Below are 265,334 nucleotides of genomic sequence, written 5' to 3' on the forward strand. Positions count from 1 at the left end.
TCATGGAAAAAAATGGTACATACCAGCAAATACTCAGCAGGGAGATTCATTAGATGGGGCTCAAAGATTTAACAGAGGTTCTCATGTTTGTATGAATAAAAAGCCCTGTGAATTGCTGCTGTGCACAGAAGAGCCAGGTAGAAGAGGCCCTCTATTACTGTCTGCACTGAACCTCCAAGAAGAGCCTGAGAAAATGCACACACAGCCACCGGTGTGAGAATTACAACTTGCCTCGATTTACAGAGGTTTATCAATGGGACCAGAGAGGAGGAGAACACAAGAGACAAGGAATATAACCTAACAGTGAATGGAGAGCCCTGTTAGCAGAGCCCAAGAGAGGTTTTCCATGGCTGTGAGGAGGGGAAACAAAGCAGGAGCTGTGTACACAGTGAGTGTGCAGTGCCTATGGCTCACAGCAACACCTTTCTTGGAAAAACTCATTTCCACCACGGGGTTAAACCCAGTGGAGGGATCAGCAGCCGCCCCAAATGTTTCCTCATGTAACACACATGATAATATCACACAACAGTGATACTGTTCTTGACAGTCACTGCATATTTACAGAGGAGACTAGAACGTGTGTTCGCAACAGATTTAACAGCCAGCCTTCAAAGGCAGTGGCCAGAGCAAAGAGGACACACACAACAGAAATATACACCACAACAGGAAGGTACAAACCCACTAAATGTAGTAAAACAGTTCTGGATATCAAAGCAGCCACCCCTGGTATATGTAGCTGTTTTAGGATAAGTGAAAGTCATCCTACATAATGGTGAATCATTAAGAAAATACATGTACACAATATATCCCAGACCCTTGCTATTACTGTTTATTTATAGTGATGTGTCAATATAGGTTTGCATTTTATGTTCTTCTGGCTAGAACTCTAAAGGAACACCATGTTCATGAAGAGGTTGACAGAGCTGTAGTTTCAAAATAACTTTTTAGACACCCTTTTCATGGTAAAAGTTGTGAAGGTTGCTGTTTCTAAAAAATCGAGATAGTTTAGTAAAGTACAGATAAATAATAGATGGTCAGCATTAAAGATGTCTGTTTTTCCTCTCTCAGACATGTTGGCCAAATGCAGAAAAGTAAACCCTAAGGAGACTGGGTCATAGTTAATTTGGTTGTCAAAGGAGATTATTAAATGATGAAATCACTTTTTCACCTCCATTAAAAATGCAGGAAGGATATTTACTTTGCATGTATAAATTACACAATTTATTGTTCTATTTTAACATTTCTTCAGACCACCTCCAAGAAGGTTTCCATAGAAACCTAAGAAGAAAAGCAAAGAGGAACATAATTTTGCTCAGTTTATATTGATTTTAAATACCACTGCACTTACACCAGCAACGTGTCTTCTGCACACATTTTTTATCAGCTGACAATCTAAGTGTTACAGTTGATTAAAATAGCAATTTAGATTTAGCAGTTATCAAAAACACTGTTTGCAGTTCAGTCTATCACCTACCCAAATTATGGCATCGTAGAACATCAAAGATGAGTAATTTTTTAAGCAGCTATGAGGAGCTTTATCAGGATGAAAACTGCTTTGGAACAGCTCTGTTCCTCCATTCTGTCTGTTCCTGCCTAGGGCTGATTTAAGGTACTATAGACAATGTATTAAATCTATAAATTAATCTCTTCAGTTTCTCAAACTGCCTTGTATTGGTGATTAACAGAATGATTTCTCCAGAGAGCCTGACCTCTGCTCTTTCCGAGGGACGAGACTTGGCGCCTTGCTGAGGATGAGTCTCTGACAGTGCTGGGGTACAAGGCTTCCTGCAACTTCAATATCCTAATTTCTTTCTGGGGGTTTTTATTTACTGCAAGAGTTTTTGTTGCTGTTGCTTTGTTGGGTTTTTTTCCCTTTCTCATTTTAAAATCTTCTCGCCAAAGCCAGAAAACAAGGAAAAGTGAAGAAATCAGCACGTTTTAAACAACTCCCAAAGGCTGCAAGGCTGCCTCTTTCCTGCGTGCAATTATTTATTCCTGTTGTTCACTCCTGACTCATTTATACGGGCCTGAAACCATTCTAGGATAACCTGTCCAACAACAACTGAATATTGTATTCTGAGAAGGAGCCCCATGCTGAGAGGGCGGGAAGATTCTGTCTGAGCCTAAAGGATCACACAGGTACCTTCACTCAGAGACCTCCCTGGCCTCTCAAGGAAGCTGCAAATTAGTAAAACCTTTCAGGATTCCAACTTCAATACAATTTCTTCCTGTTTACAGAGAGCTGAAGCTTGGTGACCTCTCACACTGTTTCTCCAAAATGCCAGTTGCTGGAACTCAGAGCTGTCTCAGTGGCTTTTATTTCTGTGCAGACCTAGCTTTGGTACTCACGAATGAAAAAAAGGAAAAAAGGGAAAAAAAGAAAAGAAAGAAAAAAAAAAAGTAAAGAATGAACTTGTTGTGATATGAGGTTAAAAGAATAAATTACTTCAGTTTTTCTCTCTGGGATCCATTATTTTCACTTTTATCAGTTCTGGATGAGAGAACACTAATTATGCAAATACATCTACACACTCTTTTACAGGCAGATTATGGGAAGATGAAATGCTATGTTCCCTTTTATGGCCAGGTGGTCAGTAGAGATGACCTGTGATTTGGGGCTTTCTCTCTTCATTTATTTTTCATCATATCACCTTAGGAATTGCAGGGTCTTTTCCATTCTGCTTTAATGAAAAGTATTTTTAATTTTTTTTTTAAATTTTTTTCCCCTCAGAATATCCAGAGGACAACAGAAACGTCCTCGTAAAGCAAACAAAGGGGATTAAACCTTCTTCACTTTCTGAACTCACAAAAACCAAGGTACAGGCAACAATACAGAAAAAAACAGCAACATGACAAGACACAGCAACATGATAAGACACAGCACCATTTCTTTGGAACTCTCAAGCTTGGTTTCCAATCTATAACCCCATCCTAAGACCATATACCACATCATTTTCATAGTGGAGCAGTTTCAGATTTTCTGTGTATGGGTTTTTTTAGGTCAGGTCTACTACTGAGCTCAAAGTGAGTGACAAAAATCCCCCTGATGAAATGACGTAACAAATATGAACTCTGAGCACGTCCCCCGCAATGGGTAACGATGTTGGCACTTGAATGACGACCAGAACAGGCCAAATTTCTGTTCCTGCCATTTTTAAAAAAAGAAGCACATTGGCCTATCTTTCCTCATTCTCCGATAGTGAAATGTAAAAATAGAACTGTGCACTCCAGAGGGCTCCAAGGGCTCTTTTCATTAATGTGAAAAATCCATAATTTATAGCTCTGCAGCATGAATAGGTTTGGAAGACATTTAATCACTAGTGAAAATGCCATAACCCCAACCCCACTCCCACGAAAGTATAGATAGCTCACAGCTATTCATCTGGGCTTGTTGGGAGCTGCTCGAGTGTTCCATATATTCTCCCTGGTGAGTGAGAGCAGAGGAACACATCCTGAGGACTGCTAGTCCAAAACACAGCTTACACTGAAAATGCACAAGGAATCATTTCAAAAGGTGCATAAGTGATATCAGTTGCTTTCTAAATATAATACATTTTGCCTAAGTACTATCCAATGGGGATCAAGTCACGGTTTTGATCCTGTCACACTTCTAGGTGTGATATGTGGCCAGTGGGAATGCAGCTTTAGCAAAATCTGTCTTGGTTTCAAGGATGGCTTGTATTCCAAGGATTAATCTGTATTAAACTTCAGACCCCTCCACAACCAGATTTGAAGGCTCTGTGTAGCTTTTTCCTTTCCAGTCACCTGTTAAGGAAGCTAGAAAATGTTTTGCTGTGGAAATCATCTGGTTTGAAATGTTTCTTATGTTACCAAAATTAAATTATTCTACCTTGTTTTCTGATTACACACATTGGTGGATCTACTTGTGTTATAAAGCAGTTTAGATTTCTGCAATTTCTACAGATCCACTGTCCCCTTACAGTGGAGTTTAAAGGTGGGTTAGATACTAGTGAGATCCACGTGATTTTCATGATGTTCAAAGCCACTGCAGATGCTTAAAACCTGCTTCTTTTTAACAAAATTTTGTAAAAAATCAAAGTTCTCTCTTAAAGATCTGTATCACCAGAAGGCTAGGTATTGATTTGAAAATAATATGAGTGATATGAAATGTGTGCTTCTTGAAATTGGAGAAGAAGACAGCAGTTACTGCAAACATTTAAAATCATGGACAGCATCTTCTATTCCATAATTCAAAAATTCTTCATATGATGGCACAAAGTGAAAGAACGCAGCTTAGAGAATATAAAATCAACCCAAACCAGAACTAAAATGCAGGGCAGAAATTAAGATGATATCCTGGGTCAGTAAATCCAAATCTCACATAACCACATGCTGTTTTAAAGAGAGAGACTAATCTTCCAGGTTTTTCATTTCAACAGATAAGGATAATTGTGGTGTCTCATCCAGACAATGCAATAATTCCTCTTTAGATCCCCCAGCACCGAGTCAGAAATCCTGATTGAGAAAGAGAGGATATGGTAGAACATGTTACAGCCTTTTAAGATCAGTTGAAAACCCCTTTTTGGCTTCTGTTGCAGTGGCAGGCTCTGTGCTGGAGCTGGTGTTACCTGTCTGTGGCACTCCAGCCTCACGTGGCCCTGTCTGGCAGCATGAAAGCAGAAAGCCCTCATTAGCTCATCACTGTGTTAACTGGCTACAAAAATCACTCTCTCTGGTTTCTGCACGATTTCTCTGTTGCACTGATGCTTGCATTGATGATTCCCACCTGGGTTTCAGGTGCAGCAAAGGCACTGGCCAGGATGGCTCCTGTCCATCCCTTCCCAGGTTTCTGCAGTGCAGGCAGCTGGAGCAGGGAAGATGCCCTGGGCTGGCAGCTCCAGGCTCCCAGGGTGGAACTCCACAAGCACCCCAGCTGGGGCTGGGAGCACACCTGCCTGAAGAAGCACAAACACATCACCTCAGTGTTTCTAATCCCCACCACTTGCATCTGAGCTTTCACTGGCTTCATCAGGGCAGGAAGAAAACGTGTTCCAGAGAGCGTGTCAGGAGTCTGCAAAATTTACAGGCAAGCATAAAGAAGGAAGAATCTTCCTGAGTCTGGCAGCATTCATCCCTTTGTTAGCTCCCAGATATGTCAAGGGCACTCAGGAAAAGAAGCTGAATTAACCAAAAAGGTGTCAGTTTAAGGCAAATTGCACGGATCAGCTTTGCTAAGAGGATGGATTTTCCTTCAGAAATAGAGATGGTATAACTCGGTTTCACTCATTTCAAAGCGAATTACGCTAAAGCAAATTGAGGCTCTTTAAATTCTGACTGTGTGTACATAAAATGGTTTATTATGGTTTCACTAACACATTTCAAATCCAAATTCATTTGGTTTAATTTTATTGAACATCCCTCAGAAGACAAGATATTATCCAGCTTTAAACATCTGTCCTGGGATTTTTTGATTTTTGCATTCTCTCTTTTTTCATCATCTTTCTTTTGCAGATCTACCATTGCTATTTGAATTTCAAGATGTGTCCCACTGGGTAGTGTTAGTTTTTTTCCTTTCAAAAGGAACCATATGGAGAAAAACAGCATTATTGCCAACACTAGCATTAAAAATGTGAGTCAGGCCTTAAAAAATGACGAGATTAATTTAAAAGTGTGGATCTTTCCCCCACAAACAATGTATTTATTTTTTTAGTATGCATCCAATACTTTTAATGTACACCAGCCACTTTTTCAAACTGGGATACAGCAAAATCTGGCTTGACCAGGGAATCCCTGGATAGCAAAAACCAAGGTTAGAGCAAAACTAGAGATACAGAGCTCTGAGAAGTTAAATTCTTGAAGTCAGGAGCCAGGCCAGCACCAGAGCTGTTGATGCTATGTATCAGTAAAAATTAACTTGTTCCATGGGAGATAGACAAGACAGAGCTTGGCCAGTTCAAACCTGGCACCTGGAGTTGAAATCCCAGCAGAAATGGCTCATTTTCTCCTTATGGTTTGCATAAAACTGAAGTCCTGCTTGCTGGGAGGAATGTAAGTGAACTGCAATGTTTGGGGCATTTCACTCAACTATGATCAAGTAACCTTAACCTACTACTCACACAAATCAAACTTTTCTGTCTGGCTGGTATCCAGATTCTCTCCTGAAACAAAGAAGGGTGTTGATCATATTTTGGCTTAGAAGCTTTTATTTTTTAAAATCAGTTCCTTTTTTTAGGTGACAGATAATCTTTGTGATGGTGAGCTTAACTTCCTTTAGTAATAGAAAGTGTTCTGCATTTGGGTCAAACGGGTCAGACAGTCCTTAAACCAATTTGTGAAAAAAAGTGAAAACTGCTGCTTGAAGCTATGGAGTTTTAATCAAACTTTTAAACAAGTTAAAACACTGAGGAAATATTTCTAACTTGCAACTGGCTTCATTCAACAGATGTGAGCATTCACAGATGATGCATTTAAAGCATGAGTAGCATCACAGAAATATTTTTTCACAGGAGCTAAGCTCAGAGCTAGTGCCATACAACACTCACAGGGTTTGACTAAAGAAGGGATCGGGAATCAAACTGTGATGCTTGGTCCAAAAAGCCTGGAAGCGAAGCAGTTCTCATAGGTTTGCTCATAAAAATGGTGAGAATTGATCCAAACCTTCAGAGGAACCACTCCCAGCCCGCCAGCACAGCCCCTGAGCTTCCCCCAAGCAGTGCAGGGGTGGAAGGATGGAGAGAAGAGCTCCTTCCTGTTACATCTACACTTTCTGCATTCATGACAGCCTCAAACCCCAAGCCTCAAGCCCACTCATCGGTACAGACAGGCTGGAGATTCAAAGGGATTTTTTTTCTTCGCCCCACTCAACGGAATTATTTTCTCCTCACTTGTGCTGTGAATGCATTAGCAGCCCTTCAGTGTTCAGCCCTGCATGGGAGCTTTATACTACACACAATACAAGTTATATAAGAATAATTGCTGGCCTGCACGCTGCGAGACTTGATGAAGGACACGTCTACTTCTGTATTTTATTTTTTTTTCTTGAAGACGTAAGTGTACCATAAACAAAAAGCATTAATTATAAAGCAGCTCCCTGGAGAAATGGAAATTACCCGAGGAGTAAGAATGATTGCTCTGTCCAGGCCACGTCCCACTGAGATGCAATTTGTTCCCATTTACATCACACCTCTTTTTCCTACAGCATCCTGTATTTTCCTGACTTTTCATTACAACCCACAGTACATAAGGCTCAGTGAATTCTACATCTGTTCTTCGTAAAACATGTACAAAATACAGTAAAAATGTTTATGTGGTGTATTTAGAGATGCAAATTTGTATATATGCAGTTTTTACTATAACTCAGGTCAGAATTTTAAGCCAGACATATTAAAGTGAGCCTAGTCCAGTATTTAAGATTAAATATTCTGGAAAAGGTATTAAAGTGTGAAGGATCTGAAGGTGAATTGTTCTCTAGAGCTAATTGAAGAGCTTCCTCTAAGGGAAGGGAAACCTGTTTTGATACTTATTTTGCTAATGAGATGCAACATAAAACGACTTCCTCGTTATTATGCTGAAATACGTCATGCATATTCAAAAACTATCTCTGTGGAACTGAAACAATTTAGGCAAGATGAGCTACAAAATGCATGAAAGAAATTGACTTCATGAGCCAGGTAATGATTAGATAGGCTTCACTGCTAAAAATAATGATTGAACCAAACAAACCTGTACATTCACATTAAGTGCGACCACTAGAAGTTACTGTGGGCAGGCTGAATGGCAGTTTAATTTGGTTTCAACTGTTTGCTTTTCGTTTGTCTTAAAAAAACCCAAGAGTCAATTTATGTCATTTACATATGTGGAAGCTCAGCATCAGTTTTCTTGGAGTTGTCTGATGATTAAAGTATTTCCAGTTATTCATTAAGGTAGGGCAAAAGTGCTTTAACTGTCAAAACTAAGGGGTTTGACACTGTAATGGTGCATATTCACCCAAACATCAGGAAAAAATATCATCCAAGTGGCATCTACTTAACACAACCATGCAGTACTTTCCTGCCATTAGTAAAGATTTTAACTAATTCAGAGGAGAGCTGCCCTGCAGCATGTCAGGCTACACCTAGAACAAGTTTCTAAACTAAAACTTCTCGGCAGATTTACAATTAATTGAAAAACAGAGATGCTTGTCATCTTCACGATTCTTGATGGTTTTCAGCATCCTCCATGAACAAAAGATAAGTTAATGTGTCCAGGACAATCTCCAGAATCAGCACCCAGATGTGAATGTTTGATCCATCCTCGTGGTTGGATGCCACAGACCCCAGAGTCAGCTGAGGAAGGTTCTGTGCACGGTGCACCCCATGCAGGGGTGGGAAGGAGGTGGGATGTACTCTGGAACGCCCAAAGATGGTCCAACACAGATTTTAACTGCTGCTGCTGACAGGTTTTGACCTTCAGAACAAGACTGCAAGGAACAGGGGTCAGGGAGTCTGATTCATTTTCAAACGCATTATTAAATCTGTCTCGCCCAGGGTAGTTAATCACTCTCTGTTTACAGAATTAATATCTGGTTTATTATCTTCTAATATGATATCTGGGTAATTTGGAGGCTGTATATTTTTTTTTTATGATCTCAAGGCTGTGACTAACTCAAAGCCCTTTCACCCAGCCTTCCCCTGGCATCCCATCCCATCCCTTAGAATTACCGGGGCTGCAAATGGGCACTGGTTTAGTTCTGCACAGCATCAGTTGCAGTATTGGGGCCCTAAATTCTATATAAAATAATGAAAAAACCCACACCAAAACCTACTCAGCAAAGAGAGAGGCCTGAAAAGATTTCATGAGAGAATTTTTGGAAAAAATCCTGGCATATTCAGTGCACATGAAGTGTGCACTTCCTGTGAGGAGGCAGAAGGGAGAGGGTGGCAGTTTTTGATTGGAACAGGCAAAATAGGCAAGTTGAACTAAAAGATGTTTAAAGCAGAATTTTTAGAAGCACCTAGCCCCAGGTAAAGAGAGGCTGAATGCCTTCACTCCAGCTTTCCTAATCAAGTCAGACAGATTTGCTGGGTATAGAGTATTTCTTGCTTGGAGAAACTGATAATTGACCAATTTTGAATTGGAGGAACCTGTGACTTTGCTGACTAGGGCAGTTTAAACATAGAAGTTACCCACTGTAGCCTCCAGCTTCCAGAAAAGTAGAAAAATTAATTTAACATCCCAATTTTCTTTTGTAAGGAAAGCTTAAAAAACCCCAAACTCTATCTTTTAAAATTAAGTTACCAAGCCAACACTCTGTCTCTAAACTGACACTTCACCTTGCTTGGGCATCCTGCACATTGCAATAGCTGGAGCTGATGCAGTAAAAAAGACACACAAAGTGACAGAACAGTCATTTGAGGACCTATAGAAATGTATGGGGCATCCACAGCTTCTCCGGGCAACCTGGCCACTCTGGGTGATTTAATGTTTCATAAATCCAATGGAGGACTGTTATCCTTGTTACTCTGATGAAAATGCCAACCACAAAATCAAACTATGTGAGAATCCTGCTCACTTGTGAAAGATGCTGCAAGGAAAGGTGCACGAAGTCAACCCCCAAATGGAAATGTGACAGGCACCCCTGGTGCAAGCCAGAACAAGCCTGGTGGCAATACAGCTGCTTCAGCAGATAAAATCAGTCCTGATGACTTGGACACCTTTGTGTGGCAGTGCTCCATGCCTGTCACACCAAACTGCAGTGTTCAGCTTTATTACCTCACATTCAAACCAAATTAATGGTGAGCAAAGATGTTTCCACAGTCCATTTGCCATCCTCGAAATATGGCATATTTATGGTATCTCAGAGGTTAAATGAGTTTACTGTGAACATGAAAACTAAAATCCAACCACCTACACTGCAAGCTCAAATGAAGTATTAATAATCCAGGTGGATTTTTCCCTGCTCCACACTACAGATTTGGATAGAGCCCAACTCATTCACCTGCAGCTGCAGCATCATTACCACCCTACACACACACAAAGTGGGAATGTGCCATTTGATCAATAAAGTAAATACATCTGATTAACAGCCACAAATAGCTGATGTATTGACTAAAACAGTGCCAATATCTCCCTACACTCATCTTGTTTTCTTTGGCTTTCCTTTTATTTCACTACTGTCTTTTGCAATGAAAATATATTTTGCTGACAGAAAGTTTGTGTTGTGGTTTTTTTTTGTGGTTTTTTTTTTTTTTTTTTTTTTTTTGTTTGTTTGTTTGTTTTTTTTTTCTCCATAAAGAATATCCTTGGTAACCGCAAAGGATGTGTAACTGCTCAAGAAAATATATGGGAATTTTAAAATTAAATAAAAATAAAAAAATTCTCATCTCTCTATCTTTAGAAAGATAGCTGTTTGTTCATCCTGAAGATGAAATGTCTTAATTGAAAAATTTCCTGAGGTTTACAAATAACTTGTTCATTCAATCTACGCAACTCTTATTCATTAATATATGACATAACAGGTTTGGAAGTGATGGCCTTGCTGAAGCTGCATTTGGCAGAACACTGATAATTCTTTCAGCTGGTAAGAAATGTACAATAAATTTATAAAACTAGAGGGAGTTAATTTTGGCAGTGGAAGAAAAGTATCTTTATTGAAGTATAGTGGTATCAGGATCTGCTTTTTTCTTGGGGGGTGCTCACAGCGCGGACTCGCTCATCTCACACCATTAGTGCATCAAAGCCTGTTTGCTCTTAGTAACAAAAACTGGAAATATTTTTCACAAGCAATTGCTGCAAGGCAATCTCTGCACTTTCAACACAGCTGGCTGTGCAAACTCTAAACTGAAACTACTGTCCATGAAGTTGCCCTGTTTAACACATCAGCCCTTCTACTAGGAGGTAAACAAAAATTAATGTTAACAGGTTAATGCAATATGGCTTAAGAAAATAAGGAATCAAAACTTTCTCATTACTTTTCTCAGTCATTCCCTACTTTTAGTGGATAGCAGATTTGGCTTTTGCCCTGGCAGCTTGTTCTCCTTCTCTTTTTGCTGTGGCTCAGACAAGCAAGTACAGAACTATTGGCAAATAAATCTACAAAGGAGGATGGAAAATAACTCAGTATTTTTCAGATGCTTGCTTGCCCACCACTTGCAGGGGAACAGCAATCTGGTATTTATGCATTTATGAGGCTGAAGTGGTCCCCCCACAGCAAAGGAATGGGGCTCCCTGCTGCTTCTCAGTCCCTAACATGGGTAAAGGCTCACGGCTGGGCACAGCTCTCACACCACAGAGCCCTCCCCTGCTCATCTGAGCCGTTCCCTCCTGCCCTGCTCACAGCCCCGCTTGTTCTCCCCTACCAAAATGAATAAAATTCCTGTCAGTGAGCCGCAAGCTCCAGAATACTGCCTGGGAAATGGGTGACAATCCATCTTAATCTTCACTAGCACAGGGATTCAGACACCAGCACAGATGGACTTGAAGTCACACTTCAGGGACAAATTTTATAGTCTTCTGTTCGGGGACGTGGCCACAAGACCCCAGGTGCTTTTAAGAAAGGAGAAAACCAAATCCCTGAGGATTTCATCCCACAGACAGTTGAGATACTGCCTTTACAAAGCCATGAGAGTACAGGTGAGCTACTTCACTCTCATCCTTCTGGGAAAGAGGTTTATTGGCACTGATGCCAAGGTTTTAGCCCTGATGGACATGAAAGTGGTAGGAACTAGAAAGTATACAGAGAGTTTCAACTTTAAATGCTGAAAATGAAGGGGGGGATATTCAGCTCATAGTTCTATGTCAAATAAAAATCAATCTATACCACACAGGGTAATTTACACATTACTAGCAAACACAACATCTGAGAAGACCAACTATCACCTTCTAATCATTCACAAGGAAATTCTGATACGAAAAGCCCATTAGAGAATTGGATTTAGGATTACTACTTAAATGCAGCATTTCTATAAACAGGTATTTATCAACCTACCTACTCGGATGCCAGGAAGTGTTGCTCTCCAATTTCAGAAAATCTATGTAACTTATTATGCAATTAACAAGCACCTCGGTCAACAACAGTTATGAAGACCTGAAATTCCAAAACCTAATTTAGTTTGTCTGAATTTAATTCAGAAAGATGTCAAGAAGAGAAAATTGACCATAAATAACAGATATGATTCAGTTATCTCTCCGATCTGGAGAAGATAGTGACATTTAGAAGATAAAAAACTTCTGGAAATACATTTTGTGTAAATCATATTGGGGACTATTTCGAAGCAATTCATCAGGATGACATAAATGTGTGATACAATTTTGGTTTACACATTCTAGATGTCCTTTCCACTTCCATCTGAATCGAACCTTCTAAACATGGAAGACATACCTGATCAATCTAGAGAAAATATAACATGGCAGGCATTTTAAGTCACAGATTTTGCAAAATTATCAATGCAAAGTAGTTTATTCTTCATCAAGAAAATATTTTTTTTAGGTGCAGAAGGAACTGTCTACTAAAGTAAAGAAAACTTAATGATGCTTCAGAAAAATATGGGAAAAAAACCTTTGACTACGTATCTTTTAAAATAACTTTGAATATAGAGCAGGACGGAAGCAGCTGAGTTACTGAACACAGTGGATTGCCTGAGTCTTTCACAACTCAGAAATGAGATGCACTAGTTAAGAGAATGAAAAGCTTTCCCTCCTCCAGATGGTAAGCTGCCTAGGCTGTAATTGATTTTAATCACAGATTCCTGACAACATTCTTTGCCTAGGTATGGCTCAGTAGCTACTGATGTCTGAAGCTGAAAGAATATGGTAGCTATTTTCAATAATTTTATGGTCTAGTTCCCAAAAATCACAGTGAACTTTCAGTAGTATAATTAAAAACATTATTATCCCTTCTTGTTCTGTACTTTACTGCTTAGTTTTAATTCCAGGTGCTCTTTAAACTGAATTTACAGAAATGCCATATATCTTTTCCAAGCCACTGATTAAGCTACCAGATATAGATATTTATTACCTAATGCACTTAGTTTAGTAGGTCACAGGTTCATATTTTCTATTCACTCTTGCATAAGATGTAACCAGAGCTCCTTGACCTCTATTTTTATTAACTTGCTTCAGTACTTTTACCAGAAACTGTCACCAAAGTTCAACCCAGTCCATTTAATTTTACTATACTTCAGCGTGAGCATAATTAGAAGTATTTCTCCATACTCCTATCTTTCCCATTTGCCTCCAGTAATTTTTAATGACAACACCTATTTTTCACCTTCACTTAAGTATTCCTGATCATCCCACAGTTATGTGAGACAGCCACAGAGCCTCCATGTGATGAGTAAAGGACTCTTCATATTTTCTTCTTGTCTTCATTCCATGTTTCTTTCAACTGGATAGTGCATCCCAAAAAACTTGAAGCCTTTGTGTATTCTTTTATTACAATAATGGTCTGTCCCTAAATTGCTTCTGAAAGCATCTACTGAAGTCCAAGGACTCTGAACAGTGCAAGTGCCTGAGTCTCCTGGGTTTCAGATTATTTCCCTGACCATGAAATATTGAACAGCATTCTCTGATGATACCCTCCAGAAATTACTCTCTGAAAGTCCTAACACTGACAGACTGCTGCACAGGATTAAATAATCACCATCAGTCCATGAACCTCTCCCCTGTTTTATGTCTTACCAGATAAAGGAAAGACACAGGAAATTTCTTGCACCTCAAGTGAGATCATCTGTACTTCAGAAGGAAGTGACATAAAACAGTTCTACTATTGGGCCTTTGTGGAGGACTTGAAACAGCTACAAATCAAATAATTTTATTTTTAAAATAGATTCATATATTCCAAAGGAAGAAATTCTCAGCTGTGCAGAGGTAACATAAATACAAGAAGCTCTCTAACCTTCACAGAATACTTCCTCTTGTTTGGGCTTTACAGTTGCTACAGCAAAAGAGTTAAGAACATAAGGTACTCAAAACTGTCACATAATTTTCTTTATTACAACTGCACTACAGGCATCTCTCCAATTAAATACCATGTAGAATCCTCTCATTTGGTTGATACAGTAATAGCATATTGTGTTTAACCACAGATGATCTTCACTGGGTTGTGCCGAAACCAATCTAATTTTGTGAGATAAATGTGGTGTTCTGATTTCTGGACTTGATTTCCCAGCATTACAAAAACATCAAAAGAAGTGAAGCTTCTTACCACTCAGAGTTCAGATAGAAAAGCTATTTTCTGTTTCTTGAATTCCAGGAAGGTATATGTGAAGGGAACAGCCCTCAGCTAGTTGGAAGATGTCTGGAAAACAGAAAAACTTGGCATTGACTTATAAATTACATTAATTGACATAATAATTAAGTATAAAAAATGTTGATTTAATATCAGTGGCAAGACAGAGGATCAGCATCAAAGAATGAACAGAGGCAGCTACCCAGAGAATTCTTTTAGCTGAGCCTAAGTATCTCAGGAATTAAATACTGAGATATGGCAAAGAGTGCAAGATCAGCTCTGCCGTGACTTGACAAAGTTGCCAAATTTCAAAGCCATCCAAAGTGCAATTGATGTGAGCTGGTGACTTCCACACAGCTCTCAGACAAGTGATGTCCCCGTCTTTGCCACTGACACTATCCAGCAATCTCAGCTGAGGAATGGATTTTAGAGTGGAATACAGCATCCTGTCCTTACATAGAAGTGGCAGAAAAAATTTCTGCTGATCAAAACCCACCCCCCCAAAATGTTTGAAACTTTTGGAGACCATAGCTTGCACCTCTGAATAGCTAGAACACTGCTTTGTTAAATGACATGGAAGGACGCTGCGCTGGTTTTCCAAAGGTGTGCCCACACTCTGTGATGGGAAGCAGCTCTGGACTGGTTTGTTGGAGGCAGCACAGCGCTGTTTGCACAGTGAGCCCTTGGCTGGTTATCCCTGCCTGGGAGGAGATCAGACAAGTTCAGGTGCTGTGAGGTGTCCATGCATCTGCAGTCGTGAAGACTATCTCTGCAAGCACATTTAAAGCATAAATTTTAACAAAATTTTGACATGGAAACAAGAGTCTTGTGAATGTATCAGCCTGGGCTACACTGAATAGAAGTAATTTTTCTTAATGAATAGCACAAGCTGGGAATATTTCCTACTATTATTATACTAAGAAAGGAAGTTTAGCAGTAATGTAAACTAATATTTTTTAAAAACTAATTGGTAAGACTGATTAACAGTCTTCTGACTACAGCAGCCACACAGACCACAGTCTGTACTCTAAGGTGTATTCTCCTTCATAATGAGTAATAAAGCAGTGATATGTTCTCACTCTGAAGAGCAGAAAAAGCAGTTCAGATTTTATTGTTCAAGAAAGCATGTGAGTTAATTAGTCCTTGCAAGTAATTACATCTAATTACAAAGAACTCTCTCAGACAAAATAATGCTTTCCTATTTTTATGAAAATTCAAGCTGCAAATCATGAAAATTTGCATTTAGTTACTATTGCTCCATTTTTTTTTTCCATTGCCCGTGTGCACCCCCCAAACCTGGGACCCTTTTGTGCCAGACAAACACATGACAGTCACTTCCCCCAAATGTAGAAGAGGAGGAGAAAGCCATGCAATTCATCTCACTTAACTGTAAACTGAAGAACAGGGGGATGTTTAAATGTTTTTGATATAAATTTTGCCACACTTTGTGGCAGAAACAGGAGCCAAGCCCAGCTCACCATAGAGCAAACTCCAGTACCAGGGCTGAAAAAAATCATCTTTTCCCTCTAAGGCTCATCATACATCTTTAGGAGCAAAAAATAAAAAATCAAGCAATCATTTGCAGGACTGGGGTTTAATGACTTGTCACTACAGTCAAATAATTCAGTGTCAAATGCTTATGATTTTTTAATGATTCTTTGACATGGCAGGTTCCATACACAGAGAGGTGTCTGGTTACTGCACTGCCTCAATGGAAGTTGTAAAGTAGAATTCAAACATCCTTCACCACTTCATTAATGAAACAAATTCATCTTCTAATAAAAAAAAAAAGTCCTTCAGCATTCTAGAACTCCATTTTACATTCATATATAGTCTGTGCCTTGTCTGTTTGCATTAAAAGAAAATCCTTTTGATCAATGCTCTGGCAATGAAATTACACTCCCCTGAATACAGTTCTCAGCCAGCCTGCAGTGTAAATGATACTTAATAGATAAAGAGACATGCTGTCAAGATCAGCTATGCATGCGTTAAAGCTCAATTGTCCCTGAGCTAGCAAGGAATAAAAGCCTTTCAGATAACACATTGCTGTCTGGTCTCATCTGTAATGCATTTCAGAATAAGCAACAGGGCTCTGTTCCTCCTCTTCACTCAACTTATTGCCCTCTGCATCAGGGCCCCATTAGGGGAAAAGGAGAAAACTTTATCACTTGCAAACTGGGAGATTGAGATGAAGGAAACCAATGTACCTGACCAAGACTCTGTCCCCTCTTGGTGTCCAGGTGGCACTAGAAATCAGGAATCTGTAGATTCCAACCATTACCAGCTCATCAAACTACATCCCTGCCACTGCCATCCAAATGGCACATCAGAGGTTTATTCTGCAAGATTTACTCAAAGCCTTAGTAGTGTTTTACTCTTCCTCATCACAATTACCCAGTGAGGAATAAGCTCCTTAGTGTGTGGTACAGAAATGACCACAGCCACACTGACCCTTCTCCATCTATTTGGGCAGCATCCACTCCTCATCCATTCCCTAACACGAAACCAAAAAGACCTAAAAAATCAATAACTGTGTCCTGGGAGTCCTTACACAGCCACAGCACAGTGGGGTATGAGATACTTCCAACCCAGGTTTGTGCTGAGGGCTGCTTATGTTTCTAGCACATAAACTTATTTGGAATGAAAAAGTTTTGAGATTTAAAATAAAAATATAACTCTACCTTTGCTTTTGCTGTATTTCCCAGTCAGCTACAAAGTTTCTGGGAATTCTTGACAGCCAGTAGTTGCAATTTAAATAAAAAGCTAACAAAATTTGAACTATTTTTTCACCAAGACAAAACCATGGTACATAAGGAAAAAAAAAAAATTTTGGTTGACCAAAAGAAAGTGTCAGCTCATGTAAGAGCATGGGTTTCTCTCCCTTGCACTGTAAAGGGAGTAGGCTTGAGTTACTTGTTTATAGGTACCATAAGATTAGGCCTATGAAGAACCATGAAGAGAAAAAAATCAATCCAAAGAGAGGAATTTCATATGATTGGTTAGAAAAGAAACTCTAACAGGTGGATACTCTATTTTATCAGACTACTTTGAGAACAACATGCTGGGGTTTTTTGTTTGTTGGTTTTTTTTTTTTTTTTGGTTTTTTTTTTTTTTGTTTTGTTTTGTTTTAAATAAAGGAAGAAGCAGAAGGCAACAGTATTATTAACAATTGCATCAGTCTCCAGACATACTGCAAATGTCCCCAGAAGTTACTGCACAAAGCATTTCAGCTTGAGAGAAAATCAAATTCATTTGGAAAGTTCTTATGCAGCTACCGACCATAAAAATTATTCCAAAGCACTGTCTTCATCTCCAGCATTGTTTCCAGCTGTGCTTAAACAAATCTGAATTCTTTTGTCATCATCTGCAGCTGAATTTCCCTTGTATTTGCTTTCTTTTTAAAGCAGTCCGCTGTGAAAAATTCAAAGGAAATGCAACTTCATTCCATCGTTTTTCCATTTCTTCCCCATTCTGGTCACTGATCCCAGACAGATATGATAAAAAAGAAGCTGAGTCTGAAATGATACTAAAGGAGAATTATTTTAATGTACACAAGGACTCATGAGGTCTGCCCTTAAAGACAAAGTGTATCAATGTCAGGGCACTGATCGTCCCGGCTCCCCTCTGCTCAGAGAAATCATGAACTGCTCTAGTACTGCCTTCTGGAGCAGGAATATACGGAATGCAAGAGAACCTCTGCGTCAAAACAAGAAAATTAAACACACCCCAAAGGCTTCACTGAACAGGCAGGACGAGAGAACAAATATGCGTTGTCACATGTTAATGCTTTTTTAGAAAATGTTTGGAGAAGAGAGGACGAAAGGGAGGGCAGGGGAAAGACAGCAATTACTTCATTATCTGTCATTCCTGTCGTGCCCTCCCATTCACACACATTTGTGCACACCAAGAGCATGGAGGGAAGAGGGAGAGGAGGGGCAGGGAGAAGGAAAAAAGGAGGGGCTGCATAGAGAGCTAAACTAAGAATAAAAATTCTCCCTGAATCCAGATCACAACGCCTATTTTTCCAAGATATGTCAAAATACTGAAGAGAAAAATGGAGGTGAGAAATTTGCCCTCTGTACAAGATAACTGAGAGCAGGAGGCTGTGGTGACACAGACCCCAGGTTCATTCATAAATACCTCTGAAAACCTGAATTAAGCTGCTTATTATCCTCGGACATAATATGACCAGCTTTACAGAAATCAATGTCTTCCTACAGACTCCTGCTCACCAGTTGAGAAATCAATCAGCTAAGCCTCAGCGGCTGCCAGAGGAACAGCCAAGGGCATATAGCCATAACACTAAATTTAAACAGAGATTACAGCACCTATTTCCCCAGAAAAAAATGTTTCTGCATCAAACTGTGGGAATTATCATTCAGAGCTGCTGCCACAAGTGCCAGGGAAGAGGAGAAACAGGATTTTTGTGTGCGTGAAGTGCCACAGCTAAACAGCACAGGGTTTTTCCCTGCTCTGTATCCCTCTCTCTTTTGTGAAATATCCTCAGAGCACCTGACCTAGGCACAGAAGAGCTTTCAGTGCACAGAATGCCTTCACCTGCCTGGGGAGAACTTTTAGCACTTGTCTTCCTCGTACTGGAATGTGAAAAAAGATCCACCAGGGTTCAGTGGCCACAGTTTCTGAGTGAAGGTCTTTGATACCTGCCCACGACTAAAGAAAGAGGGAACTTTTATAAATGCTGATGAGTTTTTAGTGCAAATCTGAAAGAAAAGGAAAATACCCAGCTATGTCATGCAGAGGTCTGCTTTCCCTCTTTGGAACTGATTTTCGGCAGGGAGAGAGGAGGAAAGAAGAGAGTAAGAGAAATTCACAAGAATTCAGCTGGGTGAAATCCATTGTTTCAGAAATGAGGAAAACTTTAGCTGTTGCATAAAACAACTGCTTTCCAAATGCTGTCATTTCCAGAGCAGAGCACTGAGGATGGTTCTCACTCAGCTCTTAGCTCCCTCTTTCAGGGCTCGGGGACAGCTGCTGTGACCATGGGCTCCACCCTGGCAGCTGCCATGCCCTGATCATAGAGACTGCAAAACCTGGGTCTTCATTTTGGACTCTCTGAGAGTTGAAGAACTGAGATTTAAAGATGACCATCTGCATGCTGCACTGCAGGAGAGATACATGCAGGGAGGACACCCTTTTTTGTTCTAATGCTCTTCAATCTGTTGTGAGAGCTACTTCTGATTAATTGAGTTAAACAATCTGGTGTGATTTTCTGTTCTCATAAGTTAATGAACTTTTCGGCTATGTTAGTCATCAGCATGCAAATCAAACTCCAACATGATTTAGAATAGAAAGAAGAACAGAGTGAGGAGGGTGCTGGGGTTCCTGTGTTTGGCATGTTCAAGCTCAGTCAGCTTTCTTTGTGCCGTGTCTTTGTCAAATCTATGTCCAGATGCAGTGGGAGATGCTGAGTGCCCACCTGACCTTCCTGCTGGGACAGTGAGCAGGAGAACCCAGCACCAGTGAGGTTCTCTAAATGAGGTGCTTGTGAGAGCTGAGCCAGGCTCCCAAAGTTCATCTTAAAAAGGATTCTCAATGGTTTTTGGAGAATAATTGCCTGGGTAGAATTCAAATAAGTAAAGAAATATGTCCATTGTTTTAAATTCACCTAGAGATTTATATTCACAATATTCAATCTCCCGTCAAGAATGTTCAATACACTTTGAAGTCATACAATGAAGTGCATTGCTAAGAAAACACCCGCAGGCAATGAACCAACAACAATATATCCTTGTGTTAAATTGATCCTTGTGGGTCCCTTCCAGCTCGAGCTATTCTATGATTGATCTTTGTAGGTGACTCTTGCAAAATATCAGAGCACAAGCTCTCTGAATGTTTCTCCATGAACAAATACAGTGGTCAGAGCTTTTGCACGAGTATCAGTAACTCACAGCGCAGAGAAACCCAAACTAGTAGAAACAAGGGGGTGCCCAGTTAAATGTTGTCTCCCCAGACTAAACAGATGGATTTGCATTCCATGAGCAAGGACAGCAACCCCTGTGACAACAGAGGTGTGGAAAGAATCTGCAGAAGGGAATGTTCTCACGGCCCAAAGAAAAAAATATCAGAGGAACCTCTGGGAAAGGAAAAGCAGCTCATCAACATGATCCACTCCTCTGTAATGTAGCAATTTCAGTCTCTCCTGCATAACATCTGAAACTGCAACAGTCAGAGTCTGAGGAGGCTGGGTTAGTACTCAGTGGTGCTAAAGAGTATTCCCTGACAGGGATCTTAATAAACAAACAAGAGGAGAATAAAATCATAGCAGAAAAAACAAAAGCAAAAGCAAAAGCAAACAAAAACCAAACCAAACCAAACCAAACCAAACCAAACCAAACCAAAACAAAACAAAACAAAACAAAAACAACAGATAGAAGAAGGGAAGGTATGACTGGGCTACAAATTAAAATTAAAAATCTGGTGTTTGGTTGCCTGTCTCTTACTAATTATAAGAAAAAATGTCAGAGGATCAAGGAAAATACTGTTTCACAGCTCAGAGATAGGATTTTTCTCCCCTAAATTTTAAACTCTACAGGAAAACAATCAATCAAAGCTGATACAAGATAATCAAATAATTGTCCAATTTTCATTTTCATCTGCTGCATGTCCAAGACTTTCAGATAGCAGACGATGTTTTGGCCGATTGCAGATTCAAAGTCAGCCATAAAAAGGCTACTGTATTTTATAAGCTGTATAATCTTTCACTTTAATATTTTTATGATGTACATTGTGCAGATATGTCTATGAGATAGACCTCGTTTAGAAAAGGGATTAAATAACTTCATAGTCCTGGTATTCAACACGTGCTATGAGTAAAACAATTTAAAGGGAAGACAATATTTACTGTGAACTATTTCTTCTCTTTGAAGTGGAAAGTGAAGTATTCTGTAGCTAAATGGAAAATGACTCATTTTCAGAACATAAATCATCTTTTTAACTAAATTGAATTAATTGACATTTGGTATCTTAAGGAGTAGATTGTAATTTTTCAGCAATATCTAAGTCTAAATGCCTTGCTCATAAAAGGTGGGAAATGAAGGCTTGTAAAAGGGGGGAAAAAAAACAAAACTCCTTTTTACTGGTTAATCTTTCTTACAAAGGTTTCTTCCAGGAATACAGAGCTTCTCTTCTAATGGATGCAAGTTCAGGGGGCTAGAGCAACCCCCTGTGAACCCAAATTGCAAAAAACCCCATCTCAATCATGGAATGAAACAAAGCTCTCTCAGAATAGAGCCAATGGGAAGCTGTGCTTTAAACCATTTCCTCAGTCCTGAAATGGATGAAGTGTTTGGGGTTCAGTTCCACAGTGATAAGGAACCTGGATCATCTGGAAATTCTGTGTGGTTCTATAGAAGTAACAGGGGACAGGATCCTGAATGAATTAAAAGTACTGGCAAAAGTCTCTGTAGCTTTAATTGAGCAAAGATTTTCCCCAGCATTGCGACTGTATGAATACAGATTTAAAATATACTGTTGCAAATACAGTTCTAATTTACTCCTGTGAATCCAGGAGGAAAATTCTGGAAACCCAGAGGCAGAACTAAGGTAAGAACATGCTCTATTATACTTAATAATAACAATTTCCAAAGCAGAAGAATAATATCTGTTGACTGGAGACAGAGCTAAAATGTCATGCAGGAAATTTTTTTTTCTCACAGTCTCTCTCACCATCAGCTCAAATCAAAAGCCTGATTTTACTCTTCTATAAAACAGCCCCATCCCTGCCCTCCAACGAAAGATTTCTGGAATACAAATACAAGGTTCAGGATGAATTTTTTTAATGACAGCAATTATTTCCCTTTGAAACACTCCTCTTCTGAAAACCTTTCACATTCTATCAACAGAGTTCACATGACTAAATAGATCTTGCTCTTCCAGATGAAATCTAAATGTTTTGATTATACTTCTGCACTGTATTTCTACATGACCTGAATCAGGAAGACACTTAGTCACATACATGATTTTTCATGTTGGAGTAGTTCCCTTGCAATCAATTTCATAAGATTCTTAAAATACAGCATTGTCTCAAGAATAATTTGATTTTCTTGGCTAATTTTTCAGCCTAAATGGATTTGCATTTTCATGTGGGCATTTTCCTGTTCTGACCCTTTTGAATTTGACTAACTGTCCATAAGTAACTTCCTGTTCATTTTCACATTATCATTAGGAGAGTAATTAGTCCATGGGCTGCTGAACTGAATGCGATACATTAAGAAAGCAGCAATGGCCCAAACCATGACTTCCTTTCATCTCTTATAAGAACACCTCCTACGTTCATAACTAGGTTGTTTGTTTTTATTAAATGCCTCTGAGAAGCGATATGTTAGAGCTCTACAGCTAGTGATTAAAATATTCCCACTGAAAAATTTCCTTGGCCTGGGCTTCCCTGAATCCTTCCCCAGGTTTCAGGAATTAAAACCGTACTGCCTCTCAGGGAGGAAATAAGAAAAATTTTAAAGCTATCCCTGGGCTTGGATAACCTCTGGCTGTTATTATTTGGATATCTGAGAGTCTGCCTAAAGCTACAGTAAAGATTGCACAGCACAGCTCAAATCACTAAAGCACTGTACTCTGCATTACCAGTAAGATATCCCTATCTTACCTTAAATCATCCCAAAATCTGGCTGGTATTGACAAGAGAACTGTTTCTCCTCTCTGTAACTCAAACCATATCAGGCCTCTTTAATGTGTTCCTCAGGATTTCTTTCAAATCCTACTGATTTTTTTTTGTGTAGAGTCATGGTTTCATCAAATTCAATGTATTTATTTTCCTTCACTTACTTACATTTTCTAGCTGCCTTTCTTTTGTGCTTCTAATGAGTCAATAGTTAAATTTAATTTGAAAACTCATCTGATGACAGATAAGGAAAGAAAGAAATAAAGGATATAGAGAAGAGAAAGAAAGAAAGAAAGAAAGAAAGAAAGAAAGAAGAAAGAATAAGAAAAGTAAAGAAAGAAAGAACGAAAGAAGAAAGAACTAAGAAAAACGCAAAATAAAAAAAGACTACCTCCCAGCAATCCATATAACACAGAGCCCACTAACAAGCCAAAACGGAAAAGATACCGAGAAAAAGAAAAAGAGAAAAAGAGAGAAAAGGAATTACATTCTTCTGGTTTTTATTTTTATTTTCACTGCTTGGGAAATAAGTCTGATGATAATTCACTGGAAATGGAAGCATTAATTTATCCACTGGTAATTCTTGAGAGAAAATTTAGGGTAGCTAGACCTATTAAACTGGAAGTACCTTCTCTATTTTTAATGATTTACTTTTGCTTTTAGCACTCTGCTATCAGGCACTGAAAAAGTTTTTTGGACATGTTTGAAAACACAACTTTCCACAGAAAGCTTCATCTGCTCATTTATTATTTGCCTTGAAGCTCTCATCAAAGGCAGATGACAGAATGTTTCTTCAGCTACCTGCCCTAAATCCTTTCAAGAGCCTTATTTATGTCATTATTACAGTATAAATGTATTGAAATTAAAAGGGTTTTACCATTTGCAAACTTTCCACCCCTTATGACAGGAATTTAAATGCATGCAGCTGTCGCTTTTTCTCAGTTCCAAGAACTAAAAGAAGGTTAGTTTCAAGAACCTCCCTAATGGAAATTTCACTGCACTGGAAAGGCCTTTAGAAGTCTGTTTGGTGAGTCTGCACGTGAGGGTTGCACTGAAGCACCTGAGAGCTGGTGAACAATAAAAAGGGTTTCTCAGCTCCCTCTGTGGGAGCATTTCTACCTGAGGCTCAGCTGAAAGAACAGACAGTGGCTCCCACACAATTCCCACAACGAGCAGCCTTCATTTGATCCCTCAGTGATCCTCTTCCTTTGTCTGGCTCTGTGCAACCTCAGATCCTCTCCAGCTGCTGCTGCCTCCCTCACGCCCTTGCGCAAGGGAAGAGAAAAAGTTGCTGTCCAAGGTACTACTGCTGTGTCCACGCGCAATGTTGTCGGGCAGCCCCATCAAGGATGCTTTTAACTCTTTTCATTTAATCTTCCACCACTAAAATCTACTTCAAAAGGTTAGTGACGAGCTTCACATCCCATTCATGTGAAATCCAGAAAAGACAGACAGCTTTGACCATTTCTAGCAGCAGGGAGAAAGTGCCTGGGCCACCCACAAAGACATCTCACTGCTGTCACACTTGTAATCACTGAGGCCAAGTTTCAGGAGGAATCAGTTACAGCTGATATCAGTTTTCCAGGTGTTCATCAATTTTCCAGTGCAGTATTTTTTGTGAAACTTCCCTAAGTACATGAGGTGTTTTGGGCAGCTTTCTTTAATCAGAAACCTCTTTTCTGATATTTATTATGTTTTGCTTGCGCTTGGGTCTATTAAACCTACCAAGAGCCAAAGATAAAACTTGGGGAGGGGGCGGGTTTCCACAGTTATTAGTCCCAGGACTGTGCAGGTCTGTGATCCATTTCTTCCATTTCTCATGACACAAAGTGCTTGAGGTAAATTAGTCTGGAAAAGGAGCCCTTCATTTCTTTGCATGACAGGGAAAAATGGATGATTTAAAATGTGGACAGGTTCGTGGTCTGCCCAAATTGAGTGCTCTTTCTCTGTACCCTGGTAAAGCCTGAAAGTGTTATACAGCTTGGGGGAAAACATCCACTGTGTAATAATTGCAGTTCTGTGCTCACTTTCTGTTTACACATTATTATCTGACTGCCCATTTAGGAGAAATAATTAGAACACAGCTAATTATAAATAAGACAGATTTGTTCTTTCTGGCAAATTCCTTAACGTGACTTATTACCCTTGGCAGGAAAGCTACCATGGAAAGAACCTCTTAAACAAAACCTGCACTGTGACCTTTCCATCTGTCAAAATATCATAAATTAAGAGATCAGTAGCAAAGAGGATGAGAGCTTAAAGTCTGGTTCTCAAGCATGGATAACACGTCATTTATTTGACAAACAGGCTTATTTGCCTTCATTTCACCATTTTGATCTTCTTTCCTGCTGTACCAGGACACCTGGGACCAAGCAGTTGGTTGGGCAAATCCTGCTTTCAGCTACACCTGCAGAACATTGAAAAATTCCATGTAGTTGTGCCGACATTCAACAAAAGGTAAATGTTACTCATGTGGTGCTGATAAATCTAGAGGTTTTTAGTGAGATATATGATTTTGGCATACATATGGGAAATAAGCATTCTTTCCATATGACAGAAATTAAATACTTGAGTTCTGTCCCATTTCGGATCATATTGGACCAATGCAAAGAAACCTGTTGGTACAGGAATTGGAAGGGGCTGATGTTTCTGGGGCCATCACCCCAGCTACAGTAATTTGTCACATACTGAAATGAAAATTGACGTGTGACAACTTGTTCCAGTTGCAGGTCTATGCACCCATGTATTTCACTCAACAGATTTTGGCCTGGTCACGCCCTTGTTGAAGTTTCAAGTCTACTTTCAACCACTTTTAATATTTTCTCCTTGCCCTGCCCTCTCTCTCTTGTATGTGTCTTGCAGCAGTTAAAGCAAAAAGATAGAGAACCCATTCTGCTACAGTGATCCATCACATCCAAAATATATTTGATGCCTTGACTCAAGGGAAGAAAAAAGATCCTTCTTCATAACAGAATCTACTGGGTCCTGGCTGAGGTTCAGAGCACACAGAGCACCTACTCTCTATTGAAAGCACAAATGCAATTGTTTCATAAAAAGTCAGTATCTCTAAGAATTGGAATTCGAAACTAAAATCCTGCAGTTGCATAACTTATTTAGAAATTCCTTCACTTTTATTCAGATGCTGTCAATATTACAAAGACTTAAGTAAACAACTTTGGCTTAAAATGTGATTCGTTTGTTAACTACAGAGAGTAGAATATGAGATTGGGTATTAGATAACAAGATATCAAAGAAGCACACACCTCTCTGGAAAGAGAGGCAGTCTGAGGGTAGAAGTTCTGTATTTGAGCATCTTCTAAGTAGGTTGGTAAGGAGGGGTCCTGTGGAGAGGCACAGCCTCCTGTGGTTGGAATCTGACTCAGAGCAGCCTTCCCCTGTTGGGATGAGCTGACTTGGAGCAGGCTGTTGCTCACCAGCCTTGCCCACCTTCCTGCAGATGCTCCCAGCCCTGCTGGCTGCTCCTGCTGCCAACAGGGAACCTCCCACAGCCCGAACCACACAGGCACAGGCACTGCAAATGTCATGGGCTGCAGAAGGTGGCAGCTCTGATCCTGCTCAAAAACACCCAGTTGAGAACTGGCAAATTGATCTGCAGCCCACAGAAAATCTCACGCTGGGAAACTTTTTCTGATTGGATGTGGCCTCTTGTTTACACTGAATTTTGAACCTAAAATACCCTATTTGAAGCATGAAATAGAAGGAAAGTGAACATTTAGGCACGTGGAATTCCTTTTTTCTTTCCTTGCTCTAGTAAATAGGTAACACCTACCTCACCATCACCTTACAGGTAGCACAGAAAGGTATTTTTGTGTACCAATATAAAGAAAATTTATCTGTGTTTTCTCAGGTCTCAAAGTTTTTGATTTCAGTTTTCTTTCTTTGTCAGATGTATGTTATTATAGCAACTGAACTACAGTTAATCTCAACTGGAGAGCCAATAATCAATTTGGAGCAATAATGCCTAATTCATTAAGTACAGAATTCTCATTTATATTATACTTCCTTTATATTTTCCTAGGGCTTCAGGTGGCCTAATACACAAGTCAGACTGGAATAGTTTCCTTTCATCAGAGATTAAACACAGATTTCTTCCTCTTCATCAAACTGTTTGTTACTTATCCTTGCGCAGACCACTGAGCCCCTCATACAGCAGCAGTTTCATAAATACAAATTATACTGCAGAAATTTTGTCCTTATTTAGCACTTCAAAACAGAAAAACTCCAAACCTGAGGAGAAGGAGTGAGAAGAGAGAGTATATAGTAGGAAAAATTTCCTAAGCAGAGAGCAGAAAGATAAAAATGGAACATGCACGCAGCAGGAAACACTAAGCCAATCTTCAGATTCCATGAGTAAATCCAAAGGAAGCTGCTGCGATCCTCCAGACATCTCAAACTGGATACATGTCAGAGCTTTCCCACACAAGCCTTGGTCTCCTTTCTCAGTTCTGGTAAAATTGTTCCAAGACCTCCAAGATTATGTATGTCCCTTCTCCAGCAGCTTCCTCTGCTCTTTGGCAGAAGCCAAGACGTGTGGCTGAGGCACATCTTACCCTGCCCTTCCTGGCTTCTGCATGGGAACAAGCTGGGCAGTGGGACAGAGGAGGAGGACAGGCAAGCAAGAGAACTTGCTCAGGCTGAAGCCTTGCTTTGCACAGTGGCAGCTGGAGCTGCTCCTCCTGGGCTGATTGATACAGGACTTGTCCTTGCTGCCCTGCTCTCAGAAGGAAAAGTCCATCCACAGAATTCCTTCACGTTGCTTTAGAACCCAGATTCTGTGTTTTGGATAAATAACATCTTTGCTACTCTCTGCTGAAGAGACCAAGCATGGGAAGGATTCTGGTTTTGCAGATAACCATATACATGAGGCATTAAATTTCCTTTTGACAGCCACAATTATAACATCACCGAGTGCATGTATATGTTGGTGCCCTGGGCCTCCTCAGCAAGGCTGGCAATTTAGAACAAAGGATATTTAGGATACAGTTTCAATAGCAGGAAATGGAGACGTCTGTGTTGATGCATACATTTCCAAAGCTGAAAGGACAAGACTTTAGTCTACAGATATAAATTATTCATAGCGTATTCTGACACATTGGGGAAAAGATCTGAATATTCATATGCCACACAACTGGTAAAATCCCTATAAATTTGGGAAATGATGAGGTTGTGGAAACTTTTCTTATTTTCATTGCACAAACCTTATGGGACAAGCTGTGCCACAGTGGATTTCACCAACACAAGACATGCAATCAGATGAATCTCTGGAAGACCTGAGCCTTGACTTATAGTTCCTACTTTTTTAGGCAATTTTCCCCAGAACAACGGCGGATGCCAGGAATTTGAGAATTGTATTCCAAAACCAGAGACATTCATAAAATATTACTCATTGTATTGCACTCATTTGTTAATCAGTTTGGAAATTGTTTTCTTAATCCATCCGTATTCAATAATGTAAACATCTGATTCTCTGTTCCCATAAATCTTATTTAGCTGGAAAAAATGAGTGTAAAATGTAACTATTCCAATTTGGTGGCAAGTTACATCTATTGTGCATTAATAAAATTGATTACTTAGTGCCCTTGATGATAAAGAATGCAAGTGTCCAATGATTGCCTCTGAATATATATATATATAAATCACCATTTGTGCAATGTTAGTCATTTTTATTACAGAAATATGCTACAAAGCCAGCCAAGCACTGGAAAAATCAAGAATGTGGTGTTCCTTTTCCTTTTGAAAAATCGAGTGATTTAACAAAGCAGATCTTCACTGATCATACATGTTGTGTGAATGTCATATACTTTGTATGAGCTGAGGTGTGGTTCTCTCACATAGTTTTAAACACCTTTAGAATAATGCTAAAGCATCCTTTTATTTCTGTGAGAAATCAGTCGGATTCAGATACCTGCTTTAGGGAGAAATGAATTATGGCCTAAACCCAGTGCCTGTACTAGTTCAGTCTGTACTGGGAGTTAGGATCTCTGATTCAGGTGGATGCACTCACTTGGATCTCATGCTGGATGTCTTCTCTGAAATCACACAGCAGCAAATCAGTGACAGAGCCAGGATGGAACTGCAATTTCCTGGCTCTTCGTATGACGCCTTTGCCTCTGGATATAACTTCCTTGCTTTTGAAACTCACACAGAACAAATTTGAACTTTGTCCACGGATACAAAATCAGGTTTAAAAACGCCAAAAACCAGAAGCCCACACTGGAGTTTGTAACACTGACTTGTCCCAGCTGCACACATAATTCCCACTGACACGAGCAGTAACTTGGCATTTCAGCCTGGTGCACTGGGAATGAAGCTGCTGAAGGAGTGGATGCACACAGTCCTCAGGTGAACCAGCCCCGGGTAGATTTCAATTACACTCTGCTCTTCCAAAATGACAGTTTCTGATCTCTGATTTCCACTGGCTTATACTAAGCCTCCAGAAACAAGCATATTGCACATGGCAAACAGTTGTTGCACACACTGGGTCACCAGCCAGACTGAAATGGAGCCTGCCTTCAGTGAGAGCACGCTGTGCTCCTCACACACACATCCGCTGTCTGCAGCAGTCCAGCCCCACCTAGATATCCTGAGATTCAGCTTCACAAATGCACAGTAGGCTGTGGGTGCTGTTCTGGTGAAAGAAAACAATCCTAAAATTCTGCTGGATTTCCCCATGTAGAAAGGAGTTCCTGGAAAGCTTGGCGCTGTTCAGCATTTCTCAAGATTCCCATCCTTTCTTGGGCACCTCTCTTTGCTTCAGGGTATGTGGTTATGAAATGCATGTGGGGCACTCCTCAGGAGGAAGTTACAAATGATAAAAGCTTCTCTCAGGACAAGGAATGATGCATAAACCAGAGCAGTTTCTGACTTGCATTTTTACGCATGCAAACCAACCAATTACATACATCCATGCCCATTTCATGGTCCGTAAGCCAGAAGCAATCTTTTACCCAGACCCCTGAACTGCACAGTGCACCCACCCACAGAGAACCTGTTAGAGCTATAAAAGAGTGAAAGCATAAAAAATCACTTCATATTCCGATCAGTTCTGTGCAGATGCAGCAGGAGAGACACACAGACTGACAGAGCAAAAGCACTAAGCAGTTATGTAACACCCTCCCTAAAACTCTGTAGAGCAAGATAACCTTTTAATTTCTGCAAAGGCTCTAAATGATACTCACAACTTGTTTACAAAATAGCGATCCCTCTTTCATCACTCTGCATTTCTCATATGTTGTACTGCATATTAAAAGACTGTAGCCTTTCTAAAATAGATCTTGCTTATATAACATCAGGCACATGGAAGAGAGTTTTCACTCTACAGCAGTGCACACCAAGAAGTATCTCTGTGATTCCTCCATGGCTTCAAGCAATGCTGTCTTGACTTGAAAAGTTTTTCTCCAATTAATTCTCAAAGTTCTCAAAGAGACTTTTGAAAATAAAGCAAGTGGTTTATTGTCCCATATGTATACAGCTATATAAAGTTAATTCCTGTGATTTGGTAGCATTTCAGATTATATTATCCATGCATAAACAGAAAATTCACAAGAACAGAATCGAGACACACATCCTCCTCCCACAAAGTCAGATATACCACACCAAAAGCAAAGCTTCTGCAAATTATAATCTTGTGTAAAATAAACAATAAACTGTGGCACTTTTGTCTGCTAAAACTGGCAAAAAGCTATTGGCTGTCAAATCAGAGCTTAACTGATTGCTGAACCAGTTTCCCTCGCTGCTCAAAATGTCAGCTTTTTGCACCAAAAACATACTATATTTTACAGAACTGAACGTTCCTTCATACATGCATGCACAGACACAAAGGGACAGAAGCAAGCACAGATTTTTATTCCATTGTGTGATGCAACTAATTTGAACTCATTCACGGTACTGCTCAGGAAAGCTAATTCACTTTCAAACGAGGCTCTTGAGGTTTGGTCGTGCTCTCATTAGAGGCATTAGCAGAACTCTCAGTGATCTTACCAATAGCCAGGTCCCTAGGAAGATAAGAAAACTTAATATTAAGTGCTGCAATCTTCTTAAAAGATATTGTCACTATTCATTGATTTTCAGAACTAGCATCTCATAAGCAGTTGGATCATTTGTTGTGATAAAAAGTTCTGCTCATGCCCCTGGCTCTTCTGAGTTTCTTTTTACTTTATATTCTTGTCTAGTAGAAAGATAAATGCTCAATGAGCAAGGCTGTTTTAAAGTAATTTTCTTTCATTTTAATTTGCAGGGGTTGGTAAGATTGCAGTGGCTGTGTGTAATTTCTAAAAACACAATAATTTGCATACATTAAGAAGGTATGTGTGTGAAGTATGTCATTACCTCTGTCTCCTGCACAGCCTTTCTATATGAAGAGATTCTGATTCAGAATTATGAAAAATGTCTATAAATACTGTAGAGAAATTAAATTAATAATACTTGGCAATTATTTCTTTTCTTGAAACATTAATCATTGAGTCTTGTTCAGAATCTGTTTAATTCTGAGTATAAGTGAAGGCCCACTGGAGCCAGAAAATTTGTCATAAATTGTAACTCCATTTAAGTGACAAGGAAACTAAGAACTGGAGAGTTTAAGAGACTTGAAGCAGTTTTTCAAATTTTGTCTGTGTTCAGAAAAGTATAAGCTTTTTAGAAGTCTTCAAACCTCATATATGTTCTTTTTGTCACTAAAAGGAGCTACTGAGTACTGAACAGCTTTAAAGTCCTGCCAATGCCGAGTCCCCTAATGCATATTCTAGTCTGTGTGTGAACCTATTCTGTGCCTATCCAGTTTCATGAAAAAATAATGAATCAAATTTCATTTATTTAAGGACTGATTACATCAAATAAGTGGTCGAAGGTAAATCAGAGATTTAGAAGGGAACAGTAATTATAGCCAGTGATATAGATATCCACTGTAACTCAAAAAATACTAGCAAAATGTATTTGTATTTGCTCACATCTCTGATTATGGTGTTTTCTGGCCTGGCTGGGGATGCTGCTGAGTTTAGTAGAGGACAGTTCCCTCATGGTGCTTTAATGCTGCAACCCCAAGATGAACAGCAGACCAGAGCAGCTTCAGTTATAACCATGGCAACACTTCATCTTCATTTTGGCAGCTCAATTCTTTTGCCCTCCTTTTGAAAACAAAAATGTCCATATTGCTTTCAAGTCATTTATTTTAACCTGAGTGATAAAAATTTTCCAAATCAAATCTCACTAATGCCTTATAAAATTACATTTCTGTCACAGTTCTACGGGAGGTTTCTTGCCTGACATACATCTCAAATTGTTGTTTACTTTGTTTCATTGGATGCACCAGACTGATGGCTCAGAACAATCTTGTGAGTCAAAGATTGCAGTTGGCTTCTTCCTCCTCCTGCTATTTTCAAAGAACTACTTTCAGGCTTTAATCATGTATGTTTACACTTATATAGTTGTAGGCAGCATATATGACTTACTAAATGAGTTTTTCTAGCATGTGTTAAACAGTTTGTCTGGTTTCTCATGCCTCTTGGCTTGAAAAGATAATTCTATAAAACCATAGAATGCAGGCCCTTGGTCTAACAGAGCTGATTAGGAGAGAACTTGCCTTGATTGAGTTACTCCATAATTATCCCCAGAAACGTTCCTTGGCCCCTTTGCTAAAGCATCTCAGCACAGCATTTTCAGAGCCACATTGCTAGGTTAACAATGACAACAACAGCACTTGCACTTGCTTGAGTCTCCTGCTCATGGCACAGGCTGCTTGGAATTTGTGCTGCTTGGGATTTCTGCTTCTGCAGAAACAATCAAACACTGAGGCAGATATGAAAACAGACTTGCCCTTGGAATCTTAATAATTTCAAGTAACATCTTTGCTACTGTCACATCCTTCACAGAGAAAAGGACCTACTGCAATTTCCAGACTGTCTCCTTCCAGATTTTGTTGAGTTCAGAACCATTATATTATTGACTATGTTTGCTTATTATCACTCTTCATTTGTGTTCTATTGTGTTTCCTTCCAGTTTTCCACTCTGGTTCATCTCTAATTCTATTTCCTGACTTCCATGATTGAACTCTTTCATCTCTCATTGTTCTACTTGCATGGAATAACAGGTCTAGCACTTAGATTTGGGGTTGTACTTGCCTTATCACAGAGCAGGATCTTCCCATTAGTTACATTCATTCTTCTGCGATTTTAGTCTTTGTTTTGGTTTGAACAATTGTTTAACTAAACAAAACTTTGTACTTTTCATTCACATCTTCTGCTACCTGCTATTAGAAAGTCTCTATACCACTGTACATCTTAGAGGAATGTATGTGAAGCCTTCAAGGTTTGACATTTCAGAAACCTCAGGGACATATCTCATTCCACTTCCCTTGCTCACCTTCAAAAGAAACCCCCCAAAGAGAGATTTTTTCTGTATTATGCAATGGAAAATTAGATCAGCTAAAAGTGTTGGCTTTAACCTTCATTAATTTAACATCTAGTTCATATCTGATTTCTGTGTCCCTGCACTGTAAGAAAGAGAGTGAAACAAGTTACCTCCCTGACAAGCTCCCAGATATTTAATTTTTTTTGTCTTTTGGCTAGAATTGCCCCAAAGATATAATTTTTCTTTCAATTGCCTTTTTTAACGTGCTTTTTATTGCTCATTCCCTTAGCATGGGAATTATCACCAATTATCACCAAGCTGGGGACTGGGACACTGCTAGAGCCTTGTGTGTTCCAGGACTCATCCCTCTGCAGCAGAAAATCAGAGAAACACACAAAAAGCCCAGCCCTTCACCTCATCACCAAACTCAAATGTGTTTCCTGCCTGGAACTTGCAAATAGCTATTTTTACAGCTCTGGGGCTGTAAGGTGCAAAGAGCAAGCCTGTCTGAATATAGCTGTCATAGTGATTCTTGCTCATTAAGCTTTCTAAAATCCACCAGCACATCCAGAGAGATCCTTCAAACTTTCCTACAGTCCAAGGCAACCTTTTATTTCAGCTTTTAGGGTCTCTCCTGCCAGTTTTCCCAATGGTGAGAAGAGCCGTGCCCTGGCTCTGTGGTACAGGGTTAAAATAAAATTGAAAACAGAGTTGTAGGCAAGGACTGGACTGAAAATCAACCCCATCCATCACTTTTGAAGACAAAAATGGGGTTGATTTCACTGTCTGTCACTGCTCATCTCTAGCACTGACCATCTCCCACTCAACTCAAGCACCCTCAAGCAGCTGCCGAGGGCTTTGCACATCCTCAGTGTTCCCAGCCTTAGGTGGAAGACAGAGAAATATCTAAAGGTCTCCCATAGCCAGACATTTCAAACTCAGGAGAAAAAGTCATGCTCTGGAATATTAAGTATAGTCTGGTGGAAAAATACTCGTCTCCTCTCTAAAATGCTGCGCTGTTAAAAGAATGTGGAACACCATTTTCTAGTTCTCCATGGGTAGATGACCTCTATGTCACTTCTTACACACTGCTCCATTAGTCAGCTCTGTGTTTTCTGCTTCCAGCCTTCAGTGAGGAATTCTGCAGACTCCAGCTAATTGTTTAAAAAAAAAAAAAAAAAAAAAAATTACAGTCCTGAGAATTATTTCTGGATCATCACAACTGCCTGTCACTGTGAGTAAAGCCAGTACCTGGAAGTACTTTTCATGGAACAAAGCAGTTCTCTCCCATTAGTATGGTCTTGTATGAGCATACAAATATAATGAATTTTCTGGCAATATTCTTAAAGATGTTGCTCCAAAACTTGCATAGGGAACATCTACAGGAAGGAGAGAATCACTGCACTGTTCCCTGCCTTCAAATTAATCAGGTGCTAGGGGGTACCTGCAGTATGGATCACTTTGTGGGTATCAGTTACAGGAAATTCTGCTGACACATCCCTCTGTCAAGATTTAATGGGATAGATTTGCCTATAAATAAAGTGCTGAAGTTTGTCACAAAAAAAATCTAATTATTTCCAATGCCAATCACTCTCTTCTTTACCCATTCTCTCCTCTTTTCATGGATAGATAATAGATAGATAGATAGATAGATAGATAGATAGATAGATAGACAGATAGATTTACAGCCAGCTATATATATATGCTACATATGGAACTCACACATCACCAGATTTTGAACATAAATATATAAAGTACCAATGGGATGTAGCAGAATAAGATTGGTTTGGTTTTTTTTCTGGCGAAGAAGACGATAATAAAAGGATGCATGTGGGGCTCGAGATAAGATAGATTCGGCGCACTGATAGAGCATGAAGCCATATTCATGCTGTAGAGTTCCTGTGCTATTTTTCTAAAATACAGGGAAATAAACAGTGGAGACACTGAAGTGACACATGAAAGCCTATCCCAGTGGTGTCTCTGGAGCTCTGTGCCTCCTGGGATCACTCAGAGGCTGGAACTCAGAGCTGGACTGGGAAAAGCAAGCTAGATTTATTATAGTAAAGAGATGGTCTAAGAAATCAATGATTTTTTAATCACGACATTATTATGATATGATCCTGAAAATATATATTACATATCATCATGGGAAGGAAACGATGTGACTGCTGAATGTGGTGTATTTGGTATTCATGGGCAGGATCAGTTAGGTTCTGTAAAATATTTACAGGACAGGAGTCTCTGAATTTCATTTTGAAGAAGATGCCAATTCCACAGAGAACTCTGCTCTTTGTGAAGAAACAAAAAAAAATATAAAATCCTCAAACACAAAAATAGTTTGACTTTAGAGATAAAATTTTATGTTTACAAAACATTACAATCCCTGAATTGTATGACTTTGACTGGAATACATCCTTAACACATACAAATTTCTCATGATTCTGCTGTCGCATAAGCCAGACCTTCCAGAAAATACTTCATACAAATAATTTAAAAAATAATACAAAATTAAAAATAATATTTATAAAATACATATTGACTAAACATATTCTATTCTCACCCCTATGTCACCCTTGGCAAACTCTAACAACAGCTCAAAATATCATTTTACTCTGTGGAAAAACTTTTGTTAAATGCATGCCTTATGACAGAGACATTCAGTATTATTCAGAAGATTATCAGAGCTTCTACATCCCACAAAAATTCATTAATTTTACTGATAAGCTGTAAGTAGAGAGAACTCAAATTTTATTCTTTTGTTCAAATAGTCTTTTATGATGTTTTGCATTTTTCTCATTACCCTCTTTCTAATCATTTCTAGTTTTGGACAAATCCTACCTGAAGTTCCATATTTTAATTTTTTTAAAAATCAATTTTGTAGAAGCCCTTCATTTAGCAATTAAGTAAAGTCTAGGAGTTAAAACTCTAAAGTTAAATGACAAATAATAAATTTTAGCTCATTAGGTAATCCTGCTCCTGCAGTTGATATTTCTCAATGCATTTGCTGCTCTCTTTTTACAGCATGGTTACTCATGCTTTATTTTTATCATTTATTATTTACAAAGGACCATGTGTTCCTTGTTCTTCACAAAACAGCAAATGTTCCAGGTCTCTGCCCAGAAAAGCTCCGGATTTATGATCAAAAGGATGTGAATTCTTCTGCTTTGAAATGTTCTTGAACATCACATCACATCACAACCAGCAGAAAAGTTAACAGACCACCCCAGCCCACTGCAGGTCAAGAAGACCACGACAGCACAGATCTTATTTGTCACCAAAATCGTTAGCTAATCCATTTCCTTTCTATGATTTCCATTCTTTCAGCACAGCAGAGCAGATGTTTCCACCACAATTTGGTACCCATCTCTCACATGTGTTTAGATGCTGATCTGTCCTTACAGCTGTTCACTGAAATCTGAATCGATGAAGGACTTGAAAAGTGACCATGGCCCAAAGCTGCATTGCAGACCATCACATGGAATTTCTTTGTTCCTTTAAGTGTAACTCACCAGCACACACTGGGTATCTGGCTCATGTGAACAATAGGTCTATAAATAGAGCTCTTAAAACTTGTTCATTCCATCCATGTCTGAGTGCCAGAGACGTCTCATTAAATGATGATGAATACAATGAAGAATTGCATGAACATGCAGAATTGATTTCTTACCCTTGGTCCATGAACAGTTCATCCCATGACAACGCAAGTTCAATCCTTCACCAGATTTCTAAACTACCTTGTTCTTTGTTCTCAAGCTCATCAGGTTCTCGATGAGCTTGAATTTTGTAACTTCTGAGACGTGGAAAACCCACGTACTTGAGGTTCTCAGCATTAAAACAGATGAACCAGTGGTAGATGCTGTTACAGCCATGACCATCCGTGATGAGAAACAGAGCTGGTTCTTTTTCTCAGATCAAGGACAGTAGCTGCCAAGACTAGAGGGGCTTTCAGGTGTGCTGGCTTTTCTTTAGCTAAATTTAAAGGCACATCAAGGCCCTGTGAGAAAAGGAGTTTCAAGTTTACAAAACATGCCAAGTGTTACTAGTAAGAGGGAAAGAAAATTTCCCAACCTCCCACATTTATTCTCAGACATGATGTAATTGTGCTTTTCTTTCTAGAGAAAGAATTGATCTTTTACAAACATCCGGTTGTGAGTCTCAAGAAATCTTTGTACCAGTTTTTCAGTTGCACAGCGCTACCCCAACCTCATCACTGACTTAGATAACCACATTTTTGTATTTTATTTTCCCTCTTTCTCCCCAGCAAAGACCATATGTGTCAATGTCACCTTTTCTTGGTGACCCCAGCAGGACATTGTGGCACCTTATAGCAGAACCACTTGAAGATGTGAATTGTTTGTAGCACGTTGATTCAGTGAATGAAATTAAAATATGGACAAGAAGAGAACAAGGAGAAGTCACCTATGAGAACAAATTCAATTTGTGACAGTGTTACGGTTACAGAGGAAGTCCACAGCCACAGAGCAAAGCTGGAGGAAAAGTCTGTTCTGGAAATACAGTCTCAGCCCAATTATATCCTTCCCTTTGGGACTAGGATTTAAAATTTCAAAGCTGATGGAAGAATAAATGCAGTTCACTTGATGTTAAAGCTAATATTCAACATTTTTACTTCTCTGTTAAGTTCCTGACTGAAGTAGGAACCAAGAAGTACCTTTGGTTCCACGTAAGATGTATTTCTTCTATCAGGTGTTAGGCTTTGCATTTTTGGGCAAACAAAACCAGAAACGTTTCCCTTCAGCCTAAGAGACTTTTAACTAGAGTCAGAAACCTATTATGCTAATCTCAATAAAAAGAAAAAAAACCCAAAGCCAAAGGAAAAAAGGTCTCAAGAGGTAACAATACTGATTCAACTTATCTCTGCTCATGTTTTCAAAGGAAACAGTTAATCATCTTTTTTTCTATTAACAGCTCGGTTTCTACAGAAGGACCAAGTAGGAATTGGTTGTAACATTTGATTGCAGGAAGTGATTAAGTGATCACTCCCCAGCCCAAAGAAATGGCTTCAGTCATACCTAAGATATTTAGGCATTTAGAGGCTTATATAATCACTCTTCTGACTCCCTTTCAAAAATGCAAGTCATATTTTGGGAACAGTTTTGTTTCAATGAGAAATAATTTTACATTTCAGAAAGAAGATGATTTCAAAACTGAAGTTGTCAGTACCTTGAAGTTTTCTCTCCAATCCATTTAACTTTCCTTTGAGATTCAGTACATTCCCCTCTCAAATAAAGATGATAATCCATAACTTCTAAAACTTCTAAAATGTTTTGCAGTGCTTAAGAGAAAAATGTTACAAAAATTGAAAGCATTTTTGTACTATTAGTTAGAATAGAAGAGTGACACCTTGGTTGAGCTGCAGTTCACACTTCAAAGAAATTACAGGTGGTTTTGTCATGTTACTTCATAAAGGTTTTTAGCTCTGAAAATATTTTAATTTACCTACTGCAAATGGCACACATATAAAAGCATACCAAATTCACAGTGCCAACACGGATCCCAGTAACTTAGCTGGTGTTAGTTCTTCATATTTTTATCTGAAATTATACAGCTGTATTGGGAAGGAATAACTCATATGTTGCTTTTTGTCCTATGAAAGTGCTGTGAAAAGAACTTGTAGATTTATGGAGGAATCATGACCAGAGCTCCACAGCCTGCCAGCTCCCAGTAACTGTTCAACAGGCTGGAGCAGGAGTAAGGGATAAATAGGGGAGCTGAGGGAGTGCTGAGTGCTTTGGAAGAAGTTACAATTCTGGTGGGCAGAACATCATTTTTTCAGCTGGAATTTAAGCAAGACAGCAGAGCCAACATGCCAGCAATGTAGGAAAACCAAGGTGCAGGTACAGTAGATATTTTGATCACTATTAACTCACTTCACAGTTCTCATAGGGTGATAGCACAATCTGTTACCATGAGAAGAATGGTGAAGCTTTAATTGAACACATTAAAGTCTCTTTATCCACCATTGGAGCAAAGACTTCAATATTGTACAGCCTTAAGTGCATTTGCTGAATCCTTAACAGAAACACCACTCAGTTTCTGAACCAAAGTTTGCATCAACAGTGCTTAAGCAGCAATTTCCTTGATGTGATTTATGAAGAGGCACTGAGACTGGAACATCAGTATTCCAGAATCAACTGCTGGAAGGATTTTTAGCACATCAGAAAGAAACACCCTGTCACAAGGAGTAGATACACACCAGGCAAGGTACCTTCAGCAAAAGGAAACAGCAGACAAGCAGAAATACAGAAAAGGAAGCAAAAATTCCGATGAAATCACTCCATTCTTCGGAGAAGGACAAGGGATTTGAGACCTTCTAAAGCAGAGAAAGACAAGACCCGAAATTCTCTCTAAAGTGCCTCCATCTATTCATTTGGTTACAGAGCAAAGCAGGATGATATGCAGTAATCCAAATAAAGTGAGTAAAGGCGAATGCATTAAAAAAATTAGGCTGCTGTCTCCTCCTTGGACCCCTCAAGTGGTTCTTTTGCCAAAGTACAAATTCTCTACATGCCCTCCTGCTTCCACACGTCAGCAACGTTTTTGCCCTCGATCAGCCAGACACTTCCCAAGTTAATTCTTTTGCCATGAGCTTGTCTAAACCAATCTCCCAGCACACGCTGCATTCTCCTCCTTGCCTCATGAATCAGGACTCTCACATAATCCCTATTTTCTCCCTTGTATCTAAGCAAATGCATACGTCTGCTACTCATGATAACTTAATCACTAGTACCTTCTGAAGAAAAGTTTCAACATCTGCCGTATCTTAATTATAGCATCTCAGGGGACACCAGCTGACTTTCACATTAGTTAGCAAAGCCTTTCCTAGTAGGAATTCTTTGGAGGCCAAATCGTTCCCCTGAACAACGCAACAACACAGCAGGTGAAATACTCTGATGCAGCAAAGCAGCTCAAGATCTATTTGCCTTCCAGCCCCTCATGCAGGATTTACTTGCTAAGCCTACACCAGGGAAGGTAAATACATCTCTGCGAAAAGATTAATTCCACTCTGAAAGAGGTGGAGTTGTTCTGTAAAGAGCAGGCCTTTGTCAGGTATAAATTATCACAATGCTGTTGTCATGGAGCTGTGACAATTTATCCCTGCTGAGGATCTGCTCCAGGATTTTCCAGCTTTTATTGCTGTGTATGTATTGTTGTAGTGAAAGGTTGTCTGTCATGGTGAAAGTGAGCACACACAATGATTTGTTTGTATTTATAGCTCTGTGGTTTTGTATGTTAGTCATTGCTTGTTTTGTTTTTTTTTTTCCTGATCACATCTGCTCACGCTACTTTCTGAATCTGAAATCCCCCATTAAGATAAGCTGTCAGTAACAGCTTTTTATCAGAGTTTATAACTCTCTGCTGGCCCCGAGACAAGGGCAGCTAATGACACGCACACACCTCTGCCCCAGATTACAGCTGAGAAAGCAGCAGTAGGGAGGCTGTGCTAGTGACAAGTTTGAAGAGAAGCAGTGCTAGGAAAGTTGAGATAAATTCCTGGTCTAAGCTCTCAGTTTACATGACCAGGTAACATCCCTGACAAAGTGAGGAAGTGTTTCTTTTTGAAAATTATGAAAATTGTTACTGAGAATCAAATATTCACTTTAAAAGTAAATAAAAAGTGAACAATTAAAATTTGTGACGACTATAAATCTTTATGCTTTATTCAGTTGCAAAGCTGTGCAGGATCTCTCTTACATGTCTGGTTGTAATGAGAAGGGCTTATTTTGGGGGATTAGAGTTACAAAATTGCCAAGAGATCTCTAAGTGCAAATTTCACATCTTTCTCGGAGTCCTGTGTTATTGTATCAGTCATGTTTGCTTTGAAAATTACCAGTCCGTGGGGTTTTTGTTCTGCTCTTCACGATCAAGACAGGTAGTCAAACTGCACCAAAGCCAAAGTAAAAATATTTCCCCTGCACTGGAGTCTTCTATTATCATATAGACATGAAAGAATTCCTAAAATAAAACCGGTTTCCCTGACACTGACAAACTAGAAGGCAGCTTTCAAAGAATCAGTTTTTCAAAAGACAGACTTCAGAGCCCAGTGCTGCACTTTAATCACTTGTTTTACAGAGACGTTTCTCACATAAGCGTAAGATGCAAATGATTCTCACCCTATCTCAGCCTGTTAGACCTGATTGCTGCTGATGTACATTCTTTAAAGAACTTTAAAATCCAGAGTGAGCTTTTCATTCTCTCTTTGTCAAAGAACTCCAGTCAAATTTTGTCTGCTACCATCTACACATCTCAATATGTTAAGATATTATTTTGTTAGCAACTGAAAAAAATATGCCTTTTTTCCCCTGTCTGTAGGCAAAATTAATATCTCTGCTATGAATATGCCTAGAACCATTAAATAATGAGCCTGAAACACTCAGATTATTTGTGAATGACAGAAAACCCAAAAAGAAAAATGCAGCAGAATGTTTGCAGCAGGCTAGTCTGACACACTGAATCTGACATTTACAGACTCCTGCTATTTAAAAGTTGCTTCCTTGCTATTAATCCTGTCTCACCATGCTTGTAACTGCAGAAGAAAAGATGAACTGAAGCCGGTGTGTTACCATAACTGGTGACCCAGCAGCTTTTCCTTTGGCAGGTGTCCCTCACTCCACCAGCCTGTGCTGGAATCAAATCTGTTCTTTCACCAACGAGGTGATGCACACACTTCTCTGCATAATACATAATTCTCTGTAAAATACAGAGAGCCTTGTGCTGCCTCTCCACATGGCACCACATCAAACATAAGGGAAACAAATGACTTGAGGGGTGACACTGAATCACACCAGAACTGACCCAGCTGGACTGGAAAATTTCAGAGCACCTCTCATGTTCAAGCACCCCAGCAAAGACGTGAAGATTTGGCCTTCTGAGGACAGACACATGTTCAGGATCCCTCCAAAACAGCTCTCAGAAGAGTCTTTCCTTATATCCTCCCCTTTAGGCAGTAAACCTTTTCTGCCTGGCAGCAAATTCATTATCTGTGTGATAGGAACTATTCAACCAACACAGGTATCCCAGTAAAAACAAAACAAAACAAAACAAAACAAAACAAAAACAAAAAAAACCCCCAAACAACACAAAACAAAATCGCAAAAAACAGAAAAGAAGAACAAAAACAAACAAACAAACAAACAAACCCACAAAAAACAAAACAAACAAACAAAAACGGGGGGGACCACAAACAAACAAACAACAAAAAAAAAAGGGGGGGGGGGAAGAAAGACCTGTCATTAATAAAAAATGTTGTTAGAGGTTGAAATTGAACATGCATTATGAAAAAGGAGCAGCTGAAACACAAACTTCCTGCTCAGCAGAGGAAAGTAATGACTTGGGAGCCAGTGCAGCAGAGGAAAGCCAAAATTTGTAATGAAAAAAGCTTTGATGGCTCCAAGGGAACTGAGGAAAGCACATTCTTCATCTGGGCTGTGTGTGGGAGATCAGCTTGGCTTCCAAGAAGAGCCTTCCCAGAATGACATCAGCTGTCTGGAGGCCACAGCCTGAGGTTCATCCTGGTCCTGGGAGGGGTTTCCAGGCTGCTTCACTCACCCAGCACAAAGTACAGCCTGAGGACTGCTCCGGGGCAAGGTGCACAGATGGGGAAAGAGCTCCCTTTATCCCCCGTGCCGAGCGGGGAAGCAGGACTCTCACACGTACATGCATGTGTAAAAAAACATATATTTAAGAAACTCCAGCCTTTCTCTTAATTAGTAGGAAGTGGTGTGGTATAGAGGATAACACTCTAGGCTAGGAATCAGTAGGAACAGGTACTATCCTGGCAGTGTCCCACTGGGTAGTCTGGAGTAAATCAGTTTAGAAATGATAAAAACATTTCTAACAATGATCAATAACACAATGATCAATAACACAAGGATCAATAACACAAGGATCAATAGCACGACACAGTGTTCCCATAACACAAGTACAGGTTCAGTCTAAATCAATTCCTACTTGAAGTAGAATATATTTTCCAGAAAAAATAAAACCCAAGTAATCTTGATTTTAAAAACTCCAGGTAGAGAGCCCACAATGATCTTTTTTTAAAAAAAATTCAATGGTTTATTACCATTATTACAGAAATGTGTACCTAGAGTCTGCTTTTGCCTGACTTCCAACTTTACATCATTTTATTTCCTTGTAAGTGCAGTGTTGAAGTTTTCCAGCCTCGTATTCTGTGCCTTATATAGACACAGGCTGGGAAAAATTACCTCTGCTTAAACTAAATAGCTTCAAGTCCTTGACTATCTTGCTGTACAAAATGTCCAGTCCCTTAATCATTCTCTAAGCCTTCACCAACTCTTTATTCCTTTCTGACACATGAATCTGTCTCTTCACATGGACTCAGCCCTTGGTGAAGTTATCACATCACTGCTGCTGGAAGGTTCTTTTTAGGTCTTTAGTGTGACAGTAAAACCCAACATTTCCCCAGCTAGCTATCATGATCTCCCACATACCTTTCAGTTATTATTTCTCAGGTCAGTCATTCATCCTGCAAATAATTGAGAATCATAGGTCCATATAATAGACTGAGCTGGAAGGGATCCATGAAGATCATCAAAGTCCAGTTCCTTGCCCTTCAAAAGACAGGGGTTTACCTTTGGTTTTACTGAAGTGTATATGATTTATTAATCACTTCATACACTAAATTTATTTCCAAAGGCCCAAAATTTATGCTATGCACATAGATTTACCATCAATTATTTTTAAAATAATTTCCCAGTCTTTAAAAGAAATGGGAAACAGAGCACGACTCAACAATCCCAAAGGGAGCTTATTAGATAATAATTCCCACTTTGCATATTAAGACAACCAGATAAGCAGTTTTAGGTCTTTTTAATATTTTGTCCAACTGAATTTGCATTATTCTCATTCCTTAATCAAAGGTTGTGTGGTACCATGACAAATGCCCCAAGAAAGTCCATTACATCAGCACCAGAACATTCATCAACCAAACCTCATATATCAGAAGAAAGTTATTGAGTTAGTCCAACAAGATATATTTTCCATAAACCAATAAGTACTGCCATATATTACATTATTCCTGATTATTTTGCTAATAATATCCCATATCAGTCTTCCATTATTTTGCCAGAGATTGGCACCAGGCTGAAAGGCCTGTAATTATGAAGCCATCCCATTTAAAATTCTGGCACAGTATTTGCCTTCCCAGTGCAGTATCAATTAATAAAAACCAACATTAACAGTCCAGAGACATTCTTAAGCAGTTCCTTGAATACTCCCTGATGAATGTTTTTGGAACTGCTGATCATAAAATGTCCCAACTTTTTGAGCTGTTTAACATCCTCTGCAGTCACTGATGGAATTTCCCAATCTTTCCCTACCTGCACAAAATGCTGATAACAGAACTTACTCCCCAAATGCCTCGAGATCTGCAGTTTAAAGACAATTCTTAAAACCCAGGTGTTAGGGTTTTCTAACTCCTCTGTGTTGCAGCACCTTTCCAGTGAGTAAGAATATTTCTACTTCAATAAAAATATTTCTTTCTTTTATACTGAACAGGATCTGAGGAACAAAGTACTCTCTTATCTTCTTCATGCTGCCTACCCTGGCAGCAACATTAAACTTTTTGCTGTCAGGAAGTCCCTTATGTCAGTAACCATGTGGAGTTGCTCTAAATGGATTCTCTGCTGAATCCAGTAATTTCTGAAGGTTTGTTAAGTACAACAAACAGAAAAGCAGTTAATACAGTAAGAGGACTCTGTCTTATCTATATCATCAGCAATCACTAGTGGATAAAATCTAATGACAGAGCCAAATTTTCACTTTGAGATCTGGAGAGAATTTTTGTACTCAAGAAAAAAAGGATCATAAGAAAATCCTTTCAAATCTTCCTTTCATTTCAGGGTCAGCATGTTTTAGGTACTAGTACAGCATAAACATTTTTAGCAATACTCAACCATTTAAACCAGACTTTCACGAACTTCATAAGCAAGTTTTCTATCTAAGCAATCTTTCCTAATTTAGGGTAAATGTATGTGTTTACCTTGCACTCACTGATGGAATGGCAACGCAATGCAGATACACCAAAGCTGGCTGCAAATCACAGCCAGGCTGGATACTGTCCCCATCCAGTACAAACATCAGGAACCTGGAGTAGGTAAATGCCTGTATATCTAGGCAGCTTCTAAAACACATTTTGGAACTTCCAGTGACCTATATGAAACTATATATGAAACTAAAATACTACTGGTATCAGAAGAAAAGATAGATTTTAATTACTTAAGATGGTCAGGTGTAATGGGAAGCACAACAGACCCGACAGTAGGGATGGGAAAACATGGGCTTGAAAGTATTTAGGCAAGTTAGCTGTCTTCAGATACTCCAGCTGATCAAACTTGCCCTCAGATGCTCTGAGCATAAATAGAAGCAATCTCAGAAGCATCAAACAGAACGTATAAAGAGGTAAAAACACAGTGCTTATCATTAAAAATAGGGCAAAAATAGCTAGGAAGCTTGTTTCTAGTTACAGCAGAAATACTGTAACAAAAATAATTTTAATACCTAGGTGAAAATAAGGGGAGCAGTAATCAGCATTGCAGATTGATTTTTCTGTACAGCACTGCCACAGGTATTACAAGCAGGCAAAACACAGTAGGTATATTTAATAAGAACTTTACAATCTAGTCATAAAAAAAGCTGGGGGAAAACCACAGTCTAGAAAAATCCCACTTACATGATTGCTTAGCTTTACTCAGAAAACAGTTACTGATGATTCACCATCAAACTAGAGGGTTTTCCTGAGTGGCATTCCAGCATGTAATTCAGTATTTTGATTAATGATCTGGCTAAAAAGAATAGAAGCCATATTAGTTAAATTTGCAGGGAACACAAATCTAGAAAAAGCAAAAGAGAATAAGACAAGGATGTGCTCAAAATTTAAAAACATCTAGATAAAGGGGAGAAATGGTTTTGAAAAAGCAGCATACAAGTGGTTAAGTACAGCATCAAAATTCTAAAGTTAGGTAGGACCACACACAATCACTACAATCACACTACAATCAACCACAAAAAACACAGTGGCTAAGAAAACGATTCAGTAATATCACCAGAGGTAACAGGATCACATCAACACTACTCAACAGTATCCTGGTGTTGTAATACCACTCAGAGAGATGCAGAAGCAGAAAAACTGCATGCAACACACGTGAAGAATTTCTTCTGGTACTTGTCCAGTTTGGCTCATTACTAAAGTAAACCAGTCTAAGAGAAGTAACCAAAAAGATTATTAAGATTTAGAAATCCCAACCTGTGTGACAAGGTTTAAAGAACTGGCATTCTTTACTCTTTTTTTTAGAAAAGAGAAAATTACAGGAAGATGCAATAATTTTCTTAAAACGTATATAGAGCGGCTACAAAAGAAAATGGAATATATCCTTCTTCACATCAATTTTGTCTAAAGCAAATAGAATGAAGTATTTAAGCTTCATCAGTGCATGTTTAAATAAGGTCAATAGTAAAAACTCATATAGTAGGATAGCTAAAAACTGGAGCTGATTATCTGTGGGGTCGTGAACTTTCCACATTTTAAGACTTTCAACAGGGGTTGCAGAATCAACCCCAATACATTTGTGCTACACTGCAATCCACTGCAGGACCAGCGTAACCCTGGAGGTTCTACATCTTCCATGAAACCTTTTCCTACTTCATAAATGAGGAACGGAAAGCACTTGTGTAGATGAGGCCCCTATCCATGCACTCTGTTTCAATGGAGTCAGTGAAAGGCTTGTGTTGACTTTAGCAGACCAGGATCCAAATTCAGGAAAGATTTAGAGCCATGTGGCCATTGACGCGTAGCTTTCTTGGGATCTGCAATCAGGTGCCTGGTGCGAGGGGAAAGACGCGCTTTCTCCTCTTTTCTTTGTCTACACTGGCAGATGATCCTTTCTGTATGAGGCATTTTAGTGCAGAGAACGGCATCACTACACATCCAAACCAGCTCCTCTGCAAACAAGGAAAACCTCGTGTGCTAGGAACTGTCTGCGTGGCTGGACAAACAACAGTAACTATGGTGCTAACACAACCACACGGGGTAAAGGCAGGACAGACCTACTGGGAGGCAATTTCCTGCTCCTTTGATTTGATAATTTGATGTGGATGATGTGTTACTCTATGACCATGGCTTGTACCCTCTCTCTGTGGCTGCACATTGCAGCACCAGCTCCTGCTGAGCTCATTTCAAGTTGGAAGGGTGAGCTCAATGCAAACCCATTCAGAGCTCACCTTTCCCAAGGAGGTCACAATTTCTCCACAGCACGTGTTTCAGATACAGGAGAGTACAGACTAAGTGAAAACTAAACCACAAGAACGTTCGCCTTCACATGAGGAAGAACTTCACACTGAGGGTGCAGAGCACTGGGACAGGCTGCACAGGGAGGGCACTGAGTCTCCCTCTGTGGAGACATCCCAGACCCACCTGGACCTGTTCCTGTGCCACCTGCTTCGGGTGACCCTGCCTTGGCAGGAGGTTGGACTGTATAACCTCCAGAGGCCCCTTCCAAGCGGAAATATTCCGTGATTCTGTGAAGTAGTAGCCTTGCTCCAACACGAGAGCTGACCAGGACAGAGCTGGGCTGCTCCCAGTGCCACTCACAGCACTTACCCCACACATCAAACTGGGGCAACAAGGGACATGGCACACATAAAACAGGGCCACAACAACAGGAACTCCAACTGAAACAGGACTGGGAGTTTGTAATTACGCTGGCTACAACCTGTAATAATGTGATATTATTCCTCATTCTGCTGACAAGTCCTAGGCTGGTATTTACTAACAGATACAGAGCTACAGGTGAATTAAAATTGGTGTGACTCCAACATAATGAAGAATTACACTGTTAGTATTCTATTTGCACTATCTACAATCTAATTGCCATTTGTTACTGTGGCTGGTGGTTTCTACATTGAGTCTTTTTAATTAAAGCTTGTATATGCATCATTAGCAAAACTTCTCACTTTTTAAAATTAGTTTTGGACTGTGTCTTGTTCAAATTTATTATTCACTAAAGCATGTAAAGAATTTCAAAAACCTTCTTTATATGTATTCCCTAAACATATATAAACACATTAGCATAGGAAAAGAATGTGTAAATACACATAATATAATTAGCACTTTCACTAATGTGTGGTTGTACCTTTTATACCTTTCAACTGCAAGTATAAAGTGTAATTAGAATCTGTCAGAACTAACAATATTACAAATCCTAATTGTATGTTATTGATAAAGTTTATTAATATATTAATTCTGACACTGTTTTGCAATCTCACTTGAGTCTAAGAATAAGCCAAGTTATTTTCAGTAGTTAATTTTTAATCAGCCCCTTGTTTTCACAAATTAGGCCAATTATTCTCAGTTAGCAGAAAATAGCATTAACAAAAATATGTATTAATGATAATGTTTGTAAAGATCTACTTCACAATTAAATATAGGCAGTAGGCACAAATGAACCCAAAGAGTTTCCATGTATGTGAATTACTTATCTCCATGGTGACATGAGCTAATAGACTGATGTTTTATACAATGTATATGCAGCAAAACATTAATCTATTACTGAACAAAGCAGCAAATCTGTGTCTTTATGACCAAGCGTGCTATTGTTGGATGCTGGCAGCACCATTTGTTGTCACACATGAGAAACACCCAAAGATTCAGAGAGATCTGAGCAGCACCCGTGAAGGATGGATACAGAAACCTGCCGGGCTTCAGAGGCACAAGTTCCCCAAAGTGGCCCCTCCACGTCTCCACTGCTACAAACTCATCCCCCTCAGTTTGCATTTAAAACTCTTCCATTGATCACTTCACTGCACACAACACAGCGAGGATATCTTCACTTTTCTACATGAAGTGTGCAGGCCTATTTATCAGTGCAAGATTTTCCTAATAAAAATCGTGACTTATCCTTGTTGCCATGTGGTTTCTGGGTGTGGAAATCACAGACCCTGCCATTCCAATCACTCTGTTAATGAAGAATGCGAGCAGAAGTGTTGTTAACTTGGAATCTATATAAATGATCTTGTGCAATTTCACAGCCAGTGATTTAAGAGTATTTTCTAAAGTTTACAGGATGACATAAAGATCAGTAAGGTTTAAAGGAATTAAGTATCTACCACCTCTCAGGGATAGTTAAGTGTCAGGGTTTTGACAGTAACTAGGTAGCTGCCAGCTTCTCCAAAAGCATCTTGTGCACTTTGTATTTCTGACAATGCCTCTGCACTCCTATTACTGTCTTCAGGCTTCCCAATAGTCCCAGTTGCCCCAGCAATATATTCAAAAACAAAATCTGAGCATTTATTTGTAAAATAAAGGACTTTTATTTGACTTAGTTCAAATTTCCCCTGGCAATTTAATATTAATTAAAATCTGTTGAGCCATATGGTGACTTTTCTTTTTCTTAACAAACATTATGACTTTCATATTTTCCACCATGATTTTTTTTTCCATTTTTGCCATAACAAACATCAAAGCTTAGAGAGATCATAGCACACAGACATCACTGGTTCAAATATTAATGCAGCCACAGAGACAGACCAAAAGGGAACAAAAAATAAAAATGTTTTCAAAGCATTTTAAGCAAGTGAACCTTGCGTGATTTTCTATGGCCTGTAACAAAATATATTTTCACATTTATAAATGGAGCAGAGTCAGAGAAGATCACGGATCCTGGCACTCACCTGTTTCTAAGCTGTAAAGAACTTGCCTTTATATGTATGGTGCAGAATTACATTAATGCTTTCTGTGCCACCCAGCACTGGATTTTTTAAAATTGCAGTATAACTGAGCAATAAAGATCATACATTGATTCCAGATTAGGAGTGGATGGAAAGCGAAACAATCTCGCTGAAGCCTCTTCTTGTGCAGAACGAGAGCAAAGGCAGAGTTTACACCTGTGGAAGCAGAGCACTTGTGAGTGTGGCTTGGGCTGAAGCATATTTGCAGAACAGCTCCTCAAGCAGGAGCTCCTGCCACATCTCCCTCCGTCTCTGCTCTGCACTGACTGCTGCTCTGCCAGCTTCCTCCCTGACCAGTGACAAGCAATTTAGCCCCTGCTAAGGGAAAAGGCAAAAGCTGGATCTATCTGGCTTTACTGGCTCACTCAAATCCTGCCAAAATGCGACATCAATGTGCCATCACATCAACAAATTGTGCAACGAATGCACCTACTTGAGATGCACTAGGAAAATGCCTGTAACACGCTACACTGTTAATCTCTAGCATTTGGATCTTGACAAATTCTGCCAATGTTTGTCCCTCACTCACAGATAACATAGCATGAATAACCATTGCTAAATTAGCAACTCTTCTACTATAAATGTGATTTCATACCCTGTACGAAAAATTTAAATCACGATGCATATACTTAGATTTAGAAAAAGGAGATATTGCTACACACTGGCATTGACAAATTTCCCCCAGTTTCCCCCCTGGAAAAAAAAAAAAAAAATACAAGAGCCTCAGACTTAAAACAAGAACAACAATCAAAAAAAGTAAGAAACAGATATTTTCAAGTGCCTTAGAAACATTCAGCTACTATAGAAAACCTGTACACTGACACAGGAATGGAAGCTGAATCTACTGCAGTCAGAGTGAAAAATCTCACCTCCAAGATTACTAAAAGCTAAAGAGTCTAATAAATCTCAACAAACAGCAAAAACATCAGGGCTCCAAGTTGGGGGGGGTTCCTCAATATAAACTTATAAATTGAGCACAAAGATAGCCAAAGATTTACATCTGAAAAATGTGTTGTTCGTATTTTGTGTTTTAAGTGAAACCATGGTCATTCAAGTCTGATATTTTCACCTAAGTGTAGTCACCCTTTGTGAAGTTTTACAGTGATATATGTCTAACATGTATGGACAATCCCAAAGATTTATTTTAAGCTCATCAGCTCTTAATTGAGATTTTCAAAGCTGCTTAAGGGATTTAGACAAAAAATATTCATTTCTTATTTCCTTTTATCACCAATACACGGCTAAACTCCTCGGCTGTTCTGAAAATCTCAGTGAGCTGGATATGTATTCACTGGATGTAAGGGAACTGTCATGTTTGCTATCTATCTAAAAGATAAAACTCTTAAGCCTAAGTGAAAAAAATAATTGGATAGATTTTGCTTATGCCATCCCTGAAGACTTTACGAACTCATGTTATGCTAAAACCCATTTTTTTAGCTGAATGGGAACACTTCAAAAAGGCTTTTTTAGTCAGCTGAAATGAAAGCTGTGATTATATAAATGCGCTGGTTTCAGGAATAAGAAATCTATTTTGCATTGCTCTAGTACAGAAGCATGCTTAAGGTTGGATTGCTCTGGTCTATCAAAAGCATCATAAAGTTTTGTGTCGTTTAATAGTGAAACTTGAGAGCTCCGAGCCAAGAAATTACACACTCTAGCAAATTCCAGGCGCTGGAGGCTTTCTGTGCTACCGAATATAGAAACACTGGGTAGGACAGAAATTTACGATGGAACTGAAGCAGCTGCTCCTTTTAGCAGATTGGGAGTTTCAGGTTTGAGGTGGCGAAATAGAGAAAAAAGCTGGATCCAAGATGATGCAGGTGTCTCCTGCAGGATTTAGCCAGGCCTGTTGTGCCAGTTTGCAAGGTCAGAATTCTGCACGTACGGGCCAGCGCCAGATTTTTGCCTATATAAGTGTCTTTGGCAAGCGTTGGAAAACGCTACTAAGAGATACTACCGAGCCAGAACAAGAGTCTCCTGGCATTTTCTGGGAACCACAACAGATCACGTTCGCTCTTCATACGCGGAGCACAAGGTAGGGCCCGGCCCGCTCCTTTCGCCGAAAGCCGCTTAATTGCGCCGGGATCGCGGCGCTGCCGCTCCGCTCGGCCGGCAGGGACCACTCCCGGGATGCGCCCGCGCCGGAGCCGCTCCCTGCGCGCCCCTCCGCTCCCACCCGCGGAGGCTCCGTGAGCCACATCCAGGTTTTGCCGAGTCCTGGCTCCGGGACGCTCCTATTTTTGCTGTTATGTTTAGTAGGGCTTTTTTCTTTTTTTTTTTTTTTTACCGTCCGCAGTGCGAGCCGGCAGCCCTGGCGGGGCGCTGGGGCCGGGGGAGCGCAGCGGGACCCCGGCGGGCTCCGCCCGGCGGCCGCGGGGCTCCGCGCGTTCCCTGGATGCTGCGCGCTCCCCCTGCGGAGGAGAGGAGGGAGGGAAGAAGGGAGGAGAGAAGGAAGGAGGAGGAGGGAAGAGGGGCGGGAAGGAGGCCGGGGCTGCCGGCGGGGGGCGGGGGAGGGCGGCCGGGGCCGGGGCCGCCAGGCCGGGGCGGCTGCAGCGGGACGAGGCGCGGCGCGGGCGGGCGGGCCAGGCCCGGCAGCAGCGGCGGCCCCGCTCCGCTCCGCCCCGCGGCTCTCCCCGCCCGGCCGCCCCGCAGCCCTGCCCGGGTCCGCCCGCCTGCCCAGCACCCCCGAGCAGCGGCTCCTGGGCAGCGCCGGCACCGCCTCGCAGGGGGAAACAGGGGCGGCGAGGCGAGAGGAGGGCGGCAAACAGCTCTGGGTTACTGAAACCGGTACGGGAGCTGCCAGGACAAGCGGAGCTTTTAGCCAAAAATAGCTCGTTCAGGGTTAGGCTTTTTTTTTTTTTTTTTTTCCCTTTCTTTTTCCTTTTTTTTTTTTTTTTTTTTTTTTCCTTTCTTGTAGTGGAGCGGCCGGGAGAAGGTCCCCCAGCGCAGCGCACAGCCGAGCGGCCGGGGCAGGATGTACCAGGGACACATGCAGGTAAGCGGCCGCGGGCGGCACACGGGGAGCTCGCAGCGGGCTCCGCTGGAACGCGGCTCTGCGAAGTTTCGGTGGGTTGAGCGGAGGGGAGATGCCACCCTGGCACCGTGCAACAAGTGACCTGGTGCGGTGTGACCGCGGCGCTCCGGCTCAGGGCCGGAGGGAGCGGCGCGCCGGGGGCTGGCGCTGCTCACGGGGGGAGGATGGCGAAGGGGTTCTGTCAACTTTGCAACTAGGTGAAGTTCTCTGTGTATTTTTCCATGTACGACGCCTGCTTGTTCAAACAGATTCGAGGGAGTATTCCAGGGCAAACATTGTTATGGCATGCTTTAAGTGACACATGTCTCCTGCCATCCTCTTGATGCATCTTTTCCTGTATGTCAAGTGAAGGGCAAACAATAAGGGAAAAGACAGAGCGCTTGCTTTGCAAAATCTGCAGAGGTTTCACACCACACTCAAACTGTCGATTTGTTCAGTGTGTTGTGTTTAAAGGTGATGGATTTCTATTCTTCCCTCCCGACGCGGGATGAGGATTGATTTTGCTAAGCCAGGGAATGACTTTGTAGAATGCATTCAAACACATGGCGAAGAGACTTTAAGATTTTAGGTAGAAATCTTGTCTCACGATCCTACTGATCTACATTGCCTTGGCAGAATATATCCCTTCCTGATAAAAACATTCTACTGCCTTGGACCTGATGGCTTTAACCTTGACTCCCGCTCTCCTTCACATGGCTCTTCCTTAGGAAGCCAGGTCTGTTTTGAAGGAGGAAGTATCAAAGTGGAGTAAAGGTTTACATTGGTCTTCCAGATTAATTCCTTTGCTTTGGACCCAATCTGTCTTGGTGTTCCCTGCCAGGAAGGATCGGATGCTTTTATCACGCACAGTGGCACCAGCCTTGTGTGTGGTGTTGTTAGCACCGAGGCTGTTCAGAGAGGAGCTGCAGCCTCAGGAGCTGCGAGCTGACCGCTTCTGTTAGTTATGACTGCACAAAATACGCACCCACTGAATGGTCATGGGGGACAGCAGGCAGTGTCAGAGCCGGGGTTGTGCATGATATAGAGTTAAGAGAGTTCTCTGATTCAGAACAGAACGATACCCGTTACTCTTTCATGTTTGTGTTATCTGGTCGCAGCAGTGATAAATAATGTGTCATAATACTGCTCGTGATAGGAGAGCAAAGGTGATTACATCTCTTGTTAAAACCTTCATCTCAGGTTTTAACAAGAGATGTAATCAACGGAGGGAGCGTGCGTATTACCGTTTATTTCTGATAATAAGGTTAAAGCACAAAACCAATCCTATAAGTAATGCTGCTAGATGGGACATTGCCAAATAGGTATTTACATCCTTAAGAAAGCAGAAGTCCTTTGCTGTGAGTTACATCTTGCAAGATTTCAACAGATGCACAGCACTTCATACAAGGAAATCTAATGGAATCTTGAGGTGTCGCACAGCATTGTAAATTTTCTGAGTCATTAAAAGATTGAAATCAAACTTGCAATAGGAAATAAGGTCAAAACATGCAAATATGTTGTGACTGGTGTACTTTAATTTTTTTCTTTCAAAATACTTTTGGTTTTCAAGCTCAGATATAATTAAATTCCAACCAAATTCTCTTAAAAGGCTTGCTGAAGTAAAAATACTATTCCTCTTGAGTACACTTGTCGTTTTTAAAAACAAAAGCCCACCTCAGTTCATCATCCAAACTTCTGAATATATTTTTGTCCTAACAGGAAGCATTAATGAGCTTCAGATAACATCTACAAAGCCTAAAGCCTTAGGAGAGATTTTCATGTTTGGTATATCCTTAATTAGAGCCTTTAAGTGAGTCAGGCAAAGACAATAAGAAGCTAATTTCTTTGCAATGAAATTATCTACTGTAATGTTGATTAAACCGTGTTGGAACATAAGCTAAGTTACCATACAAATACATTATCAAACCTCATGCTAAGAAAAATGTCAGCATATTTTAAGCATTATAGGTCCTTTCTTACTATCCAGGACTTCTTCTAAGACTTTTACTAATTTAGGAAGAACTATTTGCATTTACCTGTTAATCTAAAATAAGGTGAACCATAAACCCGTCCCAGTCTGGGCGGATCAAGTCAGACACATAAGTCAACACCCTGGACTCCTAAGCAAAAATAATCTCATTTTTCAAGCGCTGAGCCCTTAATAGAACTCACACTTCTTGAGGAGAAGGTGGAGTGTTTAGCTGGGTAAATTACACTACCTGGGTACATCCAAATGCAAAATGATGGGCTAGTATATAATGCCTGCTTCTACACTCCTTAAAGCAATAGCTCTTCTGAAGTTATCAAATGTAGGATCTGATTTTAGAATTCCAGAAATCATTTCCCTTTTTCCTACTGTTCTGTTCTCAGATGTAAAAGTAAAATCTGCAGAATTAATTCCATAGTCCACTAATTCTAAAAGATGTTTGCAGAGCATGTTTCGCCAATAACCTGCTGTAACACAGCTAATTCTTGGAATACTCTAAAAGGGGAGAACCTTAACAACAGTAACAAGGTAATAAGCATAATTACAGAGGTTGGGAATTTACCTGTCTTGGAGAGGCATCAGTCATTATCAGCTTCAGTGGGGAATTTCTTACAAAGCTCAGCAAATTGTGCCAGTGTAGATGAAATATACTTTGCATTTAAGCTCTGCTGAAGTCTAGCACTGGAAGTACTTTACCACATCAGGCCATAATGTGTATTGTTCTTCTTAATGTTTAGTTTATAGTACAGATTAGGTTTGTGTTTTGTTGGGGTTTTTTTTTGTTTTTTTTTGTTTGTTTGGGTTTTTTTGTTTGTTTGATTTGGGTTTTTTTTTTCATTTGTTTGTTTGTTTTTCCCAAAAGCCAGAAAATTACTTTGTTTATTCCAAGGACATAGGTTTAGATTTTCTCCTTATTGGTTTTTAAGTGAGGTCTCACAATGCAGAATCACTAGAGAAGTCCTAAGCTACAATTCCAAAGACAGATTAAAACGTCTAAAAGGAAGATATGTCCTGCCTTCACATTTCCAGGTGCCTTTCTGTAGGATTTGCTTTTGTGATCACTTGTACACCACATGCTTTCAGGTAAAACACCAGGAGAGAGGTGAAGTGGCCTTCCACAGAGCCAGCACCACAACCAGAGAATTACAGTGCCACGGGAGCTCTTTCAAAGCTCTTTCATCATCCTGCTGAACTCAAGCATTGGATTTCTCCGTGTTTACAGACTGGCTGGTTTTGAGCAGGGACTGCCATGGGTGCTGAGGCACCAGCTGCCCCTCCTGAGCCCCGGGGCTGAGGCTTCTGCTTGAGAAACAGAACTCCAGATGAGGTGCACGGGCTGTTTGTCCACAAATGTACAAGCCCAGTTATGTAAGAAGTCCTGTTTAATTCAGTAGATGTAGGCTCTGACGGGATGGGACCCGATGGATACAGGAGCACACCCTGGGATTCACAGATAAGGCAGAAGAGCCAGGTCTGAGTGCTAAATTGTACAGGTGAAAGAAAGTATTTGTCTCTTAGGATAATATGTGCGATCCAGTGTGTGCTGTTTTCCATCCCCAATAAAACAGTAGCCGACCAGATGGAAGCAGAACATAAGATGACTTCAGCCCCCAATCACTGCTCTAAAATTGCTGTCATTTTAACAACCAAGTATGAGATGTCTTAAAGTTGTTACAGTATATTATAGACCTGGTGCCAGTCTTCCTGTTGACTTTTATGAAAGTTCTATAAATGAACGGGGGGCAAATTTCAGGCACGGAAGGGGGTTTGCACAGCATTTGGCTTCCTATGAAATTCAAAATAAATGCTTTCAAAACTGTTTGCCCTGATGCTGTATTTAGTCAGCCTTCCCCAGCACAAATGCTTGAACAGAAGAAGTGCTTTGCCAAATGTTGGCATGGGATTTTATATATGGCAGTGTTGTGTTTCGAGATGGCTTAATTTAGACAAAGCAGGAATCTTGACCACACAGGGGTATTGGAGTTCCTCTGGCACTTTTTTGCAAGAGCTGGCTTGTTAGTCATGGTGCCTTGGCCAAGTTCCAGATCAGATAGTTTGTCTCCTAAACTTTAATCAGCTTCATGCCCTTAATTCTTGTGTTGTGATATTTAACATTGTACCATTGGCATTTCCTATTTACATGGAATGAGCCATATTAATGATTCCCATTTCATTAGGATTTCAGTTGTCAAACACACACCTGTATAATTGTAGTGGGTCTACAAAAAAATAAGCATCTGTACAGGAAAATTCTTGCAAGATGGAACCTCGAGGGCTTCACATGTTTTAGTGGGCCTGAAAAGCACTCCTAAATATTTTATAAAAGGCGTTTTTGCACTGATTTCTCAACGTTTAAGACACAGCTAACTCACTGAGGAAAGGGAAGCAGAACAGTCACAATATTAACTGCAACAGCAAATCCCATTTTGGTTTACTTGGAAACCTATTAAAAATACTGTAATAGTGTTGGTTACACTGCTACCTAAAATAAACAAACCCCAAGCTATTAAACAGTTATGAATAGAAAAAAGAAAGTAATGTGCCTTTTTACATTAATAAAACGGCCCACAAAGAATATGCATAACGTAAAATAGAATTCAGTGCTAAATTGAATCTCTGCTCAGCTGCTAATACCAACTTAATAACTTTAAGCTACAAAATTTTAAAAATCTGGGCACATGGCTGGAATTCTAGCTGATCTCTAGTGGTGTCTACGAATCATAACTCCTAGGCTAGGTAAAATTACATTATGATAAACTGATAATATTTTATTATTCCAACTCTTTTCTAAACATACCCACAGTACCAAGGCAGTCTTTATGGTGGTATGTTTTCCATTTTGCTTTGATATTTTCCAGTGTTTCAGTAGCAGCTCTACCAAGTTTTGAACAGCAGATTATGAACCGCTTGTAAATTGAAAAAATGTAAAACTAATGAGCTCACTTTCACCGAACGAAGTTCATTCAAAGAAAGTAGATGATAAATTGCATTTGGCGAAGGCACAGACCGAAACTGTAAAAATTGTGAGCTTTTGCAATGCTGGTAGAGAGAAGCGTTCCTTGAAGCTGTTGAGCAGTTTTACAAGAGCCTCGTAGAAAGTGTTGCAAAGGCTCAGAAATTCTTGGCTCATGCTGTATTTTTACTGGATGTAAATTAGGAAGAACTTTTACTAACTAACTAAGGATCCACCCCTGTGTTCTGGAATTAAATTGATTCAAAACACAGAAAAACAACAGTGCCTAGCGTAGTCCCTGTCATATATTAATATAAATATTAGTCTAAACCAAATATATAACTTTCACCAAAGAAGCACTGTTTACTCAAGAACCATGCTGTACTTAATTTTTTTTTAATCTACCACTGTTATCACAATTTACTGTGCAAAGGAGGAGGATAAAAAGTTGGGATAAAGTCCACCAGCTGTATCAGGATGAATTGTCCAAATAGAACAAGGGGCATGAAAGGATGGAAAAAATAATTCGTACAGAAATTTAGACTTTAGGAAATGCAGTCTCATAACTCGGCTGTAGAATATTTTGTAATTTATAATAATCTTGTTTCTGAGCAAGCTTTTTAGAAAGGGCATTGATGTACAAACCAGGTCCATTTAAATTCATCTATCCAGCTTAATTTGCTGCTCTTTTTGCAAATGTTGAAAATGAAAAAGGTAAAAGCGTTGAAATAGTACTTAGAATTAAACTACCCAGCACTCCAAGTATGTACTAGTTGTTTGTATCACAAAATCTAATTGTGCACAGTCTGTGTCAGAAATAGGTGATGCTGCGAAACTTAGAGAAACACTTGTCTTCCAAATCAGTGTCATGGCTTGTAAACTAGGAAGTGGCTTTATGTAGCTATAGATTTTCATCATTGTCCAGTAACAGTTCTAATAATAATGCCTAAGGATAATAAAGACCAAATACAGCAAATTTTTCTGCCAGGTTAGAATTATTATAAACAGTCTAATATTTCATTGCTCTGCTCTCAGGCTTTTGAAGTTCTGAGTCATTGGTACATGAGTTTTACTTCCAGTGGTTTATTTGCATATAAATAAAGTAAATTCTAAAATATCAAGTAAGTGAAACTCATTATACACAATGGGGGGGAAAAAAAAAAATCCACGTCTCATCAGTTTACCCATGCCCAGAAATACAAATCACAACCTAAAGTTTAATGTTGGCCCCTGAATGTGATTTTTCCCAAACTTTGCACAATTACTCATGCATTACTGCAGTTACTGCAGTTATTGCATTACTGCAGTTCCTCTCATAAAACCGGTTTGTACCAAACTTCTGTAGGTTGGCATAGTAGATGTAAGCATCAAGTATTCTTCCTCTACTTCTCCGTTGCTTGTCACACCACTCAGATTTGCCACTGTCGCTCCTCTCGCTGCCCCGTTTGTTAATTTTCTCCTCCTTGCTCCAGTTGGAAGGCTTTCATGAAGTGTTTTTCCTCCTGCCACACTGGTGCTGTGTTTCCCAGCCAGGCTGTGCCTGCTGCGTGCAGCGGGGCTGAGTCCCCTCTCAGAGTCACAGAACAAAAGTGTTCCACAGCCAGGTTCTGCTCACTGCCACCAGCAGAAGGAGGAATGATGGTGGAAAATTTGGTCACCAGCAGAGCTCCCTCTTCACAAACTCTGTGAGGATTAGGAAGCAATAGGGGACTGCCACGAGAAGGGAAGTAGTCAACTTTAAAAGAACACACCTGAATTTTGTCTGCGTTTGCAGAGTAGACCTGTGCCCACAAACTCACTTTTGTCACAAGTTTCTCTATTTTGGCAATCCCTACAGGAAAAGAGCCACACTAAAATATTTGTGAATTTCTCTGTAAAAAGTGGAGCGCTACTGCTTCATGTCCACTTGTCGTAGAGCAGTCTTCTGGTAACTTGTTTATTTCATGTAATTTCCTTTTTACACCTCTTATCCCAATATGGATGTTGAATACAAGTTACCAACACTTTTGGACAGCATTTTTCAATAAAATATGCATTTAGAACAAAATAACATCTATGCATTTAGAACAACAAAATCATGTGTGATAAGGAAAGTACTGTGCAATGAATTCAGACAAATTACCTTTCTTGATTACATTATGATTTCGTTTGCTGTTACGAGATACATAAAAGAAATTCAAAAGAAATCCAGATGCTCTTGTCCACTGACATTTAAAAATGAGATGTTCAGAATTATTTTGACGTGCATTTACTATCAGTCATTTGGCTTTATAGACTTTGTTTTCAAAAGCTGAGGACACAAACTTTAAAATTTGCCCCACCAACATTAGAGCCAGCTGTAGTGAATCTAATTTGAAATTACACTGTTGTAAAAAACAGAGTCATTTGCTTCCAAGCCTTTTTTACATTAATTTCTGTCTTCCCAATGTCCCCAGTCAGGTTCCAAAGCTGCAGTGTCAAGTAGTGAATACAGCATTTTCCAGATAGGGGCAGGAAAGCTGTCACAAAATGCATTTCCAAATTCAGCATTTTCTGACTAGTAGGTGTATCAATGAAAGGCCCAGGAACACTTACTCACTGTTAATTAAAAATCAGTTCTGGGGAAGTACTTGCCTATTTAAGCCTAGCCTGAAATACAGAAATACAGTTCTCAAATAGTAATGCTGAGTGTTAGAGTTTAATGTCACAGAATTTCCTGTGGTCAATTTTGCTAATATTAATGTAGGAATAAATAAAGACTATAATAAATAGAAGTTTTTTTAGTATTTCTGAGTGTTATGTAAAACAGAGTAAACATCACATGTTGATATCTTAGTAAGCTGCCAGAACCTCTTAAAATCTGAAAAAAAAAAATTAAACAAAATAACAGATTTGTATTCTTTTTGTTAGGTAGGAGATGGCCTTGGTCCTCAGTATGGCCTTGGACACCATTGTTATGGGAATAATGACAGAAATGTGACGGAAATGATTAATGAAATAAAAAACACAGCTTGACATGTGTCTCATCAAAGTGACAGGTTATTTCTGCTATCATTCATGGAAGTTTATCAAGGAATATAATTTTCCAGTTGCAGGCTTGAGATGTAGATGACATCTTTCATCTTTTGCTATTTGTTGTCTAACATGCCTTTTAAGAACCAGGACAATTTTAAGGCTTTTAAAAGGAACGCAAAAAAGAATGATAGATAAAAGAAAGAGGGAGAATTAGGACGTACAACAGAGAAAACAATGCAAGGGTATGGAAACTAGGAAGTGAGTGAGTGCTGGTTTTGTTCTGAGCAGTGGAAAACGTTGATATTACCACTCTACCCAATCCAGTAATGGGCACAACATGGCAAGTTATGTACAGCTGGAAGGGGTCCACAGGATTGCCTGAACCTGTGCAAACAAAAGAAATCATAATTATTACATCTAGATACTACATGGAAATAGTGAAAGAACAATAATCCATGTATCACTCACAAAAAAGGATTCCATACTCTTCAGGAAAGACAGAAAACCAAAGGTGTTGGTTGTATTAAGAACCTGGACCCAAAGAAAATTAGCAAAAAATTTTAAGAAGCTTCACAACTAGTATTTTCAACTGTTAAATTGTTGAGGTTATGCCTTAACACACAGTATGGAGAACACCCAGGGAATGGAGATAGTTCCTCACAGGCAGAAGGAAAAAGTACAAGTTGCCTAAAGTAAAGCTTGTTTAGATCTTCAAAATACAATAAAGTATATTAAAACAATCATTGGAAGTGTTTTGGCTATCTCATGAAAAAGGGGGAAGAGAAGCAAAACAAAGTGGCATCTGTGTTATGGATAACCTAATTGATGGTGCAAAACCAAAATGTTTAAGAGGGTATGAATTCTTCAGCTGTTACAAATGTGTTATATTAAATTGGAGACTTGGTAGAAAATGTGTTACAGTCTAGTTACGAATGTGAACAGAACAGAAAATATACCAGATTTAAGATAAGGTGAGAAAAATGGTAAGACAACTAACAGCCCAGATACCCATATGGTTATCTGTAACCTTCAAGGTTTTAGGGAACAGACTTGAAGGAAAACTAAGCAAATCTAAACAGAAAAAAAAAAAAAAAAAGCTATTTGAATTTATCAGGAAAACATGTCAGACTAACTCAACAGCATTTTCTGTTATCATAACTGGGAGTTTAGACAAGGGAGGTATAACTGACTTGATCTCTATGATCTTTGGTACACATTTGTTACAGTGTTACGAAAGAAATTATTATTGAGTCTGGAGAAAGTGAAGAATAGCAGTAAATCTGTAAAGAAGGCAGGAAACTTCTTCATGGGGAAATGAAAAATAGAGCACTAAAGGAAGAACTGTCAGACTGAGGAAAGTTTAATAGGGAAGGTTTTTGTGGATCACCGTTGGAAGTGGTTGTTTCTGATGTTTCATCCATAAACGTACCAGAAACAGGAAGATGGTGACTGCATTTGTTGATTACTCAGTGCTGGAAAACGTCGTCAACATTGGGAAACATTCAGTACTGCTGAGCTTCAGTCAGGGAGAGGGACCTGTCTGTACTTCAGCAATAAAATTCCAATTTTATTTAACACTACGGCATAGTGCTGATCATCAACAAAAAGCCTACCCTAAGCCATGGACTATCATTTAGAAATTACTGAAAAGAATGACTTGCACATATATAATGACTGTAAGTTGTCGATAAAATACATCCATAAAAAAGACAGATGCAGATCTAGTTTTAGAAGGGTTCTTTCCAGAATAGTCAGGAGAATATCAGTACCAGTTGACAGTGCCAGTAGCAGATTTTCAGCTGAGAATCTTGTACAGAAGAGAGGCATGGAAACAGGTCCAAAGAAGGATGATCAAGGAGAAGAGAAAGTCTATCTTACAAGAAGATACCAAAAGATTTTGGCTTATTTTATTGAGCAGAATGACAGCTCAGCAGGACCATAATCACAGCATGTAAAATGCATCAGGGAGATAAACACCAGATATGGAAAAACCTAAATTAGCTAAGAACAAAACTGGCACAGAAACAAATGGATATTAACCAGCTGTGAATAAATTTAGGTTGGAAATTAGAAGAAAGTTTCTGATCATTCGAGCAATCAAGACTTCCAGTAGCCTTCCAACTGGAATAGTGGAAGCAAAAAAAATTAATTACTTTAAAGATGAAACACAATCAGTCGCTGGGAGATTTATTATGACAGGCTTCCTCTGAGGCCAGAAGATTGTACCTCAGTAACCCAGGAACAACACCTTCCTTGTCTTAACAGGATCATAGAATGGTTCAGGTGGGAGTGGACCACAGTGGATCACCAGGTCCAACGTCCCTGCTTCAGCAGGGTCATCTCAGAGCACACGCTACAGGGTTGTGTCCAGATGGTTCTGGGGTGTGTCCAGTGAGGAACACTCCAATCCTCTCTGGGCAATCTGTTCCAGTGTGCGGTCACTGCACAGGAAAGTTCTTCCTCATGTTCAGGTGGAACTTCCTGTGCATCGGTTTTTGCCCATTGCCTCCTGCTCTATTGTTTGGCGCCACCAAGAAGAGCCTGGTCCATCCTCTTGACCCCCTCCCTTTAGATATTTATACAAATGAACAAGGTCCCCTCTCAGTCACCCCGTTGAAGTTGTCTTCAGAAGTCTTTCAAAAATCACCTTCTCAAATTTCTGTGACTTCAGCAGAAACACTCCCTGACTAGTTCAGAAAGATCAAAATATTCAAATTCAAGAAGTCAAAAGTCTTCCTGTTATAGCTGTGGAGGGCTTGACTGTCTTCACAGCTTGAGTAACCTCCTGCTAAGAGACCCACACAGACAGTGACAAATTAGTGCCACTTTGCCAAGTCCAGAACATCATTTTGAGTAGAGCTGAGCTCCAAAGTTTGAATATTCTCTCTGCCAGCTTTCTTGTCAAGTCTCCCACTCAGCTGAACTCATGTTTTTGCTTCATCTAAAACCTTTACAATCAGAGGAAATGTATTTCCCCCATACAGCTAAACTCAATGGTTCATGTTAGAGGCATTGACGCCTTTCCCCATCTCATATTCATGTTCCTGCCCTCCACGGAGGACTGAAATCACCGGCTGTGTCAACATTGTGTAACAGGAAGCTTAAATGTATTTCAATAATAACCAGATTTTGTGTGCATGAAGATATAAACTAGAACACATCAGAACCAGTAGGGATATTTCCCCTGACATTGGCTGAGCCAGGACTAAGCTTTTTTTCCATACTACTACCCGCTTACTTTTCTCTCCTGAGCTCCAGAAACAAATGCACTGGTTATTATACAGAGCATGTGGTCTTATTTAAGAGAGCTCAGTTTTCTGTTTTGCAGTCCTGGTCAGGAAAAACTACTGAACTCACTTTGGACTGTTCTTTTGGGAGGGATCACAAAACCACATCTTAGAGTCAGTGCTCTGTCCCTGTACTGAGTCAGAAAATTATTTCTGGATTGATTCAGGCTCATAAAAGTACCTCAGGATCTGATTTCTGGAGTTCCTGTCCCGTCTCATATCTGTGATTTGCATCCCACAGTGTATCAGGGAGACAGATGTCCCTGAACACTCCATCACAATCTGATAACATCATTACAGCCCTGCAGCTGTAATGTACTGTGCTGTAGTGTACTGAGCATCACTCTGCTACTCGGAACTTCAAGACTTGCTCCAGCAAAAGAGTTTCCAAATAGGTGAGATCACTGGATATTGGCTAGACAAAGATATGCAAAAGCATATCACTAAATTTACTGAGCAGAGGATTAAGTATTTTTTCTTGCCATTACACAAAAAAATGAATGTTTATTTCCAAAGTGTTTTTTAGTTGCCAAAGAGAAAGCAAATTTTGCTGCCTTATTCTCAACTGGTCGCTGGTAAATACCAGAAATAAAAATTTGAATAAAACTCAAAATAATTAACTCGGATGTATTAATCATCACAGAAAATTTGTATATTCAGGTTGTTGTGTATAGATTCAGTGTATTTGTTAAGCACCAAGCAAGGCAATTTTATGTGAATTTAGAAGCAAGTATTTGCTATTCCTTCGTGCACACAAACATGCTTGAGTTCCATCCTGGATGTCATTTGCAGAATTAGGGAATAGATGTTACTGATGTGGCCAACCAGACACAGGCTAGAGAGACCACAAATATCAAACCTGAATTTAGCAAATGGCTGAAACCTATGTACAAAGTGTTCCCACATCTGCAAATACAAAACACAGGATTAGTAAAGTTTTTAGTGACTCTGTTCACAAGGAGATAGAATTCCTGGCTTATATTAACACACGATAAACAACCAACATTATTTTTCAACTATGGTGTCTGCACAATGCTTTCAAAATATCTCTGCCAGCAGGCTGTCTTTGATTTCTGGTCTTTCTTGCTAGAACAACAGTTCTAAAAATTAAAATCCCATCTAGCATTTCAGACAAGAAGGTAGTTGCTATCAACTGCAGGTTCTTTTAGACAGCAGTGTGCAAGGAGTACAATAGAAACATTTACATTCATCTAAAGGTAAGAACTTATGTAACTCATTCTAGTGTTTGCTTTATTTTGAAACCATAGAGATGAGGTCTGGACTATCATTCCCACTTCAGCTGACAATTAAATATACACTTACCAAAGAACTGCAAATATTTTACAAAATACTCGTAAGTTTACTAGTCAGACAATTTAAAATTTTTCATGGGTTTTGGGGGTTTTTTTTGATTCTTTATAGCTGACACTCCTTGAAAAGGAACAGAATCACTGCTTAAGAGTTCAACTGCACTTGTGATTTTTTTTCTCAATTTATTTTCATAAAGGAAAAATAAATATATTACAGACATTACATTTAATTCTACTATGATGTGTGTTTACAGGTTCTCACTACATAAGAGGAGAAGCAATTATTTAGTCTATCTGGTTACCATTTGTTTCTTTGCAGCTTTAGTTTTGTGCAATCCCTAGAATTTGTGTTTATTCACAGCAAAATAATTTCTGGAATATGAGAAGCATAGTTTTCAGAGGAAATCCATTGCAGATTTCTGTCCTGTGTCACTTTCTTATTAATACTTGGTACTGGCAGAGAACCATGGCAGCATGTATGTTAAAAGATACCATCCAGTTACGGAGAGTGTTTTTAATTAATAAGGCATTGTTTTATTCTTACAAAAATGAAAAGTCTTCTCAAAAATAATTTTTATATTTGAATCCAAGCTTTTTGCCAGATTTCACTCAGAAATTGAAGTACAGGATTGAGTGCCCCCCATGTAACTGAGTTAGTAGGGGAGTTGGAAAATACACACCAATAATGCGATCCCAAATTCAAGAGCGGTCTCTTCAAAACATGGAAACCTGGCCAAGTAAGTTTAACTCTTCCTTCTGGGGTACTGCTGACAGGACATGGACAGAATAATAATTCATGGGTGGGAGGAGAAGCAGATGAGTATCACAGAGAGCCCTGAATGGGTGAGGAAAAATAAAAACCACAGAGGAGCTCTGAACAAAGTCCAGCCAGGAGCGTCCTACCCGGTAACAGCACGGCACTGGAAAGGGAGGTAGGGTGGCACAACTGAACCCCAGCCACAGGGGCTGAGGAGGAGGAGGAAAATCCCATTCTGAGCCAGGCTCAGCAGCTGAGCGAGGGGTCAGGGTTTTAGGCATGGAGCTGGTTGAACACATGTTTTAGCAGATAGCACACTGTGATGTTATCCACTGGTTCTGTGAAGCGACAACAGGTTTCTTTTTTTTGCACCACTGTGTCCCAGTCTAATCCCATCTGTGTCTGGCTAATCAACTGTAATGCAATTCATTCAGTGCTTTACCTCATAACTGTTGTGTACTCCAAATCCATAGCAAAAGAAATAGATCCAGTGGAGAAGCACTGTGAGGCCACTCTTGATTTCCACAAATCAGTTTGCTGCACTGGGCCACACCAGCAGAGTCTTCAGGAACAGGCTGACCTTGCTGGATTTGCTGTTGCTTACAGTGAAAGATTATTCTGGTTTCTCCATTTTTCATCTATAATGCAGGAAAAATTACAATGTATTGCCCCTAGCATTTTTTCTAAAATAAGGTGATTTGGTTTCAGGGTGGCTTTCTAAGTCTAATAATATATAATATGATAATTTTTAGAGGAACAGACTGGTATTGAACAATTTCAAAAAAACAGCTGCTGTACTGATCTAGATATTCAAAGTGGCGTCTCAAGATACAGAGCTGTGAAAAGGTATGAAGCAGAAGAGTTCATGCAAAGCAGTCGAACCAGTTTGAATAATTCCAACAACAGGCCATAGAGGGGGGACTGCCAAAAACAACAGAGCACACTACTTGGAGCATGGAAGGGATCTTAGCATGGTGATTAGCACACATATCAACTGGAAACTTTGACAAACATAGTGAGATAACCTTCTCAAAGACTGACCTGATGAAAGAGTAAAAGGCCTCAGAAAGAAGCATTTTCTAGAGAATTGAGATATTTTAATCCCCCATAACTGCATTCAGAGGAAACACTTTAGTGGACACTGGAATTTAAGATTAGTTCCTTTATATTACATGGGACACTTTCTTGCCCATGTGATTTTCAGTTTATTAGTGTCCAAAAGCAGCTGTGAGAGGGGCCAGGCAGTTGACACACATGTCCCCAAGTGCTGGAGCACTCATATGGGAGAAGGAATATGCCAAAGGCATCCTGAATATCACTGTGGTCACCAGCTGCTTTAACAGCTGGTATAAATCTCAGCCTGCCCCATGGGCAGAGGATGTGTACATTCACTTCACCCTCTTTTCTCAAGATGTGTTAGGAATGACAGTTTCAACAAAACCTGCTGTTAAAGACCACAATTTTTGCTTTAAGTTGTTCTCAGTTCTGAACACAGTTCTTTGTATTAGACTGTGTGAGCTGTAGGCTGCTGCTCGTAGAATCCCAGATCAGTTCTCTGGGGAGCGTCACCAATCTCTCAAAAAAAGGTAATAAGGAAAGATGTAATACTTGGACTTCAATTCCCCAGGGATTCTTGTTTAGGAGGAGAAAAGACTCCCAAGATCTTTTTTCCTCTTTAGGCTGCACTGCCTTTAGAGCTATTACTACTAATGATACCAAAAATTATCTGTAGTGGATCTTAGAGATGGAAAATAGAATCAAATCAAATAGATCTTGAGTGGAATAGATCACTGCAAGCTGCTGAGCTATACCCCACCCTGGCATCTGCACAGTTCCTTTTAGTTCAAGGGATGATACAGATGTAATTAGAAGAGAACCTGATGGAAGATATTAGTAATAAAAGCTAAATAAAATAATGTCATGGATTAATATTGAGAAGCTATTTAGGAATAAAGGATTTATTTTATACTTTTTTCACAAAATACTGAAATAAAGAAACCATTAAATCCAATCATTTTAAGAGAAAGCTACATTGTGTTTTTAGGGGAAAAAAAAAAAATTAACAGAGGGCTCTGCTGCTTGGCTAGGTGTTTGTTAATTTTTCATGTGAATTTATTGCATATGTAAGTGATTGAATTAGTAGCACTGACAGGAACCCAGGCACAGTAAAAGCTTCCTGCTACTGACACAGCAGTGCTCAGGCTGTGCACTCCTGACCATTAGCAGTCCTGCTGTGGAAGCCCCGAGCCTGGCTCAGCACAGGCTGCAGCGCTCACAGGAACGGGACCGAGCGCGGCGCCCTCCGCAACCAGGGCTAGGATGAGACCACTCCACTCTTTTAGATTAATGACCTCATTTGGACTCTGATGCCAGGCTCCAGGGGAGAAAGTCCAGTGCAAGCTAATATGCTACCAAAATACTGCAAGGTAAGTTTGGGGGGGGGGGGGAGGGAAATTGTTAAGGGGGTTTTGTATTTTGTGGTAAAGAGACTAAATGCAAAAGGGAGTCAGAAACGGGCAGCTTGCAAGAGAGACTGTAAGGTGCAGGAATCAGAATGTTTTCTCACCTTTGAAAAAAAGAGGGTCATTTCCAAACACTCAGAGGCTGAGCAGCGAGATCTGGATCTTCTGTCACCGAGCAGCGGATTGCTTCAGAACAGCGAGGCTTTGAGAGCAAACTAGGGGAATATAAATTGCACATACAATAATTTAAGCATGCGAGTGTGTTGCCAGGTATTACCATCTAAAAGGAATATAGGTATCATGGCTACTGTGAAGTCCTTAGGGAGGCTCATAACCTTTTGGGAACCCGCTCCTCCTCCCCTGCAATGTATTAACCTTTTGACCACGTCAGTGCTTAGATGTACATAACAAAATGGTACATGCAGGCAGATACAGTTGGGGAGCGGTAGGAACAAAACATCAAGGATGCAGGATGTTGTGTGAATTCTGTTTCAAAACCTCATAGCCAAGAATAGATACAGAGCTAAAAAAAAAAAAAAAAAAAAAAAGGTATTTCTGATGTATTATGAATGTGCAGATGTGCAGCAATGGAAAAACATTTCATCGCTGTCTTGCAAACTATATTCCTGTAGCGTCAGATTGTGACAACTTAAAAGAACAAAAATGAGCTTTTTTTACGGGTAGCAGTGCTGGATTTAATGGTGTTGCTAATGGAGTAAGATTTTTCTTGGAGTAAGGGTGTCATAAACCAGCCCTCAGCCACCACTTCCTCTTTACTTGTGGTTTATTCTCTAGAGCAAACCCAAGTTTCTCTCACTGCAAATTTCTGCTTGTTACCAAAAAAAAAAAAAAAATAAAAAAAAAAAAGTCTTGCTTAGTCTTTTCCTTTTCATACCATTCATCCTCATGGAGGGTTTTCTTTTCTAGTCAATCATTTGACATGTAGAAGAACAAATTAATTAACTGTTCTTTGATTAGAGGGTTACTCTGCTCTACTCTGCTGAGAGGTAGAGCTTCACTTAACGTGTTCTTTTTCAGTAGGTCTAGACAGCCTCTTCTAAAATTTCATTTAGGTATAATTTCTAATTCATTTGAACAATTCTAACCACTTAGTAAAGTTGCTTCAATACTTTCCTTTTTATTGAAAGTTATTTCATTGCTGCAAGCAAGATATTTTGTTTTATGATTTTCCATATGGTTGGTCCCAAAGGAGAAAGAAGAAAACACAAAAGAGTTCCGAATTAAATTCTAATCCAATTTAACAACAGCTGTAAGGGAAATGAATACATATTAGCTACTCTAGAACCTCAGCCTCCTGGAAGAATGAAAAATGAAACTGATCATCCAGAAATCTTTACTACTTTTAAGTTTTCACCTATATACAAATGTGTGGTGGGCAGCTGGAGACAGAACGAGGCAGAAGCGCCCACTGAACTACAACACACTGAGGTGCACAACTAATAGCAAACTAGCAAATGTTTTTGACATTTGGAGCACACTTGAAGTTACAAAAAAAAATTTGTGTTCTAACACCTTGACAGATTTTGAGGCTGGAAGGATCCATTTATTGACCTGTCATATGAACTGCAACATAATACAGGCTGATGGACTTCACACACTTGACACAATTGTTCTACAAGATCATCATTTGAATGGGAACAGCCCATACTCTGGAAAAGCATTTGTTTTAAAGCTAAAGATTTAAGTGATGGGGAATCTACTGTCACTTGCTCAAGGTACTCCTGCAGTGATTCTCCAGACTGTTCAAAGTATTCTTAGCATCAACAAAATATTTATTTCATACACACACAAAATGCATTAGAAACTACCTTAGAGTAATACAATAAAGCAGATAATACTTTTAGAATTCTCAGGTAAGCTATATTGTAATGAGAAGGCCTGAAGTTACATTTATAGGCATGAAGGGTGCAGCTAACTCAGGAGCTGTGTTAAGCACATGAAAGGATCAGTCAAAAGTGCCTTCTTGTTCCCAAATCAGTTTTCCAGTTCACTTACAGTGGGCAAAAGTGGCAGTTGGAGGAGTTGGAGGAAAAACCCTCAAGGCATCAGCAGCCTCCTGCTGTACACGGCACAAAATGCTCTGACAGTGTAAAAGTGCCCATTGCTAGAGATTTCACCTCTAGTCCTGTGGGAGGGAATTCTGCTCAACTCTTAGAAAACAGCTGGGTCACGTAACGGGAAGGCTGCTCTGCAGAGAAAATTTAAAATCTGTTCACATGTCTATCAGGAGTGTGTATATCTATATTACAGTAGGCAAAATGTAGCCTTGCCTCCTCTGAGGTAGTTTTATCATCCAGCTATTTTAGCATTTTCTCAGAAAGTTCCTGGCAATGAGAGTTTTTACTGTCCAGTTAACACAACAGGGAGTGACAGTCTCTAAGCCTGGGAACAGTTCTCACTAGCAGTGATGTGGACGAGGCTACAGATAAGAAATTCCTCTCTTATACATGGAAAGGTAATAAGGTTATTCAACCAGTTGCAAAACGTGGAAGAACCATTTTTATCCGCACTGAGGATGGAAGCAAAAGACAAGGAAGTTTGTACTTGTCAGTGAGAGAAATAGGTTAGCATGTGTCCTGATTCGGAAAGAAGAATAATCAATATTTAAAGACACTGAACAGACTACAGCTGGAGAGCTCCTCTCTCCAGGAGAATGGTAGAAGCCAGGAGAAGACCGGAGGGAGGCTGAAAGGGGAAATTGCACTGTGCCAGTAAATCAAGGTGATGACAAACACAGGTCAGAATAGCACAAGCATTGACTCCACCAGCAACTTATCATTTCCCTGTTCAGTGAAAATTTCATACAGCATACTCGCCAGCCCTGCTTTATTTATGATAACCAAGTCAATACGCCCAGCACTTAAAGCAATATTTCAAGTTTTCCAGTTGAGTTCTCTGAAATAATTTCTATCCTGTTAACACCACGAAGATACCAATTTCTTGGGTTAATTTTCTTCTCATTTCTTGGCATAAAAAAGTAGTAATTTCTGTGAAACTAATACCAAAATGAAGGGCACTGATTCAGAAATATTTTGTGTACACATAAAACAGGAGAAAGTGTGATCTTGCCTGAAAAGTACATTGCTAAGTGCTTGAATATTTATCTGGATTGATCAGCTAGGAAATACTGAATTTCAGAAGCTTATATATTTCAGACAGTATGACATTTACTTCCTTTCACAGAAATTATTCAGTATCATTAATTCAAACCGAAATACATCTGCCATATATTTTTAATGCTGGATTAGGACTTAAGGGATGTTTTTGTTATATCTTCATGACAATACAAGTAAAGCAAAAAAAAAGTCCCTCTTCAAGGACTCAGTAGATGAATCCACTTGTTTACAAAGCAAAGCCTACTTGTTTTATTTAGAACAGACACAACAGACCTTAGTGCAATGAATCTCTGCCTGGATGCTGTCATCCTGACTTACCTAAAGCCGTGCCTTACCTTGAATTTCTAACATTTTGACCACCAACTTTTTTTTTTTCTTTTTTCCTCCCAAGTACTTTATTTGTATTTATCCAGCAGCAAAAGTTGATACTTAATAACTCACCAACAAGACTGCGTGCCTGCACCTTTCCCTTGCAGCTGTATTTGCTCAAAACAAAACTATTCAAATGAGCCTTAATCAAGACACATCATTCTGCTCACTGCATGAGCAAATCCACTCGGACCCCCTCAGCTGGGAATGCCAGCAGTGAAGCCCCAGACAAGAATTCTGGCCAGTTCCCTGACAGGGCAGACTGGATCCATTGGGATGTGGCATTAATGTCACATTCAGCTGATTTAAGATTCACCTGGGTCCCCTAAGTACTCGGCAGAAACATCGTTCCTTCTGTGCCTGTTGAGCCGTGGTTGGAAGCTGATGGAGGAGCTCCTGAACACTTGACCCTTTGCTTTGGCAGCACAGCTTCTCCCAGAGTGTCCCACTGGGCACAGCAGAGGTCATTCTGTGTCCTGCCCTGTGACAGCTCCAGCTGGGGGTCACAGCAACAGTTCTGTGGGGAGAACAGTGTCAGTTGTAACCTGGAAACTCCCAGGGAAACATAATCTCTTTATAAAACTTCATCTGTTACAATTAGGGGTGAAATCACAGTTAGAAATACTGGAAATGGAATGGCTAGATGATAAAATAAAAGTTTTATCAATAGCTACTGAGTGCCAGGTGTTTTGCTTAAGGGAGGCCTGTCTCCTGCATGCCATCCATCAGTGTTATTTAAAAACCATTTTGACAGCTCAGCGTACCAGGTTGTGCTGAAGAGTTTTCACAGAAACTGAATGGGATAAGTTAATAACCCAGACAGCCTGTGAGGTATTTGTGATTCCCAGTATGTCAAACTTGTTGGATTCTGCCAGGTGCCCCATGTAACTCGGTCAGAGCTAACTGCTCATGGCTGTGTGCTAGTCAACTAAACACAGATGTTCTTAAAAAAATCACTTTACCGAGTAATAATACATGTTCTTTTAAATACTTATACTCCACTTTCACTCCATCACCTCCCACAAAAATAGTGTCTAAAGTGCTTTCTGTATGGAGTGGCTGTGAGCTGGAGTTAATTCGGTGCCTGAGACTTACCAACACATCAAACAGTGACAATGCAGTGGAAAGAAATACCAAAACTCCAGTGTCTCCAGAAAAATTGCTTGACCGTCCTGCCATGAGACACGACCTTTTATCTTTTCACTCGAAACTCTGGACCCTGTGTATATTGTGCTTCAAGCACTAAGGAAAAATTAGAATGGGCAGACGCCAGAAGGAAGACAACCATTCTTTCAAACACGCCAACACTGAGCAGAGAACTCTCTCCGCCAGTCTGCAGCTGGGGGAACTTTCTGGTCGTTGGCATCGATCTGCACATCGAGCTCGTGGCAGTGAGTGGGCAAGGCCACAACTGCTGCAGTTCACACTGCAGAGGCTGCACCGTTCTGAAACTTCTTAAAATAAATCCCTATGTGTTTTATCAGTGCAGCAATCTGAAGTGCAAGTGTCTTGAAAGATTTCTCGCTTTATCTAAAATATGAAGTGTATTTCAAGAATAAAGTTTCCGTGTAGAACTGGGAAGATAATGTGAGCCTCGCAGGAAATAAAGCTATTTGTGTAAGGAACCTTTTCCAACCTGAGTACTTTTGAGCATATTCAGCTCTACAGCCATAGAAAATGGCTATTGGAAAATGTGGCTTTAAATTTGTGACTAATCTCCAATGGTAGATTTAGGAATGAACTCGAGAAATCAATCAAAATCTGTTTTCATGTGAAGTTTAGATCATTTGTATATAGAAGAAGTAGAGAACTTAGTTCTAAGTAGGCAACCTGTATGACTAATGCTTCAGGCAGATAAATGCAGGATTAAACAGAATCATTTGGAAGGTCACAGAAAGAGACTGAAAAAAATTTCCATTCTCTTCCTACCAGACCTATAATGGAAAAATATTTTGTGTTGTTATGAAAATTATTAGGACTGTAACCTCTACATAATAAGAGTACTCTTGTCCCCAGAAAATCAATAGCTGTATCTTCACTAGAGGTAATCACTAAGGCTAAAATTCTAAGTGCATTTTGAAAAAGAAAGCTTTTATTTATATAGGTGAAAAAGCAAGCTTTTGTATGTGTAACCAGAAATATAAATTAAAGGAGATCTATGAAGTCAATCCAAAACTACCAGCAAACAACAGAATATCATCTCCAAAACAATTCTAAAAATTCTTCTTCTCAGTGTATGGACTTTAATATTTTCTAATTAACCCCTCTGTCTTGAACATGAACTTTTAGTTTCAGGCTGCAAGACCGTACAGACCACAGAGTTAGCAAATCTACAGGAAATCATCATTTCATACCAATATTTATTGGTGTGTTGTCAGCTTGGCATGCACCAAAGATCTTTTATTGGGAAGCCAAGGTGCTTGAAGAGCGAGTCTCCCTAGACACAAGGTTCACTGTGCCTTGTAAATACAGTCCTCTGTTTTCTGAGGTTCTCTGTGCCTTAGTTCCTCTCTTTATAAAAACACCTCAGGGACAGTACCAAGCCATCTGAGAGAGATCAATCATGTGGTTAAATTCGCTGATGCCTGTCAAGTTCTCTTAGATCCTTTGATATAATCTGAAATAATATCTCGAAAGAGTGGGACTTATTAGCTACTACAATATAGCAAGTTATTGAGTTTTTAAGGCATAGGACAGGAAATACTAAATCCTGCACCATTAAAAATTATTCTGTACATCCATAGTACAAGATGCATATACATTCCCACACTAAAAAAAATTCTATTGTTTCAGCACATCCAGAGGGATATGTGGGAAAATAACAGCTCAACCTGTTAAGAAAGAGCTCACATCAGCACTTTCTGATGTGACCCAGCTACTTCATCTTAGTGAGCTTCAGCCTGTTTTTCTGGCTGGCGGTAGTGAGCAAAGAGATACTGAGAGAGAAAAACAAAATGAAAGTTGGGGTGAGACATTAGCTTGAGATTTCTGCAGAGGGAATGTCTTTAACTCCATTACTCCCAGGTTTGCAGGCACTCACCAGTGAACTGCAAAGGCTTGCTTGCTTTCCACACATACATGCAATGAAAATTAAAATCACCTAAGATTTAGTGTCTTTTGAAAAATGCATGGGGGGCCTCAAGCTACAGTGTACCTGATAGGAAAACTATTGCCAAATTTCACTCTAGCTGATGGATTTGTAGACAGATGGCCTGTAAACACTACCCTGTGGTCTCCTCCAAGTCGTTTTGGCACTCAGGCCCTTGGATCAAGAGAAGAAAGCCCTCACTGGTTTTGTTGGTCTGTGGATGTTATAAATATGAGGGTTTGGTGCTTTTAATTCTTCTATTTTTACCAGTATCACCATAATGGCTTAGAAAAAATTGACAAATAACTCCCTGAATACACACAGCCTCTCATTCATGCACAGGCAGAGAAGGGCAGGTGTGACAGTGGTCAAAGAGTTATGCCTTTAAATGCTGACAGGAGTAAGGAGTGAGAGGCAGAAGGGGAAGCCCAGGCGTGGGTAGAGGCTGCTGTGCAATCACCAGGATCACTGAGATGCTGCAGAGACGAGTGTTGTACCTGCTGCCCTCCTTACACGTGTGAGGCTTTATCAGTAGAGTGATCTTAAACAATTCTCACATTTCTGGGATCTCGTTGGAAATCAGGTCAGTAGTTTTATCTCCATCTTGTAACTGGTAAAAGCTACAGAAGGAAGTCACTTTTCAGTTCTACACATCAGAACTTGTATAGCTAAGTTTCAGTACCTTCAGTAAATTAGCTCCCTGTGATATTCTCCCCCTTACTGCATCAGTGAAGTGCCTGTTGCTGGGTTGTACAAACAGCCATCCACTGGCTCCAGAGCCCCACTCAATAATGCTGCCTTTTTTCTTCAGTCAGTTCCTTCCCTCTCCCAAAAGCCAGTGCCTGAAGGAAACATGGCATTTGCAATTCCAGAAAGCCCATGCCATATGCGAATGAGGCTGATCTACGGAAAACTCCAGGAGTCCCCCACAAGGAAACTGTCTATTGGACAAATTCATGCTTTTGGAACACAAACCTGTTTGTGGTCAGCAATGCCATCAAATGTACAAGTTACATTTTCCATTGCAAATCTTACCATTGCTGCCTCCTCATTCTGATGCTCCAGTATACTGCAATTGTACCATAAATCTTCCTGAAACACACTGTCTGTCTGCTCTAAAAGTGGTTCAAAACCACCAAGTCGTGGACGGCAATCCAGAGCTGTGAGCTGAGAAAGGAGCATAACATGCAGCATTTTCCCACCTCTCAGGTTTAGGAAGCAGTTATATCAAAATAGCCTCAAAGAGCTTTCAAGCATCATTTTTCAAAATCTAGCCTCTTTTTAAAATAGTAACTCATCCATGGCTAACAACCTCCAGGCAGTAATCCTGAGCACAAAGTCTGAGAAATTGGGTGAAATGCTGTTACCCTACAGCAGGTAGGGTTTTTTTATGCTGGTAAAAGGTCAGGGAGAGGCCCTGGATGCTGGATTGTAATAATCTCTGTTTGGATGCCATAATGGTCCCTGATGGGCTTTCACCCGTGTTAGCTTGCAGTCTTCCAAACAATTCCCAGGCAGGATTCAGAAGGTGGAATAGGACAGTGACCACTCCAGCAGCAGTGGCAGTGGCACAAACCGAAGAATGAGACTCCAGTTCCTCAGTGGAGCCCAGGAGACTGTTTCAGAATGCATCTTTCAGAAAGCCAAGCAGTCTTGACAGAAACAAGCTGCTGCTTTCCTCACTGCATCCCCAGCTAAACAGGATGCATCATTCACTTCAAATGCACGTGGTAGGGATGTTTTTAGCACTGTTACCTGCTTTGTTTAATTAGTTATTCCTAATTGTATAACCCAGCACTAAATTCATGGTAATGACAAGTTTGGAAGAAGCTTTTACAGCGGAGAGAGGGAAGGTATTTTTCTTTAAAATCTCTAAACTGATAATGTACTCATGGAAATTATAGCATGCTAATTATGCAAAAAATATGCAGAATTATGTGAAAACAAGCAGTTAGCAGAGGGCAGGTAGACTGTGCTGATCTCTGGGTGATATGTATGTTTTGCTGTCTTAGCCATTCTCAGCAGTTTCTTTTGTCAAAAAAATAAGTGATGCGGTCTGGAAAAAATCAGAGGCAGTCTAGTGCTCATTGCAGATTTGTCACTAAGAATTTATTTGACATACCTTTTCCTCAGACTAGGACACAGGGAGGGCTTATTCCCTACATAATACTCATCTGGAAAACACTGATACTATATGAACATGTAGATTTAAAGAGATGAATGTCTACAAAAAGCGTTTAACAGTCCATGTATATAGTGATTGTATGTCTCAAAATATCTGCTTAAGTTATACCAGTCAACTAAAGACACATTACTGCTAGTCAGCATCAGCTTCTGCTTTCTGTGCCTGACTCCTGTTACCAACAAACAAGACTTTTTTTGAGATTACCTCCTCGTGAGACTGAACCTTGCTCTTAATAATTAGATAATCCTAAGATCTACCCAGTTGTCTCCTAAAGACAAACAACAGAAACAGCTGTCCAAAGGGTCCAATCTAATTTAACATTTTAGGGAGCATTACTACTCTCAAAGCTATTCCTGCCTTCCCTACTGATGGAAGTGCTTGGGATCTCTCAGTGCCATCAGCATGAAGTGATGTAACTACTTTAGCACAGAGCATGACATCAGATCTGTCACTGCAAGCCAGAAAATCCATCACATTGAGGCTTTGTTCTCTCAAATAGTCATTTACTACATATCATTGAGCTGCTTATTTAATATTTATGCAAATTCTTCAAGACATTGTACTGGACCATGTATCAGAGACAATCCATGCACAGGCAACTTGTGTAAGAGGATGAGAGAAGTCCTAAATACATAAAGGAACACTTGTATCTTCTCTAGTCATTAGTCCATCTTCAGTGCATGGCTGCTTTTGAGAGCTCCATGAGTGATATTTTGGAAAGCCTTGCACCACTCTTGTTACTGTCTAGACTGGCGTATAGTGCTCCAAATCCTAGGATTCAGAGTCAGTGATGGGCTTGAGGTCCTGAGGAGTCCAACACAAGGACAAAAGCAGTCGTATGGTCCTAAAACCAGATGAGCCTTTGTGGATCAGAAGGAATTTGGATGGTTCCTTATGGGAGCAGGGCTGTGCTGCAGCACCAGGGGCACACACAGATCACGTGAAGCAGGTGGGAGCTCCCAGCTAAGCTCAGGATTTTTCCACTGATCAAGAGCCTGTGGAGAAGATGTGTTGTGTCACAGAAGACCAGAGAAATCAGAGAGAAGTCCATTCCCTCTACATTCCTCCCCTTAACAAACACAGTTAGTCACCTAACTGGTTTCTCAGTTACAGTTTCCTCTCCAGCACCATTTCTAAGTTGGAAGCCCAGTACAAACCCAATTGCCTTTCAAATTGGCTTTCTCAGCACAGCAATTAAAAAAAAAAAAAAAAAAAAAAAAAAAAAAAAAAAAAAAAAAAAAAAAAAAAAAAAAATCAGATCAGGGTGGCCCTTACACAACTGTGAGCTCCACTCTTTACATAAATGTCACAAATGCCGTAATTAGTATCAGCTCATGCCATAGGAGTGGATCAGAATCTGTGTTATTTGATCATTTGTTTTTGATCAAAGCTCATTTTGAAAAGGAAAAAAAAAAAAAAGATAAAAGTAAAAAAATTCACTTTGATCAGGACTTATTTTGCATAATTTTGATTGCGAGACTTCATCTGTGTTTGTGAACTCTAACAGGGGTATCTGACTTACACCTTACTGTACCAAGTAATTCCTAAAATAAGCATAAAATTAAAATCTCCTTAACTCTTGAAGTTTTAAAAGTATTTGGGATATAGGCAGTATTTAACTGACACCTTGTCCCTTGCAGTTATTACACTGATATTATTATTCCTGTCATGTTCTGTCAGTTTAATTGGATAATAACTGCAGTCAGATTATTGCCTTGTAAGTGTGTACAAGCACCTAACAGTGTTTATGCAAAGAACCCCATATTATTCCTTGCTGGTTAAATGGGAACATCATATTCTGAATGAGCAGCAAGGGCTGGTGAGTTGCTTCACAAGTGCAAATCACAAAAGAAGGAGCAGGACAGAGAGTGAATTAATGAGGATGCTGATCTCTGACCACTGATCACTGCTGCTAATGAGAAGTGAGAACTGGAGCTTTACAGCACAAGATCTGCTCCTGGCCCTGGCTATCCACGATCCAGCTTTTTCTTCCTTGCCTCATGCTTGTTGGATCCACAGAGCAGGGAGCAGAGAGGAGTATTTGAGTTTAGGCACTGGTAGTTTGGGCTCTCCCCTCCACAAACTGTGCCTGGATTACGTTTATTGTATTTTACAGCACAAGAAGTTTCCAGGTCACGTGCCAGGGAAGAAGAGGCAATTAGAGCTTTTTGCTTCCTAGTCTGGCAGAAGTCACACCAAGCAGGTAAAGTGCAGTGACCTCAGTCCTGCTGCTGGGTATAGGTCAGAGCCAAATCAGCCAAAATTCTCAACAACTCCGTTGATTCCTGTAGCTTATTATTAACATAGAAAACATACTATACACATTTCTTTTATTGTAATGTCCTAGATTCTGAAGACACTGGGTAAAACCCATGGCAGCACTTTGCCATCATTTATATTAAAGTTAAGCACAGTCTGAGAGAAATAGCACTGAAAGCTCTCACGGAGGAGTTATCAAATGCTCACTTCTTATAATGCAGTGTAAGCTTGATTTGCATCAGTTTAATATTTTATATGTAGGGGAACACATTCCAGAGGGTTCTCACAGAGAAATTGGGAGAGAGCTATAATTTCAATTACAGTGTCAGTGTAAGTACTCTTTTTATCTTATTTTAGAGAAAAGTTTCTCCTCCTACTGTACACTGAGGTAGATTTAAAAGGAGAAAAAGTTCAGTTGGCACTTTCCAAACTTATGTTTTCCCCAGCTGAGCTCATTCCACTTCGCAGAAGTCTGAATGCAGGTGGAGAAAACTGAAAATGTAGACCAATCTTCAAGCACTAATGTAAATGATTGGTTCTGACACCAGTAAAGGTATGTTGTTTTCCCTCCAGGTTGCCTACTTTTCACATAGGCGAGAAGGATTAAAGACATAAGATTGCTCTTCATGTGGGGAGTTGATAATCTGCCTTCTCAGCGAGTTTGATTATCTCAGAACATGTGCAAAGGAAAAAAAAAGCACTTGCAACTTCAAGAAGCAGAATGTTTTGTAAAAGGTTTTTTGTCTTTTAGCTGAAATGTTGTTAGGGGAAACAATGTTTCAGTATCTGTTTTGAGGATAAAGGTGGATTTGTCTTTTAATTCACAGTAACCAAGTGGCTCCAGTGGTCAATACAAAATGAAACATTCCTCATTCTTTGGTTTAAATCCTGACTAATTGCACTCGAATCATAACTCTGATTGTGAGTTCTAAGTACCAACGAGTGAAGAAAAAGTAAGAATTTCAGCACCTCAAACACTACGTGTAAGGACAATCCTCCATCTGTGTATCTCGATCAACATCTCTGGAACAGGACAACGCATGCTAGGGAGTAAAAGAATATCTTCTAAGATATATCCTGCCAAATATCTGTAAACATCACTTGGTGGGCATTTCTCTCACTCCACAATGCAGTCAGCATATGACCCAAAGAAATTTCAGATCTCTGAAGCACTTTGCAGTTCCTGGTGATTAAGAGCATCCCCAGTACCACACTGGGCTCATGTTTACTGTGGTGACCTAGAAGTACTTTGGTTTCAAATAATGGGCACTAAATCAACAGCTGGGGATGAACCATTTTGAGGATTTATAAAATTCCTGGCATTCCCTTAGAATGTGACTTTCACTGAAGAAGTTGAAGAAGGGAGAGGAAAAAAAAAAAAAAAGAGTGAAATATTGTGAATTTGTGATTTCCATGCAAATAATTACAGAATAGGCATTTGTAAGGTTATACACATCTTCGGTTAACCACATCTCAGAATCCTAAACTTTCAGATGAGGAATTAAAGGTTAGATATAAGTATGAATATTTTCATTACATTGTATGGAATTCAAGGGAATAGTGCCTTACTCATTGCAGGACTGTGGATTAGTCAACACGTCATTAAGAGATATTTGCTTGAAAGCCTCCAGCTTACACTGAAGAAATGTGCTTGTAATCTCTTTGCCTGCCATGTATTTCATTTATCTACAGCAATACTGGAATGTTCAGTACAAATCAAGCATCCAAGATTGAAATACATCTGCAGTATCAGGTGGTGTGTGAAATTGTACTGCTCGAAACAGTTATGCTCTTAGGGAAGGAATCAGTAAACAATTTACCACACCATTTTACATGGCCCTAGGATTCACTGTCTGTGCATAAATAAGTCTTTTACACAAAGTGAGAAAAGTTACATCCTGGAAAAAAAAAAATCAGGTCCTTGTCTCTTCCTTGGTTTTCTTCCTAGCAGTTGTCTCCCAGATGAAATGGTGCTGAGCAGATGTATAGCCAGATTCTCAAGGTATTTTGCATGATGTGCCTGGGAACCTGACACAAAACAAGGCTGGTTTATTTTTAGATACCCTTAACTTTATTTATTGATTTAGGAGGATATGAGAAATGGGCATAAGCAAAGAGAGTTTTGTGAAAATGGTATCTTTTATTAGATTAGCTGATACAGCTTGAAAAAAGCAAATATGCTTTTGGGTACAAGCTGCTTTCTTCAGCAAAATCTAACTCAATACCAGCAATTTCAGTTTAATCTTATCACGTTGATAACAAGGCCGTTATGATATAAGTGTGGAAATGAGTAAGAGGAAGGGCATTCTGAGAGGTTTTTTTTAATTTATTTTGAAATTTCAAACTTCCATAAAAAGCCAAATGAAACACCTTGGTCAAGATTATGGGGGGAAAGGCACAAGATTTGTTCCAACCCTGCCCATGCTGCTCTCCTCAAAGAGCTGCCTGTGGCTGTTGCTGTGGATGTTAGCTCCTACAAAAGTGATAGTCACTCTAAAGTGTCCACACAACAGCAAAGATTCTGTTGCCAGTATGTGTTTTTGCTGAGCACATGAAATAACCAGTGAAATACCATCGCCTTGCACGGTCTTGCTCCTCTCGCGGATCCTGTTAGAAAATGTTAGAAAATGTGGGAGATCCCCAGGTCTGGCTTGCTGGTGTGGCTGTGCCAGCCTGAGAAACAAAGTGCAGTGAACAAAAGGCCATCATCTCATCAAGAGACCAAACAGTGACAGAGAGCCTGCACTTAAAATGAAGAGAAGGATCCAAGAAAGAATAGAGAGAAACTGCTGAGGCCAGTAGGGAAAGGTCAGGAGAGAAATAAAGGCAGATTGCCTGAAAGCTAAGAGGTGTAAAGGAAGATTTATAAATTGATGAGAGGAGAGAAAAATGATGAGAGTAGAGAAAATAACAGATAGCAATCCCATTAATAAGTGGAGACCAGCCTCCATGGTGATTCCTGGCAGTGCCACTAATAGCTGACAATTAGATTTTTCCACAGCAAAACATAACTGAACGTCTAAGCGAAAATAAACAATTTTTTAAAAGTCAGCAGAAAAACAACGCAGCAGTGTCTGTCAAAATTATCCTAATTAATTTACATCTAATTAGATGTGAGAGTCCAAAGAACCAGGTATTTATTAGACAAAGTACAGCAGGCAAATTAAGTGCAGCAGTGATTGTTGCACCAGCGCAAGGTTTTTATTCATCTTCATCAAGCACAAGACTTTGCTGTTTTCTAATTCTTTCTGACTCTGCTGCTAGAAAACTCCTTCCTGAAAGCAGGACCATGAAAGTGACATTTAGGCTGAGAATGGCAAGAAGTTTTGCAACTTATCTCAGAAAGATCATCCTAAGCACACAAGGCTGCAGAAAAAGAGCTTGATGCAGGTGAAAGAAAGGATCCAAAGGAGCTTCAAAGCTGACAATTTTGGGACAACACGGGAGGAATGTGTCACTGTCTACAGAAGGTGACACTGTTCTCTATTTTCTTTCCATCATGTCCAGGCTTCAACTTCCATCAAAGTTCATTAATAGAAAATATTTCCATCCACTATTCATGAAGTTGAAAATGAATAGGGATAAAAATTCTGGCTGGTTTTGTTTCTTGTCTCTGGTTTTAGCGAGCTGCAGAAACCGCAGGCGAGTTATTCACCGCCTGAAACACTGAGGGGGAAGGCAGTGCCTGTCAAGGGCCTCCAGAGGCTCCTAAGGAGAAAGAACATTGCACCTAGATGGGAGCAGAGACAGTTTCACTCAGCTCAGATAGCTCTGGTCTTACCTGGGTTTGCTATAAAATAGAAGTACCAGAAATGGGTGTGGCCACACATCCCAGCTCCTCTCTGCCCTTGCCGTCACACACGTAGTGGGATTAATGGTATGGGTTTAGAGTTTGCCTCTGAGCTAAAAGAAACAAAGGAGATTTCTGTATGTCCTCTGCTTTTGTACTTTTACTTCTCTTTGCTTTGAATTATCTCCTCTGTAAGAAAAGGACCAAAATAGTTCTTTACTGTACCTGCAAGCGTTGCTGAGGCTGTGCAGCTCAAGTACTGCAGAAGGTCACATGAAGTGCTGCTTAACAAGGAAGACAGAAGTCAGAGCTCTTTATTTACAGTATTCTTTCATCCCACAGTACTGTGCTCTGCTACCCTAACTGGTGTGATCTTCAGTGAGCTGTTTCAGTTGTGTTTTGACATGTGCTTTTCAAATTGTGTCATTAAAAGCACAGCTTGTTTGCTCCATGTACTATTTGCAGCGATTTTGATCATTTGAGCAACCATATTATTTTATTATTGTGAATATTCTGAAAATTGTTGTGGATGAAACAATGATTTGGACTGGGGAAAAAAAAAAAAAAAAAAAGGTGGGAAGAGATGAAATCTTTGGAAAACACTTGCTCACTCATTTGGATTCTAATCTTTCCATGAAGCACCTGGTCAGGGCAGGAGAAGCACAGGAGGTGCTGAACAGGGCATCATCTAACACAGAAGTGTTGCATTGTGTCCTGAAATCCTCAGCTCGGGCTATGCCCCAGACACCTGAGGTGAATGTGTGCCTGAAGTCACCAGTCACAGTCATTCAGAGCTGGAGCTGCTCAGGAAGTGCACTGCTCACAAAAGGCAGGTTTGGCTTATCACTGAGACAGAGGAAGGATTTCTTCAGATTCCCTTCCTGGGAATCCAATACTCAACATATTGCTGTTAAAATGGGCCTAAGATCCCCCTCCCAAACTACAGAACACGGAGGAGCAGCAGTGCCCTCTCCAGCACTTCAGACTCCAGAAGACAGGTACCCTCTTCCAGAGGGTGTCTGTGGGATCCACAACAACATCTGCCACCTTCAAGGTGTCCCCAAGCCAGCAGATGTAGGACAATCTGCTGTATTAATGGAATTTTCATTCCTTCCTCCCGAATCTGCTCCACTGTGCATGGAGTTGATTAAATATTCATAGCACCACCAGTCAGAAGAGGGATAAAAGCAAACTTGGATATAACCCAGCGGCCAAAATAGCTAGGCTGGAAAGAAAAGCACCTGAGTTTTGGTCTTTCTTTTGCTGATTATTTGAAAATAAAAAATGAAGTGTTCATTAAAGCATGGGGCTGAAATTCAGGATATTCTTTTCTTAGTTTTTCCCACACTAGGGTTTCGCTATATTCATAAACAGGGCTTTCTACAGTCCACTGAAAGCATTTATTCCATACAAATTAGGGTTGCTTCAACGAAAAGTAGTGAGAATGGCTTCCACTCCACCAGGGTATCCTAGAATTCGGTGTGTGAGCACTCTGATGGAGTGAGGAAGATTAAATAATTTTGGGAAATGGAAAGAATGGGGTACAGGATGATTGTTCTAACCATGGCACTCCTGGGTGAAATAGAAGGATGTTGTGTAAACATGGTATGCTTCCCAAAGTCCTCCCAGATTAAACCAAGCAGGCAAAAGAGACACAAGAACATTTATTTCTTTAATTTCATAGATGCAGAATGAGACATATCAGGATGGGAATGTTCAGAAGTAAAACCTAGGTAATCAAGAAACTGCAAAATTATTAATTTTAGTGTAGGACCTCCTTTCTCCACCAAAAAAAAAGCAAACCCTCTGAAATAAAGAGCCTTTGCCTCATTTAGAAGCTCTTTGGGCAAGACAGCATTTGTTTAGAGAAATTAAAATTAGAACTTACATGACTAGAGTAGAAATTTTCTATCTAAAATCTGCCCACCTAAAGGAAATTGTCACAGCAAAAGAAAGGTAGTACATAGAAGAAAACATGTATACAAAATATAATTAATATTTCATAAATTTGAAAAACAACCAATTCCTTTTGGAGACTGTGTGAAGTTTAGGGGCTATGGACTATCTTCCTGTGAAGCCACATAACAAGGAATATCTCACAAGCACTCATGAGCTTTGCAGCACAAAGATCTTATGGATGTCCCACACATCCCACACACATGGCCCAGTACAGGCACAATAAAATCAGGGTAACTTATATATTGTTGGAATCTTGGCTGAAATGCAAACAGGTGGGCCCTAGTACCTGAGACTGACTGTGAAAAACAACTCTACCAAGGAGAAGAAATAACTTCTCTCAGCACTGTGTGCTGTAAGTTGCACACTCTGGACTTTAGTACTGTATTAATTGCCCTCATTTGTCAGTGTTTCACACACAAAGTGCAGAACAAAATCATTCGGGCTATTCAGTCCAAGTAATTAGCTATTTTACATCCTTTTTATTGTGAAATAATCTGGTCCTTCATTTTATGACTTGGAAAACCATTCACTATCAATTTAGTGATAATATATTAATAATTGTGCGATGTTCCGAGCAGTTTCAATGGATGATGTCACATCTGCAGAGCAGCTTATTATCAAGAGAACAAATCTGAGATGCAAATCAGTGAGAATTCAATTACGTTTAAAAAGACAGATGCTCTGCCATTCACCAAGCCATCTACTGACAGCATTCAATAAAACACAAATTGAATGCACATTTTTACACACAACTGTCACTTCCTCATCTGCATCAGTTGTCCTCTTCCTGTACACGTGCTCCTGGCTTAATAAATAAAATATCCACATACAGCGAATCCCAGCTGACTTCCATCCACAACTGTGTACCACACAAAGGAGCTTTCTTCCATAAATTTCATTTTTTAATGTTATTGCATCCTTTTCCATTTTCACCAATTTGCCTTTTGGTCTCATTCTGCTCTTTTTTAAGCCTCTAGAGTCGCACGTCTTTTGATTCTGGAAAAATGTGTTTAGTTTTTCTTGATTGTGGAGAGGAACTTTAAAATGTAGACTTAACAAGTCACAAAGCAAGCAGAATAATTGTCAGTCTTATTTTTACTATCTCATTATTTTTAATGAGTTGGTTCATATTCCTAAAGAATTCAGAAATTCTTGACTTTCAGTGCCACATTAGGCCAACAATGAATCTAAATGTGCAATGTTCTTCTCAGAGAGCAAATTTTCAGAAGATACAGACCTGCAAGTGGGACTAGTTCAGGAATTTGAAAGTAAAAAACTCTTCACATTGAAAATAATTGTGTTTGCAAAGTGAACTACAAACATACTCCTAAAGTGCTTCAGCACATACAAAGAAGAATTATATATTTGTTTGCTGATATGTTAAAAAAAAAAAAGCCATATTTGAGCTGATTTGATTTTGCTTCAATTGGAACTACAAATAAAACACACTGAAAAAACAGAATTTATTTTCTTTTAAAACCAAGAATGGAAGTACCTTTAAACCTGGTGATTGAAGAGAGAGTTACTAAAGGAACAAAATATTTTGATAGTGAGAATGTTCATTGAAACCTGACTGGTGCCACATAAATCTAAGTAACAGCAAGTTGAAAAAATCCCTTCTGATCCTTTTTTACTGTAAATGGGCTTTTCCATCTCCACATCTCACTCAGCTGAGAATTGCCTTCACAGAGGTGAATAGAGCATTCATCCTTGCCATGACACAACAGGACAGATAAATCAGATTACTTCTTCCCTCCCTAGAATTGCCTGGATCATTCTTTCCCACTTATCCCTTCTAGCCTCCAGTTCCAACACTGAAAAGCATCTTACAGTAAGCAGCCCTTCTGTACTTAAGTCCAAAGCAGCCAGATGTGAATCACTGTTCAAGGCTTTTCTGCAGCTTCTCTCAGCTGTTCCAAAAGTACTTGGCTTTGAAAGATGTCTCAATGTACATTAAGGTGGGAAAAATGTCTAGGGATAGATTATTATCAGTGAGCTGTAGATGATTTTTTCCTATTCATCCTGTTCAGTTTGTCTTCATAACTTGAAAGACTGTGTAAAAGATTAGCTACATAAACTAATTAGCTGTTACCAAATCTGCATTCCAAGGAGGGATCTGCTTCTTAATGAAAGCTGCAAGGAGCAGGTGACTGGTGGTGCCTTTGAGCAAGTTAATTTATACTGGGCTTTAATCTAGAACAGTCTTTTAAGTTTTCACCTCTTTCATGTGATGGGCACCCCTTGTTGAAGGGGACAGGAATGCCAATAAATGCAAATTACCATCCTGTGAAAAGCTGTATCAGATTTATTGTAATACAGGAAGCATGAATGTTGAGAATTGTATGTAATACGCAGAACAGTTTCTACTAGTACAGGCTGAGCACAGGTAAAGTGGTGTGGATATTTCTCTTGAAACATTTTTCAGCTGTTCGTGTCTCATCATAATCACGCACTGACTTTCAGCTTCAATCTGTGCTTTTCTGGCCCTACACATGGTACCAAGACCCAAAGTTTCCAGCCCCTACAGTGTTCAAGTCCTAACCAGACACATGCACGTGTGCAGCAGACATCTCCTTTAATGCTGCCTTTGCTATTCTTCTCTGTGATTGTGCTGAAATCAATAACTAGCCCTAATGTGAATCGAAATAGCAGCATGTGAATCTGACATCAATAGACAGCTTTAATTAGGGTTGGAAGTACGAAGTTTTCTCTTTTGTGGCCAAACTGTTCTCTCAGTTTCAGCTCCTCCAAGCTAAATCCTCATGGACAATCCTGTATGACCAAACTTTGCACTATATGCAAAAAATTAGGAGAATTCACATGAACATTTGGCTGAAAATAATGTAAAGTTGAAAGTTTGATTTTTTTTTTTTTCCTTAGGAGATTGGCTATATTTCAGTATGTAGACTTCAACTGGCTTAGGAGAATAAACTCCACAGTTGTGGAAAATATGTATTCTTGCTATGCTTTCTCCAAGATGATAGTGTGTAGTCTCAAGAATTTCATGTCCTCTTCGGTAAAAACTGCAAAGGCTCAATGTATTGTAATCTACTGTGAATTCAGCATCTGTTTGTGATATTCTCAGCAGGAAAAGTTGTTTCTTTTCATCACCTGCAGATGCAATTGTACCAGCAAGACCTGAAAAGTGCTCAGATATGAAATGTGTAAGCTTAGCAAAAACCCTGGAATGAAATGTTATTTTGCTTCTCCTGTTCAGAGACCTTTAGCTTGAGAGTAAATATCATGTCACTGTAATACTTTGCACCTTTGTATCACCTTCCATCCAAGCCTCTCAACTGGCTTTGCAAACATAGCTGGATTAAGTATTCCAGCAGGGAGAAGCATCCTGCCAAAGCAGAACGCCCCAGAGGTCACACTGACACACTGAGCTCTGCATGTCTACCACTGTTCACACACAAATATGCTAACACTGTGCATAAAAAAAAAATTTAGAAGCTTAAACTTTCCAAAGCTAACACGTATATTTTCAAAATAAAAGTGAGAGTACATGGGGATTTGGACCCGCTCATCACAATGAGATCTGAGAGTTTGTGAGGAAGTGTCAATGAACGATTCAGGGAGGGTTCAGAGCCGTATTCCCCACAAATAAAAAAAACACATTCTCACATCAAAGACTTTATATAAATTTGTCAAAATTGACTGTATAATTAAGGACACTGTGGGCTTAGACACATAAAATTGTCATGAGTGAGTTAATGCACCAGGATACAAGGATTCACTCCCTTAGACTCCAACAAATACAAAACAAGCCCAGTTACCTCAGCCATTCTTCATCAGTTCCACAGGATCATGTAGGTGTTGATGTTGGAGGAACCTCTAGAGATTATGTAGATCTCTGGCAGGAGAAGAGTTAGTTAAAGCAAGTTGTCAAGGACTGTCTCCATTGGGATTTTGAATAACTCCAAGGATGGAGAGTCCACAGCCTCTCCAGGCAACCTGTTCTGGTGCTCTCTCAGACCATCCCTCATATTTAAGATCCTCCAGTTCCACCAGGAACCCCCATCCCCCTTTCTGCCAAGCTCTTTCTAGCCAGACTCCCCATGGTCTGTACCGGTGCAGGGGGTTATTCCTCACTGTATCCAGGACTTTGCCCTGTTGAGCTCAGAGCCCATCTTTCCAGCCTCTTGAGATCCCTCTAAACAGCAGCACAACCATTTGGTGACCCAGCCACTCCCAGTTTAGCACCTGCAGCCCTGCTGGGATCACCATGGCCCATCAAGTAAGTCATTAATAGAGATGTTTACCAGTGTTCATCCAGTATTGATCCCTGGGGTCAATGAGCAGACATGGAGTGTTTTCCTACAGCTCAAGCAATTTATTTTTGTCTGAGCCTTAGTCTCACTTCATTAAGTGCCTAGAGATGAGGATTTGCAGTATTCACAGAATCACCAAACAACTATCTTCCCAGCTTTCTTTAGGATCAGTAACCTAATCTTTGTAAAAAAACTTTAAAAATAGCAAAAACCCCTTATCTGCATCTTTTGGTAACCAAAATGTTGGGAAAAATCTACCGGGAATTGTGTCTTAAATGAAACATCTGCTGCCAAAAATTCTGCCACTTTTGAATTTTTTGTTGTCACTTTGTAAATGGGCAAAGAGCTACCACTGTCTGTTTAGTGGAGACAAATAGAAACTATAAAAATCTGGGCAGTTTCACAAAAGGATTGTAGCAGAGCCAGGAGCTGAACCTAATCGCATTGATTTAAGCATCATTCCTCTCAGAATTAAGTTGCGAGGAAATGACTGAAGATACATGAAGGTTATGCAGATTATATATATCCATTCTTGTTACAAGTAACGGACAGGTTGGGTTGGATTGAAATTATGTTTTTACTTTATCTTTGGACATCTCCTTGCTGCTGATTTTCTCCAGCTCTGCCCTCCTGCCTCATGTCTGGTTCACAAGTCTGCTGCAACCTGGAGTAGGAGAGTGACAGAAGGAGCAATCAGAGGAAGGTGAGCAGAAAAGCAGGAGACACTTGCTTGGTTTTTCACTTGCTTGGTGCTGAGTTCATATGGTTCCAGATAGGAAGTTCAGCCCAAACAAGACCTCTGAGAGTACAAGAGGCAAGTACATGAAGGACAGACTTTAAAGACTTCAAACGGGTGGAAATTCTTGTGTGAAAGACAAGCTGTTGCACACCTCCAGATTATGCAATCTTTGTAGATGCTAAGATAGTATTTCCTATCGGTAATTAAAAATACCCCAAATTCTACTGTCAGTTTTCAGTGGGCTGATTCTGCAAAGATGAGTAAGTGTGAAGTTACAGGAAGCAGTGTGGTTTCTGATCAGTTGGCAGATAGTTACTCTCAAAGATAGACGATTTACTGGAGAAGTCCTCATCTCATTTCTTGCCATTCAGTAGTGGTCATATTTGGATAAAAAACTGTATAAATTAATTAAATTTTACCATAAAGGTAGTAAAGGTAATGGTTTAAGTAACAGTTTATTGCAAAGAAACACATGAGCCAGGGCAATGATCCAGAATGTCCAAACGACTAGAGTCATCCAGGCAGCAGTGGTAAAATAAAAAAAGAGACAAAAATACCACTTTTGCTTCTTAGTCCATACCAGTGGTTTTCTACCTGTGGCTCAGAAAGAGGGAGAATTCACAATGAAGGAAAATCCACGGATGATGTCTAGCGAGACTTAGAAATGCAGTTAACAAAAGCAGTGTCACAGTTGTTAGTCCTAAATTCCCTCTGCAAAGGTTCCAGCCTCCACTAGAAACACACACACACGTCTACAAGCGAAAATGATTTACAAACAGTGCCCACACCTCCCACCCAAGAGCAATTCATTGATTAAAAAGCGAGCTCATGAGCTGGAGGAAAATATTCAAACCCCTGCTTTGCCATGCACTTACTTGACCCTCAGAAAATCAATCCCTCTGTTCCTCAGCCTCTACCTGCAGAACAGGGCACGCACTGCCCTGTCTCTTCAGATCCTTGTGAATTGCTTTGAGGGTGTGCACTTCCAATGGATTATTGTCAATAGGTGTCACTAGGTGGAGGAACAGCTGTCGATCGAATTATTTTAGAAGCATTCGTAAAGGAAGCTCCCCTGTAATCACCAGTGGATTTATTTGCCACACTGTGGGAGAAGGAATATTAGAAACAGCATCTAGTCATCTGTGAAGTCATTTATGAGACAGCTATGAATAAATGAAAGGGTTTTGTGGAAAAAATATGGGGGAATAAAGCCAGAAGTATCCCTCAACTGCCATATAATCACAGGATAAAATCAGCCGCTCTGCATTCCACTGCTCAAACTCTTTATTAAACCAAAGAGCCTACAGGAAGCAAGAGAAAATCAATTAGTAGCTTAAAATTATTTGGGATATGTTCAATCACAGCATAAAATAATTTCATTTTTCACTTGCAAGGGAGACAGTACTTCTATAGGAATTTGTTTCTTCACTGTTTCTAGTTACTAAAATATGATAATAAAATGCTTTCCATAACTATTTATAAGTTCAAAGACGATCAAAGCCTCCAGTATTAAAGCAGTACTGCACAGACAATTCTAGGATACTCTGTATTTCCTTCTCCAGCAGAAATGTTGATGCCCAAAGTGTCAAAAGATCTCTCCTATTTTTTGCATTCACCTGTCAGTAAGGAAATACAAGCTAAAAAGGGGTATGAATTGCAAGATGTTGCCAGTGGAATTACTCCAGGTAGTAACAATCAAGGATTCTTTCCCAGATGCCCAAGATGAAACATCTACATTCATCTACCAAATGCACAAAAACAAAGAACTTAAAAAAATATTAAATAGGGGCAGAAGAAGTAAAATAAGGTTAATTGTTTTGCAATGCACTAAATAGTGCTGAGGATTTTGACAGCTTTGGTCAACTCAGATGCTTCAAAAATGCGACTAATCATGGAGTCATTCCAGGCTGCTAAAGACTTAAATATTTATCTTAATATCTTTGTGCAGGTTGTCTCTGCCTGTGAATAGGGCTCTGCTGTGAATTCAGAAATCTGTGTTTGAACAGGCAGCACTGGGTTCCAGAGGTGTTAGATTGTGAGGCCAGAGCATTAAAATTCAGTTTGTGTGATTTCCAGTGCCCAGGTAGGATGAATTCCAGTGCCAGCATTCATCTGCTGAAACAGGCAGGGTTAATGCAGTCCTTGTCAGTGCCCAGACAGATCTGGTAAGAGAATGCAAAGAAAAATATTTGTGAAGCATTAACATACGGCAGCGATAACCACAAGTAATAGAAAGGTGATCACAAGCATAACCTCACTCATAAAACATCTTTGGAAGCAATAAAAATTTCCCTAGGGTTTATCCTGATTTATTCTAACAAAAATATGTGAGTGGTATTGAATAAAACACACGAAATTAAAACTTCATTCAAATCTGAGAAACAAAGTACTGCAATAAATCATACTTACTCAGCAGCTTTATGTCTAGGCCTTCTCTAACAATCTTATTTGCTCATTTGGTTGGTGGCTACATTTCTGAAACAGAACCATACAGGTCTTCTGTAGTGAGGGTTTCCTGAGGTTTATTTTTGAATACAGTGTGCTCTGTCACTGATAAATTTCTCAGAAAATGGTTTCTGCATCTTGGACAACACTGTGAGTTCCCAGTTCTATTTAAAGTTGTGTAATATAAGCTGAATAGTGTTCAGGAAGGTGACAAGTCTTGGAATAACATCATTTTCTTAGGAAGAACATGAAAAGGTCTATAAAAGCAGAAGGCAATAAACAATGCATTGCTTCATAAAGCATCTGCGAATAACTTTATCATCTCGAAGGAGATGGTGCAGCCTGGTTTCATGGGGTTGCCTGGATCTCATTTTGCCTACCAAAGCATGAATGCTTTTGACATTGCACACGCAAATGGAAACACACACCTAAAAACTGCACGTGTAGTCAATCAACACTTGTATTTAAACCAACAGAAACACTTGCCTGCACATTCTTCTCAAAATTCTCAAAATTTTAAGGCATCTGCAACTCAAAAACTTCTCTGACTTAGAGCTTTCGAAGTAATAAGATTGAGAAGTTTTCTAGAAAATTGCTAGGAATTGTTTGAATGCCAATCCACCTAGCAACACTTGTAATGCAATCCAGGACCTAAATCACATTTCAGTCTGCTAAATTTCAGTAATTAATACCGCAATTCCCTCACAATGAGTTTATGAAAGTTCAGTACCTTTGGCAGGACAAATGCAAGAAGAATTGAAGAAACGTACTATTGAAGAAACTTGTAAGTTTCTTAAAGAAAAAAAAAAAAATCTGACTTCCAATATAACTGGTTTTAGAAGAATTCTGAAGTTGGCTGTCTGTACAATAGCAACAGTGAAAGCCTTCAAGGAAAGATCATATGTCCAAAATATTCAGTTTCAATAAAATTTCAGTCTTCTACAGACTGAACAGCAGCAAATATTCAAAAATGTTTTATGTAGGTGGAAAAACCATCATCCTTGGAAATGAAAAAAAGAGTCTTTTTTAATTAAAAGAGTCCATGTGCTCATATGCAAACAGTTGCATCAAGCCTGAGCCCTACTCACCGTTTAAGTACTACACCAGTCTAGGGAAAAAAAAAAAAAAAAAAAAAAAAAAAAAAAAAGAAACAACCAACTTGAAAGCTCAGCAGAAATTTGCATTAAGCAAATCAGTAAACAAATTGTTCCATAAACTTTCTAAGGAGATAAATTCAAGGAGAGATTAACAGTACACACAGGCAAGGAGAATTAGTTTCTCACAGTAAATTATAAATCTCACCAAGTACATCCTAGCACATCTCTTTTTCTCAGCTTTTGGCAACATCATCAACCATATCTTATCCTATTAAATATCATTTCCCTACTCCCTGTATTTTGTACCAAGACAAAGAAGGTAACATTCATACCCAAAGTGTCTGAGCATAGACAACACAGTTCCAGAATAATACCAATATTTGTGACATGATATTGTGAATTATGTCCACAGAGCTGAATTTAATTGCTTGGCAAACTCTTTCCTCCTTCATGTTTTATCACCTTCAGCTTACCACACTTGGGGATGATTAGCAGAGCACTGCAGAGGCTAATGCTCAATGGATTTAACAGAAGGGCTTGAAGAAGTGTCCTCAATGCCTGAGGCTTAAGTCCTGACACAGAAATGCAGACACATACATATGCTTTAAATTTCACCACATTAAATATTATACAGGATATTTTCTCCTTGTAACAATGCCTCTAGCAAAGTTCAGCTCAGGAAACCCAGAATAGAATATGTAAAGATCCCTTACTCAGCCAACATTCCTCTATCAGCTTTTTAAAAATGTTTATAGCTCTGATAATATTTCTCAAGGCTTTGCTAGAGCTGCATTCATCCATCTACGAAACAGAGAGAGCCAACACCACATCCTGAAAGTAACAAATCACACAAGAGCTGAATATTGAAATCACATTTGTAATTCTTCAGTAGACTGAAATATGTTTACGTGAGAATCTATTCAGTAATTCTGAATAAAATGTCTGGGGTTGAAAATGAGGAACTGTTCACATGTGACTTCTCAAGGAGGACAGATGGAATACTCAACCCATCTCTAGAATCATCTTTATGATTCTTTATTTATATCAAATACTCACTGGAGGAAAAGGTTTACACTCCAAGCTGTTGGCCTTTTAGGCATGCTTTCTTTATTTGAAGATTTATTTTACCTCAGTGATTATGTGAGTGAGTGACATACTACTAAATCAAGAGATTATGCAAAATTTGCAGCCTAAAACTGAGATTTGGTTAGTTTATGTTATGCCTCATCACAGATTTCAAGTTGGATGCAAAGAGGGGCCAGTGCCTATTTCACAGTTAATATGAGTGGAAAGAACAATGATATTTAGGAGAAGAGACAGAGCCTGGATGCCCCAGGTGCACAGGATCTGGGTGGACTTTTGTAACAGCAAGAAAATTTGGTGAGCATGGATCTGTTACAATATTTCTGTGATTACTTACACCAAATGATGTGCACCAGCATGGAGATTTTATGGTCTAAATCAACTACAACACAAGAAGAGATGAAAATCAAGAACTGGAAGCACATGGCCATTTTTCTTGTTAGAATTTTACATGTGAAAAAATCAAATTGATGTAGACATCAGTACTCAAAGGGCTGCTTGAAAACAATGAGTCTGGAGACATTATTCTCATACAAGCAATAGAAATTAATTTCTTAGTTCAGTGAATCTGTAAGGTTCTGAGAATTTTCTAGAAGCGTGAAAATGAAGATGATCATTATCTCCTAGGAGACAATAATCTTCAGTAGAATCATCCTCCTGAGCATAGTTAGCAATTCTGTAGGGTCCAGTTATTTTAGAGGAATAATTCAGAGTTTACCTGCACTTTTAAGTGTTTCTGATGGGTAGATAACAGCTAAAGCTTTAATAAAGCTTTTGAAAGATCAGTAAAATGAAATTATTGGAGAGGGACCAATACCTTTTATGATTATTTCCTGTTTATAGTCTTCTGACAAAACATAGAAAACAAATGTATTTCTTCAGTGGCCTAATTTGCACCTTTTTTTCACAGATTTCATGCTTTTGTCTCTACAGCCATTATAGTTCATCAATTCCATCAGAAATCATGTAACAATTTCACTTTTCAAAACAAAGGCACACATTCAGAACTCCCAGCAGAAATCTAAAGGTCAGGCATTTACATTTTCACCAGTTAGCACCTTGCCAGCAAAAAGCTCCCATTGTCTGTTGAGCACATTCCTCGTTATTCTGACATTTTTTACCCTTTAGAGGGTGATATCCCTCTTTTAATGTGAATATCAGTGGGAAGCAACTATTAAACAGAGTCATTTTCTCTTCATACTGAAATAAACAGTTTATAATTTTAAAAATCATTGCCTTGCATAACAAGCACAGAACATAACATTTCTTTCCTCTGGAAATGCCCTATACTCTGTGCCAGAGGACTGCTTCTATCCATCAGTCTCAAAATGTATGAGAGACTTTTGTTTCTTTGACCCAGGCTAATCTTAAATCATCAGCTTTGAGGCTGGAGAACATCCTTGTAAAAATTAATCAAAGTGTCAGAGACGGGAAGAGGAGTGGACCCAGCGGTGCCGTGGCCATCTGCAATTAGAGCATTCCTGGAGGGCTGTTCCTGGGGGATCCTCCTCCTGCTCTGGGCTGAAAGGGCCCTGGCCAGAGCAGGAGGGTGAGCAAGAAGAGGGGAAACCCTGACATCCTGCTGGGACTTGCACCTCCCTGTGCTGAATGAACTCGGGTTTTGCACTCGAGGTCAGTGATGGCGTTGGGGTTTCATACCCTTCCCTTCCACATCAGTAACTACTCACTCTGTCAGTTTGAGCATTTTCAAATTCCCAGCTCATTCACATTCCTTCACAGCTGCTTTTCCCTGAGTCAGTGTGCTGCAGCAAGTGTCTTTGGGATTATCACACAGTGCATACTTTATATGACACACTGGAGATTAAATACTCCCATTATTTGTAAGAAAGTAATTTGCCAGATGGCATCTGCAGAACAGGAACCTCGGGCAACTTGGTAAATGCTGTCCCACAGTTCCCACCCAGGTACTGAATGACTCACAGCACGGGTGGCTCTGCTCCCTCACCTTGGGCCTACTATTAAAACATAAAAGTTCTTCACTTAAAAGGAAGCAAAAATTAAATTCAGGATATGGGAATAGAATAATAGAATAATTTAGTTTGGAAAGGCCTCTGGAGATCACCTGGTGCAAACCCCTCAGGCCCACCAAAGAAGATATTTGTGTGGAATCTATAAAACTGCAGGAGATAATCTTATAGAGTCACATGTGATAATATCCTTTATAGGACATAGAAATTACTTGAATTTATAACAAGTGCAAAAAAACATTGACAACCTTTGTATTTTTGGTATCTGGTGACTGATCTAGACTGATAGGCTTTATCTGGGAAATGCATTCAGGCTCCTGGGATAAGTATTAGCAATATTCTTCCTTAAATGTGAATGATTTCCTGCTTCTCATGTGATGCAGGTCCCACGTACCCCACTGACAGCAGGAATGAACAGTTACAATAAAAGAACAAGTATTTTGCTTTGTCTTTTTTCCTACAGTAGGCAAAAAGGAAACTTCCCGCACCAACACCACAGCACAGCTAAAGGAACCAAGAAGCTGTGTCATCCCACTCTTCCCAGCACAGACAGCAGCAGCCAAATGCAAGTGGCATTTAATTAAAACTCTCAAGTTAGTTTAGGTTTGGAGTGCTTCCACTGAAATACGTTCTCTGACATAAAAAGATGATAATCAGCCAGTATTGTGGGACCCACTGACAAGAGATCAATGAGCTTTCTGATGCTGCCTGCAGATTTCACTGGTGCTCTATTAAAAAAATACCATTTAAGAATATTTTTATGACAGAAATACAGCCAAGTCAAAATAAAAAGAAATGGACAAGATGATTTTTAAAAATCCATAGATCCATCATTCACTGTGACAATTTTGCAATAGCTAAGAACATACCCTGATATAGCATTTAATTAAATGCTATGAAATCAATAAGCAAAACGCAAAGATCCAATGGCAGGTATAGTTTGGTACAGATCTGGTAAATATCATCTATTACCTCTAGTGCAAATTAATTAAACCAGACTCAAAAGAGAGATTAGGATCAGAGTACAGCACTTGAGTCAACCACAAGTAGTTTTTGTGTCTGCAAACCATAGCTATCAAAACAGCAGCAATATTGGTTATAAACTCTCTCAGAGGGAACCCAGTGGAAAGCTGCACCCTGACAGAGCTCCCTGGGCCATCTCCTCTGTGTCTTCTGTGGATCCACACCAAGTGCAACACTTTGAAAAGGATGAAACTCTTTACTTGCGTCTGGGCACCAAAGCGCTCCCTATGACAAAGCAGATTTAGAAACTCCTTTGAAAAAGTTCTGGAGGAAGCCAGAGGAGCCAACAGTCCTATGGCTCCTCCAATGACTCTGTTCCAGCCCCATGCTGTGGTGCCTCTTACTGCCACTGACCACAATGCCTGATCACAGCATCACCAGGCAGGCAAGGGTTACATAAAGTGGGTTTAGACCTGGGGACAGTAAAAAGAAACAGATTATTTGTGCTCCTTTTGCTTGCACTGGTGCCTGGAGTTTTCTCAAGTCACCTCCCAGGAAGGGGATGTAGAAGACAAGGCTGCAGCCGTGCCCAGGATCCACACTGGGCAGTGGTGTGGGTGGCAGGGTGCCTTGGGGACAGCACACAGTTGTCTTTCAGTGTCACTCATTCACACAGGGGCTGCATACACCCACGAGAAACTCTGACTTCAACCCATCCATCAACAATTCTGGCTTCTGTAAGAGTGTCAAAGTCCACCTACATTTTCCAAGAGGAGAATATAGAATCACAAGTATTCCAAACTGGTCTAAAAGACACTGTAGCAAAAGCACAAGTACATTTTCTTGACAAAGATATATCTGACACCTGAGAGCTACCAGCTCCAAGAAAGGCATATTAAAAAATTGCCAAGAGAGAATTAGGAGGAAGGATGCACCTGGCCTTCCAGGTGTGGCAGCCTCTCAGGAGACATCCCATCACACCCCAGCCTTTCAGAAAGTGGATCCTGAATTTATAACATATGTAAGGCTGAGGAGCGACACAATCTGGTGTGCCAAGGCATCTGATTAGTTTCAGAAGGTGCAAAAGACATAGATAGGATGAAAAGGGGGGAGGAGATGGGAAAACCAACCCCCAAAACAAGCAGAAAACTCTCTACATTTTAATTTATGCTTTTTTTTTTCATCCAAAATTAACTTTAACTTTTGCGAATAAATTGTCCTTTAGGGGAAGGGGGTTGGAGGGATGTTTCTAGAGTCGATTTTAAAACTTTGGGTTTTTGGCATTCTCGGTGGGGTTTTTTTCAGCTGCTGGAACCATCATGAACAGCTGCTCCCAGCCACAGTGCACTTACTGCTGCCAGACTGCACACTGAGAGCTGGAAATCTACTGTAAGAGGAGGATTGCAGAGACTAAACCTCCACAGGGTACTTTTAAGGCTGATTTAGAACCCTAGAGGTTAATAATTCAATTCCAGTTTTTATTGGAAATTTACTGCTGTGTTTGATTATGTGGCAGACCTTTAGTCTCAATAAAAGAGGTTGCCCTGCAATTTGTCTCTGATATTTACAGGTGCAATGGGTAAGACAACACGGCAGCACAAATCCTGCTAAATTTTGCAAATAATGGAAATTTTCAGTTGAAGTTTTCTTACCCATTTACATCCTTGAGTACAATTAGGAAAGCATGATGGATAATGCAATTTACTGGAAATGTGTGCATATTGTTGAAATACAGTCATGCAATAGTTAGGAGCTTTGAAACTCGGATATTTGTGTTTCTGCAGATGCTGAATTTTCTCCCCAACTGGTCTTTTAAAAAGATTTCACTCTACAAAAATTAAGTTTCTCACTTCAATGAGTCTTTTCAATAATTTAAGTGGAAATTCCTTATAAAAGGTAGTTCACAAATGTTTCAAAGCTTAATTCTCTAGATTATGACTACTGACAGCTATATATATAAATTCAGCCAGTGTATCCCTACAGAGAAATGTTATGCCTCAGAATAGAAAGTCTTTTGCAGGCAGCAGCTGGAGACAATATTTTCTTACCACGTGCAGTGCATGGAGATGCAGAGCTGTAGGATTACTGCAGGCCATATTTGTGCTATACAGCTCTGGATTTTAGGACAATCAGTTTTCACTTCCTACTACCAATTTGAACTTTCTCAAAGTGGAAGTTCAGGTTCATTTGTAGTCCAGAAACTGCCAAAGACTGGACACAGGATGTTTTTTGAGCCTTAGCAAATCGCAGCAAAGCTTCTGTTGAGAATGAGCTGACATGAAAAATTGCAAAGGCACCTTTAACCATCATAATTCTTGGATGGCTGTGAACAAACACCATCCCTCCTCCCGTGTCACAAGGTCCTGATTGAGCACAACTCCACATACTTGCATATGTCTCATAAGACTGCCAAACACAGGAGATTTACCTCCCTGAAAATACAAAAACATAATTAAAAATAATGTAAGAATGACAACACATGGACTAGGAGACAAAATAGAAATTTCACAAGCATGTGTCAATTACCTGCCTGCTTTAGTAGAATTATTAGTTATTAATAATACATTCTTAAAAAACAGATCCCACCAGGGAAAGAGAGGCAGGTGCAGCCACACACAGAACCAGCCCAAAGGCAGCCAGCTCTATTTCACCTTCCCTCAAAGTGAGGACATAGGACAAGTTGCAAGTGGGACGTGCTAAGTACTGGTATTCCAGTTTCACAGCTGTTGTGAGACTGCCCTAACTTGAGTGGAATTCTTCTGAAATCCACAAGTTGTAATCATTACCTGTAACTATAAATAAAAGTAAAAGTGCACTGCCATGATGAGTGTCGCAGTGAGGGTGGCTGTGACGAGTCTGTTGGGTTCCCTGACTTCAGGGCAAACGCAGTGCAGAGAAAGGAGACAGTACAATGGAGTGCCCGAAAAGAAAATTTCACTTTAATGAGAAATAAAATAGGGATGAAGCCCAGAAGCCAAACTCCAAGGTCAAACTGCAAAGACTAGAAACATCGGAGGAGTAACAATATATAGGCTTGGGGGCGGATCATTCTAGAAACATTACCAAATACGGAACACAAGTAACCAATAGGAGAAATGAACTTGGATTTATTAACATAGTAGCCTCAAAGGGTCTTGGGAGGATATCTCCTGTTCATCCTGGGTTAGACTAATGCCTCTTGGGGCTCAAAGCCAAGGTCTGGCAGGTCAGGGGTGAGATCTGGCTGGCCCTGTGTCCCAGCTAAGCCAACTCCCATGGATCAGTTCCTTAGAAGGAACACAGCTACATTTGCTGACCTTTGCTTGTTGTAGGTTCTTGATTGCTCCCAATGCCATTTGAGCTCTCTTTGCTACAAGTTCTGTGACAGACTCTTCAGAAACTTTATACTTATAAAGTCCATGGGAAAACTGGGGTTTTTACCTCTGAGCCTTTAATCTCAAACATTGAGAACATCCCAGCAGAGAGGACTTGGCAGTTCTGGAAATTCTGTGCTCAGAGAAGCTGTGGATGCCCCATCCTTGGAAGTGTTGAAGGCCAGGCTGGATGGGACCCTGGGTAACCTGAGTTAGTGGGTGGCATACTGGCAGAGGGGTTGGAATTAGATAGTCCTTATGGTCCCTTCCAACCCCAACCATTCTATAAAAAATGCTTAAAAAATAGTAAAATTGTGCTGCAGATATATGAGTATATAAGCAGAGAAACTTTCAGTGTGTGGTGTGGGCTTGTTATCTCACTTCATCATGTCAAACACCTTTGACATGACATACTTCATGAGGGCTGACGATCTCATCAGTCTTCTCCTTCTCTTTACTTCTGACATTTTCCATTATCCGTGTTCTGTCTTTCTCTGTCTGACATCGGCAATTTTCACAACAGCTCTCCCTGTTCTCCTGAAACCAGGAGACAAGTCCTTCTCTTTAAGTATACACAGTCCCTGATGGGATTTGGAACAAGGAGATGTGGTGAAACTGATAATAAGATTGTGAACTTCATCAACAACACTTTTTTTGGTTTTTTAAACCCATATGAAGAGCTGATAAGGAGTATTTACCACCCAGGAGCTCTGGCTTGCTGCAGCTGTGCACATTGACTGGGGCTACCTCCAGGCTCTCCCAGTCCTAAATATTCCAGGTGTTTCATTATCATATTTCCCCATCATTCACAATGCAATTATGAGCTTCGTTTGCCACTGAGAACCAAGCAAAGCCTAAAGTTGGAAATCACGGTCACAAACGGGTTTGTGCTGACTGAATTCAAACGTTAGGCTGCTTTTCTATGTTTATTTTTAATGCATTCTGAATGCTTCCACTAATTCAGGAACTTGACCGATTAAAGCAAGAGAAGGAGGACTTATTTTGCTAAATGTAATTCCAGTCTAGGGGATTTACTGAGCATCCCTTATAGCCAAGGAGGCAATGGGATTGGGAGCGTTTGACGTCTTACAGCATCTAACCACCGTCTAAATGCCTCCAGGTTAATGCTCTGAGGGCAGATAACAAGGCTGGCCTGTGTCCCATCCCTAACTGCAGACAGGGAGATATATTTAGGGTTTAAATGTGTGAGATTTTGTCCTTACACACATCAAAATAAGCTATTATATCTTAGACAAACTTTTATGTTTATAAGAGAGTCACATGTAACTACAATTACAATCCAGGGTATAGTTTCTGGTTTTGTAATTGCATTACTCAGACTTAGGAAATACAGAACACACCATTTTCATGTTCTCAAGGGCTTTTAATACAGCAGCACCAGCTGTAGATAGGCAGCAGTATAAAACCTCACAATAGGAGAATCTGTAGTATTTTAAACTGGCTTCTAGCCATTTTGATAATTACTAGTTGATAACTGAACAACAGCTACTGTTCTGGATTTCCCTGAGCAAAAATGCTATTATTTTCCTATAGCTTATTTTAGATCATCATTTCCCAGCATCCTAGATGAGACAAAGCATCTCTATGATGCTCATGGCTCTTCTCTCCTATTTCAATCATTTTATATGTGAAAGAAGTGGAAGACTACAGACACAGTTATTGCAAAAAGGAGAGTCTAATCTTTGATTTCACATTAACAGCTGAAATTTGTTTAAAAAATAAAAGACTATGGAAAAATATTTTCTCTTTAAAGTGGAGAAGGACACCTGTGCTTATTCATTACTCTGTGATACGTTCCTTGATTTCTTTCAATTTGTCTTTTTCATTGGAATCCTCTTAGCCAGTATGTTGCTGTATTGGCTCTGCCCTCCACAATTCTGAATGACTTTCAAGAAGTTAATAGTCCTTTATAGATGTTTTTCCTCACATCCATCCCCCATCAGGACCCCAGGGTGAAAAACATCAAGCTCTCAAAAGTTCTGTTCTGCTGTAGAGATGACAACTGCATTGCAAAGATTTCCCGTCGAGCCCTGAACATTTCCATGAAATTCAGAAATTCCTTTACATCCCTCTAGTCCTGCTGGTTTTATTCCACTTGCTGCCAACATTAGGTCGTTTTTACAAAATGAACAACTGAGAAAGGAAATAGAAGTTTTTCGTTTGGAATTCATCCCTAGAAGCAGCAAGCCAAACAAAGGAAGAAAGATGCATCTAATGCAGCAAACACTGAAGTATCACTGTTAAAAAAAAAAAGCCAACAAACCAAGGGAGTCCTTCTGGTTGGCTATATATAAGTTGGTTTTAAATGTCCTTATTTCTTTTCACTGAGAGGGCGTGTTCAGCATGGCTCAGCTTTGCATGCAATTTTAATACACATTTGATGTACATAGATTTTTTGGGAAAAAATATAGCACATATTAGGTTTATAACATATCCAACTTTAGGTGACAGTCTTCTGTGGAAAATATTTTGCGATATAAGTTCCAAATATTCAGTTACTGATTTCTTTCTGAGCTATACATTTTTCTGTCAACCTCTGTAACAGGATAACTTGCACTTCATAAAACACCCCATTTGATTCAAAGCTAGCTACTTTCATAATTTTGCATTGCATCAGTAGTCACTTTAGTTCTGGGTCAAAGTAATAAATTTTTCATTGTGTTTTTCCAGTCAGACAATGAGCCAAAGACTCACAAGCCAGAACAGGCAGATGCAGTCTGGATAGAAACATTTACAAGGATATTGTTGTAGCATTTACACTGGTGCTGGTGCCAAATGAGCAGAAGTTCCAGCAGTTCTCCTGATAAACCTATGTTTCAACACTGCTTTATTCACAACATCTTGTAAGGTGATCATTATTCCAGACCATTCTCGTATATTTTTCTAAATAATGATATTAAATCAATATATAAACATGGTAGGAGAAATGTCAACACTGTACAATAACTACTGCAACAGGATATGTGTCCCTAAGAGGCCACAGATGAGGTTTATTATTCCACAGTTTAACTCCAACTCAGCAGTTTCAAAAGAGAATATTTCCCATACCCCTACACAAAGAGTACATATTGTTTCTAGGTATGATATTCTGTATAAGAAACAGAATAGAGGGCAATACACATCAGGGAAAACATCCTGGTAGTCACAAAGTGAAACAGAAATATCTGATTTTAGTTCTGTAACAGCATTTCTGACTCACTGAACATGTAATTCTCAAGTGCTGATAGATTTACTGCAAAGTAAAATCAAGGATCAAAAACTAGACTTCATTGCTATTTTATAGATTGTTTCCTAGGAGGATTTCCAGAAATCATACTTGAAGCAGGCAGCAAGTGATTTTCTGGAGTTCAAGTACTACATTCAATAGAGCACTGCTGTGATAGCAGGTGCTCTGCTGTCTTTTGGGCTGCACTGTAAAGAATAGAAAAGTAGCAGAAAAAAAAAAAAAAACAAAACAAAAAAACCAACCGAGGGCATCCAGCAGAGAATCCTAAGGACACTGAAGGGAGATGCAAACTGAAAATTCATGAAATGCTCTCAGCACAACATCACACCTGCCCTGAAGTGTGAACCCAGGAGAGGAAAGGTAACAGTTGCCCAAAATAAAGCATTCCCCTCCAGATCAGTTCAGATCCTTTCTCCAGGCTGCTGAAATCCCTGCTCATGGGAGTATTCAGCACCATCTACTCCCAGTGGAGAAGTGAAGTGCTGGCACGTTGATGTGAACAGCAGAATGGTTTTTGGGGATGTATCTCATGAGGAAGGTGGAGGGAGCAAATCAGTGTCTCCATCTGAGCTTGGTTTTCTCCGAGCTGAAAGGTCAGAGAGCAAAGATGGTCCTCTGACTTAAGAGCAGCACTAGAGCACTTCACAAGCAGAACAATAAAAATTCCACGATTTAAATAAATATATATATATATATGTATGTATATGTATGTGTGTATATATGAACACACACACACATATATGTTTTAGAGGATATTCCCTGCAAGATGGTGTACAAAACAAAGACTTTTTCTATTTGTTATATATGGGGTCAGCTAAGGTCAGCACAAGGCATAACCTCAAAAGCTAGGAATTACTAAGAATTACCATATCACATGGTATCACACTGCCCAGAAATTTAAAGCCACTTTCTCAATGGTACAAAAAAAAACCTTGAGAAGAAAGTCCTGTTTCTCGTTGCTCCCACAGTATTTGTAACAATTTAAAATGTCATCTATAATTTTCTGATCTGGTGATATCTGTAATACTCCTCATTAGAGTTAAATGGCTAACTTGATATAGTCATAAGTCGTGCTCAGTAACAGGAGCTCTAAATTAGGCAGCTACAAGACAAACAAAAACCCATCTTTTGTTCTTGATCCTGCTCTTGTGCACAGAAAACCAATCATGGACAGAGTCTTTGGTTCATAAATAAACCAGGAAAATTCAGACTGAAATTTCAAATTTGGTCACAAAGTGCAAGCACTTGATGCATTCACTGTGTGTGTCTCTTGTCTGCATTTACTCTCAAAGAGCTCACATTTGCACAGAAGACACTGCCTTGTTTTAATTAATTGATTTCCAGCTATCTTGGTGTGTGAAATGTGCATATTTTTACATTTGCAAGCAGACCTTTAACAAAGTTTCTAAAAGCTCACAGCCTTTGGTAATGTAAGGATATTTACAGTGTAAAAAAAAAAAAAAAAATTAAAGCCTGTATATGGAAATAATACACAGTTAAACTATATTATCACAGACAACAGAGGAAATAAAAGGTCAGCACTTAAAAAAAACCCTACACACACACACACACACACAAAAAAAAAAAAAACCCACAAAAAAACCAAAAAAAAAAACCAAAAAAACAACAACAAAACAAAACAAAACAAACAAAACCAACCAAAAAACCCCCACCCTTTGGAGAAAATAGAAAGAACCTCAGTAGGTATGTAAGGAGTTATTCCTCTACTATTCAGGGAACAGTAGCATGAAAAAGAGAGGGTTTTTTCCCCAACACTTCCAGATAACACGATAACATTGGATATGGTCTTTCATGTTCTAAGATAAAAATTCTCAGTCTACTGTAGCCAAACTCTCTTCAACCACTGGCAATGTTATTGACAAAAAAAAATTATTCTATTAATGAAATGAGTTAAAATGTGTGTAAAAACTCAAGTGTAGCTGGTGAGTGGACAGTGCAATTCAGAAAGGAGTGTGTGAAAACTGCTCCAAGCTATCCTTTCCACTTCACTGAGCAGGAATCAGCTGCTTGGATTTTTGGGGGGGTTGCCAATGGCTCCACAGGCACTTCATGTTAAGGTGTGAACGGAAGGGGAAAAAAAAATCCTGGTCCTGCTGTGGGCACTCTTAGTTCAGATTTTAGACCAGCCACAGCTTGGCAGGGTTTCAGACAAGACCACCTTGTGACCTGGGTGACAGCCTCCCTCCTTTCCAGGGAAGCACCGGTATTTTCCGATCCTACTGGGCAGTTGACATAATTATAGGAAATTCTTCTTCCCCCTGACCAGGCAGTGCCTGCACAGTGCCAGTACCACAGGTTGCCTCACTCTTGGAAATCCTCATTGCCCCATCTTTGCCGGATCCTCTCTGGCACTGATCTCTTGGGACAGACACGCATTTCTCACTTTGCTTCTCAACTCATGAACGCTTCCCCATAGGAAGGATGGAATCAGTTCACTCTCTTTATGAATATGCAGCTCTAATTAGCTAATAAGCATGTTTCTTGGAGCCTGAGATTCTGGCAGGAGCTCTGGTGTGTTATCCTACCTCAGTAACTCCCCTGTAGCAAGCTTGGAGTTGGAGCACATGTCACTGGGCCTCTCACTGCTATCACCATCTGCGGCAGCTCCTTTTATTCCTCAATTATGCTCGTGCTATCTGGGCTGAAAAAAAACTTCCACTCCTTGCCAGTCTAAGCATATGCCCATGTATTTATTCAAGTAGTTTTTAACAATCTGAGTTGACAATGCCATCTTTCATATCATTTCACTGCGGTTTCATTAATATGAAGTGCCTCTTAATGGGAAAGAGTGAAGTTGGGATAAAACTTCCTTATTTACAGGATTTTCAGAGTGAAGTGAAGCAGCAGAGTGTTCCAGTGAATACAAAATCCCGAGTGCTGACTGATAGACCGATTTCAGTCGGTCGTAACACTGTCATTAGAGAAACTATCTAAGGCCACTCTCTGTTCCTGAATACAAAAAGAGAAAAGATAATGAATTACTGCAGCACTACAACAGCAAACCCACCTTTCTTTCCCTGTGCCGGCTCAGTTGCTCTCCTCAGTGAGTAGAACACAAAGATATATACACGTATATAGATAGATAGAGATATAAACGTATTTGACACAAATAAGTATTTGACACAAATAAGTGAAATTCCACAATTTATTCTCCACTCCCAGGCTAGCTCCCACCTCACCCACCCCAGGGTGCCACAAATACCTGACCCCTCTCCAGGTGTTTGTCAGCCACATCCTGGGCTAGACCTTGGTACAATGAGACATGGGTGAGCTGCTGCACCCCTCTCCCTCAGCTACAAGTCTGCTGATTCTCTGATAAAAAGCACATTTATTGAGGCTGCCTGCAAGCCATCCACGAGATGGTTAACTCATCCCTGCTCTTTCACTTGAGCAAGATCAATTTTGATGTTCAAGAGCAGTCTGTGGTAAATGAATGTGATCTTGTGGAAGGAGACACCAGCAGAGTGTAGGACTGCGCTGCACAATTGAGACGGATTCATTTTTTTAATGGAAACTCTGAGGAGAAATATTTCTGGCAATAGCTGTTGTGCTATTGTCAGGCCATTTAACCTCCACAGCCTTAGGTTGCTGTGCCCTGGGGTGCAGGGGAGATTTAGTTTAGCTTTAACTACACAGGACAGACTGGTGCTAGATTTGACATCTCAGCTGAAGAGGCACAATCCATTAACTGGAGCAACTGTACCTCCAAGGGGTTTTGTATCTTCCAGAATTCAGTTTTGAAATACAAGTAACATCATTTACATCCCAAGAAAATAATCAGAATGGAAGCTTCTTGGAAAATATAACTGATGATTTAGCATTTTTTTTTGCATATGAAATCTTGATTAAGATGTTTTGAGAATTAAGAATTTGTCCATAAAGCCATTTGCTGTTACCATCTGCTTTTACTGCTAGGTCACAGATATCCTGTTGTAGATACCCACAGAGTTTTTATTAAACAAAATTGCTACACTACCAGCCAAACTAAGTTGCTGTAAAACGTGTGGACTCACCACCTTTTTAATTACACTGCAGACATCCTCACACTGATAGTTAACAACTGAATTTTGTGATACTGCTGAATTACAGAAACAAAAACAGAGAACTTTATTCCCTAATGGGGAACCTGCCAACCTAACCACAAGTGGATGGCAAAACATTATACATTAACATTTATAAACATTATACAGTCTTAAAACACACATTTAAAAAGTGTGTATAAAGTGAGTAAGTACATAATTTTCTGGTTTTTTTCTTTAATAGATACTTTTTACTATATAAGTATGCAAAAATAAATAAAATAGGTAAAACAGTTTCTATAGGAGAGAGTGAATTCTGCTGATTCAAGCAGAACAGTACAGAGAATATCTGATATCAGTGATGTGCTGGCTGGCAGAAATAAAGATGTTGCTTTCAGCTCCTTGTAGAACAGACCAGCTGCTAATTACTGTCATTTATGTGAAAATGAAACTAAATCCACCAAAGCAAAAAAGACCATAGACTACTTGCAAACATACACAAAAGAGCAGATTTATACAAATGTAACTGATATGGTCAATTATGCTAAAAAATATCTTAACCATTAAAGAGAGATGATCAGGCCAGATGAGACTCTGAGCAACCTGATCTATTAGAAGGTATCCCGGCCCATGGCAGGGATTTCGAAATAGGTGGTCTTTAAGATCCCTTCCAACTCAAATCATTCTATGATTCTTTGCTTAGAATGCACTTTTAGTTGTCCAAGGCATCTGAATTTATGGTTAGGTCTAGAAGTAATTATCTGCTAACTCACCTACTTTCTTTTTTTTTTTTTTTTTCTGTTTGTAATTACAAAGTATTTGCAATATTAGAGTAGAAAAGTCCATTCTTCACACTAACAGTACACGTCAGAGAATTAGGAACATTTTTTAAGAGCGCAATCATACCACCTCAATTTTAAGAATTTCTCCCTGAAGGTTTCCAAACTGTGTAAATGAAGGGACAGGAGCATAATCCTCTCTAAATGGGTTTATATGAGCAGCTAATGCTGCTTTTATATGATGCTGTTAATGCTGCAAAAGCAGCATTAACATACTTTGGTACTTCAGCTGAGATCATTCCAAAGCTGAGAGTGCATGCAAGGGTCGTGTCTAGGTCAGGGACATGAAGTTATTTTGCAGCCACACTGTTATTCCAATTCCTCATCAAATATCGTCATTGTTTGATAAGTGACAATTTACTCTTTTTAGGGAATAAACATAAAGGGGTAAATATACTCTACTATACAGGTCAAAATAGGTTTTTTTTCTGGAGATAAGTACACTCAGATTCTGAACCCTTTGTTGCAAAGAACACACAGCACAAGAGACTCAGAATGAATTTTGGGTCAAGGATGCAGCATAAAAACCCTTTATGGTCAAAGTTCTAGAAGAGTTCTACTTTGACACCATGGTTGTAGCAAAAAACAAACAAACAAAAAAAAAACCCCAAAACAAAACGTAATAAATTCAGGGTATCAAGAGTTTATATTGTGATGGGAATCAAATATTTGTTACAGGAAGGGCTAAATTTATCCTGGCAGCCTTTAGAACTGTGGCTGGAGAGAGCTCATGTAGGTCAAGAAAATAAGTCTTAAAAGTATTTTTCAATCAGAAACTGTCCTGATCTGTTGTTTTCAAACCTGCCATCCAGTGGGACATGTTCTCCTTATTTAATATGTACAGGTCTAATCACAAATGAGGAGAAAGTAACATCAATCTGCTTCAAAGGCAAACCCAATCAAAAATTTCAGCTACCCTTTGTTACTTTTTTGTTCCATTAATTCTCTGCCTCATCATCTTTCTATCCTTTTACATGGTAGAATCACATCTATTGTTATGTTTGGATTAAATATATTTTAGCATTTCATGTTTATAAAAACTTTCATTGTTTTTAGTAGCCTTTGAGCAAGGTGTTTAACAAGTAAGCCAAAGGAAAACAAAAATCCTAAACAGAATTAAACCTTGTATGGTTATACACAAACCATGAAAGAGTCTGTATGAGAACATTAAACTGAGGACATGAATTTTGATCACATAATGTTTACCCAGTATTTATAGAACTCAAATCCTGAGATTTCCATCCTAATCTTCAATAAGAGGTAATAGTGGTGACAATGAATTACAAACTGTCTTCAGTGTCCAAGCTGTCATCCTTCATAAACAAAACCAGAACAATAAAAATAAGTAATTTAAGAACTAATACAATTTTCAAATGGTTCTGAGATTAGGTACCTAGTAAGAGACATAGACCATTTTGTTCATTTAAATACATATCTCATTTTTCGGAACAGTATGCAGAATTTTATCTTATTCTGAAATAACAGGCCATCAAAGCCCTCCTTAAGGGCTTTCAATAAAAGAGCAAAACCTTGACTATGAAAATAAGCAATTTAGACTCTAAATCTGGTAATGTAAAACAATGGCCCTCCAACAGTTTTGATAAATATTTATGTTGTATTCTTTTAGAGTGCCAGTTCCTTTCTGTGCAGAAAACCACAGTTTCAGGACTTGAAAATGACCTTTAAACACTCATAGAATTGGATCTTTTGGAAATTATCAGATTATTATGCATTCAGATCTTTTTCCTAGCTCTGTCAGAGATTTCTTTATCTTTTAAATTGTGTTTATTCCTTTGCCTTTTTCTCATTCCAAATGTCTGATGAGTGTCTGCCCAACCTAGAAAAAGTCTAGACTAACAAAAATATGGGGCTAATGGGACCTAATTCCTTTTCTGGATACACAGGTGTACAACTGTGAAGTGCAGGATTTAATAATGATATCTAGAGCAACAACACAATCTGCAAGCAGGAAAAAAATGTGTATTTCTTCTATGTTCCAGGCTGGCAGAGCACAGATTATACTATTTAGACATCAGAACCTGCATAACTTTCTTTAAAAATAACTTGCATCATATTCCAGACACAGTTTTGCTTTCAGTTGTCTTTTATCATCAAACATTTTTATTTTGTCCCAAGTGAAGATGTAATAAAAGAGAGAACCAAACCAGAGAACTGAACTCATCCCAGAGATCACCCACTTTTTCTCTGAAATTGAAGGCAGATTGATTCAATATGCTTGAATATCACCTTTTACATGAGGTCAAAGTACTTCTATGTTGCCACATCCAAGAACATTTTGTTATTGAGAAACTTTAGTGGTATCAAGATACTGCAGTTAGGGCATAACAGCTTCTGGAAACAGATTAATTTTTCTGGGATTTTTTTCTTTAAATAAACAGGACTTTTAAGCTACACCATGACTTGCTCCATATTTTGTTCTGTTAAACACTGCCATATTAATATCAATATTGTTATTAATATTGTTATATTAATATCAATAAATTAGTTTTTCCTTAGGACAACACAATTGGGAGTAGAGAAACTTCTCTCACAGTGACAGAGTTAAAGTCAAAGAATATTTAAGAGCTGATGCAAGCAAAATTGTCAAAAGCAAGATTTCCAATATCTATAAACATTTCTGACAAACATGCAAGAAGTTAAATGCTCATCTCAAGCTTTGTATCTCAAACCATTATCTGAGGTTAAATAAGAACGGCTGTTAATTTCACTGAGGGTTACCCTATTGCTACACCTGTAAAAGAGTTTCTAAAAGACAGGCTCAGAAACAGCTGCCTGGTAACAGCTTGCCTGTTCCTGTTAACTCGGAACAATATTTTATATTCTGCATTTCCTACAAAGACTATCCTGCATTCCTGCTCACTGATAAGCTGCTGATTTTTCCACATAAAATACCACCACTTCTCAATTCATTTCACTGCTTTTCCTAAACAGACTGCAGAGGTAGTCTGAGTTCTCTGAATGTTTCATGAAACAAAACCATTAAAATTATGTGGCAGGAGGTGAGGAGCCCCTACCACTTCAAAGAACAATACTGGGACAAAATGAGGTAACAAAATCCATCATTTTACACATCATGTGTGCAGTAAACATTCAAAAAACAGACAGCAGTTTTGTCACAATTGTTTATTTTGAAAGTGATCTGATCTCCTGCAATCTCACTTGAAATGGTACCAGAGGAATCCCTTACTCTAATTCAGCACATGCATCATCATGGTGATATAGCAAATAATAGCAAGTTATTCTATCACTATGTGTATGATATGATGGGGGATCATGAGAATGAATCAACATAAAAGGAACTCAAATTATGGGAGGGAAAATACCTCAGTATTAATTCTCTGCTGAAGACTACCAAACAAATTTTAAATTGCAAGTTGCTAAATTTCACAAAGTTCCTTGACACAGACTAAGCAGAGATTAAAGAAATCCTGCTAAGATTTGTGAAGTCATATACCATTGTGCAGTCAAAGGACTCATCCCTTTGGTAATACAATTCCAAATTACTAAGAAGTCAATCAAATAAGTGCTAAAAAATAGTTTCTACATATTCACAATGGTCTTATTAAAAGATGACAATTGCAAAGAAAGGACTGCAAAACCTCTCATCCAAGCCTTCTATCACAAGGAGATAAATTATATAACTCATTCATAAAAGGATCAGGACCTTAAACAACCTCTAAGTAGTTAGTTCTGTCCCAGACCTCATTCTAACTAATGCTGCTGTATATTCCCAGCTGGATTTACTATTTGCAGTTAAATCATCATTATTGTTCCAACATTGCAGTGTTGTTATCTTGTTGTTATCTCAAATTCTGCACCCCCTATTATACTCCAAACAAAGGGGTTTGACTTAAGAGAGAAAACCCCCTTATTTCACATCCTCCTCCTCCTCTTAGCCTGCAGGAATCATACTAGCTTGTAGAGAATGAGTTAGATTTGACAAAATCATACTAGCTTGTAGAGAATGAGTTAGATTTGACAAAATTTTTTATTAATTTCTAGTCATAGTTTGTGTTCAGATGTATTAAGTACAGTAACTTTGCACAAGTTCTTGAGAGCAAAATGGGTCTTGCAGAGCTTCCACCAGAGTTGCTTTGGAAGCTGTCCCACTTGGCTTTAGGAATTAATCCATAGGCTTCAGACTGAGACAGCTTCTCAAGGGAGCACACGTGATGCAACAGTTACTGAGAGTCAATAAACAGAAAACCTTACTGTGCCATTTCAATGCAATTGCTTCTCAAACTGAAATGCAATTTAACCACCGCATCGACATTTAAATAGATATAAGACACAGCCCAGGGAGGGTAAATGTGAATATTTATGCTGATTGCCTTTTATCAGCTTTTGTCCCTTTCTTTGCCATTTTTCTTGAATGCAGTAGTCTTCCTCTACTAACACTGAAATCTGTTAGTCCATCAACATAAGAATGAAAAGATGAGGAAAGGGATGAAAGAGGAGTAGAGCACTGTGAACTCAGCCAATATGGATTTAGCTGTTTTACTGTACATTACTTCTTGGACAAGTCTTCCTGTAGCTGCTTCCTTGTCTGTAGATAACCCTGTCTGTATTTCATCATAATCTTGTAAGAATGAACTAGTGAAGGTCACGAGTCAAAAGAGTTTCGATAATCACTAACAGAGAGCTTGATAAGAAGTTCCAAATGATGCAGTTACAGTATCAAAATAGTGGCTCAGGTTCTGAAAGCTGGTCTACCCTGACAATGCTGCTTCCAGTTCAGGACTGAGGGCTTTTTCATGTTTCCTCACCACAGCTGACCGGGCACTGCCTAAAGGAATTGTATAGCCATTAATCTTAGATATATGCCTGACTTTATTAGGCTGATAATAAAAAACTACCAAGAGCTTTGATGAAATGGAATTTTCTGTTTAAATATCTTGTATTGGTCCATAAAACTGCCTCACCATCTGTTTCCTCATTATTTTTAATTATAAATAAAATGCAAGATGTAACACCGCAAGAAAAAAGTAGAAAAGTATAGATGAAAAGAAAGACATATGCAGAAAACATGAACATAAAGGCCTGAGAAGGGAAAAATTTGAAGTCATAAAGAGATCCTATGTAAATCAGGAGATCACAGTTGTATTGTGGACAATGGAACTCCCATGGTACCAAATGAGCTCTATGCTCATTTTGAGAGGTAAAAATTTTAGCACTGCAAGATTTAAAAGAATAAAGCCAAGTTTTTCCCTTAATTTTTATTTTTAAGTTTCACAAAACAAGAAGATTTGTGGAGCATAAAGCCATTTGGAATAGGCAGCTTAGCTGGTGCACTAATACATCAGCTGCTGGGGGATCTGGAGAGCAGCCAAGCCTCCCAAATTCAACATGTTCAGCAGCTCTCCCTGTTCTTTCTCCCAGCACAGGAGGACAACAGCTACTAAAACTTAAAGTTCTCACTAATTCTTCTTTCATAAAATTTGCTTTACAAAGGCCTCTCAACCTATTAAAGACATTTAAAGAGCAGATCAGTACCTCAAGATGTCCTAAACTGCTGCGTTTTGTTTTTGTTTTGTTTTCAAACACGTCAATTCAATAGCCCAGTGGAAAAGTTCAGGATAATTGGCTATATTTTTTTGGCACTACATTCATAAATGCAGCGTTGTGTTAATTCCGTTTCTCCACAGCTAGAAAGGGAAATGCCCATGAAACCAGAAGTCCTGTCATACCTGTACCAGCACTCTCTGAAGATGATTTTTTAATCTATCAGGTTCTTTTATAAGGAAGGCTGTCTTAAAACATCTATTTTACAGAAGTTTAAATTTAAACATGCCTGTGTTGAGATGATTTCTGTGAACAGGGATGCATTGTAGTGTGTCAATTAAAACTGGAACATCTTGGTAGGATCTTTGGAAAATAAATGGAACAGCACAGTCCTGTGTAACAAAGGAATACTTTTTTCATGTATACACATATTAAAAAATAAGAAAATCTGATCACTCCAATTCTTTCTGCTTACTTTCTCACAAGAACAGATGCTATAAATATTCCTGAGAAGTGAATTTGAGACTCAAGTACCTTAAATATTTGTCAAAAGCAAACTTATGATTATGAAATTGTTTTAGATAAAATCCTTTTATTGCATAGATGACAACAAAGAATTTCTGCAATTGATCATTATAGTTTAAATGCCATTGTCAAAATGTTAAACATTTACAAAGCACTGGCTGTTGGCTTTTCATATGCAAGAACAAATTTGCAAATCACTGTAATGAAGAAAATAATTACAGAATTACATAGTATTGCACTAAGTAGTACTGTTTCAAGTGTGACCATGTGTTCATTCTGATCTGCCCATCAGGACTTGAAGGGGATCCCTTGGTCCCAAATACTAAAAGATTTATCATGGATGAGCATGGTTACAAAGCTATATGCATTACTCATTAAAATAATTTTTAAAAATCAGCTTTATGCTGCACTAGAGATTTGCATTAATATGCTCTTACAGTAATTTAATTAAATACTCATTACTAAGTACCACATCTAAATAGTGTGACTTGTACAAAATTGAATTTGGAACTATTCAGAAACAGCAGCAGAAAAAAGGTATTTCCTTATAAAATCGTGTTAAATCAGCACTCTCCTATGGAAATGTCTATTATTACCCATTATCTGATCCCAAAGGATAAACTTAGGGAAACTGTTATTTAAGTTTTGAACCCAATGCTATTATAAATATTTAGCATCAGGGGAATACTCTTAACTCTACTCCTTATTTTGCTTTGAAGATATTACCTAAAGGAACTGTTGCATTTTTTTAATGTATCAAAGAATGGAGCACTGACACGTTTCTCAGTTTTCCTTAAGCAGTATGTTCCATTGAAACAAATAGTACATTTTTTCCATCATCAGTTCACATTTGTCATGATTTGCACATGGGTTGTCATGCTCTACATCACAATTGTTTCCATTTCTAATATTGCAAACCAATAGTTAATGATGACATTTATTTACTAAATTGTTAAACTGCGGTTTACATGAGAAAATACCTTACAAACTTCCACAACCAACAAGCTGTTTGTTTTGAAGTCCTGGCATGTGTAAAATTAACTGTTACAGAATTACGGGATTTGAGCAATAAACTGCTGTACCAGGTAAATTTATATAGCACTTTGGCTTGCTAAGAAGCAGCACTTATTATTGAAGGAGGCTAAGTAAACAGCACCTTAAAAAATAATAATCCTTCAACAGTTATTGTAATAAATGTGCTGGAATATTTTAATTTCAGCTGCAGTTGACAACAGTAACAAGGTTATCCTGACCGTAGGAAAACTGGTTTGATTTCTCTCCAATTCTTCGGCCTAACGTCTTCATAGGCAAGAATTGGCTACGTGGTGGTCACTACGGGGAAGAGAGACCAAAATTCTCAAGGTTGCCTACCTTACCTAGGATAACAATATTAATTTCTAGTGGACAGAATAAAAAGCTGCATTTTCCAGTGAATTGCTTCCCTGTGTACCTCTCCAACAGAATCTGACATTTTAAGCTATTCCACTGCATTGGCTTTCTCTTTGGTATCCAGGAAATTGCTATCGAATTCTCGTTTCAAAATGTTTCACATACCATAGGCTGAGCAGCCAGAAATGTCTGTCAACCTGATTTACATGCAGGAAAGTATGTTTTTCTTTTAAGAAAATTAAGATCTTTAAAAAAAAAAAAAAAAAAAAAAAAAAAAAAAAAAAAAAAAAAAAGTAACATCAAACCCCTTGCTTTGCCCAGCATATAAGCAAAGTCTGCTCATTTAAAACAGCACAGAGGTATCCTTTGGGTTGCTTTCCTCCTTTGTAGCATGGCCACTTTAAACTGGTGAGACAGATTTTATATTTGGTGTCAGCCACTCCCAGGGATTTGCAGTTACATGTGTGGAGGATGAACAGCAGGCACTAATACGAGTATCATGACTCTTTTCAGGCAGTAGGTGAAACCTTGAAGAAAAGGTGGCTCTGTCTTCAAAAAAGTGACCTGACCTTTGCTTTGGTGGGTTTTTACTCTGCAAGAAATAAAAAGCACTGCATGCTTTCCAATGCATCCTTCCTAGCTGATAAACGATTTTGTTCTAGCACTCAGCACAAAAGGACTACATTTTATAAAGACCAATAGCATGCTATTAGTGCTAGCTAATGATAGCTCATGTGTCATACTGGAAACAAGCTTCATAGACCTGGAATATGTCATATGAATCATGAACACACATGTAATTGGCCCAGAACCTTTGATATGCTTACCAATTAAATGCAATTCCCATTGAATTTAATAGATTTAATTTTACAATGACTTTGCAGTTCTTTGGATATCAAAGGCATCACAAATCCAGCATGCTTATCATTTATGACACTTCTGCTCTGAGAATTTCTTGCAGCATGCAAAGAACTCTCTGTAGGGTATCTGTGATGTGTTGCACAAGCAAGCTAATCTAGTATTGATCTGACCAGTAATAAAATCTGTTTAGAACCTGTAATAGTACATAATGGTTTTACCTGCAATTGATGAAATGTTCCTGAAACAATCTGTAGTTTGGTATAAGCAGTGGGGGAGGTTTACTTGACACAGACTACACTGCTAATGAAGATAATTCTTGTATATGATGTCTTAGCAAAGAACCCCTTCTGTTAATAGACTTTTAGGATTTAAATATATCTAAGTCCAGTGTAAAATACTTCTTTTATGGAGCCAGATCCTGCAGTCTTTGCACAGCTAAAACTTTGCACAGCTAAATGGAAATCAATGGGAGCTTTTAAAGCATAATAACAAGGACTTGCCCAGGGTCACTAGTATAATACAGCTCTGCTATGATGCTTTATGTGTAAGCTCCAACCTTCTCTGTCACTTGCAAGAGGCAGAGATCAAAATAAGACCAAAGATCAAGATACAGAAACCCATGTGAATTCAAGATGATAAAGACCTTCACTAAATAAAAAGAATGGCATCAAACAGCACAGCATATAATGTTGGTGCACTGGATTTTTTGGCTAATTTATATTAAATAAAGTTAAAATATCTTAACCTTGTCCAGAATATTTACAATGTATTAAGAGATGTTTAAGAAAAGTGAAGTTAAAAAAAATCTTTACAGTAAGTTCTACAGCGATGATCATTTTAGGGAGCGATGCAGCAATGCCTACGACGGCAGAATTTGGCTCCGTATGTTCTGTTAGCAAAAACCCAGACTGTTTACGTGAAGTAAATTGCTTTTTAAAATGTTACTAGAGCTATAAACTCTGTGGGTCCAGATTATACATTCAGATTTCAGGGAGAGTTTGCCTCAGTGAACAACAAGGAACTGTGCTTTATTTGAAAACTCGGCTTGATGTTATTTTTAAGAAAAAAAAACCAAAAAAACCCACAAAGAGGTATTTTGGATAAAAACATTTGGATAACTAAAATTAAATGAGGGGGCTGATCCTCCAACCCTTACTGTTGATCCTATCCTGCAGAAAGTTGGCACGGGGGAACTTCCAGCAGGCCTTGGCCCAGCAGGAAATGGCCGGATTCCTGTTGACTTCATTGGGGCAACTCTAACAAGCCACCAGCCCATGGCTAGACCCCAACTTCCTCCTTGACCATTGGTTTGACGGACCATTTGTTGTATTATTATTATTACATTTACTGTTTTTAAACAGTGTGTGTGTGCGCGTTCTGCTTCCAACCGAGCTTCGCTTCCAGGCGCAGGCGCGGCCGGCGTCCCGCCGGGCTGGGTCGGGAGCGCGTGCGTGGGAGGCGGTCGGAGCCCGCTGCTGACTTGGCGCCATTGTTGGTTTCGCTGTTGTAGGGCAAAGGCGCTAGGGCGGCCGATAAGGCTGTGGCCATGGTGATGAAGGAGATTCCGAGGGAGGAGTCTGCAGAAGAAAAGCCCCTCCTCACTGTGGCATCCCAGGTGGGCGGAGCGCGGGGCTCTGAGGGGGCCGCGGGCGCTGCGCGAGTCCCCGGCCCCGCTGGGTGACCCATCCCTCGCCAGTGGCGTCCCGCTGCTTCACTGAGGGGGGAGAACAGCCTGGGGTAAATATTGGGGGTTTAGATGCTTTGACGTGAAAATTTAAACAAAAGTGCATTTTCCCCCCCAGTTCAGTTACCAGAAAGTTGTTTAAAGCAAGCTTAAAATCTCAGTTCTAGTTCATGCCATCAGTTGTCATGCCATAAATACTCATTTGCAATTCATATGTAGAATGTTCCCATTCGGTGCATATGTAAAATAAGAAACAACCAATTCACAGTAGTGTCATTTCCAATATCTCAGATGCCATTCCTAAGCTCTCACTGGAGTTCTGCTCCTGGTCTGCATCAGAATATGTGACTTTGCGCATCTCATTGCTTTCATTCCTACACTTTTAGTCGAAGAAGGGACGTACGTCCCCACCTAAACTTTACACATACCTTGGAGTAGCCACCAATCATTTGGTGGTTCCATTAGTTTTTTAAAGACAGTGACTGAGCACTACTGTAAACCACAGCACCCTCGTACGAGAGCGGGTTTTATTCCCTCATGTTGCTCACGTACATGAATTTGGTCCCCAGGCAAGAACATTTAGTTTACCGCCCATATTTACTGCACACAAATTCTTCCAGCTCATCAGGAATGGGAATTGATGGAAGCTGTTTTTGCATGAGAGCCTTAAACAGAATCCACAGTCCTGTTTAATTCCTCTCATGATTTAGGATAACAGCTACCGTATTTTAGAAAGTTCTAAGATGCACACACACCGGCACGCGCTTCTCTAGCAGAGCATTGCAGATGTGCTGCACTAATTCACATACTAGAAATACCATCTACTAATCTGGAAACCAGGTCTGGCACCTCCGCCTCAGCCCCTGTTGAACACCACATTTTGTTCATGGTGAACTCCAAAGTCTATGAAGAAATTGCAGAGAAGAAAAAGATGCTCTGTTTAAGGCATCGTTTCTAACTTTCCACTAAGTGATTAACAAACAGTTAGAAACCCACATAAAATGCTGCCCCCTCTAAACCTTCACTGCACCCCAATAAAAGATTGACATGCAAAACGTCCATTGGCTTCAACAGGGCCAGGAGTTCAGCCTGGGTTCATTAAATGTTTAACACACCATTTGTAGTGGCTGTCTGTCAGTCTCCTCAGCAATAGTTTATGATAAATTTATGAGTAAAATGCTTGTGTCTGTTAGTCAGTGTAATTTCTTCCACTAAACACAAATACCTACTTCTCTGCTATGCACCAAAGGGGTGCAGAAGCCAAAAGGAAGCAGAATCAAGTGAAAAAGTGAGTATTTTCCATAGCCATCTCTGCATCATGTATGTGTGATGTGCAGTTGTACGACCACGTTGCATCTGTCATTTGTCCCCTAACTGTCTGGCTGAAGTGTTGGTTTGAGATGCTGTCACTGCCGTGTGTCCGTGTGAGCCCCTCATCCCGACCATCCACGCAGGAATACGCTCTGCTGTGTCAACCATCCCCATCCCAGTGTCTGTCTCTGCTCTTTACATGATGGAACAGATGGATGTGGTTGCTGCTCACGGGGTGGAACAAGTTCCAAATTAACTGCAAACTTCCCAAGGCAGATGGGTCAGGAGAATAAAGGCTGGTCTTTCCAAAGATCTCACCACCACCAAACCCAGAGTGGGCAGGTCCACAGCTTAGGGGGTACTTTAAAACATTATCTGTGCTGCTCTAACCGTACAGCTACTTAAGCAAAACACCTGCAACTGAAACACAAGGATCAAGCCCAGACAGAGGAGCACTGGCTTTTCTAAGAGAAAAAAACCTGAAATCCCCTATTTCCAAAATCCTTGATGAATGGAGGGTTAATTATGTCTGACTGTGGAGACAGAATCCACAGGAAGCATAACTGGAATCTGATACACAAAGAAGAGTCTCTAAATCTGCTTTTTTGATAGTGATAATGTACATAGGCCCCTGAATTTGTAATTTAAAATATGTCTCTTCATTCTCTTCCTCTGGAAAATGGTAAAAACATATCCAGCACAGAACAAGACAGAAAATAGTCCTATTTTATTGTAATGCTCCTAGCAAAGCCCAGCTTTTAAAATATGACAACTATTTTTTGAATAAATACTGTGAATTAAATATAAACAATGTTTCCAATTCACAGATCATTTTATGTCATCAGGTATGGTTTTATATCATCAAAACTGGAGGCAAATCTTCAAATAACATGAACCAAAAATGTACTGCAGGCTCCTGTGGGGCTGTGGCAGTATTTGGCAGCTGGGAATCTCAATCACCATTCCAGCAGTAATGAGTGCACTGCACTGAGCAGAGGGGTATTCCTGGTAATTGAATGGACCTTTCAGTGTTTATCCATCAGTAATCCTGTCTTCCTGTCTCAATTACCTTCCATAAAAGTCACTTTCTTCACACTTACTGGTGTGAAAAAGGATCCAGTAGTTGCCAAATTTAATACTTTAAGCATCAAGAGAGTGATATTTCAGTTTTAATAGGATTTTGTAGAATATAACTCTATCCATGTTGCTGTCACCCTTTATCTTTTAAAAGATAATTCATAAGAGACTGAGGCAAATGAAATAAGGTGGGTTTTTTTTTCATATGAATAGAACCTGGAAAATGTATAAGAAAGCTTGCTGAAGGTTCAAAGATTACCTAGATATTAAGCTATGAACCAATTCCTTCTACTCAATGCAGAGAAATAAATAAGAAAAATCATGCATAAATTTAGTTTAATTGCAAAATAAAATTTTTGTTTAACCTCTTCACAGCTTCTTTGCATCTGTCAGGAGAAAAAAATCTTGCTTCAGAATTACTTTCTAATGAGAAATTGAAACCTAAATATGCCCTGAAGTCAAAGTTTAATTATGCAGTCAGCTATGAAATTCCCAATTTACTACAGGTCAGTGAACTTCAAAGGATCTGATTCAATCACATACTTCGACACAGACTTATCCTTTAAAATATGATTAACTGCTTTATTGAGCAGTAAAAAGTTCATACTTAAATGCTTTGCCAGCAAAAACAAAAGAAATCTCACAGTGTCACAGGAGTTATTTGTCCCAGATCCATCACACCTAATTTAGATTCCTTATTAGAGTACACAGGTTGGAAAGCTGCTGTGGTAGGATTCCTATAAAAACAATGGAAAGAGGACCTGCAGAGGGGATTCACATCCATGAACAGTCCTGTGGCCAATCTCCTCTGAAATTATATAGAACAGAAATGGGAGTCAGTGAAAATTTCACAAACAGGAAAAAGAAATGCAAAGTGTATCTTGAAAGCTGTTCCCCACTTCTGCTTGTAACCGAAAAATATAGGAGCTGTCTATTTAGAATTTATGGGACCCACACAGACATTGCTCAGAGCACAGTTTTGATCTTGAGTACTTCTCATTTAAAAAATTAACCCACAGAACACTTTAGGGTTTAGAATTTGACTTGAAAATAATGAATTTTAAAAGCTGGAATGACATCATAAATACCAAGCTGAAATTCATCCTCCCCTGTGAAAAATGTAGGCTACAGCACACGTCAGAAAAAGAGATATGTTTCATTACTACACCCCAATTAACTCCACCAGATGCTTAAGGCTTTTTATGGTCTATAAGTTATTAGTTAGTATTCAGAGAAGGAACTATTTTTTTTTTTTAAGGGAATTTTATTTGCATGCCAATACTTAGTTGACCTAAGCACATTTATATGTGCTGAAGGGCTTGTGAATAAAATACTCAAACATTTCCACTGCCTAAATTTCATTGTTTTGGTGTTTTGGTTTTCATTTGCTTTTATGTATGATTGTATGTGTGTATGTATGTGTTTATTTAGTTATTTTGGTGGTGGTGGTATGGTTTTGCTTAGGTTTAATTTTCTTTTCTTGCTTGCTGTGTTAGGCTTCTTTTAATATTTGTTTTGTTCTGAGGCTTTTTTGTGGGTTTTGGTGGGTTGTTTGGGGTTTTTTTTAATCTCTAACACGAGATTTTTGAATGTTTCCATTCAATATTATAGAGGAAACAGATTAAAGATGGCTAATTTTCAGCTCCCAATGTTGTTAGCAGATTTTCTGATGTGCGTATCAAGGGCTCACTACATGAATTTGATTGCATAATCACAGTTTTCCATTTAAACTTAACAGTCCCATTTGAATCAATCATGTTCATTCTAAGCTTCTTAGCATTAGGTTTGCACTGACTTCCAGCCCACTCCATGAATATTTTCTGAATAAGATTATAACAGAATGGTGGGATATTCCAGTGGGTGTAATTAACTTCCCTTCTCTTTTACACCAACCTAAACCAAATTCACTCCATTTTAACTAAGTGAAATACATTCAAGTAAAAAAGGCAAAAATCTTGCCAGTTTTAATTATTGCCACCATCAAAGTCTGGAGTGCAAGAATTCCTTGTACATTCCAATCTGCCTTCTGAGAGCAGTGGCAATTTCCTCACTGATCTTAGGATAACTAGGCTTGAGGTCCTATTCTTTCGGATTCTTTTTAAAGGATTCATGATAAATTCATTCAGCATGTTCTATATATCTCAAATCTGATTTATTATAAAAACTTTGAGCGGTTTATCAGGGGACACATCCTAAGTCCTACTGGTAATTCTTTCTCATCTGTTATTAGGAGAGGGAAAATACATGAAGAGCAAAAAAAAAGAAATACAAAAATGAATAAATGCGTGCTTAGCAGTACAAATATTAATTGGTTCTTTACCTCTAAGTTAAATATTGCTCAACATTTATTACTTTTAGGGCTGTATGCATAATTTCAGCAGAAATATTCTCATGAGTACAGAAAAATTATCTTGATAATATGCTTAAAAATCATAAATTGGCTGCTTTCCTAAAGTTATATAGATCTCTCTGTCAAACAAATTAAATACATTTTTCACAAAATTACAATTTTAATTTGAAATTACTATGGGAATTGATGGTGTAATTTTTTAAATAAAATAAAAAAACTAATCATACTGTTTTATACATTATAAAATTCCTTTCTATTCCTTAAGGACAGAAAGATTGGACAAATTTTTTTGTGAATAATATAACAGATAAGTTTAGCTCCAGTTTTTATATTAATTAATAGGAGTTACTTTTCAGAAACTTCTTGGTTCTTCATGAATACTCCAAGTATGAATGTACTGTCCTGTTAAAGAGTTGCAAACCTTGTGCTACAGTTGTAGATTCACTGAATTTGCTGGTTTTTTCAGTGAAACTGTTCTACTGAACTGCAATTCACAAGCAGCTTATGAGTTTCAAGCCCTCTAATCTGCAGAAAACATCCCAAAGCAACCAGACATGCCGTGACAGGGAAAGGCCATATAACAAGAATTTAGGATTTGGTTCCTATGGCCAGACAGAGTAGCACATCCAAAACCACAGCCTAACTCGATTATGCTGCAGAACTTTGTTTGAGAAGAAAAATCCACAGAGAGGACACGAAAAAATCCATGTGGTTTTCATGCAGCTTCAGCCCATATGCAAAAATATAGCAGGGATCTCAAATTATCTATGGCAATTACAAAATGTTGTCTTTGATGACTGCTGTAGATCTTCAGCCTAGATAAGGATATGGGGCAGGGGAGAAGCTAAAACAGAAATCACCAGGTAACACCACAAAGAAAACTCATGGTATTTGATAAATGAAATCTTCTAACACCCAGGAGGGAGAGTCATTCCATTTTTGATAACAGCTTCCTTTAACTTAAAGAGGTGCATGGAGCTTGCAGACATGAATGCCGCAGGCAGATTTAAAAAAATAAATCACATCTCTGTATGGGTAAAGGCCAAACTGTCAGCCACAGTTAAAACATGCCAAGAGTAACTTTCCTCCTCTTCCCCCATGGCTCTGATCCAGCAGGGCAGTTAAGCACCTGCTTAACCTTGAGTTTTGCAGAGCATGTTTAAGTGCTTAGCTGGAGCCGGGCCAAAATGCAGGTGCCAGACACAGCTCCCATGTCAAACCTCCTCTCACCAGAGCACGTTGAAGAAGGGGAAGGAGACATTGAGCTGTGAGATGTTTAATTTTACCTTGCAAGTACGCACCACAACTTGCAGAGGTCAGCACGTACAAGCACAGGCAGGGTGTTGGTGTGGCACAGAGATCACAGCAGGAGTTGTCACCCAGCAATGCAACTGCTCTTTATGGAGATGCAACTCAAGCAGAGGTTTTAGACAACACAGCTGGCACTTGAATTCAAAGATGCAAAGCAGTGTGTACAGCAATCCTCCCACAGCTTCTCTGGCTTCACATGAACCCTGAGAGCTGTTTGTGTGAAGCCCTTGGTGGTGACTTAGCTTGTGTGATTTCAGGTAAAAATTGTCACCTCTGATTCACAGGCCACACCACGCACTTCCAAATACCTAGCAAGAGAGCACTGGCATCACCTGGTGAGCAGGGCTGCTCAGAGAGGCAGGAACCAGAGTGCTCTTTGCAAGAGCGTGCAATGAGCTCGTCTCAGTTTTAGAGCTTCCCACAATTCACGTGAGGTGGAAGTCACTTATACCATCTGCCATGAGAATCGATCCTCTCTTCTGGTGAAAACCAGATTTTTGGCTCTCATGTCAGCTTCATTGGGACATACATTCATAAAGTGACAGACAAAAATTAATGCATCACTCTGGCACAAGGATGGGGCAAAAAGTAATCACGCCTACTACACAAGAGTAAATAAATTGTGTGGATTTTGATTGTGTAATCTTTATAAACATACTTGAAAAGTGAGAAAAGAAGAAAAACAAAACTCATGTAATATAACTTTTATCATTAGACTACTGAGTTTGTCAGGAATTCTCTCTCCAAACACCCCTTTGCAACCAGGAAAGGAGATCTTCCAGCTCTTATCCTGCCAAGATAATGATCCGCACACACAACTGTCACACCAATACTTCCAATTATGCTCTAGAAAACAATAACCTACATTCTTAGCTGGGGTTCCCATTTATCAGTTTTTAGAAAGATCCAGGTAGTATAAATCAATTGATTTTTTTCCTCTTGTCCCAGTGAGTGCCACCAAAGTTCATGAGGTGTCAGGTAGATGCAGAGCAATGGTCAGGAAACCATTGCTGTGTATCATAAACATTATTAGTGATTGAAATTAGCTGGTGTCTCTGCCTAACCATAACACTTACAAGCTCCTGGAATCGATCTGACTCTTTTACCTCTTTGACCAGTGTCACCCAAAGAGCAGACAAGTTTCTCGGAGCAAAGTTCAAATATAAATTTTTTTCAGTAGAGAATCTGAGTTAAATGTTTTCTGCCTTCTCCCATGCCCATGACCACATGTCCATGACCACTCTCTGAGCCTTCTGGAGCAGCTCATGTCACTGCTGCAGCCCAGCCACCCTCTCCCCACACTGAGTGGGCAGTACAGGATAAAGTCTCAGTGCCCAGGAGCAGCTTTGCTGCTGAACAGTACAGGGGATTACCCAGTACTAGTTTGGGGTTTCCTAAATTAGTGCCATGAGTAATTTGATCAGGCTCAGGCAACAAAAGGGATCCAATCCAAAATTCAATCCAACTCACTTCAACAGCGAATTACATCTACATTTTAGATTCCTTTTTAAGCCAGTCCTTCTAAAATAAGTCCCACATATAGCCAGGGGGAAAGCTAGGTGCCTTTGAGAGCCTCCTGAGGGACAAACTAAATTGGGCAGGCACAATCTCCCTCTGGAGTTACTTTTCTAGGCATTTATCTCTCTCCATTGAACATGGAGGGAATTTAGGCACTTAATTTAAGAGAACTAGTTCACTCTGTGCTCAAAACATAGGTGCTAATTAGCTGCCCATGCCTGACTGGAAACCCTCCCAATTTAGAGTCTAAATAATTTATCTTAAAGACTAGCATTATGTTATGCCCTAGTAAAATTTCAAGGAAGAAACAAACCAGCATGCTTTTGCACTGCAGTCAAGATCAGGAATGCAGTAAGAGAGGATGAAACGGGATGGAAGGACCATTCCTTAGTTGCTGCTAAATGATCCTTGCTGTGCATATTTTGAAGGAGTGGGGCTGATATCAGACACTTTTGACTCTCCCAGTATCTCTCCCAAAGAACCCAAAAGCCCCACTTACATGCTTTTTGGAATGAAAAATTACAGTAGCAGTACTGGGGAAAGAAAATCACATTTTTTTGCTGTGCTGTTCCCCGAAGACTCATTTGAATTTAGGAGTATCTTATACTATGGATGAGTGTCTTCAGATGTGTTGGTAGTAGGGAATATCAGCCTCCACAGATTTCACATATCCCTCAATTAAATGAGTGCGTGGGCTTCTTCTTTAATTAAAGTGAATCTTATAGAGAGAATTTAAGTTCCTCGAGACATTACGAGAATTTATGGCACCCACTGGCTAAATTAGTGCTGAGATAGCCTCATTTTCCCAGGCTGAGTCTGCACCACTTGGTGTGTACAGCTATCGAGCACAGAAATCCGGTGTGGGATCGATCACCTGGCTGCTGCCCCCAGTGCTGCTTCTCCAGCACCCAGGGATGCCGGGTGACTTTCCTAATTTCACTTTGCTTCCCTCATCTGCCACGCAGAGATAACACCCCTCAGCTCTGCAGTGGTGCCAGGCTTGATTCATGAATGTTTTAAGGCATTCTGTGATTTTCAACCTGAAAGGTGCTTCAGAACCATAAATTATTGGTTTAATATAGATCATAGTTTTCATCTCATAAATCTTTTATGCACTACTCCAAATTCATGCCTGATATAACTCTAATAACTTGAGCAGTATTAAGCGAGGGATAAATTTGGTACAGTATATGAGGCAGCAAAATGAAACTCCAAGTGTGTGACCAAGGGCTTAACCAGTGGCATTTCTTACAGAGTTATATCAGAAATCTCTGCCAGTGCCCACTTCTCTACAGAAAAAAATCTCATGGCACTCTAATATGTTACGTCTTAATTCATCGTTAAATGTCTGCTTCACGTCAAAATAGTATTTTTCTAATATTTTCTATTGCTATACATACATAGTTTGTGTTTATTGAGAGTTAGTAGAGACGTGGTCATGTTTTCTCAATCTGTTTCGACAAAAAATATTTGAGCTGAAAGCAGATTATTTTTCACAGGAACAAACCTTTCAATAAGACATTCCTACAGCTTCTAGTCCTTAGCCATGAGAGCATAGGACACAGGAGGGATCCCCTGGGTCCCAGTCACATCATAAACAGCCATGAAGAAGGCTCAGCAAAAGCCATTGTAAGTAGGTGGGAATTTTGTCCCCCTACAGTAAGAAAAAAATCCTGTTTACACAGTTCACATCTGTGATAGTTCAGTCCTTTTAATTCCCAGATCAGATGTTCTCATGTCCAGTTTAGAACTCTGTTATCAGGCCAACATTTCTCTATAGCTGAAATAACTTGGCTCCTCCAGTGTCATCTGACAATCTGACCACTCTCCATTTATGTGTACATGAAGAATAACTACATTCCTACTAAATCATCATTTTGTTAGCCTGAGTCAAACTCTTTTAGTCTTCCTTTAAAATTTAATAAATCTAATGAATATAATAAAGAAAATTCTAAGGATGTGATAACCATCTTTGAAAATGAAAAAAAGTTATCCGAGCTTATACTTCATTTAGGCCTCGGTAAAATTCAGATCTTTAATAAGCCTTGTCTCCTTCCCCTCCTTAACTCTGATTCTTAACATTATTTCTTGTCTTCCCAGAGTTTTTCCTCTAACCTCTGCAGCAGGTTTGGGCAATAAACTGCCTTTCCAGTTGGTCTTCAGATTTTCTATTCTTCACTGTCTGCAATGAGTGATTTTGCCTGCTTTGGTTCTCATAATCTTTCTTCATTTCATCCTTCTCCCATTCTTTCCTATTAAAGAACATTTCCATGGAATGTAATGGGAAACTTGAAAACCATCTGAATATTATGTGATAATATAATATTAATATAATATAATATAATATAATGTAACATAATATAACGTAATGTAATGTAACATAACAGAATGTAACATAATATAATATAATTAATATAATATAATATAATATAATATAATATAATATAATATAATAATAATATAATATCCCCTACTGATACTCTCATAGATAAAAACCCAGAGTATTTCCTATTAAATTTTTATGTTTACACTGATTCCTACAGAACCTCTTCTGTCCCTCCTATCCCTCTCCAAATTGTCTAGGATTTTTCTTTATGTGGTGTAAATGCAAAAAGAAAAATATATATACAAGCAAGTTTTTCTGATATCAGGATAAAAATTCAAAATACTAAAAGTAGTTTGGAAAAGACTCAACTTTTAACTTAAGGCATCCACATGTTTTCAAAATAGTCATGAATAAGGACTGCCACCAAATTATAAAAAGAAAAATTAGGTCTGCTTGAGTTCTAAATCATTAGGTAAGTTTGTAGGCCTGGGGAGAATGTAAATCAAAGGTGTGCATTTGCTATAAATGCAATTTCCAACCAAGAGCTGAGATTTACCAAATTTAGCAGGTGCCTTCTGTGCATTGAATGAGACAGCAACCTGGACAGGCAGTGCAGGGTTGAACCCTGCACATCTGCAGCCTGGGTTTAGCACGTGAACATTGGGAGTTTGGGGCAGCATCACTGCCGGGTTTCTAAATCCAGAGCCCACCTCTGCAGGTTGTGCTGCGCTCGGCCGGGCAGGCAATCGTTCATCTGCTTTCCACGGTGCTCGTGGAAAGTGGTGTTAGAGCAAAACCCTGAGCTCCTGGGCGGATGCATTTGTGCACACACACGGCAAGGCATTGGTAGATAGAGATCAGCTTGAATGTTTGATCCATCAGAGTGGTGAGCTTGTTATTTCAATACCTCCAGTATTTTGCTGCAGCTTTGCAATACAGAAATCAGGAACGGAACAGCAGTGAGTCTAATCTGGTTTGCTGTAATAACTTTAGAGAAAATCCTGCTGCTGGAGTACCTCAGGGCCAGTATTTAACAAATATGAGGGTGAGTAAATACCCTTTTGGGACAGTTTTAGTCCATATTAACATCCTAAATTTAAAAATTCAGACATATCTGAGAAAAAATGAAAATTCAACAATGGAAAAAGAGTTAGGCAAGAAAAGAGGGGAGAGGATAAAATAAAGCTGAATGAGCTCCAGACAAAAACAACAGTGGGATAATATTTTTTCAGATAAAGAAATTAAGGTACTAAGATAAAGAAAGTGCAGGACACACCATCAGACATCCCTCAAGCTCAGCTTAGGTCTTGATCCTCCGATCAGAGATAGATGGGAAAGAGGAGACTTTTATTTCTGAGACTTGTACTGTTCTGTCTTTTTAATTCCTAATTGAAATATCCGATAATACACTTGTTTTTGTAAATGAGATTTCTGCCAGGTAGCAGAACAACAAAGCATTCATGCAGTTAAAAATGGAAAACTGCTCACAAATAAAAAGTTTTTTATGAGTCTTCCCACAGCCAGAACTCATGCAGGAAGTTCATACACTCACCAAGCTCCATCCGCTGTCATCCACATGTGGTTGTATGGCAGAGAAGTGTTCCCTGTCTCAGCAGGTCATTGTTTAATGGGCTAATGCTTATTTGCAAGATGAAATGCTATTGTGGAAGTTCTGTGGGGAAGCATGTTACTCGTGGGGGAAAAAAAGACCACTTCCAAAAAAAAAAAAAAAAAAAGGAAAACACAATCCCTGCTTAGCCTCCTGGTGATAGAGAAGGGCAACTTCACCATGGATTGGAAGGGAGCTGCCTCAGGCCCTGTAACTTTAGCCCTATAAGCAATAGTGTGTAATAACTGCTAAGGACAAATCACCTTGCCGCTTTATTTTTTGTGTGATTTGTTACACTGGAATATAATTTTGCCCCAAAAGAGTAACTAAACTTTTTTTTTTTTTTTAAATTTAATCCTAGTGCTATTTGTGCATCGTATAACTGCAATATCTCACTCTCACAATTAAAAATAAAGCACATGATATTGTGAGAATATGTTTTATTTCTGTAAATTCTGCATCCCAAGAACACTCTGTGACCTGGGGTTCTTTGTTGCTAGCTGGTGAATGAGCAACAGGAGAGCAGACCCCTCCTGAGCCCCTCCATTGATGACTTTCTCTGTGAAACTAAGCCAGAAGCTGTTGCAAGGCCTGTAACATCGAATACTGCAGGTAAAAATATTCTTTATTATCCCTCACTAGAGAAAAATAGTTTTAGTTTTAGTTTTAGTTTAATTACAGCACACTTTTGTCGAGTGATTTCTTGGTTTGTTACTGTGCGCACAAAATCACAAGCTGGCATTAAATTATAGTTGCCTGACCTGTTAGAAGAAAAACTTTGTTCATTACATTTTCGGGGAAACCTGGTGTGATTCCAATCACATCAATTCCAGCAGATCTTTGGGGCTGAAATTAATGCAATTTGTTTAATCTCACAGGACATACGTATGAGTTTCAATCAATTCTCTGTATTGGGTTTTGCAAAATTTTGACCTATGGGAAAACCCATATTTGGACTGGTTTTAATCAAATGCATTCCTTACTCTAGAAAGATTTTTTGTGAAATGAAATCTTGGATGAGAGGTTAGAGAGAAAAAGGGGGGAGGCATCAAAACACTTTAGCCAGGCTGAGTTCAGACACTTTATTAGTGAAAGGATGTAATAAATTTCTTAGCTCCTTTGTGTAGCAATGAGGTAGTAGAGAAGGTAAAAACTAAGAAGGAATCCCAAGAACCTTTTGAATTATACTGAACTCTGTTTGAAGTATATTGTCCTTTGGAAGTATTTTTAGAAATTAACCCCCTCCCACTCGGTATCTGTGCAAAGGTAATCAATGCTGTTGAGCAGATCAGCTGAGACACGATGATATCAGCACAGCACTACTCTGCTCTCTTGCTGTCTCATAAAAGGACTTGGCTTGTTAAAAGCCATTTAATTAAAATTTATATACCTGCAAATTATTAAATGAATAATTGACAGCTGAGTGATTACCTTGACATCTAATTAATATGTGTCTAAAGCAGCATGCAAATTCTAGAAACAAAAGCTGAAATCCTGAATTAGATAACAATTGTAAGTAATATTTTTTCCCTTTTAAAAATACAGCTGAAGATGTCACAGGGATGAATAGAACTATTTCAGATTGTTTAAGAATGGTGTTTGTTTTAAAATATACCAGTAAATTTTACACCTGCCTTGAATACCTATCAGATTGGGGTGGGGGTGTTAAGTAGATTCATTTAATAATAAAATAAAAAATTATTCTATGATGATCGATGAAATTCAGTGATTTCCAAGAAGACAGATAAAGCACTGCAAGAGACAATGCAAAGTGATTTGTCAAAAACACCTACCCTGTAACACGATGATAAAGAAGGGGTTTTTCTACCTTTTACATGCTAAAGAATTGCGAATGTTACTCTTTAGGCAATTTTTAAAAGAAGAACTGAAATTGAACATTCCTTTCATAATGATACAGTCCTTAATATAAATGGCATTAGACTTTATATTCAGTATTTATGGCCCAAAGGACAAACACCAACAGTAGACTCAATTAACAAACATCTTCGTTCCTCTGTGTCCCAGGTTCTCCCAGGAGCTGTCTGCTCCAGCTGTTCCCAATGAGTTGTGGCACAACTGCACTGCCCTCAGCAGCTGTCACCAGGACTTAACAAATCATAAGATTAAACCAAATCTTATCTAAAAGCTCAGTTGAACAGGGAACCCTCACAAGAGGGCTTCACCTGTGAAGGCTCCAGCCATAAGACCTCAGATGCCTTTAAGATTTTCAGAGGAAAAGGGGTTTTTTTGCAAATCCACTAAACTGCACTCAGTTAAGCACTTGAAACCCTCAGGCATATTTTAATATACTGGAAACACACCAGGAAATACACACTTACTTTCACCAGGAAATACACACTTACTCTAGCCAAATGCAAACACATCGGTAATTTTTTTTTCCCCAATTAAAAACAAATCTTAAAAAGTGAGCTATTTTAATTAAAACAACATTGAATTTTAACATTTTGTCTCTAAGTATTATCAGCAGGTCTGGATCTCTTGGATCTTAGTGAACCTGTCTTACAAACCCAAAACAAAGCAAAGAAATCAGAGAATCCTTCAAGAAGTGAAGGCTTAAAAGCTTCAGCCCACAGAAAGAAGACAGAGAATCCTGACCTGATCAGTGTGGATTCTGAGCAGAAAGCCCAGGCTGTCAGAGTTGCAGACAAGTCTTCTCTAGATTTAGGTAAGAGTGTAGCTATTTTGTCAGTGCTCCATAGCCCTGCTTAGCACAAGTTTCTCCTGGCTGCTATCACAAAACCAGGAGCAACGCCAGAATTTTTCTGCACCGCATTTCAGGAGAGTAACCTTTGCTCCCCATTATAAACTACTCAAAACACTTTTAAACCTTAAACATTGAACACATTTTACATTTTGCTTTTGCCATTATACATTAAGTTGTCACTAAGTGTACTAATAAAATTTTGAAATTTCTTTCGAAAAATTTAGAAGAAAAATTTGGAAGAATTTAGTCAGGATGTGTAAAATGGTAGAAAAATCTGTAGGGATGTGATGAGAAATTGGTAAAGGACACAAATGAGAGGCAGCCCACATTGATGTCGTTTTCAGAACTGCAGATGCACGTTCATATTTGTAAATACTGCTTTATCTATGCATAGCAGAGAAAAAAAAAAATCCATTCTTGACAAGAGAGATATATTTATACAGGCTGAAAAAGAATTCCCCAAAACAACTCAATATCCTGCCCAGCTTGATCTATCGACAAGCTTTGGAAAAGGTGAATTTGATTTAGTTCCATCCAAACTAAATTACTTGCAGTGCAACTGAGAAATTTGCAAGGTAAATGTAATTTATATCAAGGCAGCAAATTTTCCATTCATCAGCACAGAAATTCTTTCAGAGACCTTTATCTTCAAACAGGAGCTGAACATCTGAACTTTGCAAAGTGAGTCTGACACATGACTGAGTAATAGCAGTTGTCTACATAGTCATTTTTGCATGTTAGTCTCTAAAATAAGCTTCATTTTTACAATTTGTCTAAATTACATACAAGTCACTGATTTTAAGTCGAGTTACCTTGACATTCTGACCATGAATGCTGACAGATTTAGAAAAACGTTGTCAATTTCCAAATATTTTCACACCATATCAACTAGGAAGGTGCACAGGATTTCTGTATATTGGACCTTTATTAAAATATAGGCTTCGGTGGCATTATTTTCTCTATAACACACATTTTACAGAGGAGATAAGATTTTCAGAAGTAGTTTCTTTAAAAGTTTCATATTTTTCTATTCTTTATCTTTCAGTTGATATTCAGACACAGATAGAGAAATGGGATGATGTCAGTTTTCACGGAGACAGGAGTAGCAAGGCCCACCCTTCTGCAGAGCGAACATCATCATCATCCAGAGCTCCATCCAAAGAGATTTTATGGTACAAATTTTTGCTTTCCTTAAAAAAATAAAAAAATATTTCCAGCCCAGCACTCTTAATTCACAGAAAACTTGCCTGATAACAAATCATGTTATTAAACCTGTTATGATGACATTAAACATGTTCGAGCACATATTTTGGACAAAGTATCATAAGCAAGGGCGCTATAAAATGCCATTTTGCCAGCATTTTTTTAATGTTGTGGAAAGTAGCAGGTGAAATTACTTAATAAATGGTGGTGAGGATTCTACAGAGACATGCAGTGAAATCCTTTACTGATTTGTAGGCACTGATTGGGGCACAGCCTTGTGTCTTTGTCTAGCCTCAGTTTCCCTGTCTATGAAAGAGTGAGAACACAAAGAAGGGTCCAGGCACTTTTGATAACTGCAAGATAAGCGATTCATTTGAAAGGAATAACCTAATTAATCAATGTGTGCTTGTGAACCTGAAAGGCAGCGTGTCCCAGTGCTGAGTGTGTAAATGCATTATTTCTAGGTCCACAGAAAACAGATCACAGTCTGAGCTGACTAATGTCAAGAGTGCCTTGGAATCTGATTCAGCATCAGAATTAGAACTGGCACCTGCAATACAGGTAAGAAGATTTGGAAGATTTATTAATAATAAAAAGGCAAGGAGGAACTTCCCACTGGCTAACCACTGAAATTCTGGGAGAACTGTTCAAGGGATATTTTCAGGATCATCAGGGAAAATATCTTCCCACACCTCTGAAATGAACAGGTTATGAAATTCACTCTCAGCATCTGAAACATTCAGAGTTTAGTACTGCAGTGAACTGTGACCTTCCTGAACAGAGGGAAAAACTTCAAACTACAGTTTACAACACCATCTCTTTTCCCTCCCTCCAGTTCTGAAGTTCAGACTTCTGGTGGTTCCCTACCCATGTTAAATATCCATCCTTTGGGTCTCTTGGCCAGGCAGGAACCCCCAGAATTGAAGAATTGCTAAGGAAAACAGGAAGCAATCATTACACCAATGTTCATTAGCAGTTTATCTCCACAGGTGGGGGAGCAGTGTGGTCACAGGACTTTTTCCTGCTGGAAAAGGAACTCTAATACGGAGGGCTCTGGGCTAAAGGTTTGTAGATTTGCCCAATTCCACTGTTGTATTGTGTCTTGGACAGGTCTTGTTGGAAATGGTTACAATGCATGCATGTATGCACAAACAGGTACAAATATTTATATCTGCATTCCCATAGGTCAGGTTGTTCACACACCTTCTTTTCTGCTTCTTACTTTCTGACTGAAAGACTTCAGCCACTGCCCCTGGAAGGGGGAAGAGAGAGGTTTTCACCTTCCACAGATATTTTTAGGCCTGGGCTTCAAAACCTTTTGGTCAGACAGAAAATCTGGAAATTAATGAAAAATAATAGCCTCATTTGAAAATGGAAAAATGAGACACTATTTGCCAAATCCTGAGATCATACACCATTTTTTTTTTCATAGAAATAGAACCCAGTTATCAGATCCATTTTGGGGTTTTTCTTTGGAAAACGTTGTCCTTTATTTCCCTTCCATCTTTACAATACAAAAGGGTTTTTTTCCCCTCTGGAAAGCCTCACACTAGTTTAATGCATGCTATCTTTCTTTTCTCTACAAGAGATTTGTACATCTTAGTAATTGAAAAGATCTATTACACAATTCCATCCACTTGAAATGGATGTTGTGTCCTCACGTGCTTTGTCCAGCTCATATTGAAGCACCTCTGACCCTTTTAGGAAGCTGCTCCTCAGCCCAATAGATCTAAATTCCAGGACATTTGTGTTCAACCAAGATGTGTGTAAGTCAAGTAGACAGGCACAACATTTAAATGCTGTGGCTTTCTGTAAAAGCAATTACAAATGCAGAGTACCTCTACTTCTTATGATCTGTTTCCTTTTTATCTTCCACTAGAATTTGCAGAAGCAAAAATACACATTTTTCACTCAGTTTAAGTTCAGTCAGCTGAGGCCCCTTAATGTTTTGTAAAATAACTGATGCTTCAAAATAAAAAAAAACCTGTGAAACTGAATAAGCTAACTTGAAACAAAAAGCAGAGACTAAATTTCTTATCTGTTGTCTTGGTACATTTCATGTTTTGTTTTGGTTTGTCATAACCTCCTTGTTTCAAACTTGTGGTCCATTTGAGCAACAAAATGTTAAACTGGTAATTATTGACACAGCGAAATGACCTGAAGTGAGAATGTGCTCTTATTCTAGGTAGGTTCCTCGGAAACGTGGTTTTGTTCACTGCCTGTTCATCCTGTTGGTACTTGGACTGTCAAAGCTGTCAGCTCCCAACACACAGGCTCATCTGTCTTGACTGAGTTCTTAATCTGCTTGCAAAAGAAATCACGTTAGGGCTTTTATCAGAGCATATGTTTTCCATACTTTGTCCTCTCTAGGTCTTGTCTATCTCATTTAAGGGTAACCTCTGCAAATGCAACACATTCTGCCATACCCTAAAGATTTCATCTTGTCAAACTTGCTGCAGTTTTCCATCAGCAGTTTCCCAATCACATCATCACTCATCTTTGGCATGTCAGATGTAGCTCCTCAAAGTGCAATGCTAAGTAACTGGGTCATATTTTCATTAAAATTATACAATCGTCTTAACAAAATCCTTTGTTTACCATCGCTTGTCCAATACAAAATCCAAAAGACAAGCTTTGAAATACGAAGGACAAAATGTGTTTGAAGGCTCTAATGGGCAGGTCACTGGTGGCTCTCACTGGATGTGGCTGTCTTGCTCCTCAGCATTTACTCACATCATATTTTACACATTATTAACTCTTAAACTGCATTGCCCAAAGTGTCCTTGTCCTTTCTTTTATCTGCCATGCTGAAAAGTTCCTTGTTATGCTTTTATTGATAACCTACAGTGTTTGGTGGGGGGGAGGGAAATTTTGAAGATTTAATTTTAATCTTAAAATTACAAACTGCAGAAGGAGATGATATGTTCCGTTGTCTATGCATAAGGCCTGCTCATGCTTTAACTTTTTAAATATTTTCCTGGGCATTTTAAATATTTCATTGCTCACACAGATTATACAACACCCCTGACATGCTAAAAGTCTGTACCTAATTCTAGTATGTCAATGCTCTTAGACAAAGGTATAGCGTAAATCTTGTGATACAGAAATCTCCAGTTTGAGGCAACAGTATTTAGAATGTAAAATTAATTCCCCAGTTCTCCCAGATACCTACAGGAAAACTAAAGGCCCTAACTTTCCTTGGATGTGCCACTTACTATAAGGAAATGAAGAGTTACAGGGGACAGATTTAGCTCATTATTTGAAGACTTGATCAAAAATTAAGACTGTAATTTAAGCCTCTCACCAACAGTTAAGGTCCAGCAGCACATGAGGAGAATATAAGTGCAGGAAAGTGCGTGCTAAAGTTTTGGGATGGACACAATCAGCTGCAGCCCCTCTGTTGCAGAGAGGTGAGAGTGTCAGACCCCAGTGTCCAGTGTCCAGCCTTGGACACAGCCTGACCTGCACAGCTGTGCAGTTCTCCAGTGCTGCCACTCCACTCCCATCCCATCCCATCCCATCCCATCCCATCCCATCCCATCCCATCCCATCCCATCCCATCCCATCCCATCCCATCCCATCCCCTCTCTCCCTGGACTAGCAAAAAAAAAAGTTTGGGGCTTTCCATGTGGCTTTTCATTTCTGGGTGTCACAACCCCCAGTACCATCTGCATTATCTTTATGTAAATTCAGCTTATATGGCTTTTGTTAATGACCTTTTTTTCTCCTCTTGCTGTTCATTTAATGGAGGAGAAAGTCCAGTCCTGTGGGGATGATGTGGGGACAAAGTGTATACTCTGTTTTGTGGCAGAGGAGGGGACCTCTGTGCTTCTTGTCCTCTTCCCCCCCACCTCTGTGCTGCCCCTAGAAGCTCACTCTGCCCTTCTGCAGTACAGCTCGTTCTTCAGAGTCACATCAGAATCCTGTACACCCTCATTTACAGGCTTGTCCTTGGCCTAAGGAATGGCAGTCACTGGAAACAAATGGGTAAAGAGCAGAAGTAATCAAACGGTTTGCAGGAGCCAAGTCATAAATAATGGAAAGGCCAGGAACATAATTAAAGCCTATCAATAGAGTCCTGTGTGAAGAAAAACAAAATTAATTCTTTGATTGGATTACAGGTCCTGTTGATAAATGTTGATATGTGATATTCTACAAGAGTTTTGAATTAATATTCTGATTGTAAAATTGTCACCACACAATGTGAATAAAGCAGTTGTTAAACAGATTAAAACTGGCTAACCTGAGGCTTCAGGAGCAGTAGTTATTTATTAGAAATTGTAATCACGTAGGGATTGTTCTGGGATTCCAAAGAGAAACAATCTTCTTCAGTTTTATTGATCTGAAAATAAACACGCAAGCCAGCTCCTCAGAAAATTTCCATATGGGGCAACAGTGGAATCTGAAACATGAAAATAAGGGTTATGTAAAAAGGAGCTGGTGCTCCAGGCATCTGTATCACATCTGTATCTGTACATATTGCAAACGTGTTGCAATACAGTCCCTTGGAAAATCCCACATTTCAGAGCAAGAATGCAGGCTCTGCTTACAGCACTGTGCTGGGAGGGAGCTTGAAACAACAGGAGTGGTCCCTGTGCGGTACTGTGGGGAGAGGAGTGTGGGGAAGCAAACGTAATTAGTGGGAGACAGGAGATCACCTGATTTCTGCATAGAGGAGCAGCAAGACAAGTGCTGCAATAAAGAGTTAATTTTTGTCTGTCTGGCTATAAAAAATTAAGAGACACAGTAAAAGTGACACAAAAAGTTTAAAATCTGAATGTTTCATATTGAGAATATTTAATATTGTGATGTTTTTATATCATTAAATGTCTTTGTATCACTAAAGCATGATTTAAATCATTGGTATCTTTCTAGAGAGAAAATAAGGAGTATTAAAATGTATGGAAAAAATAAGAAGTAATAGAGGGAAACAAAATTAATAAGAGCAACAAGGAGGGCAGTTAAACAAATTACAAACAAAGTTATAACATTAGGGTCTCTAGATAACTTTAAATTAAACCCAAGCAGCTTTCTCAAGTATATTTATTGCAGACAACCTTAGTTTATTCTCCGAAGAATGTCAGTTTTGTTCCTTGGGGGTGGAGTGATAAATGCAATCACAGGATACACAGACAAATGAGTGATCTGAATCAATTATCTCTTCTGCCCTAAATTCTATTAACCAGTAAAAGAATTGAAGAATTGTTTTATGTATAGGACTGGGTTTTGGTTTGTTTTCTGTGACAACCTGAAATCTCTTCCTGACCTCACTGAAGGAAAATAGTATTTTCCAAACGTAGAGTAGAGGTAGAAGATGTGAAAGCAGAAACAACAAACCCTCGGTGTCGACGTTCCCTCACAGTCTGAGTTTCCTGCCAGAGCAAAGTCCAGAGGCCAGCAGAACACACCCAGTGCCCACCACCACCACGTGCTTCTGACAGAAATTGTGCTGTGTCGTTGTTTTCTTACCTTACGTGTTTCATCCACTCAATGTGCATTTCACTCCTCGCTCTCCAACTGAGAGACCAAAGCCTCAGGCACAAAGCAGAAAACCTAGGGCTCGTTTGACAAATTAATGTCATCTTCCTAGGAAAAAATCCATGTGTGTACAAGCACAGGGAAATGTGTTTGACCATACACCACACGTGATATTTTTGAAAGCTCAGAAAGGTGTCAGAAGTTCCAGCCCAGCAGCGTCCATTCCAACATTTGCACAGACAGCCCAATGAGTCTGATGTGATCAAAATTAGTCTTTTAGCAGTGTGGTTCACAGAAATTGAATATTACAAGTACAGTCATCAGAAATATAATCAGGGAAATTAATGCAGTTGGAGGCATGAGCACACAAGTGGCTAATGAGTTTAACCTCTTGACAAACACTAGGGAAGGGATTAGCAGTCAGAGCTTTGTTTAGTGAGCTTAGGCCACTTTGTGCTTTTCCTGCCATCCTTCAATATTGTTTGGTTTTGTACAGTGGTTTTTGGAAAAAAAAAATGTTTTTAGAAAAAGAACAGAGAAAAGTTATTATGTGCTTCCAGTGGGATTGACCAATAGTGTGTCATGTAAGAGATTGTAAAAAGGATTTGTCCTTCCAGTGGAATCCAGGGCAAATCTGGCTCTCCAACATGATCCCAAAAGAGAACCTGAAAGAAAACCACAAAATGTGCAGGGGAAAAAAAATGTTTTCTTCCTGGATTGTAGTCAGTGTAATACATCCCCACAGTCTTAATGCAGAAACTACAGGAAGGTAAAAGTTTTATACCAAATAGTCAGCTCTCTCCTTTTGTAGTCCAACCCTTGCATTGCCTTTTCTCAGATGTCTCTTTATCTTCCACACATCTTGAGTGAAAAGAAAAATCTGGAAAAGATAAATTACTCTGCTTCCCATGAGAAGTGGTCTCTGCTGCAGTGTAAGAAAATTCAGAGGAATTCATGCAGGGAAACAAGTAGTTCTCCCCAAGAAAAAGGCCATTTGGGGCTCTAGACAATTACGGAAATAACTCACAAGTGTGACAGAGAGTCTATCATCCCTTTCTGATTTATTCTTTTATTTTTTAGGCACGGTCAAGTAAGGAGCAGCGTTGGGGAACACCTCTTCTCTCCAGAAATCACTCCTTGGAGGAGGAATTTGAAAGAGCAAAGGCAGCTGTTGAGGTACTATTTCATTTACTGTTTTCATTTTCCGCTGATGCTCTACAGATTTCTTTTTTTATCTTGCAGCACAAGCAGAGGAGAAAGTAGGAATTGGATTATTTAAAGCAGAGAAAATATGCAATTCGTGGAGCTATTCATTTAAAATAGCAGCTTGTCTCTTTAAAAAAAGGAAATCCAAAACCATTATCTATAAAGAAACATTAGAGAGAAACAAGTTTTTAAGCTGGATTTTTATAGCTAGAGCAAATGGGCAAATGCCCCATAAATGTAGCTAATTCCAAACCACAAGTAAAAGAGGGAAACATTTCTCCCCAGCAATTGTGGGCCATCAGCTCCTTAAGCCCAGACACAAACCCAGGCTCCACTGTGAAACCAGAGCCTGGAGTCACTGATGAACAGCACAACTGCCTGCTGTGAAGCAGAGCTGTACATAAGCACCAACCATGCACCATTTTCACATTTTTACAACTAGTGGCAGAATGCTAAACACAGGAGTATTCTGGTTTTCTGGTAAATTCTATTTGGTTTGAAAATATAAAGTTATTTGGATACTTCTCCTATTGCGCTTCTGATTTTTCTTCACTTCTACATTTCCAGCATCTAAAACCATCAAATCTTTTGAGTGTTGTCCTGTGCCACTAGTACAGATTGATCCTGTCTAGACGCAAAGTAGAATACAGGGTTTTTAGCAGAACTCAACAAAAAATTAGATATAAGCATTGATCTGGAGCATCATTAAATTCTCAAAGATTCCATGGGCAACCCTTCAAAATCCCATTGCCACAAAGAGCCAAGACAGCTCCATCCCAGCAAGGACAGAATTTCAGGCTGAATTATGTAACAGCTGCTGAAATGAGTTCTTAGGGTGCAGAGGATGAAGCTGTGAAACCAGTTCCTCCAAACTGGTTATTTTTAGCATGGACTGCAGGCTCATTAGTCTCCAAACCATCTAGAACACTTCAGGGATGTTTGAGTTTGGATTTAAATTTTAATCATGTATTTTAATACTCTTCTAACTCAAGTTTTATACCATTCTAATTCCAGTGTGGACACTTGAACTAGATTAATATTGGCTGACGAGAAACAAAACTATGCCTAAATCTGATACTGGTTTCTAGCTAGAAAGAGAATTTCTTCTTGAAGTAATTAATCTGATTTGTAGTCTCTTTTTCATGATATGCGATGGCAAGATGCAGGGTTTCTACCATGGTTTCTTGGGATGTTATTACACACACACAAAAATCTGGTCTCAGCATGCAAAGCTAAAATGGACACAGTCAGTAAATTAGCTCTTTCATAAACTAAGCACGAAAGGCATATTTTCTTTCCAGATCAAATAAATTCCTCATAAACAACTGCTGGTGAGGCACAGGAGAGGTTTTTGATGTCACACATCATACACATTTGCTCCTGGCAGGAAAGGAGGGAACTTGCTTTCAGATTACCACTGCTGAGAACGCTTTAGATGTTCCTGCTTGCAGTGCAGGCTGATCCTCAGGGTGGGACGTGCTGTGCTGCGACCTGTGAAGGCGGCACAGGGAATCTGCTGCTGAACATCCCAGCACTAATGGTTAAGCAAATGATGTCAGTACTCCTGCAATTGCCAGAATCTTGCGTGATGGGGAGTTTCCAGACGCTCAGCAGAAAGAAAAATGAGTTGAGTCCAACAACAGATTACAAGACATTATTGAATTACTTTGCAGAGTAAAGCAAGGAGGAGAATATATTTAAAAAAAAAAACCCTTCAGACTAAAAGGTCATTCTGAGGCAACAGAGACAGGTTGTTCAAATACTTTAAAGTAGTCTCAAAAATGGCTATTAAAAAGGATCAAATTAAATGTTTCCCTAACTGTAGCTGGCAGCCTTAAGTTATTCTTTCTGCTTAAAATAGAACCTTGGGCCAGGTACTTAAAATGTAAAGGCAAGGATTCTTCAAGACCTTACAGAGCAGTTATTCCATTTGCATATGAAAAGAGCTGAATTTTCATCCTAGCTAAAATGAAGTGATAAGAAAGCTGGAGTGATTGAAATAAATTGGAGCCCATCTCAGAAAGATTTGTGCTTTCTTAAGCAGAGAACAGATACAGGTCAAAAATTCATTTTTTAGACTCTGGATATTTCTATAATATTCTTCAATTGGGAAAGCTCCAAGTAGAAAGATTTGCCAGAAAACTGATCAAGAAAAGGAAGTAAATCTCGGGTTCTTTGTGGCCTAGTTTGAAAGGAGTTAATTAACAATTCAGTAAATGAAGACACCAAACTTTATCCTCTGCCCAGTATTCACTTCAGAGCTTTGGGAATGGTTTCAACATGTCAGACTTTGAGATTAATGAAGATTTGTGAGGTAATTCTTTCTTAAGAAGGTTTAAAGATGTCTATGCCATTGGGGAATCTTTTAAGAATAAAGTGGTGAGTAAAATAGCTTTTGCGCTAGAGAGGGTCCAGATTCCCTTGCAGTGTTTGGGTGCTTGCAGACCTCTCAAAATTTTCTGTTGTTCTGGAAATTGGATTTCAGTTTTGCTTCATGATTTTTTTGTCTCAGTAATTTCCAAGTGCCACAGGAACTATGTTTTAACACAATCTTTCTAATAATCAGCTCTGTTTCACCAAAAATTGGTGGGTTTGAACTTCTAAAAAAAGCCAGGATGGGGATTCAGATCCATCCTGTACTTATATTCCATTGAAACAATTGTTTTATCAACCACCACACTACTGGTGTTGAGATAGAATAAATAAAAAAAAAAGCAAGAAGGTGCAAAATCTTCCAACAGGGAAGTGTCTCAGAGATGGAAAAAAAAGCTGTTTTGTTATTTCTTATTCCATATTTCTCTGATTAAACTGCAGATGCTACACTGTTTTGTGAGCTTATGCATAAGAAATTTTGAGCCACCCTCCCCAGCATCATTTTATTTACAACACAATGTCACATGAACCATCTGCTGTATAATGTACTGCTTTGAAACATCAGAGCACATTGCAGCTAAATTATGTGACAATAAGAGGAAAAAGATGGTATTAATCTGTTCTAGCCTAGGAAAACATATTCCAGGACCGTCAGCTTTGTGGTTCCCATGAGTGCTGGTTGGAGTCCTTTCTGTACCTGAAATATTCCTGTCTCACTGTTTAGACATTTCTTTGGATGGGCCTAAAACTGGCCAAACCATATTTTAAATTAGGAACTTGGAACTCGAGTCATTCAGATGCATTTTATTTGATACTCTTTAAAACATGGCGGGAATCTTTGCCTTAATAAACATTTTTTTATCACTAAAATTTAGTACGATTTTCAGATTTTATTTCAAGATATCAGCTAAGGAAATCTTATCAGTTAAGAGCACAAGTTTAACTTACTGCGTCTTTCACTTCAGAGAGTATGGTATTGCAGTGATTCAGAGATCAATGACAGAAACTTTCTTATGCATTGGTCAGTTAGAAATATTGCAAATTAATTTTTGGCAACGCAGGGGAGGCAAAATTCTAAAAGTTATGACAATAGGTAAATTTATAAATACATCCCCTGCCCCCTTTCATTGGATCATAGGAAATAAAGTGCATGGAAATATTTCACCTCCCATTTGCTTAGCCGCTTCAGCAAATTATTAAATACTAAGTGTAAAAATAGCCTCTTTGACAAAATGCTTGGAAGCAGTCAGATGGCACAAACATTTTTCCTGGTTGTCATTCGTCTTAACTGCAGCAGATGATCTAAGAATGTGTTAAATGTGTTCAACTGGTCTGAAAACTTTTGGTGCAAAGTTCTTTGCCAGCCTTAAGGTGGCAAAAACATTGAAATGAGGTTAATTGGCAGCGGTGGTGTAGCAAATAGAGTTAAAATTAGATCTAGGAGCCTTGATCCAAAGCCAGGTTTTCAGAAAGGCTCAACATTGATTTAACCCTCCTGCCACTGAAGTCAATGAAAGGGGCTCAGAGCAGCTTTTCTGTAGCAGTCTCAGAAACCCCTGGTGCTGAATGTCCTCAGAATGCTGCAGCCTGGCCCAAACGAGCAGATCTTTCCTTATCACTGCAAAATGACTGTTGGTCCTGTGACCAGGTAGAGCAGGATGAGCTGAGAGAGATTATAGCAAAGCTGGTCTTCTCCTCATTGCATTTTCCCTGCTCCTTTGCCTCCGTGTGGACATGCAGGGTGGGTACCTGAGTGCACAACTGGCTTTTTACATGGAGTGTAAACACGGTGGACTTCTGTGGGAATTAAAAATATGTAATTAAAGAGCAGAATTTGAATTTAAGACCTGAATCCACTTGTATGCTTGCTTACTATCTGCAGAATTATGATTTGATGTTTCCATACCATTGATCCATAAGAAATTTTTGTGGGAAAAAAAATACAAGCAAAAAATTCTAATATAAATATTATACATATATATAGAATTATTTTTATAAATTAATCTGGCTAAGAAAGGCCATTATTAATTACTTTTCAGTAATTTTAATTATTTTAATTAGAAAGAAAGGGAAATTTCCACTTTTTTACCTCACGCTGAATCTCAAAATTACTGCTAGTTAAAAACATTTCCACATAATTTTTATTTCAGCGCAGCAGAGATTTGTGCTGAGTGAGAAGCAGTTGATGGATCTTTGTAGGGATTCAATTGTCTCTGGTCATGGCCAATAACAGTTAAAGAGGGAGTGAAAAATCTGATTCATTATCCCTATCCCTAAATGGACATTTCAGTACAGTCTCACAACTCTTTTTATGAATTTATTTTCCTCAAGCCTGGAATGAGAGCAGATTCTGAAGTGGTGTAACAGAGTGGTCAGGGGCAGTTCACTTTTATTACCTGGCGTGAAATCTCCTCTCCAAGAGTGAATGATTCCCTTTTAATTTCTTTTTCCACAGGGGAATATAGCAGATATTTTCACAGATCCAATAATTGCATGATTCAGACAATCCTGTACTGAAGGCTGAGTTCAGACAATCCTGAGTTTCTTCCTGAATGGAAGACAGTATGTTTTCCTTTCCCCCAGCACCTAAAGAGGGTTCCAGCAAGCCATGAAATCACAGACTAAGCTCTGTTTTTCCAATCAAGCCAGGCTGTGAAGTTGTACCATAGTTGTCAGCCTTGTAACAAAGATTCACACACAAAACTATCTGGACCAGTCCATAAAACCTTCCATTAATTTTGATTAGCACCTCGCTCTCAAATGGCTCTGTCTAAATCTGAATAGAATTACTTGTGCTGTTGTCTTTGATATAAATAAGCTGAGAAACTGTGCCCCCAGTGCTGTCAGTTCACTGAAACACTGGCCACATCCTTGTAGGAATGGGAGAATATTGGAAAGGCTTGTAGAGCTCTGCAAGTACTCTGCTATGGATCTCCTTCACAGAGTCCCATGATTGGTGTGTGGGAGCTGAAAAAGTAGCACCTGAATTTGGATTCTCCCCTTTTTAAATTCTATTTCTTGGCATCATTTTCTAGTAGCCACAGTTGTTTCCTCCTGGTCGTTGCTGATCTCATTCCTCGCCCTAAATCTCGTCCGTTCTTCATAATTTCTCTTTCCCTTGTATGTGCATTTTCCCCTCATCTTTGAGCTGAATATTAATCTCACAGTAAGATTTTAGAATCTTTTGTAGATTCCTCTCACCAGCAGTACAATGCAGTATTAAGATTTCTCCACTATGTCAAAAAGCCCAATTTGTATTACATCCCTTATGTTAACACCCTCTGTCTAAGCTTTGGCATTTCTCTTTCTCATAGCTGAAAATGATGCTGAATATACCAAAGTAAGCAATGTTTGCTGTCTTTCAAACTGTTTTATCTATTGTTATTCTTTGGCATATGCAATTTATTGATTTTTCTTTTTTTTTTCTTTGTTTTCTTTGTCCAGGGACTTGCAGCATTAATTGCCTTCAAATTTTATGTAGCAATTTGCTGTTAGCATCAATAAGATGCAGTGTAAGCTGCTGCAAATCCTCCTTCAAACAGGACATACGCTGCCTCTGAGATAAAGAGTTTTCTGTTGACAAAATGCATTCTAATATAAGAGATGAAATTTAATTATATGGAATCCCAAACAGGAGCTCTAGTATTTCAGTCCATGTGATTATTAATAGAACTAATACTGCTCAGCAAAATTGACACTCAGACCACTGGTAGAAAGAAATTAAAAAGTTCTGTTTTAAAAAAAACTCTTTATTTTAAAGTTTTGTTGTTCATTTTCTCTTCTCCTTTTCTTCTAGTCTGACACAGAGTTTTGGGATAAAATGCAAGCAGAATGGGAAGAAATGGCTCGCAGAAATTGGATTTCAGAGAACCAGGAAACACCAGGGCAAGTGACCATCTCAACCATTGAGAAGGTAACAGCAAGTTTTTTGTTGCAGTACACCCCCCTGTGCAAATTTGGGAACCCAAGGGAACTCTTTGGACATGGAAGATAATTTTACCCCAAACAGCTCATCCTCTTTAATTGCCTGTGGGCAGGGCAGGTTTAGAGGACCTTGCCACAGTGAGAATATGTTTGGACTTGTACACAGCCTAAATTCAGCTGAAATGATCACAAAGCAACCGCTGGATTTATGGGCACTTTTGAAGACAGGCACTTCAGGAAAAGCACCAAATAAAAATATCTGGGCTGACACATTCAAACACTGTTGAGGACAGAAATTATGGGGATTCCATCTCTTTTCTTCATTCCTTCCACTCCATACTTTAATTTGATTTCGATTATGTAGCTGATATTACCTCACACCCTTTGCACTGCAGTGACAAGAGAAAAAGACAAAACTTTAAGGAATACTGAACTAAACTCGGGTGCTTGCAGCACTGTTGTGTATCTGGAAGGTTAATTGAAGATTTCAGGATTTTAACTGAATTGCCATGAGGTTATGAGCACTGCAGAGACTCAGCTGCTTGGTGTGTGTTCTTTACCATCACACTGGGTGCCCTGGGCTCAGGGGTTCAGTTCTGCTCCTACTCAGGCGCTGTGAGTTGTTGACATTTTCTTTGATGGAGAGCCCAGCATAAGTACCAGTAAGTATAACTTCAGAGCTAAAGTAAAAATAAAGAGAGCAGAAATATAAATGCCCAGTGCTGTGACTTTTTACACTTTTTGTCATTGAAATTCCACGGGGGAGCTCGGGCCATTTCCACAGAGTAAAGGTTGTTTACACCCAGTCGGAAAATAGTGAGTCATTGTGTTTTTTCAGACTTGTCATTCCCTGCACTTGTCCTTCATCACAAGTCCATTATCTCTCTTCTCCAGGGTTATTATTTCCACACTGACAATCCCTTCAAAGACTGGCCTGGTGCTTTTGAGGAAGGACTGAAAAAAATGAAGGAAGGTGACCTGCCTGTTACAATCTTATACCTGGAGGCTGCAATTCTCCAAGAGCCCAACGATGCCGAGGTATTTGCTGCCACGCATTTTCCTGGCTAAGGAAAAGGGAACTCCCTTCATGGAATGTTGGAATGATTTCTGGGCTCACACCTCTACCAGTCATGACTGACTGAAACATTGGATTCTAAGGGTTATGAATTAGTGTGTTCCTTTAAACAGATAACAATGAGTTCCTCAATAGGATGAAGATCGGGTTTTGAAACTTCGTTGTGTGAAATATTTCAAACCTTCCCTTCATATCCTGATGTTTTCAAACTATCTTGTAAGCACTGCTATCAAAAAGATGAATATTTTTATTTAACAAGACTGTCAAAAATTTTTTAAAGTTATATAAATTTCTTCAATGTTGCTGTTTTCAACTAGTTTATATTTAAAGTCTGTTTTTTTGTGAAATGTTTAAAATATTTATACTGTATCCAAGGCTCTCTGAATCTACTGCTACATTAAATTAAACAGCATATTTCAAAAAAGCAGAGAATCCCAAGCTTCCTAGAAACCCCTAATCTATATAATATACAACTAAATAATTATTCTTCTCTATTTTCCACAAAATTGTAGCAAAATTTAAAAAGGTACAGTAACTCAAATTTAAGAAACCAGCATGTTATTACACACTGACATTCATTGACTATAAGTATTTATTAGGCCCAAAGATATTCAGAACTGCATTGCTTGGGACTGTTGGCGTGCACACTGTAGAAAAATCTGGGGTCAGCGCTGGACACATCTGCTGCTTTTCCTCACCCCTGTGTTTAACAGTGATATTGGTTGTGACTCTGTTTGCAGTTGTATATATTTAACAAACTAAATGGTAATTATTTTTGCAGGCCTGGCAGTTCCTGGGTATAACACAGGCAGAAAATGAAAATGAGCAGGCAGCCATCGTGGCCCTCCAAAGGTAGAGGGAGATGAGTCCTAAATCTGGGGTCTGATGGGTGTTGGGTAATGGAGACCTGGGGATATTTAATGTCATTCCTATCTTAGAATATGAAGAATTTACTTAGAATAGTAGAGCATTGACACAGATATGGAAACTCCCAGTTACTTCAGAGGCATGACTAGTGATTAATATTTCTGTTTTATTAAATAAGTGCAATATTTCATGGAATAATTAAAGGACGAGCACAAAAAAAGTTACATGGCCTAATAAATATGAGTTAGGCATGATGCAAGTGAAGTGCCTTTTTTACATTCCAACCACTTGGCATATTTTTTGTAGTCTGTCCCTAAATGAAGAGGTTTTCTTAATTGGAGTGAGCTCCCTTCAGCTGCTGAATGCTAAACTGCCAACATTTTTGTTGGTTGATGGAGGAGATATGAAAATGACAGAATTCTTGTACATAAAATGTGAGCTCCAAAATATCAACATTATTATTATTATTTTCTGTAATGGGTTTTTATGTTTCCATTTGAAGCAATATTCAATTGCATCACCACTGATAACCATGAAGTTATTTCACCTAAGGATACTCAAACTTGTTTATACGTCCCTTATTAGCTTACCTGGATAGAGCCTGATTTAGGAGCTTGCTCATCCTCAGTTTTCAAAAGAACAACAGTGATGATTGTGATTTTCCTGACATGGATTATTTTGGAACAATTCAAATTGTGCTTGGCTGCAGAAACATCTCAATGTATTTTTTTATTTTCTGCCTAGGTGCTTGGAACTGCAGCCAAACAACCTGAAGGCTCTGATGGCTCTGGCTGTGAGTTACACCAACACTGGCCATCAACAAGAAGCCTATCAATCCCTGAGAAACTGGATAAAGCAAAATCCAAAATACAAGTATATAGTGAGAAGCAAAAAAGGGTCCCCAGCACTTAGCAGGAGGATGTCTAAGACAGCAGATGAAAGGTAAATGCGGTGGAAATCCTCATGGTGGAAATACCAATGATATCCCTAGAACTGATGGTGCCTGCTGTGTCCCCTTGTTCTACAGAAGTCCAGCCAGTTGTCTATGATGGAAGAACATGTCTCTAACAGCAGCAGAGTGAAGCCAACAGAGAATATTTGCTTTAATGACTGAAAGCTTTGTCTTTTACAACATCCCTGGAAGTTAAAACAAAAAAAACCAAAACAAAACAAAGCAAAACACAAAAAAAACCCCAAACCAAAACAAACAAAAAACCCCAAACAAACAAACAAAAAACCACACACATACAAAAAACCCAGCTAAAAAAGGGTGCTTCTCCTCCATCCCTATCTTCTGCCTTTGTATTCCCACATCCTGCACCCTGATTCTTCAGCTGCTTCCACATCCATACCGAGCCTTGTGTGTGTTTGTCCTACTGTTTTCCCATATCCCAACCCTGTAGAATCCAGGAACGAGCCATTTTGCAGCGCAACATTGAGTTCACTGAGAATACTGAGAGGTGGCACCTGCTTGTTTTAAAGCCGTTCCAGTTCTAACCAAGAGACAACCCAGCCATTTGATTTATCTTCAGCCACCTTAAACACCAAAATATTCATGATTTGGCAGTCCCTCATCATGATTTCAATAAACAAGTACCTCTGGACTGTGAGATGTTTATTAAAGTCATTAAAGGCATAAACATGATGTAGAGAACCAAGGCACTCAGGCTATCTCACTGCTTGTCATTTTGAAGACAGGCCTTATGTCTTACCCTCATCACTTACAAGTCCTGGGTTGACAAGATAATTTCGTATGAGCAAAAATAAAATATGCGAGTTCTGCTTAATTGCTAACTGTGTTATTCCACTTTGGCTTCATCCTGCTGACATCTGCTGCTGTCAGTGCAAAGGTTTTAAGGAGCTGCAGTGGGCACAGAAGTCTTATGTTTTGGCATCTTTCTTCAAGGGTCTTGGCTGGTCCCTTACCTATTCCTCTTAAAAATACTATTTTTGCCAGTAAAGAACTGTTTTATGTCTGAGAACCTCATCTAATTTGAATAGTTTTAATAAACCTTCATGTCATTCCACTTGGGCTCATGGCTGTTCTCTGACCTCATTTCACAGATGATTTTATTTTTACATCAGCACCCTGAAGTAAACCTTTGCCATGATGAAGTAGCTCATTTACAAATTTTAGGAGTACAACACTTCTGATAAATCCACTACAAAGACTTTAATTTCAGGCTATGCAATCAACATTGAAATATTTGTAAATAACTGTATGATGGATCTTTATTTTTCTCCCTTGTCTAGCTCATTACTTGAAGAAGTGAAGGATTTGTACCTGGAGGCTGCTCACCAGAATGGTGATATGATAGACCCTGACCTGCAGACAGGACTTGGGGTTCTCTTTCACCTGAACGGAGAATTTAACAGAGCAATAGATGCATTTAGTGCTGCTTTAACTGTTCGACCGGAGGTACCTTTTATACTTCTACATTTTTAAAAATTTAGCTTTTAAGGCCATTTCCTTTTGCCTGTCTGAGTCGGGCTATTATTAATGACATGCCACTTCTGCCATTAAAATTTTAAGACCCGAAATAGAAATGTTAATTACAAGACAGCCCTGTTTAGAAGCAGATTTATGCCTGTCCAGTTCCTACCTCTGTGCTGATTAATGGCATTAGATATATAAAGTTGCCTTTGATTGCGAGTCAGAACCTCACATTCCTTGTCGATTAAGACACAATACTATGGTTTTCTGCAGTCCTCCTTCCTTTACAACCAAACATGAGATATTCTGTCTGGTTTTTGACAGCTGCAGTAGAAAACTCCCTTTCTCCCCAGGACTATACGTTATGGAACCGCCTTGGGGCAACCTTGGCCAACGGGGATCGCAGCGAGGAGGCTGTGGAGGCGTACACACGAGCTCTGGAAATACAGCCTGGCTTCATCAGGTCCAGATACAACCTGGGGATAAGCTGCATCAACCTAGGGGCCTACAGGTGAGTATGGAAAACGTGGAAACAAAGCCAGGCATCACAACTGCCGAGTGAGGATTCATTTTCAAGCTGGAGGTATCTAAGGAAGAAATAATCAGAATATGGCTACGTGATCTCAGCTGTTGTAAAATGTTGTAGTGATTTTTTACAAAGGATTAAAAAGCATTTTTGTAGCTCTAAATGCAAGTACTCTTATACTCAGTGAGGTTGTTCTTGCACTTAAAGTTAGTCCTGCTCTTAAGAGCTTGTGTAAAAGAAAATATAAGAGCCTGTCTTTAAAAGAGAAGCTTGAGTTAAACTGCTTCAAGTAGTTTATGCCATCAAAAACATCCTTCAACAATAAAGGTGATATTCCAGGGTACCAGCTGTCAGGTAAGACAGGGAAGATGAAGGGGAGCCTTGCTGCAATGAAGACAGCACCCCCAAATATTGGGTAGACTGAGTTTTGTGTTACCCCAAGGCAAGTCCTCCTGCTTGATCGAGCAAGAACAACACAAAGAGATTGAAGAACTGTATTTTAAAATAATGTATTTAAGCCTGTCATGGAAGTTTAGAAAGTTTGCCTGTGGTTGTTAAGCAAATTATATTCCTTGTTTCTTTTTTTTTTTGCTTCTTCTTCTTCCCTACAGAGAGGCTGTCAGCAATTTCCTCACTGCTCTCAGCTTGCAAAGAAAAAGCAGGAATCAACAGCAGGTTCCCCACCCTGCTCTATCAGGCAATATTTGGGCAGCACTTCGGATTGCTCTGTCTATGATGGACCAGCCAGAACTATTTCAAGCTGCCAACGTGGGTGATCTAGACATTCTCTTGAGAGCTTTTAATCTAGAGCCGTAATAAAAAGGATTCAAAAATTGATTGAATTGTATTAGGAAACAGAAGACTTTTTTATTACTCATCCCCAGATGACCACATTTTCCAAAATATCACGACTTAGATCAGTAGGGGAATTCCTTTAGATATTATTCATAAAGGAGAAGTTCAAAAGCACAAAAACAGTGTAAATAAATTCAAACTCAAAGGGTTGAAAGGAGCTGTGGCTAATCAGACAAAGCCCTGAACTAGGTGAAATAGCAATTTCTGAAGAATCTTCATCCCATGCAAGCTATATCTCTCTATATACATACAGCTGTAAAAAGAAAAGTATCTTAAGAAGAAACCTGGATAAAGGTTATTGCACGTTAGAATGGCAAGCAGTGCGTCCAAGGAACCTGCTTAGTAGCTCATTGCACTATGCTGACACCACTTCGCCCCGCAGTGGGGATTCCCCATCCTGTGGTTTTCTTTGATGAAAAGTCTTCTCAAGGTCCATTTTTAACACAGCTCTGAAAAGACATGCATGTAAAAAGGATGTGTTTTGTTTTGAACATATTTATTAGCTGGCAATCAATTTTTTGCTTGCAAAGGTACCTGGATTAATTTGGGCCCAGTTCTGCAGGCTGATAAGCCATGTGCAATGTCAAGAGGAACACAGTCCATGGGGGGCTGTGGCATGAGCCCAGGTACATTTGGGGAAGCCAAGTGTTGCCAGCAGAAGAGGCAATTTGCACTGGAATTTTTTCTGTTCCAACCAGCTGTCCCAGATATCTGGGAGAGTCTGAAGGAGTTCGTGGCAGGGTCTGCACCTTTCTGTATACTTATGCACTTTAATCTTTCTTTTTTGTAAAATAGCGCTACGGTTTTATTTTAGTCACCAACAATGGAATGTACAGGATGGCCTTGCTGGCAGAGAGGACCAAATATAATTTCTTGAAATGCAATGAGAGGGTTTTCAATATTCTTATGTTAAAAAATAACAATATAAACAATATTAACTGCATTAACAACTAGAAAGATTATTATATGCATCCATCAGGTACTGCACATATACATGCATGTGCATGCACATACATGTTGTATGCAAGTGATGTCATTTCAGTACAGAACAAGCTACAGATCTTCATTGCAAATGAAGAAAAGTATTCCTAGGAGTTACTGCCTGCAGACCATGCTCAAGGGAAAGCTTTCCCTAAGGAAATTGATCTATGTAATGCTTGTAGGATTGAGATCAAGGCTTGATCCTGCTGTTATGGCAAACAGCAGCAAAAGTCTCCATGACCTCCATGATACCAGAGAAAATCCTTACAAATGTGTATATAAACACATGATCTTCATTTTCCCTGGCTGGATGAATGGGGAACAGGGTTGGGGCAGAACCAATCCCTGATGAGTGGATTGATTCAGCTACAATCAAACACATTTAGCTCAGGGTGAATGCATCAATCAAAGAAGGAAGAGAAATATTTAGGAGGTGATTTTCACTTGCTGATATTTAAATATTTTTCCTGAATAGTGAAAGATTAAAAGTGTAATTAGATGTGTTGATCTGTGGTCAGGAATTCAGTGTCCAGAGTAGCTACTGGAATGTGTTAAAGTGGGAAAAATAGCACATTTCCTATAAACAACATTAGAAGAAAAATCCAGCTCAGTGGGATAAAAAAAGAAATCCAACTGCACATATCACAGAGAAAGATACTCTGTGGGAGTTGGACAGTTTCACCAGTACAAACCTAAAGTTTCTTGCAGCTGTCTGTTATTTTGAGCCAGCACTTAAAGGAAAATTCCATGTAAGACAGTGTAATCACTGCATCTAATCACCATCTATAGGTTGCTAAATAAAAATTGCCATCAGAAAAATATAAAGCTTACCCCTCACTCTCTCCCACTAAATAGAAGTGCCAAAAGAGCTACCAAAATTTTTTTAAGAGTGCTTTATTAATTCATTCCTTACATATATATTCCTGTCCATCTATCAGGTGTTTCATAACTGGTCCCTGCAGCTTTCTCTAAGGATGGGACTGCCTGGGAATGTCACTTTAGCTAAGTGGGCTGCTGTATGCATATCTGCTGACAACAGTTTGCTCTTTTGCTTTGACAGCGACGTGCGATGACAGCTCTTTATTGATAAGGCAGAGCAGAAGGTGCAGTGCAATTGAATCTGGGAAGTGATAAGAGAGAAGGGAGGCAGCTTTGAGAAGAGGCTGTAAAGAAAAGGCATATGTGCTTAGATTTTGCTTGATGCCCTGCCATCACACAAGTTCTTCTAGAATATCCTTTGTGCTGTGGTGTAGGATAATCAGTGCTTACCCAGAGGAACAAGCTGTTCAGGGGCTTTATTTTTATATCTTTGAAATTAACAAAAAAAACCCAAAAAAATGTACTTCTCAGAGTCGGAATGACAAGAGGTATTTGATTCTCTTGGCAGTTCATTGAACATCTCCTCCAGCCTGTGGATGAGTAACAGAAATCATTAGGAAAACCTTATGCAAGTCCAAGCCTCTCCAAAAAGACCAGACTAACTAGGTAGCTTTTGATTTATCCTGGGATGCACTGCTCAAAACTACATTTATCTGCTGAGATATGTCCCCACCCATGGGACTGGCAGGAGCTGTGTGTGTAACCTTGAGACAACTCAGCAGGGCTGAACTCTGCCTCGCCTGGGGAGGCTCAGCCCCAGCCCATCTCGGCTCTGCTGCACAGCACCTGGGCTCCAGAGGTAGCACACCTGCCCAGAGGTGCACACCTTGGAGATCAGCACAGCTGCTCTCTGCCGCTGTGGCAGCCTATGGCCAGTCAGGCGTGTGCCACTGACTGGGGCTCTGGGCAGGCTAAAGCAGGGCAGGGACAGGGGACAGCGGCACATCTCACACCCCTGGACTGGTCAGTGTCGGGGAGTGGCTGGAGACTGAGCTCACCTCACTCTAACAGGTCAGGGCCAGCAACTCTTGGCACTTCTGGACACTCCCTTAGGATCCTGGGCTTTATCATCCTCCTTCAGCCCCCTCTGCCAAGCACTGTCAGTGCAGCAGACAGGATTAGACACAGCTTTGAGCTGACCTCCTCTTGGCGTTCCCTAAACATTCAGGACAAGTTTGTATATTTGCCTGAAACAGCAAGAGGAAACGTGAGGAGGCTGCAGCATATTAACAACCTGAAGAGAAAATTCATCCCCTTGTGCTTCTAACCAAGCATGAGGTGGGATAAATCAGGCAGGTGCTGAACAGGAGCAGATTGAGCCTGAGGGTGAGAGACAGCAAATCTGGGTCCTGTTTTCAGCACTCCCCACGAGCTCGACCCAGTGAAAGCCTCCTGCCATCCCTGCCTCGCCCAGGTGTGCAGGAAGGAGGATGGCAAGCAGCATTCCTTGCACTGCCTGGGAGCAGGGGACATCACTGTCTCACTGCAGGGCCGAGGTCAGCACCCCCCTGGGCAGGAAGGTGACACAAACACGAGGTTGCTCAGGTCTAGGGAAGCAGTTTCACGTACAGATTACCGATTTCAGCAGAGGAGAGACCCACACACTTTAGGATGCTCTAGAGCATCTATGAGGTGAGGCTCAACTGGAGTGCTGCAATGGTGTATCACCATGTCCCACCCCTGCTTCCCTTTCCTGTTACACCTCTCTTTTTCCAGAGGTGATTTATCACTGCCAGATAACTGATTCTAAGGTTTTGAATTTTTTTTTTCTATTTTATATTTAATGCAATTAAAAAATAATGTTTTCCTAACCCCAGCTTGGGACTGTCCTTGTCCTCTGCAAAGCTTTAGGAATAGTTAGGACCTAGAAGCCTGATCCATCGAGCTGCTGAACCCTGTAAGCGTGCACAAGAGTGCTCAGCACTTTGCATGATCAGCTCACTTGCAGATATTACCAGGAGGGCTGGCTCTGGTAGCACTGCACGTGCTGAACAGGCACTGGAATCACAGGGATTGTTCAGGGAGCGAGGCTTTGCCCTGAAGGCAAAAGACTCATTTCTGGCTGACCTCTCTAAACTGGAATGACCACAGGAGCCTCGTGGCCCCAGACTGGTTTACGTCAGCTTGAAGAGCCGATGTGACTTCTAGGCACACACAGAGATATATCTGTATCCAGTGGTATTCTCTTATGATCTGATAAATCGCAGCACTTGTAAAAATATCAAGGGGGAGGTTCAAATGACACAAAACCTCGTATGACAATATTGCATGCAACTACATTACCCAGTAACCACTATGCAATATTAACCCCGAGCATGCAGCAATGCTACCTGAGCATGTGTTTAGAGAATGCATGCAGAAGGCTCACACACAGGGTATTCTTAAACTATTGATTCCTATAATCTGTGGAACATTTTACAAGTCCTTTGCATTTGCCAGGATCAAATCTGAGTTGCTCATGTTATCTAGAACAGGCTAGACCAAACACAGAGCCCTTTTAAAACCCCATCCTTAGAATTCACTTTGTGTTGCTGGGGTTCATGTTTGCTCCAAGTGTTTAACTAATAACAGACAACTGTACCAGCTTTTGCAGACATGTTTTAGTACCCTCTCAAGAATTAGAAAGCTAAATCTGCACAGCTTTCACAGTGAAGCTGGGTTGATTGGATTTTCACATTTCCATCTCTAGCCTCAACCACAGAACAGCCAGGAGTCCTAGGAACATCCACAGAGCACGGGCCTCCGTGGCAGAAATCAAAACTGCTGCTCTGACTGGCACAGCCAAAGCCTGAGGCCTAAATCATTGTCCCTTGGAGCCAGTGAGAAATGGAGCAAAGCATAAATTGGAGCAAAGCATAAATCGGTTGTAGATCTCTTGTGCCCAAACATGCATCTGCAAAACGAGACGTATTAGTTATTTTCGCATGAATTACCTGCACAGTTGAAAAAAAAATGTGATTTCTGGTCACCAGTGTTGTCAGCTTAGCAATCTGTACAGTGAATTTATGTAATAAATGTTAATAATATACCAAGTATTCACAAAAATGATAAGACAAAATGCACTGCACGTTGTGAAAAAAAAAAAAAAAGGTGGATATGCAATACAGTATTATCTACTATTCAAACCTTACCTAGGCTAGAATCAGATTCCTTCATTATGGTTCCACTGATTTTTGGACTGGTGAAATAAGTCAGAGAACAGGAGTACCGTGCATGAAGAGATCACTGACACTTTGAACAAACATAGGCAAAATGAAAACCAGGCATGTCAGAGAATCCACGGGAAGTTTCAGAGCCTCAGCCCAGAAAGTAACAGGCATTAGGCAAGGTAAAGGGACAGAAGGAATCTAAATTTTCCTAAAATACGCTGTAACTTTACAAATGCTTGCAATACGTGACAGCCCATTGAGCAAGCTTGCATGGTCAAGACTTGATGTGCTTTGATCTCTTTTCCCCTTCTACATTTACAGAATGCCATCGACATTGGCTAAACCTTTAATTTAAATTGCCTTTTTAATATCAGTAAGCTATTGTAAATTCAGAAAAATAAAAATAATTTATAAATATATTTTATATATCAGAGTATAACATATCTAGAGTAAAATAAATCTATACAGTTTTGGGAGGCATTCTGTGTGGCTTCTTCTATATGCTGTAAACCGTTTGGAAACCTTTGCAATCTTGCATCAGTTCTTTTGGCTTTATTTTTAAGCCAGCCTAGAGGAAAGGAGTGATCACAGGGTTGGCAGGTACTTTCACCTGGGCCACCTGAGGAGCCCTGCTGCTGCACACCCTTCCAGTGCTCCCTGAACTCGTGGTGTCCGTGGGGAAGCGCAGGGGCAGGGCTCGGCAGCGCTGCCAGGGTGGGAGCTCAGCCCGACCCCTGACTGTTTACATTCCCTGACCAAGGCTCATATTGACCCAGATTCAGAATCTGAATGTAAGAACATACGGGGGAAAAGGTCCGTTTCTTACCGCAGGTAACTCTGCCTCTGTATGCTTAGTGCATTATCAGCTGTGTATAATATCAAACACAGACCGATAGTTTACTGATGCTTTAATTTGGTGTTTCCCTGCACTGCTCTTTAAAATAATCTATTTCCTCAAAAAAAAAAAAAAAAAGAAAAAAGAATGGTGTGCATACTGGATGTGTTAAATTTATTAAGGTCATAGATGACTATTTGCAGAGCACCACACTTAATGTAGTATTTTTGTACTGTAATGGAAGCATGCCTTCCTTGGATTCTTTTCCACATATTAAATTGTATTTATTTACCTGTATTTATAACTGTGCAATTTTTAAATATGTTTTAAAAATAAACTTTGTCTGTGGCTTCAAATATTTCAAAATCTCTTTTCAACTTGAAAAGGGTCTTGACTTCAATGACTTAAACTGAAAGGAGGGATCTAAGTCTCCAACTGAAAGGATTTTTTTCAATGAGGTCTTCTATCCTACTGTTTACCAAGTGAACATGCTTCTCTGCTTAAAAATTAAGTCCAGATGATGTTTTTGTTCTCATTTTTCCTAAATTCATTGTTTCTCTGAGGCAGAGTTATTTTTAGAATTGATTTTTATTTCGACATGTTGATCAATTCTACTTACAAACTGAAATTTATACCAGCTGAGGCCTGGCCCAGTGGGTTCTGCACATACAGCCCATATGAAGAAAACGGGAAAAAAGTAGGTAAGATTTTTTCCTGAAGACCATGAAATAATTAAAACGGAAGTAATAATATCACAACCCAACCTTTATGAAAAGCAGAGCCAACATGCAGTGGCTGAAATCACTACTCAAGGAATTTCCCATATGCCACACCATAGGAGTTGTCTCTCAGCGTTTTTCAGTTCTGTCTTTCATGGGATGAGGTGAAAGTGCTGACAAGGGTGATGTCATTCCTACCCAGTGTTTTCCCTGTGAGACACCAACATAAGCACAGCCACGAGGGATAAAAATTCCTGTGTGCTGCTGTGGGCAGAAGAGCTGACAGCCAGCGAGGGGCTGTGACAGTGACAGCACAGGGCTACGGAAAAATAAGGACTCTCTCCATGGACATGTGGGCTGCTCCAGAAAAACAAACAGAAGGCACAGCCATGGTTTGCCTGCAGGAGGAGAGCTCTGTCAGGAAAACCAACTGGCTAAAACCTATGGCTTTAACCAGAACCTTCCACCAAGGAACAAAAGGGAGCAGACAAAAACCACACCAACCCCGAGGTTAGGAGGAAATTAACTGTGGGGTCTTGACACTGGTGTGTTTTCTGGGAGATGTTAAGGTTAATTTAGTGCTTTTTGCTCAAATGCACTGACAAAGCAGCAGCAGGAAAATCCTTGGTTATGTGCTCCATAGGGAATCCAGATCAGGAACACAGCGCTGCTGTCCTAAAGCCAAAGACAGAGGGAGAAAAGCATCAGTACCAAATCCCCATACAAAACTGCTCAAAAATCACTGCTAAAGACAACTGAAAACATAACCACCCACTCCAAACAGCTGTCAGTCATGCAGTAAATGTTTTCAATAATTTTATAACATCTGTCTTCCACCACGGCTGTCCGTGCTGCCCTTATTCGGGTTAAGCCTGTGGGAGACCTGAGGGACACAAAAGTGCTCCTTCTCACCTCAGTGAGGGGGAGCAGAGGGTGGAAACTCGTCACTTATCCAATACTGCCTCCCACAAACAGTCTGCAAAAGCTAGCAGGCACAAATCCTATACAGGAAATTCCTGGAAGCTCGGAACAGGGCTCGTTAGCCTGTACAGGGGCCACCCTCCCACCTCTTCCAGTTGCCACAAGGGCTGTGAACAGCGTGGCTTGAGTTGCCATGGTCACAAAGGACATCTGTGATACAAGAGAAACCAGAACTAAAGATCATTAATTAAGTTTAGGCTTCTGAAGCTGAACCATTTTTTACATTTCTTATCACTCAACACGTCACTTGTCCTCCACTTCTATGTCAGGAAGTGTCACTGAGCACAGCAGATTTACCTCTTACCTCTCTTCCAGCTGCTGGTCCTGTGATCCTATAAAAAGTTGTCACTCCTCAGTCTTTTTCAGCCTATTGCATCTACCAGAATCCCAAAAGTCACATTTCTTATGTCAAGTCCTTACACATGAGGTAACCAGGCTTCTCCTTTACTGAGAAGCAGAAGAAATTTCTGAGTATGAGGAACTACAGACAAATAAAGCAGGAATTGGGAGTAAAATGACAGCACTATTCCACACAAACATTGCCAACCCTTGTGATCAAAGAACATCAACAGGCCTAAAAGTTAAAAACAAACATACCAATCTAACTTAAAACCTGGGTTTTGGGGTGTTTTTTATGTTGTATATCCACTCAGGGCTTGGGGAGTTTTTTGGAATTTTTTTTAATCCACAGAGATGCCAGGAGTCACAAGAAATCAAGACTCACACAAACCTCTCTGTTCCCTACACAGGGGTTTTTTAAGTAAAACACCAAATGTGACCACAAAGAGGGAGAGGCAGCATCAAAACACATTCTGTCTATTCCTCTTCAGTTCAGACAGGAATAAAGAAGCAAGAATCCACACAGTCACCAGATGTGAGAATATTTCTTTTTAATTTAAAACAGTTGCAACAATGTCATTCACAGCCTTTCTCATCTCAGACAAATACTCTCCAGAAAATTAACAGTGCTTCAAGCAAACAACTCCGAATGGTGCAAAGTAAACCAGGACAGACATTTCCAGGATACAACAGTAAAACCACTGAAGAGTGAGTAAAGTCAGACACCAATCTCAGCCATGAAGGCAGGAAGGGCAACAGGGAAAACAATAAAATGTCCAGTTACGTATTTTGCATAGACTTCCAATGCGTGAAAACAGCAAAGGGATAAAAATGGCTGCTGCCAGGATGGAGAACAGAAGGAATCAGTTGGAGAGGTTTCTAAAGAAATCTGATGAGTTCTGGATGCATCCACATTCTGAATGTGTGCTGTGACCTGGTGGAGGCTGCCTGAGTCAAAGAACTGGGCTGAAGTTGGTTTCACTTACACCAAAGTCAGTCAGAGGTAATGGCACTGAACCCAGTAGAGCTACAAGTGACTGTAGTTCAGAAACATCTACGCTTGTTTTAAAACCACAGCTCTGAATAAATTAATTTTCATCCTAATTATATTTTAGCTCGGAAGATTAAATAGGAGTTTGTGTCTACATTTGTTTGGGAGACTGGAGATTGTGACTTAGAATGAGTCTATGGATCCAGCATGCTGCTAGGAATGAGAGGAGAAGAGGAAATCAAGGAAAAGCTACTGAGTTTTTCTTCCATCCTATCTCCAAACCTAAATGCATCATACAAAAAAGTAAAAATAAGTAAGAGCATTATTTACTGCCAGGTCCTGGCTTGCCATGATTCTCAGGTCAGATTGTCTCAAACAGCTCACAGTGATTTTTCTTCCTCCATTTTTTTAGTCAATAAGCTCCCAACTCTCCAGCATACAGACACAGGGAGTGTGCCCAGGCTGTGCCCCTGGCACGATTCAGCACACTCAGATTGTGGCAGGCACAGCCTGGCAGATCAGTCTGTTTGAGAGGGGCTTCTGCCATGCTGGAGTTTTAAAAAACCCCAAGCCCACCAAAACTCATCTGCCTCCCATCAGGCTCCTGAAGAGTCAGGAGTTTACATCCTGCTCCGCCAGGTTCATGATGTTCTTTACACAAAGCCCATCACAAAAGGGAGACAACTTAACCAGCCACTTGAAAAAGGGAGGGAGGCAATTGTTTTGGGAGAGAATAAGGTAATTCCTCAAGCACCTGACTGAAGAACATAATTTTATTTTTCTAACATATTTTTAAGTGCTACATTTTAGAAAACCTGCACTCCTAAACTGCACCCTGCACTCCTGAGTAACTTTGGTTTGGGCAGGCAAAACACAGAAGTGATAAACTGAGAAGAACTCCAGGATCTGAGCTGCTCCAACTCACTTACCACAGCCAGCCAAGGGCCCTCCCCTTTCAACCACCATTTCCAGTTTATCACCTTCCAAGTGTGCCTCCTGAGACCAAGGACTTCCACAGCCATCACAGCTCTGGGATGCACCAAATAGTTCACAAGCCTCCAGCTCCATCCCTGATCCCACAAGACCAGCCACGCTTCCAGCTGGGCAATGAACATGGGAGTTATTCACTTGGCCTTTATTTACCCAACATTTCCAAATAAAAAGGCAGCAGCCACCAGATCTTGGTAGTTTCTAAATAGCCCTTTAAGTTCATGAGGCAAGAGGGAAGCTGCTGTGTTGAACTGCCTTGGAATACACATGGGAATTTAAAAAAAAAAAAAAAGAAAAATTAAAGGAAGTGGGGGGGAAAGGGCTTTTTTCCCTTTTTCTACTGCCAGAATGAAAAATCACACAGCTATACAGAAGTTTTGCTCTTTCCCTTTAAATAGAAGAGGTATCAGTGCATAATTTGCTGATCCCATTTTCAAACCTGTCACTTTCTGGTGATGTCCTCAAATATCCAAAATCTGGAAGGAAAGAACTTACTGGCAGCTTTTATTTCATCCAGAACCGGTGGCTCAATAAGCACAAGGCAGCTGAATCTCAGAGGGGCCACTCATTAATGTGCCAGGACACTGCACTAATGTGTCCATAAGAGCTCTAAATGCAGGGAGCCTTCCCAGCAATTAGACACCTTTACACTCTACAGAATTATTGCACTGGAATTTCTCTCACAATCTTTTAAGATCAAAACCTGATTAAAATACCAACCGTGTTTTTTGGCTCTGTGTGAGGCTTTATGACCAGAGGGAGAATTATTTTCCCCAAGACACTGCAAAAACTGAAATGCCCTTCTCATAACCACATTTTAATTTGGGTTCTCTTCTATAGTGTGTAGCTGCCTGAATTTTGCTGTTAAAACTTGCAGGCACTAACTGCAGAGAAAATGTAATGACACCTCTCTGGCTCTCTTGCACTCTGCAAAAAAATTTTTTTTTTTTTTGACTGCTGCAGTTTATTTTGAGGTCTTGGTAATATTGTACAAGGCAACTCCAGCAACAGCCTCTAAGCAGTGTCCAACACTGTGAACCTTTGGGTTTCTTTTTTTTCCGAAATCATGAAAGGTTTTGCACTCACCATTGTAATTTTTCTAGAATGAGTGTTTTCAAATATAATTTTAAAACCCACATACGTATTCTCTCCTGTGAAAAACACTTAAGTAGCACAAAAAAAAAAAAAAAAAAAAAAAAAAAAAAAAAAAAAAAAAAGACAGAAAGGCCAGCCCCTGCCTACCCACCCCATCATCCCTGCCAGAGATATCAAACCCCTCTCAGAAGGTGTCTGTAGAAGAGATCAGATTGTTGATGCATTTGGAAGTTTAAAGAAAGCAAAAATTCAACAGCATTTTTTGTTGCTTTTTGTTCTCGTTGCTTTTTGTTTTGGTTTTTTGAGGGAGGTAGAGAGGAGTAAATCCATAAATCAGCAAACTTACTAAGCAATTTCCCCCACTCAGATATGAAAGTCAGTATCTAAGAAATCTTTAGCAGAAAGCAGGATTGCACTGCGAGTACTTTGACAGGGAGTTGATTCCAGATGAGTGGTCTATATACAAATTTCCCTGACATAAACATAATGGGACATTAAACCCTTCTTTACCTCCTCCACAGGAAAACAAAATTTAAATAACAGCCTTGCCTTTCCTGAGGGTGTGCATTTAATTTCATAGTCAGAAAGTCTGCTTTTTTTAGCTAACTGTATTCCTGAATCTGTTGGAAGAACTTACAAAATGAACATTCAAGTGAAGATGGAGAAACCTATGTCTGCAAAAATAAAATTCCTCTTTGGCAAAAAACCGTACAGGGCACTGACAGGAGATTGCTCCTGTCTCCATTAGTCTCTTAGGCTTATGCATGGAAAAATCAAATCAAGATACTGTACCTCTGGATTCCAACAGATATAACTTCAGCTGACTTGTCTCACTGCACTGAAAATAATCTCTGAAATAAGACATTCTGCTTTGAAGAACAGCCACAAACCCCCTCCCTTCAAATGATTTCTCTACATGATCTGGGCTCTGGATGAAAACACAGGCTCCCAGTCACCAAAGACACAAATATTTGTTTGTGGTCTTCAAAGGATGCACAGACAGGACAGGCAGGAGCTGGGCTGAACTGTTCTTGCTCAACACTGAAGCTTCCATATTCTCCACACACTAGCTGCAAACTCCACCAGAAATCCACATGGCCTGTCACGTGTGTAAATTTAAAACAATGTCCTATACAGCACCTAATAAAAATCTTCCGTCTAACACTTAAGGCGGCATCAAAGGATTGGTTTTAAATACACTATAAACATCCCATGTTTTCCTTTGCTTTTTGGCAGTCCAAGGGTTAAGGGGTCTTTTGTTGGTTTTAGGTTTTTATTGTACGCTTTTTTTTGGGCAGGTTAAAAAGGCTTATGGCTTCTTAAGGCCAGGTGATAGATTTGAGGCCTAACTTGGTATCCTGTGGTAAAAATAAATGTAGCCCAGGTCTTTGGGAGGTCGTTCTGAGGCACAGACTCTAAGGTCGTTGTAGATCACCCATCTGAAAGGAAAACAAGATTGATTACATTCCATGAGTATAAAAATCACCACAGGTTTAACAGTCCCAAACCTCAAAGAGTTTAAAATCTAAAATTAGGCACTGAAACGAGAACAAAGGATCAGAGAAATGGCTGAACCAGCTGGAAGAGTCAGGAATTGAAAAGGAGGGATGTGCTGAGGCATGTGTAGTCACAGCTCCGATGAAGGAAAATCAGGGATTCCCAATGTCAAATAATGGGAACATATCAAAATCCCAGCCAAGATCAGCACCACGGTACTCGCAACACCAGCATCAGCCCATGGCTCCATGGGTTCCTATTGATGGGCAACAAAAGGAAGCTGGGGAGAGCTCAGATAAACCAAGCCAGATACAGAACCCATGTCCCAAATTGAACAGAGATTTGGAATGGCAAGCACAGGAGAGCCAATGGAACATTTCAGCACAGACTTCAGTGGGATCAGAACTGACACCACTTCTGTGACAATTTTCATCTTTTTGGTGGGAAACCTACAGATGGTAACAGCCTGTGTTACTGCACATCCTGCCCTGTGCAGATGCTTCAAATCCAACATTTGCTCATCCCATGTGTGTCTCCCAGCTGCACTCACCTTCCTTCCTTTCTGAGGTGACAAACATAGTGGCCACTCATTGTGGATGTTCCCATGTGGCTGATGAACCCAAACAGCTCATACCCTGTTTCGAGAAATAGAAATGGCACCCTAAGTCTTTTACTGCTATCATTGCAATATGACTCCAGGGGAAATGTTCTTTCTAACACTGGAGAAGCATCTGAGCACTCCCAACTCAGACACTGCATCCCCAAACTCAGTTTCTGTTAACACTGATGTTCCCAACTCAGCTAGTGGCTCAGATTCACTGTCAAACATCAAACCAATGCAAATCAAAGAGACCTGTGCACATACAGCAGGGCTGTGGCCACAGCCCCTGCTAGGAAAGAAAACAGCAGATTCATTCCCAGTTCACAGAGAGCACCACAGAAAGTGCCAAACAGGGAGTGCATTCTGCAGATAAATTAGCTATGTCTATACGTGGGATCACAGATCTCCTATAAATCAAAAAAACACAGAAGTTTGTATTTCAGCAGCCCACAGAAGAGAGGACAGGAAAGGAAGCTCTTCCTTTAAAACAAGGACAACTTTTATGCTTAAAGTCTTGGAGAACTCAGCACTGGTTCCTGATCCTCACCCATTCATGCCATTCACCTGAATTATCATAAAAGTAAAAGGTTACCTTCTTTCAGGATATTGCATAAGGACATGGCCTGGACTTTGCTGGAGGGTATTTCTGGAGCCATTTTACAGAATCATGGTGGTTATCAGGATTTCAGGCACTCAGCAAAGGGTCTCAGTCTATAGAGACTAAGTACCACAAAAAATAATTATTCCAAGTTTGGGTTGTTTTTTGTTTTGTTTTGTTTTTTTAATCTAGCAATAATCAATGTTTCCCATGTCTCCAAAAGACTTAAGGCTGATATTTACAATGTTAATATAACCATAGCAACCACAGACACAAAAATCAAATTGTGTGCTAATTTTTTTTCCTAAGATCTTTACATTCAAGATCAGAGGTAGAATTTTAGAATGCACTACAGTTATTAGAACTGGTCACTAAAGACCCTTCAAAAAACTTTCTGTGACATCCTTAGCACTGCCACTGAGATTTTGTACTCCAGTGCTGACACCTCCAGGAGGTTCTTCTCAACTTTGCCTGCTGTACATTAGCCCCATCTTGTGGTTTATTTAGCAGCAGTATGACAGAGAATCTCGACCAAAAGAAAACAAAACATGCAGGATACCAACTATACCTGTAGTATTGTGAATAAGGAACTCGGCTGAAGGGATTATCAAATCCAGCAGACCACAGGAGGACAGAAACTCAGGTGGTCTGTAACAGCAGTGTTGTCTTTAGGATGCTCAGCCTCTGAAGACTTAAACATTCTACCTTTTCTTTGTCTTTTTATCATATAGCAACAGAACAAAAAGTAAACCTAGGCCAGGAGAGATTTGTGTGCTCTGGGAGCAAGAAACTTTGGCCTTGGGTTATACAGTGAGTCCAAGGAGAGTTTTCTGAGCAAATACAGCCCACAGAACTCAGCAGCCCACAGAGCAGGATCCAGCCCCAGAAACAAGACTGGAAGTAAATTGTGTGGATCGTGTCCAAAAACACCCACAATAACTACTTTCAAAACAGGAAGGAGCTCTATGAACATGTTGGGTGTGACGCAACAAAATGACAGCCAGGTCTAAGCCGAAGCAGAACTTACTTCCAGGGCCATCTTTGATCCTGGGTCCCTCTGACCCTGTCTCTGCAAGGATGTTGGCATTGGCATGGTTCTCCATATCCATGGTGTCCAAAGCAGGGTCACTTTCTTCCTCAGGGTCAGGGTGGCTGAAGATCCACTCCAGTGCACGCTCCAAGTTATTGTTCTGCCAGTCAAACAATGAAAAGAGCAGTCTTTAATACCCACTTTAATACTAAGTGTTTATAGCACTTAAAAATTGTAAGATACTTCTGCTTGCCTGGAAAATAGCATGCAGCAAGCAATCTGCAAAAGCTTGGCAGATGGAAAAGAAATAATCCCACAACTAAGACCCACTGCCCCAGGCTCTCATCTTGCAGACACACAGTCTCCAGGCATCCAGGTTATTTTTCAACAAGTTGTAAAAGCACGTTTTCCTCACAGCCTTCCACACTTTACCATTCCAGTGAAACACACAGAGCACCTCCCCCACTCCAGAGAAGTCAGACATCCCATGCTTTTCCAGGATAGTTCCAGGCTCATCATCCACTAACTGGATTTTGGTACACATTTCAAAGGCATCTGAACAGCACATGCACAAAGCACAGAGCAGGAGACAAAACCCTGGTGCTACCAACAAGCCATGAACTCACTGTTGCCTTCAGCGCCTGGATCGCCAGATTCCTTTGGAATCCCATGGATATGATAATTGCAACCATCTCTTCAGGAGGCTGGTTATCCAGCCCTACAGCTCCTAAAGCAGCTGCCCCACTGGAAGCAACTTCTCCAAATGCAGGTATGACCAATGGCTCAGCAAAGTCTGGAACAAACAAACATTCATCAGTTCCTTCTTTTGCCTCACTTAACTGGAAAGTCAACAACAAACACAAACAAACAACACACAGGACCTCAAAAGCAGTCCTGAAATCAATATAAGTTCATTTCACTGGCATCTGAATTCAGACTTAGATGTGTGGAAAGCCTTAAAAACAACAAAATGAATGTGCACATTACAAAATATCTTGGTGCACGTGCTCATAATGAGCAGGATGGAATAACTCGGCACACTGCAGAAGTGAAACAACTGGAGGAAAGCAGCAAATATTGGTATGGAAGCAATGACGGCATCAGGATATCAGACAACCCAAGTGCACAGACGTAAAATGAACTGATTCCATATCTGAAAACGTCTGCTAAGCCCAAGTGAAACTCATACCCCACTTACACAAGCAACACAAAAGCTCATGGTGAAGCGTGAACTCAACCAAATCTGGAATTTCCTGGCAAGGGAGTACTCAGATGTGCTCAGTGCTGAATCATGAGTCCAAACTTTGCATGGATGAAACACAGGAAGTGGGGAACATCTAGCAGCCCTATCCATCTCTAGACAGCCCAAGTATGGCATGAATGCTCCAGCCTGAGCTAGAGAAGGCTGATATGGAAGAAAAGCATCCAGACCACAGGATTCTTTGTACTTACACTTGGTCACAAGTCAGCTTCCCCCTTAGCAGCACGCACCTAGCCAAAGGGTGGAAACAGAGCTGGCCCACACCAGTGGTGAGGACAGGACTTCTGGTGTAGCTTACTTTGTTGTCTTCTTCTAGGCAGAGGATACCACATAATGGTCAAGATCTGCACATCCCAGGAGCAGCTTAGGAAAATTCACTCACACCTCCAGGTTTCCCAGGTGGGGAAGGGGGGGCCGTTGTTTCTCTGTCACACATCATAAAATTTCTACTGACTGCCAAAATCCACAACCAAGAGCTGAGTTTAACTTACACCCTCCAGTCACTGACCTGGCTCTTCCATGTGTGCAATGATCCAGTTGAAAGCAACTTCAGCACCCAGGTTGCCTGTATAGTACACAGCTTTCCGACATGCTTCCAGAGGAAAGCCCATCTCTGCCAGCTGCATGACTGAAGACTCATCAATATCTAGGGCTACAAGAAAGGACCTTCTAAAGTACAAAAGTCTAACTTCATCCATTGTATAATATTTCTTTTTGCTACTCACAGTGCCATATATTACAGATATATTGTTAGGATTTGGTTTAGTACTTCAACAAACCCACAGCCAAGAAAAAACAGCCTTGCACAAAGCATTACAGTAGTTGTTATGGACTTACTGATGATCTTTTGTCTCAGTAGAGACACAGATCCCCACACAGATCATTAAATCTTGATGAATTCCTACATGACTTTATTTATTTTAAAATTCCTCAGCCCTGGATTTCAAGGGATGAGGAAGTCAGGTGCTGAGCTCAGCTAGAGATAGCAGCCAAAACCAGGCACCTCTCAAAGGCAGGATCTTGCAGGTTGGAGAAATGACAGCTGCCAGGTCTGGCAGCCTCTGGATGACAGGGTCAGACAGCTTCATGTGAGATCAGAGTGCAGAGGGAGCCAGGATCAAGCAGCTGTGAACCCCAGAGCTGCAAGATCCTCCCGAGGAGCAGCAGGCAGAGGAGCAGCAGATATTCTGGCTGTACTGACCCTCAAAGAGAGTTCTGCACACATGGAAGTAAACACTGAACAAGCACAGAAACCAGCTTTTATTTGAAAGCATGCAGGGCAAGGCTTCGTGCACCTCTATGAGGAGAGAGAAGCCATTAGCTGAGCAAAAGCATAATAATTTTTTAAGCAGTAGAAAAATGAAATACGTACACTCCACGAAATTGTTCGTCATGAGATCTGAAAATTAAGAGTTGGGGAAAAGAAAAAAACAGGGAAAAAAGAAAAGGACTTGTATGAAGGCTAAGTAGATCCATATGTGTAAAACAATTCCATAATTTTAAACTCGTCGAAATATTTGACCTCATGGAGGGCAGTTTCATCCTCACTTCCCTGATGTTTTTGCCATGAATTAGAACAGGAATATTTCTCTAACTCAGTTCAAAGCAGTGTCACTGATACTATACTCCAGTAGGAAATAAAGCTGATGGCTGATCTAAGCAAGAATCTTAAAGATAAAGTACCATCACCCATGCATTTACTCTAAAACTAGGTCAGTCCCTTCAGCAAGAGGGTAAGAAGGAACAGGCCTTTGTGAGGAACTTAGATAGATAAGGGATGGAATTAAAACCTTTCGAGGATTGAAGTTTGTCATATCCTTGCTCTGGACACAATTTCAGGTACTGGCTTTCTTTCACATACATTCACCATGGCATCACGCCACCATTATTATAAATATCCAAGCAAATGGGGGCACTCGTGTCATGAGAGCAGTTGCATTACTGGCTTCCTATTAAATACTGAGGCACTCAGACTTCAGTCATCTGGGGGAAAGTGCAATCACCTGGATCTAAGGTCACACCATAAAAACATGATTTTATTTGCTATAAACCATTTTATTCTCCAGGGAAACCCAGGGAATAAAGAAGGAGAATATTTAATATTCTTGCTTCTGAACTTTAGCATAAAAGAAATAGCATTTCAGAAACAAACAAAAAACCAGCATAGCATTTTAATCACTCTTCTTTCTTTCTGCTCCACAAACATTATAGTCAGCTGTTTGCCATCTTCTCTGTGAGACAGAGCTTTTTTTAATGGGCTGTGCAGCCCATGTACTTCCAGAGAAGAGGATTGTGTATGCAGGCACAGCTGCTAGGGCCTAAGAATTCTTGTGTTTTTAAAATGAACAAAATTTAGAGTCTTAGCCTACGCCTGTAAAGCTGTTCTCCTAAACTGCATTCCTTTGCGTATTAAGTATTGTTGTACTGTGCTGGAGCTGGGAAGTGCACAGTGACTTTACTCCAAGACACTCATGGACATGCACTGAAGGTTCTCTGGAGAGAGTCAAGGACAGCAACATCAATTATCAATTCTTCTAGGGAAAGCTGTCCCTATCCATGGCAAGGGGGTTGGAACTAGATGATCTTTAAGGTCCCTTCCAACCCAAACCACTCTGTGAGTCTATAATAAACCCCCAAAACAGAAAATCTGGAAGAATCAGGGTTGTCCAGCAGGGAGACAAAAAGGCTCTAGGGTGTTGTAACAGTCTTCAATTACAGAAGTACAGAGCTGGGGTTTTGTACATAGTTCCAAATGGTGAAGATGAAAGAGAATCCCTGTGTGCTAGAAGGAAAGGGGAATACAGGGGAGAATAAGTCAGTAAATACCTTTTGGGTCATCAGGAATGACAATGGGAGGAGCAATGTCTGGGAGTTCCTCTTCTCCTGGCTGGAGCCCCCTGGCCCGAAGGTGACTGATATCCAGGAAATCTGGCATGTCTATAGAAACATCTACAAAAGCAGAGAAATGGGCTAAGCTTCTGCTGCCAACAAAACAACCTTATGGTGCAACCCTTCAGAGAGGGGACTCTGGTATTCAAGGTACAGGAACAGCCAGGATTCTCCTTCTGAAAAGAGTTCTTCAAGAAATTTGGAACACCAAAGCACAATTTAGTTAGCTCAGATCACGTGAAACTGTGTTTTAACTCCACAGACCTGATGGATTGGTTAAATTTGTCGTAAAAGAGAAGAAGATTCAATTAGAATCTAATTTACTTGAGTCAGGTCCTCACTATAGTGTGCACATCTTATTAATGATCTGGGATAGAAAGGTAAATAAAACAAGCACATACCAAGCTTTTTGGGTATCCAGTCAAGGCCAAAGGTGAATTTCTTTATCTGCACCACTAAGTACTCAGGAAAGGAAGCAAAACGGGAAGTCCTGGGAAGGACAAGAAGCACAGTTTATTGAAATCAGACAACAGGATCCCCAGCAGCACAGATCTCAGTACCTCATGCACACTGACATGAGCTATCTCTGCTTGATACAAAGGACCCAACCCTACAAGCATTTAAAGTTCAAGCTCTCAGCAACCAGACTGCATCACTTCTTGGAGTCTGACCATTGAGAACAACTAACTTCCTGCTCAGTTCATCACTACAACTCCTGCAAGGCTCTATCTGCACATCACACTGATGAGCTCCAACACCAATGTGAGGCCAGAGCTCACTGTGCCTTTGTGTTTCTCTCTGCACCATGTCCAGGTAGCAAGATGGGCACAGAGCACAGTTTTTAACAGGCAGCCAGACACACACTTACTTAACTCCTGCAGATTTTGCTTGAAGGGCACTGCTCCAGAAATCCTCTACGTTGCTTGGTTCAGAAAAGGCCTGCAGACATGCACTGAAGGGGATCTTGGCACGGACCAGCTCTGGCAGAGGTCTCCTTGCAGCTTCTGCTTCTCGCCTCTTCAATTCATAGGCAATTAATTCATCTGAGAAATACACACAACGCTAGGAGCTAATAAATGTTTTCATGATTATGTGTTCCTCATCAGGCTTATTTTTGTAAGTTTCTGAAGTGCAAAAAGCTACTTAGAAATAAAAGTTTTACATGCTTTTAACTAAACATGAAACCTTTTTGTCTATCAAAAACTGGGGTCAGGAGCTACACTCACAGCCACATCTCTAAGGTTTCTGTTCATGGTGAAAACACAGAACTGGAAATACCAAGACACAGGCAATGAAAACTTTGCCATGACAGCCAAAATCCTGTGTGAACAGTAACGCCACACACCCACTTTATCAGAGCTCAATCTGAGTTGGAATGTAATTGCTGCCGATCTGTGTCATCTGATTTTTTAGACAGGCCAGGATTACGTATGATCTAGAAAAAGTTTTGACACTGGTAAGCTGAGCAGTGCCATATGGTAAATTCACAAACTAATCTGTCTCCTGAGTCATTACCTGGAAATAACATGTTCTTTTATAAGCAACAGTCATCACTGAAACTGATGAACAAAAAATGCAAAGTTCTCCTAAACTTCTTGTCCAGTGCAAGGAGTTGCAGGCTAGGTAAAAACTAGTTAGAATTCTGTGCCTTGTGGTACTTCATAGGATCTCATCCAACAGGTTTTAAAATATTTTAAATGTTCAGATTATGTAGGAAATCAGAGGCACATCTCACTTCATGTTCCTGTGATGTCCCCTTCACTTCTACCTCTAGCATACGTCTATTATGTTATGCTGCAAGGCTCTTCACCACTGACTGCAGATGCAGCCACAACTTGTCAGTGCCTCCCTCCTGCCCCCAGGACTTCAAACCTCCTCAGCCATTTTCTCCTTTAAAAACAAGGGTACTTTTCATAGGCATGAGAAAAAACACTCCTGCTTATTAAATCAACATCCAACACTTCACCCTCTTTGCCTCCTCCCCTAATGCCCAGAACATCCAAATTGTGTATTTTAGATTTATAGATGACAAAGTACCTTATACCCCTGTTCTCTGTTACCATATGCCATCTTATAATCTGCTGCTAAAGAACAGAAAGCAGATTTGGGGGTTTGGTTGTTTTGGTTTGGGTTGTTTTTGTTTTTGTGGGTTTTTTTGTGGGGGTGTGTTTTTAAAAGATATTCATTAGTATATTCGGTTCCTTTTTTATAATGAAAAAGTTCTCACAAACTGTTTCGCTGCCCAGGACAAAGCAGATCCAGTGCTGGTGGGGATCTCTGGGCACAGTGAGGCACACCCCTGGCTCAGACAGAGCAGTTTGCTCCTTTACCTTTGTTTGTTGCTGCCTCCATGGCCACGGGTAACTGCATGATGTAGTCCACCCTCTCTGTGTAGCGCACCTTCCGGGACTGGCAGCACTGCGTGCGCTCCTCCACCAGGAACCGGAAAACGTCGCTGGGGTTTTCCGAACCCACAGGGTTCCTCTGGAAGGAATATTACACCAAATCACTTCTGTGGCCATCATTAAACTGACCAGAAAACCCAAAGGCTGCTGGTTGTTTCAAGGCGAGCGCAGAGACACTGATCTGGGGCCGCTCAGCTCACACTGGGTTGTGTGCAGAGCTCTGGCACCTACAGGGAAAACCACTGGAGTCCACAATCTCTGCACCCACAGCAGCATCCTTCTACACACAGCATATGTACCCCAAGAACCTGACTGAGTCAAGGTGAACAGCAGGGAGGAAGGTGGCAAGTTACAGTAAAGACAGAAAACTCAGATAAATAACATGGATCATCCTCTCAGCAAATAGAATTGCTCCTTCCACTCTGAATATGCACTGAAACAGAACAAGCAACATGTAGCTCATTATCCAGATGGGAATGTCATGCAAATATTATACCTCCTCTTTGTTGTTCATGTTAATGTCTGTTATCAGGCAAGAAACAGAAAAGTCTCTTCTAACCACCCTATAATCAGTACATGCATTTAGGGATGTGGAACACTATGCATACAAATGTGAGTACCTTCATCTAGAGACTGAACACATGAATAAATAGCCTCAATTCTTGGGGAAAATGGGAAAACGAGGGAGGAAGGGAAGACAAGAAATTCTTTACATCAAAACTGCATGTATTTGTAACTTCCTTTTCAGAAAGACAGCATTAAAATTCACAGTATGATTCCTTTACACACAGCGCTGAGCTGGAGCTTGGTGGAAATAAAGCTTTATACAGAAATATTCAAACAGCCACTCTGCTTTCAGCAGTGGAATCCTTCCTCCCATGATTCAATAACATACAGCTGGGATTTGTAAAACAGCTGGACAGGGTAATTAATTTGATCACAACAATTATATGAATTTGGAACAGTAACAATAATAATCATAATACCCGATTCATTAATATTCCATGACAGACTTCAATATGGTAAAGAGGAACAGCAATTTAAAAGGTCACACATGTTTATGAATCTTATAGCCTGTACAGTGATGCTTGACCTCTTTATATTTGTTAGCAGCATCACTGGCCCTGTTCATGGTCATGAAAGAGTGTGAAGTAAAGAAGAGGAAGAACTAAGGAAGCAAATGTTTCTAAAACAAAATACATTTTAATTAGTCCAACATTCTACATATCTAAGGCCTTTCAGCCTTAATATAACTAAATATAACTTAATAATATAACTAAAAATGAGCCACTGATGTAACAGCTTTGCCTTCATTGTCTAATATAACCAGAAAAAGAAGCAGCAACTCAGATTTTCTCACCTCTACTAGATTTATAAGATGTAGGAAAAATTCCTGTGCGTCTTGTTGTCTATTAGAGGAAAATTCTGGGTGGCCTTTACTTATAAAAGCTTTGAACATGCGAGGAGATATTCCATTGTGTTGAGGCTAAATAAAAGAGAGAAAAACCTTTTTAAAAGGGATTTTTATTCAATCACAGACCAAATATCTCAAAGTTACCCCACTAAATCTGTCTATGGCCAAGTTCTGGCACTGGAGGAATGATAGTTTCCATTTCACCTATTTTTCCATTTTAATAAAAATGGAAAGGGTCCCGAAACAAGATTTACAATATGTTTTATGGCTTAGTTTCTACAGCACTCACTCTACCTGTCCTTTGGCAATTGGCATTTTAAAGAGATTACTGGAGGTCTTTAAAGGTTAGTAGTTCTCAGAAAGGCTGAAAGCCTACATTGTTATATAACATTTGATATTGCTTTCAGAACCCTGTGCCAGAGAATTGAAGCACTTTGGTGTATCAGCTGGCAGCTCTCCTCAGGACAAAACCTTCCCAGAGAGCTGTGCAGAGCCAAGCAGAGAACAACTGATGTGTGCAGCATGCATTCCCAGGTGGGTTGTTAAGAGCAGACATGAATTTGCAATTTGCAGGTGTTGTTCATGTTGAAAACCCTAACTTACTGCCTTTGACCATTCAGTTATATCAGGAGGAAACTGCCCTAAAGCAGAAAATCTCTGGCTTCCAAGATAGCCCTGGTTTTGACTTTCTAATCCTTTACACCATTTTAAGAACCTCTCCAACCATTCCAGATTCTCAAGACAACACTAGCTATTATGCCTTTTAAATAACATTTTTGAAGGCATCAGAATCTATTACTCAGATTTGCCTCCACAATCCATGAAACCAAATAATTTTCGAGACAATCCAAGCAAAAGTATAGCCTTTAGAAGCTCTTAGAAGCTGCCAGCCAATCTCATTTCTTACTACACTTGCGCTGTCATATAAATATAAAAATAGAAAAAGCAGCATCAAGTGGAGGCCATAAAAAACACACACTAGAAGTGAATTTGTTTTTCTTTGTTTTACCAGGGTGCAGTACTCCTAAACCCACTGCAATCAGATGCAGATTCTCATTTTTAAATGGTTATTCAATTTTTGGCAGTGCACCACCAACCACATCAGGCCAAGATGATCCATCTCCCATCAAGAGACAGAGTCTCAGGGCTGCTTGGACAGAGGGATGTTCTAGGGATTTCTGCATCCTGGGTTATGTATTGCTTCAGCGTCCTCAACTGCCTTTCATCAAAACTGGGGCTGGGGAGAGAAGTGCATAAAGCAGCTCCCATTGCAACATCCCAGGCTTCTTCCTATGCCAGAAGCAAGAATGTGGCACACTTGTCCCGCTGTACAATGCAGTGAGTTTGGAATCAAGCCTTGCTCCCACCTATGCCCTTTGTACTCAAACACTTGAGCAGGAAGAGGAGAAACATGCCATGGGTGGCAGTCTGCAAAAATGGATTGAATCTTGCGGTCTCACCTCAAGGACAGTAAAAGGAAAAAAAAAAAAAAAAAAATCACCAAACAGAAGAAATGTTAAAGCTCCAAGCAGAAAATCAAGCCCTGGCTGATGACCCTTTAGGCGTTCAGCCTCTCTTTAATCCTAAAGTAGATCCAAGAAAAATGCAGCCGTTTCCAGGCTAAACTTCTATGGTGAAAAATTTCAACTCCACAGCTCCACGAATATTTACAGAATACCTGGCATACTTTCCCCATCAACAGTTGCAAAACAGTTTAGCTAAATATAGATTGTGGTGGACCACTGCAGATCGCATTTGAATGCTTTTACAGACAACAACTCCCCAAAACTTTGGATTAATTCCAAAGGCTTAGAAAGATTGAGAACTTCTTTGCATGGAGAAGGGGAAAAAAAGTAAAGGAATAAAAGTAAAATGAATAATTGATATTATAGACACAAAGCAGCAGCACTTAAAAACATTTAAGGCCTAAAATACTATGCAAACAAACAAACAAACAAGTCATCCTCAGTCTGAAAGACCATAGATTTGTATTCCAAGCGTGAAGGAATAGAGAAAACATCTATACCTGACTTTTTTCTGTAAACACATCATCAATACAACAAGCAACAAAAGCTGTAACAGCTGTTTCAAATCCTAATACATGCTATGAATTGCTTGATAAGGAAGTAACTTCATGCATGTAACTTCAGCTTCATTAAACTGAACTAATGAACACAAGTGCTGTTAAATGTCAGTAGATGCCTGCTACAACCTGACAGTTTTATTCCATCTGTCATTAAAGAATTCTCAGTATCTCATCTAATAGTGGCTGCTGAGCTAATCATGGAGGTGTAGCTTTATTCCAAGGATTCAGATCCCTGAACTTCCAGCACAATATTCCCCAGTCACACCCTGTATGTGTTCAGGAAAGCAGGTCAGTCAGTCAGTACACATAATTCAATGTATGGAGCTTGCTGAAATCTGTCCCACTATTCCTTTTTCTCAGTGGGGTGTGGATTAGTCTTGAGCTTTATTTAATGTGAACAAGCAGGATTCATTTGCTGTTCCAAAACAACAAATTGCCACTGTGCAAAGCAATTATGTGGGAGACACACAACTTAGAGATCATGCAATCTACTCTGTACCAGATGCTCTGTCTGTCCAAAATCCTACTGGCATTCTCATTTCAGGAGAAATTCCTTTGTCAATAATTGGCAGATGAAGGAAGAGGAAAATATCTATTTCTATGGCAACCACCACCTTCCCTCTGTGGCAGGGCATGCTTTACCCCTGTGGCTCTGCATGGCCCCTCCATCACCATGAAAGCCTCCAGCACCACCTAATCGTGCATTACCTAGATGGCTTCTCCTTTCTTTAGCTCTTTATCCTTCTTTCAGGAATTTAAAGAGGGTTTAGATGTTTGCTTCCAGGACTCTCTGCATTAACGTTGTCGTTGTTGTTGTTGTTCCTCAGAGAAGATAAACATTGGTTGCAAGTTCTGTGAACATTTGCACTCATCAGAGCAGCAGAGCACTTTATCAGCAGGACCAGTGCCTGCTTTGATGCGCTGCACAAATAGTGCCTGACTAATTCATCCCAGACTTAGTAATCTGCACATTCCACCTTGCTAAGCATCCTGTCCATGCTGGATCCACACGTGTTCCTCAATGCCCAGCACCTGTTCCCTTTTCTCAGGATATCACTTCTACCTAGTTACCAGGCTGTACAAACTCAGGCAAATACCTTGTGTTCTTCTTTCATCACCTGCTCAATGAGCTCAGATTTCATGGGTGGCTTAGAGTATTGGCCCGAAAGGAGGCCGTGTCCCAGTTTAGCCCTGTAAGGAAGAAAGTGGTGGGGTGGAAAAAAAACACGTGAGAAAAACAGAAAAGAAGACTTATTTCTAGCAAAAAAAAATATGAAGTTTAGTGCTTTTGACTCCTTGATGAACCATCATTACCTGCAACTTCTCATTCTCCCTGTGCCATATCTCACTTCTGAGCTCATGAAAAGGTGTTCTTTCGCTCTGCCATTAAGTCATTTGGATTCTATTAAACCTGACAAAGTAAATAATCAAGCAACGTCACTTACATCTGAGTGTTGAAATCTTGTGTTGGATCAAGAGGGGAGTAGTCAAATATTCGTGGAAGGTTTCCCACGTACCTGGGAAGAAAGAACAAAGCAGAAATATTCAGATATTGCAGCTTAATGATTCAATCTATCCCCAAAGAGTGCTTCTGTCATGGAAAAAAAATAGCAAAGAAATTAAGAAATGGACACTGAGGTTTTACTTGGAAGCTTCTAGATATGAAGAAGATGACTATGTTGTTCATCTGGAATTTGCATTCTATTCCTTAATCTTGCAAAAGCAGTATGGTGTTGGTCAAAACCTCAGAGCTGAGTTGAGAGCCAGTGTACTTTCTACTCCCAACCAACGCAGCCAAGCAAATTCAGGTTTGTATCAGGACCAAAATATGTAAAAAGAATATTCTATTGAGTTTCACAAGAGAAGCAATTCTGATACCACTGAGGGAAAAACTGTCCTGGTGAAAAGTGAAGCATTCAGCAGCACTCTCTAAGTATTGCTGCCCTTGAGCACAGGAGAAATCAGGCTGGGTAGGAATGGTCATGTTGTTCTCATCAAAAATCTCCACTATTCTGATGGCACTAAGTCCTCCAGGTAACTTCCCATGCTGTGGAAAATGATCTTCATTAATAAAGTCCATTTTGATATTTTTCAGCAGTGGAGGTAGAAGAGCTGGCACTTAATGAATTTACAGACTGTACTGCATATGGCTAACAAAGAAAATAAACACAAGTTTTCTCCCTCTTCTTCTCCAACATGAGAACCTGGGAGGGTTTCCAAAATCTAAAAGCTTCACTTCCAGCACATACACTACTGCTGCTTTGGAAGGAAAAGGCATTCTGAATTTTATTTCAAACCATAGACTGTCCTTTATAAAAAGGCTCCTCTCCTTGGAGTGATGTGTTCAGTTTTGATCAGTTGGGAGTATTTCATGTTTTTCTGTTACGCTTTTGTCCTTTACTCTCTTAATCATTCAGCAGAATACATTTATACTATTCTTGTCAATCTTTTTTTTTTTTTTAATTAAAATGTGACTCTGATAACTTAGAAAGACCTGCATGCAATGGATGCAGTGTTTTTCCACTAGCATGGATCAATATCAACATGTTTGTGCCAGTTTTTGGCACAAATCACACTGGAGCACAGAGCGACTTCTGCAGTGATACTGCACGGGCCAGTACAAACCCACTAATGTGATACTGATCATACCCAGGTAAACAGAGATATGTGCATTTGTATATAAAAAGCAGAGACTGGGACATCAAATTCACAAGGTGGCATATGGTCTCCCAGCAGTGAAGTTGAGACAGTAAGTTTTTATTTCAAAGACAGATCGTGTTTTGTGCTCCAGCCTTTTCCAGAACAGATCAAAACAGTCACTAAATCCTGCAAGCAGCCACTGAACTGACGGAGAGAGACCTGTTTACAGGTGAGACAAAAATTAAAGCAACATTTTTCTTAGAAAAACAACGAATTGATGAATGCAGCAGCTAGTGACAAGAAGTAGTTTGGAGCTACTTACGCTCGCTGGAACTCTGGGATGCTGAAAATTGCTTGCATGACAGCGTTGAGGTAGCAGCTATTTCCCAGGTTCTTCATGCCAGTGTATCCTGGGCCATACATGGGCTTGAGTTTTACTCCAGCTTCCTGAATCACTTCCCATTCTGAGACTCTTGGCTTTATGTCATTATCTCTCAGCCCATTCTCTGTCTGAAAGCAATGAGATTTTCATCTTAGTCTCTAACTTCCGCCATAATTATGCTGCTGCCATCATCACCACCAACTTTGTGAGCTATACTCCAAGGAACGATGAGGCAAATCAAGGGGCAAGGGGAGGTAAATCCTGCATGTAGGGGAAGGTGAGGGTTAGAAAGCCAGCAGTTTGTTCCTTCAATACACCCTTGGCTCTTTAGCACAGCCAGTCATGACCTCAGGCCCAGCTGGGAGCTTCACTTCTCTCAGCCCTGTGACCTCAAGCCTCAGCATCAAACACTGCACTTTTTCAGGTTTCCTATTCCATTTGTAATGGCCAGGAATAGAAGCTGCTCATAACAAACAAACCACATGAAAAGCTGCAGATCCAAGAATTTCCCTTCTTTCAAATGGTAAAAGGCAGTAATTTGTGACACTGAAGTTTCTCTCCCCTTTACACTCAGCCTTCAGCCTGTAGGTGCAGGTCACTACAGTGTCATTTACTGCTGGCACTACTCTGTCACTTCTCAAAGAGCTGTACAGACCAAAGACCAGAGGTGGAACATCGGCAACAGTTAAGACTAGGTTTTCAAGGCTCCTGAGTAAAACAGGCTTTCCAGAATGATTTAGATAAAAGAAGGACATTAGTATACCAAGAATATTATTAATATCATGAAGACTTTTGAAAACACAGTTTAACTCTTCTCTATCATTTCAGTTATTATAATTTTCTCGCTACTTGGTCAATGAAATACACTTAACCAGCAGCAGATTTGTTCCTTTTTAACGTTTTCATGTTCTCCAGGTAGTGATACTAGGTTATATACTTGGCTTAAAAAAATAAAACCAAGACACAACAAACCAAACCAAACAAAAAACCAATGCAACCACAAAAACCACATCTACTTTTCTAAGCATAACCTATTCTGATTTCTCACACCATTTAAAGAGAACTGGAATCAACATCCACTAAGACACAAGTTATTAGAAGTACTTCTTTACTAATACAGACACACACACAGAATTCTCTTTTCCCCAGTCCCTTTGTAGCATGCCACACCTTTGACCATGTTGTTTCCTAGAATGTATTTTTCTCATTTTCTAATGTATTTATTGACAAAACCTAAACTGAAATTTACATTAAGAACTTTCTGCCACTTTTTAACTTATCCATTGCTTAGCATCTTTTTACTTATGAACTGTATCTGTTTACACATGCAATAGGCTTTCCTTCACTCACTGTAATTAAATATTCTAGACATTCTTCTCTAATTGAATGAGGTTTTTCACCTTGAAGGCAAAGGAAAAATGAAAAATATAAACTAGAGACCACAAGGTACTTCTTTCAGAAGGCAACTTCTGGATTTGAGAGCAAAGATTTACTCAGAACTCAGACAATAACCCCCAAATCAGCTGACTGAACTTTACAAAACTGAGTACTGTCATAACCGTCTGAAGGAATCACAAATAATCTACAGGTGTCGTTCTTCTCCAGCTTCTCTCCCACCCCCAAGTGAACAAACAAGTGAACAACAAGCTAAATAAAAGATGGATTTCCTACCACTTGCATCTGCAGCATATCAATTCCAAAGTGTGCCAAATGCTTTGCTATGTGCGGATCTAAAACCGGCTCCTCTTCATCAAAGGAATAGACATCTGCAAAAGCAGAGAGAAACCAGTGAGCCCCAGTATCAAATGTTATCCCTTCTCTCTGTTTACCAGCACTGCATGCTCAGCACAGGGCTGCCTATACAAAATGCTTTGTTTAAATTCCCCAAGTTTGGTTCTGGCCAGCAGAGAAGCACACAGACAAGCACATAGCTCGGTAAATATTTTAACAGAATCACATCAAGCACTCTCCTCAAAAGAAATCATATGCCTCCACAGTATTAAAACCTAAAAAACATTTATAGGGATCATAGTATTTCTTCTCCCCAGAACAAGAAAATTGTAAGGAAAGCAAGGAACAGGGCATGCAAAGTTCTCAGATATGTAGCCACCCCACATTTTGAACATGACAACAAGAGTTTACGAATTTTTGTAGAGCTACTAGACACAGACAGACCCATTAAATCTCTGAGTATATCACACCAACTCACTATTGACAATAGTATTTTGATTTTTTAGTACAGTGTAAGAAAACCACTTTTGCCCTTTTCACACACAGATGCAGGAAGAACAGAGAATTTTTTTTATTAGAATAAAGAGGGGTTTTTTGGATTGCACATCACTGGATTGGACTTCCAAGATTAAACTAACCTTGTGGTTAGGGAGAAAGACTGATTTTCTGGGTGAGGTGTCTTGCTTTATTGTATGGGAGATTTAGATTTCAGTTCTCCATGACAGGCCTTTACAGCCTTAAATAAAAGCCCATAAACATTCTGGCAGGGCAAAGTTCAGACTGTGAAGGGAACTAGTGTGTCTAAGGATGATATTTTCAATATGAAACTAAGTTTAATAAATGCAAAAGAAGGACAAATAAAATGAAAGCAAAACCACTCTTTTTTAGAGTTAACCTAGCAAGTCCTATAGTGACACTGAGTTCAGAGCAGGTTTCGCCTACTTGAACAAATAATAATAAAGCTGCAGACATTGTACAAGGCTAGAAGTGATAAGTCATGCACTTGTAAGACTTGAGCAGGCCTTCCATCTTTCCTCTGATCAGGTCTCCACCTCTGTAGCCAATGACTGTTTTGGTGTCTCCTTATAACAAAATCCAGAGCCCCTGCGGCAGTCTCCCTGCATTTCCCTCAGGCAAGTTTCCCTCATGCCCAGCAGCTTCTCACAGTGACCTTGCTCCAGAAGACCAGACCTAGGCTGACAGAGAAAGCTTAGCCAGGAGAAAGGAAGAGACACAAACTCAGGAGGAGATAGCAGGGACACGGATAAAGGCTGTTCACAGCACAGACATCACTTCTGGAAGATCTTTACCCTCCTGGCAGCTGCAGACCCTGGCTCTGACTCAGCCCATCCCCTTTAACAAAAGGCGTTCTCCTTGAGGTCTGCTAGTACCAAACCCACGCTGAAACGCTAGATTGAAGGTTAGCCAAGGAACTCAAAGACTAGCTTTTAACATTGACCAGCCCTGTGGGAAACCTCTCCCAGCAGGGAGCTGTGCTTTGAGCTGTGCTGCCAGCTGCTGATCAGCCATCAGAAGCCCCACTAACATCGGTGCCCATGACCTTTCTGGCATGTGCGTGGCTGTAGCTGCCCCTCTGCTGGAATTCCGCTGTGTGGTAGCCAATGCCCCCAGAAGACACGACTGTTCATCCACACACATGGCATCACAACATTCCCATAGTGTTCTGGTGAGGTCACAGCACAGCCAGAGGATCCCGAAAAGTTCAAACACCTGATGGAGTGAGATTACACAGCAACTGAGCTTGGGGGACTGCTTTCAGGGTGGAAGCTTTGGGTATTGTTTTCCCTCTGCTCTGACAACTGCAGGGAGCAAATCACCTGGGACTACTGGCCCAGAGCAGCAGAAGTGGAACACAAGACTGATGTTCTGCTCGTGTTGTACTTCAGTGCTTCCTGCTGAGTAGCTTAAGTTCATGGGAGAAAGACAGAATTCACTTGTTTCAAAAAATCAAAGACAGAAGATAAGTGCTGCCAAAACCAGGTCTGCAGTGCCGTCACACAACTTCTGGTAGATGAAGGATGTAGACGGGTCAGCAAATGTGACACACAAGGACCTGGTGTCATTAGACTGAGAAAGGAGGAAAAGGGAGGGGTGGAAGGGGGGGAAAAGCCCACCAAGATAAATCTGAGACGGGCAATACAGAATATTATTAAACAAAGAAAAAAATCATAGAATATGCTGAGTTGGAAGGGACCCATCAGTATCATCCAGCCTAACTCCAGTTCCTGGCCAGGATGCACAAAGAATCCCACCATGGGCCTGAAAGTGCTGCCCAAACACATTTTCAACCCAGGCTTGGTGCTGTGACCACTTCCCTGGGGATATTTTTCCAGTGCCCAACCATCCCCTGGGTGGAGAGCTTTTTCCTGATAGCAGTCATTATGATCCATATTATTTTAAGAAAATAAAAATGTCAATGCTACTTGATTTCATTTTCTCCCACAGCTCAAGGTTTACACCTGTTCTGACTGTGCAGACATCTCTCCTTCCTACTTAGATGGTGACATGCAAAGGTCACACTGTCCTTAAAGAAAGGAGTGGCTGAGGATCCCCCCAAAAGTATCTGAGAACTGCTAAGATTAGCATCCACAAACCAACTCCTTCCAGTACTGATCACAAGGGGTTTCCCACTGCCAGTGCCCAACTCCATGCCTCAATCTACTCCAAACAAGCAACCTCACAGTGACTGGAAATCAAATCCAGTGGCACTGTCAAGTGAGGCAGCAGGTAGCACAGTTTGTCCAGTGCTCAGCTCACTGAGGCAAACAACTTTTCTGAGTCCTTGGTGTGTCCTGTCCACGGTACAGGAATGGAAGAGAGGCTTGGTTCAATTTCTTTCCTGATCCCAGATGTGTCTGCTGACAGAATGCTACAAAATGGGGCGAATGCCTCAGAAACCTCTCACAGTGTACACAGCACAGATTTCTGAGGGCAAGACAAAGAGCTCTCCTCTGTGTACACGTAGGGCGAGTGTCAGTGGAATACTGGCACCACCTCCTTCTCCTTCCTACTGATGTGAAAAAGGAATAAATTATGTCAGGACAGGGATTAGTGCTTACTACTCCTGTACCATCACCTCTTCACTCTTAACCCTGGGAAGCAGAAAACAGATTTTGTGTCACCATCAGCCACAGAGCCTCCTTCCTGAAGCTCATCTATCACCCAGCCCCATCGAGGGGTTATGAGTGCTACAGAAATATAGATCAGACACAGAATAATTACTGAAAAGGAACAAGGAAGGCTGGGGGAGGGAAGATTTTTCTAAAGGGAAACCAAGTAAACATCATCCAGAAGAACAAAGGTCTGTGGAGAACAGCTGGTGCCTCTCATTCAGAGGGGAGGATGACAGCCTGTCCTTTGTTATCCCAAAGGCCACATAAGAGAGGAAGCAGCTGATCAGTGGGAGGCACAAGGACAGAAGCCATAAGGAAACAAGTACTGCTGCTAAAGACGGGAAAGAAAAGAAAAAAATCTGAAAAAAGCCCACTACAGAATACCCTGTTTGTTTTGTAGATGCAGTTTGAACCTGCAGCTGGGCAAATCCTAAACACCTTCAATAACTGAGAGATTTGGATAGAAATCATCCAAGACCAGGCTCATGCAAGGAAATAACATTCCATCTGGGAGAGGAAAAAATGGGTTTTGCTTAGTGTTTCTGTGGCACAGCTGGTTGAATCTGACTACAGTCACCTTTCTCAACACTGAACAGGACTTAGAAAAGCTCTCAACTGATGTTTGTTTAAAAAGGGGGCTGCTCTAAACAGCAATTTTTCATCTCCGTAGTCATAAGCACTAAAGCCAAAACATAATCATGCTATGTGTTCTTCCATTTTTACTTCTCCATGCAGCTGCAACAAAAGATCTCTTTGCTTATGACTTTTTCAGCTCCTCATGCTTTATTCCATCTAATCCTCACACGCCATAATCCCCTCCACAGCAACACTGCACATCACACTTGGAGAATATGCAAACAAGGGTACAGCTACAGCTTTTTCCCCCCTCTCAAGATCATCACACATTTTACAAATGAACATCACAGCAGCCCCAGGAAAATGAGTGTTCATTAGACTGCTTCAGCAACATCTTGTTCAACAAGGAAAAAGAGGAGTTTCCACTTTGATTAAAAACTCCATACATGCTGTTACAAACAGACTTTTAAGTTCAAAAAGATCCTTACCCTGTTGTTGTTTCTTTGTTACAGAAAGTTGAACCATTTGCCCTAGGAATACATTTCCTAGGGCAGAACTAAAAAATATTGTTTCTCCAGATCCTGTTGTTTCAGACTACTACCGTTCTTAGGTAATAAGCTTAGTACTATGCAAACACTCCAAAATATTTATAGAAAATATAAAATGAGCAGATAAAACAGGTATGGGTTTTCTCAGAATGGAGTGTGTGTCATTCCCCTCAACATCCACAGAGTTTCCTTTCACATTCCCAAACACTTGCACTAGAAGCACAAACCCAGTTGGAAGGAGATGCACGCTGCCAGTCCCATGCACAGAAGGTACCTCATCTCAGAACACGCCACGTGGCTGACCTGCTCCATCAGGAGTGATGGTTCCCAGCTTCACTGCCAGGGGATAACCTGTGTCCTTGTAGTGCTCCATGGCATGCCCATTGCCCCCGCTGCCATCGAAGAACCACCTCCCACAGAGCACAGAGCCATCGGTCAGGTTCAGCCACAGGTTCTCCCGCAGGTCACACTTGGAGCATTTCCAACCGCTGCCACACAAAACAGGGAGAAACAGCAGAACGTGTAAGGCAGGAGCCAGTTCTGTGTTTCCCAGTTTGGAATGCAAGCGTTAATTGGGGATATAAGCACCATAAAGTCATCCCAGGACACCAACCCCCACGCCCAGCCCAGAGCCACGCAAGGGAATCATGGGCTGAGCTCCTGCCCTTAGTTCAGTTACCCTGGACTGAATTAGAGAGCCTACAATGAACAAACCTTACTGCCCTCACCTGGGGGGTATTCTAACACCATTGTCTAACTGTACAAGCGTCTTAGCATGCTTAGATGCCTGCAGCTCTTCTTCCCAGGAGTCGGGTTCCTGCTTCCTGTAGGGTGATTTTGCACTGAGGAGCGCATCACAAGCTATCGTCACCTGGAAGACAAATGGATGTCAGTCACAGCCTTACACAACTCAGTGACTGGACAGAACCTGGCACTCAGCCTATTGCTAGCCACATACAGCACTGCTTATCAGTAGGACTATTTATACACTCAAATATGCATCTAATCTTTTAGACTGTCGTCATTATTTTAGCAGGAGAGTAAGCACGTGTACCGTGTGAGCTTTCCTAGGACAAGCTGGCACCATAACAGGGGAAAGAATACAGGAGGTGGAAGGAAATCAAATAAACAAAGATCACTTTTAAAAGTGACTGACACTTTACTATATCTGACAAAGAAAGATCTTTATGTCCAAACAAGCACTGCACGTAAGAAAACAAGGCACCATCTTGATAAAAACAGAAACAGGAGACAATTCCTATGATAACTTCCACACACTCACTGACCAGCGCTGGTAGCTCTTCTATGTTGGGTAATGAGATTTCATAGTGATCAGGAAAGATAACAAGTTTTGCTTCATCCTCATATTCAAAGTCATCACTGTTGAGATCACTGCTTATCTCCAGATCTGGAAAACAAGATGGGGAATGTTAGGAGATTGTCCCATGATCAAGGTTCCAAAACTGTAACAGGGGGTATCACTGTAAATATTGCTTGCCTGGCATCAGCCAGTGGTTTCTCTGGCTAGAAATATTTCTGAAATCCTGATCTAAACTGAAATCTCACCAAGCTGCAAGAGAAATGTTCTGAGGACCAAAATCTCCACTTAATGCCACCCCCAAATCACAGGTCCAGCTGGTTTGGCCTCTCTGCAAGCAGTGCACCGTTGCAGACATTGCATTCTGCAAGGCAGCAAATAAAATTCTGCTCATTTCGGACAAAATCAGGATGCAATACTGCTGTGCCTTTTACCCAAAATCCTGAAATGCTATAAAGCATGGAGACCGGGTCGCACTGTGCATGCACAAATTGCGGAGGACAAATAAAGAGCACCCCATATTTTCCAGATCACAGACCTGGCTGAAACGTGCTGTGGCTCCCATCCATCTTGAACTTGTGGCCTTTTCTCCCATAAAGATGTCCACAGCTGGAAGTATTCCTATGTCTCATCCATAGTCTCAAATTGCTACAGCAAGTACAGTAACACCAACAATATCCCTCTCTTGCAACTCCCCTCTTTAACCAGGGTACCTATCTATTTAAAAAACACTCACTAGCTACTAAAGCTTTCCTTTGAAGATCAAGCTTTCCACAGTGTTTGTGTACATTTTTCTTTCAGTGTAAGAATGACTTCTTTTCTTAAATATGGACCTTGACCAAGCAACGTCAGCTAAAATGTTTGGCCAGAAATATGTGGCCAGAGAGAAGCGGGAGAGTATACTGGGAATTAAATGGCCTGTGTTTGTGTCCCTGGCTCCATGAAAAAATATAATTATTAATTAATTATCACATGGTGACAAGACTGAGTTTAAATTTTGTTCTGTTCTTCTTAGGATAAGTGAAAAAGTTAAGACCAAATATGCACGTGTCAGAAATTTTACAAGATTCAGCTGCAAGAATTGCCCAGGCAACATTGGGATCTTCTGGATCCTTCTCCCATCTAGACATGTGGGATCTACTGTATTCTGATGTACCAGCCACTGTCAGAATAAGGTTCACCGAAAAAAAAAGAGATGTGTTAGCAGTAGCCAAAGCTGGCTCTTAATTTTCATACAAGCAGATGCTTAATGAGTCACTTGATCCTAAAAATGAGCATTGGCAGCAACCACTGCACCCTGGGAATGTCTGAAATCTCAGATGTATGTATGGGAGAGAGGTGAGAATGACAGAAGCCAGACCCAGAAAACCGAGCTCTCTATTTACCCAGCGAGCAGTAACAGACTGAGCAACCCAAACGATAAAGCAAGTATCAAAATATATCTTAACTTGACCTGGAAAGAACAGCTCTTGAGAGGAACATCCACTCCTGGCTCACCTGCTGCACCAGCCAGCCCTGAGGTGACAACACCCACTGCCAGTGACTTCCAGCAACATGAACTCTCTGTCACCAGCAACCAAAAAAAGCCCTTTCTCATCAGCTCAACAGACACAAAAGCAAGAACATTTTCTCACACTGAAAGCATGGCATTTTCAGAGAAGGTATTAATTCATTACTAATTCCCCAGATCACACTATTTTCATCATGATCCCTTCCCCTATTGCTGCATAACAGAGATGATCAGAGACCTCACTTTACTCCAGGCTTCTTTCTCAGTTTGTACTGCAGTGCTGTGTTTGATGCAGGAGTGGATCTCCACAGATGCAGTTTTTAACAGCTCCTCTGCTCTGTGGAACAAGGAAACTGAGTATCTCCAAGCTGATGGCGCACACAGCATCGCATCACAGGGGATTTTCACCGAATGCCAGAGATTTGACGGCGGCCAGCACAACAAAGCCGAAAGTACTGAGCACCTCCTAGACAGGAGAGAGGTTCCTCAGAGAGGATGAAAGCTCAGCGTGTGCTCGGGAGGGTTTGGAGGCAGTGACCGCTCTGGCAGCGCTGCGGTCGCACGGAGCCTCAGCCAGCAGAGGGAACCTGGCCCCAGCTCACAGCGGCCACCGGGCTCTGGGGACGGCTGGGACCCGCTGATCCTCGCTGCCTGGTGCTGGGCACGGTAACCTAAAGCACCTGCACCCCCCTTATGGAAACTGCGATGATACAGATACCTGTGCTCAAAATTCAGACACTCGCTGGAGCTCATCTCGCAAGCCAGACAGCAGCCAAGCAGCGCAGACTTTAGTGCTGCTGGCCTGACCTGCATCTGAACCGGTGATCCAGGGATGAAAGACAGAGTATCCTATTAGCAATCATCTGCTGTCATCTAAGGACTTCACGTGCTTAGGAGCAACAGCCTCCTGTGTGCAGTGGGCAGGGAATTTCCTTTTTACCTCCTCAGGCTTCATGCCATTTGTACCAGCAGAAAAGCAGAAAACAGTGTCCCATCAGCACGGGACTCCTTCTGCCCGACATCCCACCTCTGCTGTAAAGAAGGATGCACAAAGCTTCATAACAGTCTTGGGAGACACCAGGAGGAATTAAAATTCCCCTTCTGAAGGTGATCACCTAAAACTGGTACGCTTCCACCCAATCCCTCTGACCAGGAATTAAGAGGCACTGCCTGATCACTCCAAAGACAGTTTCTCAGGGTCCAGACCCAGTATACAAGAGTGGAATGGACTTCTGAGGTCAGAGACTGAAATCTCTCCATACAGAGCACGTGACCATATAAACTAATCCCTTTTAGGGACACTCAGAGGGACCCCTAAATGATGTCAGCTGAAAACACGCAGATCACCACTCATATTTTTAAATCTTGGCTTGTGTGTGCTGAGCGACATAGCAGTTAAGTTTAGTAAGAAATTTTACCTGCATTATATTCCCTGTGCCTGTGCAAGGGCCAGCAAGGCTGAGAAAGCATGAGGGTAGAAATAATGAAAACAGATGACTGTGACTTTTGAAGGCAATGGAGCCCACACTAAATGTGGACAGAATTTGATGAAGCCACTGGGCATCACGTGCAGTCTGCAGGTATTTTTTAGTGCAGAATTTTGGAGGGGAATAAGAGTAACTACAGGAAAGAAGAGTAGGGTGAAATCTACATGCAAAGGGAGCCTATTTGATTAAAAATTACCACTAAAGACACTGAAAAGCATGAACATTCAAGCACTATACTTCATCCAAAGTCATTTCCTGATCAAAGATGTTCTTCCAAGATGCACTGTGAGAAGGCAAAAAAAAAAAAAAAAAAAAAGCTTTATTCAGTTCTGAGACTGAGCCATGAGACAACCAGCCAGTTTGTAATCCTTCCAAGGAGTGACAGCTTGATGGTCAAGGTCCACAGGACATTGTTTCCCTTCCAGTGGAGCAACACCTTTCTGGTGCCTCCTGAGAGCCTCAGTTCAGCTCTTTGGCCACCAAAACATGTCGTAAGTGTGGTGCTGGGAGGCCAGGAGGACAGGCAGAGCAAAGCAGCAGACACCTCAAAGCAGAGGCTCAACTGATGCTGTTATTTTGGGTGAGTGGTCAGTAGAGAAAATTTCCTGCACCTCCCAAGGCACCACTGAGTGCGAGTGAGAATGCACTGCTGCTGAACTGACTGAAAACAGCAGCTGGGAGAGACACTACTGTAATGTAAACCAACCCAGCAGAGGGGAAGAGAAGGAGTGGATGTGTCCAGATCAGATTTAGACAAGTTACCAACTGACTGCACTAATAATAGGGGCATAAAAGACTCCAGACAGGACCCCCAAACAGGATTTCCTGCACATATGGATGTGTCTGTGTGTGTGTCAAAGGGAATACAAACATGCAAATTGAATGAGGATGTTGACTAGCAAGTCTACAACTAATTTTGAAACCCTAGAAAGATATCTTAGGAATCTGGGCTTGATCCTGCCCTCGCTGAAAGCAATGGACAAATTCATATTGACTTGGAAGTGGAGACCTGGGTCTTTAAGCCAAATTATTTCTTCCTGAAGCCTCTAAATAATAGTGAATTGCAGCAGCAGCACTTTGCAAACTATCAGCTACTCAGTTAATTTGTTTTCAGGCACATTCAAAATATTAACTTCATCAGATGAATTATAAAGCAGAAGATTTTTTTTTTTAAATTTATTTCCAGTCATAACATTTTCCTTTGTAGAGAAAATGAAAAGTAAAACTTTCTACAAGGAACCTTTGGCTGATTCATGACTTGTAAAAGAACACTCAAATTGCTTGCTGTATCTCCAAGGCATTTTTAATGTTGCTCCTCTTGCTAGGTAAGATCTCATCCCTTGCATTTCTGGCACAGTCACATGTTAAGCAAGCAAAACTAAACCATGAAAATTCAAATTCAGAACTCTTTTAACAACAGCATTAGCCTGCAATAACCTAGTCTAATTTTCACTCTTCTACCCAATCCAGCAAACTATTAAGACTCTATTAATGCAAGGTATCTGCTCGCCATCCTATACCCAATTCAAGCATACATGGCAAAGCTAAAAAGCAACAGCTAATCAGTTCTATGGCAGCTGCTGGGGAATATGCACTATTTTACTGGGCTAAATTGCAAAAATATTGTCACAAAATGCTTAAATTCTCCTACATCACAACTTTCATTAATAGATACAGATACTCTATTTCTACTTACTCACATAAGTATAAATTTTAACCAGGCACAGTAAAAGCCCTCTTCAGAAACTCTCCAAACAACAAAATCCTTACTGTAAACAGGGTTCTGCTCCTGCCTCGGAGACCTGGGAGAGCAAAGTGAAGCTGTGGTCAAATCCAGTCCGGCCACTCTTAGGAGTGGTCTTTACACTTGGAAACAGCAGCCATGAGTCCATCCACTGCCATCAGCAGGGAGGTGCCATCCAGGAAAAGCTCAGCAAGTTTACAAGTTCTCCCAGACTCCCCAAGTGGAAGTTTTCCTTTCCAAGGTCTCCTGAGACACGCTGTGTGTCACAGATGCTCTTCTCAGCAGCAATCACAGATCTCCTGACAGAGCTGTTCGTCTGAGGACTTCAAAACACTTTGAACTGATGGTCTGAGTTAGCCCTGACTTTGCCCAAAACAGAGCTGCCACAGCTTGCTGGACTGGCAGGTGATGCTCTGGTGACCAATCTGAGACAGGACATCTGTCCAGGGACAAGTTTTATCACAGTCACTCTGCCAGCTCTGTACAGCCAGCAGTCCAGGCTCTGGCATGGGTCAATAGATGCTCAGGAAGAGGGAACCAGAACCAGGCAAAAATGGGGTGATTCCTCCCTCAATGCAGAGCTCAAACATCAGCCTGAGGTGTTTTGTTTGCTGGGGGTGAGGAGGAATGGTGCTTGCTAGTTGGTTTTGGAGAAAGAAATAGAGGAAGATTCTGTGTGTCGATGCAGTTTCGCTATGCAAAAGAGAGGTTCACTTCCTATTTATGAAACAAAACGATAGAGTGCGAAATATAAAGTGCTGCTTTACTGGTGTTCCACTTAAACCTCCCACTGCTGCTGAACACTGAGCTGACATTTCAGAGAACCGTTTGCCCCATCTCTCTCTCAGAACCACCTCTCTGATCAGGAACAGGTAACTTGGAGCACATCCCCGTGCACACACAGTCCAAGCACCTCTCTTGTATTCTCTGCATCTTTCATCCACTTCATCTATTGTTTAGTTACTCAGTAACACCTTAAGAATCACTTTTAGATTTATTCTCTTAAGTAATTTTAAATCAACCAGCAAACTCAGGTTCTTCTGTTTTCAATCCTTTTCCAGACCACTTACATTGCGTTAAATCTTCATAATTAGAACATTCTGAAAGACTCTGCTGATAACTCCTGGGATAACATGTTCAGGGGGACTCTGCTGGTAACCATGGTAAAAACTGGACCTCCAATCCCTTCAGCACAAGAATCTTCCCCCTGATGCTGCTACCCCTTTTGGCCAGAAGCTCGTAAGGATGATCACAGTACACTGCATCAAACGAGTTTTTCTTACTCACACTAAGGCACTGAATAAGACAGACAGTCTGCTGTAATATCACCCCAAATTCCCTGCAACATTGCACAGCCTGAGCTGAAGCTGTCGTGCACGCTGTCTCACAACACCTAAACCAGCCAGATTAAGGGCAGTTCATACATTTCAATGGACAATGCTGTTATGCCTCCTGATTACACAGAACACTCACAGCCAACACCCTCCAGCCTTCTCCAAAGAAAACCAAACCAAAATGTGCCCAGAACCTGATGCACATGTGCACATGCACACACACTTTGCTGTGAATCTTTCCATGTTTAGGGAAAGATAAATACTGCAGTTGACTGGCCTAAGCAGCCTGTGTTTTTTATTGCACTTACTAGATAGCAGCAGTGCTAGAAAGTAATCAGTGAGCATCCAAAAGATGCTCTCCTAATACTAAGGAGATTGAAAAGGGCTTAGTACCTTTAATAGTTTTACATCAAAGAGGATTATAACAACAAATACGAATGCCCAAACTGGATTGACTGTGTACACAAAGCTTAAATCTCGGGGCCTTCAGGGAATTATTGATACACACATAGACACACAGGGATGCTGGAGTTACAAACACTGATCCTTGCCTGGTTTTGTCTGCCAGGGCAAGCCCTACCTGGCAGGTCACATACCTGGGCTGTGTCAGCCAGGATAAATCAACCATGAGCCAGCAATGTGCCCTTGTGTCCTCCAAGAAGGCCAGTGGTGTCCTGGGGGCATTAAGAATGGTGTGGCCAGCAGATCAAGGGAGATCATCCTCCTCCTATACCCTGCCCTGGTGGGGCTGCACCTGGAGTGTTGCATCGAGTTCTGGGCTCTCCAGTCCCAGAAAAACAAGGAACGGATGGAGAGGGTGCACTGGAGGGCTACAAAGATAATTAGGGGGCTGAAGCATTGCTCTTATGGGGATGAGCTGGGCCTGTTCAGCCTGGAAAAGAGACTGAGAGGGGATCAGGGTACACAAATATCTTAAGGACACCTTAAGGATCTTAAGGTGTCAAGAGGATGGGGCCAGATTCTCTCCTGCAGTGCCCAGTGACAGGACAAGGCACGACAGGCACAAATTGAAACACAGGAAGTTATATCTAAATATAGGGAAAAACCTCCTTACTTTGAGGGTGACAGAGCACTGCCAGAAGAGCTCATGGAGCATCTTTCTCTGGAGATATTAAAAATATTGTGTGCAGCCTGTTCTACATGAACCTGCTCCAGCAGGGGATTGGACTTGACGATCTCCAGAGGTCCCTTCCAACCCCAGCCACTCTGTGTCAGGTGCCCAAGGCCACAACGAGAAAGACAGAATTAAAACAACCTGTTTAGATGAGATCAGCAGTTCTGAACCAAAGAAAAATATGCTGGATTAAGAGACAAGACACCAAATTTTGTTAACCACCTCTGCTCCTGTCACATGCAAAACAATCAAATCAGCTACTTCTCTGTGCTTCTGTTTCCTCAGCTGTGAACAAGGACAGGAATAATTCTTCGTTCTTTGTTTTAAGCAAGGCCAAAACCAGTAACACCTGCTGATCCAAAGAAGTGGACACAAAGCATTTGGAAGCATGGAAGTACTACCTCCAGGAACAGAGCAGACTTGATAGCAGTTTACCCCCAGCCAGCAGGGGCTGCAATGAAGACTGCAGTAGAACAACAGAACAGATGAGATATATTTTCAGAAGTGCATTAGATTCCACAAGTACTGGATTAAACGCTGACTGATCCATGTCCTAAACCCACCCCAGTGAAAATGCACGGCCCTCAGGAGTTCCCTTGGAACTGCTGCTCAAGACCTACTCAGAGGGAACAAAATGCTCACACACAAGGGTGGAATTTGAGGATTTCAATGTGGCACATCAGAGACACTGCCACTACCCTGTGTGCTGGCACGTCAGTGACAGGAGCCTTCAGGTGTATGCAGAAGACCAGCAAGGACAAAATTTGAATGTGCTTTTGGACTTTGTGTTTACACTCACATTGCTAATGCTGTACAAGCACTGCTGCACTGCAGCCAGCTTTGTTTCTGAAGCAATTACTTTATAAGCATCCAGTGACAATCATGATTTTCAATGTAAAATGGCAGTAAATGGCATTTAGAGCAGCGTCTGCAATGTAACAGTCTCTTCCTACAAGTATAACATTTGATGACCCATTTTCAGTCTTTTTTCTTTCTCAGTCTCCTTGCAAGACTTACATTAACAGCAACAATTTAATCAATCACAATCTGCAGAGGCCTCTTAGGGACACATTCCACAGATCAAAGCAATTCCAACAGAAGGTCATTCTATGATTTCTCTTTAGCCATAAGAGCTGGCGATTGTAAAGAAAATATTTCACCTTTTTGCTACCTGAAGAAAAATTCACTATTCACTATTAATACAAAGACAATAAATAATAGATGAATTGGAGAAATACCACAAGCTGTGGGAGAAGAGAGAATACAGGCTTTTCATCACATTCTCCTCATCCATATTTATGAGTCCCTCAGGTTTTCTGGGTAATCTGAATAAATGGATTTTGGATGATATAGGCATGGTAAGAAAACTGCTTTCCATGAAGCAAGGGAGTAGAACTGTGGACATAACAGAACCAGAGATGTTCATGATGTATGTGCAGTTGCATTCATCACAGGAGGGACCACAACGCCACTGAAGAACATTTACCTGTGTAACAACTTTAAAATGGCTACAACCCTTCCTATGACCAGCTGCTGAGCAGAACAGAGCCGCACTGAGGCCCTAATGTATCTAAACATTGAGTATGGGTCAACATGCTAATAAAAGAGTGCTTTGTGGAAAGTACAGAGACAGAATGAACAGAATTAGTAAAAAAGTGCCTTTCAAAGCCTAGGCTGTTTCAGAGTAGTTGAGGATCTATTTTACATTAAAATGTTTTGCATAAACACATCTCTTAATATGCACCAAAATGGTTAAGAATTACTTATTTGCCTGGAAGAACTTTAAAATCTAGAACCAAAAGTTAAAAAGAAAACCAAAACAAACAGCAGGAAAAGAAAACCCAAAAGGAGGCCCAAAGCCAGACACAATGGTGGGCAGAACCCAAGGCCACGTGCAGACAGGGTCAGAAAAGGACTGTGTGAAAGCAGCTGCTCACAATACCTAAAAATAGCTTAGCATTCCTCCTTTTTGGTAAAGCTCCACCAGATGCTCCCGGTACCTTCTGGAAAGAGAGAAAGAAACAATTAAAAATCCATCAAGTGAGACAACAGTAAATCTGCATTAACCCCTCCTATCAAATCCCAGCCCTTGATGAGCAAGAATGTAAATGCTCTTTGCTCACCTCTGACGCTGGTGCTCATCACTGCCCACCACCCCCACGGGCTGAGGAGCCTCCACCTGAGTCCCTCACTCTTGGCTTGCTGGCAGCTGATCAGAGGGTGTCTCACAGCCACCGTGGGTGACAGCTGGTCTGTCTCCAAGACAGGGACACCCAGCACCCCTCAAACCTCTCTCCACTAGATCCCCAACAGTATTTCTTAATGACTAAAGCTGAATTAGAGAGAAGGCTTTTATCTGCATAAACGATTCAACTCTTCATAACTAATTCCAGTAGGACCACTTTGCTTTGATCTGTTAGTCCGGTTCACTTTCTTTTAACCAGAAAAAAATGCCCTTTCCATCAGCACCTACACCTGCTTCCATTAAGCCAAACTAACACTATGTTTTCTAAATATTAGAAAGCGTGGGGGAAATTTGACAATACCCAAGCAATTGTTTTGTGGGGGATTTTATTGTGTTTTTTTTGATTTAAGCACCATAGCAGAAAATAGTAAACTCCCAAATGAGATTAAGTTTCACTACTTTTCCATTTCAGAATACCTCAGACTACAAGGGAAAACACAACTAACTGAGGAAATGTCAAAGTCAATGCACTTACTCCTTAAGCTGTTTATTAAATGACACCATTAAATCAAATTAAATCCAAAAAGCCTCTGTAGTTATTTGGTGCCAACATGATGCATGATGTAGTGTGTAATGTTAGTGTAACTGGCAAGGTTGTTAGGCAACTTTTTTTTTTTTTTTTTTTTTTTTTTTTTTTTTTTTTTTTTTTAAATAATAATATTGGGATACAACAGGTGGAGAGAAACCAGCCAAGAACCTGTCAGCCTACAGGGAAAGTTCACGTTCGCCTCTGCCCCTTCGCAGGCAAAAGGGTCACATATTTTGGGTGGTTCCCTTCACCATGTAAATAAAGCTTTGGCCTAAGCAAACTGCTTTAATCATCACTAGGTCTTATACATCATAGGAAAATTTTCCATTCTTAGAAAGAGCAGATGCTGACAAATGCCCCTTGGCTGCCTTTAAGAGCAGAATCCATTATCCATACAGAAAAGCCCTAGGGAAAAGTCAGGGTTCCAACTCCAGCAGTTAAAATAAAAATAAAAATTCCTCAATGAACTGAAAATAACATGCAGAGTACTTCTTTCATTAACGCTACCAGAATTTAACAAGTGGGAAGGAAGTAGCCAGAAATCTTTTACATCTTTTTTAAAAAGCTGTAGCAAGAAACAACATAACCCAATTGCAAATACATTATAAATAAATTACACGTTCTCCAAGGACTATATTTCCAGAACTCAAAAAAAATGTTTTTTCCAATAGTAGGAAGCACCAATTGAATTCCAATGTCACCAAGCGCGATATTGTAAAAGTCATTAAGGCTTGAGATTTCAAAGAGAAAGAATTCACATGGAGTGTTTGTATTTAAGTCAGGTTGGCAATGATTTCAGTTTGATTCTTCCAAACAGAAATACATCAAAACTGAAGATGCTCAATACTCCTGAGACACCCACAGCCTGACAGTCTTTTTTTACCTTGTCAGAAATCACTGAAAACATCCTCCATTCACAAACCCATTTTTGTTTCTAACAGATGTGACACACCTGATGAATGGCAGTGACACGAGGCATCAGCAGTGGCATTAAATTCCCTTTGTGATGCTCCTTGGACAAGGTGACAGTGCAGCCTGTTCTGCTGTCTCTCACTTTTTATAACACCATCATCCCTGGATAACATCCAGAAACCTCTTCTTGTAGGAAATCTTTGTGCTTCTCCGCCTAGTGTTTTCAACAGGGGTGAGGTATAACTCCAGCACCAAGCTAAAGCCCTGCCTGGAAATGAACAGCACCCAGGCACTTGTACAAAAGTCATGCACTGCAGGAAAAGGGCTGACTTAAAAATTCTGAGGAACGTAACTCTGTGGAAAAGGAAAAATAAAAAAATCCATTTCCTTTATCTAGCTAAGAATTTTACCAGAGAGTGCTCCAACAACTTGCACTTGTGCCCATCTCTGATGATTCAACAGATGCCTCTGGCCCTGAGCTGCCATGGGCAGATGCTCCAGCCCTACTTGAGCCAGCAGGCTGAAGATGTGACCCTTCTTTTCTAACTGAATTGTGACAAGATACACAACTGACATTTATTCCAAACATCTTGAGAAGCAACCCAGGATTTCTGCAGCAATGCAGTGCATTCTGCAAGGATGATGCCAAGGGAAGCACAGGCAGGAGTAGCAGTCTCACTAAAAGAATCTTAAGATAGCATAGCCAATGCCTTTGGCTTTACTGTATCCTACACCATGAAAAGCCTGGCTTCCAAAACCAAAACCACAATGGAGCACATGCCAGACACTTCATGAAACACTTGGTGTTTTACATTGCTGAAAGGAAAACATGGACAGCACTTAAGAAGCAAATATTCATGGCAAAAAAAAAGAAATCCAGTGCTAATATATGAGGACTCCTAGCTATGAGCCCTATTAGATGATGCAATATTCACCTGCACTGTGTAGTCAAACCCTGTTTCCTGCCACATGACCCAGAGAACCAGTGTGCTGCCACCTTCCAGCACATCATGATTCACCCAGAGAAAAACAGGAACCACTGAACTTCAGTCAACGGGGTTTGCAACACCAAACAACAGTTGGGATATTTGTTTCTCCGTTTTGGAGTTCTTCAGCCTAATCTTTACCTGGAAAGGAATTTTTGAGGCCTCATTTTAACCCCAGTTTACCTTAACTTACTGGAGGAAAGTTATATACAAGGAAAGATGACAGGATTTCTGCCCACCTGTCTCTAGATAGCATCTTTCAGGAGTGTTAAATTCAGTCAGAAAAACCATTGCTAAAACCAGAGGAGGGTCTGCAAAAATTCACTTAAACAGAGTGAAGGAAAATGTTGGTATTGCCTTTAGAAGGAAAGGCAATTCTAAAGTATAACAAATATCATTTACCATCTCACCCTGGGAGACATACAATCCACCTCACAGTAATTCTGATAAAATATGAACAGTCCTCTACTGGAAATAAGGTGAGTGGTCAGAGCACTTTACATAACTCAAGACCTTCATCACCCAGGGGAAGCATTGCTGTAGAATGAGAAGCAAGGATCCTAACCCACTCCAAGCAGCTATTTTAAGCCCTCTAACTTGCCAATAGAGACAGAGCTTATGGGAGAGTGAGCTGTAAGCAAACCCAGCGCCTTCCATATAGCTCAGGTCAGAAGTAATTAAGAGTCTTTTAAAGATGCCAGACAAACCACAGACAAACAGAGGTTATAAAGCACAGGTTAATATGCAGTGATGGTAGGGAAGAGCAGGGAACATGAGGTTGTATGTGCACACCCATGAGTGGGGAAAGGCTAAATGAGGGGCAGTGTGTGTCTCTAGAATCCAGCCTTAATTTAAGCTAAGTTTAAGATCCCAGGCCAGGTCAGGGTTTAACTGTACAGGAATCTCAGGATGAAAAGTAATCCTGTCACCCTGAGATGAAACCCCATAGGGAAAATAGACCTCAGCAACTTCCAGCCAAATCTAAGCCAAACCCAGTAACTGCACACTTGAAAGGCAGGTTTCAAAAAAGTATTTAGCTATGTACAATGTGCACAAAACATGCAGACAAAATGTACATGATACACAGAAAGGAGAAGTGAAAAACATCAGTGAAAGTCAGGAAGGAGCTGCCTTTAAGGTCTGACTCTTTAGGGCTTCTGATTCATCTCAGAACTGAAGCTATAGGATTGGTCGGGATCCAAACACCTGGATCTGACATCCAGCCCCAAAAGTTAATGTATGCATTTCAGTCACTCAGGACTTGGTGTGTGTCTGAAATGCATTACCCAAATGAGCACAAGAGACACGAGAGCTGTCAGGGATGGTTCTTTGGGAAGCCACAAGTCTCACCTCTACCACGTGGCGTTTCAGGTGCAGGTAGACACACTGTCCTGTTTTCCGGTAATGCCTTTCGATGTGTTCCCTTCCAAATCCCAGAAATGTGTTCATGCACACATAGAGACCTCCTTCTGAATCCTGCAAGGAATGACAAACAGTTACAGCAGGGAAGGAACTGAACGGGACAGGAAGGGCCCAGCACACAGGAAATTACCCCAAGAATTGCAGACCCTTTCTGTTATCAGGCATGCACTTAAAATATGGCTTTCATAGCATATTATGGTGTTCACACTATCAGTCCTCTAAGAAATTTCCCCATCCTATCACATATCAGAACACATCATCCCACAGCCTACAGAAACTCTGTGAAATGAGTTGCCTTGCAACTACAGATTAATGAGTGTCCAAATTGGAAATCTAGCAGTTAATCTTGAAAAATTCCACTTGAGTGCCCAACCCACCGAGGTTCACAGAGGCACAGAAATTTGTAAAGCACAGAAATAAGCATGACCATTTATTTGAAAGAACAGAATTTCTTATGGGCATTTGATTGCAAGCATTCCAAACCAGAAGCACAGCAAAGCTGATGGTCCAGGGACCCTGCCACAGCTTCTCCAATTGGTCACAATCTTGTCTGAGTAAAAAAGATCTCAAGTGACCTCACAGCCCTTCAAACCGGATAACAAAAACTTGGCAAGTGTTTTGTGTGCATTCTTCAGTTTCTATCAGGGATCCTCTCCATTCACTCAACTACAGAGCTTGGAGACAAGGGCATTACAAACGGAATCTAAAGATATATATTCCTGGTGCTGATCACAAATGCTGACATTTCAGTAACATAATGTGTCATCACTTTTTGCTCTCCCCAAAACTGGGTGTTGATGCTGGCTGTTACCAGGGTCATGTTCAATTTTAGCGCTGCTCTAAGATCTCTCCTACATCAGACTGCCAGGAGGACTTTCAGTCATCATTGGTGTTGGATCAATTTTTTCAAGCCCTCTAACATGTATTGTTTTGAGTAGGTGGTGCATAACAAAGATTGAGCCTTTCAGAAGCTCTGTGACCTTCCTTCTATTGTGAGTGTGTTTGTGCTATTGGATAGCAAGAACATTTTGTGTTAAATTCCCCAAAGAACATGAACTACACACACTCATAGGCATCCCAGAAGTAAATTATTATAAATATATATATGAAAGTAAGGATCATTATCTCCAGAAACAAGTCGTATTAGACACACACATGCTGCCTGCTCTTCTATACTGCACTCCAAATCCTGCTGCATTCCCTCTTTCTGCGAGAGAGTCATGGATGTGTCCTCTACAAGAGGATCCTAGAGGTACCAGTCTAAATAAAAACACATAGTGTTGTCACTCTAGGGTCTCAGGAACTTTGTTTGAAGTTTTGTTTTCTTGGAGATCATCCTCTCTTTTTCTGGAGGGAATCCAAGAGACCATTGAACCATTTCTCAGGCAGCCTATGACAACAATCTGACACTTTCAGTATAGGAGCTAAATGTAGAGCCTGAGTAAGTTGGTTGTGGTTACTAACAAAACAGTTGTTTCTCCAAGTGAACACAGGAAGAGTGTTTTCCCCCACAGCTTGGAAAGAAGTGGACAGACTGTTCAAAAGCCCAAAAGGTCAAAGTAAAACAGAAGCCTATGTGAAAAAGACACCTTTATAGATGGCTGAGCAAAGGATTAGGCCTCTGTTTGGTGCTCAAAAAACACTCAACTCTGATCTAAGACAAACTTCGTGCTGGTAAATTTAACCCCACTGAGGATACAAACAGTTCTGGAAGGAATGATATTTTACATCACCTGTGGCATGTAAATTTTTCTATATGACATTCATTTTAGATATGTGCGAAAGTTTCCTCCTGCTGGAGGAAGGCAGCTTATCTCAAGAACTGGAGACACTATTCTACAGCAGAAAAGCATAACTTGTCCTGACAGGAAAAACCAAGAACTTCAGCTGGGTGTTTTTTTCCCCTCATTCTGGCTTGAGGATGCAACAGACACGTAGTGTGAAGTTTAGGATAAAGTAATGTATAAACATTCTCCTCCCTTACCACTCTGATCTAAAGACACTGGCGGGGCAGAAGCTTGTACATGCTCAGGCTCCATCACTGCCCAAAAAGCCACTCAAGGGCAGATTAGTCTTCTCACCTTCTAAGCAGAAGGAAAAGGGATTTCTCCTCACCATATTTCTTCCTGTTCTTTGCTGCTAAGGTGCCCACGGTATGCCAGGTGCTTTATTCAGAGAGGGGAAGCACACAGCCCACACCAGGGAGAAAAGTATTTAAAAATGGGAAAAAGAGCTGCTCTTACTTATTTAGACACCAATTTATGTTCGGAGGAAGGAAAGAGGCAGAGAATCCACAGGGAAAGAGAGGTAAAATGCACTAGCTGCTCCTCCTCAGAGTCAAAACCAGAGCAAAAGCTGGTGAGTGAGAGGCAAACACAAGCACCAGTCCATGAGGACAGAGAGAGAGGGATCACCCCCTCATTCCACACTGCTCGTGGCACCCACAGCTTTCAAACACCACTAACCTGATCAGGATTTGAACTAATGACCTTCATCCCATTACCAACCCTCACGAACCATTTAGATCCCTCAGGGAAATTGAGGGTTTAGCAATTTCAGCTCCTGTGGTGGCGCAGACAACAGTGACTGTACAAACACGAGGACTATGGGGATCTCCTAACATGGCAAACAGCTGCAGACTCAGAAACAGTGTCTCCTGCACAGGTGTTTGCTTTAGATCCTCTGGAACAATGGCAAAATTTGCTAAGACAGGATCGCAGAGGAGACTAAAATGGCACCTTGAGTCTCCACAAGTCTCCATACCCAAACAGGAAGAATGAAAAGCTCATCCATCCTGTCATATATAAAGTAAAATGTGCCAGTTATGACACAGGGTCACTGTCTTTGTGCATTCTGTCACGGTTTCCATGAGAGTGTTTCCCTACAAAATTCATGTCCATACAGAACTGCTACAGGCTCTGCTCAGGGTGTCTGTTCGTCAGGAGCTGCCATTAATTAATCTGGCTGTGGTCACAAAAGTCTTGCTGGGTAACTACAACCCAGTCTTTAATATATTTGGAAAGGTTACAGGACCATCCCTAACATACACACATTGCACTGAATCCAACAATAGTCAATCTAAATGACACATATTTTATTTCAGGACAGGTTTTAAAAGAATAACAGATGTTTTGGCACTTAATATTCATCTCAACAACACATAATAATTTACAATGAGGAACAAAAAGAAAGCCTGCCTCTGTGTCAGGTACCAGCACTACTTACATTGAAACAAAGAGAGAAAAAAAAAAAAAAAAGGAGAAAAACAACAACAACAACAAAAAAAAAACCAGCAAGCCACAGACAATCAACTGAACACAACAGGATATAGAGATGGCTCCAGCAAACAAAAAGTTCATTTTTAAGTTTCCACTGCAGTAAATGTAGTAACTTCTGGGGTGGGGGAACCAACACAAAAAACATGTGCTGAGGCCAAGAATATATCTAGTCACATTCAAAAGAAACACAGGATATGAACAGTGGCACAAGTCTGCCTTTTGCACTACTGCCCTCTGTCACCCAAAGGTGACAAGAAAGTAATGGTTACTAAAGGAAAGCAGAAAAGGAATAATGAGAGAGTAAATCTGGGCATCAGGTAAAAAAAGGATAAGAGGGAGAAGGAACAGAATCAGATTAAGGAATGGAAGGACAGTGACATACACAAACATTGATGTCAAAATAAGTACAAGCAGTGGAGAGGAGTCATGTACTACTAGAAGTGGTGAAAGACAAGAGATGGGACAAGAAGAGATGGGTTGGGCAGAGAAAAAAAGGACAAAGGATGTGGAAGCAGGAAACAATTTACAGGGCTTCCAGTAACTGGATGTTGACTTGAAGTGCAAAAGAAATCCTTCCCCTGCTCTTCCTTTACAAAAGCACTGTATGGCACTGGATAGCACTGGATACTTCCCTGCAAGCAAATTAATTCACAACTGCTTAATGAAGATTTCTGGTACCTCTGTTGTAGCACCTAAATGGGCACCTGGACAAGGCAAATCCATCACAGCACTTAGAACATTTCCTGGGAAGAAAAAAGCTGTGTGGGCCAGTCAGCCACTAAACCAAAACCAAACTTCCACTCCAAGAGGTGGATTGACTGCTCACACCCACATATAAATCACAGGTGGGCTCCAGAGCAACACATATTCCAAAGCAGTGTCTTGGACAAGTCACATGCACAGGCAGGATCAAGGCTTCACAGTTAGTGAGCAAACACAATGGCAAAACTAATGCTGGGTCAGGAGTACTTCTAACCAGCTTAGAGAACTTCCACCCATCCATCACCACTGTTTGGGGTCAGTTTATCCAGGTGCAGACTTGTGAGCTGCTGGCAGAGGTGCCTGAGAGCCACCACGGCTGATTGCCAAGCTCCAGCCCAGCACTGCTTCCACAGCACCTTAGATGTGAGGATTTTGCTTTGTGCAGAGTCCTGGCTCTACAGCTCTGTTAGTCACAAAAACAGTGCTGTAATTCTAGAAAAGAAAAGCTGGGGAGAAGAGTTGAGAGGAAAACTTATGGTTACACAGCATTTCAGCAGAGCTCTAACATTGTCCATTCATCTGCACCTCTGTATTGATCCTCTGACACTCTGGGTATCTCAGAATTCAATTCTCCCTGCTACCCAAAATATTCCAGTCCACCACCACTCTGGATAACAGGATGGTCAGCAGCACATAAAGAGGAAAAGGCTTGAAAGATCCAAATTTAAATCAAACCCAAAGAAATGCACAATGCACATACACACCGCTTGTTCTCCCAAGCACCACAGTTATTTCTCATGTGCCAACCACTGCAGCCACAAGTTCTGCTGATGTTACCATTCCCCAGCTTCAGAAGACCAGTGGGTTAACTGATGTGAACCAGTTGAGTGTCCTGGTGCACTTCCAGGCAGCAAAACACCTGCCCATGTGACAGCTTTGGTATGTCCCTGTCAAGCACAGTACCACCCTGCTCTGACTTTTCAGGTAATCACCCACCACCAAGCAATTTACTGCCTCACTAACTGGAGGTCATTTTGCAGCTAGGCCAAAATCCTCACCTAGAGTATTCCTTTTGTCTTGGTGTGTTCAGTCCTCTTGTTTCCTCTCTGCTGCTCTCATTCCATCAATAGAAAAAAGATCCAAGCCTACCCCTCACAGACACGGGCCTCAGTGACTTTCTGATTTTCCTCAAGGAATATTGACCAAAGGAACCGCCAGACAGGAGGTGCTTATTTCTAGAATGTTTTCTGCAACACAATCACCAATATCCATTACACACTCCAGCCTCTCAAGGATTTCAGTCTCAACTGCACAACAAACAGCAGAGCATCAGCTCAGCTCAGACTTTGGGACTTGTCCCAACATAACCATTACAGAGTTTCCGAGCCATAAAAATGAAGTCAGCAAGATTCACAAAGGAAGCTGTTGTCAGCAGCAAGGTTTTCCAGCAGAGCAAAGCCAAACTCCCAGCTGCTCAAACAAACACAGTCCTCTGTGAGCACTCTACAGAGCCAGCCTGCCTGGTCCTGTCACCGCGTCGGGCTCATGAGCTGTGCTGGGGCTGTCATCAATGCCCTTCGTGGGGAAGGTATTGGAGCACATCCATGTGCAGCATCCGTAGCTCACACATAAACCCTTCCTGTACTTCAGTTTGTGTCCCTTTTCCAGCTGTTGTCTCTCCCCGCAATGTGCCACTCTCACAACGAGTGACAGGACCTGAGGGAATGGCATGGAGCTGGGTCAGGGGAGGTTTAAGCTGGATGTTAGGAAAAGGTTTTTCACCCAGAGAGTGGTTGAACACTGGAACAGTCTCTCCAGGTCAATGGTCACAGCACCAAGCCTGACAGAGCTCAAGGAGAGTTTGGACAACAACCTCAGACACAGGGTGGGATTGTTGGGGTGTCCTGGGCAGGGCCAGCAGTTGGACTCAATGATCCTCATGGGTCTCTCGCAACTCAGCACATTCTATGACTCTACAATTCTGTGATGAATGATCAGAGGTTTTTGAGACCAGGATCACAGTAAAAGGTGGAATTTCCAAAGCTGAGTATTATCCTTCTAAAAAAATAATAATACAACAAAGGATTATTTAATATAACCTTCATATCTTCTGCATTCTACTGAACACAAAGTCAGGCTCATCCATCCAAAGAGGAAGAGAAGTCACAGTGGACAAAATAGGAGAGAAGAAACCTACAGGACAGTGTTGGAGATGTGGAAAAAGTCACCAGGAAGCCTGACTGCACCTCAGATCTGAATAATGAGAGGTGCAGGACTTTGTCAGCCAAGTTGCAGGGAAGTGGTTGGCTCCCACAGCTGCTGGGTCAGCCCCTGGAGGAAACAACACTCAGCACTAGGCCAGGCTTGTGTTTTGTAGGCAGCCTGCCCTCCCTCCTCAATTCCTGTACAAAGGAATGCCTAACGGGAGTAGGAGCCCTCATCAGAGAAACCGAGTTTTTTCTAGAAAACATCAAAATATCTCGAAAAAGTAATTAAAATGTAAATAATAAACAGCACATTTTCTCATCTTATGAGCCAAGCAAACTAAAAAGTGTCACTAGGTCTCTTAAGTGCAAAGAAATTTGCCTCCTGTTCCTGCCAGCTTTCCAGGGACCAACCCTAGTATGTTCTGTTGGAAGTAGGCCAAATCTAAGGACATTAATTTCTCATCTGTTTATATTTCTAACAATGCCGCCTTTCTGACAAGATCACCGCGATACAGTTAATCCACGTGGAAAAAATACACCAAATAGCCACTTGTACTTCTGCCTCCCACTTCTGAAGTCTCTCAGCTAATGACTCTCACTGTAGCACAAAGGTGACGCTGCTCTCAGATCTTCATCCAAAGAAGATTTAAAGCTCACGGAAAAGCAACCTCAACCAGCTTTGAGAACAATCAGTGAAGCTGCCTGCATCCACTGGAACCTGCACTACTCAAACCCAGACAGGATGACACAACTGGCAGAGTGACCCACAGGGCTGCAAGAGCCACGTCTCACTGCCACGTTAAGCTTTGCACAGATGGAAGCAGAAGAGGGAGCTACTCGATCCCAGTACCTCATTTTCTTTGGCACCCCCTGACAGGAAAAGCTCTGATTTTGACCATTCCACTCTGCTTGGTCCTTGCAAATTCACTGCAGCACCTTCCTCTACATTAGTGGAGAGTAATAATAACATTACTCTGTGCCCTAACACTCACAGGTCTGATGGTTTTCAGTGTAGTTTAAAGATCACAACACATCCTTACAGGAAAAGGATTAATATACAATTAATATAGCTAAAGACACTTGACTGTAGAGCTGCTGCATGACCAGGTGTGATACAACATGCTGAAGTTCGACTGTAGCAAGGAGAGTATTTTAAAATGGCAAAATGAGAAGATGAGAGGAAAATACTGAGAAATATTCTTACAAGGGAAAAAAATCCTCCTCCAGCAAAAAAAGCAATCTGGAATTTTAGCATGGCTAACAAAACCAAGAGTGTGGTTTTTCAAATTCTTGAACATTATAACAGGGCCAAGAGTGTATCTTCTTTCAAAAAGAGGCAGGTGCCTCAAGAGGAAGAGGCTCACTCAGGTAATACATGGATAACATAAGAAAATAAGTCACAAAATCAACCTACTACAAAACATAAACATCTCCCTTTAGCCAAGAAACAACCTGTCTGTATCCTTTCACTTTCCTTCTGAATGAAAAACTGTAAAACCACAGCTTTGCAATTTTCAATTTGTAAATGACAATGCTTTATCCTAGAAAGCACACATTACATATGCCCCTTAGAATCTCCATCCTACAAACAATATCCGAGTATCTATTAGATTATATGGGAATTTAAGATAAAAACTGAGGCAAATCTTTCATTCAGCTAAGTAGAGGAGTGCTATGGGCTGAAAATCTGTGGGAAACAACAGAAACTGAGACTGCTTTTATTTTCACTGGTACTGCATAAGATCAGCCAAGACTTTCGCCTAGTGAATGCCCAAAACACAATTTAAATTAGAAGTTTTTACACTGGAGGGCAACTTTTTCCTAAAGCTGAAATCTCTTCCCAATAATGTCAAAAGGATGATAATATTTTTAGTTAAAAAAAGAAAAATCATACATGCTTCTTCCTTTTCCTTTTGCTACTTTTATCCATAGTTTCTGTTAAGTTTGGCACAAATGTTTTATGTTTTTTTCAAACATATTGCTTAGCTAAACACAGCTTTTGCTGTGTTCAGTTGAGGCTTGTTGCAGGGGGTGGTGATTGATTGTTTTTCTTTTAATCTGTAGCAGTATTTTATATCCCTTCCTACTTGTTAACAGAAACTTTTTATAAAACCATAACATCGAAGGAGCCTGAAAGTGTTACTAAAAACATCAACCATGTGTTCAGCCAAGCAGAAATCTGAAGGAAAGAATGTGGTATATTGATTTTCCCCCGCCAAAACCTTCTTAAGTATATAATGCAATTATCGCCTCTGCGGTGGAGTCTGATTTGGCAGTTCTAATCAGCCCAACTCCCAGTACAGTCAGGGCTGCTGGGTGACACTTGAGATCTGAAGAGTGTGGGTAAAAATAACCTCCGTTCAACAAGACATGACGAACACCAGACAGCTGAGTCACCTTTAAAACCAAGTCTGATTTTCTATATTAAAGGAATTATCAAAGAGAGGCAGAATTATCAAATAGAAGGGGATAAAGGATTCCAGAGAGGTGTCCGAAATGTATCTTTCAATGAATATTCTGTAATGTAGTGAGCTTCCTTCTGATTGCTGCCACTGACATTAACATCAACATAGAGTGTTCAATCACCTTTGGGAAGCCTTCGTTTCCTGTGGAGAAGCAACTTTCAATACAATTTTCAGCCTCTTTTGAAAAAGTCTGACTTCTAAGCACCTGTTTCTTACGAAGCACTGCCCATTCATGAAGGCTTCCAATATTAGCAGCGGAGTTAAAAATTGACTCAGGCCCCAAATCTGCCACAGAACACATGCAATCTGTGGAGCTGGGGGATGTTTTGCAAGACACCGTAGAAATAACACCACGGAAAGTTTACTGCACGTGAAACATTCATCTACCGGCAAACCAACCAAGCTGGTGGGGAAATACTACAAGTCCATTGAAGTTCAGTGATGTAACTGAAACCCTGGGGGAGAAAGAGTGTCAGGGGAACTTTCACGCTGATTTTCAGGATGAGCCTTTACCTCGGAAGCTTTCTCTGTATGTTTTGAATAGAACGAGCACCGAGGCAGTAGGAAAGCAAAATAATTGACATCTGCCTGCCAAGATACACCAACGAGAAGGCCATCACTCTCCCTCTTTTACCACCTCGGTGTGAAAGCAAAGCAGGGCTCCGGGTGGAGCAGACAGACCGCGACAACCCGAGCAAGCAGGGAAGTTTCCCCGAAACCGCAAAATCCCCGTCCCCAAGCAAGCACTTGAGAGCGCCTCGAAGGAGGAAAATAAACAAACAAACGCAGGAAGGAGCGGCGCTGCCGCGGACGAGCCGGCAGCGCTGTGAGGGGAGCGCCGCGACCGCAGCCGCGACCCCGGGAGGGCTCGGGGGCCGCGGCAGGTGGAGCAGAGGATCGGGGGGATCCCGGAGCCTGAGGGGGACACGGCGGCCCGGGGAGGGGGCGAGGGGCTGCGGCGGGGAGGGGAAGGGGCCGCGGCGGGCGGGGGCGCGGAGGCAGCCGGGGGCGGATCGCTGCACTCACGGGCGAGTCGTAGGAGAAGGCACATTCCGTCTTGTAGACCCGGTCCCCTGACTTGGGCACCCGGATCGTGGGCATGTAGGGGACGAGCAGCTCGCCCAGGTCCCCGGCGGCCATCTGCGCATCGCCGCCGCGGAAGAGCGCGGCCCGCTGCATCCTCCTTTCCCTCCCTTCCCTCCCTTCCCTCCCGCCCTCGCTCCCGCCCGCCCGCCCTGCCGAGCCGCTCTGCGCGGGCGATGGAGGCGGCGGGCAGCCGGGCCCGGAGCCGGGCCCCAGGGAGGGCAGGGGGAGGGAAGATGCTATTTTTAATCCAATGGCAGCGGCACCAGCTGCGGCCGCGGCACCCGGGGGTCCCGGCGGGGGCGGGCGAGGGGCAGGGCGGCGGGGCGGGATCCCCGCCGAGCCCCCGCGTTACACCCGAAAACCTCCGTGCGCAGGGGGCGAGCATGGAGACTTGGCTCCTGGTCTCCCCTGGTAGCCCGGGGCGGGTTTCCCTCTGACCGATAATACTCTTTTATACGCTCTGTTATTTATTTTTAAGCTTTTAAAGACTACACGTATACATACACATACACATATGTGTGTGTATGTATGTATATGTTTGTATATATGTGTATGTTTATGCATGTATATGTGTGTATATATGTGTATGTTTATGTATATATGTTTGTATACAATACACACAGTAAAAAATCTCCTCTGTTGTCATTCCCAGCCCCTGGCTGCCCCGTGCCGCGGTGCAGGTGTCTCACACGGCCCTGTCACGGTCCCTCCGGGCCGTGCTGATGGGCGGGATGTCCCCGCGGTCAAGAGGAGCAGCTCGGTGTGCGGGATGCAGGGCGGGAATGTCCAGACTGGGATGCTCGAGAAGCCTGTGGCAGTGCCAGGAGCCAGCCCCCAGTTTCATGTCTTCAGGGGCTGTACCTTTACCTTAAAACGCTCTTTTTCAGCCTTTGCAGTGTTTCTCTCTGCTCTTTACTTTGAAAGAATAATGTCAGAGAAAGGACAAACAAGAGTGAACTTTGTAGGGAAAAAATATTGCTATTGTTTTTAAGCAGTATCTTGAAAACAACTACTACACATGCCTGGCAGCAACAGCATCAAAGAAATGACCAGTCCATTTAAAATGAAGATGCACAGAGCAGATGAATTGCCTTCCACCCACCGTCCACAGTATATCCAAGGATTCACTGAGCACTTCCAAGGAGGTGATGTAACCTTTGCTAGAACCACCTTTTACCTCAAAAATAAAAGTTTCAAAAGGTGATTCTAGGAAATCTCAACAACAGAATCGAAAAATGTTTGTACCCATCTGTGGGCAGGCTGTGAGGGTGAGCAGAGTAGCAGTCTGTTCTTAGCAATTTTTACTACTGAAAAATCAAGTGTTGGGAACAATGTGAAACACTGAGGGCAGAATGTGATATCCATGGAGTGATTTTAGACTTACTGAAAAACAGACATTACATCAGACTTGTGAGCATCACTGGATGCTGGATAAAAAACACTAATACAGGGTCAGACAGATTTATTTTACTTGAGGAGACTTTGTGCTTTTTTTAATGGCTTCTCTCATGAATAACTCAGCATTTATAAACAATGAGAGCCATAAGACATATGAGCCATCTAACCTGAAAGATTGATTCTAACAAAAAGGACAAGCAAAGCACTGATAGAAAAATCAATGTCTTTCTAATGTTTGGCAGTGCCAGGAAACAGCAAACAAGGCAGTTTTTGCTTAAAAGTCCATGCAGTGTTGCCTAATGTAAAAAAAAAATATATATACAGTGTTTTAAGTTTCAAATCACTAGATGATAAGGGTTTGGGCTTCTTTCCTTTAAAAAGTGAAGATTTTGAATATGGACAGGAAATTTAGAGTCACAAACTGTAAGAGGCACTTTTCCTTCATTCTTGAGAAATTTAAAACAAAGAGTACCATGGCCTGTAGAACCCGAGGAAACACGTCCCTCTAGTGGCAAAAACCTGCCAGGTGATGAGAGAACCCTTCCTATTCCCTGAAGAGTTGCCAAAAGTGGAGTAGAAGAACACCTGTACAGTTCTGAAAATGCATGGCAGGTATGTGTGAAGGTACTTTTCTTACTTAGCTCATCTCCCACCAATTACCTGACACAAAACACTGAGAAAGAAAAAACCCTTAGCTTCTTGTATCTTTCACTTAAAACTACAAACACTAGAAATCACAAAATGGAAACTAATATTACCAACTCGTTTCATGTACATATGTTCTGAGGGAAAGGAGTGATTGTTGGCAATTGACATAAAGCATTTTCACTGAGTAGCAGCTTTAATAGCAGTATGAGCTTAACTGCCACACAGTTTCTTTCAATATAGTGGAATCAACACAAACACCGTTTATTCATTTATGTATTTCAGCAAACAGCAGGATGTCTGTTCCATAGCGCAGTCACAATTTGTCAGTATGCATTTCAGACCTTGCACACTGCCTTAAAATTATTTAATTGTCAGGTGTGGATTTCATAGAATTGTCAACAAGATTTTTGTCAGGTGTTTCATAATGGTACCAAGGTCCATCTCCCCGGTGTCTCATCAGTCTGCGTGCTTCCAGCTCCATTATCCTAAAAAAAACCAACAGACACCCTCAACATGAAGTTTGTTGATGCTGAGCATTACTGACAAAGCAATGACTTTAGCATCAGTGACTTATAAATACTGTTGAAACACAGGCAGGACCAAAATATGAAGGGTTCAGCTAAGACATGAGCTATTAAATCTTTCTGGTTTGTTTTTTTTGTTGGTTTTTTTTTTCCCAGCAAGTCATTCCACAAAGGAATAATAATAATACTGGTAGATTTATCACAGGTTCTTCTCTAAGCTATGAGCATTAGCAGGGGCAAAAAGAGCTCCATTTGCTGACTCAGGAAGACAGAGCTACACCTTTTAAAATACCAAATGTTTTGAAGACCCCTTGCCCTTGGATTGTTCTGGTAACCTGAATCCTGAGAGGGCAGCGACAAACAGATAGTGTGACTCCACTCTGGCAGCAGCCAGCGCAGGCAGCACTCAGGGGATACATGAAAGCACTTTATGTCAGCATCCAGCTCAGTATGTCATGCAAAAATCCAAGAGTCAGCTACAGTATGGATCAGGATTTTAACCCTCCCCAGCTACAGAACATACCTCAGTTCAGTTTTCCTTGCTTCCACATCAATCAGGGCCATGTCCTTTTCATAGTTCTTCTCAGGGGGGTCAAGTATGTAACGAGCTATCCAGCGGGTTATGGGGTGCTGGAAAACATAACAGCAGAGATCATTTGTGCAATTTCCAGGTAGTCATCATAACTGAATCACTTTGTACATCCACAGTCCTGAAAAGATGTCATGGACACCATGAGTGCTACCATTCAAATCAGAACAGTAAAGGAGCAAACATGCACAACTGCTTGGGAGATCAGAACCCTAAAAAGTCATATTTCTTTTGCAATTCTTAATGCCAAGATAACCTGCAGATGACTGTTCTGTAGCAAAACTAAATTTTAACAGAAGATATATTTTATTTTCTTTCTGTTAAAGTTCCTTAAACTGCTACAGTAATCACAGAAGTGGACTCCAAACCTTACTGTAATGAGCAACATTTAAAAATTTTGCTTCACAGAGAGGGCATTTCACTAGGAACAGAAGTATAAATGAGTTGTATATATAGTCACAATAATATCGCTGAATTCAATTTCTTCCTATCAGAAACAAAACAGTGCTTGCAGCAAGAAGCCAGGGTCTAATTTTAAGAAAATACAATTAAACTGAATCCATACAACTTTGAGTTTATGACTATAAAAATCTTTAATTCTAGATCCTAAAGTGTGTATGATACTGGACTTTAAAACAATTCTGGCAAACAACACAAAAGAAAGAAATGTCACTTTAAACTCCAGTTTCTTAGGACATTGTAGAAAAATTTGTAGAACATTTGTAGAAAAAAAAATAAAGACAAAACCTGCATGCTATGAATGCAGAGGACTTTTCTTACTATTTAGAATATTATAGAAAAATTCTTGGCACACAGCTCCAGCAGTTTACTGCATACAGAGCATTTGCATCTGCTCATGTCAATAAACAGATTTCCTACAGACTTTTACATGTTCCATAAAGCTGCAAAAAAGTTTACCAAAAATCAGAATTGCACTATTTGAGTTTTACTACACTGACAAACATCATCATACTCCATAGATTTTACTCTCAAAAGTATCACCAAGAGAAAGGCTGTCTGTAATGTGCCCATCCTTTTACATGTTGCACTCACTTTGTAGTATTCCCAGTGCTCTGGAACATAACCTTCAGGAATCTCTGCAAGTTCAGCTTCACCTGACAAGGAAAGGAGGGGAGGAATATTTAACTCTGTGATTATCTTCCAAAACTACCTTATATTCTGCTTTTCAGATAAGGAAAAGATCATTATTCCACACAGAGAATACTAAATCACTCAGTGTGAGCTCTGTTCAGGAAAATTGAACTTGCAATTTTTGCAGACACATCATGCTGCAAGTATCACAGATTTTAAATTACACACCAAAAGGGTAAAATTAGCAGCTATACAGAAAAAACAACTTGAATCAAGTCCACAGAAATGCCCTTTAAAGTATAGGAAATGAAAGCATAGACTTTTTCCTGATTTCTCTATTAAATTAATTACATATTGTTACTGCAGTAGATTTAACACACGTATTGCCAAGCAGAATTTTGGCATCTTTGCTAGATAAAAAGCCAGATTTGCAGTCTTGTTAAAGCAAGTTACTAGACTTCACTGATGTTTGGAAGACTGCCAAAAGAGGGAATGTATTGTTTTTTTTAAATGTGAGAAACTTTTTTTTAAAAAGCAACAACTGAAGCAAATATACTGGGAGCATTTTCTATGCACTTACACAGTATCACTATTTGTTACACCTATTCCATGGTCTTCCAAAGAGAGAGCCCTAAAAGAGTCCTTTTTCTCTATCCAGCGTGCTTAATTCCCATTTCATAACTTTGACTATACTTTGCTTAGCCCTGACAGGGCACTCACCAATAAAGACGTTGATATATGTTAAGAGCACGGCCACTGGAATTCCCGTCAGGAATATATAGAATCTCTGTAGAGAGAATAAAAACAGTCAGGGTGGGCAATTCAGAGCCCTGACAAAATTTACATGAGATCTGAAAATAGTGGAACGGCCAATAACTCTTAGATTTGCACTCCTGGATTGGAAAGGGATGTTGTATGTAATCACTGATGATTGCAGTGAGTTAATTAATGAACCAGAACACAGAAAAGTGATGCTGCGTCAGCCCATGAGCCTTTTCAGGTCAGTTTCCATCTCCCACCGAGGTCAGTCTGTGCAGCAGCAAACAGCAACAGCTCCCTGAAATCTGCCTCAGCATCTTGGCATGACTGGCTCCAGCACCCAGCTCAATGACAGCAAAGCAATAATCCAACACCAATGCAACTACTGAGCTCTGTAGCTGTGGAAGGCAGACAAAGGAGTCCTGATCACATGAAGGGAGTCGTACCAAATTGGCTGTTGCTGCTTATAATAGAACTTATCCAAAACCTGACCATGGAGGGGTCAAACTCAGGTCAGGCTTCCTAAACCTCACCTCTGTTGTTAGTGGTGTAGATAAGTGAAGGCAAACCCTGCAGAGGAGTAACTGATATGTTTCAAAAAGGAGGATGGAGTAGAAAGCATTTGTGGATCACGCTTATATGAACACAGATGTGTAATTTAAGAATGCTACTACAGCAGTAATTTAAGTACCTATCACAACCTTTCCTATACAGACAGTCTTTGAACTTCACCTGGCCTTGATTTTATAGCATATGACAAAAAAATTCCCGAAGAGGACCTGAAATTCTTGTTTATGTAAATAGTACCAGCCACATTTTAGATGCTATTGTATAAACAACAGAGGAAATTGTATTTGAGACACTCTTACACCATTTGCAACTGATGCATTACACTGAATGCAATACATTTGATTTTTAACTCACCAACAACTTCAGAAATCGAGAATCATAAAAACTTGTTGCCTTGATGATAAACATTCTCTTCCCATGGTCACCACTGTGCCGTACAGGAACTGAAAATCGAACCAGAGTATTATGGTTTTGTACCCCATTGGTGCTTATGCCAGGACAAGGTCAAACATACGTGGGGAAAGGAAAAAAAAAAGAGCGTACAACAGCGGCTGAGTTTTCTGCAGTTCGCCTGAAGTAATTTCGTATTTTGTTAACATGAACCTTTCTTCTAACTATACACAGAGATCGATGTCTACATGTGAATCAGTGAAAGCGACCGTACCGGGCCAAATAAATAGACAGTTAGAACGCCAGGAGGGTCGGCCTCCCGCACGTTTCCATCCATTTTTTTTACCCAAACCCGGTAGTTTTTTACCCAAACCCGGCAGTTTTCCATAGGAACGGGGCCACACCACTGCTCAGCCCCCGGCCCTCCCGCGGCCTCCGGAGGGCACCTCTGTCCCGCTCCGCAAGGTCACCTCGCCCCCGCCGCCCCCGGCCCGCCGCTCCCCGCCGGGGCCGTACCGAGGGTGCCGGGGAGGCGGGGGGCGATCCCGGTGATCCCGGTGATCCCGGTGATGCCGGTGACGCGGGTGGTCCCGGTGGTGCCGGCGCCGCCCGCCCGCCGCACCGCCCAGGCCGCGGCCGCCCGCAGCACCCGGCTCATGGCCGCCATGGCTGGGACTGGCACGGGGCGGGGCCGGCGGCGCCGCTTCCCGCCGCGGGGTGAAGCCGGCGCCCACCATCTTGGGAAAGGGCAAAGCTTTCCCAGCGCCCCCAGGGAAGCTGCTCGCGTGCCATCTTGGAAAAGGGCAGAGCCTTCACTGTGCTCCATGTGGCGTGGGAGAGGGGGGTGAGGCCGGGCCGGTGCCATCTTGGGGAAGGGCAGCTCCCGCCCCGTGCCCCCGGCGCTGTGGGAGGGCGCGGGGCGATGGCGGCGGCCGCAGCCATGGCGGCGCTGGGCCGGAGCCTCGCGGCCGCGCTCCGGCTGCCCCGGGCTCGGCCGGGACTCTCCGGGTACGCGCTGCGCCGGGGGAACTCGGGCTCGGGCACGGAGGGGCGGGCGCGGTTCCCGGGAGGAAGGAGAGCCTTTGGCGGGAGGCGGGTGTCCGTCTGTCCCGGCTCCGCCAGCCTGAGGGCCGCAGGGTGGTGCGTGGCTGCAGGCAGCGTGTGAGGGCAGCACGAAGCGGTTCCCTGTGCCTGTAGAATGCTGTAAGCATTGTGCTGGTGCTTCCAGCATGGGTGGGTTTTGTGCTTTCGTGTGTGCCCACAGTTTTTGCCATTAAGGCCACGGGGAAGGCGTGGATTCTCCCTCTCTGGAGACATCCCAAACCCATCTGGAGGCGTTCCTATGTCACCTTCTCCAGGTGACCCTGCTTTGGCACGGGTGTTGGGCTGGATGATCTCCAGAGATCCTTTCCACTGCTAAAAGTTCTGTGATTCTGTGATGTACTTTTGTACAGCACAGCTCAAATTTATTCCTTAATTTTAAAGTTGTTATTTATCTCGAAGTATAGGAAATTGATAAATCTTGATAAATTGAGGAGAAAACACCTCTATGACATTTTTGTGACTAACCAAACCCCTGCTTTTACCGTGCAGGCTGTGGTCTTATCTGTAGGACCTGTGCCTTTGTGAATGAAACAAATATTCTCATTTAGCAGAATGTTATTTTTCTTATCATACAGTTTTCCTTCTAACTTTTATGCAGGATGACACTGAATCTGTGCCACAAGAACCTACCAAAAACTGAGACCCTCCATCAGGTGATGTTCCTGCACACAACTGTTTCTCAGAGAGGTCTGGAGGAGTTTTTTGATGATCCAGGAAACTGGGGGGAAAAAAGTGTAAAGTCTGGTGAGTTATATTTAACATTTCTGATAGCGATCTTTGAGCTGAAATCTGACCTATTTTTTATTTGCATCATAGGGAGCATTCATAGCTACATAAAACCTATTTTTCTGTGTATATGTACATACATCCACTTGTGCGTCTTTTTGTTAATTTTTGCTGTGTGTATTCAGTGTTTATGAAAGCAAATAGCAGTTGTGCAGCAAAATGTTCTGCTGTAAATCCTCTGCCTTGCTCTGAGGTGAGAGTGTATCACAGAAGAGATGTGTTTTGATGAAACAGAAGTACGATGGAAGAAAACTAGTTCAAGTGCAAAGATTCATCTGGCAGCTTTCTGTATTCCCAGCCTTTTACAAACACTACATGTAATTGCCTTTCTGTATAGTGTTTTAAAAGCAAAGCTGAATATCCTCAAGGATTACTGTCCAAGCAGTAGTATTTTAAAAGTGGTCTTTATACTGTTGTGTCAGCTGGGCCTAATAGAAGCACTTTTTTTTTTTTTTTTTTTTTTCCCAGAATAAGAGAACTTTGTTCCATTAAATTAATCGTGGGGGTTTTTTTATCTTTGACAGGGGATTCATGGAATATAAAGCAGCTAAGGGGCAAGAGTAGTGAAGACTTGCACAAACTTTGGTAAGTAAGTTTTAGTGAAGAAGCTTTTCTTCTTTCAGAGCAGCTCTGCACTTTTTAATAAAATGTGGCTGGTGAACTTGTGATGCTCTGCAGGCTCCAGCCAGCTTTGGGCTTGGAACAGCCCCAGTCCCAGCCCTGCTCAGAACTCAGACGCTGCACTGGGGGTGGTTGTGGGACAGTTGTGTCTAGTTCAGAGGGCTCAGGTGTGGTACAAACCCTGTGGGGGCTGTTTGAGTTGGACAGACTTGGTTGTCAGTGCCTTCTGGTGGGGTGGGCACTTCATTCCATCAGGGTGCTCAGGCCTGCATTTATTCTGATTTTGGAAGTTTCTGAAGCTGGAGGTTGCGTTGCCACTTCAGACTGAACTAAATCATTACTGTGAACTGCTTTTTCCTTGCTTTGTCTTGTCCTTTTCCTGTGTAATGTAAGAAGAGTCTGGCTCTGTGCAGGTAGTGGAAGACAGCTTAGTGTTCAACTCTTCCCTCCTAAGCCCTCTTTATTCCAGACAAAGTAAACCCGTCTCCCTCTTTCTCCTCTTTTGTTTCTATATGTGAAGCCAGCAGGATTTGGGATTACAGGTAGTAAGTGAATAACTGCTTAGCTACCCCAGAGTTAATTTTGAATTCCTGTACTTTCTGCTCTAGGTATGTCCTGCTGAAAGAAAAGAACATGCTCTTAACTTTAGAGCAAGAATCCAAACGACAGCGCAAGGCTATGCCAAGTCCAGAACGATTAGAAAAGGTAACCTGTTCATACCACATAAAACCTGTAACTCTTAAGTAAAATTGCTGGAAGATCAAGTGTTTGTAAACTTGTTAAAGACTTTTTTTAAAAAATTATTTCCCTGATTTTAGTGTATGCACTAACTGCTCAAGTCACAGTTTGATCAAGGCAGCTTTCTCATTGCACACTGGGCATTACTGGGGCTGTGACCAGACTCCAGTGAAAAGTAAAATAACCAACAGCCACTGCAAGCCATAAGCAGATCTTCTGTTTGCTTCTCCTGCTTCCTTCTGACCCCTGCCTCAAAGCTTCCTATACTTGTGCATCAGCATTAGATCTGGCTTTTACCCAAACCCGGCAGTTTTCCATAGACTGTCAGTTATTTCATATCTGTCCTGCTCTCAAATTAATTTTTGAAGCACCCCTTCCTTACTGTTCTTGTACACAGGGCCTGCTGAGAGAGAACTCATGATCAAACTCCAGCACGGTTTACCTTTGTTTTCCCTTTAAATTTTGTCTTAAGTCTTTGAGATCTTTTAAATTTTCAGCATTGTTTTTTGTTGGTGCATCCTGAAACTTTTTTACCATTTCCAGGTAGAAACATCTATGAAAAATATAGACTTGGTTGTCAGAGAAAGAGAAATTGCTTTGAGGCTTTTACAAACAGGCCATGAAAAGCCAGTCCCTGGCGAGTGGAGACACGACTTCTTGGGACGCACCTTCTGGTATGGAAAACCTTCTTTTTCAATGGCTGAATTTTTCTTGTGGTGGGTCTCTCAGAAAATCCTTATCTGTTCAAGGAAGGATGCACAGACTGCACAGAACACCAGAGGTACTGTTACAAAACCAAGCCAGCAAGAGCTGGAAAGAAATAGCCACATACAAATTCTCCAGTCTCCCAGACCATTTTATCACTGTACCTGAAACCAAGAGAAATTGGTAAAATCCTAGAATTAAGACAATGTGTACATTCTGTAAGCATTTTTATCTCTCTCCCACAGGTACAGTTACAAGGAATGGCCAATACCATGGCACTTGAACAAAAAACACAAAAAGAAGAGATTCTATTACCTACCTCATGTGAATAACTTCATCAGGTAAAAAGATGATTTTGACACTGAAAGTTATCCTCTGATCTGTTTGTATCCTTATTCCAGTTTAAACGAAAAAAATAGCTGCAATCTGTTGTGTTTCAGCTACTAGACTGAAAATGAGGCCTTTTAAAATTACAGCTTGCTCTGTTTCTTTTTTCCTGTTCCCACCTTAGTTACTAAGGTACAGGTCTATGCAGTGGCACTGTAAAAATAACTTCAAATGCAATTCCAAAATCTTCCCAGAAGCTGAACTTCTGTAGAATTCAGAAGCAGAGTAAAAAGATTACTTTGCAGGCTCTCTTCCTTATCAAAAGCAAATGAACAGGGAAGTTGTTAATCACTGAGAGCATCTATCAGATTGGGGGGAGCTCATTCAAGTGGTCACAAGCTGGCTGGAAATGAACCACACCAACTTCTCTGTTTCAGACTCAGGCTCGAAAAAGCCTTACGGAAAAGGGCAAGGCAGCAAAACCTGGAGAGGACGAGGCAGAAGGTCTTGGAAAGGAAGTTCCCTGACGTTGCTGTGAAATCCCAGAGCCAGTAACGTGCTGGAAGAGCACTGCAAGCAATTGGTCAGGAGTCTGTGGAACATGAATCATGTTCTGGAACCACAAACAACTCCACAGAGCATTCCAGAGAGTCTCCATCTTCTTTTTTGTTTTCAATACCACATTTGACTTTAATTAAACTTGTGATCTGGAATTAAAAAGCAGCTTTGGTGCCTAACTCAAATCCTAGAACTTCTCACATTTCCAGGAACAAATGCTGTGCTAGCCAGCTGTTACAAGAATGAGACACATTAGGAACAGTGAAGAGCAGCCACAGAGTGCCAGCTGACAGTAAAAAATGTAGGGGTAATATTTACCTGGTTTAGTTGAACAAAGGTGCATTAAAATCAGACAGAAACATGAAAGCATCTCAAGCTCACAGATAAGCCTTTTCTCTGATCATATTTTTCCTGCTATTTTTCTGATCCATTTTCCTGAATATTTTCCCTGAGTTACAGGTAAGCTGTGCAGGGTGTATTTGCTTTCTGCATCAATGCACTGGGAAATGGGCTCTTTGGTCTGCTAGGAGGAATTCTTTCCACTGCTTTAAGTCTGCGTTCTTAAATACTCAGCATGGGAACTTCTAATCCATTTGTCCTATCTTGATTTCTATGATAAATTCCAATGCTTGTACATTTTCTGCAGAGTGCAAAATGATGGAAAGAAGACTGCAAGTCTTTTATGCAATTGAAGGAGGTACTGCTGTTGCTCTCAGTTGATGGAAACAGCTGTAGCTTTCACTTCATGAAAGCTTTTAACCTTCACGTGTGGTGGTGTAGAAATGTAGATCCAAGTCACAGATAGCAGTCTTTCAGGATATGCTCAGCAGTATAATCTGCTAAAACACAGCAAGGGAACCAGTACTGTCTCCTGTGAGTATCTATCTCCATCATTTGGACCTTCACTTCTCTGCATCACAGAAAATTCCCACACTGTTTCAACTCTGACTCTTTACAGTGGTGAGAAAACCTCTGCGAAATGGCCAAAATGAGCCTGTCACTTCTTCCAAGTCATTTGCAAGTTCCCACGCGAAAACAACAGTCTTGGTCTGATAACTCGTTAGTGTAACAACCCGTTCATGGGTTGAAAACCAATCGCACCTGCAGTAACAAGGGATTTGTCCCATGAGAATCAGGAAAGAAAAGCTGTAACCAATCCAAGAATAGATCGGTTCGATGCCCAAGTAGAATACCTTTCACTAACCAACAGTCATTGGGAAGAAAGCTGTGAACCAAGTAAAGTCACACAAAGTAGCGGCTGGAGCCGGCCTCGGGACAGCACAAAATCCACCAAGACAAGAAGCGGCCGGCGGAGCGAGAGCCGAGCGGGGTGAGCCCAGAAACAAACAGAGCTGCCGGGAAGGGCGATCCGGGGACAGCGAGCATGGAGCGAGAAACGCACTGCGGCCACGGAGACGGGGAGAGACCGCGGAAGATCCGCGCCGCAGGGAAACACGAGCCCAAGTCCGCACGCGTGGGGAGGCGCGGCCGCGGGGCAGCGTCCGGACTGTGAGCTCAAAAAAGGGGTCAAACACGGGAAATCTTAGATGACGAATTTCAGCTGACGAAAGAGAGATAGTACGTGTGGGGGCACTTATATTCCACAAATACGGGATCAAACAGGATAAAAGGAACTCTCCAACTTTATCACTCGGGTGTAGAAAACAACAGAAGAACAGATGTGCAAAATGCCTTTTCTGTCGAAAGGTGGGACGAGTTGGGGCAGTTTTTGTGGGCAGCAGCCATAGGGCAAGATACAGTAACCACAAAATCGTTACTTACATGGTATTTTATTAGAAATTCGCTAAAAAACACACAATCCGCTGAAGGGACCACAGCTGCTGCGGCAACCGCTCCCCCCCCCACAGACTCCAGAGATCTCTGGGTCAGCACCTCCCGTGTCTGCAGGTCCGTTTCTGCTCCCTCTACCCACGAACGATGGACAAGTTACCTCTTAATTCCCTTTTTCATGTTGAAAAGACTATTAAATCATGTTATATCCACTTTGAAACCGTTTTCAATCGAAGCCGTGTGAAGAGGCCAGCAGCAGAGGGAACCAGAAAAAAAAGCCCGGAGCCGGAATCTGTGTGCGTGCGCCTCTATAAAATGGTTCCGGCGGGACACAGTGCCCCGGGCGGCGCGGGGTGGCCGCTCCCGCTGCACGGGAAACCGCGGTGACCGCGGCGGCAGGTGATGGCCGCTGTGGCCGCGGTGGAGGGCGGTGACCGCGACAGGTCCCCGCGGGTGAGTTTTATCCTCCAGAAAGCCCCGGGCAGCGCTCGGTTGGCAGCTCCGTACGGAACGCACGAGCTCTGCGGACGGCAGGAACCGGAGCACGTTTCCTGCTCCCGGCTCCTCCCCACAGCTGATGTTCCAATGCCGTTCCCTCGTTCCCCCCCGGTCTCTCCGCGGGATTTTCGACAGCCTCGGCGGCGCCGGGCCCCGCATCGGCGGCCCCTCTCCGCGGCCTCCAGGACGGGAGGTGGGAGCCACAAGCGCTTTGTGTCTTTTGAACCTTTTACAGAAAAGGATTTTTGTTTTCGGTGGTTTTCCCCCTTTTGCTACATGCGGTCTTTAGGGGGGGGGGGGGTTTGTGTTGCTTTTCTCCCGCGGGTGTTTGGGGTGGGCGGGGATGCGGCAGCCCCGGGAGGGGAGGGCTGTGCTGGGTCCGCACGGCTCCCACCGCCCCCGCTGCCCGGGCATTCCAGAGGTGAGAATCTCATCCCTGCGGATGTGAGCACAACACGGCCGCGTTTAACCTTTCCCATGCAGGGGCTGCGAGACGGCAGTGGCCGGAGTTTTCTTTCTCTTTCCCCTCCCTCTTTTTGGAGTCTTTAACTTCAAGAGAAGATATGCATGTGTTTTATCAGCTACAGGTTAAAAGTAGTCATCTATTCATTTGATCAGACATCAGTTGCCTCTGAGAAAATGAGGCCCAGCGAGAAATGACCTGGCCACCACCCAGCCTTCATAACCAGGACAAGAGGAAAAGTAGGAGTGCCAGAGCATGGCTGTGTCTGGACTTACAGAGGAAACTTGTCAACAAAAGCCTTTTGTCATCATCATAGTATAGTGTTCCTACTAACCTACTTCAGCTATTCCCTGTTCCAGGCTCCCAAAAAGACATGCAGCAATGTCAAAGATCAACATTTCCAGCTAATGGACTTTCTCCCGAGTCTCAGCTATTTGGATTTTAAAACGATGGTAATTTATCTCAATTTCCCCTAGAGACATTGGACATTATTTTTATTTTTCTCATGCTGCCAGACCCTGTGTCTGTGACATGACTGGATTTCATAAGTTTTGTTGATTGTAATCGGTTTTTTATGTATCTTGTCCCATACTTAATAACAACCAGTAATAGCCTTAATAAGATGAAAATTGTTTTATCATCAGAACATATGAGCTTTTGAAATGAATAAAAAAGGCAAGGGATGTCGTGACAGGTAAAAGAATTATGAAAGAAAGGCCTCAATAAATCAGGCCTGCTGTGCTAAATGGCCAAAGTTCTAAGTCATTTGCAAGTTCCCATGTGAAAACAATCTTGGTCTGAAAACTTGTCAGCCTAACAACCTGTACCTGGGTTGAAAACCAAAGCAGCTGCAAAAGCAAGAGATTTGTCCCATGAGAATCAGTAAAGATGTAACCAATCCAAGAACAGATGGATTTGATGGACAAGTAGAATACCTTTCACTAACCAATAGTCAGTGGCACTATGAACCAAGTTTATAGTTGCACACGAGGCCTGTAAAAACTGTGTCAAGAAGTGATGTGAATAAAGAATCGGCTTTTCCCACATGAAGAAAAAGGACGTCTCGGCTTTCTTCCAAGAAAGGAAAACTTACAAACACCACCCACTGCAGTGTGCTGAGGCAGCAGTTCAGTTACGTTCCATGTTCCACTTGAATGCAAATTGGACTGAGTCTTTGTTTTCCACACTGACAAGAGCTGGTGCCTTGGATCACTTGGTAGATTTGCAGTTTGCCTCATTTTGCAAAAGAAATATGCTTTGTCAATAGCTTTGAAAATCTGATCAAGCAACTTTGTCTAAAGAGAAACTAAAGATTCTCATGATAAGAAAAAAGCAGATTGGTTTGATAAATTACTTTATTATTTGGAGGTAATGTGAAAGTTTTCAAATAGAGGCCTCATAATTATTTACCCACAAGATCTTTTAGGATACAAAACTGTAGCAGTACTTTTTCTTTTTATCAATCAGTTCAATGCTATTTGGTTTTCCACAGCTTTTGAGATAAGGAGCAAAACTTCATTGTGTCCCAAAACAGACCATCACACCATTGTAAATTAAGCTTAAAAGCTACACTGAGCTGCATCTTGACAGCCGGTTTCTGCTGAAAAATGAAGTCATCCCCATTCCCGTGACCCTGAGTGCACCTTCCCCTTGCAAACACAGGCACTTACAGACCCTGCTGGGAGGCACAGGGGGAGCCACAGCAGCCGTGAGCACACAGCACTGAGAGCTCCCTGCAGCAGGGTCAGCCACGCACTGAAAGCTTCTGACTCTGCTCCCAGGCTTGGAGAGGCAATCCTTTGTCTCAATTTCCCTGTCTCCAACAGATTTTGCTTCTCACCAACAGCACAAAGGCATTCAATACATTCTTAGACATCAGGTGGAAAGCATTGCTTGCTTACTGCAATGAAACTGCTCCGTCATAAAAAAAAATGAGCTAACCAGTGCTTAATACCATTCACTCCATGGAATGTAACACTTCTTCGACACAGTAAAAGCTTACACTAAAATAGACCACTGAATACAAACTTTCAACTTTTAAAACAGCAGAGTAACTTTATCTGCAAGTACTCACAAGCTTGCTCCGACAGAAAAGAGCAAATTTTATTTTTTGAGGAGAAAAATAAGAGCAATTTAAGGCCAAAGTACCAGCAAGGAAGACTAGTATGTGAAAGTAGACAAGAAATTAGACAAGAAATAATTAATAAATAAGCACAGGCATTTGCAAGGTTACGCCTCTATCTATTAGCTCACCTGTAAAGCTGTTCCCAGGAAAAGATACTAGAGAAAAATAGACATTTATATAAAATTATAAAATGCCTGTTACATGAATTATTGCTTTACAAGGGACGTAAACATCCTTTTTCTATTATAGTACCAATTAGGTCTCTCCAAATCTCTAAGGTTTGTTAAAATGGAACTTGAATTATGCAAAAAACCCAATAGAAACTTTCTACAAAAAGAGTCCATCCCATTCCTGAGTATGCTAAAGCTAGAAAACAGAAGGAGCACCGAGCAGGCAGCACTTTTCACAGTAAAGAGCTCTAAGGACATTTTCTTTCTACACACTGTTTCCCTCCTTCTTCATATTCTTGTTTAGAAATCCACATCTGCTGGAAAGTACCCTACAAAAATAAAGAAACAAAAGCAACGCACAATGAAAAAAATAGCAGAACACCAGTGATGGTTAACTGAAACACAATTAGCTTTTCCTAGGAGGGAAAACAAGCAAGTCCTTACATTAAATGAAGTATTAGGACTTGACCTGCTTAACTGTCTCTTCCTGGAGTTTTATTGCTAAGGCATTAAACTCATGGGAAGTGCAGCACCAAGTGCTGATTCCAGTCTCCCCTTCCCATGATGATAAATTAACCCCCACAAACCATTTCAGTGCTCAGTAACCTGTAGAATTAACCACAGGAATATGATGCAGAAACAGGTTTGCTACGTTCATGGTCTATCAGACACAGTCTAGAGAAAGTGCATGCATTTCAAGGTTGCACCTTGCCATTAAAAATGGGAGAACATGGCAAGGTATGCTGTCACTGGAAATGCTCACACCGCTTTTTAAAACAGATTCTCTTCCCCTTGCCATGAGGACAGCCAAGATGATTATGTAGCGCAGACTCTGCAATGCACACTTCTGGGGAGTCAGATTTCCGGGTGGCAGTGCTGCTCAGCACAGCACCACAGAAACAAGGTTTACTCACCAAAGAAGCCAAAATGGAGCCCCCAATCCACGAGCTGAACCTCCGCTCCACAGTCGTGTTGTTGGCTATCAACTTCAGGCGCATGCTCTGCACAGAAAAGGAGCCAACACCAAACGTCACACCAACTGTGAGCCAGTGACCTTTAGGGACAAGCAGCACAGGGAACCTGGTGTCTACACCAATATACAGCTGAAAAAGGTCCATTCTTGTACATCTGCAATGCTGCTCACCTGCCCTGCATTTACAACTCAAAACAAGCACAGTGGAACAGGAAATGTGGTTTTTGCCTTGTCTCCCAACTGCAAATGGTTAAGGCAAGGAATGGGGCAGGTGGGGAGCAATGATATCACAGTGTATAGTGTCATCACCAACACTGCACTGGGACTAAAATGACTTCTCTTGCTAGACTTAAGTCATCTAGTCTTTTTTGGACTCAGTCATTCCTTTTGCTTTCAAAATGCCTTATTGCAATAAAATCATTGAATTTCAATGGGCTCCTCCTCAGCTATTATAAGCAGTGAAACATTTCTCAGTTTCTCCTAACATTCATCACTGCAGAGTTGTCAAAAGCAGAACATTTTTGCTTGAATACTAAAATTAAAGAAGTATCATCATCTATATCTACTCTCAGATGCAAGGTATCAATACTTTCTTTGACATCAAGTGATTAAAAAAAATACGTTACTCATGTTACTCATAGACAAAACCCAGTGATTTAGGTTGTCTGCAGAATCAAGGAAAAACAATTGCCACGAGGTGGCCTCAGGCAGAATGACTGAATGTGGCTCAAGTTAGTCAGCAACAGTTCAAAAGAGAGAGCATCACGAGAAATACTGGCTGTCGCTTGGGGGGAATTACACAATTTAGGATCACAATCTGAAAGCAAGAGTTGAGCAGTAAAATACTCAAGGAATATTGGAACTTATTCTGTAAAAAAACTTTTCAAGAATTCTTTATTTTTCTTTAGAGAGGGGAGATTCCTTAACCCTGCAGAAATCTAGTCAGCTCTCAGGGTCCTAAGAAAGTCAGTGCCATGATTTCCTTGTGTACTTATGTGGCAGAAAAGTAAAATGTTAAGTACTCAATGCAGTCATGGAAAAGAGATGTTTTACCGGTGGGGTTTTCTGAGACAGCTCCCTGTTCAACCTGTCTGTGAAACTCTGTATTAGAGTGTTTCCTCCTGCTACAATCACACTGCCATAGAGACCCTAAAAAGAGAGAGAAAAAACAAACTGGAACTTTACCTCAGAAATCATTCTGAAAACAGCTCTTTTTCACAATAGAGAGGGGTGGCATGAGTATGTATCATCAGCAGCAATAACACATCACTAGATGCCAACAGTATTACCTCTCCCAATTCAATGAATTATTTCATCACTTCAAAATATTGCAAAGCAGGTTAATATTAAACTATAATAGGAAGGCAGAAGCCATATGTTCTATATGATTTCACGTAACAATTTCTACTATGGAGAGCGCACAACTTGCAGATCTCTGTATCCAAACTGCTGGGTTTTTTACAGCTGCAGCCTCAAAAGAAAACCCCACAGTCCTGCAGCAGTTTTCTCTCTCACTATTGCTGCAGTTGGTGAACACACACCATGGCCCAGCCCATTAAGCCCTCCCCATATACTGGTTAACAGAAAAAAAATCTTGGAAGAACTCTCATGCAATCTGCATCAAATTGACACCTGACAAAGATAGCACATTAATTTTAAAAAGAATGTTTTCCTTTATAACTTCTCTTCCTTCTGCTCTTTATAAATTCCATGTATGGTCTAAACATAACGATGCTGAAAAATCTGAGGGTAACACTCAAAGTTACAAATATAAATGCTTATCTGAAGCCAGTCCAATCCAAATTATGCAGAGCTAGCCACAAAATCTGTACATCAGATCTTTAAATACGGGTAGAAACATTAAGTAAAAGGTCCTGATTTAGCATTTTGTAAGACAAAACACTAATGGTGCATATCCCTATATATAAATACATAATACTTACAGAATTATTTTAACATGCTTATCATGATTCTAGGAAGTGCTAGGAAATTTCTTCACTGTGGCTGTTCTAGTCCCAAAAAACACATATCAGCACAAAAATATCGATGCCTTAAAACACTGCCTGGCTGACTAACACTTACCGGCCTGATATCAATATCACACATTCCAACGCTTGTTGTGACAACGTGGCTCACACCCAACATCGTGTTACCAGATAAACCCTGCAGGGAGAATCAGGAATCTACACATCATTGCTTCAAGAGAGCAAGGCAGAGAAAAGCCCTGAATGAGTTCAGGTTTACAAGTGTGACTGGAGAGAGAAGTAAGCATTTTGTTAGGGAAGGAACAAAAGTAGCCCTGTTTTTCCAGTCAGCTCATCACCACCCAATTAGAACATTTCATCCTTCCCTTCCCCAGCCATAATTCAAGACAGGCAAATTCTACCCTCAGGAGAACCCCACAGTGCAAATACATCCAAATCACAAAATTAAAAACGTTACACAAAAGAAAGCCACGTGCTAGCCTTGTCGTGCACAGCCCCCCAATCACAGCCAGCAGAGTGGTTTTACCTTTACATTGGAAGGGTCAAACAATCCCTCGGGAATTTTCAGGCGCTCAGCACCGAAGTCACAGTTATAGCCATTGGGGAACTCATAATGAACTGTTGGCATCTGTGCTGCCACCCTGGAGCATCAGACAGAAAGCAACACATTAAAATGCTCTCTCAACAGGATGTCAAGTTATCTAAGCAGTGTTATCAACTACAGTTCCAATGGGAATGCTGTGATTCATAAGACTTACACTTCCAAAAATATTTATAATGCTCTCATCTTGGAATATTGAACAAAAAACTATCACCTCGGTATATGCAGTACTCCTACTTTCATAAATCATCAAATTTCAGATAAAACCTTCTTCCATAACAAAACCAGCCAACAGCAATGAACAGGCTGAGCACCACATGCACAGCTGGTAACTGATTTTACAAGAAAGAAGAATGTAACATACTGTTCATCATAGGTTGAATCTGATACTTGGAGGACAGAAGCCTGGAAGTCCTGAATGACACACTGTGGAATTAAAAATAACATGAATTTATATGAATTTTAGTCCTCAATTTTATAAAATTTGTAGAATTAGTACTAACTTTTCAAACATTTTCTCTTTCTTCAAGAGAAAACACTGATATACTTGCAAACAAAACTTATTTATGGCACACTCAGGGGAGGTGAGAGTAGGAGGAATCATCTACTTACATTACACATGTAGTTGTGCCAAGACCTGGTGACCTGGGGCAACTTCTCTTTTCTCTTCCAATTTGCTGGCGACCCCTCACGAACTGCCTCCTGAGATTGTAGGGTACAAAGTCATCAGGTAAACATTTAAGCCTTCCCCAAGACAACACTTACTAAATAAAGTTACTTTCCCACCTTTGAAGCAATCATATATGGAGGAATTATCTCTATGTTCATTTCCTGAAACAATTCCCGGCACTGCATAGTGATAAAGTCTCCTGCAAGTGGTGATTTTACAATGCCTAGAAGGCAAAGAGGGGATCCAAAATAAAAACCAAAACAACTAACCTGGGAATTATCCAGATCATGAATAGACTCTCACAACTATTTGTCAGTGAAAGGGTTTTTAGGGTTTTTTCCTTTTCAAAGGGGCACACAGATGTAAAAACAGTAACAAAACCGTACAAGCAGAAATCACACTAACTCAACCATGACACTGCAGTGCTGTTATCCATGAAAGTTTATACCTTGCTGAAGTACATATCCATCATGCACTGGAATAGCAGTGGTGTGTGTTGCTCCACTATCCAAGATGAGACCTGTAGATCTCCCGTTAGCAAAACTAGTCAAAATGATTAAGGAAAACATTGGAAAAAAGTGCTAAAATACATTTAGATCATAACTAGGAATGAGGACCCCAACATGTTATTCCTTGCCTCTGCAAAGGGATTTGTCATTTTCCAGTGTGTGCCATCTTTCTGTGAAGCACACAATCTCATAGAGAAAGCAGCATTTAACTTATATCAGTGAATTAGTTCAAGCTTTGGATGTACAAAGCTGAAACTTCATGCCACTACTATGCAGCAAGCTCTGAGTACATACAACTCACTTAGACTCAAAGCTGGAAACCTATTACTAGTTTAAAATAATTACAAATATTCTTCTTAAGGCTATGAAAACTTCAAGCTCTAATTACTGTATTTAGTAGTGTGGGCACCACCATTTCAGGTCTGTAATATTCTTATCCATAGTATACAATGGAAAAACCTAATAAAAAAAATTACTTGGACACAAAGGACAGAGTCAGATTGGGAGAACTTCAAAAGTGAGCTCTAATGCCTTAAAGTTCAGAAACTGAATTTGTTTACTTCTTCCCTGGCCGTTTATGGAAAAAATCAATTTGAACAAACTTAGGCGTGCTGCTATACTTGGAGTTGCCTGGAAAAAGTTTACCGTAATTTCCTGGGGGGAGGAAAATAAAACCAAGCAGTGAAACATTTCAAAGGATACGCTGTCAGAACAGCAGTTTTACACAAGAAAAAAGCTGGGATGTTGTAGTGTTCAAACATCAATTCCGTCAGTTTTTCACGCTTTGCCCTGGTATTCCACTAAAAAATAATAAATCCAAACCACAAGAAAGTGACCAAAAGGAAGCTGTGTTTGCACACTAATAGATTGCTAACACGATAATGATTAGAAAAATTGCAGCCACAGTTTCAAATCATACCAAAATTCTACAGAAATGGATTTCTAGTAATTTACTTCTTTAGAACATTTTTTATGCCATTTGTACAACAATACATCAATGGTTATCTATCACACAAAAGTGCTACATACTTTTCATGTTACAATAGATTTATTTACACTTCTAGAGCTGTTCCAATGTCAGGTTCCCAAAGAACTCTCTAAAGCAAGCACCCTGCTTTTTACAAGGGAAAAGATACATGAAGGAACTTGCCCGGTGGGAAGAATAATAAATCCAGACTTTCCAGTTCCCAAAGTATCTTTCTACAGTTCCGCTGCAGTTGTGATTAAGTCGGGATATAGCTCAAATATTCAACACATTACTGAAAATGTGAAGTTTTTTCTAAGCCAATACAACAAAGTCAGATGAGGTTTGTAAGGAGAATGTCAATGGGAATGTCTTTATTCAGACACCCACTGAGCCATCAAACAGCCATTGCAAACTCATCCACACTCCACAAGCTGTGATTCAACACAAGGGAATAATGAAATTCAAGAAAATCTTTTTCCTAAGGTTTGATTAATGAAAGGCATCGCTTGTCTATGGCATGTCTACCTTTTCTACTCTAACTTCAAGATCTGCCCTTCAAATGTTGAGCATTTTAACATGACAGAAACTCTGTCCAGATTTTCCCAGAAATTTATATTCATCCACTTCAGCTGCCTTACAGGACCACTTACAAAAGCAAACAGAAAAATTAAAAATTCTCCATCATAAATATTATTCTGGGTCATGTAATATCACTTGTAAGGCTGAACAAAGCAAGATTTTTTATGGCATTTTATTAACTGTAACTTAATATATAAGACATCCAAACATCTTTTCCTTTTTATTCTAGGCAGTAAAATGTCTTTTTTTTTAACTTCTGGCTTCTTTTCAGTAAGTGAAAAACAATAGCATATTGTAAATACTTTCTAATACAACTCATATGAACTATTTCAAATAGAGGGTTTTTTAGACATTTTCCAGAACTTGTGTAAGTATTTTAAAATTGTCATTTCTGTAGCTAAGTATCAGCACTTGTCACCTACAAGCCATTGTCAGACTTATCCAGGACTAATGCTTGCAGGGTCAGCAAAAAAGGCTTATCAAAGTGCACAGCTGCTTTTACTCACTGGTGCTTCAGACATAAGGACAGGATGCAAACTTGCTTCAGATTTAATATGCATCTTGTACGTGTGATCCAAAATTGCCTGGAAACTATCCCAGTCTTCAACTGTAACAACATTGAGACAAATAGATTAGTTACTTCTAACTTTTGTTTCATTTCATAAACACATAAAGGCTTTCCAATTTATTTTTTTGCATAGAGCTCTTCAGTCAAAAGCTGTCCTCAGCAGACACACACCTCCTCTAACAGTTCTGCAGAATTCTCTTCCTCCACAACCACCACGACTTCAACAATTATGCTGAAAGTCCACCAACAGTGAAAACCAATTGCAATTTGTAAACCAGGAAACTGTTTTTACAGCCTGTTGCTGTACATAGCATCTGTCAACAACTACGGCTTCCTGCAGCCCGGCAATGCTATTTTAAAGTCAGGTGGAAAAAGACAGAGCACCATACTCATTCCATTTTTCAAAGGTGAAATGGCTTCCATATGCTCCCGTGGAACTCTCAGGGCATTAGTGTCTATGTAGTAAGTCGGGCCCCCTTGTTTGCCTTTGTCACCATCTATCTCCATCAGAGTGCTGCCATTGTCCCTTTCTAGCACCACACCAATGGCTGTTGGAAAATCAACCTGCAAGGCAAGAAGCAAGCAGTACATGAGGATCAGCTGTGTTTTGGAAGTTCGTGTTTTTCTCATAAATTCAGAAGTTTGTTTATACAATACAGTCAGAAGAAACCCCATTGTATTCGGAAGGGTTGTAACTCGCAAAGATGATCTAACGCATAAATTCATGTTGAATTTCCATCGAGGCACAGGTTTTCTCTCACCTTTGGACAGTCCTCGCCTGCATAGCCTGCTCTCACTGTGTATGAGCCAATGTCAAAAACCAGAGCCCCAACTTCATCTGAAAAGATTGTTAATAAAGATAAAGAATGGTTATTAGGCTCTTCTGCAACCCTGAGCTTTCCCTGCCCACTGCCTGCTTTGCTGGCAAAGACAAGCAAATCAAGGGATCTTGTACAAAGCAAGGGGAAACTTCTCTATTCAGAACTCCCGATACCAGAGAGCTACTGGAAAACTGTAGACAGGCTTTAACCCGGGCATTGCAATCCCCCCGCACGGAGTAAAGAGAATTTTAGCAGAAGACGGAAAATGTAGTAGCAGCTAAACGGTAAGTTTAAGATAAAGTTGTCAAAAAGTTCTAATGTAACAGTCACACGAAGCCGGGCGAGCCCAGAGCCTCGGGGGGTGATGAGGATGAGGAAGGTGGGGCCGAAAACATCGACTGTGTGAGGGAAGGGGTCAGAGCACGAAGCGCCCATCCTTACGGGCCCGATCCCCGCTGATCTATGCACATCCTAAAGGAAACGAACGGTGATCACGGAGGGTGCGCAGAGGGGCTCGGGGGAACCACACCCGGCTCCCGAAGTACGGGGACCTTTCTCGGGACCTGGGTACTGCGGATCCTGCCCAAGGCCGCGGTGCGAGCGGTCCCCGGCGGAGGCACCTCGGGGCCGCGAAGGACACGAGCGAGGCCCGCTCCGCCGCCGCCTCCTCACGCGTGGGACGCGCAGGGGCCGCGGCAGCGCCGGCCCGGGCTGAGGGAGGCGGGAAGCGCCCGCCGGGGCTGCACGCGCCGCCTCGCGGGGCGGGGGAGGGGAGGGCGGCGCCGGACTCACCTCCCCCGTACACGCCGCCGCTCATGGCTGCCGCTGGGCCCGGCCCCGCCGTCCGCCGTGCCCCCGCAGCGCCGCCCGGCCCCGCTCCCCGCCGGCCCCGGTGTCCGCGGACCCCGCGCTCCCCGCCCGCTCCTCTCGCCGCCGACCCAGCAACAAAAGCGGCCCGGCCACGCTCCCCGCCCGCGGCGCGGCCCGACCCGCAGCGCCGCTGCCCGACCACCAATGGCAGCGCCGCGCGGGCAGAACCGACCAATCGTAGCGGGCGGAAGGCGGGGCCTTGCGCGGACAGCCAATCCCGAAGCGGGACGCGGAGGGCGGGCAGGCGAGGGCCGGCAGGGCGGGGAGGGGGGCTGTGAGGGGAGCGGCGGCGGGACGGGACGGGACGGGGTGGGGTGAGGGCGGAGGAGGCGGGGGATGAGAGCAGCCGGGCAGGTGGGGTGGGGACCGTGAGAGGAATCACAGAATGGGTTAGGCGGAAAGGCAACACAGTGGATCCTCTGATTGCACTTCCCAACGCCAGCAGGGTCGTCCCAGAGCGCGTGGCGCAGGATTGCGTCCAGAGGGTCCTGGAGTATCTCCAGTAAGGGCGACTCCACCTCTTCTATAGGCAATCCGTTCTGGAGAGCGGTCATTGCACAGGAACATTCTTTCTCATGTTCAAGTGGAACTTCCTGTACATCAGTTTCTGCTCGTTGTCTCTTGTTCTGTTGCTCAGCACCACCAAGAAGGACCTGATCCATCCTCTGACACCTCCTTGCATCGTTGAGGTCTCCTCTTCCCGAGGCTGAAGAGGCTCTGCTCCCTCAGCTTTTCCTCATGAAACACTCCAGTCCCAATCATTCTCGTTGCCCTCCGCTGGACCAGCTCCAGGAGCTGGATGTCCTCTCGTATTGAGGAGCCCAGAAGGGGACGTGTGGAAGGCTGCCGGGTTAGCTGAGTGGGGAGAGGGGGCTTGTGAATCCTGAGGGCTCGCAGGGTGAACTTGCTGCCACATGAGAAGTGGGATGACTCCCGAGCATCGGCAGTGTGGAAAGGAGCCTCTGCCCCTGGGCCCTACCCAAGTCCTACCTGACAGGAGGGTGTAACCAGGTGGGATCAGGCTCTTCTCCTGGGGGACCAGCGACAGGACAAGAGGATATAACCTCAAACTGTGCCAGGCACTATTGTCTTAGAGATCTTTTCCAACCTAATTGATTCTGTGATTCCCCTGCTTCTGTCACTGCTCTGTTGGGCTCTTCCACTGAAAATAAAAAGCTGTTGAAGCCTATCTTGATAGCCCTGCCTCGTCTGTTTCCTTTCTTGCTGGGGGCAGAGCCCTTGGTCCCCGAGGCTGGTGTGTCTGCAGAGCTGGGCAGTTCAGCTGCCAGTTTTACAGCTGAACTTCTAGTTAGGATTTCACATCGCCTTGTTTGGTGTTGGAGTGCTCAGCCAAACCTGGTGTTCAGCCAGAACAGCCAGAGATGGGTAGCTGAATAAATAAGCTTGATTAAGCTGTTGAGAATCAAGTGAATCACTGCAAATCTCGGCAAACTTTATGCTGGTGAAGAGGAAAAGCAGCCTAGATGTGTGTTTGTACTGCAGCTCCCAAGATGCTGCAGTTAACACTGGGCAACAGCAATCACCCTTTAAGGGAGAGGGTGTCAAAACATAGGAAAAGTAGCAAAATCCAACAGTTCCAAGGGACAATCACTTGAATGGAGTTTTTTAAGCACAGTTGTGACAGTACAAGGAAATGATTTGATTTACTAACTCTCAAGGGCAAGGAACTTAATTTGACACAAAATTTGAGTCTCTGTTTCTTTAAGGAGCAAACGTCATAATTTTATCGCACAATTAAATTTATAATTTATAGTACAACTACAACATATAGATGCTAGAATTAGAAAGATAAATCTTGCTGTTTCATTAACTATACCTCATAAAGCCAGTGCACCTTCATTTTTTCTTATGAAATATTTCCAAGGATGTTATCATGATTTCCAGTATGTGGCACTAATACTCAAGGCAGAGTTCTTTGAGGAGGAGGACTTAATTGCAGATGGGAAGAGCGGTTCAGAAAAATTGGAATTACCATGCCAGAAGTTCTTCATTTAGCTCCTTCTTTACTTTATTTTACAGTGGTGATTCCTTGTATTCATCTGATAAGTGACACTTCAAGCCAGATCCTGCCCTCTGTTCAACAGCTGCTTGTGACTGATCTTCAAGCCAGCAACCAACACAGCATTCTGCTGCTTTAGTTTTCTTCAATACAAGAATATGCCCTGGAAATCATGTTGGTCTTTAGAAGCCTGAGGATTGATAGCCATAGGGAACAAAGCCAAATCCATGCAATTCACAAGAAGTCTGGAGTATAAGGGGAAGGAAATTTATGTCTTCCTTGTACTATTCCAGGTGTTTACATCAGTGGAAAGTGTGCAGAGCATCATCTCTGTGGTTTGACAGGGTTCTGCAGTGACTTCGCTTTGCAGCAAGTGGATAGCCCTACACTGTTCTGTGCACAAGAGAAATAGACTTGAGGCATCTGTTTCCAGCAGAGTCCAGCCTGACTTCCAGAGTTACAAATTTCAGATTGTTTCAGTGAACTCCTGCACATCATCCTATATTTGCATAAGAGCAGATGAAATCTGTAATTTTGCTATCACTTTCCATAATGAACCCAAATGTTTGAGGGTCTTTTAATATTTTTTGCTTTGTTTCATCAGAAGCAAGGATTATAAAATCAAGGTAGGTAGAAAGAATAACTGTATTTTATCTGGGTTCCCATATTGGTACAAATGGCCATAATATCTTGGCAGGAGTTGTGGATGTAGGTGTAACACAAACCATGTGCTTTCCATGGGAATATCACATACTGATTTACCGTATGTGACATTATATAGTAACTCCAGAGCCAGACGGTGGCATAAATTGTCCATGGGAATAAAGAGGAAAATCATTCAAAAGTGAGGCATGAACCAAGACATCAAATGATGATGCTAACTCATAAACAAAATTAATTCCATCAGTGGTAATCTGGAGAAACAGAAGTTTCCTAATTATTTCTTTGAGATGTTTAAGACTTCCTTGTTTCAAGCGAGTGCATTCACCTTTTTTGTAATGTAAAGCAATGTAGAAAGTAATGTAGATGTCAAACCAAAACTGAAGAGAATGATTTTTTGTTTCTCAACAAGCTGCACTTCCCCGTGGGGTGGCTGATGGCCTGTTGCTTTTGAGCTGTGCCATACAACTGCCAGCCAGTCTCCCAGACAGCAGTGCCAGCAGACTGGCTGTGACAATGGCTTATTCATCATGGCTGGCTTCCTCCTTGTTTCTTCATTGCAAAATGCATGTTAAAGGTTTTATTTTTCCTATTTTCAGATGAGGTCTTGAATGTTTATGTGAACTAGGAAAGCATCTGTAGATAATCATTTCTACTTTTTCACTCAAGAACTTTGTATGACCTCCTCAGCTTTCCACTTTCTTTGCTAAAGTACTTGGGTGCTTCGTGAATTTAAACACTTCCCTTCCTCACAGGGATGCTGAGTATAGATGTGCTATCATTCTCCTCCTGCAGAAAATGAGCAAGAACAGAAATTAAATGCTGAGCCTCACTAAGGAGCCTCAACACTGGCACAATGACTTTTAGGTTCTTCTCTCAGACTGAAGTCCAAGCCCTGAATTCTGTTTCATATAAAATGTACTGAAGACAGACACACCTTAAACCTGGATAACCACTGTAGAGGCTGTTTGGTCATAGCGGTTGAAAATTTGGAGGAAAGGAAATGTGTCTGAAATCCCTCTGTGACTCCAGCAAAGCAGTCCTGAGGCTATATGTTCCAGAATCTTCTTTTGGAGCTGGTGTGTTTAACTAGTTCTGCAAGAGACCCATGACTCACTCTTCTTGTAGAGCATGATTGAAGGAAGAGGTGATGGTGCTTGCCAAAAATACACAGTCAACTTTCCCTCACCAATGGATGCCCTGACTAGATTTCAGAGAGCATGCTGAGATTCCATCTGACTGGCTGGAATAACAGTGAGTAGGATATGCTGGAGAACAGGGGAGAAAACCATGTAATAATGGAACAACTTTATAGTTCTGTACTGTGAGTGGTTCCTGGGAAACCACATTAGAGGCCTCCAGACCCTTTCATTGTTTAGATCAGGCAGAGTAAGGAATCACAGAGCCAGATTTGATCAGCATTGTACAGCAATACTTGCCTGGAACTGGTTCTGAGGTAATTGGTTTTCTGGGCTGAGCTGGCCCTGGCCAGAACTGAAGTGTGCCTGTATTGCCCTTCTCAAATGAGTCTCTTGTGCACATATGTCTCACTTGGCTCAGATCTGGCAGGACTCACTGTTTCAGGCTTAGTGCTTGGTCTGTAGTCGCTTTGGATCCTTGCGGGGTTTATTTGCTTGGCAGCTGGGCCAACCCTGACCTGGCTCAGTACCTCTCATCTGCAGAAACAGAGCTCCTTACAGCTGGGAACCAGCTTAGCCTGATAAACAGAAGATCTTTGTGTCAGCTGAGCCCTGCCATTAGTCCTGGCATTGATCCCCTGCTCTTCCTACTGTGACATTGGGAATTTGGTTATAAGAGCTGAGCAGGTAGCATGGAGCACTGATCTACTTCAGGGTTCAAATCCCTGTTCCCAGCTTTCCAGTGCTGGGGTGTCTCAGTAGCATTTTCAAACTGGTGCCATGCAGCTCAGAGCCATGCTCTGTCCAGAGGTGAGGAATCCAAAAGGGAATCTCCTTCTCTGAGAGAGAGGAGCCCAAGGCTCTGTGGGTGAAGTCAGTCACAGTGGGGAGCAGAGCTGTGAGGGTGTGCTCACCCCTGATCTTGCACACCTAGTAACACCTTTTGTGTCACCTTTTTGGAACACCATCAGGCTTGGAATCTTGGTCTGGTTTATTCTAGAAAGGTGTCTGCACTTGGCATCTGGAAATGTTTGTTGTGCAGGGGAAGTTTTGGTGTAAGCCCGTCTGTCCTATGTGACGTGAGCTCTGCCACCAGGAGAGGGCACAGGCAAAGCAGGGGCAGAGACATTGGCAATCCACATAGTGCTGCAGGGTTTGGAATACAAGTGAGAACAGTTTTATTCCTGCTGGGCTTCAAAAACCAAGGTATTGGCTTGAGGGTTTTAGATTTATGTACTACTGTATCACCAAATATATATATATATATAGTTGTAAGCTAAATTATTAAACAGTAGTGAGAAAAAATAACAGCGTATCTGCTGGATGGGCACTTGCAAAGTGATTGTCGCTTCTTTCTTGAATTCATTCAGGTCATTACTGTGACAAGTAGGTACTCTGTCATCCAAAATGAGCATGTGGAGCAATGCAATTGCATTGCAGCAAGAAGTCTGATGAGAAAAGAGTTTGTTTCTATTAAGAAACACCAATTTATAGAGGGAAGCTTTGGATTGCAGTGCTTTATCTGAATATTTATTCACAAAAGACCTGTATCGTAGGGCAGTTGTGCTCCAGCTGTTCAAAAGTGTCAGATGCTGAATTTCAGCATCAGCACACATCTATATTATGCTCCATTTACAAAAGTATTGGGATGGTATATATAAGATCTTTGCATTTGTTGATGTGTATTGTTTGATGATTATTTGAAATTGTTTTAACAGGTACATTCATGTCATTTTTTATAACTAATGTAAAAATGATGACTTTTATATCACATGCACGTTTGTAATCCCTTTTTCCTCTGCTTATGTGGTTATTGTGGAGACTGATTCTTCTCTCTGACCACACTGACACAGTGCCTTTTATTTCAGTACAGCAAAATTGTGTGCATCAGGCCCCAGACATCTTCCTTGCAAGTGAAATGGAGAGGAGTGAATGTTTCCAAGTGTTATCAGAAAAAGATGTGGGACAGTGGAGAACCTGATCAGATCTGATGATGATGGATTTTCCTTGAGCCCTGATATGTCAGCTTACATGTGTGCGTACTCTTCATTATTTACTCCTATATATGAGAACTAGGTGTGGCATAGAGAATCCTGGCTAGGAGGGTGGTCAGGGATGTTCTTTCTCACAGGGCATTAACAGCATATAAGAGCACCACTCCATGAAAATCTTGGTATTTTATATTTATTAATTGCTTGTTTTCTTTGTGCAATTAAGAAAAATAAAGATAGAAAACTGTCTAGCACTGTGGGGTGCTTATGGTAGGGAGAACTGATGTAAGCGAGTCTCAGCTGTTTTTAAACCAGTGTTTTTAGGAAACTGGGCTCATGTTCCCTTTTTGATTGCTTCCACAGATGATAAGGTTGCAGCATAAGCTGCATTATATTAGCTGGCAAGAGATCATCCATGTAGAACACAGACTGCATGAGTGTCTTTATCCTAGTAAAAGCTTTGATCAGAAATTTTTGCTTGAGACACACAAAAGAATCTAAGCATGAAACACAAGTGGAGGAAGCTAGGCTTTTTAAGCTGTATTTCCCAGAAGCTGCATATTTTCGATGGCTTGTTTAGATCTGCTTTAATCAAAGCTGCAGACACGGTTTCACCATGTGTGGACAAGCACTTTCAGGCTCTTGAGTGCTAGCACAGGGAGAGCAAGTCCTGGGCACCTCAGATCTGCTGCTTACTACGAGTTTTAGTGCAAGCTGTGAGGATCCTGAGGCTGCAGCACCTCCCAGGACCGTGGTTTGGTTGGCTGGCTGGCTGATGGTCAGGCTGAACCAGCAGCCCTGAGAGTGAGTCAGCAAAGGCTCTGCAGGTGTCACCTGCATGTGTGACCTTCCCCCTGTCGTGTGTTGGAATGATTGGACTTGCTGTTGTCCCCTCTGGTCAGAGGGGTTCCTGCCCCAGCATTGCCCGTTACAGTGATTGTCACCCACTGGAGTATTTTAGCACAGGGTTTGTAGGGTCAGCAGAGGCAGGTCTGGGTCGCTAAGGTGCTGGATGACAAATGCAGGAACTGGGAAAAATACAGAGTCAGAGAACGAATTCCTGTGTTTAGTTGCATCTGTGTTAAAATGCAGACTGTGTCTATGGATTTGATTAAAATGGGGTAGTAAAGGATGCTGCTTTAGAGCAGTGTGTTTCTTTTCAGATGTTTGCATTTTCTGAAAGTTAGTACTTTGTATTCCTTAGTTTATCTCGCTGAATTTCACTGTGGTAATGTTCCCAGATAAAGCTAAATTGTGGGAAAGCCAGAGAATGCTAAAAGGATGTAATTTCTCCTCATAAGGAATGTTATCTTTCAGCATGAGCACCCTTGACATCAGTTGGTCTTGCTGCAATATTGCTAATGGAGAAGTGCAAGGACACTAATAATGGGTTTGGCATCATCTAGCGAGGCACACGTCTGTCCTTCCTCTAGAAGGACAGAGAAGGAAAAAGAATATGTTGTCCTTACTCAGCAGGGTATTGTTCAGAATCATATCCATAGCCTGGGAAACAAAAATCATCATTCTCCCTTTGATGTTTACATGATGTGACAGTGTAAGGGCTTTTGGAGAGATAATGTGTTCTGATAGGTTTGGGATTTTTTTCTGTAACTCTGTGCCATAAAGGACATCAGGCCTGCTAAAACCAGAGCTCATCTTTTTCCTGCCAAAAGCCAGATTGGAGTAGACACACCTAAGAGAAAAGACAGAATTTGGAAAGTATGAGAAGGTGTGATTTATACCGGGTCACTACGGGCATAGTTGAGTGAATGGACTCTGCAACAGGATGCATTTCACAAGCATTTACATGGTTGAGCCAGAAAAATGCTGAAAACTGTTAATTCTCTCTCACTTGAGTGAGCTGATCCTTTTCTGTGATGAATCACTTAAAATCAGTAATAATTTACTTATTGAGTGATTCCTGTCTCCAGTCTTTTTTAACACACTGATGAATTTTTAATTTAATTTGCTAATGTGTTGGCAAATTATACCAGTGTATGGAAAGGGTCCTTTAAGGTCTGGCTACCCTGTTTTCCCTTGTGCCTCTTCCTAAGATTCCATTAAAAACTTTGTTTCCTGACTGCAGATTTGCACCTTCCCCATCTCCCCAGTCATTGGCTGGATGTGTCCCTGTTGTGCTTCCCACAACATTCACGTGAGCCAATCTCACATGCTTAGGCAAAGGCAAGTTGACAGGACTGGATATGACCTGAAAGTATGAAGGTTTTGTTAAGACCACAAAACACAGAAATCTCTGTGCAATATGTGTTGCAGAAATGCCAAGTTTTTGTATATTTCAGTACTTTTGGTCTAAAGTCTACTAATATTTCGTATAAAATATTTCTATGACAGACCACATTTGTTCTTACAAAAGCAACTTTGGGAACACCTAAGGAAGGGGTTTTGTTTAGTTTTGCTAATGAGTGGAAGGCTGGTGGAAAGTTTGTAGTTGGATCTAAGTTTCTGCAAAGAGTAATTGTAAAAAAAGGTGGGAAGCGTAGATTTGGATCATCAGGGAGAAGATTTATGGGAACATGGAGCTTTCATTGGCCATTCACAAATGGCTAAACTTTGCTTTCTGTGGTTTCTAAACACAAAATAATCCTTGTCCTCCTGTCAGGAAGAAGATGTAATATCAGAGGTAATGTAATACTGAGATTTCTCTTTGCTCAGACCAAGATATTTGTCAATTACAACCCAGCAGAGCATTTGCTAGTATGATGTTGCCAGGGTTTAAATAATTAAAAATGAGTTGTCTTCAGCAAATAAATGAAGTACACCTAATGGAGCATTATGGAATATCCTTTCTGTTCATTACTTCTTTGGTCATAAAACTCAGTCATTTCCAGTGGCTCATTCAGGCTTTTTGGAAAATTGTCATGATACCAGTGTACCACCTTCCTGATTGCAATGGAGTAGCAGATTTGGAAAATAATAAGAATCTGAATTTCACTGAGTGCTAGATTTTACTCCATAAAGCTGCAACTAATTGAATTTAGGCAGCCAGGGTCTGGCTCATGGAAGCTGCTGGTTATTTCCATTTCAGTTCAGGTTTGGAGTGGGGCAGAGTTCAAATACATCTAACGTGTTTTCATCAGTTCAACAGGAAACTCAGTTGTCATGGTAGAGCCATTTCCATCCAACTTTTACATAATAGCTAAGTGGTTAGGGCAGCCACCTCACCTTACTTACTTCTTCAGTTCTTATTTCAGAGAATTGTGCCCTTTCCTTTAGGTTAGAAAATGCTCTGAGTGCTAATGCTCTCCAGTATGCTCTTGGAAAGTTTTTTTGTTTGGTTGGTTTCTTTATTTATTTCTTTTTTCTTTTTTCCCCCCACATTTAGGAATCCAGAAATCCTGAGGTCTGAAGAAGAGCAAGGAGAAGGATGCCCGATCCTGGATTGTAGCTGGTAACACATGCAAGCAGGGGTGGAAGATGCTTTTTTTGGGTTTTGTCCCCAGAATTCCTTCAGTTTTACTGAAGTGAAGAGTGGTGAGGATGCTAAACAATCTCAGAGCAGATTTCCTTTTTATCTTACTTGTGCTTTCTAAAACCTAATTATGGAAGAAGTAACCACACCCAAATTCATCTTGCTCTGTGACAGACAGATCATAGTATGATCAAATTCACTGTGATAATTCTGTGCAAAAATAGCAAAATGCTTTTTATTTAGTCCCCTGGTGTTTGGCTAGAGCTACATCTTCTTTAGGCATAATTATCAGTAACACTAAATACAACTACTAATGTTTTTAATGACATAAACATGAGAACTCTTGTACCATTTGTACAGATGAATTGTTAGGGAAAAATGAGGCTATGAGACATAAAGGGAATAAATATAATAATAGGTAACTTTATGTAGCAACAAATAAGGTGAAAAGGAATAATGAAAAATATATCCACCCTTGTCTGAATATGACTGTGAGCTATTTTAATGGGAAATTTTAACAGAATTGGGGGAAAAAAATTTAATAAACCCAGTGTCTGAATTATTAAAATAATCAACCCCCAATTTGCTTCAATTAAAAACTTAGAGATGCTCCCAATGTTTTGATTAAGAAAAAAATTAGAAAGTTTCTTATTCACCTCAGCAGGCAGCTCTGCAAAATGGAAGGTCCCTGTGCTCCTCTGAAGCCATTTAATGCATATGTGAGCATGGATTCCCAGAACTATCTATAATGCATATAGTGCTTTCTGCTCTCAGTGGCTTTTTTTCCCACTCTCTTTACGTCATTTGCCATTTGTGAGGGTTGCCAGGGTAATGACCAATCATCCCTGGAGAGATGCCTGCTAGTAAGGACAACATAGGCTTTCTCTTTTTTGGTATTCTGCAGTATGTATTTGAGAGCTATTCTAGCATCGAGATTGCAGAACTTTTGTTTAGTTAGCAGGGAGGGAAAGTTTACAGAGTATGAAATAACAGCTTACAACTATTGAGGTAAGTGAGGATTTTTCTGTTTTATTAACTGTCCTGTCTGGATTTATTCAGAGCATTGAGCATCATTGCTTTATGTTGTTGTTGTTGTAGTTGTTGTTGTTATAAATGTAGCTGACCTTGAAATTAGAGAGGTTTGCCTAATGTGAACAATGAAATCTTAGTCGTGCTGCATATATAAGAGGGCAGGATTTTATTCTCTTTGTAATCATGAATGCCACAGCCTCTCTCAGCACTGCAATCACCATACACTCATCCCCAACCTGTGTTCAGAAGAATTAATTAAAAATAAGAAACTCACAGTGTTGTCATGCAGATTTCAGAGCATGAAGTGTGGTTGCCTCTCAGGCAAATGGGAAGTCCTGAATGCTCATCATTGTGTTGTATGTATACATTAGGCCACATCAGCTGAAAATCCAGAAAGGGGTCCTGTCCCATAGGATGCTGAAGATGTTGAACTCCTGTTGTTTTTAGTTGTTGTCTGTTGAATAGCCACTTGCAGGCTCACAGGTGACTCTTTGCTCACCTATGAACAAGGAGAAGCCTTCAGGCTGCAAACCATTTTTCTAGCACAGGGATCAGTACTGTAAGCTGCTGGTGGTCATTGCCTCACAGAATGGGCCCAGATTTTGTTCTTTTGCATGAGAGGGCACCTAAAAAATGCATGAGAAAGGAAGAAAAAAAAATCTATTCAGATGTTCCCAATGACCTCAGAAGTATTTACGTGTAATCTGGGCTATGACGGATGTGACCGAAGTGGTTGGTTTGGGATGGGAGTTTTGTTGTTTTAAATGACTCCCCTTAGAATTACTCCAGCACAGTTCCTTGTTTGTGATGGCTTCCTGGGAGAGAGGGACAATTGATGAGGTGGTTGTATTGTTTTCTTGTAGAATTGCCAATATATCAAAGTTCAAATTAGTAACTGTCTCATCAGAATTACTGTTTGCTACTTAATATATGTGCACCTCCACATGTGCTTCACATCCTGGCAATCACACCTGTCCTGATGGGCATGGTATACATAAATCAGAATAAAGCATATATTTATTTTACTCTATTTTCTGCTTACTGCGAATATATACAGAGTGTCATTTTGGCTCACACTTTTCCCCAGAAGAAAACTATACTTGGAGCACTTAATTTAGCGTGGCAAATTCCAGTTGCTAAATTTTAGATGTTGCTATGTGTTCAGATGTGTTTATGATAGCTTTGCATTATAAAAACCACTGGAGTGCAGCAGTGAATCTGGATGTGTATATTTGAGAGAGAAGAGAATTCAGAGTGACAATTTTAAAAGTCTGAGATGAAAATGATCTTTTCATCAGGCTGTTGAGAAAATATGTTTGTTCAGAAAGTTTTCCCTTTCTAAAAATTGTTACTGGTTTTTTTTGACATCTGTGTGCTGGGTATCACTTCTAAGCAGTTTAGGATATTAATAATATTAAATGCTTGCACTGTAGAGGAAAAAATCAGTAAGCTCAAAGAAAATTTATTGTTATCTAATGTTTATCAGCATTCCATATGATTCCACTATTTATCGTAATCTGGGAAGCAGAACCTCAAAATGATCATTTTGTATTATTCTAGGTGGTGTCTTTTGACAGAGAAATAACATGATGACATTTAGATAAGGAAAGTAATTAGGAAAATAGGGCTTTTTTTTCAAATGAGAGATTCAGAGGTAAACCTTCCTGGAGATGGTTGGTAACAAGCCTCAGTCTTTATCTTTCTGTCCACCTTTTCCCTGTCTATCTGCTTGACCATCTCTCTTTCCAACTTGAAAATGTTCCATAGCTGTATTGTGCAGAGAATGGCATTTACTTCCAGACAGTGGGACAGAGGGAGGGAAGCTGCAAGGGAGAGAAGGGAATGAGCCTGCACTGTGAATTGTTCACAGTGTAAGTGCCAATAATTAGGGCAAGGTATCTGTGGCCCTGAGGAGAGAAATAATTATTAGCACAAGCTGATTCACTGACAAAAAGTCAGGCTTCAGACCAAGATTGGAAAGTATGGCATAGGCTGAAAAACAAGGAGATGCTCATAAAAGGGGTGTCAGGATGGCAAAAGAGAAGCCAAAAGGAGAAGTCTCTTCAGGAGATACTGAGACAGGCTGGATAAGTTCAAGAATGTCTAAAAACATTCAGTAGCCAAAACTCCTCATCCCTTGAGAAGCAGAAGGCAAAAAATAAATTAAGGTGAATAACTATCGAGTGAACAATCATTTCTAAACATAGTGTATGACAAAGCAAATCACTATTGATAACAGAGCTAGTGCTATCTCTGCACTGGACAGCTCAGCCTGAACTGTGGCCTTTGCTGTTGGAGGTCAGTTCTGACCTGATGGATTATTTTATCTGGTAGACATCATCTATCTGTGATCTGGCATAGATTACTTTTTAGGTTGGTTGGTTTGTTGCTGTTGGTTTGTTTGTTTGTTTGTTTTTAATGAACAGTATCTCTCTGGATCTATATCTCACAGGAATACTGTGAGTTTTAATTTGTGACTGTAGTGAACAATGAGACTATCAGATGAAAAATTTACTAATTCATTTTTATCAAACCAAAGCCTTATGGTTTTGTGTTTTGTTATCACTGTTTGGAGTCCAGGCTGTTATTTCATTACCTGGGCCTGACTGTCCACTGCTATGAGTAATAAGCATAGCTCTGTTACTTCTGGGATCTGGTGACATAACTCCAAAACTCTGGTGTGAAATCATGGTATGCGTGTATTCAGAGCATTAGAGAATAATTTAATTGCATGAACTTAGTTGAAGTGGCCCCAGAAGGCACAGAATGGTTGCAACATAACAGCCTGGTTTTAAAGTGTCAGTTACTGGCATTTTTGAAAGAAGAGTGATGAAATTGTGCTTTATCATCCAAAACTGCAATTCAGGAATAAAACAAAAGCATGCAGAAGGAAAGTTACTGCTGCTCAACCAGCAATATGCATAGTTAGGAAAGGCTGAAATTTGGAAAGTGTCACAGCATTTCCAATGTCTCTTTTAAAGTGTGTGGTAATTTCTTTGAGCAAGAAATTAGAGAGAATTAGAGAGAAAATATCTTGTGGCTTAAAACAGGGGTGGTTGATAGAAGATGGACATCTTAGAGCACTTTACTAAAAGCTTCCAATTTATAATTTTAGTTCTATTTTCAAAGTATTTAACTTGAGTTTCATTGCACATCCATAGGCTCTGAGTTTCAAAGAGAGATGTTTTTGAATGTTACATCACCTATTGCTGCATTGTTACGTAGTTGCTGTGTGATGCCAGGCAAGTCCATTAAACACTTCAGGACTTGTTCTTCCCCTGGGGGTTAGTGGCATTTACCTTATAAGCCTATGGGTGTTCCTGTTATTCTTTGTGTAGTATTTTGAGTAACCATATTGTTCAAGGCCTAGTTACATAGATATGCAAAGTACTGCAGCACACAACCCCTCTGAGACCCCCCAGTTCATCCTGTTCTTCTGTTGTAGTTACAAGGTCAAGTTGAAATTATCTCCGTGATTACAAGTGCTTGTATGAAAAACTTTCCTGGAGAGCAACATCTGTTATCTGGTGCTAATAGCGATTCAAAGGAGCTCTTTGGGAAGAGAATTCAGTCTGTCTCACATGAACATGATGACTCAGTAATTCACATTGGGAAAGAGAAACATTCTGCAGGCCTCACAAATGTGATTCTGGAGACTCATTACATGCATTATTGTGTGTTTTTGTGAAGCGCCTGACACAGAGCAATGCGAACGGTTTCTGGCAGCAGGAGTGATCCCAAACCATCCTCAGTGCCAGGGCTGCACACAAACCCTCCTTCCTCTGCCGTTCCTCAGGGGCAGCACGTGTGGCTCTCATTTCTCACAGCTGGGGATAAAGCAGTTAGGGTATAACAGCAAAGGACAGTAGAAACTGTTCTGTGCATGACAGGGCTCTGGCACACACCTACCCATTTACTGGGAAGTAATTAACACCTCTGACTACATCTTGGATTCACCTGTTCAGAGAAATTACATTCCTCCCCATGGGCTCTGGACACGCACATCAAATTTCATGGGGATTTAATTTTATTTACCCTTTTACCCAAAAATTGAGCCAAATTCAGCCCCCATCCATATAACTGCCCTTGCTGCTTGAGGCCTTCACGTGAGAGCAGCCTCATATTTTCAGCTGGGTAAGTGAACAGGCACCCTGACACCCCACACCTGACCCTCGTGTGCCTGCTCCAGCCCTGTCTGCTCTCACAGAGGCTTCTGAGCAAGCACTGCCCTGGACAGATGAAAGTACTCCTGGATGCCATGTAGTGACATTATGTAAAAAGCTCAGGACCTGAAATATTTGCAGCTTAATTGACCGCAATTCCTATTGACTTCAATGGGTGTTTTATTCAATTAGGGGCTGCAGAATTTACATCATTGCCTCTGGCTTACATCTTTGCAAATATTATTGATGTTTATAAAGCTTTTGGGGATCTTTCAGGCTTTTAGTCCACAAAGTGACTAATGTGAAAGTCTTGCTCGGGGGTAAGAGGAGTATTTATATCCAGCTCATCTTTCATTTACTTATTCCTGAGTCTCTCTCTGCTATTCCTTTGGGAATGCTCATATAAAATCTGCAATTTTGACAAAGAGGGGAAAAGCAAAATTGTCTCAATACAGGAAGATTCAAGTTTCACTTTGAACATTAGAAGTGCACGTTTCTTATTTTCTTGCCTAAAAGGTAAAAGTGAATCTGATTAATTTTAATCTCATGAAACGATGAAATTAAGGCACGGTAAATTTAGAATGAATATTGAGGAAAATTAACAGTTTCCCAGGGGTGAGCATGAATACAGGGACTGGAATTTAAAACTTGGAGCAGCAGAAATTCTGACAAAACTAACTAACTCAAATTGGTGAGAAGGCTCAGAGTGGCTTCAAAGAATTTTGACCTTTCTAATCCACATGCGCTATTAACCAATGTTGGAGTTACTATGTGAGTAGCAGAAGCAGGCCCTGTGTAGCTTAATTATGACCTCTCAGCTTCTGACTACAGTAGAGAATGTGGATAATATAGAAATTCTTATGTTGGCTCTGTGTTAGGCCTGGAGAGAAAAGGGATGCAGCTTCTGCTCCTTTTCATTCAGTGCTTTGGGGAAAAGTGGTGAGTAAACCATTTCACATATACTGTGGGCAGTTGCATTTCATGCTTCTTTTTATTCAGAAACAACAATGAAATATCTAGAAATATATATTTGTATGTATTTATATATTTATATATATTTATATGTGTGTGTGTAAATAAATAAGAGCAAAAGATGGCACAAACAGTTTTAAGACATGTGGTGGAAATCTGATTGCATTTCAGACAATATTTTTATTACAGATCTTCCCAGAAAAATCTGCAGGAAGAGCTAGGAAAAGTCACTCATATATAACATGCATAGTTTTATGTCTGTTTTAGCAAAATTGGAGAAATGTATCTATGGCAAAATTGATGCAATTCTCAGACTTTCTTTAATTCTGTCATGATATGCAAAGTGAAATTGGACATGAAAGTAAAGGTAGCCTCCTTATAGAAGGCATTTTTTGCAACAGCAGCAGAGACAATAAATGTTATCTGTCAGGGAAAGAAGCAGGCTATTTAAATTCAGGCAGCACAGCGTCTTCAGTCGGAAGGGCTATTTTTAACTTCAGATGTAGCTTAATTTAGAAACTGAGCAGTCCAAGTCCCTTTTTTTTCCCCCCACTTCTCCGACTGGAGATTTTTTATAATGATTGTAGATACCCTTGTGTGATGATGCTGAATAGAATAAGAAATATATTATTCTGAGCCTCAAGGTCATGAAAATGCACGTCTAAACAAAGCAGCTTTGTGGCAATATTGGCATACACGTGTAACATAGAGACCAGATGAGATCAATGTACTGTTTTCTAAGCATAAGGGCCACTTTGGCAGTTTGCCAAGAGGTTGCATAGCATTCTCATATCCATTTATGCAAGATCTTACCCAGATCTGTATTATTTTGTGTAGGAAATGCTGTAATTGCATATAGTCCTATACAATGTGTGATAAAGAGAGTGTAAATTCCAGTGGTTTCTAAGGCAGAAATATTTATGAGAAATCTGGCAGTGATTTCCTGCATTGATTTTTCTGAGGCAGCTTCTTGTATTTGGCTTTGTTTGCAAGTTAATCACAAGAATTGAAAAGCTCATTTCGTTATAGAAGATATTCAGAATTAAGAATTGCAGATCTGACTCTATTAAGTGATTACAGGCTTTTTAATGTATTCAGATTCAGAATATGAAAAAATCCTCTCACAAATGGAAGTACTTCCAAGATGGCTTGTTGCAAACACTCTTCTTGCATAATTGCATACTCTATGTCACTCAGCATTCATCGGGTGAATTGCAGTAACATTTCAGCATAAAGCTCAATTCAAGCTGGATTTTATAGTTTACCTGTTCAAGCTCAGCCAGAAGAGATTCTGAAAGCTGTTCCAGTTGCATAACAATAACAAGGAGTGGAGAGACATGTGCCATTGCGACAGGAATAATGGGGTTATTAATAAGCTGAATGTGACTGGGGAAAGTAGGCTCTATTTCTGAGCATAGTGACACCTTCACCATTAACCCCTGAGAACACACAACTTCGTGCAGTTCCTGAGATTGTGCTTGAAGGGTTGAGCATTTGTGCACATACAGAAAAGAGAACATTTTCTGTAGTCACCTAAAATCCTGCAATTATATGTGAAAGCTTCTGCTGCCATTTATTCTTTAACTTATGACAGCTAAAATTAGAGGCTTTCATTCCATTGTTTTTATACACTGGGTAGCGTGATGTAATGTAGAAAGAGCACCATAAAACAAGTCAGAAATGCAGAGTTATAATCATTAATGTTCAGTGGAGGCTAAAAGGAAATATCATTTAGAGGCTGGGCTACTTCTGAACTGCCTGCTTTGGATAGGGATTCTTCCATCTTCCTCTGAAACATTTGTTTTTCAGGAATGCTCCTTTCCCTAGCTACATTCTATATGGAGGGAATATGGGAGTTAGCACAGAAGCTGTTAGAGCCCTGAGACCCTACTGTGGGGTTTCCTTAATTCTCTGCTGGCCACACAAACCTGAATTAAGGCTGAATTTAGTCTCTGGGAGGCATTCTAGTGGTGCTATCAGACCAGGAAATTTAGACTGTGACGCACAGTTTGGATTGGGAATGTGAATTCACAGCCCTTCCTCAAAGAGGTTTTTCTTTAAAGTAAAGCAGATATATTGCAGCAGTATTTGCTGACGCGTTTCAGCTTTCAAAAGAGAATGTGTTTTTCTTGTCAAAGACTTGATCTGAAGCTTGTAGCGAAAGAAGCATTCAGCACACACACTTTCTTGTTTTAGGTATGTTGGTATGCTGTCAAGAAGCAGGATTCAGTTTGCCTGTTGAAGAGTTAAAAAAAAAGACTAAAAACCATCCAAAAGGAGCAGGGGGGGTTTCAAGAAAAAGCTGAAATCTTATAGATTTCAGAGACAGTATACTCAAAATAAATTTCTGAATGGCTTTATGAAATCTAATCAGCTAGACAATAAAACTGTCCATTTGTGTCTGCTTTGTTTTCACCTGGTTTGTAGTACAGAGGAAAACAACTGGTGTGAGAGCAAATAGTCATTCTATTTCCAGGCATTCAGGATCTTAAATAGTAAATTTCTTTGAAGAAATATGGTAACACACAGATGATGAGGTGAGTTTTGAGTAAAGCTCGGATTTGTCACAGAGCAGCACTAAAATACTCAATGACGTAAAAGGGGTGAGGTGGGTGTTGGTCTTTTCTCCCAAATAATAAGTGATAATAAAACAGGAAATGGCCTGAAGTTGCACCAGGGGAAGTTTATACTGGCTATTAGGAGGAGTTTCTTCATGGGAAGGATTGTCAAGTCCTGGCACAGGTGCCCAGGGCAGTGGAGGAGTCACTACCCCGAGAGGTACTTAAAAGGTGTGTAGATGTGGCACCTGGGGACATGGGTTAGTGCTGGACTTCAAGTGTTAAGTTAAATGTTGCACTCAATGATCTTAGAGGTCTTTCCCAACCTAAATGGTAATAATTAGTTTTTATTTAGTAGTTTTCATCCACAGATTTCAATGTGTTTTATAATGAAGGTCAAACACCTGCATTATGTACCGACTTTTTCATAAGAATTTTATTATAATTTTTCTGTTCAAAAAGCTTAAGCCACTCTTCTGTGTCACTTGTTACAGGAAAGTGTATCAATGTGTTCTATGCCCACAAATCACAGTAGGAAGGACAAGCAGTAGACTGGAGTTTTTATTAATCAGTGTGCTGTCTTCTCAGAAACAGGAAATTATTTTATCAAAGTGTGACTAATTACAAGAAGTAAATAAATTGATATTCAGGTAAAGCACTGGACACTAACAGTCTATCAAAATGCAGCGTGCTATTCCTGTATAAGGATTTCCACAAATCAGGATGGAAGCTGTGCACAAACATACATAGGCATCATCATCCCATGCTCTTTCATCTTGGAGGATATGGTCACAGACAAGGAACTAAAAATAGTCAAATTTAAGAGCGCATGCTCTCGAGAGGGGATCAAAGACTGAGATGCTGTTTAGGCATGCAAACAACCAGAAGTATCAGAGCAGGAAGAGTGTGGTTGAACCAGTTACTGCTCTGATAAAATCTGCTACTTTAGCTTCAACCAAATTTGTGATAGTAACAGAAATGGGGTGCAGAGGCACAGGCAAAGAGATGTGGAAGGCAAGTCCTATTGCCTAACCTTGCATGACTAACACGGGTGCCTAAATGTGGAAGGCAATTTTTCCTGGACTGTTGAAAGATTAAATACAGAGAAGGTTATTTCAGAAAGCAGTTCAAAGCCCACAGGTATAGCTTCTGCTCTGAAGCACCTCTGGAGGAGCCAGACACCCTTCAGTGATTTTGTGGGAAACTTGGTTGAAGTGCCTGCCGTAAGCCCCAAGCTTGATGTTAAACACAGCCCACGCAGGGCCACTGCAAAGGCAACTCTGTACCCAAAGTGACCATGTTCTTTCCTTGGGAAACTTCTTTTTTCCCCCTCAGGCTTCTCTTTCTGCTCTTTCTATGACACACAGATCTCGTGTGTAGAGGCTGAATCGTTTGTTTGAAGCACAGAGTTGATCTTAGGTCTGTGCATTGCATTTTTGTTCAAGTCACAGACGGTCCTCTATGTTCCTACCTAGACATGGGAGGTTATTTCTCTAATCAGGATTAACTTTCATAAAAGCCTCTGGAAAAAACATAACTTGCGTTGTTTAGTTCAACAACATCTCTGAAAAACAGAGCAAGGTTCATAACCTAACCAAGAGCAATAGTTTTTGTGCCATATCTGGTTTAATAAGAAAGCACTATTTACTTGCAAAGGAAGATATGTAAAACGTGGCTTTTAATTAAAACAGATTGTTTGGGGTTTTTTAACTCAAAAAAGTATTCTTTTTTACTTACTGTTAAAAGTGGAGTTTTCAATTTAATTGCTGGAAATTTTGCATCAACAGGCTAGCTTTGGAAGTTCTTTGCAGCTGACTTGCAGCCCTATTAACACTTCTCATGTTTCTCTGTTGCACTTGTCTTGTTTAATACCAGACAGGGAGCCGTGTGGGTGACAGCTCCATACCAACAAATCCTAACAGACAGATGCTATGATTTGATCCTGATATTCACTGTATGTTTTACTTTTTGCTGCAACCAAGAATTAAAAATATAAGCACATGCTCTTTCCCTGTACATATGTCCATGAAAAAGCCTGATCTGCTGTAACGTAATAGGAAGTTATTTTTAGACCAAATGAAGCAGGGGGACAATGACAATAATATGTTTCATGGTACAAGAAAGCTGACATTGGCGGACATTCATCACCAGATCTTGCATCAGCATTCACCATCCCTAAATAAAGCAGTAAGAAGAAACTTCCTCCTCCCTTTAAGCAGCCCTCTATACAGAGGAGATCAAATTCAGCTGATAGTGTCACCAGGAAGTGTGTGCAATGTTTGAAATCCGGTTGACAGTGTAAATACTCAGTGGTTGAGGCAGCTGTGGCAGGGGCACCTCTGTGCCTGAGCACTGGGTGGAGGTGTGAGAAGGAATCCCAGAGCAAGGGAAATCCAAGGAGGAACAGAGAGCTCTGGCAGCTCTCCTGAGCAGCCTTGGGAGATTGCAGCTGTGCTGGGAGCACGAGTGACCAGGAATGCTGTGGACAGGGATCAAGGGGACACTTTGCAGAGCAGGGCACTGCCCATAGGGCCCCAGCACAGGGACTGCTCTGGGTCTCACACAGTGGTGGGCACTCACCCCACAGTTGAAACCACTGTTCCCTCCTTATGGAGTTCACTGAGGACAAATGTATGCTCTTGCACCTGGGCAAACATAATCCAGGTGAGCTTCCTCCATTTATCCAACAACTTATACCCCATAGGAAGTTGTTCTTGAATTTGGCAGTGAAGGTGGTGGGCACAAGAATTGTGGGCTGGCTAAAGTTCTATTCCAAAGAAAGTGGCAAGACTGGAGAATTTTTTCTAGTGGTGTTTCTCTGGGGTTAGTCTTGGGACCTGGTCTATTTAATATATTTACAAGTGTGGTGAGGTGAAATTCCTAGGTAAGACACATTGGGAGGTATTGCCAACGTTGAGGAAGAGTGAGTTGATGTTCAAAAAGGATTAAGCTAACTTTTTTACCAGCTTGCTGATGATGTCAGATAAATAAGTCTCATACTGTACAAACCAGATACCCTGGGTTCTATAATAACCTCACCTGTAACCTGGGGCTTTGTGAATTGGAAGCAGCAGAGGTGGAAACAAACCTGACTGCACTTATCAGTGTAAGAATGAATGTTATAAAACATTGGAATGTAACTGAGGTACAAAACATAATGCAGTCCTGGAAAATGAGAGGTTTTTAACAATTTGAAGGAAACATCGGTACCATCTTCTAGAGTATTTCTACTGTTGGGTGTAGCTATTTTCAGAAAAATTAACTTAAACTGGGAGAGGTGTAAAGAAGAGCTATAGGATGAGCAAGGGAATGGAGCTTCATCTTTTGAAGGGAAATTAGAAATGCCTCATGTACCCAAGGAAATGGAGGTTTCTAGGGGGATGGATCATTAAATACACTGGAAGCAAATACTGGTGAGTGGAAAGGTTCAGTGTCCATGATCACTGTAGCCTCTCTGCTGAGATCACTGACAAAGCTGCCATTCGTTGCCTGTTCAGTAGCTTTCTTTGTGATGTGGATAGAGGACTGGTGTTAATTCCAAAAGCGCACAAAACTTTTTCTTGTGACACTGACAAGAAGATGGCCAGTAAGGCAAAAAGTACTCGGCAGCCTCAAAAAAAAACAAATAACATTTTTCAAATCTTGACTGCAGATTACTTACAAGAGGAAAGGATTTCTTTAATTGAGATGAACTTCCTCCTGTTTGGTGTCTTTGAGCTGGGCTGTGTTGCTGTCAGTCCCTTAGCCCTGCCTGAGGAGCCAGCTCACCGTGCTGAGCTCTGGCTTTGGCTTGGGAGAGCTCGGTAAGTGCGGAGTGTGCTGACATCACGGTCCCGAGGGCGGCAGTTATTAGCTGCTAAGAATAGTCACAGGCAAACACAGAATAGAAAAATCAAATGTCTGCTTAAACCACCACTGGATGGGGAGGCAAAGAGCCTGAGCTCAGCTTTCTGTTTAAATGCGAGGGCAGCAATGTAGGGTATCACCCTGCTGCAGGTGACGCTTTAGGATTGGTGAGCTGGGAGATCTCACAGAGACGAGTTCATCCCTGGTGGAGTTCCAGAACTGTCATGGTAAGTGAGCTTCTTATGTTTATTTCCCACTGATCCGAGTGATCTGTGTTTTGCAGTCCTTAATGTAACTGTGGGATTCACGAGAACCTTGTCAGCGTTACTGCCAGTATAATCACAGTTCTTTTAAAAGATAATACACAAGAGCAATGCTAATTTTGCAAAATGAAGTGTTCAAGGTTAAGAAATAATGTACAGTAAAAACTACATGAGGGCAGAGATGGTGCCTCCAGTCTCCAAGTTCAGGAAAATATCCTGCTCATCCTGTGTTTTGGAGCTATTTGGCAAAAATGTTCCAATCTTTAGGCCTTGATTACAGGTGTATGAGCTAAGATGTCACATTTTCAGGTTTTAACTTACTTCTAGTTTTGTAATGCAAACTTCTGTTTAATGTTTCTGTGGTATTAATAAGGTGTTTCAGATATAGAACTGTTCCAAATTAAAGTTGATCTAATTAGAAGCAAACACATATAAATACAGAAGCAAGATGAAAGTTAAGATTAACAAGGACTGGGTGTCTCACAATCTTTGAAAATTTCATCTTGGCTTTTTTATAGTAAAGAGGCCATGGACAGAAACATTCAACTAAGCTTATCAGTGCTCTTAAGAGATCTTCTAACCTGAGCTACTCCTAACAATATTTTTACACTTCTTAACTTTACTGTATAAAGGCAGGCAGGGGTAGAAATATAAAGCTGTGACTCTCCCAGACAAACACCAGAGATTCTCATTGCAAGTTACAAACTGGCCTGAAGCTGCCTTGGCCAAAGCATAATCCTTATCTCACCCCTTTGTACTCGCCCACACCAGCTTGGTGATTCAAAACCATCAGAAATCACTTGTAACTATCACTGGTCCCTTTAGCAGGGAGAGAAGACTGTTCTCCCTCCAAATTTGGCACCCTGGCCCCAGCCTCCCTGGTTTGCAGGCAGTGCACAGCAAAACCCACAAGTCTGCTGATCCTACAGAGCCTGACTCACGTCTGTGCCAGCCCCTTGCAGGAGCCTTCCCCAGAGGGAACGAGGAGCCTGATGGATGTGCTGCTGCAGGATGTCAGAGTGTGCTAATGAAGCAACAGCTCCATTACACTATTTAGCCATTTTGCAAGATCCAATTACAGGAACTTCGTGAAGTATAAAATAGCTTGATTTTAGCCAGTGCTTAGCCTGTAAAAGATGATGTCTCTAAAAGATCCTCCCATCCTATAATTTATTTCCGTGTGCTGATTCATCTAGGTTCAAATTTGTTTAGAACTAGGATTTGATTCTGCCCTATTGCTTATCAGGTGGTTTTTTTAATCTGTTTGATAATTGTTATGGATAAAGATGAAGAATCCCTGGGTATACTGCTTGCAGGGGGAGACACGTAAAGTAGAAGTTTTTCTTGCAGATCAGAAGGCAGGACTGAAGTAGGAATTATTGTCTAAAATTGCATTGTCTCTGTTATGTAGGAATTCAGACAGTGATTGTGATAGTGCCTTTTGTCCTTTAAAAATGAGAATTTATGACTCAAAAGGTGCTATGCTGTCAGTCAGAATTTTTTTCAATTATACTGAATCTTATTTTTAATGGTGTAATATCCTGTTCTTTTAGGTGCAAGTGTGGTGTTTTGAATGCAAACTGATTTACAGTCATTTTCTTCGGTCTGCGAAACAGGCACCAAAAAAAGAGAACAAATAAGGTGTTAGAAATTTTGTATAGTGTTAGTGTCCATAGGGGTAAAATATAATATAATAAAAAATATTGAAGATTTTTTTCTCATTCCAAAGGTTTATGATTTTTATTTGTTTTAGGAAGAGGACTCAGTTAAGGTACTGCTTACCTGAAGGAGCAGCATCTTTAAAGAGAATTATGATAAGAAATAGAAATACAGGGAAGCTTTTATGAAAAAAAAGTGCATAAGGCTCTTAGCATGTGGCCAACTTCTTGTTTAGAAAGATTTCCTGCTGCATTCGTTTTTCCTCGCTGTATCCCCCGAGGGCTGAACATCGCTATCTCCTGCAGACAATGCAGCAACGCCCTGGTTTTGTACTGGTGAATGATTTTTACATTCATGAGCTGTTTCAGTTTTCCAGAGCATTACATTGTTCTAGCATGGATTTATCTGAATTTTCTCATAAAAAGATGATTCTCTCTGGTCTGGGTGATGCCAAGAGGGATAGAGGCACATGCAGGAGCACAAACAGCTGAGATCTTGTGGCAGACTTCGATGTCTGCTTTCCCTGATGGCCTTGACACCGATTTTAATGGCAGTAGGGTAAAATAGCCTTTGCAAGATGTGATTTTTCTGTAGGAATGCTGGTAAAGTAGTGCTGATGTGGCATAAACTTCCATAGGTGGGGGCACTCTCTTGTGCGTTCTGATTTCAAGGTTAAATACAGAGGTGTACAAACCCCCCCAGCAAGAGGTAGAAGTACCTGAACCTTGTGGCCTCTGATTTCAGCCGAGCAGTCAGACCCCTGCCCTCTGCTTTTTCTGTGTGCAAATGGACCTGGATGTATGGAAATGATCTCGGCTGAAATTGAAGCAGTGTAGAAAACAAAACTGGGTAAATGTCTGTGAATGGACCTACTTGATTTTAATAGAAAATACAAGAATAGTGGACCAGAGTAATCAACAGAATTAGGGTAAAAGTCCTTATAAAACACCAGTGGAAGTATATATTAATCAGTTTTACATATCCCAAACTCTATGCTGTTGAAATGATGAAGAATTCAACAAAATATATTCCTGGAATGTGCTTAGATCCAATAGCAGGAAGCTGAGTCCAGATAGAGTCAGACTGGAAATGAGGCACGTGTTCATTAGTGTGGGTCACTGGCATATCTGGAAAAGAAATGTGATGTTTCACATGCACAGTAAGCTGATCCTTTGTCCATGTAAGACTACACACGTGTAATCCGAATGAATATTGGCAGGTTAAGGGATCTGATGCACAAACTTCCCAGGGAACATGGCTGACTGTTGCTGTAAAATGCCAGACTGAGAGATCAGAATAATCTCTCTGGCTGGAAAATCCACTGATCCATAGCAATAACTTGTTCTGTATGTGCACAGCAGACATAGAGCAAAAAATGGTTTTAATTCTACTGCAGAATAAAATATTGATCGTCCTGTCTCATCACAAATTTTCACAAAATTAGATAGCAGGATCATGTCAAACCTTGGCTCATCACCAAGACTACTTGCCATAAAATTTCTGACATCAAAAGAGGGACACCTGTATTAAAGTGAAATGTGAAGATTCTCTAATATATAAGTTTGTGAGGTCGAGTCCTTACCCACAGCAATCGTGTTGCCAGCAGTGCAGTTTGTGAATTAATTCTGTAGATTGGATCTGGTCATTATATATAGGACATAAACGGAATATATTACATTTTCTAACGTGCCCAGCCAGGATTCTCTAATGCAAACACCAAAGCTGAAGTAAACGGAAGCAGGCAGTTCTCAGCCCAAGGTGCCAGGCCATTAGAAATTCCAGGTTCCTAAATGTAAATGTAATATAGCTGGCCAAGCTGAAAGGTGTCTCAAAAATATAGCCCAAGATTGTATTATTCTGACAACACACTGGAATCAGCTATTACTGCTGACACTGAGCCAAACCCAGAGAAGGAGTCTTTTGATGTATTTCAAGAAACATGTTTAGTGTCCTGTAAGTGCATCTGTCACCACCATCCCCTCAGAAAAAAAAAAACAACCCTGAGAAGGCTGTTTTTGTTTTTTCATCGTTAACTCTGCACTGCTGTGCCTTCCTTCCTCTCTGAGCTTCCCTTTTGTGTAGATGAAACCTGGTGATGCAGTGTTTGCCTATAGGCGTCCTTTTTCCTGCGAACACAGAAAACCCTGAAGAACAAATAAACTGTTTAAGTTGCTGATCCTGCATGTTTGTAAATTCATTGGGAGATTTGGCTCACGTGTAAGGACACAAGGATCCGGCTCCCAGGGAATAAACGTCAAAGAACATGAAAAGAAAAGCCTTGGTAGGCACTGGGACTATCAGAACAAAGAGTGCTTCCAAACTGCTGTAGTAAAAACCACTGGGAAATGTGGGATAGTCTGACAGAAGTGGTAAGAATGATGGTTCTGAGTCAGGCACTGAATCAGGAAAAAGAAAAAGAAAAAGAAAAAGAAAAAGAAAAAGAAAAAGAAAAAGAAAAAGAAAAAGAAAAAGAAAAAGAAAAAGAAAAAAAGAAAAAGAAAGAAAAAAGAAAAAAAAAAGAGAAAAACCTTGATCTAAGTGAATTAAAGCCACTTATACTCCTGGAAATGAATTATTTCCTCTTTATCAAAAAAGGAGAAAAAGACAAAGAGGTTAAGAATGTAATTATATGTCACAGAAAGTTATTATATGGCAATTTCTGTCTCCCAGGCTTACGTTCAGGGTACAGACCAGAACTCTGGTACACTGCCTGACTTCTGCAGCCTCTCAGCAGTGTTGCCTGTGCTGCCCATTTACTTTTCAGCACTTCCTCTCAGAGGCTCTCTTTTAGCCCATGTCCTCTGCAGGCTTTCAGAGGAAGCTCTGGGTATTATTCTGTGTCCAGAATAAACAGAAAGCACAGCACTGTCTTCTGTGCATAATCCCTCTCCTTCCCCTGTGAATTTACAAATAGTGTAGAAAACCAGCATGATCACAGAAATAGCTGTTTTAGAAAATCCCTCATTTCTGAGGACTTTCTTCCCTGCTTTGTCAGGGAGTTCAGGCATGTTGGTGACATCAATTTCTATTTACCTCACTGAGGCTCCAAGGAAGTGCCAAAGCCTGTGAACCATCTCTCCTCTCTCCCATCTCAGGATATTTTCATGCCATCCATCCCTGCCTGGACACGGACTGTCTGGGCACCGTGGCAGGGCGTGTTTCCAATGCACGCTGATGTTTTGCCCAGTCACATGTCAGGAGGGAGCATCCTCCCACTGGTATGAGCAGCATGACCACGAAGGGAGATGAACAGTAACTGCATTATGTCCTTCAGAAGATGGATGGAAGTGAGGGGAAATATGGTTTTGTGAGCTGTGTTTCAGGGCCTTGCTCATCTGTTGCATGACATTGCTGCATTTGTTTCCCAGTGTTTACAAATGGAATTAAATCAAGGTTGTAAACTAGAAAACCATATTTGTGTTCTTTGTAGATTGATGACAGACAGCATAAAAGGCTAAAAAAGAGATCAGCTGCAATTAGTCTTTTAAAGAACCTAATCACCAATATGAAATTGACAACCAAGATTTCAAATAGTTAACCTCCTTCTGTCTTTTGGTGTTGTGTGGTTTGGTTTTTTGTTTGCAGTTTTGTTTTTTTTTTTTTTATGGATGGAAGCTGTTTGGAAATAAATATAGTAAGATTCAGTTATTCCTAAAACTATATCATTTAATGAGAAAAATCCATTTGCTTGTGAATGCATTGATGTTTCTGCACTGGGGATATCCAGTCTCTGCCAATGATCAGAGAGGGGCTCAGTCATTCTTAATTGGCTGAAGGGTAGAAAAGGAGTGGGGCAATTTCCTGCAGACTTCTTCTGGCTCTCCTGGTATAACGCCTTGAAGCAGATGATGTTGCTGTATCACAGAGATCACCAGGTTAAATTAAGATTGTAAAAACAACCCCAAAAGTTTACGGAGTTGCAAACATCATTCTCTTGTTATCCCCCCAAAAAAGTTTATTACTCGCCAGTTCCCTTGAGAGAAGAGTTAAAAATTGTCCTTTTATGGGAAGACAACTGCCCAAAAATCTCTAGAAAAAGCAATCTGAGCATGGGCAGGGCTGGCTGGAGCCCAGGCAGTGGGACTGGGACTGGCGAGACCCTGAAACAAAACGGCAGCAGAAGCTGCTGCAGAGCTTCCCTGGCAGGTGCTGCTTGGAGGAGCCTGAGACAGCCTGGCCTGTGGGAGTCCGAGATGGAGCAAAGGGAAGAGATGAAAGAAAAAAAATAGCAGGGCAACAGTGGGAAAAGGAAATATTCTTTGCTTTGTACACTGGAAAGAAAAAACCCCGTTGCACTGGTGCAGGGGTTTGAAGGATGTTTTGTCTTAGGCCCTGACTGTCCCCGAGCCAGTTTAAGTCACCAGTTTGATGCACAGTGATGCCAATAAGCACCAACCCCGTGCTCCCCTCCTCACACAGACACACATTTCTGCTGGATTCTTGCTCTTTTAGCACAGTGGTGAACCAACACTCCTAAAACACCATCTGTTTTGCTGTGTCAAGGGAATTAGCTACCGCTGCAGCCTAGTCACTAAATCACATTACAGCCCCCGGTCTAATGACATTTGTATAGATCTCCAGCTCTCTACTATTTGCCACTGATAAGGGTAGTCTGAAGATAATCATGCAGGGATATTATCCCATTTCTGCCTTAGCTACTCATTTCTGCAGTGCACACATGGGCCAGCATGGCCTGACATCTCCAATTCCTCTTGCTATATTTATTTGTCTTTCTTTTAGCAGAAATAATTGAGGGATCAATGAGGTTACTGTGCCAGGTCTATTGCTCAAATCCCCAAGACCCCATTGGGGTGGGATCCTGCAGGAAACTTAAAGAAATCCAAAGAACAGCCAACCCTCTTCTCATACTTGCCCAGAAAGCCTACCCTGACTGTGTGATAGGCACTGTTGAACGTGATTTAGCCTTAAAAGATTAAATATCTTTTTGTTACGTCCCAGTGGAGACAATGTTAAGGTCCAGATTAGCGCTACTGAGTGCTCATTTCTTCTTTCTGTTTTAGCATTGCAAAAAAAAAAAATTAGGTAGAGTTTCTTCCCTGTTACAGGTGCTTGAAACTGCAATGAATTTCATTAGATGAAAGGAATTATTTAGGATTTTAATCAATGGTTCTGCAGAATTTAACCAGCCATCTTAAAACCACTGTATTTATTTCTAAGAATGAAAATGTTATATTATTAATTTAAACAGCTTTAGGGAAAATCCTGTTATATTGACCTTGAAAATGCTGGTAAACATAATAAATACAAAATATTTGCTTCCTAAAATTAAAAGATAAAATGCTCAGTCACTTAGAGCTTCACATGGAAATCATCAGGAAAACAGCTCCTGTTCTAAATGGAGCTGTCAAACTGACAGGTTGCAAAAGAAACC

General features: G+C 40.7%; 5 protein-coding genes across 11 annotated transcripts; 2 read left to right on the forward strand and 3 right to left on the reverse strand.

Moving 5' to 3' along the window:
- Positions 1–51,803: 51,803 nt before the first annotated feature.
- PEX5L (peroxisomal biogenesis factor 5 like) lies at positions 51,804–159,899 on the forward strand. Of its 6 annotated transcripts, XM_040074466.2 has the most exons (18): positions 51,804–51,966; positions 52,849–52,926; positions 117,500–117,565; positions 119,358–119,462; positions 120,781–120,819; positions 131,534–131,645; positions 133,510–133,719; positions 134,804–134,930; positions 135,426–135,522; positions 135,951–136,025; positions 141,520–141,615; positions 147,815–147,931; positions 148,837–148,980; positions 149,799–149,869; positions 150,629–150,826; positions 152,138–152,303; positions 152,672–152,829; positions 153,456–159,899. In XM_040074466.2, exons 2-18 carry the CDS (start codon positions 52,906–52,908, stop codon positions 153,658–153,660), a joined length of 2,007 nt encoding a protein of 668 aa, XP_039930400.1. In that variant the 5' UTR covers positions 51,804–51,966; positions 52,849–52,905; the 3' UTR covers positions 153,661–159,899. The 6 variants fall into 6 exon arrangements, with proteins under 6 accessions (XP_039930400.1, XP_039930402.1, XP_039930404.1 ...); XM_040074468.2 differs by lacking the exon at positions 135,951–136,025; XM_040074470.2 differs by lacking the exons at positions 133,510–133,719; positions 135,951–136,025.
- A 2,212-nt stretch (positions 159,900–162,111) lies between these two features.
- Positions 162,112–211,910, reverse strand: USP13 (ubiquitin specific peptidase 13). The gene is made up of 21 exons (XM_040073961.2): positions 211,751–211,910; positions 202,001–202,126; positions 197,921–197,981; positions 188,737–188,858; positions 188,179–188,321; positions 187,754–187,938; positions 183,133–183,227; positions 181,402–181,589; positions 179,885–179,956; positions 179,537–179,630; positions 176,300–176,425; positions 174,865–175,018; positions 173,403–173,577; positions 172,936–173,024; positions 172,472–172,594; positions 171,018–171,044; positions 170,154–170,297; positions 169,011–169,177; positions 168,382–168,544; positions 166,706–166,790; positions 162,112–166,097 (listed from the first exon to the last, which is right to left on the reverse strand). Exons 1-21 carry the CDS (start codon positions 211,901–211,903, stop codon positions 166,004–166,006), a joined length of 2,586 nt encoding a protein of 861 aa, XP_039929895.1. The 5' UTR covers positions 211,904–211,910; the 3' UTR covers positions 162,112–166,003.
- Positions 211,911–214,030: 2,120 nt separating this feature from the next.
- On the reverse strand, positions 214,031–218,451 carry NDUFB5 (NADH:ubiquinone oxidoreductase subunit B5). Its single transcript, XM_040074601.1, has 6 exons — positions 218,297–218,451; positions 217,745–217,833; positions 216,782–216,848; positions 216,023–216,084; positions 214,904–215,010; positions 214,031–214,341 (listed from the first exon to the last, which is right to left on the reverse strand). Exons 1-6 carry the CDS (start codon positions 218,445–218,447, stop codon positions 214,221–214,223), a joined length of 597 nt encoding a protein of 198 aa, XP_039930535.1. The 5' UTR covers positions 218,448–218,451; the 3' UTR covers positions 214,031–214,220.
- A 234-nt stretch (positions 218,452–218,685) lies between these two features.
- MRPL47 (mitochondrial ribosomal protein L47) lies at positions 218,686–222,799 on the forward strand. Its single transcript, XM_040074603.2, has 7 exons — positions 218,686–218,788; positions 219,483–219,628; positions 220,195–220,255; positions 220,900–220,996; positions 221,573–221,703; positions 221,980–222,075; positions 222,499–222,799. Exons 1-7 carry the CDS (start codon positions 218,703–218,705, stop codon positions 222,614–222,616), a joined length of 735 nt encoding a protein of 244 aa, XP_039930537.1. The 5' UTR covers positions 218,686–218,702; the 3' UTR covers positions 222,617–222,799.
- A 3,909-nt stretch (positions 222,800–226,708) lies between these two features.
- Positions 226,709–236,203, reverse strand: ACTL6A (actin like 6A). 2 transcript variants are annotated; one of them, XM_040074498.2, is made up of 14 exons: positions 236,132–236,203; positions 235,280–235,356; positions 234,908–235,082; positions 234,457–234,557; positions 233,107–233,204; positions 232,344–232,438; positions 232,012–232,118; positions 231,838–231,927; positions 231,590–231,651; positions 231,151–231,265; positions 230,722–230,802; positions 229,693–229,788; positions 228,581–228,667; positions 226,709–227,995 (listed from the first exon to the last, which is right to left on the reverse strand). In XM_040074498.2, exons 1-14 carry the CDS (start codon positions 236,154–236,156, stop codon positions 227,915–227,917), a joined length of 1,290 nt encoding a protein of 429 aa, XP_039930432.1. In that variant the 5' UTR covers positions 236,157–236,203; the 3' UTR covers positions 226,709–227,914. The 2 variants fall into 2 exon arrangements, with proteins under 2 accessions (XP_039930432.1, XP_039930433.1); XM_040074499.2 differs by lacking the exon at positions 236,132–236,203 and adding an exon at positions 235,781–235,889.
- Between the last annotated feature and the right edge of the window lie 29,131 nt (positions 236,204–265,334).

The sequence above is a fragment of the Hirundo rustica genome, chromosome 10 (assembly GCF_015227805.2).
Source record: "Hirundo rustica isolate bHirRus1 chromosome 10, bHirRus1.pri.v3, whole genome shotgun sequence".
NCBI lineage: Eukaryota > Metazoa > Chordata > Aves > Passeriformes > Hirundinidae > Hirundo > Hirundo rustica.

Bases quoted from the DNA above. Each gene is read 5' to 3' on its own strand.
- PEX5L (XM_040074466.2), top strand. From the start codon at position 52,906: ATGTACCAGGGACACATGCAG. The intron at 133,720-134,803 runs GTAAGAGTGTAG...TTTATCTTTCAG, and splicing joins CAAGTCTTCTCTAGATTTAG to TTGATATTCAGACACAGATA. The intron at 152,830-153,455 runs GTGAGTATGGAA...TCTTCCCTACAG, and splicing joins ATCAACCTAGGGGCCTACAG to AGAGGCTGTCAGCAATTTCC.
- USP13 (XM_040073961.2), bottom strand. From the start codon at position 211,903: ATGCAGCGGGCCGCGCTCTTCCGCGGCGGCGATGCGCAGATGGCCGCC. The intron at 183,228-187,753 runs GTCAGCCACGTG...CTGCTTTTGCAG, and splicing joins CATCACTCCTGATGGAGCAG to ATGTCTATTCCTTTGATGAA. The intron at 168,545-169,010 runs GTGAGTTCATGG...TTTGACTGGCAG, and splicing joins TCCAGGCGCTGAAGGCAACA to AACAATAACTTGGAGCGTGC.
- NDUFB5 (XM_040074601.1), bottom strand. From the start codon at position 218,447: ATGGCGGCCATGAGCCGGGTGCTGCGGGCGGCCGCGGCCTGGGCGGTG. The intron at 215,011-216,022 runs GTGAGTGCAACA...TATGTTTTCCAG, and splicing joins AGCACTGGGAATACTACAAA to CACCCCATAACCCGCTGGAT. The intron at 214,342-214,903 runs GTATGTTCTGTA...GGTTTTTTTTAG, and splicing joins GCAAGGAAAACTGAACTGAG to GATAATGGAGCTGGAAGCAC.
- MRPL47 (XM_040074603.2), top strand. From the start codon at position 218,703: ATGGCGGCGGCCGCAGCCATGGCGGCGCTGGGCCGGAGCCTCGCGGCC. The intron at 218,789-219,482 runs GTACGCGCTGCG...ACTTTTATGCAG, and splicing joins GCTCGGCCGGGACTCTCCGG to GATGACACTGAATCTGTGCC. The intron at 220,997-221,572 runs GTAACCTGTTCA...TACCATTTCCAG, and splicing joins GTCCAGAACGATTAGAAAAG to GTAGAAACATCTATGAAAAA.
- ACTL6A (XM_040074498.2), bottom strand. From the start codon at position 236,156: ATGAGCGGCGGCGTGTACGGGGGAG. The intron at 235,083-235,279 runs GTGAGAGAAAAC...CTTGCCTTGCAG, and splicing joins CAGGCGAGGACTGTCCAAAG to GTTGATTTTCCAACAGCCAT. The intron at 232,119-232,343 runs GTATAAACTTTC...TTTGCCTTCTAG, and splicing joins TGGATATGTACTTCAGCAAG to GCATTGTAAAATCACCACTT.